This window comes from Sturnus vulgaris, chromosome 6 (genome assembly GCF_052056855.1).
Source record: "Sturnus vulgaris isolate bStuVul1 chromosome 6, bStuVul1.hap1, whole genome shotgun sequence".
Taxonomy (NCBI): domain Eukaryota; kingdom Metazoa; phylum Chordata; class Aves; order Passeriformes; family Sturnidae; genus Sturnus; species Sturnus vulgaris.
This window is the reverse complement of record NC_142248.1, coordinates 44,893,577-45,175,748: the sequence shown is the minus strand read 5'-3', so window position 1 is coordinate 45,175,748 and position 282,172 is coordinate 44,893,577. Positions and strand designations below refer to the sequence as shown.

Genomic DNA, 282,172 nt, shown 5'->3' with positions numbered 1-282,172 from the left:
ATGGATTCCCCTCTCTCAATCCAGCTGTGCCGACCCAGCACATCATTAACAGCTCAAGCAGCAAGAGAGCAAAGCAGATCAATCCTGCTGTTAACAGCAAGCCAGGACGTGGCCCCAACGCGATCCTGGGATAATAGCTGAGCCCACAGAGGCAATGGATGGCAACATCCCAGCCTGTGGACATCCTTCCTATGCTCTGGAAACACGGCCTGAGATTTATCAGCCCCTGGAATCACAGTGCGTCAGTTCAAAGAGTGAATCACGAGCAGTTTAATTCTATTACCCAGAATAACGAGCAAAATTGATTACAGGCTCCTAAAATACTAATCTGTTATAGGAGGATTTGTTGCTCCATGAGGACAGAGGATGCCCAGGGTCTGAGGGGATTTCTGCAGATGGGATCTGCACTTTTAATTCCTGGGCAGGGTCTCACATTTTAGGGGTGAGACATGGGGTGGAAGCAGCAGTTTTGCCCTGCCCCAGCTTTCCCTTCCTGCCCTCACAGAGCAAGGACACAGGATCTCTTGCCAATGGGCCTTTCCTCCCCAAAATCTGGAAAACTTCAGAAGGATTGGGCTGTAGCAGGTGAATTCATATTTATATTAACATAACATATATAACATATGTTATATATGAATATAACACAAGTCTCCTGGCTCTCATGGACTTGTTCCCAACAGAAGCTACCTGACATCAGCCAGGATGATCTTTAGGTCCCTCCATCCCATCCCATCCCAAAGCCAAGGGTGGCTTTGGACTCACAGCTCAGGCAAGTGGGAACATCAGCCGTGTCCCTGCATCGCTTCCCTCAATTGCTCCTCACTGTTATTACCCCAAGATATCGATAATGTGATTTGGAGACCAGACTGTTCCCTGGCAACACATGGCTTGAAACTATTCCTGCAAATTTTCCCTGCCATTCGTGTCCAATTGAGTCAGGATCAAGTGTCTCTTTTCACAGCCTGGGTCGGTATTTGTGTTTTGCCTGCCTTTAAGTAAATTATTTCCTATTAAATTTGTTTGGCAGCATTCAGCTGAGCACGTTTAGTGCAACAACCAGGCAGAGGGAGAAGCCAGATCTGCTGTTCTCTGTCAAAGAACTCCATGAGGCACCCAGCTTCCCCACAGGCAGCTCCCACAACCCATCTGCTCCCTGGATTATCCAGCCAGGACCACCAGGTCACTCCATGACCAGCAGTTATGTTTTTTGGAAGGAAGCTGAGGTGCATCTCATAGCCAGAGGATCTCTGAGAGGGGAAATCTTGTCCAAATACAGATTCTCCTTTACCCAGCTCTATCCTGAGAATCCAAAAGTGATGGATCCATCCTGACTCTCCCATTCCACAGAATCATTTGGCTTGGAAAATATCACCAAGTCCAAACATCAAACCAAATCACTGGGATTTCTAACACAGCCAGAGAAGAAACGTCCTGAAGATTCCTTGGCACAGTTTCCAAGTTCCTGGTTCTCCAGAAGAAAGGTGGCAAATTCAGGACAAGCAAGCATTTCTGAAGACTTCAGTGAATTTCTACTGAATTATTAAAAAAAAAAAAAAAAAAGATTGGAAACAAGCAAACAAACAAAAAACCAAAACCAGGTAGTAGAGATTTACCTGTTTTCACTTGAAAATCCATTCCACATTTTCTATTTCTTGGTCTGGCATTTCATTTCCACTCGAATTAGGATTTATCCTTACCCCTGTCCTGGTGCTGTTGCTGGATGAGTGCTCCCCGTTCCTGCTCAACACAGCTCCCTGGAAGGCTCCAGGTGATGGAGGATGTATTTGTAGCTCTGCCTGGAGCTGTGTAATAGAGCAAAACCCATCTTTGATGATAGAAATGTAACAGCAGCCTCATGGGAGATGATTCTCCCAGCACTAAAGCAGATGGAATATTCACTGCCATGGTCTCAAGAGCCCATTTGCTGTTTATTTTATGGCCATGGACACCAGGGAATAAGTCCTGGGAGGAGCAACTGAGGAAGCCTGGAGAAAAGGAGGCTCGGAGGGGATCTTCTGGCTCTCCACAACCCCCTGACAGGAGGGGACAGCCCAGGAGGGGAGTCAGGCTCTGCTCCCAGGGGACAAGGGACAGGATGAGAGGAAGAAGCCTTCAGCTGTAGTGGGGGGTTTAGATTGGATATTAGGAAAAAATTATTCATGGGAAGGGTTCTCAGGAACTGAAACAGCTGCCCAGGGCAGTGGTGGATCCTCATCCCTGGAGGGATTTAAATTCCATGTGGATGTGGCACTTGGTGACAAGGGGCAGTGGTGGCCTTGGCAGTGCTGAGGAATGGTTGGACCTGATGGCCTTGGAGGTTTATTCCAACCTTAAAAAATTCCATGATTCCACCCACAGTCATGCAGCTCTGATGCGAATTTTCAGATCTGGTATTGGAAACAGCTCTGCATCTCTAACCTGCCCTGAGATCCAGACTGTGACCCCAAGGCTGGGGACATTGGGTCTGATGAAACCCACAAATGTTACACTGCAAAAACTGTTACACAGGGAGAAAAAACACATGGAAATCGGGGCCCTGCATGATGGCCAAACATCCCCAGTGATTTCCACGAAACCACCCCCTAAATCCAGGAACCTCCTTCTAAACCGACCTTTGGTGTGTTTGTTCAGAAAACCTGTGTGATTGCAAACGTTCAGCTCCCAGAAAATTCCCCTGGAAGTTTATTTTGGCTGTTTCCAACCTCCACTGGGAGCCAAAAGGACTTTGGATGCTCTGTAGGACCAGTTGTTTGCAGCAGTGGATGCTTCCCCAGCTCCCCTGGAAGTTTTCCCTGCCCATTTCCAACATCAGATCTATAGAAAGGGCTCTGGGCAGGCAGCCCAAACATGGATTTTGGATGTGGATGACAAGAATTACCTGGAAAATCTCCCAGCACCAACCCAGTCTAGGAGAAAGAAAACATTTCAGTTCACCAAGCCCAGTGATTTTTCATCAGTCTGTTTTCCTTACCACTGCAATCCCATTATTTCCCCAATACAGCCAAATAGGCTTTACTAGCTAAAAACAAATCCCAGTCTCTGATACAGTAATTTCTTCCCAATAATGCAGAAAAATCAGAATGTTTCCTCCATTATATCACTGCAAAAAATCATTATTTATGTTCAATATTTCTTGCTGTCCACTATCAGCTTAAACAAATAAAATGTGAAATGATAGATAAGAACTGTGGATAACAGAAGTATGGAAGTTGTCAGGTCTTCAGGATTTTTTGTTTGTATTTCCCATCCCTGGTGACATCACGACCCTCTTTTTTACTGTTTTCTCCAAAATGACCTACAACCATTGCTAAAATACCCTAATATAACACTTGTGGTAAAATTGAATGGTTTTTAGTGTAATCTCAATCTTCAATCCACAGATTTCAAGGTTTAAAGTGTGCTTTGAATGGAAAGTCATTTGCCTTTTATAGAACCAAAGAATTGTTAAAGTTGTAAAAGATCTTTAGGATCATCAAGTCTAACTGATGTATTTTCAGTAATAATCACAACGGTTTGGGTGGGAAGGGACCTTAAAGCTCATCCAGTTCCATCCCCTGCCATGGCCAGGGACACCTTCCACTGTCCCAGGTTGCTCCAAGTGTCCAGCCTGGCCTTGGACAATTCCAGGGATCCAGGGGCAGCCACAGCTTCTCTGGGCAGCCTGTGCCAGTATGAAGAGGAAGGAAAGAAGAAAACAATGAAAGGCTGTGTAAAAACAGGAAAAAAAAGTTGAGAACTCTTTAGTCTCAGCTGTTATGCTAAAAAGTTGCATTACTTTAACTGATCTGAGAAAACATTTCAAAATTTGAGTTTGCTTCAAATACATTTATTAGACAGAGTGCTCTGTCTCCAGAGCAGGGTAAAACCAACTGACTGCCTTAGGGCTGGTAGGTAGAAATCTGTTTACTTTAATTACAACTACAAAGAAGAGTCTACCACCTAAAAGAAAGAAACAGGCACATTTTATTTAAAGAAACAAACATTAAAGAAACAAATGTTAGAAACATTATAAGTTCTGAGCAGTTTCTGGATCCTGCTGAGGCATGGATTGGGAAAGCACCTTTTCACAGTCTGGAATGCCTTGGCTTTGCACACCTGACCTTCCTAACTCAGCTCCTGCTCTGGTTTTCTATCCCTGCCCATATCAGGCTCTGCCACTGCCACAGATGTTGAAAATGCAGCTTAACATGTTGCTGGTGTTCAGCTTTCTCCTCCTCACACCCATTTCCTTGAGTGTCTTATTCTCAAGGCAGTAGGGATGGTAGGGAAGGCATTATTTTGTCTCTCTAAAACCACAGGGCAGATTTTGGACGTAGTTTACCCTCCCCAGAAGGATGAATCTGCATTTAGCACCCAATATCACTGGTAACAAGGCACACAGGGTGTACCACAGCTACACAGCTCTGCTCAGGGCTGTGCTGCCAGGGAACAGGCCCATGAGCAGGAACTTGTAAAAGATTGTGAGAGGGGATTCAACATTCCTCTCAAAAATTGATAATAAAACACTTCCTATCAGACTATTTGGAGCCAGGCACTCTTTTTGCCAGTGCTCTTCGAGCATGGCAGCCAATTCCTCAACACAGAGGAATTTCTTCCATGAATGCTTTCAGAACACAGACACTGAGAAGACACCACTTCATTCAGCTCTGCTTGAAGGCAAAAGCTGACAATCTGTTTGTGGATGGATCTAAAGGCTTGGATTTTTTGGATGCATTTGTGTCCTCGGATTTCTGCTCCTGGCTCTTTTTCACTTCTTCTTCCTCAGCTGTGGAACGCTTCCGCTTTTTGTCTTCTGCTAAGTCACTGACTCTTCCCCCTCTTGCTTTTTCAGTCCACACCTTTGAAGGAGAACAGAAAATGAGAAATTAGGCCACAAAACTCACCACTTTGTTTTATAAACATTATTACTCTGATTTTAAGGTACTGAGATAATTCCTAAATGAATAGGGATTAAGTAAGGAACTATTTCCTCCCTTTCCTCTCTTCTAACAACATCCTCCTTCAAAACTGGACTTCTTTTGAAACTGTATGTGAAATTGAAGCTCTTAATTGTCTTTCTGGAGAAATGAGAAACCCAAAAGGCCCAACAATTTAAATTAGAACAAATTTAATCCCCAGTGAATTAAGTCTGGCTATGTGACTTTAAACTCATTTCTTTTGTTATTTGTTCATCGATTACATTCCTCTCACAAGCCTCACTTTGGAAAAGCTGCTTTCTGATATTGCTTATAATTCAGTTCATATTTTCATAAATTATATGTCATAGATCATGGCACAATTTAAAATTGAAATCCATAAAGATGGACTAGAGTGTAATTTCAAGAAAAAATTCCTAACTGAAAATAACCCAGGGATTCGCTGGAGGGAAAAAAAATTATCAAACCCACAGAATTAGAGAATGTTTTCTTACCATCCTTTCCTCTGATGTCAGCATTCTAAATCGACTCATGCCTTCTTTTATTACTTCTGCTTCGTTCAGATCAGGATTATCTGTCAAAATGTTTGCTCTGTTCTCTTCTAGCCACATCTGGAAACCTGTCTTGGGTCTAAAGCAAGCACACAAAAATGGCCTGGTTAAGAAGATTATAGGAAAACCATATCCTCCCAAAGCAACATTTCTGAGCAGCACCTAACTGGGATTTTTTGTTCTCAGAAGAGCTCTGAGGGCAGCAGCCTCCTCTCTCCCACTGCAGGATGCTCAGAGAACATGCTGACAAGGCAAGACTAAGTCAAGCATTTTTATTAAAACTGTGAAATATATACATATGGAAATTAATATTCCAGTTTTAGAATGACAAAGCATAATGGTTCCCTTCCTTTCTGACAGGGTCCCATCAACCTAAAAATAGAGCACATTCATTAGCACAACTCAGCTCATCCTTCTCACAGCTCTCCTTGCCACTTGTTGTAGAACATCATCTGTAAAGGTTAAGGAAAAGAATGCCAGTCCAAATGAGTAATAATTACCTGCATCTTCCTCAGCTAAATGAAGCCTAAGTGAACCACGATTGTAATAATGCAGGTTTCATGAGGATTGGGATTGTCAGGAAATACATCTTCTTCCCAGGAACAAGAAAGATTAGAGCCTTAGCTAGGAAGAGATGAGCTCCTCAGGTGACTGAAGGTTTTGTTGACCTTCTCTTTTAAAAAAACCACCAGAATAAAGCTTTTGTTCTTTCACATAGAACCCTTGACTTTGAGATTTTCTAGAGCTGTTGAAACTTTCAGTGTTTCCTATACTTGGAACTGACACAGCAGCATGGTTTCATTTATCAAAGGTCATTACAAGTAGTATCAAGGCAAAAATTGTTGCTTAGAGCCCCAAAATTATATTTTGAACTTCTCATTTATTATTCCTTCCCACATTTGTCAAGTGGGTTCATGAATGTGACAACTTGTGAGCTAAACTTTAATCTTCATGTTATATTTCTTTAGCCAGACTAACAGATTCAGAAATAAAATAGATTTGGAGCTTGCATTTCAATCAAAATTGGAATGTGGCACTGAGATGCACGTGTCTCTCACCTTCTGTTTTCAGTGTTTTCCTGTGCAGTGACTTTGGTTTCCTGGGACTCGTTTCCTGCTTTTTCTTCTGTTTCTTCCACTATTTTTTCACCAGGATTAGTTGCAGGTGTGCGAGGCTGGAAGAAGGATGCTGCTAAAGCCTACAGAAATCGAGAATAAGAAAGAAAAAGGTAAAAACATCTCACTCTAAGACACCATGTACCTTGTAGCCTAACAAACCCCAAGCCTTTCCTAAAGACATAATAATCACTTGCGTTAACAGAGTATTTAGTCCATCCAATTTCAGCACAGCAGATGTTTACATTATTTAAAATAAAAGTACAAGGCTCTGTACAGAAAGTAATTTCTACAATTGATTTTTGTTTCTGCTGTTTTATATGCAGTCAGTTTTTGCACTATGCTTAAATGAATTCTGCCATCCAAGCTGCTTTACTCGCAGGGTTTCATACTTGATAAAAGCTGGTAAAATTCCATTTCTTATTTTTTCTTCAATGAAATGATGCAAGAAAGACTATAAACATTACCTGCTTGGTCTTGGGTCTGGGAGTCAGAGGCTTTATAACTGGAGGGTTCTGTTTGTTTACAGCTCGACTGCCAGACAAAGATGTTTTCTTTGAGTATTTGGTCATATTGTCTAAAATATTTGCTGAGGGGACCACTGGGTCCTTTTTGCTGGATGACACCTAGCAAAACAAATAAATAGGTGTTTTATTTATCTTCTGTCATGTTCCCCTCCAAGGTACCTGTTATATTGGAAACTCCAGACAGAATCTGTTGTGATTTTCAGAGCATCACAATCGACCCAGCTGCAAAATTCTTACCTTAAATGGATTCACTCGTCCTCGACTGCTGGATGCAACCAGAACTATTTCAGAGGAGAGAAAAAAGAATGTAAAAATGTGAGCACTCACACACATATCCAAATCTTTGAGGCAATGTGCACATTTTATGTGAGTAGAAAGAGAATTTAATAACCCCCTGAAGGTTATGCTGTACGTGCTCAGCTATTCTTAGTTATCAGAAATGCCACACAGGACCAACAGCTTAAAATACAAACCCAGAGGAAGACCCAGTACTTCCTCCACTCCCAAATCCGTTTCCACTCCTATTATTCTTGCTCAAGGGTTGGCAGGTTGCTGGAGGTCACATTCTGCCCCTGCCTGCCCACACTCACAGTTCTACCTCAGGATTTCTCACTGTGTCTTGCAAGTAATAAATGTGCCTGTGATTAGTGAAACAAGTCCATTGATCACTGCTCTCATTTGTCCCTTGTCCCAAAGAATGCCTTCATGGCAGAGCCAGGCAGGCACTGATTCAGCATTTGGCACAGCTAAGGCAATCAGAACTGTGCTATGGAACATCATTAGGTGCTGAAGACGGGAACAGGGAATCTCTAAAAAACATGAGAACAACAACCAGCGTGACCAGGCCAGGTTGGACAGGTCACACCTGAGATAGTGGAAGGTGTCCCTGTCCTCGGCAGGGGGTTGGAATGAGATGAGCTTTAAGGTCCCTTCCAATCCAAACCATCCCATGATTCTGGGAATTTACAATTTGACAACACTGTTATGCACTAAATTTAAATAGTAATGGGAGAACAAAGGATAAAAAACAGGAGCAGATATTGTGAAGAATGACAAAGGTGTCACCTTTTATCCTGGAATAAATGATTTACTCACCAGGCTTGGGAGTAGTCACCTCTGCTGAGGTTACACCTTTGGAGAAACGATTTGGCTCTTCTGAAAAAAAGAAAGGAGTACATATTTAAATCCAATAAAATATTGTGGCATAAATTCTTTTAAAAAATCAAACCAAAGAGACAAGTAAGGACGGATGGGGCTTGAGCAGCCTGGTCTAGTGGAAGGTGTCCCTGCCCTTGGCAGCAGGGCTGCAACTGGATAATGTTTAAGGTCCCTTTCAACCCAAACCATTCTGTGATTCCATGATTACAGTAAAATTATCTATATTTTAAAGCATGACTTTTCATTTTCAGACAGTACAAACACTTTCACAAAACCATCTGTCACCTCTACCTAGATTTAGAGTTGTAAATTTATTTCTTAAACCTTAAGCTTATTCCTCAAAGTGTGCCCAGCAAACTACTCATCTATCAATCCACCTCCTGCAAGACTGGAGCTGAAACCAAAGTAATTGATGAGAAGGTGAGACAGTCCTTCAGGAATAAAATCAGGCAACAGGAAAAAGTCCCCCAGGGCCCCTCTAATGGATACTGAGCACAATGAACACAGAGCTGTGGCACAGCAGATGACACACAGTGAACTTGTCTCTCTGCAGCAACTGCAGGCACAGGCTGGAATATGGAGCCACTTAATTCCTTATTAAGTCTGCAAGAGTTATCTGGATAACTCTCAGTCTATTCAGAGAATATATTTTTCTTACTCTCTTTATGTACTTCTGGGGTTTCTTCTGCTTCCTCACAGGCATCAGTTTCTTCAGCATCTTCCACTTCTTGGTCCTGCTGAACATTCCTGCCTGGCAGCCGGCCCCACTCCGTGGCAGAGCTGCTGTAACTAAAAGGAAGGAATTCAGCACAAAGGAAGTGGTCACCAAATTCAGAAGGAAAACTGAAACAACAGATAGCAAGCTCACTTAACTAATTTAGGCAGTAAGAACAATAACATTTGGCATTCATGTGCATTATACCTTGATTAAACTGTGATGATTAAAGATTCATTAACCACTCCATAGCTTCATTGCCAAAACAGTTTGCAACAAATATAAACACAAATATTAAAGATCTTCTGTAATCTCCATATAAATACATATACCTCCAGTACCATCAAATTACTTTTCTGCATTCATGAATATACACAGAAGTGGTAACATGGATATATAATTTCATATTGAAGGCATCAAGCTTTAACATTTAATCTGATTATTCTCTAAATTCCCAGTATAATAGGATGTACAATTCCTGCATTTTCCTCCTAAAATCTGCCAATTACCAAAATCTGTATAATTATACATAAACAAAAGGCCCATTTCTTTCAACCAAAACAGTCAGTATTAGATTACTCTGGCACTCAGAACAACATAGTGTTTGGATGGATTTTAACCCTCAGAGTGGTAGAAGTTGCAGACATGGGATTACAGCTTCCACACACGATCCAGAAGAAGAAGCCAGAATATTTAGAAATGAGTTTTGACTGTACAATTTAACACAGAAGAATAAGGGAAAGGTGACAGATAAGTTCAGGGACTTATCAAGTCCTTTTGCTTAAATGAGTCCCAAACTTTGTACATAAAATTGCTATAGGAAGACATTGTTTCCAAAAAAATGACACAATGAATATAAATATACATTATTATTATTATTATAGATTTAAATATATTAAAAAACAACCCCATAACAATTTTTTTTAAAAACCACCAAAACACCCACACACACCTTTTGCCACATCATGTTATACAAAGCAGATGGAGGTAAGAGAGGAAAGATTGATAGCACAAAGAGAAAAGGAATGCAAAGCCAACCTGTATATGTTCCATAGCTTTGAAGAGCTGGGATTAGTTAGGAGGGCATTAGAATAAATAAAAGAAACAGATGGGATATTGAAAAAAAAAGGAATGGGTGGAGAAAGATAGGTGTGGGATGACTCAAGACTGAGAGACTGAGACAAAGAGAAAAAAAAAATTAGGTGGGAGTCAAATAACCAAAGGTAGGGAAAGGTGGGAAAAGAAAATTCCAGCAACTTATTATTGAGCCTGCTTTGGCTCTGAGGCTGCTGGACACAGGCACACAGGGAGTGAGGAGTGGAGACATTTCCCTCTGGGCTGCTATCCTGGGACTGATGAGCCCTCACAAGACACCAACAAGGATGTGCCATTCCACAAATATCATTTACAAGCAGAGCAACTCGAACTGTCACTTCACCCACAAATCCCCTGCAAACTGTGACCCAGAGAAGTTCACCAAAACATTAACAGAGCAGTAAAATCCACCCCAGTTTTTTAGTCACGGAAATTCGCGTTACCCAGCGCTCGGGTGCTTTCGGAAATCCTCTTCCTCTTCCTCCTCCTCCTCCTCCTCCTCCTCTTGCCGTGCTGCTGCCAGCTCCGAGGCTTTTTGCATAGCCATGTCGCTGAGGCGCTGGGCCAGGCTCAGCCTGTGTGAGCGGGAGGCGTATTTGATGGCCAAATTCACCACGTTGTGGGTCATGAGGTCAGCGAGTTCCATGCAGCGGAACTCACGCTCCAGCTTGCAGGAAAGCTGCAAGAGAGGAAACCTGGGGAGTCACACACCTCAAATCCACAGCTCCCTCAAGACTCCAGGAGTAGGAGATCGTGGTCTTGATGGAGTGAATGAATAGACAAGCCACTAACAATCATGAGGTACAGATGAAAGAAAAAGCTTTTTTATTTCTTTCTTCCCCCCACCCTTCACACTGATAAACAAGATTTCCTTTTTTATTAAAATCTGAATTAGCTGGATTGCCAATCACTAGCCAGACTCCTAATAAGAGGAATCACACCAGCATTTACAGCAGATGCCATTTACAAATAAATTATAGAATCATAAAATGGTTGGGATTGAAAGTGACCTTAAAGCTCATCTCATTCCACCCCCCTGCCATGGGCATGGACACGTTCCACTACCCCAGGTTGTTCCAAGCCCTGTCCAAGCTGGCCCTTAGCACCTCCCTCAGGGATTCTTTCTATTATGTATTTGTACTTACAGCAAACAGTTTCATTAGCAGCTCCTGCTGTTCTTTCACTGCCTGGTTTTTAGCATTTTCATCAAATTCATAGCCATTTTTTGACAAGTAATCCACGTGGCTGTGAAATACAACAGATCGCCAGTACTGTTCCTGAAAAAAAAGGAGAAGGATGAGTGCTGGAATTCAGAGGGGAAAAAACTGTCCACAACATAATGCCTAATAATTTACAATGTATTTTATCCACCTAAATGTTCCATTCCTCTGATAATGAGGGTGAGGGGTAGACAATTCTCCTTCAAGTCAATGCCTACCAAGGAAAAGATGAATAACAACCACACTTATACAAACTGATCCAAACAGTTGCCATACATGTTGAATTCCATTTATAATACAGGCTTGCAGCAGGATGAAATCTACATGTTCACCAATATACTGTCAGGATAGACAATTCTACAATATGTTATTTTATCTGCTGTCCCACAGCAAACTGGAAGTATTCCAAAATAACTCAGTAAACTTAGGAGTTTACTTGAGAGACACATAAACAGAAACTATAATGTAAGTATGGCTATCAGACCAGGCTAGCCTTGTTCAAAATAATTGTAAACTTATTCAAAACCAGAATATTTTCATCAGATGTATTAGAATAATTTTCCTTTACCTACACATATTCCCTCAAGGCAAATTAACAGTTACTGGCATTCTCATCCCATTATTTTGGGTAGAGGGAGGAATGGCAAACATACTCTATCAGATAAAGAACAAAACACTTAACCAAATGAAGGAGAATTCATTAAAAATGACAGTGTGTTTATTATTGAAACTTTTTATCTACACTTCTATCAAAGAGAATAAATTTCAAATAGCATTAAACTGTTCAAAGGCTGAGGTTAGAATTTTATGTTCATTTCTCTTTTGAGCATCACAAGTTTGAAATACTTAAACCAATAAAAACTGAAGAATAAATACAGTTATTTTTCTACAAGTTGTTCACAGGCACATCTTGCTTCAACCAGCCTCTAAATAAGCCAAGCCAGAAGATCTGTGTTGTCAGTGATTATGAGTTTGGATACTTAGAAAATCTATTAAAAATTTTGTTATGCTTAAAATAGTAAAATCCAGACATTTTCAAGGGCATCTTGACTAGGATCCCCAAATCTGGTATCACAACCCACTAAAAAAAAAAAAAAAAAAAAAGAGTGTGAAAGACTTCATTGGTGAGAAACAGATCATGTGTAAATACAGCTTTGCATCAGCTCTTCCCATTTTATTTTGTGTTCACATAGAAACAGCTGTGAACCAAACCAGAAAAACTCCACAAAACACTAAACCCAAATAACTCCCTTGGCCACGTTTTACTCAGGGCTTGCACTGTCCTCTTTCACAGCAGGGGTGATTAAAAGGGATTAATAAATCCCCACTCCAGGGACACCTGAGCCTCCCAGCTGTGGACCCCACACCATTCCATACCTCCATCTGTCCCTTCTCCGTTGTAACTTGGCAATAAGGAAGTTTAAAAGGCAGGATGGCTACAGCAGGTCGTGGCAGGGTGGGAGGGAAGCGAGCTCCTTTACAAGGAATACACCTGAGCACAGGAAACAGAACACAGCCACACTCACCACACGTTCCACATCTCAACCAGGTCTCCTAAGCAGCAAGATACTTTAAGGGGATTTGTCCTTTGGAAAGTAGCAATTAAATGACTGGCTTAAATACAACAATGGGTAAGATTGCATGAAATAAAGGGTTATCTTTACATGGCAAGCAAGAAAACATTTCAAAACCAGCAAGGCACACGCTGCTCTTGTTCACACTTTAAACTCCAAACGTGACACTCTGATCTTGATCTTACATAATGTTTGATTTAACAGCTGTTACAAAGAGTAAATGCAATATATTAAAATCAGAAATCGTTGAACAACTGGAGGCACAGACTTATTGTTTCATTATATTTAAAGGAGTAATTTCTGGTAACAATCATTTAAGCAAACCATTGACTGGGGAAGAGCTGTGTTTCCTGCAGCACCAGTGCAGCATTGACAAAAATATCTGGGTTTCTAAGCTGCTGTTTCAGAAACTTGAAAAAAAAAAAAAAAGAACAGGAAGCATCAGTGTTCTGGCTATCTCTTAATTAAGGCATATGGTGTTTGTACAACAACCCTCCCCCCTCCTTATCTTCATTATGCTGCTGGTTTTGAGTAAAATGTTCTTTGCAATTCAGGGAGCAGCACTCTCTTTCTTGGAGTAGAAGGAAAAATTCAGGATGAGAGACTCACAGTTTACCATCTTATCAATGTGATGTGACCTGCATATTTTTGGTGAATTTTCTGGAGGCCAGCAAAACGATTTGGAGGGAGAAACAGGCAGAGAAGTGACATTTAAACTGAAGTATCAAATTATTTCCCTTATTCTAAAAAAGCAGAGTATTATGAAGAATACCAAGTAAATTTAAATAAAATGTGGTCTCCCACCAAACTCTACAATTATCCATAACTAGCAAAATAAGAGAGTCTAAATCTCAGTAAAATACGTGAACTGATGGATTCTGCTCTGGTAGGAAAGGACATACACCACTGAATAAAAAAGGCCACAAATCAGGCTTAGCAACAAAATGTCCAGCATGCATGTCACACTAAAGAGAAACAGTTATTTAGACACACCAGTGTAACATTTTACAAAGAAATGGTTAGCTTTCAGCTAAATTTGAGCAATTTCACATCCTAAATGGTTCTTCCAGGCCACAGTTTAAATATTAATATAATAATAGACAGCTCTAATTTATCTCTGTCTGATGATGCAGATGAGTCATAGGATTGGATTCTTTTTGAAGGCAAAAAAGGGGAAAACATAGGGGGGGGAAAAGATACCAGGAACCCCAAAACTTGGAAAAAAAAGAAAAGAAACCAAATCCACCAAAAGCAGAAGTAGATTTTTAAGAGCCACTGTAACTTTAAAGTTTCTCTAGCAAAATGCAGTTTTATGAATGTGTCAATAAAGTGCAAACACACCTCTGAGCCAATGAATCAGTTAGAAATCATAAAACTCTAATGAGTGACTCAAAACCAATTTAATAATGAATTCTCCATGCAGAGTTCTATTTGGGGAATTACCATTTGCTGTGCACATTGACCGGGCCCCAGCTGAAGTTTGCAGTTTCTCTCTGTAAGAAGGGATTGAAAAGGGATTCTCTAGGATTGAAAACCAAGACAAACCAAGTGTTTCCTTGTGAATTATCTGACCTGAGCTGCTGGGGATTTTCATGGATGCCAACGACCCAATAATGATCATATTTCCCTTTGCAATGCTCTCTGGTGTTGCACACTGGAATCCAAGTGTTCCCAAGTCCCCGGTTCAGCATCCTCACGATCCCCTCGGAATCCACGTAACAAGGGGTACCTGTTGGTCATAAAATTTTACAAATGACAGCAAATGACAGCCCAGCAGGATGGGAGTGGTGGATACAGCTGGGAAATGATGGTTTACATATTTCAGACACGACGTCCTCGCTCCCAAACACAGCACAAATTAAGTTTGGAAAAGGCAGTTTCCTTGGAAAGATGCGCCACCTTCTGTCGGCCAACACCACTGCTGGTCAACCGACAAGCTCAAAATTAAAACATTTTATGGACAAATCGAATTTATACTGCTTGGGTAGATTCCCAAAGGAAGTCAGCTATTATACAATTATTTTTTATGTTTATTATAAAAGATCCTCCCAAGCTACCAACTTTAGAGGGTTGGGGTGATCTTATGGTGCATTAACACAGTTTATTTCTTTTGGCTGAGCAGGAAAATCAATCAGGAGAACCAGTTCTCATAACATTTGAATGGGAAAATATTAAAGATTTCTGATAAATATATTGAAAGAATAGAAAAACAGAATTCTGTTTAGTGTCGAGGAGACTGGAAGAAGTCCAAGTCCCAAGATCTACATTATTGAAAGGGAATTAATTAGCCAAACTTCTCCACAGAATAACAGGATGGTTTGGAAGGGATGTTAAAAATCATCTCATTCCACCCCCTGCCACGGGCAGGGACACCTTCCACTATTCCACGTTGCTACAAGCTCCTTCCAAACTGACCTTGGACACTTTCAGGGATCCAGGGGCAGCCACAGCTTCTCTGGGCACCCTGTGCCAGGGCCTGCCCACCCTCACAGGGAACAATTCCTTCCAATATCCCATCTAACCCTGCCCTCTGGCAGTAGGAAGTCATTTCCTCCTGTCTTGTCCAAAGTCCCTCTCCAGCTTTCCTGTAACCCACCCCAGCAGTGCCAATATTTCTCAACATCTCTCCTGCAGGTGTTTCATACCTTCTGCAGAGAATCCAACCCACACCAAATAGGATTTCATTGTAAGAGCAAGCGGGTCTCCATGCAAAACTTGTCTTTTCTTCATTCCTAGCTCCATCAGCTGTACCCCGAGGCACTGGTCCCCATCAAACCCAGTACCTAGGAAGAAGTTGTTCAATGATTGTGTTAGAAAACAGAAAAAATGGCTAAATTCGTTTTGAATCAAAAATTAATTCTATTGCAGCGTTACCCATAGATACCACTGTCAGACACACAATTATTTGATATTTTGGAGACACAAGATGTGCATAACAACAACTTCCTTAATTTCCTGTAGTAATTCCCTCTGGCACATCTGAAACCCAAATTCAATATATTACTTTCACTGTCACAAAATTCTCCCCTTCCCCACAGTTTAATCTCAGCATCCCAATATCAAACAGGCTCTGCTGTCAGAAGTCACAAGTCCATGGGTTATGACGGATGTGCTTGTAAAAACATCACCCAGAAGAGGAAAAGGAGAAACACCATGAAGAAAACACTCTCTGGTGATTATCAACAAATTAAGCAGTGTGTGAAGCCAGTGAGAGGATTGAAAACAACCCCAGTTCAAAAAAAGACAAAAGGGAGAAAACTACCTCTGTGATAAACAACCATCAGCTGCTCTCCATGTCCTGCCATGGACACCACTGGGCCTGGCAGGCTGAAGATCTCTCTCTGAACTCCCCCAACTGTGAACACACGGACCAGCAGGGCAGTGGTGGCACAGGCAGCCCAGCCCTGACCTAGACAGATGGCCTCAATGTCTTCATCCTTTGGCATATCCACAGTCCACTCTTTGTTGGCATCCCAGGAGCCAAAATGGATGCAGTGGAGCTTGCTAAGGCAGAAACAAAGAACCAACAAACATCTCCACATGAAGTAAATACAATATCTGAAAATATACCAGTATATTGAATTTTTATCAGAGATCTCTGATGGAACTACAGAAAATTTCAAGTGGTCATTTGCAAAGGTGTTGCTCTTATTACTCAAAAACTGAAGAGCCAACTTGACCTCCAGCAATGTAGATTTAAAGCCTCTAAAGCCTGAAGCAGACAGTTGAAAGGTCTGAGGGGAGATTTTTTAGATAGAAGCAGGTAAATATCCTCCTTGGCATCCTGAATATCATTAGAAGTCAGTCATGTTATGCTCTTTCAAAGGGAAAAAATATTAGAAACTTCAGTTCTTAATAATTGAAAAACTGCCTATGACCAATCCACAGACATCATGCATTTTGAGAGGTTACCCATTTCCATTGAGAAAAAACTGACACTTTCAAAATCAAACAACCAAAATGTAACAAACAATATTTTTAAAGGGTGCTTTTCAACCTACCACTAGGCTGTATGTGTGAAAATAAGAATATCTTTCTTCAAGATATTTCCACAGAGACCAACAATAAAATACTGTTGAAATTGTTTTTAAATGCAAGAATAGAGTTTAGCTGGCCCAGATGCTTAAATTTTTCTACGGTTTTCATAAATCTGTGTTCTTCACACTTGAAATTCTTATGGGTAACTCCAAACATCTCCTTAGCAACAGTGTGAAAAGGAATAGCTGAACCCTTATGATAGATCTTTGATCTGAGCAGACTGAAAAACTATTGTTCATGTTTACAATTCCCTTTGAGCCTGAAGTGTGTGAAGTTTCCAGTATATATATATATATATATATTTGAAAAAGGAATTAAGAAGAAATTCTCAAGAAACAAATTACATTTTTCAATACTCTTGGAAGTCTTCAAGTAGGTGGAAGCTAAAATCCTGCTTGAAAGTAGTCCCATAAATAAAAACCGTGGTCAAAAAGCTCAAAAATTGATAGAAGCTGATAATTAAAGCCGAAATATTTATAACAAGTTAAAAGCAGCTTATGGGCTGTGCAGAGCAAGGCCATGACCTACCTTGGGAGCTCCTCTGTACTGTCACAGGCCAGCAGGATGGCCTCAGTGGACAGGTCAGCCATGGTGTGGCTCAGGGAGTTGGGCAGGTGTGTGGCGTGGTGCACAGAGGTGTCGTGGAACTCGATGTCGATGGCGTTGTCCTGCTCGTCGTTGTAGCAGCGAATGATCCCAACCGAATTCCACACCTGGCAAAAAGAACCACAAACATCTTAAAAACATCAAATCAAATGCTCTACATCTGGCAGATATACTGCCCTAAACTAGCCTGCTGTAATTATTTTATCTGAAACCAGAGCTGGAGAAGGATTGAAGACCTGTGTAATCGGGACTTGTGGTTCCCAAAACAGCTGGATTAGGCAGAAAGAAGTTTCACTCTCACTGCTTTGCCATCTTTCTCCTTGCCAAATTAAGTGTAAAGAACTTGCAGATAGAAAGAAATAGAGAATGATAAACATGTAAGTCTTAATAGCACAAAAATATCTACAGTTCTGATTTTAGAGGAATTTTTTAATGGATTTGCTAGAATTGAGTAGCACGAGTACAAACTGCATAGCTTGATTTTATCTTAAAGCAAAGCATTTATTTCTATAGCAACTGAAATGTAAACCAAAACATTATGGAGTCCTTGCATGAATACAAAGCTTCTTTCCATTATTTAGCTTCACACTGCAAAGTATTAAAAAAATAATAAATCTTGGATTAGATTAAAACATAGCACGAAATGGACAAAATTAAACATAAAAGAAGTATCTAAATCTAAATAACCACACAGATTTACCATGAAACGATGCATGAGATGCACAGGAGTGGAGCCAGACTGGAAGGGCTTTTGCTTGGGGGTTGGCATTGGCCCATCATAGAAAGGCTGCTGTGTTGATGATGGTGGCAAAGCTGAAAAGCCACCAGTCTGATCATCACCATCATCCTCCTTTTCAAGAAGACCAGATCTAGCTTTTATCAACCCAATATCTAGAAGTTAAAAAAAATAAATCTTACACACAGTATTATGACAGAATATAGGCTTAAAAATTTAAAACAGTCAAGATTTCTCTGGAAAAACAAAGCAGAATATATCTGAATAGAGGATGCTAAATGATCATCTCAGTAAAAGAGCTCTGGAAAATAAAATAAATTGTGTACCTAGTGAGTTATCATCATCATCATCAATTACTGCCCGTCTCACATGGCCTGGGGGTTGCACAGGGTCATCAGCATCATCCTCATGATCTCCAGTTTTTGGGGAAGAAGGTGGTTCAACCATGTCCCCATTTAAATAATCATCATCATCTCCATCAAACAGATCGTTGTAGTCTTTGGTCACTGCACTGGCAACCTACAACCAGATCAGCCATCAGCACAAAGCTTCCTTTGGACATGGAACTCGAGAAATAACACACAAGAGGGAACTTGCAAAGCACAGAACAGACTGTTCCATATAACTTATGACCTAAATGATATTAATTCAAGAAGTCATTGGTAGTGAGCACCTTGTCATTTGGCTTCTCCACATCACCAATATTTTCCAACAGCCCCAGATTTCCTTCATTGTCTGTGTAAGCAATTTGCTTATATTTAGGGTGCCATGCCAGTCCACAAATTGAGTATTTTTTCTCATGCTTCATCCTAAAAAGAACATGAAAATAATGGATTTTAGTAAGGTCCTCAGGGCAGAACCTTCCCCTCCAAGAGTTATTGCAAAAAGTGGTACATTTTATTAGTACAAGAAAGTGATATTACACATAATAAGATAATTAATAGGTCACCTTCAGAGTAAACAGCTGCTATAAAAATAGAGCAAGTCTTCCTTTTCTATGAAGAAAATAACTTAAGGTTTAAAAATCAATCAGAATCATATTCTTAAAACAACAGCTTCCTGATACACATTCAGAAGACAAAGGAACTCCTCAGCACTCATTTATTCCAGAACCATCCAGCTATAGAAAGAAGAGTATTTATTTCTCTCGAATAAACTGATAAATTAATCCTCTATCTTTCCATCCTTTATCCTTACAAAAATCATCCCATTAATTATTTACATAATCTGTCTATAATTCTTTACACAGAGATTGCAGTTACAATCATGTTTCTTACACAGAATATTCAGACAATTGTCTTCTTCTCTACCTCATTTAATAATATCTTTGATTTTAATTGGGGGGATATTTAGGGGATTTTAAGAGCTTATATTAACCAAATTGCAATTTGCAATTTTTGGCCTACAGGTGACCTGTGTTCCCCTCTCCTTCTAGAAAACATGTTACTGGTGTCTGGGATGTGAGAAAAATTTGTTTCCATTAAAATCATCTTTTAATCAACCATCAGTTTCAAAAATAGTAAAAGATATACACAGAAAGAGAGAATCTGGGATGTGAACAAAATCCACATTTAAGTCCCTTCCCTAAGATGCCTGACAGGTTAAATCAGAAAACCCTGTCAATCTCATCAGGGTTTCTCAAAAGGCAAAATTCTACATTTGCACAAAGAAGTTTTACAGAAAAGACCATAAAATTCTATTCAGAGAAAAAAAGATTAAGTTGGGGTTTTATGGAACAGCACTGAGTACCTCTCTATGCACTGCTGGGTTGCCACATTCCACACCACTATATTCCCATTCACACTTCCAGCTGCCAGGAACTGCCCACAAGGAGACCAGGCCACAACATTCAAGGGCTAAGGAAAAAAAATAAAAAAATAATTATCAAAAGTGACCAATGCAGGCACAGCATTCCTGTTCTGGAGCTTAAAACAGACAGATATTCTGGAATAAAAAAAATTAATAAACATCTTTAGCAGACCATATCCAGCCTTCTGTATATGGGCTGGGGTTAAGTAGTTCTTTTTCTTTGAAAACTATTATAAAAATGGTTGCTTTAAAAAAACAACCTTTAAGAGAGCACATCTATTTTTGTTTCAGACTATGCATCTTCTGTCATTAAACAGTGCCACGAGGTGAAACAAAATCCAATTCTAGACATGCAGAAAGAAGCAAGAGTGTATTTTGCAATCTCAGCACTAAACATAGCTTTATTTATTTTGAACTTAATACAGTCCCATATATTAAAATCCAAGGCTGTGTGTTCTGCATCTTAATAACACTAGAAGGTGTTCTCTTCAACCCAAAGATTCCAAATACATAGTGAGGTCAAAACAAAGAAGGTGGTACAGTCAGGTCTACTAAATTCCAGCTCAATAAAACATAAAGTGAACAACTGACATCTCTGCCCTGTACAGAAATAATACTCCTGACATTTTCTCTAAAAAGCTCTCTATTTAGAGCAATTTGTGAAAACAGATGTTCTTCAGCTGCAGTGGGTGAGTCACTGGGAGACTTTATAGACCTGGTGTGTTACTGTGAATGAAAGAGGGGAATCAGAGCCACGTGAAGGTGTTTGACACCACTCAGTGTCTCTGCCCTGTTTTCCAACAGACAGTAACAGGATCAGAAATTAAACAGAAAATGTGAACAATCATCACCATGAGAAGGGGGCCAGGGAAGGGAGAGGTACTGTGTAGAAGACAATTTCTAGCAGAACAGCATCTAAATTACAGAGTATTTAACAAGCTCCTGGTCTCTGCACCTACCTCTGTGATGGAGGCATCTGAGAGAGTGAATTGACTATCCCAGGTTTCTCTTCTGAACAGCTCAACAACTTTATCTACAGGAACTGCCAGAAACTGCTCAAGGGAAAAATATTACACAATTTAGAACAAGTTACCTGTCAAACAGAACACTCAAACAGCACAGTTCCTTCATTCAGAATCCTCACAGATGTGACTGCCTCAGGATTTAACAGTTCTCTAACATGCCAGCCGTGCCAACTGAGAGAGGAAGCTGAAGTAATTTAAATTACAAGGTTCTTTAATGCTTTCCACATGCCACAGAGCAAAACACGCCTGTTTTTACTGTAATTTTCATTTCCTTCTGGCAGAAAACTGCACCATAAGGTTATAAGTTCTTATTTATGAAAACACGACACACACACACAGAGTTTTCAATGCCCTGAGCACAAGGCTTAGGTGATTCTTTATCCTCCTTCCCCAAACTCCTTTTGATGAGGTTACAATTTCTCAATAAATCTGATTTGAATAGCTGATTCCTAAACCAGCTCATTTCATCTTCCATAAAACTACATAAATGTTACTGGCTGGTTCTTTCTTTAGGATTTCTCTTTGTTTGGATTCTAACAATTTGCTTTGTAAGAGAAGCAAGACAACTGCTTGCATTTCAAATATATGTGTGTGTGAAGAATTAGCCTAAAAATGGGAAGTATTTGGTTTTATGCAATATGGGTATTGAAACAATGTACTGAGGGTGACATTGACTCTTCCATGGAAAATTGATACATAACACTGTCACAGCAGCCAGGGATTTTGAAGAATCATGGAATCACTCAGGTTGGAAAAGGGATGGGGACTCCACCCTGGGTAGCTGTGCTGACAGGTCTGACAATCCTTTTGGTGAGGAAATTTTCCCTAATATCCAATCTAAACCTGCCCTGATGCAAACTGAGGCCATTTCCTCTTGCCCTGATGTTTGTGACGTGGGAGAAGACACTGATCCCCACCTGGCTACAGGTGCAACTTTGATCTTCAGGTGAAAAAAAAGGAAGCAATTTACTAAGGAAATATTTACTGATCAGAGCAAAATTTACTTAAAGCAGAGAAGGCCAGGACTCCTTTGATGCTCTGCTGTGAACAATTTGATTACTTCCCTCGTGTACAATGTTCCTTCCTATTCAGCACACCAAGACTGTTTAATGCTGGTTAGGGCTGACAGCTGGACTCCTGCCAAACTCAGTCTGGAGCTTAAACAAGGAGCCATTTCCAGTTTTTTATGTTTCCTAAAAAGGAACTTCACCCCAAATATTTTCCTTACTCCCAGGAGGTGCAATTTGGGCTTGCCCAGATTGAATTCCGTCATTGGACTCAGAGGCAAAAGGAGGATTAAGATGTGATAAAATAATGTCACTTACCTTGCCAGTGCCAGGTTGCCAGGCAAGCCTGCAGATTGATTTAGCATTTATCACATCATTACATTTCTGCAGCAGCAGCCAGCTTGTCGTGCATGTCTGAAAACAAAATTAAAAAAAATAAGCTTCTAAGCTCAGCAAAAATCTGCTGTTTAGTACAAATGCTTAAAGGAAAAGGGTAGGGGAGAAAAACCAAAAGGAAGAAATATATCTGAACTGAAATAATCTCTTTCATCAAAATACAGTAGTACATACTGCCTTAAAAATACTTTGTCAATGTAGCCCTGAAACTATTTTAATGACAATAAAACTACTTGTAACAGAAATAAGATCACAGAACATGTATTTTTAATCAAGTACAGAACAAATGAGCCCATCTATTTTTAGGTTATAGAGAAATGTGGCCAAAAAGCATTTGTCAAACCCAGATCAACTGCAGCAAGGTGACACACAGCAGCCTGAATATGGTCCCAGCAGTATAAAGAATGAATGGCTGTAATCTCAAATCACAGCACAGATTCATGCATCAAACTGCCCAAATCCTGGAACATTCTTAGGATAATTTCCCCTGAAGGCACCCACTGTCAGTCTGAAACATGAGATTTCACACAATTATGCTTGTGTCTTTAAAAAGCAGCATGCCACAAGTGTGGGGGGCATATTTTCAATTGTACTTACAGGAATAATTCCACAGGGATTCTTATTCCAGTCAGTGGCATTTAGCAAAACTAATGCCATATCCATATGCAGAACTGCCTTATTAAGGCCTTCACCTGAAAATCTCAATTTCCTTCCAGTTCTAAGAGCAGAGGCTAAATGTGTTTATGACAGTTAATAAATTGTTTATTATAATCAAAATTCCTCAGTCCTGAAAGCAATGAGCTGAAATTCTGAAATGAGGAATCTGATGTCAGTTGCTATCCCCATTTTGTCCTTGGCACTTACAGTGTTGGCCAATTAGGAGAGATGAACGGAAGGAATCAGGGATTTCACAGGCAGGAAGAACAAAACACAGCTACCCAGGCAACATTTCATAATCAGGTTTTGGAATTTCTCCCAGAAGCAGATAGAAGTATTCTGTGAAGTGTAGCTAGATTTCATCCCCAAAAGGAAAATCCTACTCCAGGAGGGTTATTTCAGTCCAGCTCTTCTTGCTGTCTGTGAAATCCTGGATTTCTTAGGAAAGATTTCACATGGAAAGGGCAGCCTTTACCTGATCTGCAATGCTCCAGACTCTGACAGAACCGTCACAGCTCGCCGAGGCCTCGGTAAGAGAATGGAGTAAACAAATTAATAATTAAAGACATCGAGAAATTAATGCTACAAAATGGAAAAATCCCTATAACCATTGCCACAGACACAGGAAACACAGGCAGTTTTAAGAAGAAAGCCTCCCTGTTTAAACCACTTTAAGATTTAAAACTTTTCAAATGCTGTCATCTTGATAATTGTACTCAGCTCCAAGCTGCTGTAATTACGAATCCTCATACTTCTAGTGAGCTATTTATTTGCCAAAGAGGCTCAAAATTATTATTGAATTTCTTTAGTGAGGCACCTTTTCTCCTCTAAATTAGATTCCAGAAGAACACAGGAAGTAACTGATTAGGAAAGCAAAGACTGAGTTCTCCTGGGAGGCAACAAGTTGTGACAGACTCCATTACCAGCAAGGTCAAAAGAAATGAAGTTGTCTCACCTGCCCAGTCACTGGTTGGTTTTTTTTTTGGTAAAAACTACATTTTCATTTTTTTTCCCCCAGAGAAAATGAGATTCAAAGCAGAAAGCAAACAAGAAAAGTTTTGGTATTTTTTTACCAGGTAAACATCCTTGGGGTCAAAAGACAGGCTTAAAACAGGAGCATCGTGTCCTCGGAATGTTTTCTGCTTGCTGCTATCAGCCACCTCCACAACTTTGATCATAAAGTCACTGCAGATCACAATGACATAAAATTGTTAACATTGCTATTAACAATGACAAACTATGTTTTTATGGCCATAAAAATTGGGCATTAAATATCTTTTGGGGAAGTTATTGCTCTCAACACCAGATGATGCAATGGAAAATGAGAATCTTGAGGCTTGTTACAATAGGAGTCAGGTCAGACTGTTTTTATCAGAAAATTATTTTTGTTCATGTCAAAATTCATAAAATATAGTTGTTTTTTAGAGATATTATGCACACACAGACCATATACTTCTTCAATATAATATTTTACACGATGTAATAAAAATCTCTGCTCAGATCACCAGAGAGTCGATGACTTAACAAGAACTATCTGCTGAGTGGGACCAATATTCATGACTATAATTATTTGGCCAAGTGGCTTTTAAAGAAAAGTTGGTGCAAGTAGTTTATTTTGTATGACTTTTTAACAGGATTTTAAGACTATTTAGTGTATTAGATAAAACAGGAGAATTTTTACAATTCCATTCCTTCTTCCAAAACTGCAGCCATTGCTGCAGTTTAACTCAAAATTTATCAATCCTAACTCCTAAGACAAAGAGCTCCTCTGAAAAACTTCCAGTACCACTCCCTCTCAAGCCTCATTGCAATGCCCTCAGAAATTTCATTTTATGATCTAATTCTATAGGGTTAACGATTATTTTTAACCTTTTATGTTTAGTCCATAAGAACTTTGGCAGCCAGTTGGATGTTAAATTTATATACAACTGAAGTTTGAAGATTTCATGTAAAAATGGAGAAATTTGGGACAAATAAAGGCAATTCTTCTCAGCTGCACTCCTTCACTTCATGGCTTTCACCATTTTCCTTCAGTATGACACAGAAGACCTCACTGAGGGGTGGCCTGACAGACTTGTGAGCTCTTTTTCCTAAAATTGTGGGAGCCCCAGCCAGGCTGCAGGAGTACTGAGGGGTTATAAAAGTTTTAGAAACAGCAAAGAGTTTGCTGTCTGCCTTATCTCTCTAATCAAAGTCAGATCCTGGGGCAGAGCTGCTCTCTCAGAAACGAGCACTGGCAGAGGGCCCAAAGCCATGATCCCTGTCAGATTTGGAGATCACAGTGGGTACTGCCCAGCCTCCCAGTTTTGGTGGAGCTGCTGCCAGAGTTCACAGTCCAGCATGTTCATCCAAAATGCTTTTCTGGTTCAATTCACACTTAGAGGAGTCAGGAAGCAGATCTCTGCCATCTCCCCTGTGGAGCAAAATTCCAGAAGAGAGGCAAGCAGGCAGCCTGAATTAGCTATGACTGCTCAAAGAGTTCACCAAATCCAATTAAGAATCACCTGACCCTTAAATACATGAAAAAAACCCACAAAAAAACCCATTGACTGCTGGTTATTTCGCCTCCTCTGCTAAAGGACTAGAGTATATTCTGTAAAAGCACATGTGCTGCTCAAAGAAAAGAACTAAACTACATATTAAATTCCCTTCAGGCAAGTCTTGAAAGTGTCATCTGTTACCATTTGGCAGATCAGTGATGCTTATGCCAGAGAATGACTCAAACCTCTCACACAAATCAGAACCAATCTAACTTTTAGATGTGCACATTCATCTGCAGCTCCATGACCCTGAGCAGCTGGGACATCATCCTCAGCTCCCAGTGACAAAACCCTCAGTGAGAGGAGACATCCAAAAAGGTGAACACTTGTGCTTCAGACTGAGAGCTGAAAGCACTCAAGCTTCCTAAAGAAAAGAAATTATTTCACAACACCAGACTTCTATATAAAACTACTTATTGGATCAAGTATCTCCCAGAGCATTGTTCCCTTAACTCCTCTTCATTCCTTTCCTCCCCTCCACCCCCTGAAGGCATTTTCCAATCCTTTGCAGCCCTCAGAGGTTTGTGGGTTCATGACCTCGTTGGTAACAATCAGCCTGTGAGGAAGTTTCCAGACTCTGAAGGGGCAGGAGTGTTTTCCTCATGGTGCCCACATTACCTGGATCCAGCAGCAACTCTGGTGCCATCAGGACTAAAGGTGACATGGTTGACATGCATGGTGAAACGAGTGAGGATCCCATCTGGATCTCCCTCAGGAAATGTGTGGATCTGGACAGTGTTGTTGGAGACTGCTGTGATGAGTTTTCCATTCTGACAATAAAATCAGTCATAAAATCTGTCAGTTAAAACACATTTATGTCACAGAGATAAAAATCCCGCTCTGATGTCCCAAATATTTTGGGAGATTAACTTTATTCATTCCAAAAAGGTCTGACAGAAAGAGTAGTAAGGGAAATACTCCTTAAATTGTATTTTTTCCACCCAAAATACAGACAAGCATAGTAACTGTAATACTTTATCACTTGAACCAAACTAACTTTCATGCCATTCAGATTCATCTGCTGCAGCATCAAGAGAGGGCACCCTTGGACTGGAATTCTCAGTTAAAAGCCACCAGGGAAAGATGAGAAGTTCATGAACTATAGCTCAGTTCTTTGCAGAAAACAGAAGGTAGACATCTACTGAAAATTAATCCAGATTTTTAAAAGTGCAAAACAAAAGAAATAATTATCCCATACTTGGAAAATAATACCTCTTTGAATGACAATATTATTCCTCAGTTGTGCACAGCAGTAAAACTTTAAAATTAATATCAAGAAATGCCTTATTTTCTTTTATTGTGTGTATTTTTGGAGAGGGAGGTAGTATTGTGGTTGGGGATTTTTGTTAAGGTGTATAAAATTACAGTAAAAATCCTGAATGTAAAGGAAGCAGCAGTCAATAGTGAATAACTTAAAAAAATAACTTATTAGATTTATTACCTAGATTACATCAACATCTCAGAACAGTCCCTCATGACATTTCATTAATGAAGAGTAATTATGGAAAAAGGATTTCCTGACATTTAAGTCTCTCACTGTTTTAAAAATAAATCATCTCTCAAAACTAGGAGCACCTTTTTCAATTCTTCCCAGGATTTTTCCTCATCTATTCTTTAATAGTTTTAGCAATTTCTGTCTCTACCACTGATTTGCTAAGAGAACCCATTCAAGTCACCTCACTTGGTTTGTGAAACAACAATTAATGTGATGGAAACCTACAGCAAAATGCTCTAAAAATCAATTATGAAAATAGATTTTACAGGTATTGAGTAACAGATGCATGAGGTATGTTAAAAAGGACACAAGAAAGAGGACTCAATTAAGGCAGTAATTCTGATTAAGATTTCAAATGATAATTCTTATAATACTATACAAATATGTTAATAGTCATTTATTTCCCCTTTCATACTCCTCTATAAAATCACAAGTAGTTGAAAAACAGTTTTTAAGTTTCTTTTTATCACTGCCAGATTAAATACAGAATATTTGTAGAATATGTAAGCCTCTGATGTAGGCTTCTGGAAGTCTTCTAAAATTGCCACAAAGACAGTATTTTAGACCCACTATGATTAATGTAATATAAAAAAAAAATGGACACAAAGGAAATAATGTGACAATTCTCAAGCTAAATATATGAACATGCATAGTAAAAATAATTATTTTCTATTATATAAATCTTCTTCTCACTTTGGGCATACTGGGTCAGAGGCATCTTTAGGCCAAACAACAATTTTGAGAGTGAAACATCAACCAATTATTAAAAAAAAAAAAAAAAAAGGTTATCAAACCATTACTCACTTTGTGAAAGCAAGTTTTGATTAATACAGATTATAATTCCTTGGACTTTAACACAGGCCCACATAAAACAACCTCTTGGCTTTCTTCCTAATACTTGATGATCACATCCTATGCTGGGAAAATTCCTGCAACTCACATGGTGAGAAAACAATGAAACAGCCTAAAAAGTTCACTGCATAATTAGCTTAATCTGCTGGATTTGTTTCTCAGAAAGGAGATCAAAGTCAGGAATTAATATAACTGAATGTGAAGGAAGAGGAGGGGAAAAAAATATGACAAAAGTTTAGTAGAAATTATAATTCCTCTACAGCTGTGTATGGGGTAGAATGAGTTGTCAGAGGTAATTCTTGTTTATTGTTACCCACAAAGCAGCATCCCTGAGCTGGCAAATCCACCATCTGTAGGAAGATCCACAAGTGTGAGGAGTTGTGTTAGCCTACCTTTAGATCACATGAGAAGGCCTTTTCTCCCACACTAATGGACTTTGGATCATCATCATCCAGATCTTCCCAAATCCTAACATCTCCATCACTGCCACAGGTCACAATGCAGCTGTGGAAAGACACAGGATTTGTTAACATCCAGGAATTTGCATCCTTTTGTAAGAGTTTGGTTGTAATGCCCAACAAGACTTTCTGTGGTTTCAAGGGATTGTTACCAGACCATCTCTTATGAACAGTCTTTGCAACGATAATGAACTTAAGAAAGGAATAAAACAATATAGATTTTAACTATAACCAGTATATAAGGTGTATCCTTTGAGTTTGTTTTGAAACGGCTTCGTTTTTTCTAGTTTACCTTTTAGTCTATAAAAAGGTAATACTAAATATATAGTTTGTATTTATACCCTCAAGAACTAGCACAAGGAAGAGATGAAAATATAGCAATCCCAATATTTCATTCCTTCAACTATATTTTTCATTTCTTAGTGCATACACAAACGTATTTACTCCCACACTACACTGATTTCTGCTAAAATCTATGAAGTCACTATCATAAAATGTGCATATAGATTTTTTTTATATATAATACTTACTATATATATACACACATGGGGATATATATATATATATGCTTATATTTAAGTTATAAATCAATCACTTCTAAACTCAGAGCACCTAAATATGTCACACAGCCAGTTCTCAGCACAGGCAAAATCCAAAGGATTTCTTGGACCATGCCAGGCCATAAATCCATCCCAGTATCTCACACGGCAGTGGCTCATATAGAAACTTACAGAATCATTAAGATTGAAAAAGCCCTCTCAGATCATCGAGTCCAACCATTCCTCCAGCACTGCCGAGGTCACCACTGATCCATGTCCCCAAGTGCCACATCCACAGGGCTTTTAAATCCCTCCAGGGATGGGGACTCCACCACTGCCTTGAGCAGCTGTGCCAATGACTGACCACTCTTTTAGCAATGAAATTTTTCCTAATACCAAACTCCAGGGAAAGCATCAGACAGGAACAAGCCCAACTCTCTCCTAGTCCCAGGGAACGGGGCCGTTACCTGCCGGTGTCATCGAAGCAGACATCGGTGTGTCCCTCGGTGTGGCCATAACGCATCGGCTTCTGCCTTGAGGGCATCCTGGCTCCCACCTGTCTGCTTATGGAGAGCAAAAAAGAGGAGAAATAACCTCAGTTCAAAGGAAACACTTCAGGAAGAGCATCAGATGGGGAGACAAGGTATGAGCTGCTGGGACACTCACCCATTCAACCACCTGCGGGGATGGGGACACAGGGATGTGACACCAAGGGATTGGGGACATGGGATGGGAAATGAGGACATGGGAATGGGGACATTGCTGGGACAGAAGCACAGGGATGAGAGATGGAGACACTGTAGGGATGGTGACATCGCAAGGATGGGGACATGGGGTTAGGAGGAGCCACAAGGATAGGGGCAGCAGGAAAAAGACATGGGGACAGGAGATGGGGACATTGGATATTGCGGGAATGAGGGACATGCTGATGAGGTCACGGGGTGGGAAGTGGGGACACTGTAGGGAAGATGACACTTCAGGATGGGAATATCGCGGGGATGAGAGATGGGGACACCGTGGGGATGGGGACACGGGGATAGGAAGCGTAGGGATGGGGACACTCTAGGGACGGTGACATTTCAGGGATGTGGATATCGCGGGGATGGGAGATGGGGACACCGCGGGGACGAGGGCCCGGGTTACCGAGGCCCGGAGGGCCTGGCATGCCGGGGCCTTTCCCTCGGCCATCCCAGGGCAGGCCAGCTCAGCCGCCCGCCGGACACCGGTAGGGACCCCCATTCCGCTCGGGAAAAGTCCCGCACCGCCCGCGGGGTCTCGGTGGGGCCGTACCCGCCATCCTTCCCTCCCTCCCGCCGCTCACCGCCGGCCCCGCCGCCCGTTCGAGCCTTCCCGCGCCCGCCGCCGCCGCTCCGCCCTCAGCGGGGCTGGGCCCGAGCCGTCAGCGCGGGGCGGGGCGGCCCCGGCAGCGGGGATGGCGGCGGCGGCGGCGGCCGGCTGAGGGGCCGCGGCTGCCAGCGCCGAGCCCGCCCAGCTGCCGGCACCGGGCTGGGGCCAGAAGCGGCGGAGAGAGCCGGGCCCGCCGCGCCATCGTGAGTTGGGGTCGGGGCTGAGGGGACGGGGCTGAGGGGCGAGCAGCGATGCTGGGAAATCGGGGTCTCCTGTCAGCGGGGTGGCTCGGAGTCTGTGTCCCCGTCGGTCACCGGGGGGGATCGGGGTCTGTGTCCCTGTCGGTAACCTGGGGGCTCGGACCAGGGTCGCCTGTCACCCATCGGTGGGGGGGGTTGGCCTGAGGTCCGCCCTCTGTCACCGCGGTGCTCGGGCCGGGGTCAGCGCTCTGTCCCCCGGGGGGCTCGGTCCAGGGTTTGCTGTCACCGAGGGGCTGAGCCTTGTCACCACAGGGACTCGGTCCGGGGTGTGCTGTCACCGTGGGGCTGAGCCTTGTCACCACGGGGACTCGGTCCGGGGTCTGCTGTCGCCGAGGGGCTGAGCCGCTGTCAGTGACCGGGGGCTCAGGGTCTCCTGTCACCGACGGCGTTCAGTCCTCGGAGGTCTCCTGTCACCGAGGGGGATTCGGTCCAGAGTCCTCTCTCTGCCACCCGGGGATTCGGTCCTTTTGCCTCTCTTCTGAAAAACCCCGTTCCCAACGTTTGTATCCTAACACAAATAGGGCACATATTTATCCTTCTGTATACGGATTTAATGGCAGCTCCTCAAGAGGCACAGGAACGGCAGGGAAAGCCCAAATGAGGGGCTGTGCCCTTCACCCCCCTTTGGGCAGTACCCCCATAACAGCGGTAGGGCTGCAGGATCAAACCCCTTTGGAGATCTTTATGGTCATTATGGGATTACTCTGGAATTCCAGCCATCCTGATGCCTGTGAGAGGTGGAGGTGACAGCAGTGGTAGTCAGGCAGGTAGCGATTGCACTGCAAAAATCATTAAGCTCTCTTTTTTTTTTTTTTTTTGTGGCTGAAAAATAGGAAGAAAGCATCCTGGCTGATCTCTTGAAGGATAAAAAAAAAAAAAACTAGAATTGAACATACCTGAAATAAAGAGGAAAAAACAGCGTTATCTGTTTTCCCTTTATGTAGCCTTAATGATCTGGCCCAGTTTATTCCTGTTTCTAAGAAAAAATTGCTTCCAGGCAAAACCCTTTTATCTTCAGTTTTGCTCTGCAGCAGGGTTATTGGTGGTTGGGGTGAGCAGAGTGATTTATTTATATTGGAAATGTGTTTCTCTCTAATACTCACATTGCTGGTAGTTTCATGAATGAATAAGTGACAGGATTACAAAGCAGGCACAATTCTTTAAAAAAAAATATAGAAATATGGCCAGATTTCATTATTAAACCTCGTGGAAGCTGTGTAGAGACATGTTTTCCATGGGTGTATCCTACATATTTCAGTAAATCGTGATTTCTGGCGAGGATAATGTGTTCTAGAGAAATGATTCGGAGCTGAACTGCTTATCAGATGAGTGGGAAGACCAAGCTATTCCTGCTGCAAGCCGCTGCCTGGGATGGAGACAAATGCCTGTCAAATGTGTTTATTTTTCTTAATCACTTTAATTTTCGGAGGCTCTGATAGAAACTGCACCTAAAGTGTTTTGCACTATAAAAGCCATTTTACATTCGGTTCTGTGTAACAACTAATTTCCTCGTCTGGAGGTGCTGCCTGCTGGGATAACTCTTTGAACAGCACGGGAGAACTGGGGGGAGGTTTTTCAGGGAGGGTTTTCAGGATCCCGTGGTCACTTGTCCGAGGGGCTGCAGGCGCTGTGGCTTTGTGGCATCCGAAGCGACACGGCCACCAAATGCAAAGTTCTACTTTGAAATCCGGCTGGGAGCTCGGGCTGGTTTGATTAATAGGTGTGAGTGGCTGCGAGCGGGGCGGGAGCCGAGAATCGCTGCTCTGCTCGGTTTCTGGGTGGAGCACGGAGTGTTGGTCATGGACCATAAAGCTTTCACTGATTTAGTGCTGGAGAGGCTGCTGAGGTTTGCCAAGCGCTGCCTGCATCTCTCTTGCCACACATGAGCAGAGCTTCATTAAGGCAGGAGATACGAGCAGCCCTCACCTCTGGCACCTGCTGCCAGCTCAGTTCCACCTCCTGGGAGTGAATAAAATATCCCTCGTGTTGAGGTTAGTTGGGCATGGCCCCCCTCCTCCTACAGTTCTGGGGGTAAATCAAGGGTATTATAGAGGAAGAAATATTTAGGTTGGCAATGGTACCTTTAGAAAGTCTTTTTCTTTTGTGTGTATGTGTGATAATTGCTTTAATTTGCTGTAAATGCCTCTAGAGTCAAGCTTAGATATTTTTAGATGGTATCATAAATCAAAGTAAAGCCAAAACTGAAGAAAAATAATTTAGACAGAGGAATTAAGATTTATTGTTATCCTTAGTAGGTTAGGAAGGTCAGGTTTTAAAATGTGGTCTTGTGGCAAAAACCTAATTGGATGAAATTAATGAAAGCAGCTTGTGACCAGTGAGATTTTGTTTTAAAATAACTTTTATGTAAGTTATGAAAGAAAAGTACTCCAGTTAATTGCAGCTTGCTCTTTTCTCTCAGGATTTTATCAGCTCTACAAAATCAACTTCCATAACAATTCCGAAATTGATTCATTGTTCTTTGTGAGCCTTCTTTTGTTGTCTAATTAGAGGCACAATACAGCAACGCTTGGTGTGCTTGGGACAGAAAACTTTCCAAGTTCTTCCTGCATAGGAGGGTTGTGCAGTGTGGGAGCACCAGGGAGGTGGTGGGACCTTCATCCTGGGAGGTTTTCAGGACGTGGCCAGGCCATGCCATTGCTCTCCTGAGCCCACACTGGCAGCAATCCCATTCCAAGTGGGAGGTCGGGCTGGAGACCCCCCACCATCTGTTTCTTCTTCTTACAGAAAGGAAAGCAGCTTGATGAAGATGACTGCTGGGCTAGAGGCAAGGATCCAGCAGCTCAGGACATAAGTATCTGGTTAAAGCAGTTCAGTATTCAAGTATTTCTTGAATAAATGAAAAAAAAAAAAAAAGGCTGTCTACATTAATGGTTTGGGTTCTCCTATTGGCGTTATTGATTAGACATATGGTGAGGTTGTCACTGTCTTACCACAGCTGTGGGTTGCAGCCTACCCCTGGCTAGGAGGGAATATTGTTATCCCTCCAAACAGCAACTGGATATTGGTTTGTCTGGGCTTGAAGTCTCAGGGTAGAGGCATCAGCTCCTGAAAGAAAAAGCACCTTGTCTGCAGACAAGAGGGAGGAACCTCTGAAGGAGGGAGCTGGGCACAGCACAAAACCAACAGCAAAAGCCACCCAGCTCTCTGCCTGTCCTCAGGGACTGTAGCTGTGACAGTGTTGGGTAACCTCAGACTACCAGCCGGGTCCTGTGGCCCGAAGTGAACTCTGCTCATCCCCCCACGTGTCTTTATCTTTGCTGTTTCTTTAGGGGAAAGGGTTTCCAGCATAAGGGTTTTGTCAAATCTGCCATCATTGGAGATGCCTGAGGTGTCCCCGTGCAGGACGAGGCTTTTGCAGGCAGGACACTCATTATTTGTCCCAAAAGGAGCTCAGACGTGATGTGTATGAGCTGCACAGCGCTGGACTCCTCCATTTAACCTTCCCCTCTAGGGAAAAGTACACTCTGTGTTCCCTCTCTTTTATCCTTGCCCTCCTGTCCTGCTCTTCCTTAATGGAAGTATGTGGCATTTCCCGTGGATGCTGCACTGAAAGGAAGAGCTGCTTTAGATGGATGGCCTGAAGTGGTAATAGAGTTCTGAATGCATTCCTTGCCCTTTATGCCTTGTTCTTTCTGACACTTTAATTATTTTTGGTCCCCATTTTATTGGTGGGGCTGTGAATCACTGATCCAGAAGGGTGTGAAGGTGTGATCCCTCGCTGTAATGCCAAGCCTTTGAGAGGCAGCTCTCCTGCAGCACACAGCTTGTAACACATGGTCAGGTTCAAACCTGGCTTTAGTAGGATGACATCCCTTTTTTTCTTCATTTGTTCCCTGCTCTTTTCACAGCTCTAGTGCTCTGTCTGATTAGCAATTCCTGCTCTGACGTGGCAGAAGCAGTGCCTGGGCTCCAGCAGCCCTTCAAACCCCAGGGAAGCAGCTCTGGCTAATGGTGCGTGGCTTTGCAGCATCACGTGCTGCTTCCCCAGCTTCTCTTTCAGGGTTCAGGTACCACTAATGATTCCTGACAGGAGAAAGGTACAAAGGAGAAGGTGGCTTTACAGCTCAATACAACAGCAGCTCAGAAATTCCATAAAACCTTTGCTTCTTTCAGTTGCAAGGCTGAAGTTAGGAGATAACAGGCACTTCTGGGTTTTGTGTGTTTTGCAGTTTTTAATTAAAAGCCCAAATTCTGCATGTTCTTATTCCTTGTATGGGCTGGATGAGCAGAATGAGATAATTGAAGGTTTCAAAAGCAATTACAAACTGTCGTATCCTAATTTTTAAGTACTTGACTTTGTAACCTCAGTGATTTCTCTCTGTCCAATTAAAAATCCCATATATAGACAATTGAAGTATTTTACTACAGATTGAATCTAAAAACTTTTTGTCTTCAGTGACTTCAGATTATCACCAGGGTAAATGAGATTGCTTTTTTTCCCTCATCTTTTTGAATTGTGGAGAAAATTCAGTGCTCCACTCTAGGTATTTCTGGATGAAAAATATCAACGTTCCAAAAGCAATCAATGAATCCTGGTCTAAATAAAGATGTTTTGAGTCTCATACACAAATGTTTCCTTTCTCCTGTCTTCATTGTGTCTTGCCACGCTTTCATTGAAAAGCAATTTGCAAAACCCTGAGAGAAGAAAAATAAATCTCTGGTTTAATCATTGATTTGTAATTGCTGAAATATGGACCCTTTTCTATGATTCCTCTTGGTACCAGTGAGGTGATATTCATCTGCATTGCTCTAATTTTCTTCCCAACATATTTCCAATATTGAACCTCTCTTACCTTCATTCTACATTTCTGCATCTCCTCCCTTCCCCTGCCTTTTCCTTTCCCCCACAGCTCTCAGGTCTGTGGGTTTTAAATAAGGAATGCAATGTGAAAAATTCCTGGGTGAAAGTTCCATCTGGGATACATTTGGCCCACAGATTGCATGTGAGCCTTTTGGCAAGGCTGTCTTGTTCTTTTACTGAAAGCAGAGGCTCGAACTCAGCCTGTGCAGCCCCGGGGGACTGCAGAGAGGTTGTGTCATGCTGGCTAATCCTGATGATGAGAATGGATTGAATGGAGAGAGGAAGTGGATGCCCTTTTCTTTTCCTGCTTAGTATTTGCCATGTCAATTAGTTGTAAAAAAATCCGAAACCCCAAAACAGCACGACAGAAAAACCCACAGCCAAAAAAAAAAAAAAAAAAACAAAAACCCAACAAAAAAACCCCAGTGCAACAGAGGAAATGTGCATGGTTTTGGTGCAGGAGCATCACAGAATCATAGAATATCCTGATTATTGTAAGTGATGGGAAATATTTCTATATCCTGCCATGCCTCAGGGGGTATAGCATCCATACCATATTGCTATCTATGTAGCTTGAAAAAATCCTGCTCCACTTTCAACTGAGTAATCAAAAGAGGATTTTTTTCATATTTTTTTCAAAGTGCAGCAATCAAAAGGAAACCTCTTATCTATGTGAGAATTCAATATACCTTTGGAAACAAAGGAAAATGAAAGCAGCAACCGTAGGTCTCAAAGCAACACTGATTTTAATAATGTAAACTTCCTTCTCTAATGAGTAATAAGCAGTTCCATCTTTCACGGCCTTTTAAAATTGCTTTTAGTGAAGGGCTGGATTGTTTTAATCCTTTTCAGTATGTAAAGCCCCAGATATTTCAATCCCTTAGGGCCTCAGTATTTCCTAGCTCCCTTCCTTTGAAAAGGCAGAGGAAAACAGCTTTCAGAAACTGACAGAATCTGTGACTGATAAAATTTAGGGTTTGTTTTTTTTTTTTATCCTGAAAGTGACCCAAAAGTGTCAGTTAAGAAAAAGATCTCTGGCATCCCACCCTGTGGATTAGTAGCAAACAGGCATATCATCTAGGTACAGTAGCTCTTTGTACTCTGACCTACTTGTTTCTGTTCTGGTTTGTTCCTTCTTGAAGGGTTATTTGGAAGAGATGCAGAATTTGCTCCATAAACAGCTAAAGCAGTATCACCTGCCCCAGGAAGGGTTTCCTTTTGAAATGGGCCCTGGCACAACGGGGTTGCCAACACCTAAAACGTTCTGCTCTGCTGCATAATCAGAATGAGAACTCAACAAAGATGGTTTTTTCTGGAGGATGCTTTACCCAAAGAAGGGTTAAGAGCTTTTTCTGGGATCAGGCTGGTATTTGTGGGGTGTGCTACTGAATTCACCTCAATCACATGATTTTTACATGGTCACCAATTAATTGTCACTGTTGTTCTGTATCCACCAGCTCTGCTGTTGCATTGTGCGTGTGCATAGCAGTGAACTGAGCTGTGTTTTCTTTTTCCTTAGATATTTCCAGAAAGTGCCTCGAGGAAGCTTCCTTATGTAGAAAAACCCCACAAGAAACACAGTGTGCGCTTCCTGGCAACTTGTGAAGCAAAGCTGTCACAATGGCAGAAAACAAGGAGAGCAGTGCGAAAAACGCAGATGTGAGGCCCAAAAGCAGCCGGAGCAGAAGCGCAGACAGAAAGGATGGGTACGTCTGGAGTGGGAAGAAGCTCTCCTGGTCCAAGAAAAGCGAGCATTGTCCTGATGCTGAAACAGCAAGCGCTGCAGGAAGGCCAGGGAATAATTTAAGGAGCCAAGAGAGGAAGTACAGCTGCTCATCCATCGAGCTGGATCTGGACCGGTCCTGTGGGCACAGGTTTTTAGGCCGGTCTCTCAAACAGAAGCTGCAGGATGCTGTGGGTCAGTGCTTCCCCATAAAGAACTGCAGCAGCCGGCACGCCTCGGGACTGCCATCCAAAAGGAAAATCCATATCAGTGAGCTGATGCTGGATAAGTGTCCTTTCCCCCCACGCTCAGAGCTGGCTTTCCGGTGGCACCTGATCAAAAGGCACACGGCCCCTATAAGTCCAAAGGCAGAGGAATGGATAATTGCTGATTTATCCCAGCACGAGGAAAGGGAGGATCAGCTGCGAGACGAGGAGATTGCCAATGGGAGAATGGACTCTCCCTCCCCATCCTGTGACTTCCCTGACAGCAGCTCCTCTCGGGGTGACCCGAGGCCTGAGCTGGTGACAGGTAAGGTGGCCAGGAGCAGTAGAGATGAGAGCGACATGGACTCCGATGATGAAGTCATAACTCTGTGCACGAGCTCTCGAAAACGAAACAAGCCCAAGTGGGAAATGGATGACGAGCTGCTACGGATGGAAACGCCCCCAAAATACCACACCCAGATCGATTATGTGCACTGCCTAGTGCCAGACCTCCTCCAGATCAATAACAACCCCTGCTACTGGGGAGTCATGGATAAATACGCAGCGGAGGCGCTGCTGGAAGGAAAGCCAGAGGGAACCTTTCTGCTGCGGGACTCTGCCCAGGAGGACTATTTGTTTTCCGTGAGCTTCAGGCGCTACAGTCGCTCCCTCCACGCCCGGATAGAGCAGTGGAACCACAACTTCAGCTTTGATGCCCACGATCCCTGTGTCTTCCATTCTCCTGACATCACAGGACTCCTAGAACACTACAAAGATCCAAGTTCCTGTATGTTCTTTGAACCACTTTTGTCCACCCCCCTGAACAGGACCTTTCCCTTCTCTCTCCAGCATATATGTAGAACAGTCATTTGCAACTGTACAACTTATGATGGTATCGATGCACTTCCCATTCCTCCCTCGGTGAAGCTGTATCTGAAGGAATATCATTATAAGTCAAAAGTTAGAGTGCTCAGGATCGATGTACCAGAGCAGCAAAGCTAGAAAATATTTTTGTGAATGAAATTTTCTCCAAACAGACAATAGTATGTTCAATCTCTTTTCCTTCTAGGTTTTTTTTAAATAGCAACTTGATTATTTTTTCTTCTTCTGCATATTATTTACCACCCAAACTAGTCTCTGTTTAAATGTACTTTTGAGTCTTCACAGCTCTCTTTTTTAGAAATTATATTCATTGTGGGCTTTTGGTACTGTCCCTAGGCTAGAGTTTTATGGAATTCCAGGTAGGCTTTCTGGTATTTCTATAGATGGATAGTCGTTAGATCTAAAACCCCCTGAAAATCAGTTTTGAACTTGATCTGTCTTTTCTATTGTAGTTGACACGTGTTGCTGACATGATTGAAATGATGCACTGTTAACTAAAGATTGAGTCACCTGTATTTTCTGCATTTCTTTTAAAATGAGTGCTCTAGCCTCTGTGTGTGCGTGTGTCTGTCCATCCCTTTCCACTGCAGTAAATTCACCAGTCTATTTCTAACATTACTATTCCAAGCAAAATGAAGTTTGAAAGAGGATATGATCTTTCTATAAATATATCAGGGGACTAAATACCAGGGAGAGGAAAAACAATTCAAGTTAAGGACAACACTCAGTGCAGGAACAAACATGTATAAACTGGTCCTGAAAAGATTTTGGTTGGAGAGGAGGAAGACTCGTCGTCGTCAGAGCAGCGGGGCTCTGGAAGAGCTTTTCATTTTGTATAATAGCAGTAAAAAGCAAACTGCTCATAAACTGGGATTTGATCAGTGTCTGGAAGAGATAATCATGTAGTTACTTATGATAGATGAGGCTTGGACTTGGGAGCTCTGTTTCTGTGTTACTGTTGCATTATATGAAATACCCAGTTTTTGCTGTAGGAGCTGCCACCACTTAAATGATAAAGCACAGGGTGGGAGGGTGGGGAGGAAGATATTTCCTTAAAAATCTGCATATTTAATCATCTGATTCTGCATGGTTGAGCCTGAGGTGATGGTGAATAACTTTGCTACTTTGTTAGTAGGGGAGTTGGTTTTTTTAAATAAGTATAGTTTTAAAAAAAAAAACAAGTCTGCAGATTTTTCTTGCAATGTGAAGCATTCGGGCGAATGGCTTCCTGCCAAATTCCATGTACGGGAAAACCATGCATGGATAATGCTCCTAAAAGCATTACTTACATTACATGGGCAGGCAGAGCTGCTGCTGAGTTGTTGGTGGAATCCCACGAGACTCAGTGGAAGTGGGTTCAGGCAGGAAACTCCAGGAGGTGCAGCAGTGACCTGCAGCTCTGTTCCTTGGATGTGCTTTATCTCCTGTCCCAAACTGGGCCCAGAACTCCTGTGCCAAAAGAATGTGAGATGGTGTAATTGTAACTCCAACAACTACTTTGTTTCCTCTCCTTTGACCACAGGGAGTCCTTGTATCCTCTCAAAATGCTTTTGAAACTGAGCCCCAAGCCTGCCAAATTACAAATGTGTTTAATTTCACGCATGTGAAGGATCCTATCAAAAAATCAGCAATGACCTGTGGGTGAGGTTATCACTGAATGGTTGGGGTTGGAAGGGAGCTCTGGAGAGGATCTCATCCAAGGCCTCTGCTCAAGCACAGGATCACATCCAGGTGGGTTTAAACATCTCCAGAGTAGGAGACTCCACAGTCTGCCAGCACAGCCTGTTCTAGGCCTCCATCACCTGCACAGTAAAGAGGTTTTTCCTCATATTCAGATGGAACTTCCTGTGTTTTAGTTTGTGCCTGTTGCTCCTTGTCCTGTCTCAGGGCACCACTGGGAAGAGTCTGTTCCCATCCTCCTGACACCTGCCCTTAAGGTGTTTGTACGGATCGATTGGTTCCCCTCTCAGCTGGCACTTCTCCAGAGCTGAGGCCCAGCTCCCTCAGCCTTTCCTCATAGGAGAGATGCTCCAGTCTCCTCCCCACCTTCACAGCCCCCCCACTCCAGTCATTCCTCGTATTTCTGGACACAGCAGTCCCAGCTGAGCCCTCAGCAGGGCTGAGGAGAGGGGCAGGATCACCTCCCTCTGCCTGCTGGCCACACTTTCCCTCATGCAGCCCAGGATACCATTGGCCTTCTTGGCCACAAGGACACAGTGCTGGCTCACCCCTGGTCCCTCACCACAGCTCTGCTTTCCAGCAGGTCAGCCCCCAGCCTGGACTGGTGCATGGGGTTATTCTTCCCCAGGATAGGGGGACCCTGCTTGAACTTCCTTAGGTTCCTCTCCCTTGCCATCTCTCCAGCCTGTTCCCAGTCTGGCTGAGTGTCAGCACAGCCTGTTGGTGTGTCAGCCACTCCTCCCAGTTCTGTATCACCAGCAAACCTGCTGAGGGAACACTCTGTCCCTTCATCCAGGGTGGTGAATAAGCTGAACAAGACTGGACTCATCACTGATCCCTTGGGAATCTGTGTGCAGGCAAGGAGCAGTAGAACACAGTGCTGTAGAGTCTGGCTCCAAGATTGTAGACTCAGACTAAGCAATACTTCCATCTGAATCTTTTCATTTCACCTTGTACAGAATCCTGTAGATTTGTGGACATCAAATCCATCCTGCAAGGTGGCTGCTCAGGAGTTACCAAGGGAGCTTTGCCATGCAACTCCAGCAGGACCTGCCACCCTGCCCTTACCCCCAACCTGAGCAGATAAAACCCTTTCCACTGAGCTGCTGCCACTGTGATGATGTAAACAGATTTCCAGGGACATCTGCCTAGAGACCAGCCCGTTTGTTTTCACTGGGTTTTAAATAGGTTTGGAACCAAAGTCTCCAGGGAGAAAATGCTAACACATCAATCCATGGCATCGCACATGGATGAGCGCGCTCCGGGATGAATTCTCAGCTGCTATAAATCAGCATGGCTTTATTGATACACTTAGAGTGGCTTCTCCCAGCTGAGATCCTCCCTCCTTCATGCCCAAATGGAACTGTGGCACTGATGTCAGAAAAATGACCGGGTTTTTTCTGTAATTTTTATCTTGTGCTGCTTCCATTCATTATCTTTTGCATAAACTGTATTTTATCACGGGCAGCTTTATATTGCTAAGTCTGTTTTACCCTGTCGCTACCATTTTCCAGATGCAATGTAGGGATCATCATTGCTCTGCTCTTGTCCACTGTTCCCATCATGGTGGGATGGTGGGCTGGGATTTGGGTGGCTGCAGTACAAAAGAAAAGCTTCTGGTTCAAGATCTGGAGTGACGTCAGAGATATTTGCAGTCTGCTTGATTAAAATTCTCTTTCAGAAACTCCTAATTAGGGCAAAAAACTCATAATTTTAGATAGGGACTAGCATTATTTTTATGGCAGGATCATAAAACTTAGATTTTGACCAAAAGTTGTTCTTCAGAAGTTACTGAAGGCCACTGTCATTTTCAAGATCAGCAGATTTTGTCCCTTCAAAATGAAAGGCCAGGAGAGAACCTTTTTTGGGGTATCATTCCCCAACACACTGCATTTCAGTGTCATTTTGGATGCAGCCTACATTGTTTTGACATGAGTTGATGCATCACTTACCCCAAAAACATCTTGAGCACTCCAAATTTAGGAAACCTATATAATACAGCAGTTGGGGGAAGAAGGTGTGGCACATAAAAATAGTGTCTTAAAGATTAGTGGGGCAGCTAATTGCATTAGGTTAGAGAAATCATATGTGGAAAGTATTGATAAATGGAATTTTGTAAAAGTTCCCACTATTTGTTTCTGATTTTTGATCACCTGTGTGACATTTGTCCCTAATGACAGAGTTATGCCACACATGCAGTCTGTGCAAGTCCATGGCATGAACTGTATGTTCTTTTGGAAAAGAAGAGCTCAAAAGGCCTATTTTGTTTAAATCCATTTATCTTTTTTTTCTCTTTTTTCCCTCTCTATTTTAAATAAACTTGGTAGGTCTGGTTTTACAATATGCCAAGAATCATCATCCTAAATTTTTCCTCCCCCTGCTGTCATTAACAATCCTATCAGTGCTGCTCATTCCAGTACCACCTTGGAACACCTCAACCCAAACACAAGCAAGTCTTGAATTCAGTTTTGAAACCCTCTATAAAATTAGCCTCAAAAACAGGGTAAGAACTTCCATTTTCTAAAATCACCAAATCCTAGAATAGTTTGGGTTGGAAGGGACCTTACAGATCATCCAGTTCCACCCCCTGCCATGGGCAGGGACACCTTCCACTATCCCAGGTTACTCCAAGCTCCATCCAGCCTGGCCTTGGACACTTCCCAGGATGAGGAGTCCACAGCTTCTCTTCTCAGCCCAAATCCTGCCAAGACAGAAATCCCCCATTCTTCAGGATGAAGATTTAAAGTGGAACAAGGAAAGGTGCAGAGATGTGCCAAAATCACGTGTTCAAGATTATGCCAGTGGTTGAGCAAGGTCATAAATCCAGAGGTGACTTTGGCCACAGCTGCTCTGTTTTGGGACACCCAGCCAGCTTTGCATCAGGAATTGTGTCTGCAAGATGTGCTTTGAATTGTTTTGAAGGTTGTCCCATAGCAGCACAGTAGATACAGAGTGTATTGAATTGGTGTGAACAGCAACTGGTTAAAAAAAGATCCGATTTTCATAAATTATTTTGATATAAGGTGGGGGGAAATGGTCAGGCTCTTGATGCACGCTGGGCAAACTCCATATACAAGTTATTTTTATGGGATGGTTTAGAAAAAAAATTAAACACTCTTTCCATTAATTGTGCCCTCTGGAGTTTGCTTTTGCCTGGAATGACTTTTTGCAGGTCTGTAACAATGTCACTCATTGGCCCCGGGCCACACCATCGATACAGAGTGACTTCAGCTCCAGCAGAATCATTGATGGGCTTGGGACAGTTTGTGTGTCTGATAATTGGGAATACACATTTCTTCTCGATTTTCCTATTCTCAGCATTTGTCTTGATGAAATCCAGGGTGTATTTGGAGCAGGATATGTTTATTTATAGCAGCACATGCAACTGTTTAGAAAAAACAAACCAACAAATTATCATGATTTAAATGCTTTCCTTTTAAAGACGCTGGTGGACTTGCAGTATAAAGAAGAAATCCTTGTATGATGCAGTCATACAGGGCCTTACTATAAAATTGACATGCTCTTAAATAATTAAAAACGGGGATACTTTAATTTTGAAAAAGGATGCTGGAGGAAGGAGGTTAAAGGAAGCTTTTAGTCAGATCCAAGGTTAGATTTATTGATCTAGTGATCAATCCTTTTCTCTTTCCTGAATTTAAAGCTAATGGGAGACTGTGGTCAGAGATGAGTGGCTTTTAGTTAAGGTTTTTGACTCTTATAAATAATACAACAAATGTCCTAGTAAGTAATAAGAAATAAGATACTCACTCATTCTTTTTAAATAGAACAAACGTGGCAAACAAGACTCAGCTGTAATTTTTGAAGTCATTTATTAGACAAATTGCTCTTCTCTACTTCTTTTACAAGAGAGACATAAACCATTATATTATTTATTCATGAATCATAGCCATTAAGATGATAAATCAAATTATCAGCTTCCTGTCTCTCTTCAGTTTTAATCATTTTTTATAGTTCATGCACTATAAAGACAGCTTCCTTCCTATGAAACAAGAGACCTTCAGAGACCTTTTTATTGTAAACGTACATTTCCTTCCCATTTTAAAGTATATCCTAGTGATTTTCCCTGTCAATTTTATCTGCAATAAAAATCCAATAAGGAACTTGTTCATTGATTCAATATGGCAAAGTTAGCCATGAAGTAAGTGATTTTGGTTAACCTCTGAAACAATGGAGCACTGGAAAATGCAGTTAGAGGACTTTTTTCCTGCCACCCCTAAATGTGCATGGTGTTAATAGAGAGAAATATTTAATAGAGAGAAATCTTGACACAAGCTCACCTAGACCTTTCACAAAGGGTTTAATGTGATCTCTGCAGTAGTATCACTTTTAAAATGCACTGAAACTTCTTTTTTTTCTGCTCTATTCACACAGGCAGCACATCTTCTCCTCTGCCCATGAGGTGGGAGAGCTGAGATGCTCTGTGTGTGTGTGTGTGAGCTGAGATGCTGTGTGTGTGTGAGATGCTGTGTGTGTGTGTGATGCTCTGTGTGTGTGTGTGTGTGTGAGCTGAAATGCTGTGTGTGTGAGCTGAAATGCTCTGTGTGTGTGTGTGTGTGTGTGAGATGCTCTGTGTGTGTGTGTGTGTGTGAGATGCTGTGTGTGTGTGTGTGAGATGCTGTGTGTGTGTGTGTGTGTGAGCTGAAATGCTTTAACACATCCTCTTTTCCCTCGCTCTCCGCCCGCGGCTGTCTGGCCCCGCATCTGTCGGCGGGCGTGGGTGGAGAAGTGTCCATTCAGAAGGAAATGCACATTGATTTCCATTCCCAGCAGCCTGCTGGCTGGTTTTAAACTTGATCATCCTCGGTAAAGGATACTCCCTGCTCAGGAAGCACCGATGAGGTCAGAGGTACCCTGGGTGAAAGAGGAGCCTCTGCATCACTACAAATATTCGTCTGTGCTGCAGTGTAAAAATCAATACTTGTTTACTCAACTCTATGAATAATACAGATTTGAACGTAAATATATAATTTATGCATCTAGAATCTATAGTGTGGGGCTGATGGGAGGTGCAATAACTTCCCTATATCCCTTTTAAAAATCCCCTGGGTGTCTGGGTGATGCGTTATCTGGACAAAACATATCCTCAGCCCAGCCTCCCCTCAGACAGGTCATTGCAAACATCTTCCTGTGGGGATCCTTTAGGAATGACTGCCAAGTGCCTCATGGATGGCCTTGTGTGGGCATTCCAGATATTTTATTGCTGTGGAGAATCCCTTGAACAGTGTGGGTTTGGGAGCAGTCTGAGGGATGCCTGTAGCAAGCACAGCTCCCGTGGTTGCCACAATGTGCTCAGAGGGCTGGAGCAGCTCTCCTGGGAGGAAAGGCTGAGAGAATTGGAATTGTTCAGCTTGGAGAAGAGAAGGCTTCAGGGTGACCTACATGTGGCCTTCCAGTACCTGAAGGCAGCCTACAAGAAATATGGAGAGGAACATTTTTAGAAGAGCATAGAATAACAGGGCAAGGGGAAGCGGATTCAATCTGACAGAGGGGAGGCTTAGATGAGATATTAGGATTAAATTCTTCCCTATGAGGAGTGTGAGACCCTGGCACAGGGTGCCCAGAGAAGCTGTGGCTGTCCCTGGATCCCTGGCAGTGTCCAAGGTCAGGTTGGACACTGGGACTTGGAGCATCCTGGGACAGTGGAAGGTGTCCCTGCCCATGGCAGAGGGGGTGGAATTTTATGATCTTTAAGGTCCCTTCCAACCCCAACCATTCCATGATTCTGTGAGGAACATTCCCACAACATAATTACCATCATTTCCCAGGAAGGATGTCTGACCAAAGCCAGAGTCCCTCTGCTAAAGCTGGGCCTTGAGAATGTGGATCCCTCTTCCCTGTTCTTGCACATCAAAATGATTCAGGAAAAACACTGGGCCCATGTTATGTCCCATAATCCAACAGTGCTGGCAAGTGCCAACTTAAAGATTTGAATCCAGATACAAGGTAGGAGATCGTTTGGCTATGTAGAAGCTCTTCCATCTAATTTTCCTTAATTTTATTTTTAATTCTTTGGGGAGAAAAAAGTCTTAATTATTTCTTCAGTCTGATGTTGAGCCAGTAGCTCAGAACATCTCTTGAGTTTGTTTCAGATGAGCAGGTTCATTGCCAGACCTTTTATTTTTAATGTGTGTCAATTGGACCAGACCACAGTCCATGGCTTGTGCTAACGTGGGATTTTTTTTGTTCAGGAAAAGGCTGGGTTTGTCCTTCCTAGCAGTTACATGATTGTATTTCTAGGTCAGGTCTTTATGTGTAGCCAAATGAAGTTTCAAATTGGACAAAACACCTAGTAAGGGTCTTGATGCTTGATGCTGTTATGATTAGAAAGTTGTCTGATCAAATTTTGTTTCCAATTAAAAAAAAAGTGGATTAGCTTTCAGATTGAGACCTTTGCTGTTATTTTTAGTCTACAACTAATGAACCCCTGAAAATAGAGTGTATAATGAAAATACAGTGATTGGTTCTGCTGGGATGGTTGAGAAAATACATTAGCAGATCAGAAAGGGTAATAAATCTTCCGTCACAACCTTCCTCATTAAACTAGATAATTTGAAATTGCCTCTGGTGTATTAAACAGTTCATTATTTTGAGGGGAGCAACACACAAGACAAAAGAGTTGTGTTCTTTTAATTGATATCCAAAGCCTGAAAAAGAAAAAAAATTAAGCAAATTTAGTCAAGAATAATCAATCTGAGCACTGGCTGTGTTGTTTGAAGCCATCCAAAACTTCTCATCTTCTGACTCAGGGGAAGGAGGAAAGGTCTTTATGAACACTGGGGCGGTGAAAAGGGAGTAGCTCTATTAAATATGACATTTACACAGTTGTAAATTGAGGTAATTTCAGGTTTGTGGCTATTTTTTGGATGGTTTTAGCATATTATAAATTAATCCACCCACACACCCCCAAACTTAATTTCTTTATCAGCATTGTAGTATTATTCCAGAAGCCTCTCATGCAACAAACATACAAATGGGTGCTGTCAGCCCGAGGAAAGGTGTCTGGAGGAGCAGGAAGGATAATCAGACTGGGATAAAGAGAAGCAAGAGAGGGGAACTGGGTTAACAGCTGGAGAAAGGAAAAAATTCAGTGCTGGGGTGCAACAGAGCCTCTTCTCTGTGGGGCTGGCCATGACCAGGCAGTGGGAATGGGAACCTCCACCCTGGTGGGTTTTCTGACATCTTTGACATGGCAAGCTGGAAGCTGAGGACAAGCTGAAGGCTGATTTTGTCCCTTTCTTCCCAGTAGAACGTCTGGAATCAGACTGGGAGCTGCCTGAGATGTCGCTGCTGCCAAGGTCCCGCAGGGCTGGCCACGGGGACATCCTGTCGTTTTTAAACTCCTGTCATTTTTATACTCTCTGAGACAAATTATATCCCAGTGTGATGCTGCTGGCTCTGGTAGCCTTGTACACCAGGAATCTGGGTCCTGTGCCTCGGGAGAAGACACACATGAAGGGGAAATAGAATATTTTATTGAGGAAGATATGGCCAAAGGGGACACTGAGTGGGAGTTTGAGCACTCAGCAGATGAGGCACTTCACTGTCTCACTAGGAACATTTATTAAGGTAAGATTTTAAAAAGTTCCCTGTTTGAGCAAAAGCCTCTTCCCAAGTCTTCCCCTCCTCCAAAGGAGTCGAAAGAAAAAAAAAAAATCAGCTCTCCTCCCCTTTCCAGCCAGCCTTCCTCACACATGAGCAATGCCTGGTTTCTGCTGGATATTCCCTCCTGACAGGATCTTCTGCTACCGCAGGTATGATCTGTTGGTACAAATTACCTGAGTGGGCGGCAGATTCTTGGCTAGACAAAAGGCCAGCCAAGGAATAAAAGGAGCCTTTCTTTCACAAGGAGCTGGGAGGATGCATGGAATACTTTGATATTGTGCTTCGTATAATAGCAAAAGCATAAGGAAATAATCCCTTGCCTTATCTGATGCACTCCTTTTATTGATTCCAGGCAGGCAGGATTATCGAGGGGGAAAGGAAGGAGGCAGAAAGAGGAGGCAGGGAAACTGGGGAACTGGAGTCACCTGGTTCCAAGGGCTTCCCAAGCTATGAGTTGTGTCTCTGCTCTGTAATCTTCTGTCCTCCTTCCCCCAGCCTGCACTCCTAATTATTTCGATACCCACACGCTGTCATCAAATACAACTCCCAAGAGCACACTTCAAAACTTTGTTTGCCAAATGTTTGGCCACGTTAGGGTGGAAATTATTCCAGATAAATTCATTCAGCACTTTATGAGCTAAAAATGGCACATTTGTTAGCACACAAATAACATATGGCATTAGCAAATGAAATTTAATACTGTAACAGCTGAAATCACAAGTGGGTCTTATCCACCTTAACCTGAAATGCTCAGTGGGAGGCAGTAAAGTGAAAAAAACATTTACACTTCCCTCCATCACCTGCTGGCTGGAGTGCTGTCATGAGCATCCAAAATTCCTTCTTGTACTCTAATAAAAGACTTCCTTGGTGTTCCCTAAAAGCAGAATACATCCATGACCACGCCAGGCTGGGCCAGAATCCCATATGGAAGAGTCCTCTGTATCCCACAGTGGTCACAACTGAAGGCTCAAGGAAGAGGAACTCAGGCAGTGGTCAGATCAATTTATCAATGTCTGCTTTACTCATCTCAAAATAAAAATAAGCATTGTTATATGAAGTTGTTTCGAATGAAACACTGAATTCTTGCATTGGACAACAATCTCAGGGATATGTTGGGATTCTTGGGGTTGTCCTGTGCAGGGCCAGGAGCTGGACTCGATGATCCTTGTGTGTCCCTCTCAGCCCTGGATATTCTGTGATTCTGCATTAATGACCTAAATGTTATAAAGTGTCTGCATTTCTGTCAGTAGGGAGAGTCATTGCAAACAACTGACTCAAATCAGTGAGTGAATGAGAGTGGATCTCCACAAAAAGTGCGCTTAATTAACTTGTTAATTACAGCTCATTTTTAACTATGAAAATACATTTTAGCACACGTGTAACATATACACTGCTAAAAGAAAAATAATTCCTAGCAGTAGCAGACCTAACCTCGGGGAAATTTTTGCCGAGGGAGAGTTCTTTCATTTTTTACTGCACTTCAGCAGTTTAATGGTTTTGCTGGAGTCTTATCCTGCAATCCTCGCTCCTACCTAGGTGTTCTTCAGAAACAACGTGTGTGATTGGGGGATATTCAGAAGTTTAAAGAGCACTGCACTGGTTGTTTTTACCTCCTGTTAGTTCATTAAACCCCCGGTTCAAGCTGGGGGAAGGCCTCCTGTTTGGGGAGTTGGTCCTCTCTGCTATTTTGGCAGCACATCTTGTTTTCCCAGAATGTGTTGAGCTGCAGCAGCGCCGAGGGAAGGAGTGTGACACGGTCCCGACCACGACTGGTTTTCTCAGGTCACCAGCCGGCCTGAGCGCTGTGACACCGGCCTGGAATATCACCCAGCAAGTGTAATTCACGATATTTGTGTTGCAATAGGCGCTCGGGGCTGCAGAGCTCCAAAGCAAAACCGAGGAGATGCTCCAGGTCCCGAAGAAATTCCGAGTGGGAAACAATAGATGGCTCCAGGAGCGGCGGTGGAGGCGGGCGGGCTCTGTTAACCAAGGCTGGGGCTGCAGTCATGGGATGGGGAATCAAAGGAAGGGAATTTCCCGGAGGAGGAGGAGGAGGAGGAGGAGGAGGAGGAGGAGGAAAACGAGCACGAGCTCCTGCCAAGCGGAGCAAAGGCAACGAGAGATCTGGGAAAGCAGGCAGCGGGGAGCGGAGTTTGCTGGAGGCACTTTTTAAGTGCCCGTTCTGCTAAACTGCCTCCAGCTCAGCCCTGGGGAGCACGAAAATAACAAGGCAATTATGTCCTCACATCCCTGCGATGCTGTTAGAGCTCAACCCGGGATGTTTTGCCGTGCACTTTATCACAACAGTCAGTCCCTTTGCTTTCTAAATGGCTGTAGAGAGGAATATTCCCGCTAATTAATTAGGATGCCTTCGCCCCTGGTGGGGGGAAACAGCTTACGGTGGGGATTTGGAATCTGTTTCTTCAGACAATGTTGCAAACATTCACTGGAGGAGGAGTGCTGGCCCCAGGCAGGGAGAGCTGAGGTAAAGGATGATGCTCACTCACAGCCTGGAGCTGTAAGGCTCTGCCCTGCCTGCTGGGAAGGCTGGAATGAATTCTAGATGCAGGATTCTCATGAAAAAAAAAAAAAAAAAAAAATCCAGTGCTGAGTTGACATTATTTTGTCTTGCTCCAACGAGAACTCCCCAATGTAAGCCTGCACAAAGACAAACCTGCCGCTCAAACTCAGCAGGATTGAGACTTTCTTGTCTCAAACCTCATCCAAAAAAGCCCTGAAATCAGTGAGGAAGCTTGGAAATGAAGTTTGGATCAGGCTCGCTCCCAGCCTTCCGTTATCTCACTTGCAATTTATCACCGAAATGGCTGTAATTCTCCCCGGGGAGAATTTCTAGTATTTAAACAGCTACTACCCTGCATAATTTCTTCCTGTTTTCATAAGAGAAAGAGGAACTGAGAACATTATGCTAAATGCCTCAAGAGTCCAAAGAATAGAGATTTTCATGGAATTTTCGGAATTTATTATCATTGTGAGAGATGCGGCTGGAAATAAGCCCAAGGTTAAAAAGTTCAAATTATTGTTTTCTTTCTTTCTTTTTCTTTAATGACTCTGGAAATGATCTTGACTTCAGTTAATTCCAGCTCTATTTGCACTTTAAGCATCTCAGGCAGATATTAAAAATATATAAGTCTCATTTATTTATAGGACTCCTTCCTAGCTGGGCAACTATTGACTTGACAAATCCATTTGACCTAAAATATGACTAAGAAGTGTATTCGCGGTTTGTTTATTAGTTGAGAAGTCCGTCCCGGGCTAATCTGTTCTCTGGCTGTACTCTTCCAGCAGGCTGATGGAAAAATAAGACCCAAAGAAGGAAGCGGATTCTTAACAGCGATCATGAAAACTGCTTTATTCTCAGGGCATTTTTGCATGGCATTAGCAACTAAAAGGCACCACTTCAGCCTGGCACTTAAGCTATTTGCTTAATCAGAGCCTGAAAGCTGAAGAGAAGGAGGAGGAGGAGGAATAGTATGGGTGCTATTCCCACAGAATTTCTTGGACCATTAAATGGCTATTAGCTGATGGGACAAGATTTAACTGTATGAAGTTGCAGTGGGTGAAATTCGGGTTTTTTTGATGAGGTAACCTAAAACCGGCAAAGGAACTGCAGCCATCAAATCCCTGCCTGGAGCAAAGAGGGTAGAGGTAAGATACAAAACTCAGTCCTGGAATGGAATAAAATCTCTTAGCTGGCATTTGGTAAATGTCTACCTCAGCTTAGCAAAGAAATGTTGGGGGAAAATTCTCCCACCCTGAAAGAATCCTAAAACGACTGAAATGACCGGAAAAACATCAGGAAGGCAGAGAATGCAGCTCAGCCCACGCTGTGGCACACCCCGGGATCAGCTCTGGATGTAACATTTTGCACAGAGCGTTTTTCACTCAATACTCTTGTCGATAATTCATCAGATGCCCTTCAGTAGCACCTTTGTCACATCAATGACTTAGAGATCTTTCACGAGCTCAAACGATCCTTCTGTGCTCATTCCCTGCATTACTACAAGCCATTTGCCTGTAAATGTGTTCTTTGGCAGCCATCAGTGGATCATTGACCTTGCCAGGATGGCCACACCATCAATACACATCTGAACTAGAGACGTGAACAACTTGGTATGGAGCATTTAATATCATGTACAAAATCCTAGAATCATTTAGGTTGGAAAAAGATCATCGAGTCCAGCTGTTACCCCACCACTGCCATATTCACCACTAAAACATGTCCCTGAGGCTCGTGCCAGTGGCTGTGCAAAACCAGAGACCTCAAAGGCTCTCAGAGGTTTGCAGAGAAAAGTGCTCGAGCACAGAAGCGTCTCCCAGTGAGCATCTGGATCCCAACACAGAAAGATAAAAACGAGGCACAAAGATACAGCCACAAATGTTATCACGGGGAAGTGATGAAAAACGCAGTGATTGAGATTTTAGCAAGCCAGGCACATCCTTCCTGCTGGGATCTGTTCACAGGAGAGCAGAGGTCACCAGCAGCCATCCCATGGCACAAATGACTCTGTCCCACAGCCCTGCCTTGGGTGGGTCTCCCACAGTTTCTGTTGCAGATGTAACCCCAGAGTGCCAATTGCACAGGGGCCTGGAGGCTTGGCAGGAGGAGGATCACTCCACATTCCTTGTCTTTCTCCTTTTCCTGAGGACCTGGTGTTGCCCACAGTCATGAGGCCAGCTGGACCTCTGGGCTGTCCCACTGTGGCTATTCTAAAACCTCCTCCCCAGGGATGTCTGAATGTGCCTGTGTGTTTATATCTGTCACAGGATCTGGGCCATGGGGAAAATCAACCCTGCCCTCACTGCCAGGGAAAAGCCAGTTATTCCTCACCTCCTCCTCCTCCTCCCTCTCCCAAAAAACGAGCTTTGTTTACAATTGCAACATCAGAGTGAAATACAAGAGGGGCTCCTTTTATCTGCTTTTCAAGGTTTTGGATAAAGAAATTTTCCAGCTTTTTCTTCACAGCACTGAGCACTTGAAAACATGATCCTTCAGAGAATGAAGGGCCATAATTCTATATTATCATCTGCCTGCTGGAGCCATGGCTGTCAGCCAGACAGCAAATGTCACACAACTCATTGAGAGGCTGCGAGGATTACAACACCATGCTGGGAGCCACGCTCTGGGATGGGGCATGTGGAGCAAAGGGGAAGGGCAAGAAGGGATCAGAAGGAGGAATCAGAAGGAATTTTGCACATCAGAAGGAATTGCTTCATGGAAAGAGTGCTTAAACACTGGAAAGGGCTGCCCAGAGAGCTGAAGAAGTCACCGTCCTTCAAGGTGTTCAAAGAATGACTGGAGGTGGCACTTAGTGCTCTGGTCTGGTTGACAGGGTGGTGACAGTCACAGGTTGGACTCAATGATCTTGGAGGTCTTTTCCAACCTAAATGGTTCTGTGATTCCGTGACAGAGAGTAGTGAGAAAGGTTTGGATCACTCCAGGAAATTGTGGTTCTCAATTTGAGGGTGAGGAGCACCTCTCTGAGAGGACAGATGATGAGGTGGGTTCTATTGCTTTCACCCACAGAGGAATTTCCTATTTCTTATTCACTAAAAAAGAAAAAAAAAAAAGGTGACGAGAGCTCTGTTTTCCGCTGCCAGACTAACTCCAAAACCTGAAAACAAACTCATACAGTAACTTGACACATGATCAAGGCTTTACATATCCACCACTGTGGGAAGAAAATGTACCCAAAAAATTCACTCGTTGTCACAGAAAGCTCATGTGTTAGTACCAAAGTGACTGTCAGAGTGTCTTTAATGACAGTTCACCTGCTCATAATTTCACAACAAGCAGACAGCTATGCTTCCTTTCCAGTTCAATCCAGTTTATCTCCTCTCCTCAATAGGGTGAATTTGCCATCCCCATGCACTTTGAACCAGTTTTATGATTTTATCTTCATGGCAACAAGCCTCTGCTTTGAGGAAGAGCACTTATTAACTAGAGACAGCGTCGTTTTCAAAGTGATTTATTTTATGAGAATTTTGAAATAAATGATCAGTCAGTGATTGGCCATAGGGGAAAAGCATATAAAAGCTTACCACATGCATTGAACATACCATCTGGTATCCTTTAAAATCTAGCTTCAGGGTGGCTCAGCTAATTCTTCAGAGCGCTTGATGTTCACAGAGCATGAATTGAAAAGCGAGTGACATCGCCCTGTAAGAATCAACACTGGAACGGAAGATTAATATCTTATATCTCACTGTTCCAGCTCATCAGCAAGAGACTGGCATTTCCTTAATGAAAGCTGACGTTACATTCCAGAATTCTAAACTTGTTTAAAAAAACCCTTTTATTTTCAGGTCGGATGGCAAAGTGATGCCTCCACTGTGTGCTGTTCCTCCTGACTGGCTGATGTAAAAGGGAGGTACAACAAAGATATTGTTATTGTTCCTTTGAATTTACTGTTCATGGCATGAACAGCCCTCTGGGTGTGATAAAGTTCCCTGCCTCTGATGCCTGTCACAACTCAAGATCCGTGTTATTGTCCCTGAAAAGTACTGAATCAGGCAATTTAAGTATTGTCTGTTGGTCTTTTACCCCAAAACAAAGGCTGAGGCAGGCAATTATGCCCAATTTTGTCACTGAAAGACAAGAGAGATGCTGAAACCGGAGGGAGTTCAGCAGGGGCCACTGGCACAGTTGGGGGCCAGAGTATGAAGAAAAGCTGTGGAAATTGTATTTTTGAGCTGGGAGAGAGGGTAGGAAGGAGCTCACGGCAGCCTCCAGCCATCCAGGCGGGTGGTACTGAGTGGGCAGAGGTTCGTGGCAGCAGGACAAGCCACAAGTACAGCAAGGGAAAGTCTGACGGGATGTGGGGAATAATGGCAGCACTCACAGGGGCTGTTTTTAGGGATGGAACATCCAGAGAGGTTGAGCAATCTCCGACTTTAGAGACTCTCAGAACTCATGCAGACAAAGTTCACAGCTATCCTTGTTTTGAGACAGAAGTTAGACCAGAGCTTCCTTCCAAGCCAAATATTTACATGAAGCTGAGCTAAAAACAGAGTGGCCAACACTTGTAGCACACAGGGAGAGGCGCAGGCCCTGCAATGCAGGCCTGTAATGAAGAACTGACCCCACATTATTACACCAAACAGCCTTTCTAAATAATTTAAATTCCCAACGTTTCTTTCATTACATAATTTAGTGTGCAAAGTAACATCTTCCAATAGGATGTGGCCAGGGCTCGGTGTTAGCCCCTCTCAAGACCTATTCCTGGTACTAAAATGAATTAATTGAATGTAAGTTCCACACTGGCACAGGCTACCCAAAGAAGCTGTGGCTGCCTCATTCCTGGAAGTGTTCCAGACCAGGTTGGATGAGGCTTGGAGCAGCCTGGGACAGTGGAAGGTGTTCCTGCCCATGGCAGCGGGTTGGAACAAGATGGTCTTTAAGGTCCCTTCCAATCCAAACCATTCTGGGATTTGTTTAAAAGCCTTCAGCATATACACAAACACAGCTGAAGAGCTGCATTTGCCCAAGGGAGGGGGAAAAAGTTCAAAAATTCATCATCCTTTTCTGCTTCTACATATTGTGTGATCCTAATGTAAAGCTCGGTGAAGCTGGCTGGTGAGATTATTGATTAAAAGTGCTATTGCAGCCCCAGTCTGATATTTAAAGTGAGACATCACCACCGTTGTCGGCTGCATGTTTGCTCATTAATTAGGGTTTCTAACTACCAGATTGCTCAGGAAGAAACGTCAAACTCTGGGGACTCCTGCTGTCACCACTGGCAGCTCAGGACACGGCAGCAGCCGACAACAGCGCTGCCCTTTCAAGCAAGGAAAAGCAAAGGTGCCCTGAACACAGCTGGGAGGAGGATTGATTTCTTTCTTATTTGCTCATTTCTCCCAAGGAGGCCATGCTGAAAGGGCTGCTCCTCCAGAAATTCCCAGTGATCACTGGACTCAGAAAGGCAATTGTGAAAGAGCTGTGAAATCAGCCTAAATTTTCCATGGCTTTTATTTAATTCAGAGGGCAGGTTGTCATGTCCTAATGGGATGGGGTCTGTAGCAAATGCCCATTTAGTTTTGGTAGTGATTATTTATGAAAATTAGTCAGTAAAAACATTGCAGTTTCATGCCTGTTACAGCTACCATAGAATTTCAGAACGATTGGTGTTGGAAGGGACATTAAAGACCACCTTGTTCCATCCTCAACCATGGGCAGGGACACCTTCCACTATCCCATGTTGCTCCAAGCCCTGTCCAGCCTGGCCTGGAACACTTCCAGGGATCCAGGGGCAGCCACAGCTTCTCTGGGCACCCTGTGCAGGGCCTCGCCACCTTCAAAATTCTTCCCAATATCCCATCTATGCCTGCCCTCTGGCAGTGGAAGCCATTCCCTGTGTCCTGTCCCTCCATCCGTTGTCCCCAGTCCCTCTCCAGCTCTCCGGAGACCCTTTAAACACTGGAAGGGGCTCTGAGCTTTCCCTGGAGCATTTTCTTCTCCAGATGAACACACAGAGCTTTCCCAGCCTGGCTCCAGCCCTCGCATCATCTCCTGGATTTCCTCTGGACTTGCTCCAGCAGCTCCACTTCCTTCTGATTTTGGGGGCCACAGAGCTGGACACAACACTCCAGTGGGGTCTCAGGAAACTGGAGCAGAGGGGCAGATTCACCCCCTGTTCCTGCTGCTCACGCTTTTGGGAACACAGCCCAGGACACGGCGGTTTCTGGCCTGCCAGCACCTGGCTCCTGCCACTGAATTTTCCTCCTTACTTCAGAAACAGCCGAATAATGACCTTGAAAAGCACAAATAGATGCTCACTCCCAAGGGAAGGGCGCCAGCGGCCGGGTCGGCATGTGCTGGGCATCGCCCGTGCCCGCGATTCTGCTGAGTTTAACGGAATGATCCGGGCATGGAAAGGCTCGGGATTAGTGCCATTGCTGGGAAGGGCAGGGCAGGGAACCACGCCGTGTGCCACAGGGGCTGGGGACACAGAGGCACACGGGGAGAGGGCAAAGGGAAAACGCAGATTTCAGGTGCAGCTTTAGCTTTGAAACGTGATAATTGGATGATTTGGGATAACTTCAAATGAAAATCTGGTGGGATTTTGTGCAAGATGAGGGGGAATCCCGGCCAGTGGTGATGGCCCCAAGGCTGGCAGGGCTCAGGGAGATTTTGGACAAGGCTCTCAGGAACGTGGTGGAATTGTTGGAGCTGTCGGGATTGCCTTCAGACGTTCCTACTGGGTGAGAAGAAAATCAGAACTGGATTTTCAGCAGCCATAGAGATCCACGAGAAACAGCTGTTTATGTGATTATTAATGACACTGTTTATATGATTGTTAATTACACTGTTAAACATGACAGGAGTTGTGCAGCTTCTGCTGAAGTGTTTGTGCGGGTGGCTGTAGATCTAAACAAATCAATGTTCTTGGAGCTTTTATTGGAACCATCAATGACAATTTAAATTGTACACAGAATTAACATTTTAATTTCTTAGTAGTTAAATTGATTTTTATTTTTTTTTACATGAAGAATATTTCCATTTTTTTCCCGTTGAAGGGACAGAAACGTAAGTACTTTGCTGGTTTCTGCTGCTGGTCTTGAACTGCAGATTTTGATTCACGGACGAGGGGGGGGCGACAAATGAAGATATTAGTTTGTATTTTATTTTAATGAAAGCGGCGAGAATGGTGGCGAAATGCTGTTTAACAGCAGCTCCCGGAGCCCCGGGGACATTGCGGGGACACCAGGCCGGGTCCCCTCAGGGGCCGCGCCCGCCCCTCAGGGGAGGCGTCACGTGACCCGGGGGGGGGGGGGGGCGCGGCGCGCCAGCAGCGGCGGGGCCGCACTCGCTGTCACGTGACTCCACCCAGACAGCGCGACTCATGGGCGGGATGGGCGTGGCCTAGCGGTGAATGGGCGTGCCCTATGACGCCATTTGTGGGCGGGGACACAAGTGGGGCGTGGACATGTGGGTGGGTGTGGCCTATGACGCGCATTGCGTGCGGGCAAGGGGCGTGGCCAGACGGAGGGTGGGCGGTGCCGGTGACACCGCGGCCGTAGAGGGGCGTGGCCGAGCGCGCGCCCCTCCGTTGTGGCGGGGGTGGGTGTGGCCGCCGTGACGCAGTTCCGGTTCCGGTGCCCGTCGCGGTGGCGGTGCAGCTGCGGCCGCCGCGTCCCTCCGGGCCTGCACCGGCTCCCCCCGCACAGGTACCGCGACCCGGCCCCGCCGCCAGCACGGGCCCCGCGCCGCCGCGGGGAGCGCGGGAGGGCCGGGGGGGGCTGCGGCCGGGGAGCCGCCGGGCCGCGCCTCAGACATGCCGGAGGTGCCGCCCCGCCTGCGGGGGGCGGGCGGTGCTGCTCCCTGCAGAGCACCGAGGGTCGCTCGTGGCGGGGCCTGGTGGCTCTGTAGCGGTGGTGGCGGCGCTGTCTTGGCTGGGTTAAACATTTGTTCGGGTTTTTTTTTTTTTTTTTATGTGATCGTAGTTTATTAATGAGCGCATCAATGAATGTGGATTGCATATAGTGGCTTTCACTTAAAGCTTCCTTTCTAAAGAAGGGCTCGGGAAAGCCAGTTTTTCAGAGTTGATGAGAAGTTGTTTTATCAAATTTAAGGCAGCTGGCTTACAGGGGAGGACCAGCACTGTGTGGTATCAGTGCTGCCCGCCTGACAGGTTTTGTTTCTGACGGAAAACTTGTTTCCAGGTGAATTCCCTGGAAAACGGTGCTCATCTCATGGTACTCGGCCTTATTGCCGGTGGTGTAAGAACAAAAGTAGCTGCTTTGTCTTTTGGAAACCAAAATGACACGCCCTGAAACTGCCCTTCCCGGGACCTGTGGAGATCAGGGGCTGAAGGAAAAAATTGTGGTGAATATCAGGCCAGTCCTGGAAAGCATTTTGGGTGTTCTTGAAGCTTGAGTTCACTCAAGTGCATTTTAGCAGTGCCAGTTGAAGAAAGGTGCCAGGTGTGAATCCTGAAAAGCTGTTTTCCTGGGAAAAAGCCTCTGCCAAGGAGCAGAAAAGTGTCTGGGTTTGTGTGTCAGAGGTGGGGTTACAGCTGGAATGTGGCACATGGGTTTGATGTTTTATTAGGGGGTGACACACCAAAACCCTGCAGTGAAGCTGTTTGATAGTCACTCCTCAGAGTCAGTGTGCTTATTTCATCCAAAACAATTACAATAATTAAGCTGATAATGCTTGAGAGGAGGACAGAGGCTGCCCAGGAAAGCTGTGGCTGTCCCATCCCTGGAAATGTTCCAGGTCAGGTTGGATGGGCTTGGAGCAGCCTGGGATAGTGGAAGGTGTCCCTGCCCATGGCAGGGGGTGGAATGAGATGAGCTTTAAGGTCCCTTCGTACCCAGACTGTTCTGGGATTCTGTGATGTCAGACTCTGTAGCTCTCAAGATAATTTAGAAGCAACTCTGAAAGATCAGTTTTAATCATTCCAAGCTGTTGGACTAATAGATCTTTTTCAGGATTCCCAGGGTTGGGTGGTGTGGGCAGGAGGCATCTTTGGCAGGGGAGACTCTCTGTTGTGCCCTGACTTTGTGTCACAGCTGGCACACAAACAAGGCACCTCCTCGTGCTCTGTGCCTGCTGGGTGTGGGGGACAGATGGGCTGGGTTTGGGGACCAGAGGAAGGGATCAGCTCTGGGCTTGGTGGGGAGGCAGCTGTGAAACTGAATGGCCTGATGAGGATGAAGAGCTGGCACAGATCACAGATCCTTCTGGCTTTGTGTTTTACAGGCCTTGGAAACTGCCAGGACCTCTGTTCTGAATAATTATTTTCTTTTTTGGTAGTTGACAATTTATAACAAATGCCACAATTTGGTTGTCAGTATTAATGACATCTGTCCTGAAAATCTGAAAACTAACTTTTGTAAATTTTTTTTCATTTATAACAGACAGGGAAAGGGGCAGAAATGTCCCCAAACTTCTCATTGCCATTGATGACGTAGCTGTTGGTTTAGTTTGTCAATTAACTTTTTTCTCCCAATGGATAAACACCCAGGGCACACCAAATTATTTTATGGTATGTGAGCACTGGGGAGGCTTTAAAGATGGGGAAAGGGCCAGAGGAGGCCACCAAGATGATCAGAGGGCTGCAGCAGCTCTCCTGTGAGGAAAGGCTGAGAGTGTTGGGATGGTCCAGCTTGGAGAAGAGAAGGCTTTGAGGTGATCTAATTGTGGCCTTCCAGTACCTAAGAAGAAGAATCTGCAAGAAAGGTGGAGAGGGGCTGCTTAAAAGAGCATGGAGTGACAGGACAAGGGGGAATGGCTTCCCACTGCCAGAGGATGGGATGGGATACTGGGAAGGAATTCTTCCCGGTGAGGGTGGGGAGGCCCTGGGGTGCCCAGAGAATCTGTGGCTGCCCCATCCCTGGAAGTGGATGGGGCCTGGAGTAGCCTGGTCTAGTGGAGGAAGGTGTCCCTGCCCATGGCAGGGAGTGGAACAAGATGGGCTTTAAGATCCCTTCCAACCCAAACCATTCTGGGATTCTTTAAAGGCTCTGAAGTGTTGATATTTAATGCCTGAATCTGCAGAAATTTGCATATTTTAGAAAACATTTAGAAGCCGTCAAAGACTTGGTGTCTCTTCCATTTTCTCCGTGTGCTATGTTGGGTAGTTACACTTATGTGGGCAGAAATCCTGTTGTGGATGAGGTTATGCTGGTAGGAATTAGTCATGTTAGAGTGACAAAGGAACCTCTCTGCCGAGGCAGCCGTGCCACCCTGTGGAAATGCAGCACAGCCTGTTGCATATCCAGAAAACCTTTTTCTGTGTTTGAAAGATGATCTTGGAGACAGGAACTAAATCTGTCACATCAAGTGTTGGAAAAATGTCATACAACTCAAAAAAAAGAAAGAAAAAGGAAATCAGTTGATGCTTAGTTTTGGGTAAGGAAGAAAAAATGCTTTGGACAGCTCTTGCTAACAAGGGTCTGTAAGGACTGATGGTGGATAAAAGCCAGGAAAGGCCAAAGCATGGGAAAAATTGCTACTACATCATAGTTTCAGTGAGATGGATGCAATCCAAGAAGGTTTAGAGCTGAAAAAACCAGCGTGGAGCTGGTTTGTTGCAGAAGCTGTTTAGTAGGACGGATTTAGCACGGCACACGTAGCACCACGCTCCCAGAAACAGGCGCTCCACAGACCTCTCTGAGAGTCACCAGTTGGTTGTGAAGGCTGTTGGGAGAACTCTCCTGCCAGAGCTGTGTTGGAATTGTGCTTCCCAGCCTTTCTCTCTTCCCAGTGCAGCCTCGCTCATCTCACCTACCTGCTGGTAATTTTTGGGAGCAGCTCATCGATATCCTGGAGGCCTTGGCCTGTGGCCTGAAGGTTTTGCAGGGTGTCATTTCTGGGCAGGTGCAGTGAAGTCCTTCCTGCCTCTCATGGCTCTTCAGGATAAAGGGTGAGAGGGATTCAGCTCGTGGCAGCCTTTTTTTTGCAGGCATTGATCATCTCTCTCCATCCCTCGCTCCAGTTTCGTGCTTCTGGCCGTTTGTGTGCTCCGAGGTGGCTGAGAGGTGATGCCCTGACCAGCAGAGCTGGAGCTGGCAGGCTCTGGGCTTCTGGAAAGGCAGAGATGTTTCCAGGGGCGTTGGCCTTCGGAAAACAAAGGGAATCTTATCTTACAGCACAGTGGATGCAGCAGGACTTCACTTTGAGTGCTGCCAGCTCTGTTGTCTTTCTGCTCCCTGCCAAATGACTTTAACTCCTGAACCCTCCTTCCATTTGCTCTTTTTCATCCCAACTGCAGGGAAGATCATTTGGAGTAGAGTTTAAATGTGGCAGAATGAATGGCTGTTACACGAATGGGTTTCTCTCTGCTGAGATCAGTGCCTGTGCACCAGGAAAGCTTCAAGAGATAATTGGTTAATTCAGGACTCCATTGGTTAATTCTGATGACTCTAAAAATCCCATCAAGCCACCGTTCAGTGTGGGGTTTTTGTTCTAAAATCTTGAGCCCATGTGTGACCAGGAGGGATTTAAAATTTAGTTACTTGGAGGTCTTCTGTCTGACACCGTCTCTGAGTTTAATTAGTGAGCATGTGAATGCCTTGGGCAATAATTGTAATAATATAATTGATATTCCTGTAAGATTTTGACTGGAATTCTTTAACTAGTGTTGAATAGCCTGAATGGAATATAGATTGCAGGTTTAAGTACAGCTGAGTTCATATGTTGTCTGAATGTTAAGGGTAATTTCAGTTTCTTTTTTATGAAATGAAGGTGGCAGTACCCAGATTAAATGTCTGTTTTTTAAACATCCCTGAAATAGGCCATCCTGTCTGCAAGAGGATCCTTGACATGCTTGGCATGGGCTCAGTTATCCCAAATGTTGCCAACAAATGTTGCTCTTGTCTGCTTGCCAAAGTAAAAAAGCCACTAAATCTCATTATAAGCTATGCTTAACTACCTTTTTTTTTTTTTTTTCGATAAATCATGCAGCAGAATTATTCCCTTCATTTTCATGGCACTGAAATATTTGGGAATGATCTGCTAACCAATATTTGAGATATTAACTGATATTTGGGAAGCAGGCCTGTTTTAAGTGTTCACCCACTGCTTGACTTGAATTTACTCCTCTCTGACACTTTTGTGACAGATCACAGGATTTTCTTCTGAGTTCTCCTTTAGTTTTATTTCTTCTCTTCCTTCTCTCCCTCGCAGCAAATGTTCCAACTTCTTCTGTGGACTTTTTTCAATCTGTTACAGATCTGGTTTTCACTTGGTCTTATCCCATCTCTCCATCTGCCTGAAGAAATGAGGATTCTCTTTACCTGTTTTGGTGGTGTTTTTTAATAACCTGATTATGATGAAGATGATTATTATTATCATCTGTGCCCTTATGTAGAACTTTTTGTACTTGTCTGTATATTAATGATTGTTTTCCTTTATTTTTGGGGTTATATTAAGTAGCTTCTCTGTCCATGGAGGTAAATTGAACTACAGTACCACCAAAAAGCACCTGCCAACTTATTATTACTGAGGGTGGTTAATTGCAAAAATAAATTACTTCTTAGCAGAAGAGGTATTTCTTGAAGAGAAATTGAGTTTCTTGTGGATATGTCTCAGACAGCTGAGCTGTTAATAACAGGAGCAGAAACCACTTCCCTGATGTAATTCAGTTGGTTTCTCAATTTTAAACAAATAGTTCTTGGTCTGAACATCTGAGACAAAGAGTCCTTGCTTGAAAGAACAACTACTGTTATAAATTAATACTGGAATTTTAACAAACCTTTATATTCATGCAATTAGGCACTGAATTCCATCAACTTTGTAGATACATATTTCTTAAAAGGTTTATTTAAACTATTAAGTGTTTCATGAAAGGTTTATTTAAATTACAAGATATTTCTTGAAAGGTTTATTTAAATTACAAGGCATTTCTTAAAAGGGTTATTTAACTTATTAGGTGTAACTTGAAAAGTTCACTGTGTTTCCACAGAGGTCTGGGTTGTTCCATGTGATCATATATAATTTGGGAAATGAGATGAGCAGTGTCTTGTTGATACAAAGCCATTCAGGAAAGTAAGGATTAGGTAATAAATTGGCAGAAATAATTCAATGGCAATAAATCTGCTGTGATTCAGAGTAGATAAATGTAGAGTGGTGCATATAATTTCACATATAAAATGCTGGGCTGACCCTTGACACTGAGAAGTGAATTATTGCCACAGAAGTGTCAGTTCCATAGGGATCTAAAAGCAGCTGAAAAATTAAGAAGTATTAGGAAGGAAATAGGAGACAAACCAGAGCATAATTAAGATACTGTATAAATCAATGGTTATCCCACATCTTCAATTCTCTGTGGCTCTTTCTTGTCATTCATCCCAAAAGATAAAAAAGACTTGGAAAAGCCTTAAATTGAGGCAGGGAGAATAATCAAAGGTGGGAAGAGCTGCTGCACGAGGGTCAGGGGAGCTCAGCCTGGAGAAGGGAGAGCTGAAAGAAAATGGTAAAAATCTGAAGGATCATGATCAGCATGGGCAGGGTGGATAAGAATAGATTTGCTGATCTCCTCAGCTGCAAGAATGGAGGAGCAACAAGTGAAACTAGTAAAATCCAGGTTTAGAACAAAAAAAGGAGGTGGCTTTTGTGCAACAAATAGCAGCCTGTGGAGTTCCTTGCCAGTGGGTGTTGTAGGAACAACTCTGAAGTGGGCAAATGAGACATCCCCTCATCTAAGTGAGGAAACTGGATGTGTTTATGAAAAAGGAATTATTTGAGGGTTATTGCTCCATGGAAATTGCCTACAGCTTAGGAAGAGTCTGAGCTTGGACTCATTGAGTGTCATTCCTGTTCCTGTTCTTCTCTACTGGTCATTGTTAAGATAAAATGGGATGCTGATCCAGAATTGTCCTGGGATCAGGAGATTGTGTAGATAGTAACAAACTTACAATACCGTTTCAGAGAAGACTGTATAAATACTATAATGTAAATAATGTGGATATATATTAATCTAAGGGAGCTTATAAACCTATTTGATCTGGGCTTTCTGTACAGACTCCATCCCTGAGACCATTCTCTGTCTCAGAAGGCAGTTCTTCACCATCAACAAGGGGAATGCAAGGATTTTGTTTTGTGGGAACCATCTTTGCAGTAGTATTTGTACTCTTGACTTCCATTTTACATTTTTTTCTCCTCTTATGTTCCTTTCTGGCTCCTACACTCTCCCCTGAAACTTTCTGGCTGCTCTTGGTCATCTTTTTAACAGCTCCTCACCTCTGGTTATTTCTTAATATGGCTAATTGGTCCCTATATTTTGGTGACTATTTTTTTTAAGTGTGGAGAGGTTGGAAGTTGGATACGTATTAGTGACACCTCTGTAGTCAATTGCTGCAGTTGGTGAACGTAAATAAGAGCATCCTCTGTGTTATTGTTTATTCTGAAATAATTGGAGGATAAACCGTCTTCAAGCTATAGTTCTTTTATTTTTGGCAATAAGATCCGTGTGGGGATTCCAGTTCTGAGGTCCCCAACATTAGAAGGACAGTCACCTATTGGGACAAGGCCATGAAGATGCTCCCAGAGCTGGAGGCCCTCTGCTCTGGAGCCAGGCTGGGAGAGCTGGGAGTGTTCTCCTGGAGAGGAGAAGGCTCCAGGGAGAGCTCAGAGCCCCTTGCAGAGCCTAAAGGGGCTCCAGGAGAGCTGGAGAGGGACTGGGGACAAGGGATGGAGGGACAGGACACAGGGAATGGCTTCCCACTGCCAGAGGGCAGGGATGGATGGGATATTGGGAAGAATTTTGAGGGTGGTGAGGCCCTGGCACAGGGTGCCTAGAGATGCTGTGGCTGCCCCTGGATCTCTGGAAGTGTCCAAGGCCAGGCTGGATGGGGTTGGAGCAACCTGGAATAGTGGAAGATGTCCCTGCCCACCCTGGAGGTTGTAACTAGGTGATCTTTAATGTCCCTTCCAACCCAAACCATTCCATGATTCTCTGATTTAATCATGTTTTGGTTTAGAGGCATTGACTTCAGCCACAAGAATCCTGCTATACTTTTTCCAAATCCAATTTCCAAGTTTAGAAAACACCTGGAATCCTTCCCAGACATCCCTGTCTGGGCAGGCTCCATATCAATGCTTAAAATATTTTCCCTTATTGCGATGTGACCCATTTACATCCTGTGTCACACCTGTCTGAGAGGAGGCAGGTGGAGGCTCAGGACTTTCCTTTTCATGGGAACTTCGTCCAGAGAAAGGTGTTTGGGTCGCTCTCTGAGCACAGGGAGGCAGCTGGGACAGCAATAAATCCAGGGCTAAAACACAAAAAGAATAAATTTATTCCCATTATCTCACTAACTGGGGATCCCCAAAGCAACACCTGGCACAGGTGTCCCAGCAGCCACGGGCACTGATCACCCTGATCTGTGCTCCAGGAGCTGGTGTGGGCCAGAGGCACTGGAACCGAGGCACCACGAGGTGCTGCTGGTTCAGCACCTGCTGTGCTCCAGATGAGACAAATGCAGATGTCTCATGAAGTCTTGCTTAAAAATACCTTTATTATTTTCAACAAATTTCACTTTATCTTACCTTACTTTTCAGCACAATGTCTGGAACTGATGATTTTTCGGTAAGTAACAGTTTTTCTTTCCTGAAGATCAGCCAGTTGTGTTGATTATTCCAAAAGCTGACATAGTTTTTCGAAGGAAAAGGGGAGATTTCCTCTGTGTCTCAGTCGTGGTGTTTTCCTTTTGGGTAGATGTAGCAATCTCTGGACTAAACATCGGAAGCTGCTGGGTGCCTCGTGGGTTCTCTCCTGTGACATTAACAAAGGAGCTGTGCTTTCCTGGCATCAGGATAGTTGTAATGGAAATGTAGGGAAATGTTTTCAGGTTTGTGCTGCAGTTGCCTGTTGTTCCGTGTGGTGGGGTCGCCTTTTATCTCTGGCTTTTTAACTGCGGCCTGTCAGAATGCCTGTGCTGCCTTAGTGATAGGAGCCGCACAAAAATGAATGTAATCATCTCTGTGCAGCCCGCAGAGCTCTCCTGCTGCCGCTGCTCCGGCAGCTGGGGTTGTGCCCACGTGGTGGGGGGATGTCTGCAGCCGGCAGTTCCTGCGGGCACGCTCCCTTCTCACCGGCTCTTTGTCTTTCAGTTGGCAGATGCTTTACCAGACCAGTCGCCTGCTAAAACCTCCAAAGTGAGCAGCACCAAGCCTGGCCAGCAGCCCGGGCAGCCTCCGCAGGGCTGGCCGGCTTCCAACCCTTGGAATAACCCCAGCGCCCCCCCTATGACTCCAACGGGACTGCCACCAAACACATCGGCTTCCAGCGTGCCCTTCGGACCTCCTCCCACGGGAATGTATCCTTCAATGCCCCCGGGACCGCCTGCTCCATTTCCTCCTCCTCCTACTGGACCCTCCTGCCCTCCTCCTGGTGGTCCATATCCACCCCCAACTGTGCCAGGTCCTGTCCCTCCAGGGCAGTACCCTCCACCAAATATGCCCTTTCCAGAGCTTCCACGACCTTACGGAGGTCCAACAGAGCCAGCTGCACCTCCTGCTCCTGTTGGGCCATGGGGATCCATGCCCTCTGGAGCATGGGGACCAACAATGGGAGGGCAGTATCCTGCTCCCAGCATGCCATATCCACCCCCAGGGCCATATTCCACTCCTACCCAGACTCCAGGGGCTGCGCCGACAGTACCGTGGGGTACGGTCCCGCCTGGAACGTGGGGACCGTCACCGCCCGGGCCATTCCCTCCACCCACAGGATCATATCCAGCTCCAGGACTATATCCTACGCCCCCTAATCCTTTTCAAGTGCCATCTGGTCCTGCTGGTGCTCCATCAATGCCTGGTGGTCCCCATGTGAGTATTTCATTTTGGTCTCAAATTACTGTAAAGTGTTTTAAGTGGGGAAATTTAGTAGCCTGTAACCTGTTAGTGCAGGTAAGGAGTTTCAGCACCTCTGTTTTATTCCTCAAGTCAGTGGGATAACAGCAACTTGCTAAATATTAAAGATAGTAATACTAGGGGAAATACAGTTACACATTCTAGTGTAAATATACACTAGAATGGCTAAATTTTGTTACATTGAAGCATGTCTCACATTATAGTGGTCTTCCACTGCTTGGAAAAACTCTAAAAGCCAAAAAAGTGGGGGAAAGCATTGTAATAATTCTGAAAGAGAAAATACTCTAATCTCTCTAATCTGGAGAGATTGCTGATAGAGCAGTGGGGAGGGAATAACAAAATATAGGGGTGAATTTGTGATTAGTTAACAATATTTGTAACTGTGAATGAACTGACCATGCCTTATTGTCTCTTGCAGCCTTACCGCTGAATACGTTCTGGGCAACAAAATACTGTAGTTTTCCACCTTCATCCACTACTTACAGAGATTTTTAAAGTTTTTGTTTCAGTAATGTATGGGGCTATGAAGAATATTGCCTCTTGTATGTGCATTTGAGGTATGAAGGAGCAGTTTACATCAATTTACCTTGCTCATGTGCTGGCATAATTATTTGGTTTAATCGAGTGAAACACAAAGAGAAGAAATCAACTAACACACCTGTGGTTCTTATGTTGGCAAGTATTCCATGGAAAAACAGGAGTTGCCATGTAAGGATTATAAAGAATCAGGCCCACGGAATTAAAAAAAAAGTTAATTCTTCAATTTCCATTAATGCTTTAAGTCTCGTTGCCAGACTCCTGCTGGTCATTGAACAGATGGATAGTCATATTTTGTCTATTTTCAGGTTATTCTAAAAAGTCAATAGAGAAAGTGTTTCAACATTTTAGTCAAGAAGCCTAATTTTTGAACGTGCTATGGTAATTCAAACTAACAAGACAGAGCATGTGAACTCGAAGGTTTTCTCAGCATTTTGTACATACTCAAACCAATTGCTCAGTCTGGGACTATGGAGGAGAAGAGCCACGTTTGGAAGCCTTGGTGTGACTTGTCAGCACACTGTTGGTGTTCACAAACAGGCATTCCTGTGCAAATGAAATAACCTGGATGTGCAGTTAACTTTGAATCAGCAAAATGTGAGTTTTATGCATGCAAATGAGGACATCCTGTTGCCAGTTCTCATTCTGTGGTTGGAAGTTTGGCTTGGTCTGTGTAAAGAGAAACTGATCCCCACGTAGGTACTTCCCTATTTCTGACCTGGGTTCTAGTCATTTCAAATTTAACTTGGCTGCTGGGTTGTGTTAACCTGGCAGACTTTTTCAGAGTCCCTGGAAACTGAACTTGAGCTTAAAACCCAACCTGAGCATTCCCTTCCCAGCAGTTTTTGGCACAGTTGTGTCAGGACAGAGATCCTCGTTGCCGCGGTTGGGTGCGAGGGGGTCTCGTGTGCTGTCCCTGGGAGCAGCCCCCTGTGCCCAGCTGGGTGTCTGCATACCTCACTGAGAAGGTGGAATTTGGGAGAAATTGAATGTCAGGAAGCCTGTGCACTGCTGTGCAGCTGCCTCTCCCAAGGGGCACTGCCTTGAGTTTTCGTGTTCTTGCCATACCTGTGCCAAGCACATCCGAGGGGTTTGCCAAGACACAGCCACGTCTCTTGGTGGTACTTCATGGCCTACACTTGGACCACGGACAGATTGTTTCCTCCCCAGCTGGGGATCTCCTAGCTTAGCCTCTGTGGGTAGAATTAGGAACAGATTTTGCTTCACATGGTAGCTCATTAGGGAGTCTTTGTATCATGGAACTGTGAACACGAGTTAATTCTCTTCCAGTACCTTTGTGGCTTCCTGCATGCGTGTGATGGACACTCTAAAAGCACATGGGGTGACCTGGCTGTGATGCTCCTTGGTGGTCATAGCCTTTATGGCAAAATCCTACAGCATTTTTGCAGGAGAAAGCCAGCTGAGCTGTGACTGCTTTAATCCAACATAATGAAATATGATAGCAAAGGAATGTCTATTTTTTGTTTTAAGGAGACAGTACTGGAGCTGAACAAAAATACTTTAACATTTCAACTTAAACCCCAGCAACTTAACCCTTGAAATAAGAACCAAAAGTGCAAGTCTTCACTAACCTTAAAAAAACCCCAGTTGCCCCCCAAGCAGACTTGGCAAGACTAATTAAAAATTAACATAAGCAACATTGACTGCATTTGCTCAAGTGCTTTTTTGATACCTGCAGCCTTAGACTGTAAATCATTGTAATGAAAAAACATTTATTCCAAACGAATGGATCATGCAGTAGCAGCACTCCAGTTGGAATTGCACTGGCCATATGTCTCTGCAGGGAATGGGAAGAGGTAGGAAAGGATAAAGCAAAAGTAGCAAGTAATGATTTTTGGAAAGGGGTTTTGTAAAAGTAACTAGACTTCTAGGTTCTTCCTGAAATAGGCAGGATTTATTACTGGAACATTTAGGCTAAAATTCAATATATATGGGATGTTTTTCAATGTATATTCGTATTTCTTGAGGTCATGAAAACTGTTTCATAACCCCTTTGTTTTTGTGAGCAGAGTTCTTTGCATAGCAGTGAAAAGGGTATTCCTGTTAATCTATTGTGTAAAAACTCAAGGTGTCACTATATACCGTGTAGTAACTTTATCACATGTTATGTCAAGTGTGAGCAACTTCTGGCCTGAAGCTTTTGCAATGGAATTTGTACATTTCTATGCATCATTTTGAGTTCAATTGCTGAGGAGTTCGTTTTGACTTGTGCTTTGAGGTTGACATACTGCATTTGTTTACAATATGAAATATAAGCAATCACATCTTTAAAGTATAGATTATCACCTGCTGCTGTATTTTCTTTAGATGAAACAAATATTGCTGTATGATAGTGAGAAGCTATAAATACAGGATTTGATATTTTTTTGAAAATGCTGTCACTTTTGTATAAGATTAGACATTAAACGTATTTTCAAGACTGTTGTGTTCACTGTTTTTCAATTCCTGCTTTTGACATGCCTGTGTAGACTATTGCCTTGAATGAATAGTAAAAATAGGACATCCTTGATTTGCAAAGCCTGAATATAAAATCAGAATTACTTGACTTCTGTGAGTGTTTTTCCTCTTCCTTTTGTGATATTTCCAGCCTGTACATAGGGGATATTAAATGTGGATATGACCATGGCTCTGGTGTAGCATGTCAGCCCCAGGTACTGCCTGTTCACAAATTCCTTGGTAATTTGGAGAGAAAAGATCTGGTCTTGCTTGTTCCAGAGGAGGAATGGGACTGATTTTTACCTGTGAAAAGTTGTGTGTGTGTGTTTTCCCTGCCACTGAACAATTCCTGTGCTAGTGTGACACACGTGGATGTGGTAAGTGACCCCCAAACCACTGTTCTTGCACACTTACCAGGAGTCTGGTGGGATAAAGTGAATTACAGAAACTCCAGGGCTTGGCATCAGTGTGAACTACTAAATTTGGGCATCACTTGTGGCTGCATTTCCATATATTGGCTTGCAGAGCAGTTCACACTGAGCTGGCCAGTGCTGCTGCCTTGGTTCACACCTTCACCCTCCAGGGAAGGTAAAAATGGCAGCAGTGAACAGGAAAGACTAGAAACAAAATTATTTATCCACTTTAAGGCTTGAGAAAAGCTCTTTTTAGGCCATGGTCCAAAAATAATCCTTACATCTGTTAATAGAACAGTGCAGTGTGTGGGCAGTGCTTTATCCTGGCTGTTCAGCTGTGGAATTGTCCCTTCCTCTGGATTTCTCAAATGAATTCTGTCTGCAACTCCTGTGCATCAGTAAAGACACTGCCATGCAGATCCAATTATGTTAATTGCTGCCCTGCAGACCCAGAAAACTTCAGTTGGATATTTTTGAGGGACCAAGTCCTCTACGAGGAGCAGCTGAGGGAGCTGGGAAAGGGGCTCAGCCTGGAGAAAAGGAGGCTCAGGGGGAACCTTCTGTATCTGCACAACTCCCTGGGTGCAGCCAGGTAGGGGCCAGGCTCTGCTCCCAGGGGACAAGGGACTGGATGAGAGGAAATTACTTTAAACTGCACCAGGGGAGGTTTAGATTGGATATTAAAGAAAATTTCCTCCTGGAAAGAATGATCCAGCCCTGGCACAGCTGCCCAGGGAAGTGCTGGACTCACCATCCCTGCAGGGATTTAAAAGCCATGTGGATGTGGCACTTGGGGACATGGGACAGTGGTGGCCTTGGTAGTGCTGGGCTTGGTTGGACTTGATCTTAGAGGTCTTCTCCAACCTAAAGGATTCAGTGGTTCTAAGTGATATTTATCTATATAATTCTTATGAGTAAAAGCACTTCCAGGTGTTGCAGAGTGGTCAGTGCACAGTTCATGCACCTCTGCATGTGTCAGTTCTGCTCCTCTCCTGTGAAGGCAGGTGCCCAAACTCCTGTGGGTGAGTCCAGATCCATTGCTGTGTCCAGACATCAATGGATTCACTGCCCAGCCAGGCCAAACTGTCCCGAGAGAGAGATGGTGATCCCAGAGTGGTTTGGGTTGGAAGGGGCCTTAAAAGCCTCTCATTCCACCCCATGCTGTGGGCAGGGACCCCTTCCACTCTGCTAGGAAGGCTGTTCTGAGCCTCTGCAGTGAGAGCCCTTCAGCATCTGTGGGAGGATGGAACATTCCTTGCATATTTTTATTAATATTAATTATTTAATAAGTTAAGCTCAGAGTTCAGTTGTTAGAGGGCAATTCCATACACACCAAACAGCCATAATTCCCCAGGCACTGGTGTCTGAGTATCACTCGGGAAATGAAAAAACACAGCTCTCAGCTTTCACACAAAGCTTCCAGTCAGTGCATCCATGCAGCAGGAATAATTCCCAGTGTCCCACACCAGGGTCTGCTTATCCCAGAGACAGCTGCAGGAGGATCCCAAGTGGATTCAGACCCAGATGTACCCGTGGGTGGGTGTTGTGGGTGTTTGTGCCATGTAGGGGGGTGAGCTCTGTACCCACCGCCCATCCCTGGGCACCTCTGGTGGGCAGCCCATGGGACCCAGGGCTATGGTCTGGAGAGGGATCCTGGCTCCACTGGTGGCAGTCTCCCCTATTTCACTGTTGGCCCAGTTTTCCCTTTTCCAAGGTTGATGTAGTTGGGTGAGCTACTATAACTTTTCCTCTGCTCTCACACATCAGTGGAATGAGTTAACTAAAACTGCCAGCTGATAAAAGTGAGGGAATGTAGTTTTGGTCACTCTTGCCTGCAGAATCTCTCAGGTTTGTTGGAAGCAGGCTGCCCACAGAAGCTGTGGCTGCCCCATCTCTGGAATTGGCCAAGGCCAGGTTGGATGGGGCTTGGAGCAACCTGGTCTAGTGGCAGGTGTCCCTGCTCATGGCAGGGAGTGAAATTGGATCATCTTTAAGGTCTCTTCCAACCCAAACCATTCTGGGATTCTGTGACACTTCTGTGTCAGAGATTCCCTGGTCGATCAGGTTGTCCTATGTGATGACAATGGGACTTTGTATCCCCTGAGCAGCAGATCAGGAGCTGAGATGAAGTTACAAGTTACACCCAGGTAAGCGACAAGGGATAGTCAGTGTAGCTGCAGGAACTGTTCTGCTCCCTGTTATCCCTTTCCAAAGTGAACCCTCCCTGTTAAATGAGAGACAGGGAGATAAAATCACAGTGCCTGTGTTCTGTCCTCTTCCCAACTTTCTCATGACAGGACAGGGAAGGGCTGTGTTGAGCAGCCCTTGGCACACCTCGGGTTTCATTTCAGGTCCTCCTGCTGTCTGTGCAAGATCTTACCTGCTCTTGCACATTCATGTTCTTGTGATTAGGGGAGGGAATTCCTGTAGCAATTAACTCCTAAACTCCTGCATCAGCTCAGTTTCAGTTCTTTCTTCAGAACTAGGAACTTCCCAGTGTTCCTTCCCACCAGAATCACACATCACACTTAAGAAAGTAGTGCTGGTTTATGCCTGGTTAAAAGCACATATGGAATATATCCATTCTTGAAATAAATTTGGAAGATGACGAAAGACTGGATTTCATTTGTGAATTCCTGGGCTTGGCATGAAGCTGTGCCAGGTTTAGGTTGGGTATCAGGAAAGATTCTTCCCCAGAGGGTGCTGGGCACTGCCCAGGCTCCCCAGGGAATGGTGACATTCCCAAGGCTGCCAGAGCTCCAGGAGTGTCTGACAATGCTCTCAGGGATGCCCAGGGTGGGATTGTTGGGATGTCTGTGCAGGAACAGGAGCTGGGCTCTGATCCTTGTGGGTCTCTTCCCACTCAGGATATTCTGTGGCACCTCTGGCTCATGAATTCAGTTTTATTCTGGGGCAGATCCGTGGTGAGAACCCCAGCAGTGTGTGCTGACAAGGGCGTTCTGTCAGGATACTCCTGTTTTCAGAGCTGTTAAAGGATAATGAAAAGTAACTGTGCTGTGCTGCCTTTTCAAAGGAATGTGCTTAATTTGCATGATGTGAAAACTTTACATCACAGTTCTTTGTGTGACAGAAATGGTTCAGAGTGGTGTTTCCAATTCCTGTATTCCCTTCTGTTACAGGCAACACCCTCCAGCAAAGAGAAGGTGACAGAATATCACAGTTTAAATTCATTTAAAGTGGGGAAAATTAATGCTTTAATACCCTGGTGCTGCTCTCACTGCTCTGAGAGCTGTAAAACCAGGGTTTGCTGGCACTCCTCAAGGAGACAGAGTTGTTTATCTTGAAAGTTTTTTAAATTCAGGCACTTCAAAGTCTCATCAGATTCCACGCCAGGCTTTTATTTCTGCATTTCTGCCTGGATTCTGTCCTGTTTTCCCCTCAGAAAGCAACACCACATAAACCTGGAATACCGGAGTGATGACATTCATGGCTCTGTGCTGCCACTGTCACCATCCTTGTCTTGATGCTGCTCTCCTGGGGCTCTGCCCTGGCTGTCAGAGTAGGGAGCTGCTAAAAGGAGAGTGGGAGTGGAGTGACATCAAGCAAAAACTGCTCCGAGTGGGTAAAAAAAATAAAAATATAAAGTATTGGAAAAAAGGAGCTTTAGAGCATTGTGTAAAAGCCAAGCACAAGGTGGTTCCTCTGGATTTGCTCTCGGTGCTGGAGGCTGCCCCTTCACCATCCTGCTCATCACCAGAGGGCTCTGCTGCTGCTCCACTTGCCCTGCAAAGCCTCTGGGAGAGGCGGCTGTGTCTGGAATTGATTATTTTTAACACCGAACTTGATAAAAAATTGGGGAAAACAGCGTTTTAGTGACATATGGTGCTGCGGGGAGAGGTTGTTATAACCTGCACCTTTGCACAGACATTGCACTGCCTGAGCTCTGGCTGCTGCAGGAAGAACACAAAACACAGGAGGTTTAAATCTGAGCCCTGCTCAGTGTAAGGCTGCAGAGCAGAATGATTTTCTGTGCTCTGCAAAAATGTAGTGCAGGAAAGAAGGAAAGGAATTCCTCCAAAGCTCTTCCCTTTCCCTCTCCTCTGGCTTCCTGAGATATGGCAAAAAAACACACATTGGAGTTGGATTTGATGATCCTAAAGGTGTTTCCCAACCTCAAAGATTCAGTGATTGCTGTGTAATAAAGTTGTTTTAAACCCTTCAGAGTGGTTGGTACTGAGGTTTTCTGCTGGGTGAGGTTGAGCTGTCCTGCCTTTCTTTGCCCTTTATGTTTTTTCCAACCCCCTGTTCTCAGTGTGGTGTCACACAAAGATTTTATTCTCCTTATGGAGCACCCATCCCAGAGACAAGGGGAGCTCTCCCTGCCCTCAGTGAGGGTTGCCATGAACTGATTAAATCCTTTCCTTCAGCACAGCACCGTTCCTCTCAGCTTTTTAGCCTACAGTAATTTCTGGCTGGTCAAGCACAGAGGGTGGAAAAGCAAGAAAAGCACCAAGAAAAGCACCAAGCTCTTGGATTTTGATGGCAACAAGCCATGGGGGTTTTTGGGCCCATCTGCAGCAGCATTTGGGGTCACTGTAGGCATTTCTCCTGCAGTTATTTAATAATATTTGCATGAAGGATGCTCCTTAAGGGCCCCTGGGCACAGGAGGGTGGAATTTCTATGAAGTTCAAAGCCAGGGGGAGTTTGAGGACTTTTGTAAAATCTCTGTTGACACAAATCGTTACAAGACTTATTTAATGCTTGAAAAGCAACTTTTGATCAGGTCTGAATATCAGGCTCAAAGTGCTTCTCTTTTCCTCATCTTTAATAACATCAAACCTTCAAACCTTAGCAGGGTTTTGCTCATCTACAGCCTCAGCATGAGAAGCTGAGTGAAGATTTTTGGGGTGAACTTGCAGCTTTCCTGGTGCTGCCAGAGCAGGAGGGGACTGGGTGAGCTGCAGCTCCGTGTTTTCCAGGAGGAGGAGGATGCTCCAAAGGTAGGAATTTATAAAAAGAATAAAAGGAAGATAAAAAGAGCAAGTCCAGACTTGCTGGTGCACACGAGGGTTGATGTGAGCAGCAGGGGTGGTGCTCCTTACCCACTCATTTTCTTTTTTTTTGCCATCAAACTTGAGTTGCTGAAGTTCTCAGCTTTCCCCTTGTGGAATTTTTTCTCCAGTGCTGGGGCAGTGATGTTTGGGGAGGGGGAGATGGTGATGCAGCCAAGGAAGCTCTGGAAGGGCTCTGGAAGAATGAACCAAGTCCCCAAAAAGGCTGCAGGAGGAGGAGGAGGAGGAGGAGGAGGAGGAGGAGGAGGAGGAGGAGGAGGAGGAGGAGGAGGAGGAGGAGGAGGAGGAGGAGGAGGAGGAGGAGGTGGAGGAGGGCTCTTCAATCCCTGCTGTCCGAAGTCCTTGGAAGATATTGCTCAAGTCTGGCCGGTCACAGAGGAGATTCCTGTCTCCTGATTTTGCTGTGATGCCTTTTTTTATTGCTGAGGTGACTCAGCCACTGGAATGTGGGGCTGGAATTGTGGTGACACCTCAGGGAAGTGCAGTGAGGGGCTCCACAAAGGCTCCTCAAGCCTCATCCCCAGCTCTGGGAAAGGAGGGGATGTTGTCACAGCTCCCCAGCCTGGCAGGTTGCACAGGGAGGAGGCAGGGAATTCAGAGGTGGCTGAATTTAGCACTTTGGGATGGTGCCAAGCACAGATCTGCAGCCCAAACATTGCACGCTGTGGGTGCTGCCAGTCCCACACACATCAGGCCACAGAAATCACAAGGCAGGGAACCATGGGCATGTGGGTTGTTCTGCTCTGGGAACAGGATCTCTCCTGCCATGGAGCTTCCTGCCCTCTAGATTGGTTTCCTCCGCATTAATTTGCCATCAGGAAGAGAGGAGCAGCTTTCTGATTATTATTTTCCACTGAGCAGCTTGAAATCGCTGTTTTAAAGTTATTTAACTCTTAGAGATCAATTATCTTTTGCAGTGGGGTGTGTTTTCCCCCAGCCCTGTACCAGCTGCAGTGAAGAACATCAACCTCCCCCAGCCAGACCCAGCCTGTTAGATATCATTTGTTAGATATCACCTGGCTCTTGCCATTGGAAAAACGCTGGGAATTCTAAAATGGGGAAAGTAACTCGTGCTTAGAGTGTTTGGCTGCAGTGAAGGGCAAGTTGAGAGCACATCCCCAAGAAATGGGGTGGTCTCATGGCTCATCCACCTCCCTGGATCCTCCATCTCCCACCCCCTGGGTGTGCAGTTTGGGAATTTAAATCATCCATGGTACCCAGGAGGGTTTTGGTTTAAATTGAGGGTTCTGTAAAGCAAACAAGATACTTGGGAGTGCTTAAAAAAATCCAAACCCACAGAATATATCGATTTTTGAGGCCTGACTAATTCTTTACCCACTTTGGAAGAGCCAGGGTTGCATGGCTGGGCATCACAACGCTGTGAGTGAGGAGATCTGTGTCTTACATCTCCCTCAAAGGCAGGGTGTTCCAGCCCTGCTCTGATGACTCCTGGCAATAAAACCAACATTTCACTCCCTGGATCCCAGGAGGCAAAATTGAGAAGCTCAATGGCCACACCTCGGTGTCCTGTGAGTCACCAGGGGATGACTCAGATGAGGAGCATCTCTGGCTCTGTGTGCAAAGGGCCCCAGCACCCACCCCGTGCTTGCTGAATCAGGGAATCACGGAATGGTTTGGGTTGGAAGGGACCTTAAAGATCATTTCAAGCCATTCCTGTCACGGGCAGGATCCACCAGACCATGCTGCTCCAAGCCCCATCCAACCTCACTCATCATCCTTGCTGCAGCTTGGTTCATTTAAATGAAGGAATTAATTAGATCTGGTTTTAATTTCTGTATTCACTGACTTTTGGTCAAATGTTTTTCTTTAACATCACATGTCTGTTGCATAACTGGAAGCACAAACCTTATGACATCGGAACCTTAAAAAAACAAAAAAGCCACCAAAAAACCAGGCAAACCTTTCTGGTTGATATTTGAAGCTTTTGAGTAAATTCCTGAAAATAGCAATAAAGGTTTTCCATGGAAATTTCTCTTCCCAAAGACTTCTTGAGGGAATCTTAGGGATGAAGGGAAAAACCTGTGCACTGAGGAATTCCTACTGCCTTGTTTGTGTTACAGGCTCAGGAAGCTCCAGCTCCTCATGCTGTGGATCAGGGATCCTTCAGCTTTACTGGCTTGGGTCCTCTCCAGGTCCCTTTGCCCTAAAACACCTCCAAAGTTATTGCAGTGTCTGTTTACTGTGGGTTGGGTGCTGTGAGAGGCAAGTGAAGCAGCACTCCCTAATTAAGAGCATTTCTTATGTACTAATATTGTTTCTATATTTTACTTAATACATATTAAGCATAATATGCATATTTCCCTGAAATACTTAATTTCCAGCCACTCCTATGGGCATCCCTGGCATTTTTACACCCTCAAGTTCAGTCTGAATCCCTGTGACAAGTATTACATGAAGCTGAAGGAGGTTAAAATCCAATCTGGAGCCTCAATGGAGAGGAGGCTGTCCTCTTTTAAGCCAGATTTTTAGATAAGCAGAACTGAACCAGAGTAATTTATACTAAAATTAATCAGAGCTAATATTAACAGATTTTTGCCCCTTTTTATTATTTTTATATCAGCTGTAGTATCAGCTGAGCCCTTTAGCTGAGCTGCTGCCTAAAAGAAGCAGTTTCTACATTCTACATTCTACATTTGTGCAATGACACCAATTAGAGGGTGCCTCCCTTAATAACCTTTGGTCAGCCCTAAATTGGTCAGGGCGGTGGATTAGATGGTTGTTGTGGGTGTCTTCCAACTGAAATCTTCTCTTCTGTTTGATTCTAATCTCGCCCATTCCATCCCATTCCATCCCATCCCATCCCATTCCATCCCCTTCCCTTTCCCTTCTCCCAGCAGCACGGTGCAGCAGATTGGGATTTCGGCACAAAACCACCTTGTTCTTTTCCACTGCTTTAAGCCATGGGGCCCATGGAGCAAACCAGAGATGATTCACCCTCAGCTTCAAATAAAATCGGGCTTGTTGAAATTCCAGCTGCCTGGAACAGCTTCCCAGAGCCCATCCTCTGCCGGCCTCGCTGTATGAAGTGAAAGCAAAGCTCTTTTTTGGCTTTTATTTTTTTCATGGGGAAGGAGAAAATGATCAGAATTTAAAATCCAATTGGTGTTTTACCGAGCTTCACTAAAGCTGGGGGGATGGAGCCGTGAGACACATCTGGCAAGGAGAACATCTGGCAGCGGCTCCAGGTGGGCAGGGCAGGGAAATGGGAATTGCCGGGCGAGGAAGGCACAAACAGTGAGAAAAAACAGCTGATTCTCTGCTAACACCCCCCGCTGGTGATGTCACCGCTGATGAGGGGAAGCACAGAGCTGTTCTGGGCTGTCACGGGTGTCCCCAGCCCGGGAACCCTCCCGGTACCGCCCCGTCCCCGTCCCCGCCTCCGCCCGGGCGGGTCCCGGTGCGGGAGCGCAGAGCGGAGCCGCCGCACGCAGGTGAGAGGATGCGGCTCCCGCGGGGATCCCGGGGGGAACGGGGGGGAAAAGGCACAAAAGTCCTTGGGAAGAAAGGGTTTCGGGTGCCCTGGTTCCCTGCCAGTGCCGGGTGGGACACGCGGGCTCTGCGGTTTGGGGCGCACGGAAATCCCTCGCTGGTTTTAGGGATAATGGTGGGATGGTGGCTGTGAGGAGCTCCGGGGGTGTTTGCAACTCGTGGGGTGCTGGACAGCCCTGTTTGCACCCCAAAATCCCTGTGGGATGGGAGTGGGAGTGAGGGAACACCCAGAGGAGCAGCTGCAGGAATAGCACCCAAGGGGAGAGAACTGGTGTTTCTTTCCCAAATAGAAGTTTTATTTTCCCACTTGGTGTGAACACAGGGAATGTTTGGGGCCAGCTCTGGGATGTTCCCTGCAGCTGATCCTCTGCCGGGGCAGGGGGAGCTGGAATGAGTTCGAGCTCAGCTGCCCAAATGCTGCTGGAAATCAGAGCTCAAATGAGGATGAGGAGCGGCTGAAGGAGCCGGGGGGGTCAGCCTGGAGAAAAGGAGACTCAGGGAGGACCTGGATCTGCACAAGTCCCTGACAGGAGGGTGGATCTGGGAGGATTCAGACTCTGCTCACCGGGAACCAGAGACAGTATGAGGGGAAATGGCCTCGTGTTGCACTAGAGGAACAACTAGAGGAGGTTTAACTGGATATTAGGGAAAAATTCTTAATGGAAAGGTTTGTCCAGCCCTGGCACAGCTGCTCAGGGCAGTGGTGGAGTCCCCATCCCTGGATGGATTTAAAAGCCCTGTGGATGTGGCACTTGGGGACACAGTGCTGGGGGATGGTTGGACTCGCTGGTCTTAGAGGGTGCTGTGAATCTCTGCAATCCATCACTGGTGAGAGAAAACCCCTTCCCATGGCAGCTGGCAATAACCCAGAGGGGCATTTCCAGAGCTCCACCACTGCAGTGACACAGAGGAGGTGACACTGGGCTGCACCCTTTGGTGCCACAGCGTCAGTGGGATTGGGGGATTTTGGTTACCAACTCCAAACTGTCCAGAGCTGTCCCCAGAGCTGTCCCCAGGGAGACACGAGGCTGTGGCCACCCTGTCCCACCAGGGGCTAAGGGAACAGAACTGCAGCTCCCTGAGGTATTCCAGGGGAGCGGGGGGATCGTGCAGGACCTTCCACCAGGGCAGCACAATCCATGGAGCAAACCTGACCTGGCTGCACCCAGGTGTGTGTGCACCCCTGCCTTCACCTGCCGAGCTAATGGCAAACCCGAGGGCTTTAGAAAGAACCCACAAGGCAAATAAAAGCTTTGGGAGGTGTGGGCTGCTCAAACACTCCGGGCTGCTGAATTCTGCTGGGAAGGCTCCTTAAAAACCCCGTGGGCTCAGGAGAATGAGCGTTTTGCAAGGACGAGGAGTAATTTGCTAATTGTGAAACTTGGGGGTTTGTTATTCCTGAGGCAGGGCAGCCACACCTCCTGCGAGCTTTATGCATCCCAACGTTTCTTTCAAAGAGAATTTGCCTCCTCTGTTTTAAATTTGGAATTTTCCATTTCCTTCCCCGTTTCTGGCTCTCCCTTTTCCCTTCCCTTCGATGGGAGGAGCCCAGCTCGGGCTATTCCTGTGCACAGACAGGTGTGTGTTCGGCCAGGCCGTGGTGTGGGCTCACAAAACTTGCAAAGCAGCTTTAATCTGCTTTTATCTTTTATGTTTTTTATCTTTTATCTGCTGGCCCGGAGCCGCTGTGTCCCTCCCACGGTGTCCTCCAGCCGGAATGGGACAACTCTGGATGCACGGGAGGAGGAAGGGACCTTCATCCCTGGCTGCCACCCTCCTGTCCCCATTCCAGGCCATCCCCATGTGCTGTGCTGGATTTGCAGCTCCCGCACAGCTCCTGGTTGATGCTGTGCCTGCATCCCCCGGGGATCCCGTCTGGGGTTTTTTTTAATGGAAATACTTTCCTGGATGGCGCCTCAGGGCTGGGGAAGTGAATAACACTGGCAGTGTTGTAAGCTCAGTGGGGGATTTCGTGCTGGATTCACCCCAGAGCACTCGGGCTGCTCACAGCAGTGACTCCCCTTTATCCCGCAGGTGTTGGACCAGGATCTGTTCTTTGGCACCGGAGCTGTCGGCTCTGCTGGGCAGGTATGTGATGGGAACTCAGCAATTCCCATCAATTGCCACTCTAAACTCTAACTCCCCTCAAAAACTCTGTTTTTTGGATGGTGCAGGTTAAAAATAACTGATGCTTTTTTTTTTTTTTTTTTTTTTTTTTTTTTTAGGAAAAATGTCAGACGGTTTCTCTGTAAGTATGCATTTCTTTAAAAACCCGTGGGGGCTGTGGCTGTGGCCTTGAACAGAGACCTTTGGCTGGGATGGGAGGGAGCACATCCTGGCTAAGCTGTGTAAACCCCCAAACCCTCTCCAGTTATGTCAGGTTTTCTGGAACAGCTGAGGGCTGAGCTCTTGCCCTCGGCCATGCTGCCAGGCTAACAAAGATGGACTTGGGAGAACTCAATGTGATCCCAGGAGGAATCTCCCCCACCTGACCCTTGTCCTCTCCTCTGTCCCCAGTTATCTGATGCCTTGGCCAACAGCAACAACCCAGCCCCTTGTGCCAACCCAGCCCAGGGCTGGCCCTCCTGGGGGAACCAACCAGCAGCTCCTGGTGCATTCCCAGGGTATCCTGGAGCACCTGGAGCCTACCCTGGAGCACCTGGAGCCTACCCTGGAGCACCTGGAGCCTATCCTGGAGCACCTGGAGCATACCCTGGAGCACCTGGAGCCTGCCCTGGGGCACCTGGAGCCTATCCTGGAGCACCTGGAGCTTATCCTGGAGCACCTGGAGCTTATCCTGGAGGCCCAGCAGGACCAGGAGCGTATCCAGGAGCACCTGGAGCATTCCCTGGACCACCAGCACCAACGGGGCCGTTTCCTGCCCCAGGACAACCACCCAACCATCCTGGATCTGGGCCTTCTGCTCCACAGGAAGGGCCAGCTCCTCCTCAGGGAGGACCAACTCCTCATGGAGGACCAGTCCCTCCAATGGTAATGGCTCTGTCATCAGGAGGGTTTCTGGGTCTTCAGTGGCTGATTTTGCTTGGCCACGGGAGGGGCCTGGGCTGGCTGTCCCCAGGGGTGGCACTGGGCTTTTGACACGATTTTTTACTGACACCAAATCCCTGCTGTCCCCCAGAAAGTCCCCTTTGAGCTGCCCCTGCAGGCAGGAGTCGTCCCTCGGCTGCTCATCACCATCACTGGCACTGTGAAGCCCAACCCAGACAGGTACTGGGGGTGTCCAGCTCCGAGCGTGGGGGGCTTCCATGGGGCACTGCTGGGTGGAGCAGGGGGGCTGGAGCTTACTTTCCATTCCTGAATAACACCTGCCAGGTGTAACATCAAATATTACACTTAATAAATGTGTAAATGTGCTGTTGTTGCCCAGCGAGGTCTGTGGGGTTTTCTTTCTGCTTTCTGTCACAGAGTCCAGGGCTTTTGTGGCAAAAGCAGCAATTCCATTATTGTTTTTGCAGGTTTTCACTGGATTTCAAGCGAGGGAATGACGTTGCCTTCCACTTCAACCCCCGTTTCAATGAAGACCACAAGAAAGTCATCGTCTGCAATTCTAAATTCCAAGATATCTGGGGGAAGGAGGAGAGGACAGCTCCCAGGTTTCCATTTGAAGCTGGAAAACCCTTCAAGGTACCAGAAAAACCCATCCCAGCTCAGTCTCAGTGCACCAAAAGCGCTGGGAGGGTTTGGGCAACAAGACCTGTGTAAGGACATGGATGCTTTTGCACAGAAATCAGCTCCCAGGGGTATTTCTGGGACAGCCACCCTGTGTGCTGCCCTGGCTGTCCCTACAGAACCTTCCCAGCACTTCTGACCCCCTCCTGCAAGCTCCAGCTGCCCAGGGCATAACTTCTCCCCCCTTCTGGTATCCCCAAGGATTATGAAACCCTCCTTATTTACACTGTTGTTCTGCACAGTGGTTGGACAGGTTTCTGTAACATGTTTTCCCTGCTGGCAGCTCCTCACCAGGTGTTTTTTCCTACATAGGAGGTTCACACTGTGGAGTCTTGCTTTGAGGGACTGGCATAGGGATGAGGAGACAGAAACTGGGCTAAAACACAGAGAAGGGAGAGCACAGGAGAGTTTTGGGAAGGCAAAGGTCACTGGTGTTGCAGCTGCTTGTCCACATACCCCAGGGCTGGACTCAGCCTCCAGCCTGCTCGAGTGTGGCTTAAAACTTCTTGTAGAACAAATCCAATTGGGTTTTGGGGCTGATTTGGGGTTTTTATTTCAGCTCCAGATCCTTTGTGAGACGGATCACTTCAAGGTGGCTGTGAATGATGCTCACTTGCTGCAGTACAACTTCCGTGAGAGGAGGCTGAACGAGATCACCAAGCTCTGCATCGGGGGGGACATCACCCTCACCAGCGTCCTGCCCGTCATGATATAACTGGGAGGGAGCTCTGGGCAAACCCTCTGCTCTTTTATGGTGTGACACAAGTGCCTTCTCACCACATCACTGTGAGGTAATAAAACATTTAACCTGTAAGATTTGGTTTTAGTTGTATCTCAAAATACACGATACTCTCTGGGCAAGCTGAGTTCCTGCTGTAGAGACAGCAACAAGGAGCTTGATTTCTGTGGAGAGGAACTTGGGGAAGCAGAATGCAGTGGCATTCTGTCCCTGGTCCTGTGAACAGGGACAACAATCCCCTAGGAAGCACAGGGAAAACCTGACAGCCTCCAAGCCTGACCAGGTGAGGTATTTCAGGAGAGGGTTCAGAGCTGGAGGAAGCAAAATCTCTCTGCTAGACTGTGGCTGGAGAAGCCATCTCTGTCCTTCCCTTCTGCCCAGCTGGGGACCCAGCATCTTCCAGAGACATTTCCTACCCCAGGGAGATCCCATCCCATCCCTATTCCGTGGGATGGGTCACGAGCCTTGTGCTGCTGCCCACTCATCACCTCGTGTGAGTCAGGACTGGTTTCAAGGGTGGGGAGGTTTATTGGCAAGTTCACCCCATGAGTCAGGCTGGTAAAAAAAGAAAACAGAAGTATGTTCCCTTTGCTGTGAGTCACTGCAGTCTTGTCTGGAAAACAACAGTGCAACAGCCACCACTGAAGTTTCCAAAGCTTTCTCTGACGTGGCTCATGCTGTTTTATAACAGTGACTCCTTTATACTTTGAGTGCCAAGTTACAAGCAGATCCTTAAAATTTCCAGCAGATGAAGCAATCTAGAGCAGCACACTGCTACTACCAGCACGGAGAAGCTGTGGCTGCTCCATCCCTGCAAGAGTTCCAGACCAGGTTTGAATGGGGCTTGGAGCAACCTGGTCTGTGGAAGGTGTCCCTGCACATGGCAGGGGCTGGAGCTGGATGGGCTTTGAGCTCCCTCCCAACCCAAACCATTCCTCAGCAGGAAAGTCATTAAAAGATATCTGAAAGAATCCTGAAAGAACTGGAGCTCAGTAATGAAGAAAATGGATTCCAGCACACATCAGCTTCCTCTCTTTATTCAGTGTAATCAGTACACAGCTTCCAGGTTAAAACTTAAGCCAGACAAGCTCCCCTGGCAGTGGCAGCAACACTTTCTGCTGAAGGACTGAAATCTTTGCTGGGTTTGGGATCAAGGCTGGTGGAAGGATGTGTGTGTTACACTCAGGTCACCAGTACAAGAAGAAGCCCAGTGGGATATTTGTTAAAAATATAACAACTGGTGGTACTGTAATGCTACTCCTCAAATCCAGAGTCTACAGAACTGCCATGTTCCTTATGCACAAATATGTTACAGTCTGGATGGGGAATGCACAAGAACAAGATGAGAGAAGAGACTGAGCACAAACATGTCAAAACCAAGTACAAAACGTGGGTCCTTAATATACTCAATAGAAAACTGCATCCTTAAAGGAAGTAATAGTAATGCCTATTTCAATACATCACAAAGAAAAGGTATTCTCTGACTTAGAACTCCTTGTTCTGGCTTAGTTTCTGATATTACCAACCCAGTGCTTGTTAAATACCAGGAAAACTTCCCCAGGAAAGAATTGCATGTATCCAACACTGCCATAGCTGGTGTTAGCACACCAGACACTGCAGGCTGAGGGTGCAGAGGTACCCCCAGAGCATGGCAGAGTGTTCTGGGGAGGGAACAGGCTGGGTCTCGCCCCAGAAGGAGCCCTCCCAGCTGGTGGGGTGGGCACCTTGGAACAACAATAAGTCATGAGGTCAGTCGGGGTAGAAAAGTTTAAAGGCCAACAGCTTTACAGCCTGGATGAGACAGGAAATACATGAAATGATACCAACATAAAAATGCTTCAGGTTCCAGTCAGAATTTACAGCCAGAGGATACAGCAGAACACAGCCTACTAGTGACATACAGCAGAGCTTGGTGCATCACAACTGCACCATAAAATGACACAAACCCCATTATCAGATCCATTACCAAGGTACTCTTCCTCTCTCAACACACTTCCAGGGTAGCAGACTGTGTTCCAGATACCCTCTGTGGGCTTCCTGTTCACAGAATTTACATATTTTGCATTTAAAGTCACTTTTCATTGATCTCCAGAGGGACCAACAGGAGAAAACACGATGAGGTCACTGAATACTTCAGCTGCTGCAAACTTCTGGGCTTTGGTCTTGACTGGGGTGAAGGGAAGCTCAACATTCAGCATTGGCTGTGGGAAGAGACAGAGTGTGGAGTCAGTGTTTGAGGAACGTTTTAACCATTCTGATTTCCCCAAGAGTAATTTTGCAAGTTTATTTCCCAGGCATAAAATAAAAAGTGATTGCACATGGTCTGTGCTGAAGACAGACACTCCTTACTCAAGTCAGTAATCCGTATTTTAAAGAGGATTTTTCATAAGAAATACTACACTCAAATTCTATTAATTCTATTAAGTGTGAAAGCTTTTGCACACCTGTTTTTGCCTGCTGAATGTCACTTCCAGCCCTAATTGCTAAAGTGATTAAAAAGAGTTGGAGTAGACTTAAAAAATTTCAGGAAGAAAAAAAAGGCTGTTAGTGAATATCTGCAAGGAAATTTGTAAGAAACATAATTTAAAGGCTCAATCTGACAAGAATCAGACACTGTCCTGCTACAAATGTCTTGATTCATCCTACACTCATCATGTGCAAAAATACCAGTGTGAGCCCAAGCAAGGAGACAGCTTGGAATGTGGTTTGTATTTAAAGTTATGTCAATTGGCTTGATAACATCTTTAAGAATTTAATTTTCTTTGTGCAGTAACTGAGTCTGCAGCAAAGGTGATCAGTCCTGCAACGTGCAGCTTGTCTTAGTCAAATAAACTTAAAGGTCAACTTACCATATCTAAAGGATTTCTGTCAATGAGTGTCAAATCACTGCATGAAACATCTGAAAAATAAGTATGATTTAAAAAAAAAGGTTAGTCTGACACTGCCAAAGCTGAAAACACAGTATTGTTTTCTGTATTTGTTAAAATAAGAAATCCAAACTCTAAACTGTATTTATTTTTTTATATTACCTTTCTCCTTCACATCTCACTCAAACTGTCCAGAGAAATCCAGGGGCACTGTTTGCTCACGTGCAATGTGTTTTAAGTCACACCAGCTATGGGAGGCTTTTCTGACAGCACACACAAATCAAGCTGACATTGATTTCAGAAAGTAATATTCAAATTTTAATAAATCCTTAGAATAACCAGAAGGTCCCAGTAATGCCACCCAAACTGCACCATGCAGCTCTGAGATAAGCACCTGTCTGAAGCATCTGTGGCTCTCCAGACTTAGCAAAGTTTGTCTCCTTCTCTGGGCTGCACATGATGATGTCTTGCCCTTGTTCTGCAGCAGACAGTTCCATCTCTTCCATGCCATCCACTGCTTTTGATTCACTGCTGGAATTTCCCAGAACCTGAAAAACAGGGATTTTGTCTGTTCTCAGCCATGTCCTTGCTATGTCAGACCAAGTCCACACATCTAACCTACAGTTTTTATGGACAGTTCATGAGAGGTGGATTTTTTAACTCCAGGCACTGTACAAGGCTCAGGGTTTAAGGCTGGGATCATACCCCAAACACCCTTTAAAACCTGAAAATCCCTCTGACAATATAAAGGAAGTTCTTCCACAGGAAAGGTTTTGAACTTCAAGTGTTATCTGGTGACTTTTCCTCTAGAAAAACCTATCAGCAACACTGAAAGGTTTCCCCAGAGAGTGAAATCACCAACAATTTCTTATTTTAATAGAGAAAGGATGAAGTAAAAGGCATAAGAAAAAAATAGCAACCAGGACTTTTTTTAGTATATGTTATATGTAGGGGGATGGGAGGGGAAGTGACTGCTGCAGTCATGCACAGATCCAAGCAGTACCAAAATTTAAAGACTCCATTTCCAATGAAAGTTATTAAAGGATGACTGACTCCCAAGAATAGACTTTCACTGGTAGCACAGTATCATTTAAATTAGAGGCCACATTCCTGCTTTTTTAAGGCTACTCAAACACAGGCAATGTCACCAGGTCTTCAGACATTTCAGGACATGGATTTCTGACACCTGGATTAGTTCTTGCTATACCTTTAAGGAGATTAAGAGCCCAGTGCTCTGCTGTGGAGGACACTCTGAGGACTGAGTGCTGTTGCTTTCAGTCAGGGTCCATAAATTCACAAACATTTAAAAAATCCACACCAGAAAACAGGAGGTGGTGAAATTCTAGGAATACTGCTTGTCCAAGAGACAAGTGCCCTCCTGGAGCAGCCAGAACCTCCAAAATACAAATCTAAAGAGCAACACAAGATCCCCAAACTACAGCAGTCCCTACCTTTGTCCACCCAGAGGTAAAAAGCACTGCCCTGAAGAACACAGAGTTTTTTTAAGTGAGGATTTGATCAGAAGTCCAAGTGTCTGGGGTAATTAAAAGAATTTTTCCTTTGCTAGCAATAACAGAATATTTAAAGTACATCCAAGAACAATGCATGACTTACCTTATTTCCCTCTGCTGTGCCAGCAACCAGACACATTTCTTCTGCAACCACAGAAATGCTGGAAGAGAACACAAAACATTTTCATTCTTCTAAATCATCTTCATCAATCACCTTCAATCATCTTCTGACTTGTCCAATTAATCTCACAATTTGTTCTGCAGTTTTGCTGCCTTGGTTGGCACAGGTGAGCTACATCAAACTTCCTGGGCAAACAAACTTCTACCCCAGCAGCAAAATTACACTTGGGCAAAGCTCTTAATATTTGCTTAAGGGAAGGAAAAGTCACAAGTACTTTGCAAACTTTATCACTGCCAAATGGAAAGGTAACATTTAATGGGTTTTAACATCATGTCTTTCAGTTCCAACTCTAAAATGATTTGTACAAGGTTAATGAAAAGCTGCTTTAACATGCCTACCTTTGTTCAAGGCCATCAGGGAGTTTATCCAATGGGGGAGTTTTTTCAGTGGGAAGTTGGTCCATTTTCAGACTTTGTGCTGGGTGGAAGCCTTTGAGGCCTGATGGGGTTTGTTTTGCAGGTGCATCCTCAGGGTCACAGAGAGGAGAAGGAACATTCAAGGGCAAAGATCTAATGGATGATCTGGGATTTGCCAGTTTTGCAGGGGTCCTTGGAAGAAAACCTAGAAAATGTGTTTAATGTTTCATTCCTACAGTAGTTTCCAGAAGCTGAAATGAACTGATCATTATTATTCTAACCAGGGACACGATTGTTTTCTGCTTGCTGAATCATCTTATACAAATATTAGATGGAAATCTTATATGCACTTGCAAAGAAATTGAAATTATTAACTTCCATCTTTGAAATTAGAAAATTTTAAGAATTTAAAAGACACAGATTCAGAACTGATGCTTATAACAGATTCTCTGTGGAGTTGGCTTAAACCCAGTGTTGCTCAAAGCTTTTCAGGAGTTCCCCCTACTAACAAGAGGCACATGAAAATAATTGTTAGTTTTGTGATGAGGAGAGAGATCTGGACCCAAAGGAAAGGGAATTTAAAATCAAATTAGGAACTAGAAATGTCAGAGAAGCAGAAGTGCTGGAAATTGTGGCTGCACGTAGATAATAAGATAAGATGCTGAAAATAAAGTTATATTTTGAGCACCTGTTAAAAAACCCGAACTATTAAACAGCTTTTATAGCAAACTGGATTATGTTACAATCTTGTTAACCATGAAGAGATTATGGGTGGACTTTATTTGCAGCTTTGAAGACAGCACTGCAAAAGGTTTAGTTAAAAAAAATTTAAAAATTCCAGTTCCTGTTCTACAATTAGAGGATGTGAGCTGGCACTGGCTTTGATGAAGAGGCTCATCAGCTGAATCTGGGAACGCTCAGATTAGAATTTCATTATTAAATTTAGGCTGGAAAAACATGAAGCAGCTATTTCACTTCTGTCCAAGCAGGGATTTCATGCTGCCATACCCACTCAAATCAGCACATTCATGTACACCAGTTAACTTTGGAGCCCTGATGTAATCAGTCACAGTGTGTCCAGTACTGGAGTTGTAGCCACTATAAACAGCACAACTGAAATGGATTAAACTGCCTTCAGAACTCTCAGGTCACACAAATCACGATTAAACTTCACCTACCTGAAAAGTTTTTCACAGGGCTTTCAATCCTGAAAAATCCTGCTTCAAAAACCACTTTTTCAGCCTCTGGCAGCCTGTCCTGCTGGGCACCCTCAGCGGTTTCCCCCTGTTTCAGTTTGTCCCTCATGGCTGCTTTCACTGACGCCAGGCGGCTCCGGGCTGCACTTCTGGCAGCTGCTTCCACCTTGGCTTTGGCCACTCCACTTGGAACTGCCTTCTTCTGGAATGGTAAGAGAGCTGGCTCACACCTGGAAATTCTGGCTAAGAGCAGTTACACACGAACCTGTGCACAGGAGCTGCTGCCACAGACACAGCAAAGGAGCCACAGGAGGCTCAGGGGGAGCTTGTGGCTCTGCACAGGTCCCTGGCAGGAAGGTGCAGCCAGGTGGGATTCAGGCTCTGCTCCCAGGGAACAAGAAACAGGATGAGAGGAACCGGACTTAATTTGCACCAGAGGAGGTTTGGATGGGATATCAGCAAGAATATCTTCAATGAAAGGGTTGTGCAACCCTGGCACAGCTGCCCAGAGCAGTGGTGGAGTCCCCACCACTGGAGGGATTTAAAAGCTGTGTGGATTTGGCACTTGGGAACAGTGGTGGCATTGCCAGTGCTGGGGGATTTGGACTTTTAAGACTTTTCCAACCTCAACAATTCTACAATTTTCTGCATCAAGGTATCTGTTCATTCCCAGCATCCCTGGGGCTGCCATCCAGCTGGTAAGGTAAGTCTGTGACGACAACATTAAGAACATTTTTCAAGAGATCTGCAATTCAAAAGTTCTCAATACAACTTTTTTTCCCTAATAAATTCAGTAAGATTTTGGAAGCACTGGGATGCAGGGACTCCTAGTGGCAGGGACACAGAGTAACCACAGGACAGACTCCAGGCACTCAGTGAAGCCTCTCTTGGAATTCAGTTTTCCAAGGAAGTTTTGTTTTGTACCACCTGTAGGAGTCTGGCATTTATGGGCAGCTCCCACAGACCACATTCCCTCTGTTCTCCCATGCCTGGAGTTTTTTATCACCTTCATCTCAATGTTATGATTAGCTAAGCAGTCTCAAGGAACTGCACAGAGTTTAGGCAATGTAAATACAACTTGATACTCAGTCAGAAGCAATTATATATTTCAAACCAAAGAGTAGATAAAACAACTCACATTACAGCTTATTTTGCAATAAGCACTAACTTATTTTGGAGAGTATCAGATCCATTTGTGCTTAGAGCAGCAGCAGTTTAAAGCCACCCATAGTGTTGGCTTAATGACACCATTATAACTGAGCACTCCCTGCCCAAAACTGGCAGTCATTCCCAAATTCCTGTGTGCTTCATTTTCCAGTTAAGTCAGTGGCCCAGATAAATTGTTTTACATCTGATGGGTAAGTTCATATCCTAAATTTAAGAGATTTGTCTTGCTAGCATAGAATCTGATGACTCCAAAAAAGTCACTGTTAATTCTTAGTTCTAATCTTACCAGTCAAAAGAGGCAACTAAGACTAAAACACCCACCAAATAATACAAGTGCACATGGGAGAGGGGAGGGAGAAGGATGCACCCTGAGAGGAATTTAACTTCATATTCAATATATCTAAAGAAGCCACACAAGATGTGCTTTAGGAGCTATTCATACCTTGACAACTGCTTTGTTTGGGACATCAAGAGGTTGCCACTCATTGTCTTGAAGCTTCTTCAGATTATCAAATTTTTTATTTACGTCTTCAATCTGTTGGTCACATTTAAGAAAAGCAAAAGAATACATTGTAAAATAACCTTTATCCAAACAAGCAGAGTCTTCCATCCTGCAGGAAACATCTCTCAGTACCTCTGAAGAAGCAGATCAAACTCTCATGCTTTCTGCAGAGAAGTCAAAACCTACACCTAGGACCATAACAAATCCATCTTTGCATTTCATTTAACTACTTACAAACTCCTTTGTTGAGTGCTGATTTACAAATACTTTGTAAATACAAATTACAATTACAAATTACAAATACAAAAACATTTACAAATGTTGAGAGCCCTTTTAATAATTCAGATTATATTTCATTCTGAAACTAAAGAAAGCATCAACAGAGGAAAAGAGATGAAGGTTTTCTACCACCTAAGCTCAGCCCTAAATAGAGTTTTTGTAGTTTCTGCATTATTCTCACACTGAAGCATGGAACCCCTACTTTTCAGGTGAGCTTCAGGAATTTTCCAAAAATTGGGAGGTAGACATTGAGACTGTATCCTCACTCCAAAACAGAAAAAGATTTATTCATTCCAGAGACAGACAAGACACACAGGCTACAAGAAGACACAACAGAAGACCTGGTCCATGAATTTTAAGTCATAGTATCCCAACTGCAACTATTCACTGTCACAAAGTGTTAAAACAAGGATCTGCATTTTTTTACATTAAAGATAAAATACAGAACCTGAATATTTAAAAAAAATTAAATACTTGGTTCATAAATAACTCTATCAGTTTTATCCTACTAAGTTTTCGTGCAAATACATACCTGAAAATTCACCATATCCCAAAATCCATCCAGGTCTGTACACGTTGTTTCTTTTTCACCTCGTTTAAATTCACAATTATCAACCAGTCCTTCAAATTGTTTGAACCTTTCTCCTATGAGCAGCCTTGTCTGACCAACTGTGGTGCGAATCAGGTCTTTAGCTGGTAACAAAAAGAAAAAAAACCACAGGAAATCTTGGGTAAATAAGTGTTTGAGGAGCTGGAATTTGTTGTCCCATCTATTGCAAACCTGCAATTCAATCCAGATGGAGCTTTCCTGTCCACTGAAATGCTCTGAAGTTGCTTCTTTCAAAAAAAAAAATTACTTAAAAATAAGCATTGCTGGAGTCATCTATATTTTCCCAGATAAGGGTACTTATTCCACGTTAAAAACTGATCTTATTTTTAAAAACCAGCTTGGTTAAAGCTTACACATTTAAATACACTTCAGACTGAGATCAGAACAGCTATTTTGATGTTGACTTTATCAATCACCATCACTGCAAGTGCTACACAAATTTTAAGAATAGGAGACTTTTTGTATCTTGGGGATACAGTTCTAGACTTTCTCTAGGACAGCTCTGCAGATTATTTTTTTTTTTTTTTGCTATTTTGCAAGCAGCAGATACATGTCCTTCTTTCTGTCCCATTCAGCTCCCATAACCCCCCTTCTAGTGCCTATTGCAGCTTTTTTTTACCATCCTCAGGAATGTCCAGCTCAAGGTTTCCTTCCCACTGCAGGCACTGAGACAGCAGCCTCTCTGTCTCAGTCCGAAGAACATTTCTGAAAATACAGGAATAGAGAAAAAAAAAATTATTTGAGAATTTCCTGACTTGTGGCTGTTAATGGCTACTGTTCTTTTGCTCTTTGAGAAGCCACACTCTTTGAGCTGAAGATTAGACTTTTTTTTTTTTTCCTGAGTGGCTGAGGTGCAATTTCTTTTCTACTGCTTCCAAGTTCATGATCCTTAGGACACAGGTGTTAGTCTAGAATTTTACATTCTTTCCTTGCACTTAAGGTACAAAAAAGAAGAGAGAAATGTCTGCCTGCTCAGGTCACAGCTGACAGACACCAATCGCCATTAAATTAGGCTAATCTTTAGAAAAAGTCTCATTATTTATATTAAGAACCTTCAAATGGACATCAGGGAAGTGAAACAAGAAAACCCAAACCTGAAATAGGGCACATCATGCCCCTCCTCTCTTGTATCATCTGACTTCACTGCAAGTGCTGTTGAGACAGGAGTTGTTTTGTTTAATCTCTGAGTGGAAGTTCTCTCATCTGATTCACCTGCTGAAAAACATGAAAGGAATTGGTTCAAAATCTGATGATAATGAAAAGCATTAGAATGAACAAAATGTGAACTTCCTTCCTACCTCCTCCTTTCAAACTTGTGGTCATTTGCTGTTCCTGAATGTCTTTAACAGAAGGTGAAGTTTGACTTTTTAAATTAGGCTTTTGTGCTTTAGTTTCACTGGATTTTTCAAATATTTTGCTGGAAACAAAACAAAGTACATTTAGTTAAACACATTGAGAAAGTGAGATCAAATATGGCCAATTTCACAGAAATGCAGAGTTTAGAAGGCAAACTTCCACACAACACTAGAGAACTCAAATCAATAAATCTGTGCAGATACAGGGCAGAGTCCTTGACAGCTGCTCCTCAAAAGCATGGACAGAATTCTGGATTCTATCCACATCTGCTGTTATGTTAACTACACATTTAAGCAATGATAGAAACCATGAGGGTCAGGTGTTAGAACACCACAACTCCTTGTTACAAAGTGAACCTTTCTATAGAAAAATAGGTTTTTTTACCCCTACAGAGGGGTTCACTTGCATTTTAGGCCCCATTAGAAGGAAGAATCTTACATTGGAGATTTTGAAAAATTCCAGACAGCACTGGGTGTCAAAAAAGCATTTGCCCTTGAAGGAGACATGGGTGTCACAGTGTAGGTTGCCAATCCACTCAGAGGCTGAAACACAAAGTTTTGAGGTGCAAAGGAGCGTGTTCTGGGTCTTCTTGGAGAAAAATTGTTGTTTCCCACTGAGGTTTGCTCTTGCTGAAGTTCTACTGGCACTGAGTGTTTGGAATCAGCTTCAGAACTTTTCACCCCTGGATCCACTCCAGCAATTGTCTCCACTTCAGGTTTAGAAGAAATAATCTGTAAGAGCATGGACAGATAAATCATCAAATCAGTCATGTATTTGCAATAGATATGGGCTGAATTATGATTGTCTAAAAGCCACCAGGAAGGGAACAGCTTCAGGTAAATCAGCTCCTAAAACAGCTCACCTGGGCAGAAGTGATGAGTTACCAACAAATCCAACCATTTTTGACACCTGCAAATCATTCTAGAGACAGAAGTAACACTTCACTACAAAGAATTCAACAACCCACTCCAGGGGCTAAAGCAGAACACCTCACCTACCAAAACAATAACTAAAATTGGCAAATGCTTGCTGCCATTGCTAGGAAAAAAAGTTTTAAGGTGATAAAATCCTCAAGAGCAGAAATACTGGCTCCAAATTCAACTGGGCCTGTTGAATAATCATAGTCTATGCACATACTCCAATCCAGAGAGTGAAAAACAAGCTGGGATAGGCTGATAGCTGAGGAATGCAACCCAAGACAAGTGCAATTAGTATCACAGAATATCATTAAAAGAGGTGAAAAAAAATATATAAGAATTCACATTCTTATGAGATGAGTGAGCAGATAGTCACACAGAACACATTTCTGAGATACCTAATTGAGATTGTTAGCTCAAGCCAGCCAGAAAAACTCTGGGTGTTTTTCAAGAAAATATGCATCTTCAATCCAATGAAAGTCTTGTTATACTTCAGTCACCTCTGCTAGGAATGTAAACCTTGAATTTTGCTTTTAACCAACCTTTTCAAATGAGCTGCCTGTGGTTACAGCAAGAGTTTACCAACTGGCAGGGACTCCTGAAGAGGTGCTTGTCCAAGGAAGATACAAGTGCTCTTACCTCCTGTTTGGGTGTGATTGCACAATCTCAAACATACTAAAGCACAGCTGCAGTTACAGGAACAAGGTGGAGATGGGAGGTGTGAGAGGGAAGAGTGGAGCAGAAGAAAGAAAAAATGATGGATAGCTCGTGAACAGAACTATCTGCACATGAATGCATAAAAAATTCTGGAAGTGATGACACCAAGAACCACAATGACTGCCTTCAGCTGTAAATCATGCAGAGAATAGTGTTCTACCTTGCAAAGAACAGCATTTCCAGCTCTAATTTTTTTGATGGATCAAAACCTAACAATGTGTTTATTTCTTAGCTTCTAGTCTCATACTGTTACCTGAGCAGGAAAAGGATCCATTCAGAATACACTTCAAAACGGAATGAACTACACAAAATTTACAGCTGCTTGACTAAACCAGAAAATCAGTCTTTTTTTTTTTTTTTTTTTTGACTACTTAAAACATCAGATAAAAGTTATGAAAGAACTTCTTGTCTATTTTAAAATCATTGTCCAGGTCTTGATTAGTACATCACAATCACATCCATATCCATTGTGGGATTCTTGGGGCTGTCCTGTGGAGGACCAGGAGTTGGACTGGGATGATTCCTGTGAGTCTCTTCCAAGTTACAGTATTCTGTGATTCTATATGAGCACTAAATTTGATCTGAATTTTTAAAATATGGCAGTATAAATACATACAACTCCTTCCCAAATTCTAGCTTATTAGTGAAATTACTACTTTTGTGCTTGAGCACTTCAGCTACAATGACACAGTTATTGGCTCTTAAATCAGTTTTACTGCTTTTCTATTTCAGCTATTACATGACCTACCTTTATGGGATCAGGTTTGACAGTTTTCTTCTGCTTTCCTACATTTGCTGTCTTTCTCTGTGACTGGTTACCTACAAAAAGAGACACTCCCAGAGGTCAAAAAGGCATCTGATTAATGTAATCTTTCACCAAAACACTGCCATAAAAATCCAGTTGCTAAAGACAGGGAGAGACTGTTTTTCTTGGGTGGGAGGTGGCTAGAGAGAAGAAATAGCATTGCAAAAGTTCATTCAAAAGAAAACCTGGCCAAGGATTTAACAGCTGAGTAACAGATGTATCACCAAGAAAATAGATTCATTAAGTCATCAATCTTTAGATGTTGCCATATAGTAAAAATAAAAGTCACCTTATTTCCTAAAAGGTTGAAGAGAGAGTGTCAAGCCAATTTGAGTTTAGATTTTTAATTTCTATATGGCATAGAAATTCTGTTCGTGGATTAAATTCTAATAAACAGGCAAACACAAAGAGAAATTCCTAAACTGAAGGACAAAGGCTCTCATTTCTTCCAGAGATGTTCCTGCTCACACATTTAATATTTACATGGCCATAAACAGCCACACACCAAAGTGCCAATCTTAACCAGTTGTGGCTTTGTTCTCTGAATTTGTAATTACCATGTGGACATGGATGCTCCACACTGATGAATTTTGTGGGAAACTGTCCAGTGTTGGTTTCAACATGTTGATGTAGATATTGCACTAGAGTTGCAGACACGAGTCTGAGTGATCCAGCATTTAGTTCTTTTCTTAGATGATCGTTTGGCATGACTTAAATGCAGTCTGAGGTACAGATGAGCTACACAACTGTGCCTCACTTACCAGCAGTAGCAGCAGTTGGTTTCAGCACCTGCCTGGATGCAGAGGCAGCTGCTCTGGTGACTCTCACACTTGGGGCTGGTTGGGCTGCAGTTTGCAACACTGCAAGAGAGATTAATCCCAGAGATTCCAAGTTTAATTAGGACCTGCTCTCAAGTAATAAGTGAAGGTTTACATTTTATACAAATCAGCAAAATGCACGGGCAATTATCAGTTGCATGGGTTTGCCAGAATGAACAGGGTTTTGGGGGATTTTGGTCAGTTCAGTGCACAGCTTGGCCTTGGCAGCCAGGCAATGCACTGAGGGGTCCTGACTGGAGCTGGTTTTACTGGACAGGTCCATCAGGGTCCCAGTGTGTTTGATGGCATGCACAAAGCTTAAGGAATGCTTCCCACTGCTCCCTGCAATCAGAGTCAAGGCCCTCCCTGTTTTACAGATGAAGTTTTTTAGAGTAACAGCTTTGCCATGGTTATTTGCACAGCTGGAAGCTTAAGCAAATCACTGATGTAACAAAGTGATGCCCTGGCCATTATATGAAAGATTTCCAAGGTTAGAATTTAATGCAATCTAACAAAGTACTCTTAAGACTAATTTGCTCTGAAATATTTTATAAAACATGACAAGTTCATGCACCGTAGTAATGTATCTTAATCATTTTCATCTTTGTATTTTAGCACTGTTTCTAATAGGTTTTTTAAATGACAGCATTTTCCTGCACAGACAAATTTCATGGGAGCTCTTTATTCCATTCCCTGCATGTCTGAAATCCCCTCTTGGTTACTGTTAATGCTATTCCTGTCTTTAATGTCAAGCTGTGATTCTGTAGAAGCTAGAATGAAAAGTTGGGGGAAAATTACTGGGTAAATAACTACATTGGATTTATCAAACATTCATGTCCCATTTTTTATATTAGTGTTTCACAGAATCACAGAATGGTTTGGGTTGGAAGGGACCTTAAGGATCACCTTATTCCAACCTCCCTGCCACGGGCAGGGAAGTTTAAGTAGTTATAATGCAGATCCTTGATTCAGTACAAAAGAAATAATCAATTTTAGACAGAAATAATCAGTGTACTTAGAAAAAAGTAATCAATGGTCAAACGACCATTTTGCAAAAATTCAACATTTTAATTGTTATATCAAACACTAATAATACATCTTTTCAGTATTCACCAAAGGCACTACTGAAATTTATTTAAATAAATGCCTGCTGCTTGCTGATTTGATTAATGATGTGAAAGTCATTTCACTCAGAATTACTGAACAACTTGCATTAACATCAACATTCCACATGACTTCGTTGTATCTACTTAAGGACATCACTGAGCTATGAGGAAGTTTCTGATCCAAGGTATTCTAATCCCTTAAAGGTGGCACAGGTTGTTTTTTATTAAATTGCTCTTTTCTTAAGAAATACCTGTAATTGTGGCACAGAAAGTGACATTTGCTCCTTTCTAACAGCAGTCACTCCCTGTGATGCTCTTCTTGAGTCAAACACAACCTCTGCACAGCTCAGGAGCAGAGGCATCTGGCACTTTTGCAATTTGCCTACTGACCTGTTTCTTTTCCCTCTCCCAGGAGGAATAATCAGTAACCAGGACTGTGAGGATCCTGCATTCCATTTCCCCCAGCCTATGGAGGCAACAAGCTCATGTGACCCCTAGATCCACACACTTGATAATTTGCCAGCTGCTGACCTTGGTGGGAATGGCCATCTTAAAAATCTCCTCCTTCCTTCAGCCAAAAATGTACTGTGGATCTTTCCCCCAAAAAAACCCAACTTTCAGATTCAGCTGTATTTCATTACCTTTCTCTTTTTCAGCCACTTTGACTGTATTCATCTGTTTACGTCCTGCCTGTGTAGAGCACACTCTCTGCCCATGGGCACTGACCTACAAGGAAAAAAACCAAGTTTTTTGTGAAGTATCAGATTTCCAGAAATTCAGCAGCCCAATTTCTTTCCTCATTTACCTATCCTAGATTACAGTAAAGGAAAAAGTCAAATAATTTAACACGGGGAGCTTTAAAAAGTAGAGAGACATTAAGGATAACTTAAAATAGATTAATTTAAGGATATGTTATTGTCCATTATTCAACTAGTTAATAAACGTCAGAAAAAGAACAAATTAAAATATTTAAGCAACAGTTTAAATATCTTGAAAAACTTGATTGAAAAACAGATCTGGAAAACCTGTGCTCTTTTCTGCTTGTACTGATCTAATCAAACTTGTAAAGATACTGCTCTGAGTCTGAAATTGTATCCTTTTCTCTAAATTTATTCACTGAAGTTATACATGTATATAAAAAACAAACCGTAGAGGACTTAGATGCAGTTGGTATCAGAGTTGGTATCATGGTTTTTCCTTCTTGCATCTTGGCTTTTGATCGAGTAATCCTTCCAGAGAAAGCAGGAGCTGCCTGGAAACATCCCCAAGGAAATGAGAGTTAATAAACTGCTTTTTCCCCTTGTCACTGAGAGACTGAGCAAGAAACATTAATGTGAAAAACAACATGTCTGTGCAAAATGGGTCAAGTGTACATCTGGAAAGGTTTCAAAGCTGAATTGACAAAATATGAACAAGTTACTAGTTCTAAAATAACACAGCTCTTTCATTTGTGGATCAATCATTACAGTTTTAGAACTCAACATAGTCACAAATACAAAAATCCACATATCATTAGTACTATTTCCAGCTTTGTTTAAAAAAGAGAACGAGCCAAATTATTCCCTTATCATAACAAACATTAATAAAGCATTTGCAAAATAAACAGCTTTTTATTTGGAATAACACACCCATCTTGTACACAAACAGCAATTTAGATGGCGTACACAGCCACGATTAATTTAGACATGCAATATTACCCTTGTTACCTTCTCTCTTGGCTTTGCTGCTGCTGGTTCCTCAGCAGCAAGTGCAAGAAACCCAGGTGCTGCTGGTCTGTAGAGGCCGACCTTGAACACTCCTTTCTTGGCTTTCTCCCTCTGCTCCTGCAGTTTGCGAAGCTCCTTTTCCTCCTTGTAGCGCTGCAGCATCTCCCTGCGCTCGTTCATCCTCTTGGTGGCTGCATTTGGGGCTTGGTCTGCGGCCACACGTGGGACACAGACACGTCACAAAAGCACGAAGGTGTTTTTGAGCCAACAACAAGTCAGAAATTTCAAAAGCAAAAGAGTAGAACTGGCTGGAATCTCTAAATTGTTTTAACCATTCCCGCTAAAAGGGAATTCAGTGGTAAATTTCAACTTATAAATAGACTTCCCTAAATATCCACCTGAGGATTACTGTAAATTCACTCCCATTTCACAGGCTTGCAAGGATACTGGTGTGAAAATTAACACTTCATCTTCTTATTTGGTTTATTTGTACCAGTTTCTCTACTCAAACACTTGTAACGTCATTGAAAACTCAGCTTTAGATACCAAAATCTGACTCAGGCTGAGAATAAATGAGGCAGAAGTGATATGAAGGAATAAAACCTTAAGCTGATGCCAAACTTGAATTATGTCTACCTGAAAAATTAATATCCACTTAAAGCTAAAATATATGAAAGACAATAAAGACAAATTAATTAAATTTCATATTTGATATTATTACAAAGACTGCACTCCAATAATCTTCAAAAAATTACTATCCTCCAATAATCTTCTGCTATCAAAATACTAAAATTGAAAATATTTCTAAAAAAATCTGTTAACATTTTAAAATATTAATTTCTTAGAACACAAGCACATCCAGGAGAGCCAGGGGGCAGAATTCAGCATCTATGCAGGCCCTATTTTCTGAGAGGAAAATAAGTTGCCAAAAACTGGCTATTTTCAAATTAAAATCATACTATTCATTTACCCATTAATAATTTTATATATAAAATTGCCCGTTGCTAAGCACACTTTAGGCACATGACAGGCATCAGTTATATGGTATTTTAGATTGGAGTTTTTAACATCTGAAAGGACAAAGCAATCATAAAGGCACTTCTTATTGAAAATTAATAGCAAAATGCATTCTTCCTTTAGCTGCTGCAGACAAATCAGAGCAAAGCTTCATTCATACCACTGGAGCAGTGAGGAGGGTACAGCTGTATTAAGATTTTATTATCTTGATTGTAAATTGGAAAGGCTGATAGGGTTTTAAATCTTAAACATTTTGTCAAACTAAAATGTTGATTGCTATTAGGTTTCTGTGATAATGCTACTAAACCTACTTAAAATTTTTAATATTAAAAAAAAAAAATGTCTACAGCAAGTCTTTACTTACTCTGTTTCACACTGCTGTTCTCTTGAGAGCACAATTCCCTGGTTTCCTTGGGCTCAGAAATTCCTTTTTCCTTGGAGAGCTGAACATTGACATCTGCCAGCCCGAACTGGCGGCCCTTTTCAAAGAGTTTGTGCCTGTTCTCCTTCTGAAGGATGGATTTCCTGCGGGCAACCTTGGTCCTGAGGGCTTCTGTACTCAAATTCTTCTTGTACCGACTGGCAAACTGGGAGGTAGCAGCCATCCTGATGACCTTAGACAACAAGCACAGCGATTAGGAAAACACTGTCACAGTTTGTTTTCCATTTTTGTTAAAGTTTGCATGTTATGAGCAAAGCCCTGAATTCTTTATTTCTGTATGCAACCAGAGAAAACTCAGATGGCAATTTCAGCAATGACTTTTTTAGCAATTTCTCATTATTTTTATTTATTCCAGGGACCACTTTGGTTGTTGAGTGGTCCCCAAGTCCGACACAGAATTCGGAGGGGACACTGCACCCATGCCTGGGATTGGCTGGGCTGCTTTCTCCACAGCTGTTTTCCACATTAAGGAGATGAGCAGGTAAATGACAAAGCTGTAGGACAATACTTGGAAGCAACATTCCATTTAGATTAGACCTATCTGATAGCAAAGAATTTTGTCATGCAGCAGAGTACTCAGAACCAGGATGTTTCCAGGATGCAACTGCAACACAATAGTGTTTATTTCAAGCAGCATTTTTCCCATCTTTTTTAACCTGAGGAAGCAAACCTTAAGCCAACTGTCAGTTGGTTTGCACTTGCTGTGCTAACTGTACATCAAGGGGGTCCAGGAGAGGGACATTGGACAAGGGGGAATGGATGCAAACAGACAGAGGGCAGCATTAGATGGGATACTGGGAAGAAATTATTCCCTGTGAGGGTGATGAGGCCCTGGCACAGGGTGCTCAGAGAAGCTGTGGCTGCCCCTGGATCCCTGGAAATGTCCAAGGCCACGTTGGACAGGGTTTGGAGCACCCTGGGATAGTGGAAGCTGTCCCTGCCATGGCAGGGGTGGGATGAGATGGGCTTTCAGGTTCCAGCCCAAACCGTTTTGGGATTCTGTTATCCCCTGCATCCCCACTGAAACCTGTCTTGTCCAGGGTTTTCCACCTCCTTCACACATCTCATCTTCTAACAGGAAACAGCTTTACAGTAAGCAGGGTGACAGAGCTAAACTAAACACCCAACAGTTATTAATTCATTGGTAATTTAGTCATTTACTGAGGTTCTTCATTTCAGGACAGCATGCTCTGATCAAACTGAAGGAACCATCAGTGAACTGAAAAGCCTTGATAATGGGTGCCCAGGATTTCTTAAAGTCCATCCCCTTCCCATCTATGTGCTACCTAAAGCTGTCTCCTCTTCCTCCCAGCTTATTGTTCCAGGGGAGTATCTTGCCCAAACAGGAGCCTAGAAGATTAATTGGTATTTAAATTAACATAAACTCAAGCAAAGACTATTAGCAAGGACAGACGGCTTACACAAAAGATTTGCGACTGGCTAACGTATAGTAGCAAAAATTAAAGCTAAACATTTATTTTGATAAGTAACAGCGAGGGAAAAGAGACGCTTTTGACCAGCAACACCCTAAGAACAAAAGGTCAATACGAACATGAAAACATTTAGGTGCTTTTTTAGCCAGAACAGCGAGAAAACAGAGCCGGAAGAGCAAACATCGCTACGTTTAAAGAGGGTGGAGACTGAGCAAAACCGGGACTCAACGGTTTCGAGAGGGGTCCGGGGGTCGGACCCGATTGTCGGGGACACCCCCAGAGCCCGCGGTGCGGGGTGACCCCAGGATCGTCCCCTCAGCCCCTTCCCCGCCAGCGCCTCCGGGCGCTCCCATCCCAACTCAGAGAAGCAGCACCGCTGTCACTCAGCCCAGCGAAACCTCACCCCGTGCCCCGTTACGGAGCACATCGCCGGGGAGTCAAGGTCCCCTGTGACCCCCCAAAGCATCTCCAGGACTCCCGAATCCCGCCCCGGGCCCCCCAGTCCCCCCAGGGCCGCCATTACCTGCCCCGGCTCCGCGCGCCGCTCAGGACCCTCCGCGCGCCGCCCCGCCTCGCTTTCAAATCTCACCCGCCAACGCTCATTGGCCAACGCCGCACCGCCAGCTCCCATTGGCCTCACCCGCGCCCCCTGATTGGCAGCGCCACCCTTAATTTCTATTGGCTGCTCGGAGAATTTCCCCGCCCACACTTGTCGCTCATTGGCTGGCGGGGTGAGGGAGGTGAGGCCTCTGAGGGCGCGGGGGCGAGGCCTGCCCGTGGTGTCCCGCGCGGCGTGGGGGGCGGTAAGATGGCGGCGGGGGTTACCTGGCCTCGCCTTGGGGTTGCAGAGCCCTCACACCCACGGGGACTCAGGGACAGTAATGAGCCCTCCCACCACCCACAGAATCCCAGAACGGACAAGGCGGGAAGGGACACGAGTGGCTCATCTGGTACAGTCTCCCTGCTGAGGCAGGGACGTCCCAGTGCACAGGAATGTGTCCGGACAGCTCTGGAATATCCCCAGTGAGGGAGACTCCACGCCCTCTCTGGTCTCTGCTCAGGGCTTGGTCACTGCACAGGGAAGTTCTTCCTCATGTTCGGGTGGAATTTGTGAGCATCAGTTTCTGCTCGTTCCTCTGGTGCCATTGCTGGGTCCCTAGAGCAGAGCCTGGTCTGTCTCTGAGCCCTCCCTGCACACAGGGACAGACAAGGATCAGGTCTCCTCTCGAGGCTGAGCAGCCCCTGCTCCTTTCCTCGTCAGAGACATGCTCCAGTCCCGCTGCCACTCCAGGAGCTCCATGTCTCTCCTGAACCGAGGAGCCCACAAGGTCTGTCCCCACACCTTAATATCCGCATTGTGCCGTTCCTGAGGAGCCGAAGCCGGCTCTCCACAGGCCTGAAAGGGCCACAAGCACATTATTAAAGTGTTTTTTATTAACGACCCTTTATTTCCTGCCAAGGGCCACAAACACATTATTAAAGTGTTTTTTATTAACGACCCTTTATTTCCTGCCATACCCGCATGGCACCAACCCCGCGGTGTGCTGGGGTGGGTTGTGTTTAACAGCGTTCTCAGCTACTCGAGAGTTCTGTATTTGTTTGCAAGTGGTAACCTGGGAAATTCAAAATGCTAACAGAGGAATCATCCGCTTGGTGGCACTGCAAAAATGGGGACGGCGTTTGGAGAGAAAAAAAAATAAAAATAAAGTGTTCGGAAACGGGAAACTGCTGAGCAGCAGGAGCGGTGGTCAGCGGCAGAAGACAGCCGTGCCCTTCCAGCAGCCCGAAAATGCGGGATCCCCTCTGGCGTTACACAAATATATCAGTAATTTAGGATATAAATGCGATTTTAAGGCAGCAATAAATGGATTAAGCACCACAGTAAGAGCACAGAGCTGTTCCCCACGGCAAAGATCAGAGTGAGTTCCCAGATTGGAGCAGTCCGGGAAGAGTCACCCCCTGTTTCTGCACAGACTGACAAAGGTTACAGCAAAGGTCACAAATATTGACCATCCAGCCTAATCCCACGGTCATTTATGTGGCAGAGATAATAAAAGATCAGCATGGAGGTTATTGAGTGCTGCCAAAGTGATGGTTTGAAAAAGATCCAATTAAACAGAACCACAGGAGTTCAGATCTGTAGTATAGAGTCCAATCCAATGCAGTTCTCGGTGTTTGCTGGTTTGTCTTACTCCACTTTTTCTCCTATGGCAGTGGAATTTGAGGACGTTCAGCAATTCTACTTTATATCAGAATATAGTCCAAAGATGTGAACCATGCTGAAACACAAACTTTAGGGAGAAAGTGAGTATAGGAGTGTCATCATTTCAACCAAAGATAGTTTTTTTTTTTTTTTTTCCCTGTATATCTGAATATGCTGAAACAATACTTGTTTGCTCCTTGGAGCATCTGAACCGACACCTTTATTCATTTCCACTCTCGTGTGTGTTGATACAGAATTTAGGAAGCTTTGCCTGGGGTTAATCTCAGGAGCTCAAGTAACAACAGGAGTGATAACACAGCCATGGGCCCTTGAGGAACCCGAGTACCTGCCCTGGGTTTGCTGTGCACTTCTACAGGTGTTACCTGAGCCAGGTAGGTTACAGCCAGAATGAGTTTCCTTAACGTGCTGCAGAGACACCTTCCACTCACAATATTTAGGTCACCACAAGGGCCTTGGTGTGTTTGAATAATGCCAAGATTTTAAAGTGTTGCAATGTCACTTTAGATAAAACACACTAATCAGGTGTTTTCCAGCCAAATTCATGATTGCTACTGGCTTTATTGTGCTAAGAGAAATATTGTGTTAAGAGGAATAAACATATTAGCATTTAATAAAAATAAACAAGGGATATGAATTTCCAAACTCATCCTGTGCAGATATTAGCCATGCCTGAAAGGTTAAACTCCTTGTTCTCATACAGACCTGATGATTTTATGATAATATCCCATTTCAGCCACAGAGCTTTGAGAACCAATTTGAATTTCTTTATTTCTTGGCAATATAACTGTCATTATCCCGTACATTTTGTACTGAGGAGATCATTATGTGGCAATCTGCTCACTTGCTCTTTCTGCTCTTAATTCCTTCACATGGAATATTGTTCATTGTGAAGGTGATTCTCCCCACCCTTGCACAAATTAAGAACAATATGGAGTGTAGGAAAATCTATCCTCAAATTTAGCCCTGAAATAATTACATTTTCTGATCATGTTTTTGGTGAAAGTACAGGTAAATGGAGTTAAAAAGCTGTACCCCACAGCCACTTGCATGCTGTCAAAGAAAATCCTTTGTAGGCAAAATAAGACACTGCAGAGGGCACAGGTTGCCAAATTTAATTGATAACCTCTCAATCAAATATTGAACAGCAAATTCATTATGATGCATTGGCTTCTGTTCCCACTTCTGCTCGGGCTTTTCATCTGAAGCAGTGTCTAGTTTAAAAACCAGAACAAATTCTAGGAGAACAAAATAGAAGTGAAATTCCTGTCTTTGAGCAGCTAGGGAACACAGTTAAGCCTCTTGTTCTGTTCTGCGAGGTTTATTTTGCTCTGCAGCCCATTTTTTACCAGGAATGTGAGGAAGCCACCCCCCCCCCCCAGCCTGTCACCTGGGAAGAGGACATGGTCCAAGCAGGTAGAGATGTTTGGACTCTCACCTTGAAGAGCCTGGAGAGTGTGTTCCCTTTCCTGGGAATTTCTCCACCACTCAGATCAGCACATACAACAAATAACATCAAATGTAACCTTGACACCCACAGTGTTAAACAGAAATTGTTATTGCTCCAATCCTTCAAAGAGCACTGACAGACTCCTAAACCCCAATGTGTGGGCCTGGGATCCTGATGGAAACACCTCCACTGGCTGTGCAAAGTGACTCTAATCCAGCCCTGGTTTGATGTTTCCTTCTCCCTGATCTCTGCTCCCAGGTGGGAGTTTCCACTTGCCCTTGGGAAGTGTCTCTCTCTGCACTATAAATAGAAGGACGAGGTACCTGACTCTGGAGATTCTATTGCACTCTGGCAGCTGATACCCAAAAGCTGGATGTTGTAGCACATTTATAAGCTCCTGGCTTTCACAAAAATGCAAACTAGCAATGTCAGCATGCAAAGTGCAGTTGGGAACACAGCCTGAGTGGTTTTATCTCAGCATATCTGTACATCCTCTGTTATTTTGGGGTGTTTACACCAAATGTTCTCTGCTGCTACAGATTTCACTCACAAACCTGTTCCAGCACTGCAGGTGAAAGCATCCTCAGCTGGCTTCTTTCTTCAAAGCCCAAGGCCACATCCTTATGGATATCACGCTTCTTTCCAAACAGACTCAACTCTTCTTAGTTTTCTCCCATGGCAAAGAGAGGAGTGGGAATTAACCCCTGAGGAAATGCTGGATTCAACCATAAGCCAACCATAAGCTGAGTTGAGACCAAACCTTTTTTTGTTTCCAGGGACTTTGAGTGGGTTGCTTTGGGGAAATTGTGTTTTTATCCCCTTGAGCAAAAGCAGATGAAAAAAACACTGAATGGGGTGGGATTAGATAAAGTCTCAGCAGCAGGAAGTAGGTTTCTGGGGGTTTTGTTTGTTTGTTTGTTTTTCGTTGTTGTTGTTGTTTGGGGTTTTTTTGTTTGTTTTGTTTTGTTTTTGGTTTTTTTTTAATTTTTGGCTGAAAACCTGTGCCTTTTTTTGGCATATGCCTCCATTGTATCTCCATTGCCCAGAAGCAGAACACCTCCTGTGGAAGCTGGATGGAACTGCTGGAGTTGTGTTTCGTGGTTAAAATTAATACAGTAAGTAAGGGACCGTTTCTTCTCTTGGTTTAGAGAGTAAGACACAAAGCTGTGAGGAATATGACTGCTAATTGAGAGGGAAACAATAAAAGAGCTGTAACGACTTGGTTAATCCTCTTTGCTCTGACAGAGTTAAACTTCTCCAGGTCTCTGATAAGATAGGACTGGTTTTCTTTATCTATTGTTTTTTTAATGTTCAAGGCTACTGAAATGCAGAAAGGGCCAGATGGCCATTTAAGCTAAACAATGTGCAAAATCTTTCTTATATTATCACTGAATGCCCCTAGGGTGTGGGAGGGGAAAGGTTGTTTAATCATTAGAAGTCACTTAGCAGCAAATGGCAGTTCACTGTCTTTATCAATTTACAACCAAAGATTGGGGCCATATCTTCGTGGGGACTTTTTCTAATATGACAGGGCATATATTTCATTCCTTTTTAAGTTATCTGGGGATATCTTGCATCTCACTGCATATCACCAAATTGTGGGGCTGTGCTAGCAAATAGGTTTTTTATCCATATGCATTTGGTCCTATACCAAAATACAGAATTTTTCCCTGGAACACAGGAAACTACTGTGTCAGCAGCAGCAGCAGCTAAATCCCGTTGTTGTTCTGTGGTTTGTTACAGTTCAGAGGAGAAAGTACTGGAGGGTTGAGAACACTAGGGTCTGTTTTCTGTCCTGATCTAATATTTGACCTTCAGCAATTCAACTTACCTCTATCTTCCCTCCCACCCTCGATTTGTATATAGCAGCCATAGTCAACAGGGGCTCCAGAGACTTTGGGAGGTTCATCTCAGCTATCTGAGACACCATGTAAATGTGATCCTGGCTAATTGGCTCTCCCCCTCGTCAGGACTGTCATGGCACTGTGCTGTGCTGACACACTTACACTGCTTTTTAGCTTGAGAACAGTCTCAAGGATCTCCTCTCGGTAGTGTATACAGAGAGCAGTGCTGCCCTCCAGCAGGTCAGGGAATCAGAGAGTCACAGAATACCCTGAGTGGAAAAGAACCTGCAAGGTTCATCCAGTCCAACTCCTGGCCCTGCACAAGACACCCCAACAATCCCACCCTGTGCCTGAGAGCGTGTTCCAAATGCTCCATTGAGATCTGGCACCCTTGGAGCTGTGACAATTCCCTGGGGAGCCTGTTCAGTGCCCCACCACCCTCTGGGGGAAGAGCCTTTTCCTGATACCCGTCCTAAACCTCCTCCAAACAGCTTCCTGTTATTCCTTGGGTTGGGAAACAAAAAAAAAAAACAAAAAAAACCAGGCCTTTTCAGTTTGCTGCCTGTTTCCATCTAAGAGGAAACGATTTGCCAAAATCTTTTAAGGAGAGGGGAAGCTCCTCCTTGTAGAAACCCTTTTTGGGGTCAAACTGCCATCTGATGCCACCATTTAATTCCCCTTTTCCCAATGCCTTCCCTTTGTGTTTCTCTCTTGCTCTCAATACCTTTGGTTTCAGAGGAAATCTCCAGTGCCCTTCTCTTTGTCCCTGAAGGCTGAGACTTCTGGAGCACTGCACAGAGAAGATGGCTGGGGTGACACATGTGTGACAAACCACTGCTGTGGATACCTCTACAGCAGGAAGAGCAGCTCGTTTTCCTCTGCCAAGGACAGATGACAGCAAAGGGTATTTAGTGATTGTGCTGGGGAGGAAACGTTGGCAAAACAAGCTGGCAAGGCTGGCACCACGCTGGTGGGGTTCCAGTAGGGAGGGACACTCCCACTGACCTCCCTGCAGCTCTTTTGGGATGGACTGCCCAGGGAGATGGTGGAGTCACCATCCCTGCAGGTGTTTAAGGAAAAACTAGACGTGGCACTCAGTGCCATGATCTGGTTGACAGGGTGATATTCAGTCATGGGCAGGACTCGATGATCTCAGAAGTCGTTTCCAGCTTAATTGATTCTGTGATTCTTCTGGCCCTGCAGTCTGGACTTCAATAGGTTTCAAAGCCAGGAGGTTTATCGAACCCTTGGCCTCCCATAGAGGACCTTACAGATTTTTCGCCGTTATCACCCGACTAAATCCACTGATAAGCTGCCAGTGCCCCGCAGCGGGCTGGAACCTGGCACCCCCGCGGCTTCCAGTGCCACGTTGGTCGCTAAACCTTGTCGGTGAGCAGCAAGCCCGGCACACCGAGAAGAGCGGGGGACCACGGGGTCGCCAGCGCCGGGGGCTGCTTTGGAACTCGCTGGCCTCGAACAGGGACTTGCAAGGAGCCAGGAGCCCGGGAAGCGCCCCGAGCCGAGCCCCCGGTGCCTGGCGCGGCGGGGCGGCCGGTGCCTGGCGCGGCGCGGGGGCGGCTCCGCGTCCCTCCCCGGCGGCTCCGCGTCCCGCCCCGCTCCGCCCCGGATTGGCGCGGCCGCCCGGCTCCTCCCGCCGCCGCCGGGCGCAGGGGGGATCCGGCCGAGCCGAGCCGAGCCGAGCCGAGCCTGGCGGCTCTGCCACGGCCCGTCCTCTGGCCCCGCTCCCGGTAGGCTCCCGCGGGCGCGGCAGGGGTGGGTGGGCGCTGGGTTCGGCGCGGTGCGGGCAGGTGGGCGGCGAGCGGCGAGCGGGGCCCGCCCGCAGCGCCCGCGCTCCGCCGGCCATGGCGGCTGCGGGGCCGCCGAGGGGCCGCTGCTGCCCGCAGGACGGGGCCGCGCCGAGGGCACCGCGCTCTGCCCGGCTTTATTCTATCCTCTCGCTTTATTCTGTCCGCTCTGCTCCCCCAGCGCCCGCTCCCGGCCTCTCTTGGGGGGTTCGTGGTGCTCCCTCCCCGGCAGCGCTGCCGCGGTTCTCCCGGCCCGGCGGTTCGGGCAGCGGGAGCCGGGGAGCGGTGCCGTGTGCCCCGCGCTGCCCGCTCACCGTGCGGGTCTGGAGCATCCCCGCTCCCCCACGGTTGCATAACGCGCTCGTCCCACGCGTGGCTGGAGATAGCGAGCCCCCCCTGCTTTCTGCGGGTCAGTCTTTTCGCGGACCTTCTTTTAAATGCAAACCCCCTCCCAAACCGCGTGTTTCTCCCCCCCAGATTTTGATGTCCTGAATTGCGGTCACTTCTTCCTGGTCGTGGGTTTTTTTTTCTGCACGGCTTCCCCCGTGGTTCATACATCGATCTGCCGCCCTTCAGAAGGGAGGGGTTGTGAACTCGCTAAACATAAACAGTGATCCGAAAAGAGCTTTAATGGTTATTAGATATTGTGATAATTCTTGAATAACGCCTTCGCATGGGGATGGCGTAAGAACCTAAGGAAAGGTTAAGAGTACAATTACAGTGGAAGTGATTTCTTCTCGGAATTACTTCCTCCAAGGCCTTACTCGAAACAATAAGCGTAGCTTTTAATTTCTTCACTAAACCAAGGTTATTGACTTGTGCCATGCGGCTCCCAGTTGGAAAAATCTGCTTGGATCAGCCGGACAAGTGGGTCTGAGGCTCGTCCTGCGAGGTGCTTCGTACAACGCCCAGCAGCCGCGTGTGTCCCTGCTGTGTTTTTAAATAACCGGCTTGGATGGGGCTGTAAAGCTCAGCCCCAGCAGCCCGGAGCGTGTTGCGGGCTGTAAAACCCGCCTGCGAGGCCGTGTGAGTACAACAGGGGCTGGCCCTGCCCTGCTGGGCGCTGTCCTGGCCGTGCCACAGCGCTCGGCATCCACTTTTGGTGGCTGGAGATATCCAGAGCTGTGGAACAGGCGAACGTGTGGCTCAGGCTCCAGCCGAGAGTCTTAATGAGTGTTTGCGTAGTGCTTCGTGTTTTCTCGGATGAAAGGTTTTACATAATTGGCCATTATAATTGTCTGTCACCCCTAGAGAAAAAAAAAAAAAAAACCTAAAAAATAAGCGTGGAGGTAGGTAGTTGCCTTAAAAGTCCACAGTCTAAATGCCTGTAGGTTGTGAATGCTGATACTGGTGTGGAGACAGCAAAATGACTGAGTGAAAAAAAAAAATTAATCTAATTCTGTCCTCCTTTTGAGCCATTTGATCAGCATCATTGGGACAAATGACATCCTGCTTGCGTTTGAGCTGCTTGTTCTTCGCTGCCCAGAATTCCTAGTGTGACTCTGGTTCTACCGGTGTTAATGTGTTTTTTTTTTTTTTTCTTTTTCTTCCCTTGAAATCTTAACTGGAAGCCTTTTACAGTGTTTTGATTCCTTTTTAATAAATGGCTAATCCCTTGCTGCAGGGGATGGGAGTGTTTTGAACGCAGCATTTTTGGGTCCTGAGGGGAGGGGGAAGGGAGCGCCTTGTGTTGCTTTCCAGCAGCCAGCCGCCTTCCCCCAGCCTGAGTGAAAGGGCCTTATTGACTGATTTTGAAGGTAACCTGCCCAATTCTCCTCTTACATGCTAAAACCCATAAATTTGCTGTAGCACAGAGCCTTTGAGGGGAAGAAATGGAATGTCAAGGAGCCTGGGCTTCATCACGAGCAGCCCGGTAACAAAGGCACTGTCTGTTAATTGCATCGTGCTTATCAAAATCTGCCCTCCTAATGACAAAGTAATAATTTAATAGGTGTGAAAAAGTTGTGGGATTTGATTTAATACCACTGTCTTAAAATCATTCTGCATACTCAGTATGACTAAGTTGTCACTTTCATATTTAATTGGGGAGCGAGCAGAGGCTGAGGAGAAAGCTGGGGATGTTTCACTTGCATTAAATGCTCTTTAAAATCTTTTCTCCATTTGGAGAAGGACTGTGAGTGGTTTGTTAAGTGCTAAGCTGCAGCTGAGTGACTTATAGGTTATAAAACACCTTCCTGTGTCTCTTAAATTTGGAAGTTCATTTTGAAGCTTGTGCTGTGGGTGTTCATCACAGTGTGCACATACTGGTGTGCAGCTCCCGTGTCAGGAAGGACTGTGGTTTTGGGGTGTGGAGGTGCCAGGTTAGGTTTGGGTGATGTGAAGGTGAGCACTGTGTGGTGGATGCACGGTGCTGCCTGGGTAAGAACACTCCCTGAGGTTCCAGGTGTCAACACCTTCATCACGATGTGTTATTTTCACTTCTCAGTGCCCAAAGCAGCGTTTTGGTATAATCCTCACACAGAGGTTCTTGTATTCCCAGCAGACAGGGCATATTTCAATATTCCCCTTGCAGGTTTGATACCAGTTTTCAGAGAAGAGAGCAGCTTTTCTTGGACCTGATGGTTGAGCCTATAAGGAAAACACAGGACTGATCCTAAACCTATCGTGAAAGATGATATAGCCTGGGAAGCATCTTTCTTGCCCTTGTCTGCTGGGATTTTTTTGTCTCTTTTGGATGATTTGGCCATTGGATTTATCACTGGATGTTTTTATCCATAGAGTTAAGCTTTTGAAGGAAATACTGGTTTAGGGAAAGTTATGGGTTAGAGATCCTCTTCCCAGCTCTGTAAGCTCTGCAGGAAGGAGGGCACAGGAATGCTGCTTTGGTATGTCTGGCTGCTCCATTTTTATTTGTACCATATTTTACTGGCTTTGTTTTCTAAGCTATTTTGATTCTATTAACTTATTAAACTTAGAGTCATTAAAGTCAGTGTGACAATCTTTCTTTAATGTAGGAATGTTGTCCTTTATTTTTTTTTTTCAAATGTCCTTTTTTCACCCCTAAAATATGAAACAGAGTAATTGTCCACAGTTCAGATTCTGCCTGTAATTGTGGGATTTGTGTTTGGAATTCACATTGTAGTTGTGGATTTAGTGTTTATTCCCCAAATAACTTTTTTTTTTCTTTGTTGTGGAAGGAGAATATCTGCTGTATCACTTGCTAATCCTGCTATTGCAGTTTTATGCCTAGAGCACAACTGGAGCTGTATTTACCACTGTAGGCATGGTGGTTGGTTTATTTTATTTAACTATTTTGAGTATCAAACACAGAGAAATTGCTGCAAGACTGTCTGGTGTAGGTACAGGATGAGCATCAGTGCTACCATGACCTGGCTGTCCAAATTTGGGTGTCTGCAGCGTCATTGTAATGGGTGTCAGGGAGAGATGGATTAAATTTAGCTCGGGTGTGCCCCAACATGTTGCAGCTGCTCCTCCTGGTGCAGTACAGGGCTAATAGAAATGTTTACATAGATCACCTTCCTACACATCCCAGGTTCAGCCACCTCTTTGGTAGCAAGTTGCTGCTGGGCAGCCACATGACTGCTTAAAGCTGTTTGGAGAGTAGAAATACACTACAGAGGGACGTATAAGTGGCTGTTAATGAACTGTCAGCTTAAAAAAAAAAATTAGAAATGGCCGGCTGGTATCTTGGGGTGCAGAAAATAGTGCTGGGGGTTTTTTCTGTGTGATTAAAAAATAATCCTGCTTTAGAAGCTGCTCTGTCTGCAGTTCACAGTGAAGTGATGGCATTTGGGTAGCAGGGAGGCAGAATTCCTGCCAGTTAAAATCTTGCTGTCCTAATGTGCCATTCCATGCAGTGCTTGGAAGCTGATGTACAGTGTTCTTCTGCCTTGCAGCAAAACAACTAGTGATTAAAAATTCAGTAGATGCTGTGGTTCACTTAACTACTTGTTCTTGCATCATTCAGGTCATATCACACAATTAATGTTGCTAATGTTCAATCTAGCTTTTTTTTTTTTACTCTAAGAATGGAAATTATCTGAACTACCATGGGATTTATAGAACTGTTTTGGCAGGAATTGGGCTATGCAAAGTAAGTTATTCAGGACTGTTTTTGCCCTTCCCTTAACTTGGAGAATCTTCTTTTGATTTCAGAAATATTATTTGTTCATGCCAGACAGGGCTGTAATTTCTGCAGCTTTTCTGACTTTAAAAATCAAAGTGTTTTCTCTTGATTGCTTTGAGATAAATGAGACTCCCTAGATGAGAAGGAAGAGGGGGAGAGCACGATAGGTGTAAGTGCTTGCTTTCTTACTTAAACTCTGTGTTTCATTTGGCCATAGAAGTATTTTTGTAAGAGAATTCTCATTTTGTTGCGGGCAGGGTTTCTGCTCCTTTCAGTACATCCACTTTTAACTTGCACAATTTTGGTTAATAGTATTCAATCCAGGGTGTCACTTACTTGACTTGGAAATTAGCAATAAACTTTACATTCTCCTGCTTATGTTTGTTTAATTATGTAAGTTTTGGGTTCTTTTTGTAACACACACAGATTCTAGAAATCTTTTCTGGGCTGCCTGAAAATAATATTCATGTAGGAAGCGACTTGTAGTTTGTTTTTACTTCTTTTAGCAGTTTTCTGCTTGGAAGCTGGTGTTTATGAAAGAAGCTTATCCACTCTCTTTGTGGTCAGTGCAGTAACTTGGTTTTGGTTGCCTTCCCTGCACCTTCCCAAGCCTCTGCTGCTGCAGTGGGAGATGCTCCTGGGTGGTGCCCCCTAAACTGGAGGGGTGTGTTGATATGAGCCTTCATGGCTTGTGCTGTTCTAAGAAAGATAAAATGCAGCCTGACAACAGAGAAATATTGCTGGGTATTTCAGTGCCTTTGAGAGGAACTTGCTGTGGTGGGGCAGCTCTGGGCTCCAGAGAAATTAAATTGAGGGTATACAGCACAGGTGGAGTATTTTGGTCAAGGGCACACACGAGGTGCAGCCCTGGCTGGAGAGCTGCAGGCTGAGGGGAAGGTTGTGACTTTTTAAGTGTGAAGCAAGGGGCAAATCCATACTAAGAATGGAAAAAGTGAATTGTATCACACAGTATGTGATGGGTATGCCTGTGAGCAAGGTTTTGGAGAAGTAATGGGCAAACCCAGGAGCCTTTGCTGACACATGTTGTTTGGACTTGCAGTTTGGGTGACTTTTTGTGATCTGTCAATTAGCACATCAAGAAGGTGTATTTTTAGTCAAGGCAGACATTTTTCTTTGGAAAAACCTGTTTGGACTATTAACTCTAAATGTACTTTGAGAGAGCTTGTCTCAACCAAGTTGTCAGCAATCAGTTTGAAAAATGAAGTCTTAGATATGTAAACCCTCCCCCAGGCTCTTCAGTGTCCCGTTCAGAATGATGGAAAAGAAAGATTCAGGCTGGCTTTTGCATATTCCTGCTTCCATGAATGCAATATCCAATGTGCTCTACTTGCAAAATTGATATTCAGGATAATATGTTTAATCTTCAATTGCAAAAAAAATAGCTTCACACATAGCTAATTCCATCTGCTGGAGAAATAAGAGCGAGGCTAACTTCATCACTTATTTGGGACCTGCTTTTTGCTCTGCTAATTACTATGTATGAACTTTGGAAATTTGCATAATTTTTTGGCAAACCTAAGCGGCAGCCATTTAATTTAGAATTTTTATTAACTTTAAACATCCCTAGCAACTCCTAAGATACTTCTGGTTCATTTTGTGGTTTTGGTGTTTTGCAGGGTTTGATTTTTAAAAGCTTCAGTAGCTTCTTTTTTCTTTTCCTTGCAATGACTTTACATAAGCAACAGCAGCTTGCTGCCATTTCCAGTAACTTTCAACCTGCAGTGTGACACAGAATTCCTTCTGTCATTTAGATAAAAAAAGTGTTGAAGTTAAGTTCTTGTAAAAAAAAAAAATTCTAAATAAGTAAAATTAGAAGGTAGGTTTAACGGTTGCTCTTCTGCAGTGTGAGAAGAGCACTTCAAATATTTTAAGAGTAGATGTATTTCCAAAAGTAACCTTGGGGAAACTGGGGCATGTCAAGTCTGGTCCTAATTCTGGTAAAAGCTGGTCTTATGATGTGAATTTTTAAGCTCCAAAGACTTTGGAAGTAAATTAATCATTGCAGATAGCTACTAAATGTTCTTTCTTACTCAAAAGCTGTATTTTGACACATTTTCAGCTTCCCAAGGTGTCTAGCCATGCCTTTTCCACTTGGTTTGCTTTTGTTTTTGTGACCTCCACCTTTCACTGATTTTGCTGGTTGGCAGTCAGTGGAGGCAGATAATCTGTAAAATATTGAAGCAGTTGGAATTTTATAGCAAAAAATACTGTCTGCTTTATTGGAATGCTGTCATTTGGAGTCAGCTGTTACATGCTGATTTTCTTTTGGAGGCAATAGACTGGATTAATTTTAAAATTTGAGTTATTCGTGCCCACTTTCTGTCTCAGTACCATCAGAAACTTCCTATGTTGCTCTGTGCAGTTGCACTCCCGAGTCTTTGTCTCTCTTTTCTCATCCCTCTTGCTCCGTTGACCACTTAAAAATGCAGTTTCTTCCTCGGGATGAACGGGGTTATATTGCCAGACTCTTTAATTCCTCTCTAATTGGCAGAAAGCCAAGCATAAAATCTTCTTCATAAGTCACCCTAGAGGTTTCTTTGTATGTGCTATTATTTTCTTTGCGTGCTAACATCATTGAAAATACTTTTTCTTTTTTTTTTTCACTCCCCCCAAGTCTAGACCAGGCATAATTATGTTCGTGTGTATGTGTAGGCTTGGGTGTTGCCACGCTGCAGCCCAACGAGCAATTTGAAGTCCTTGGGCAGTTTAAGACCAAAATTTCTTGTAGCATCAAAGGCAGCACTATCCCTTCTGCATCTAGGGAGGTGAAGTAATTTTCTGGTGTATCTGTACTTCAAAGACAAGCTCATGGTTTGTGCCTGTGGTCTGGCTTTCTGAGATGTGTCATACTGGAGGCTATATTTTAAAAAAAGAGTTTGGACCCTGGGTTCAAGCAGGACTTGTGCATCAGTGATAGTGGCTTGTGTTGGATTGTGGATTATGTTCATGTGCTTCCAGAGCACCCCAGCTCTCTTTTCATTTATGAAACTCTTCATTGAGGTCTTTGTATTGAGCTTCACCTTTACTGCAAAGTCTAAAAATCCTTTCCATCATGAAGCCTTTGCTCGTCTTGGATCTCTTAATGTTTTTATGTCTTCAGATCTGTGCTTCCTCCCACCCCGACTCCTGATGTTGAGACAAGTTCCCTGTAAATGTTCATGCAAAACTGCCTCTTCTTCTCCTGCTAAAAGGCAGCTCTTGCTTTTCCATGATATCTACTGTGATTTTTCCTATTCATTTTCCTTCCTGACCTCCTGTACTTGTCCTGGTGCTGGGGAGGATTCCCTGATAAACAATGAGGGCATGCAAGGCATGGTACCTTGAGACAAGTGTCAGGCACTTGATAAGGGAATTCTAAAAAAACCCCACTGTTAAGGAAATCTTGTTGCCTGAAAATGGGTTTATACACCTCAATTTAACTGTCAGGGCACCTGCCAGCAGATGTGGGACAGACTGTTAGTTCCTTGCATTTTTTCGCTTAATTTTCTCTCTAAAAAAGGATGACACTCTACTACTTTTTTTAATGAGGTAACTTTATCTTAATAAACAGATGAATGAAGTGATGCAAAGACTGCTTGGTTTTGGGGCTGAAATCTCTGTGAATCTGCTGCTGCTTCGGAAACTGGGGCTGTGGGAGGATTACTGATAGCAATGAATCCATCTTCCATGGTGTTAAGGAGAAAAAAAAAAAAGTCCCTGTACTTCTCTTAAAGTGCTTATGGATTTTTTTAGATGCAGTAGGACTGCAGATGTAGTCATATTAAAATATGAATCAACTCGCTTCGAATTGGTCTCGCAGCAGAAGGAGTTGGAGACGTGACTTTGGTACAAGTTACTGAAAATTCTCTTTTTAATGCAGCTTTGCAGCCTGTGCTGTGGATGGGAGCCCAGAGCAGCCTGAGTCATGCTTCCTCCATGGAGAGGACATGGGATGCCACCAGCAGTGGACTAAACCAGTTTTTCTAATGATTGCTTTGTTCAGCTTTAGCTACTTATGGGGTTGTTAAGATGGTGTCAGCTGATGTGTCAGCTGGAGGCCATGGGGTAAATTGTAGGATAAAGAGCAGTAGTTTACATGCCTTTGTAGCAAATGTCTCTGCAGCATTCTGCCGCCTTCTTCTTGCCTTAAAAGGGTGGGTTTTTTTGGTTTTTTTTTAGCCCTTTTCCTCGTTTGGATCAGTAGATGTATGGAGCAAGGAAAGGGTTGTGTATGGATTTTGTGAGGGTCACACTGCTTCATCCCTGACCTGACTGAGTCCAACAAAGTGAAGGCACCAGTGCATCCTGCAGGGATGGCCGATTTTCTTTGGGAAAATGTTTTTAAGAAATTTGGAAGAACGTAGGAAAATGTCGAGGAACAATTAAAAACTGAGTGAAATTCACTCAATTGGATGAATTCAGAGTGAAATTTCTTGCATCTCTTGTGGACCTATACAGAGCAGGTTTGTTGATGTTGTTTTAATGGTGGTTGTAAGGTTATTTTAGTTTAATATTTACATTTTTATTTTATTTTAAGGATTTGGAGAATGCCCCCTATCCCCTAGCTCTCCCCTGTGTTCCTTGGGTCACAGATAGTGACTTTATTGGAATATATGTAAGGCAGAGGCTGCTGAGAGAAGCCTTGTCTTTAATTAGACCAACGGGTATCACTGGGGTGGAGGGGAAGAGATGAGAGATCTTTTGAGCCTGAATAAATGTCAGATTATATTTTCTCAGAATTGCAGTTTGGAATCAGGGATTCACTGAGTTTCCATTTGGCTGTGGCCTGTCTGGGGCCTTTTTGCATCTTCCATCTCTTAGCTGCAGTTATGGGAAAGCTGCATATACCACTGTACAGACATAAAGCACAGCTCTTTAGGGGAAGGAAGGGTAAATGACCCAGGTAAAATGAGCCAGGCTGGAGTCAGTAAAACTACCCAGAGTGCCAGTAAGTGATACCTGTGTCCTGAGTTTAATATATTCACTTACCAGTGGTCATGCCCAGGAGGATTAGTGAGAGATGCTTTAACCTAAAGCTACTAGGAACAGCAGTGGTTTTTTTTTTTGTTTTTTTTTTTCCCCTCTCAAAAGTGGTTTGCTTTTACTAAAATAGCTAAATGCAGGCATGTTAAGCTTAATATAGATGTGTGTGGGTACCTGAGAAAGCATCCCATTAGGTAACCCTGTAACTTTCTCCTGGAGGGATGCTGAGAATATCACCTTTGCTGCCAGTCAGGACCAAGCCAGGCTTGTTAGCAGCTTGTAAGTGACAGCCCTACTTTGCTTTGTGGGTATTTTAAGTGGTGAGGGTAGCAGAGCTCCAGGGAGAGGTGATAACGTCTGTGCTGGTTTTCTTCTTGATAGGGGGGTGGCAGAGGAGGAGGAGATAGGACTAATTGCATACCTTCCAATTCCAGTTACTTCATTACAGAATAATCATTGGAGCAGCCCTGCAATCTGCTCTGATAGCAGATAAGTGGTGTGGCTCGAAGCACTTCAATCTAAACAAAACTTAAGTGCTTTTTCCTTTTTCCCTGGAGTGAAACTGTAATTTCGTTATGTGAATGTTAGCCAGGACAAAGTTGTTTTTGCAGCTGTCATGATGATTCTCTGGGCTTTGTGTTAGAGGTATGTCCCCAGTGTATGTAGCAAAAATATCCTAAAGTACTGCATTCCCTTACCTGGAAGCTTCAGTTGAAGGCTCTCCAAATGTTTGCCAGGTGAAGATCTGTTTAGCTTTGACATTAGATGTCTCAGAGGGTTTAGATATAAACCAGCGAAGGTTTGGATTATATTCCTTTCCATAGCAATACATGTTAATTAGCTTCTCTGTCTGCATTAGGCCCTGAAATAGTCAAGTGAAAGAGCCTGAGCACATCTCTGCTGCTTCAGAATACGAGTCCCCGTGGTGAGGGTGGTCACGTTGAAGCATTGCCTCATTTTGGTTCTCTGGTGTAGAAATGGTGTTAAATTCAAAAGAGAATTATCAGGCAGAGCTTGGGAGAGAGATGTTGCCTTTCTTTGAAATGGGGTAAAAGTTAATTTGTACTCTAGGCCGAACCCTGGGAAATCATAAAATCCCAGAATGTTTAGGTTGGGAAGGACCTTCAAGCCCATCTCATTCCAAACCCTCCCCCGGGCAGGGTCACCTTCCACTATCCCAGGTTGTTCCAAGCCCTGTCCAGTCTGACCTTGGACACTTCCAGGGATCCAGGGGCAGCCACAGCTTCTCTGGGCACCCTGTGCCAGGGCCTCCTAAAATACCTGGAACTGCTGTTGATGGTGATGACTTTAAGGTACCAATTTGAGGCCACAAGAGCACCTCAGACAAGTGCCTGGACTTTGCACAGTGCAGTACTGGCCAAACCTTAAACTCTCTTCAGGCTCATTTTTTCTGGACTGCCACAGAACCATTAAATCTGATCCGTTCCTAAAAAGACAGCTGACTGTGCAATGTGAATGTGCAATGTGAGCCACATAAAATTCTTTGTCTCTGCTTTGGATTTGAATGGAAAAGTAGTTTGTTTTCCCATTAAATTGACCTCAACTGTTGCTGCCCCAAAGGGGGTCTGTTCTTGCAGGCTCTGCTTGGCCAGGAGGCAGAGTGTGCTTGGCTCTCCCTGTGTTTTGCTGCTAACTCACTCCAGGACAATGGGAGGGTGGTAATGCACTAAGACAGGTATTTGTTAGCAGGTTAAATGTTTTGGGAAAGAAAATGTAATGTACTTCCTAAAAGTTCATAGTCTTGTAAGTTCAGGCTTGATTGTGTTGGTTGTAACTTGGGTGATGGGATTGATTGTGTGGATCCAACTGCAGCATTAAGCTCTGGGGATAAATAAGGTGAAGTGGTGTGAATTTCAAAGGAACAAAGAGTACAAGGCCCCCTTAACTAAGGCTTACGTTTTTAGGGTGGCTTTCAAAGGGAAAGGCCCAAACACACTTTGCAAACCAACCTGTGCATTGTGTACTGTAGTGGATCCATGCTTTGATAAGAACAGAGTGACTTATTTAATGAGATGAACTGCATCACCTTCTCCATTAAGAAAGGTATTTATTTATTCATATTGGGGAAAAATGCATTTTTCCTGAGAGTCTGTAGCTGATCAGACTCCTGCATCCCTTTCTAGTCACTGATGTTGCAGGAACAGGAGGCTGGCAGGTTGGTTATTGCCTAAATAAAAATGGGGAGTGTTTAAAGTGTCCAAACTTCAAGCCTGGAGTGTTGCCTGACCCTCACCTGCTGGGGATGTTGACTCACTGTGCTCTTTGCTCATGGTTTGTTTAGGAGAATGTTTTAGGATGCGAGTCTCATGTGGGAGCACAGGTGCCATGCTGCCTTTTTAAGAGGTTGGATGCCTTGACTTTGTAGGGAAAAGAAGCCAAGAAATGGGCTGTGATATCTTTCATGGTGCTCCAAGGGTAATCCAGGTGGAAAGGGACTCACTATGGACAGGAGGTTCAGCTGGGTAGTCAGGAAGCATCAGCAAAGCACAGCTCCTTCCTGTGAGTGGGCAAAGTTCCTCTACCTGTAAACACCATCACACACACCCAGCCTTGGCTCTTCTCTGGCTTCTGTTTGCCTTTTAATGGTCCTAGAGTGCCTCAGTGCTTCCTTCCTATCTTCCTGGGGTTTGATGGCCCCTCTGATGTTGGAATCAGCACATGGGAGCAGGTGGGTACTTGGTGAATGTCCATGGGATTACACTGCTGTGTTTATGACCTGGGATGGCTGCACTGGGACTTCTCACATGCTTCCATATCCAATACTTAGTTACCATCCATCTTCACTGCAGAAAATGAGTTGAAGGCAAATTGTTACTGGAGGCTTTTGTAGGGAAAACGTTTTTAATGAGTACCTGAAGGGCCACAATCCCATGGATTGTGTGTGGTGTCATGTAGCTGTGAGCAGGTTTTCCTCATTGCAGAAGCTGGATTGATTCCTCGGGGCTGGATAGTATCTGATTTTTATATGAGGGAGGGGGAAAAGCTGTCTGACTTTAATCTGAATTTACTAGGTACTTAATAAGAAAGACCTCTGCCCTGAGTGACTTGCTCAGCCTATGTTGTGTTGCAGGAGCTCCATGGAGATGAAGCCTGCTGGCTTTATTTTGCTCTGAAATGCATTTGGCTCAAAGTTGCTTCCAGAATCTCATTCTCCCTGATACTTCAGACTTGTGACTGGGTAACCTGCTGAGTGTTAAGGGTTGTGGCAAAGCCTGGGTGCTTTGGTGGCTGAGAGGTGACACCAGCACGTGGAACTTGTCCTTCAGGTGACAGGCAGGCACATTTCAGAGTGCTGTGTGCTTCTGCCTGTCTCATCCCTTTTATAATCTGCAATTTATATTTTTAAAGTAGGGGGATTGGAGTTGTTTTCTGTGCAGTTGTGGTCCATGGGAGCAGTTGGCTGTCGTGGTGTTTGGCCCTGGAGCTGCTTTGGTGGCCGATTGTGTAAGCAAGCGAAGGTATTTGCAGCAGTCACTTGGAAACTGGAGTAATTCAAGTCTTGATCAAACTCAGGCTCAAACAGGTTGTGGAATTTATTTATACAACACCACTGGGGTGTGTGACACTGCAGAGCCAAACAAACAGTGGTTCTCAGCCCTGAGGCTTCTGTTGGGTATTAGATAACGAGGGATGGGGTAATTACAGCCAGGGACATGGGTGGAGGGGGTAGAAGTGGGCGAGGGCTACATCCGTGTGGAGAAGGTGAAATGTGCCTCGTTAATGGCAGTTTTAAGAAGCTCTGGGTGCGTCTGGGGTTGTGGCAAGGCTGGAGGTCAGCTCTGCAGAAGGAAGTGTTGACTGAGTTATTGGAGACGCGTGGATTAATAAGGGAAAGCGGAAGGAGGCAAAATGAAACCAGCCAAGCGTACGGGGAGGGGCTGGGTTACACAGAAACTGAGTACAACAGCAGTGCCACTCCAGGGGCTTGAGGAATTTGGGTGTCAGAGCAGCCCCTGAGAATCCACACCCAGAGCCCAAAATGTGTGTGCTTGATGGGAACAGAGGAGCAGGTAAAGAAAGGGGTCTGCTGTGGCTTCTGGGGGCTTTGTGGTCCCTCCTTTCTGTCTGTGCTCCCTGGGCTCTCATGGTGCCAAATTGGCTTCTGCCCAGCCAACCTGTAGTTTTGCTGGGCTGGTTTTGGGGTGCACTCGATCAGTCAGCACTGAAGACTTGAATTGGTGGTTCTCCACGTCAGCAGTGCATGGGTTGTGCCCTTTGCTCTGGGCAAACCGGATCTTTTGGGTTTTAGGAGCTGGGTAGTGGTTGTTAACACCGTTACTGTGTCACTAATTTCCTTTTTCCTTCCCTTTTGCTCTTCAGAAATGCCATTCTCGTGACTGTGCAAGGAACCTACAGAACTGTAATGTCTAACCCTACATGGAGTAACAGCTCTTGGAAGGTACCACCCTTTTTTTTACCTACATGGCTTCATTACAGGTTGGGTTAATGATGCACTGATCTTTGCTTCAAAGCTTGAAAGTGAAGAACTGTGTCTTATGTAATGCTATCCCTTTGAGAGGGCTGGCAGTGCTGTGATCCTCCAGTCTCTGATTCCCAGAAAGACTGGGTGCAACCTAACACTTGGTTTGGGGTGCTGAGGGGCCATCCCTGTTTCTCTGTGGATGATGTCTTCAGGCAGCTCTGGTGTTGCCTTAGGAACAGATGGTGGTTTCTATTCAGAGAGCTGAACTAAGCTTTCTTCATACTTGGTGGCCATCCTTGGAAACATATTGCCCTTCTTTTTAGTGATGCATGATGGTTTGCCTGTTTCTTCAATTCAGTGACCTTCTGGATTGTCTTTCTTGAGGCTTCTAGGCATATTTATGAAGAGTATTGTGATGAAGTGCAGTTACACTTTAACATTTAGATTGAAATGTCTTTGGCCGTTCGTGCTGCATTAACCAGCTCTCAGGCGTTGGCTTGTTCTGCTGTCTGATCCCGCAGTGATGCCATAATACTGAATTTTGGACTGCCCTGTGCATTGCCATGGCAACAGACTGATGTCACACGCTCAAGGACATGACTTCAGTGCACGATCATGCAGAGGCACAATCAGATTTGTGGAGGAGAAAGCTGACTAATGCACATCTCAAAAGCAAACAAGGGGAATGCAGGTCACAGCTGACCAACCAAGGTGCCTCAGTGTGAAAATTCCCCACTTAGAGGAGGGGCTGATTCTGTCTCTAAGACAGGAACAGTTGTCTTGATGAGCTTCTCTTTGCCATGGAGAAGCAGATGACTTGCAGGTTTCCTTTATCTTTAAAACAGGTGGTGGAAGAAATCATTGTTTCAGGAGTGGGGAAATGCTCTCAGCTTTCAGAGTTTTGAACGGGCGCTGCTTTGTTTTAATTTTCAAGAACCTCTCAGTGGTCTTGTAAGCACCCTGAGAACATTTTGACTTGCTTAATGTTGTTCAAACAGTTTAATTGGTTTTCCAAAGCTTTTATTTTATCCATAACATTGGAAGGTGAAAGGGGAACTCCGCATCTGCATTATGGTCACATTTTCCTATATCCTATTAGCAGATTCCAAGATTGTTTAATGTGATCTCCACCCATTTCATTTGGCTGCAACCTTTGCTCCCATGAAAACAAGGCTGATTGTTCTGAATTGCTGTGTGTATGTGCTTTGGCACGGCATGAAGGTACCTATAATAACACAACCATTGTCTGGAAAAAAAAGGCAGTTTGCAGTAATAACTACAAATAAAAGGGTGCAGTCCAGGGGCAAGACAGATAATGCTCGTTTTCCCACCCATTGCACAGGGAGATTCTCAAACATGGTCACCCCTCAGCATGACAGGGCTGTGGGCTTTAGCCTGGGATGTGAATACTGGGAATAAGGGACTGAAATATTTGCATGTTGTTCCAAGTTTCTCTTTCCTGGCCGCGGTTCCATTGCTCATATCTACGGATGGGGAGACTGAATGACTTTTGCACAATGCAGTGTTTTATTTGCATGCTGTGAGCAGTTTAACAAGTGTGTGTGTGTGTGCTAAATGAAGCATTCCCACTTTCAGTGAGCAGCTGATGCACCCTTGGAAAAGAAAAAAAAAAATTAAAAAGTGCCTTTAGGTTGAACAGTGGGGTTTTGAGGGGTGACATTGTGCTGTGTGCTCGAGCGGATGGTGGGTTGTGCCAAGCCTGAATGTTAACTAGAAATGCTGTGAGATGCAGCAAATAACCAACTCACACTCCTTGGTGCTAAAGTAATTTTTGCTCATCTCTGCACTTTGTGGCATAAAAGCTGTTATAGTGCAAGATTTGGAAGTAACGTAATTGTTTTAAACGCTCGGTGTCACAGGAATTGAGGATATTTAACAGAAACTGGCATTTCTTGTAGCAGTTTGGTTGCCTCCCAGGACAGGAAACTGTGGAGTGTTAAAAAAGAGTCAGGGAAAGAGTTTTAACAACCCTCTCTGTAAATCACGATGCTTGAATTGAGATCCTGGCCTTGAGCTGAAAGGACTGGAAGCTCTGCAAGACCCAGTGATTCAAGCTGCTCTGCAGAGAACAAGCAGATAATGGTGATGGACTATCGAGAAGGCAGCCTTGCTGAAAAGAGAGGCTTTGTGATATGGTCAAGGGGAAGGAAGTCTGGAGAACTCAGAAAAGGAACAGATGTTTTTGGTGGTGGGGAAAAACTTAACTATCCCTGTAGTTTGCTCTTGCAGCGGAGCCAGCAGCAGGAACTTGATACCAAACAAAAGTAGGCACACCCAGGATTTAGCAGAGGGATCCTGGAAAGCTGAAAATCAGAGCTTTGGTGCTTTTCTGTTTGACAAATATCTTATATAGTGTTATCTGGCAGATATAATGATATATGTGTGTGCAAAGGTGTGTGTAAAACAGCTTGAAGGTGTTGATGATTCTCTTTAACAACAATAAAAGAAGTATTGATATATGAAGTGATACTCAAGCCATGAGAGGTGCTGTTCCTTGAGAAGGAAGTAATGACAGAAGATGCATTAAAAAAGAGGGTGAGGTTTTTTTTTTTTCTAGGGTGTGTTTATGGATGGTGATGACTTGAAGTGTGATAGAACAGTTTGCTGATCCTGTGTATCAAAGTACCAGTGGCAATGATTTTTCAAGCTGTTGAAACTTGCATCCACAAAAAAATATATCTATTTTGTTCTTCCTAATAGGTTAATCCACTGTAATTGGCTGTGAAATCAACCTGGGGGAATTTTCCCATCTGTAAGTGATGCACAGCCTCTTTGCTGTCTACTTGGCAACCGTACCTGCAGATAATTAAAAGCTGTTTTTTAAATCCACTTTTCTTTCAACTCTTGTTTTTCTGCATCTTGCTACTACTCTGAGAGCTGTCAGTCACTCTTCTGGCCAAGATAATGTACTTTTAGGAAAGGAAAACTGCAGGTGATCTTATAACTTTAATTTTTTAAAAAAGGCAAAAAATTACAAAACTAGGTGAATGTGAGGAGCTTTTTTAGAAATGCAGCAGGGACATGCATGCTAAAAGTAACTAAACTTTTCCAGTCCAGTATGGAAAACTTTGATTTTCAGAACTCTGGTGCCACTTGCCCTTCTAAAATCAATAACCAGGCCCCCATGGCTGGCTTAGGAAGCAGTTGCAGTTACCCAGAAATGACAGGAGTTGTTGAGCACAGGGATCCTCTGGTTTCAGCAAATACTTTCATTGCTCTGTAGTGTTTTGAGAGGCTGAAGGGTGGGATGCAGCTCCAGTGAATTTCCAGATTCCTAACAGTGTGAGGGACTGTTTTTAATAGTGATGATAAAAACAGCTATTCCCAGTTGGAGGTTTAGTCAGTGGTATAATTATCAGAGCTATGAAATAGTGCAGGGATGGCTTGGGCTGGAAAAAAACTAAGGCTTGAAATTTATTTTCTTGAGGGAGCTGTTTGAAATTATTTCCTGCAAGCTCATAGAAAATTGGTGAGAAATGTCAAATGATGAGGGGCTCAAGATTGGTGATTGCTTTGGTAATTCAGTGTTTGGGCTTGCAAGCTGCAGCTGCCTTTGAGAGAGAATTGGATGTTGAAAGCCAGGGTGGTGAGTGGGAGCTCTGGAGTGGCACATTTGGTTTGTAAAGTGAGGATTTCCACAGCAGGGTCACAATCCCCAGCTCCAAAGCTGGCTCACTTAAACCATCCCTTCTAAACCACAGTTGTGGGCTTCTTGTTTTCTGCTTCACTTCTTAGTGATTTGGTGGGGTTTATTCATATTTTCTCTATTTTGCCCAAGAGGGGGAAACTCTGAGAAGAAAATTGTGCTGGAGGGAGCAGTGGGAATATTGGGTTAGAGAGCAATGCAGGTATTATTTCCTTTCTGTCTTGATTATAAAGCTATTTTTTTGACCTGTTAGAGCAGGTCTAGAGGAGACCACAAAGATGCTCTGGGGACTGGAGCACCTCTGCTCTGGAGCTGGGCTGGGAGTGTTCACCTGGAGAAGAGAAGGCTCCAGGGAGAGCTCAGAGCCCCTTGCAGGGCCTAAAGGGACTTGGGGAAAAAATGGGAGTGTGACTTTGTACATGAGCAGATAGGGATGGGACAAAGGAGAAGAGTTTTAAAATAAAAGAGGAGAGATTTGGATTAGATATTGGGAAGAAACTCTTCCCTATGAGGGTGGTGAGGCCCTGGCACAGAGAAGCTGTGGCTGCCCCATCTCTGAAAGTTTCCAAGGCCAGGTTAGACAGGGCTTGGAGCAACCTGGGATGGTGGAAGGTGTCCCTGCCTATGGCACAGCATTAGAACAAAGTGATCTTTAAGGTCCCTTCCAACCCAAAGCATTCTAGGATTTCATGTTTTCTGAGTTTTTTCAGAAAAAAAAGTTTCAAGTCTTGTAAAACAAACCCGAATCTGATGTTTTCAGTGGACTTTAGAAAAGTTCATACTTTCAAAATGCTTATTAACATGGAAAGAATTGCACCAGAATTATTTCTGGTGTCCTCTTATAGGTCTGTGCCACTGAATTTTGAAGAGGAAATGTGAAAAGGGAAAGGCGGAAGCAGAAAGCAGAAGTTGACACAGTTCATAAGCGTGCAGAAGTTGTCTTTTACTGAAATTTCAGTGCTATTTTGGGGCCTTTCTTTTTTTCCCTAAGAACGAATTACAATGGAATTTGTGCTATGCTTAGGATTTCTGAAATTTTAATTGTGTCAGTTGCTAGGTGTGTTGACTACAAAGCTCTGAAAATATCAAACTATTTTTTACTTCTATAATTCTTGAGTTATTAATGGGAAAAAAATCTTTAAAAACAGAGCTAAAAAAAGATTAAAGATCCGTGGAGCTGGTAGGTTTCCAGATTAGCTTAGATTTTAAACAGTCCTTTGAAACAATCATGCAATAAGATACTGTATTTAATGCTGATCTCTTCTGCAGTTTACCAGTCAAAACCCCTGAGTTTCTCTGAAGCTGAGGTGGTTCAGCAGATGTTTTGTGTATAACGTTCTCTTGAGAATTTCTATAAACTCAGGTGGTGCTTTGCTGGGAAGGATTTGTAGTGTGTCCTCTTGGCTGCCTTGTGTCTTCATCTTGAGCCCTTTGGCCATGACGTGTCACAAGTCTGTGCTTTGTGTGTTCAGAGTCATTTCTGGTCCCTTTAAACGGGTTCTGTGCTTTTTTACAAGCTGCAAAGCAGTTTAGGGTGGGAAATACCCTGATTCTACTTTGGGATCGTTCCCCTGTGTTTGTGTGAGCCCAGCCCTGCTCACCAATGCCCTGTTCTGCTCCTGCTGCTGTGTCTGTGCTTGGATGAGCTCTGCAGGTGCCTGCTTCTGGATGATGGATATTGAGGGCTCCACTTGGATCACAGCTGATGTGAGTCTTGTGTGCCTTGCTGTGCTTTTCCTCCTGTCACTGGGGAGGATTCCAGCTTTGTGTTGCTGCCTGTGACTCCCTGGTGTCCTGTTTCTTTCCCTTTCCTTGCATGACTTCACGCTGCAGGCCTGGAGCTGTAGGAGTGAAGCTCATTCCTGGCAGCCCCAAATGATGTCAGAGAGTCCCTCCCAAAGAGACCTGGTGGCAATAGAGCTCGGGAGGCCTCTGGTTGGAAAGAGTGGCTGCTCCCTGTTGAGGAAACTGGGGCTGAGTCACCTCTCCAGAAGGTGTGTCCTCATCCAGGAGCTGTGTCACCAGGTCCAGGAGTTGTGTGACAACATAAGAAGGTTGTGTGGCCTTCATGGGGATGAGAAACCTCATCAAGTTTAACAAGTCCAGGTGCAAGGTGCTCCTGCTGGGTCAGGGCAGTGCCAGGTGTGAGAACACACTGGGACAAGAAGTCACTGGGGACAGCCCTGCAGAGGAGGACTTGGATGGATGAAAAGAGGGGTGTGAGGCAGCCATGTGTGCTCACAGCCCAGAGGGATAACCGAGACCAGGACTGCTTCAAAACACGAGTGGGCAGCAGTCAAGGGATGTGATTCTCCCCCCACAGAGAAGCTGTGGCTGCCTCATCCTTGCAAGTGTCCAAGGCCAGGTTGGATGGGGCTTGGAGCAGCCTGGGACAGTGGAAGGTGTCCTTGACTGGGAGTTGAAACTAGATGGACTTTGAGGTCCCTTCTAACCTGAACCTTTCAAGGGTTCTATGAAATAGGATTCTATGCAATAGGATGTTTTCAGAGAGCTCAGATACTCAGAAGTCTGAATTCCCCCCTATATCAGGGATCCCAATGGGGTTTGCACCATATCTCACAAGAAGTCAGAAGTGAATAAAAGAGGGAGACTGGGAAGTGGTCACTCTCCATACAAGGAGGAATATTCCTGTCCCTCCTGAAGACTTGCCATTAATAATAAGCTGTGAGTGATTGTAGTGGGTGACTCCCTGGTGCAGGGGACAGACACATCCATCTGCCCACCTCTCACAGGCTGTCCAGAGGAGGTTGTTGCCTGCCAGGGCCTGGAATCTGAGATGTCACAGAAGGACTGCCAAGAGAGCTTAAAGGTCAAGGTAAAGTTCGTGAGATTAACTGATTACTGCTGTGGACAAAACAAAAAAACCCCACATCATTTATTGATGGATAGAATAGTAAAATAATAGTAAGAAACAAGCATATAAACCAATCTTCTCTCCCCAGTTTCACTGTGGGGCATGACCTGCTCTGCCACAGAGCTCCCCTTATCCTTCCCTGGCCTTGGTGGGGTTTTTTCTCATTGTCTCCATCAGATGTTCTTCACCCTTTCTTCAGTGTTTCTTCAGTGGTACCAGTAGGTTCAGTGATGGGCTCAGCCACATCCTGTGGTGGAACATGAGGAGCTGGCTGGAAAAGGCCTGGGGTAGCCCTGACCTTCTCCAGCAGAAGCCCTGTTAGAACCTGACACTAATTAGTGATTTTTTTTTTTTTTTTTTTTTTTTTTTTTTTTTTTTTTTTTTTTTGGTCTTAGATTGTAACCTGTTCTTTGGGAGCTTTATGCTTTATTTTGTAAGACACAGCTGGAAAGCCCAGAGAATCCAAAGCTTGTTCAGAGGGTGTGGGTGGTGGTGTGTCTTGTTTGTTTGTAGGTGGGTGGGTTGTTTTTAGATATTCCTAAGGAATCTCTTCTGGTGGAAGTTTGCAGATGTAACGAGGCATTTTGTTCCAGAATGTGCTGTGAAAAATGCTTTGAACATCTTTCTGCATGAAATCTGTCCTGAAGTTGGGTATACTTGGATAGCTCTTTCCCTAAGTGCAGAGCAGACTTTTTTGTAAACTGCTGACCCATAAACTTGAGATTTCTGAGTTCAGCATTTTTGCCTTGTCCTTGTGAGGTGGAAGATAGTTCTCTGTGAAAGTGTGACATTGGGGCACCAGCCTACTTTACACATAAGTTTGAAAAGATTTAAGATCTTGTGACAATTCACGAGAGCAGAAAACACTCTTACACGAGAATAGAGTGGGTTCAGGAATATGATAGGAAAAACTTGGACATTTTGAATGACAGAAATCATGGAATCATAGAATATTAAGGGGTTGGAAGGAACCTTAAAGATCATCCCATCCCAACCCCCTGCCGTGTTCAGGAACTTCTCCCACTAGACCAGGTTGCTTAAGGCCTTATCCAGCCTGTCCAAATATTTGCAAATAATGGCACAGTTCCTTCTGAAACTCTTTTTTGGTACTGTTGTACTTAATCTAGTGTTTGTACTGCTGATTAAGGTTTGCTAAATTTGGAGACTCTTAGGTAAAATCTGGATACTTTAGAGATGCCCAATGGATATTGGAACCTCTCAGCCCTGCAGTGGAATGGCAGAAGGAATCCATGTCATTCTGCTTTGAGTCTTGTGTGTGTCTGTGTGGGTTTGGTTTGCTTGGGGTTTTTTGGGATTCTTTTGTGCCTCTGTCTCTGCTGAAAAGAAATCCTCAGTGGTACAGGACGGAGAAATGCACAAAATATCCTTTTGGTTAAAGAGTAAAATTCCACAGAAGTAAATAAAAATGAATTTCGCCTTATTCTGCTAAACTGTGTAGGTCTGGACCTGTGATCAGGGAATATGGGGTAGTCTCAGAAAGGAGAATTGGCAACCCAAGGGCTGGTCCAAACCAGTTAGAGCCATAGAAACCTGTTAAAGCCATATTTCCTCCAGTGAGTTGAGTTTTAAAGCTGATGAAATTAGTGCTTCACTTTGGGTCACCTGCTATGGGGTTTTCCTTAGCAGAGTTCTAAAGCAGGAACTGTGTTTATTTATTTGCTGGATGTTTAGAAGTCAGCTGTAGTTTTCTTCTGCTATTTTAGGAGCCATTTCATACCCCATGGAGAGATGTAGAGGAGCAATTATTCCTGCATTTTGTGCCGTGGTGCAGGGGACCTTCTTCCCTATGTAGTGTCCTGTATGAGATTTTTGATTTCCTGGTGACATTTTACTTTGTTACTATTTACCAATCCAAAGGCCAGGCCTATGCTGGAGTACACAGATGCAGAGATACACGAAGATGCACTTGTCATCAGAGTTTTGCAACTGAGTTTATTTCTGTTGTGTTACAAGATCTGCCATGAAACAGGAGAAGGAAACTTCAAGAATTAAAATGGGTCCTTATCTCCCTGCTGCTGGATCGTTAACAAACTATTCCTGGTGAACTGGTGAGGAATTTCTGTCAGGCAGGGCATGTGATGGTCACTTTATGAGCTGTCACAGCAAAAACAGATCCACCCTCTGCGTGCCAAAGTGAGTCAAGTGCACCTCTCCAGCCAGGATCCCTGCTACCACGGGCAAAACAGGGTGATGAAATGATTGTTGGCAATCCTAATCTGCCATGTCAGGGTTGTAATAATAATAATAATGATAATCAGGATCTTTTTTAGCAGGCTTATGTTGTGCTCTTGAAAAAGATGGGATTCTTCTTGCTGGTTTTGACTGGCTTTCTCTAAAGTGGGGCGGGTTGGCTCTGTCCTGGTGTTCAGGCTGATCTTTCATAGAGGCAGTCTGAGTTTCTGCCTCTGGTTTGTCGTGAAACTCCCTCTTCACGTCAGTTCTGCATCTTGCAGTCCTTTCTACCCATCTTTGCATGAGCAGGAGCAATCCAGCGAGACCTCAGCCTCACAAAACGAGGGCACGATGTCTCCAGAGCTCTGGGAGTGCTGCTCTATATATTTGGAACCAGCTCTATTGCTTCTATAATAGGAAAGCTTCTGGAAGCTTTCTCCTTCCTCTCGCCCCAAGAAAGTAGCCTTTCAGCTGAGCTTTCATTAATTCCCAATCTGCATGGCAAAACAGTTGTAGTTTTATAGGCTAAATAATTCAGATGTAGCTCATGGATCGTGTGGCCTCGAGTGTGGTGTGTTCAGGGAGGATTTTTGCCTGTGCCCCATGAGCTGAGGGTGCAGCAGGCACAGCCCCACTCACAGGGGCTCTGCTACCCCCAGTTTGTCATTCAGGGCATGTGACAGTGCCAAGAGGTGCCAAGGCAGCTTTCTAGAAAGCAGAGTGATGTGTGAGCCCCGTGTGTTTGTCAGCAGCACTGCCCAGTGAGGGATTTACTGGTTTTGTTTTCCTCTTGGATCAAGCAGAACAAATCTAATGAGCCAGTTCTTAACTTCTTCCCAGCTGAGCAGCGAGTGATGTCCTTACCCAAATTGTGCAAGGCAGCTGAACCCTTTCAGGAATAGTTGAACAAGGGAAACACTTGTAATATTATTTTTCCCAATACTCATGCAGGGCTAAGAGGGTGCAGCAGAGCTTGTCTTTATTTTCTTTTTTCCTTTCTGAGATTTTCCTTTTGAGGGGACAACTTAGTCCTTCCAACACTTACCCACCTAGAGAGAAAGCATGTGAGCCACGAATGTGGAGCTTTCTTTCTTTCTTGACGTGATCTTGGAAAGAAAACAGGTTCTCCCTGTAGAGCTTCATTGGAATAAGCATTTCACATGCTTATCAGTACAGCAAGTAGTGCTGTTTGACAGCAGTGAGGAGTCAAATGTTGCCTTGGAGCCCTACATGCTCATTTCCCTGCTTCTGAAACACTCTGCATTTTGCCCACTGTGCATTCAGAAGTGTTTTTTTCCACTGAAAGGACCTAAAATCCACTTTGTAGCAAACACATTTCCCAGCATGATTCCAGGTGTGGATTGGAGATGGCTGAGTCCAGTCTGAGTTTCTGAGAACCTTGTCCTGCTGGGCTTTGAGTTCCTGCCAAGTCAGGGGTGAGTGGGTTCAGGGAGCTGACCACTTTGGGTTAATTCTGTCCTAGTCCAGCTCCTGGAGCAGCTTCAGGTGAGAAATTAGGCAAGGAGGCAGTGCTGATAAAGGGCAAGGTGTGAAAGACTGAACAGGCTCAGCTCCTGGAGTCTCTCCTCATGAGAGAGGTGCTCCAGACCCTTCATTGTCTTTGTGGCCTCTCTTGATTCTGCTTACATGGGAATCTTCAGTTTTCATTTACATTGCTGCTCTGTCTGGTGTGATCCAAGGATAGGAGCTTGGAGGAGCTTTGAGAAGGAAGGGCTGGAGTGAATTTGGTGGGGAGATGAGCAAAGGGTGATGGTAACCAGGTCCTGCTACTTTGCCAGCTCTGGTTCTTGGTGCCTAGCAGAAGTGCCATCAGCTGCTTTTGGTGTGGGAATAGACACAGGAAGCTCCCCCACATGAATTCCAGCTGGAAACCCTGGGGCAGTTTCATTGCCTTTAGATCAGATAATACCAGATCTGATTGACCATGAAACAGAGGGGAAGCTGAGCACACAAGGTTTCACAAGGCAAGTGATGCCTGTGATGGCTCCTTTAGGATTAAAAGGCAGTTTTTAGGTGTTTTAAATGTGTAGATATTACCTGAAGAATGGTTAAGAAGAAATGGTTGTGTTCCTATAGGTGTCTAAGAGGCTGAGGACCTGGTGTGTCAGTCACCTCACTGCCACACCTGGGAGCTGCTGTGGATTGTTCCCAGTGGGAGTGTTGGGATGAGTAAAGACTTTGTGCCAAAGCCTCTTGCTTAGGAGGATCTGGTGCTGTTATAGGTGTCCTGAGAGGTGTTTGGGGAGGGAGGGATGGCTTGGCTGGGGAATGGCAGAATTGCATGTCTGGTGTGAATTACTCTTTTGGAGACAAGGATCATATGACAACCTAAGCTTGAGCTCCGTGGTGGCAGAATGGACATGGAACCTGGTTCTTGCAAGAAAATAAATACCCTTATCTTATTGTAAAGCCTCAGCACTGACTTCTTCCACCTTAATGGCTTCTTTTGGTATTAACTCCTCTGAGTTCTGCTCTGAAACACTTGCTGCTGCTTCCTTCTGCATCCTGAGTGTGCTGATGCTCTTTGCCCAGCTGATCCAGAGTGACATCCCTATGGAGCATCCCAAAGCTTGCCTTGCATGTAGGTGGGGTGGTCAAATCTGTTTTTACACATATTTTTACCAACAGGGTGATTGTTTCTCAGATCCAGTCCCGGGGCCGTGGCCTCTTTTCAAGAAAGTAAATTTTCTGAGAGGATGTGCCCACCCTTTGAACTGGTTTGTTGATCAGTTACTGTTGCTAAAACACACTTGCACTTACCAAAATACTGAAAGCTGTAGTGAATTGCTACACAGATGGGGAGACCTTGACTGCAGCCTGGTTGAGTTGACACATTTGTTTTCCTAAACTGCAGCAGTTTTCAAACCTGGTGATAAGACAGGGAATTTTGTGGGACTGTTCCTTGAGCTGCTGTCCACGGCTGAGAGGATGTGATGCTTTCTGCTGCCAAAACCTGAGTCCTTCCCACGTCTTGTGCAGAAAGGCATATGTTTGGGGGTGGTTTCAGAGAGGGAGAAGAGCATGATTAGGGTTTTAACTTCCTCTTCTGTTTTGTTTCTCTGTGCATCTGTATTTCAGTTTTTCGGGCTGTACCCGCCTCAGTGCAAAACTTAACAAATCGGCTGCAGCTCCTTCTGCTAAGGATCAGCCTTGGTACAGAAACAGTGGTAGTTAAAAGGCAGTAAGTATATCTGCTAGCTTAAATGCTGGGATTTTTTTTTTCTCTTTGCTTTTTTTTTTTTTTTTAATTCACAAGCACAGCTTTTTACTCCTAACACAGTAGGAATTTGTCAGGAGCTTGCTGGCATTAATAGTCTATTTCAGCTCTTTTCTATAGCCCAGCAGCTACAGAGGGGGGAAAAAGCATTCTTTGTATGGAGCTGTGGTTGGGTCTGTGCTGCAGTGCCCATCTGAACTTGCCTGTGTCTATTTTGTCAGCTTTTGCTTCCCTCTGGTAGTTGCTGGTCCCTTCCTAAATTCATGAAATCTCACCATACAATACCAGTGCTTGGATCAGGGTTCTGGCTGCTCCTGACCTCAACCACTTCTCTTGATGGTTTTGCTTCTCTAGCTCTTCAGTGCAAAGAAGATATCTTTGGGTTTTAATTCTTTGTTTGGCTTTTTATCTTTTACTTCTCAATTGATCTCCAGAGGAGTGGCACTAGGACAAAACATGTGGTATTCTTAACCAGGGATCCATGGAGAGGGTTTCAGCTATTGGAAAAGTGAGTGGCATTCTTGAAATGGTGTGGTTGCGTTTATTTGGGTGTGGATATAATCATGTTTCTGTGATACAATTCCTGCTGAGTTTGAAATGCTAGTGTTAGTAAAGCCAGAAGGAGAGCCAGACAAAAGCTTGGAGAAAAGTCAGAATTTCAGTGCCTCTTAGTGATGGTTCATGGGAAAGTAACGATTTTGTGTTTGATTTTCCTAAAGCACCGGGCATATGCTTTTTCTTCTCTGTGAATTACTGTTTGTGAATATATATCTTTACAGCATGAGAACATCAGAAACAGCTGGTTTTGTGCCTAGGTTTCACTCATAGAGGTAGGTCCTTGTTAGAGACTCTGGGTAGTCTGATGAAAATGGTGTTTAACTACAAAGCTTCAATTTCTGCTGTTGCTGATCATGGCAGCCTAATTCCTGGTCTTCCTGAGTCCCTGGAGCAGAGGACATGCTCTCCTCCTCCTGCTCTGCCCCTGCCCTGCCTCCATCTCCTCCTCCACCCCACACGTTTCTTAGCCTTGTGTAGAGCTCAGCAGAGATTTCTTCATGAAGACTGGAATGTGTTTATATAATATTTTATATATTATTTTAGGCTCCTGCTACTCAAATGTAGGCAAATGCTTAACCTCTTATTCGCCATCATTAGACGAACTGTGGAATTGTTGTAGCAGACATCAAGTCAGGTGGATCTAAACCAGCTTCTGTTTTTTCCTGCCTAGGAGGTTCATCCTTCACCATTTTCCTGGCAAGTGTGGCTACCAAGAGCAGGTTTTCCAGGCCAGGAGTGTTTAGTGGGAGCATTGATTATGAACCACACTGATCAAGCAGTGCTGAGCTGGATATAGTGGGAGCTCTTCTATGTTGGGAAGGGAGTGATGTGAGAATCTCAATTTCTGCACAAGCAAAGGTAGGGCAGCAGTAGGAACACTGGGCAGAGCTGCTGAAAAGGAGAGAGCAACCTGCTGCACTAAATCACAGCTCCCTGGGGACACAGTTCCATAGTTAGCATCCTCAAATGGCATTCCTTTATTACGGCATCATTGTGCACGGTCCTCTAGAGAGGAAACAAACGCTCTCTAAAACAATCTGCTGGCAGCTCAGGCTGGAGTATTTGAGGTTTTCCAGGGCTCTTTTGCTGTGTCACTCTTCCCTTTAATGTTCCAGCTTGAAGGTTGTTGTTCTTTCTCCATCAAAGTGCGTTAAAGCGCTGGTAAGAGTGTCTGCTCCAAGGACAAGGTGGAGAAGGCAGCAGCCCAGGGAGAACAAGAGATACTGCAGAACAGCTTTGTTTTGGTGTAATCTGTCTTATCTGCATGTGATGCAAAGACAGGGCAGTTTTCACAGGACCTGGAGGCTGCGTGGTGACATGTTTTCTGTCCTTTTATAAAATCCGCCACGTTATTTTGATTAGAGCGCTAACGTAACTCCTGGCAGCCTCAAATCTCACTGCTAGCAGCTACTTCCCTCCAAAGCCTGATGTGGTGTTAACAAGCAGAGAGATCTTGTGCGTCCTGTTTACATGGAGCTGGGAAGACAGCGTGTTCTGTGGGAGGTGCCAAGGTAGCTGCAGTTGGATATAAGGTGAAAAAAACTCTGTGTGTGCAGACAGGCCTTGGTGGGGCGTGTTCATTTGTGTTTGGTGGTGTTCAGGAACTCCAGCTGCAATACTGGCATGATGATGTTATGCTCTTTTATATCTGAATATGTATCTTTTATATCTATGCATGTGTAGCATGCTTGTGTTTGTATCTATTTATATTGATATGTATATAGCTATTCTCTCTCATGGGAAAGTCCATGTCCTGATCATCTGTGCTTGTGATCTTCTCACGTAGCTCTCTGTTGTTCAGTTTTTAGGTGGCAGAGGCACGAGTGTGGGGCAGGCAGAGCTGATGGGGGAGCCTGGGGTGTAGCCCAGGATGGACTGGCTGTGACGACGTGCCTTAGCTGGAGAGAGGTCGTTACCATGAAGAGTTCCTGCAGAGCTGGCCTCCACAGGGAACCACTCAATTCCACATCCTCCACCTTCCATCAAGTCAAACGGTACGAACAGACTGGCTGCTCTGCCTGCAGCTGAGGATTCTGCACTGATTTCTGCCTTCTCCTTGTCCTCTCCTATTGTCTTGTGCTGTCACTCAAACGTTTGCTCTACATTCTGATTTTTGGGTGGCGTTTAAGCGAAACGTTGTAATGGCTTAAGGGCAGAAACGTTCTCTGACGTTTTTATTTGATAATGACAGCTACAGATTCACTGCAGCTGGCAGTGTACTTGCAGAAGTCCTTGGGTTTTCTAGCAGCAGCTGTAAATCAGTTTGGGAAACATGACTTTGAAGTAAAACTTAATTGGTGAAAGGCTCATCAGAGTAGGCTTTAAAACATGCAGGCAGCTTAAAGCAAGTGGAAATGCTGGCAGTCACTGTTGTGGTTTGTCTTACTATGGACTAAGTAATTAGATTAGTTTAAGCTCAGATTTTGCATTGCTCACTCTCCTGTGTCTCTTATTAAGGAGAAATGCACGATTGATTTCAAACACTTGTGCTTATGTGACAATTAAGTGAACGCCTCTCAGTGTGTCTCCTTATAGGAACACGGTGCAGAACAACTTGTCCTCGTGCAAATGCAAGGACATGCCAGTTTGCTGGAGTTCAAACTACTTCAAAATATATGTGTATTTTTTTTTTTTTTTTAATTCTTTTTCTGAAACCAAGGCTCTTAAACTTCCTCAGTCTGGAGGAAGAGCGCCAGCTTTTTGGTTTCCAAAGGCTGTGTGGGTTTAAAGCAAACTTTTAACCTTTGTTCTTTGTGGTTGTGTAGACAGCATATACTTGCTATGTTAGTCTCATGGTAATTTAATGCTGGAAAAGACTTCCTGGGTCACCCAGCTCCTTGCTTTCCCAAGCAGGATCTCATAATCCCTTTTGTGAATTTAATCCATCCTAAAAACATTTACATCTTTTCTTGAATCTTGTCTTCCTTCCTCCTGTAGATTAAGCTATTACTGAGGATGACAGATCTTGCTCTGCAATTAGGAACCTTCTTTTCATTCCCAGGCTGAACATTCATGACAGTTTATAGACTCATTTGAGTTTTTGTTCCTTTATTTTCCTTCTGCCTAAAGACCACTGCTTATTTTCAGTGGTTTACCTCTTCTGCATTCTGTAAAAGGGGTTTATAATCTTCACCTGTGGTTTTGCTAAGTCACCCAAGTGTTCTCTAGTAGCTTCTTGTGATTCCCCTAACAGAATATTCTTAGTCCTGGCTAAAAGTGTGTGCTGTGCTCTGGAGCTGCTCTGGCTGAAGGGCTTCTCACTGCTGTCACAGCATCACCTCCACTTCCCTATTTCATGGTTGTCTCTATGGTGGCCAGTTCTCCTCAAGTTACTTCTATAATTTATTGGTGTTCCTCTTGCTGGTGCATCACTGCCTGCATTTCAAAACCCTCCTCAGTTTCTGTTAATTGGGGTTTTGTGCCTCTGCTGTTTTGGAACTGCCTCTATTTCTGTGGGTGCAGAATTAGTGCTGAGGTCATTCCTAACAAAATCAGATGTTCCCAGGGCTGATTCTTGAGGCATGTCTTTGGTTTCCAGGCTGGTATTTTCTTATTCAGCATCACCTGGGGCTGTCTGCTGCTAAGCCAGCTCCTTTGTCTGTTTTCCCACTCCTCTGCCAATCTGTCTTAACCAGTAAATCTCTTTGTGCTCTCTGAAGTCCATGTGAGGAAGATATAGTAGATTGGTCTAAAAAGATGGCTTTTTTTGAGAACCTTGAGGTTAGTCTGGCATATTGAACTATTCCCTCTTCCCCCTTTTTCTCTGTGTCACATTAATCCTCTTTGCTTGCAAAGCACCTTTATATTGGAGTCAGAATATGAGCCCTGGAGAGGCTGCAATCATTCTCCTTCTCTTTCTCCCCTGCAGTGCCCCCTCCAATGTGCCACATGTTTATTATCTCCTATTGTTGCCTTTCAAGAGGTTTATAAATCCTGTTTCTTGGCCTGCAGTGCATGAGCCTATCTGGTTTGGATTCTAAAACTGGGATGAGCCAATCCTCACAATTTTTATGAAGCTCTCTAATCCTCCTCCTGCCAATGCTCTTGTTCAGATTAACGCCTGGGCTTTTGCCTTCATCATCACCCTTACCTCCCCTCTTTAAAAATGGTGCAAAGTCAAATTTGGTATTTTTGTTGTACTCTTGATCTCTGCCCTGCCCTTGCTTGAAGCCCTATTTCTCTTTTCTCTCACAAACTAAAAAAAACCCCTTTCACTATTTCTTATTGTTAAATATCTCTGCAGTGACTTAACATTGCACCAGTTCTCATGTTTATTCCTGGACTTTTTGATCTCTAAGATTGAAGTTTCCAAGTGATGTGACCTGAAACTTGTGTCTGTTTCTGGTATCCTTCACAAAGAAGGATCACATCCAGTTGGAGTTGCTTTGGATCTTGTTTGGGATGTGTTCTTAGTAATGAAAACACCACCTGACTCCTGGAGAATGTTGTGTGCAGTGAAATCCTCCCCAGCACAGCTGACTTCATGAACCAGTTTCTTTCAGTCTTGAGTTTCAAAAGGGCAATCTGATCACTTGCCTTCAGCTCTACTTTTGCATGTTTTTTCTTTTGAATGCTGAGTCTGTTACTGATTGTGTGGTCCAAGGTTAATTTCTGCAACCTTTCATGTGTTCTCATTACTTATGCACAAAAATGAAGGCTATAAATAGCATCACTCTGTGTTGGTTCATTAAAACAGGAAATTTGTTGCACTATGATATGAAGAAAGGTCTTGGTCCTCTTACACTTTATAAATCGGGAAACAAATTAATAAAGGTGAAACATTTCCAGAAGGACACTTGTCACTTACCTGTGTTGCTCTGGGTAGCTTTCAGCAGAAGCCCTCTGAAACCACCAATTTTTGTCTTGCTGTCCCTCTGTGATTTCCCCTCATCCTGTCCCACCACAGCCATGTGTGCCATCCCATCATCTCTGAGCTACACGTTTCTGGAGCAGCTGATAACCTGAATTCCAAATCTTTCAGTTTACTTTGTTCCCTTCTGTTTTGTCACCTCTGTGTCATGTCTGGTATGGTTGGGAAGAAGGGCTTTGAGCTTCCTGAGGCTCAGCACAGAATTGCTGCTACATCTCTCCCTTCATGGTAAGTGCTTTTATACAAAAGCCTGGCAAAGCAGTGGCACTTCTTCCCTACAAAATTTAGGAGGTAGCCAAGGCAGCTGTGCTTTACTGAAGGGGGTGTGTGTGTGTTTAGTGTAAAACATGTTCAGAACATTGATGGCTGGGAGCCCTCAAAGTGGAGTGGTCTGTGTTGGGTTTGGGGTGCATTCTGTCACCAAAACCTCTGTGTCCTGCAGGTGATGGGCTTTGTGGGATGGATTTTCTGGCTGTGCTGTGTGCAGCTGTATTTTTGGGTGTTGTCTCCTCCAGAGTCAGGTTATCTGAGCACCTGACACAGGTGAACAAGCTGGGGAGGGACCCAGCGTTAGGAATTGTGTTCTTACAGTGCACTGAGCTCCTCAGCTCTGCTGGGCCAGCTCTGCCCCACGGTTTTGGCATTTTTCCACTTGCCCCAGGCTGGCCACTGGAGCAGAGAGCTCTCCTTCAGCAGCCACCATGCCTTCCTGTTTGCCTTCAAACCCCACTCTAATCCTTGCTGGCTCTCCCTTTGCTGCAAGAGGCATTTTGGAGGTGTTGGGAGGTGGGTCAGGAGCAGTTGCTGCTCCAAGGGGAGTGGGTTTTCAGGAAATCAGATCTTCCACAGCTGCCAGAGTTGAACCCACCCCTGCTCTGGAGCTTCCCAGCCCTCCTTTCTCTGAGCTTGGACCTTTGCCATGCTCCAGAACAAACTCCATGAGTAGCAGAGCTCCTTCCATCCCGGGACTTTCCCGCCCCGGCAGAATCCATGGAATGCCTTTGAAGCAGCTCCATGTCTGCTTTGCCTTGCCCTGGCAGTGCAAAGGGGATGGAAATGGCACTGGAGATGGAGCCCAAAGGACCCACCAAGCCCTTCCAGAAATAACAAGTGGTTGACCGTGGTTAACTCCCACTCAGTGCTCAGTCCTTGCTAATTGTCAGTGTCCTTTATAGAGGAAAACTCTATGGACAGAGAACTGGGATTCCAGGGAAGAGGAATGCTTTGCCAGAGGTGTGAGGTTTTTATTTTTGTTGATTTTTTTTTTTCCTTCCTTTTTTTTTGGGCTTCTGCCTTGTGTTAGTATGTCCTGAGGGGTTTTTCAGAGTTGTAGTTGGCACTGGGTGTGCACTCAGCAACGTGAGGAGCTTTTGTCGACTGGAGTTGGTGTTTACAAGGAGAAATCCATAGGAAACTTGGGGGTTTTGATGGAAATTTTCACCCTCATAAAAACTACCAGTGCTTTGCCCAGAAAACTTGCAGTGTGAATATGCTGTTTGTGAAGATCAGGCGTTTTTGTTGTTATGTTGCTGTTCTTGCTGGCCAGAGGAAATCTTTTGGCTTCACAGGGCATCATCAGAGTCCCTGAGCTGGGAGCTGCAAGGGGAATTAAGGCTGGCTGTGGACCTTACAAAGGAGTTGTGAAAACTTGAGTCTTTTCTAGCAGTTTTTCCTCCAACTCTGGAGTTTCCACTTAAGCAAATATATTATTGTTTTAGGCTGCTGTGATTTAGAACATACATAAATACAAAAGGATGCTGGAAGATTCTGGCCAGCTTGGCAAGTAGTAGAATCGTGGAATGATTTGGGTTGGAAAAGACCTCAAAGGCCATCTCATTCCAACCCGTTGCCATGGGCAAAATCACCTCCCACTAGACCAGGTTGCTCCAAAGCCCCATCCAGGCTGGATTTGGACACTTTCAGGGATGGGGAGTCCACCAGTGGGTTATGGGTCTTCCCTTGGGTGGGGAGAGGAGAGGTATGAGTGTCTGAGCTCATATAAAGGAATATATTTCTGTATCAACAACGTGGAGTAACCAACTTGATAAAACTGCAGTGGAAACAAGCTGTAGTTACAACTTGTAAAAACAGCAATGTCATTCCAGCAGTGCAAGTATCCTGTTTTTCAGACATGGCTGATTAGAAATAGAAAATCTGGCCCCTTTATTTCATCAACTTAAGGATGGAATAACAGTATAAAGGCAGCACTGCTCGTTGTTTCAGTGCTGATCATTCCTGGCAGAATTCTCTCTTATCAGCAATTTAAAACCGCACATTTGGGATTGAAAACCTTTTATGTTTGCTCCTGTGGACTTCTGAAGAGTCGTTGTCTCTAAAGATAAAATTAGAGAGCTCGATAACTTAAAGGGTGGAGGAAAGCAAAACAGAATTATTCTGGAATGAAATGTCATAGGGAATATGTGACTTCACCTTTTAACAACTATTTTTGGTGGTTTTAAATATTTAAAAGCTTACCTGCAGCTGCCACAGCTCTCTGCTTGCCAGCACTGAGAAACAGGGGAGTCTGTGGGTGGGGACTGGGCTCTGGTTCATCTTCAAAGCAATTTCTGCTGGGAAGCCTTGTTCTAATTGTAGGAGCTAGAGATGAAATGTGCTGCTGACGTGCAGGGAAGAAGCTGTGATTGCCTGAAAGTTCATTCTCAATGTCCACAGCAAAGGGCTTATGAGGTGGGGGCTCGCTTTTTCCAAGGTAAGGCCCATTGCTAAGATGATTTTAAAATGAAAGTTCTCTTCCCTGCTGCTGGAAAACTCTGAGGCAGGTGGCAGCTGGTCTCATGGAGTTTGCAGTGCTCTTTATAGCTGTCTGAAGTTATTAGATGAAGGTTTTCTTTAAATCCGGATCCATTAAAACATGTGCAATGAACTGAATGCTGAATTCAAATGAGGCAATTATTCTGGCAGTAAAACTTCTGACTAAGGCATAATTTTGTTATGTAAATTATAACTTTTCAACCTTAAATGGTATTGTTGGCTTAGCCAGGGACTAACTGAAACATAAGAAATATAACCTTAAACAAGAAATCTGTAATAGGTGAAGCAGAACTTTACCCTTTGTCTTTCTCCATAGACCAGAAATAGCTGGGAGCAGCTGAACCAACTCTGCTGGCTGAACATGTCCCCTGAGCCTGTTGGGGTAACCAGTTTGGTTCTCTTTTTATTCATATAATACCTAGTCTCACCTCCACTTGCAGCTTCTCTTAATGAAGGGTGTTGAGCTGATTGTCCTGCTGGATTCCTGAAAACTGCTCGAAGAAAGGCTTTTAAAAACAAGCTCAGCTCCTCTTTCAAACACCTTGGCATGAAAACTCATGAATGAAATTTGATCTTCTGCTCCTGGCTCAGGAGATTTCAGCATGCAAAGTCGTGTTTTAATTGTATTCACCTCTTCTCCCCAGGGTACGGTGGTGAGCAGCCACCAGAGCTTTTTTGTCTCTAGTCTGGGAAATGTCCTTCTGGAAGGGAAGGGAGGGGAAGGCTGCAGGCACTGTTCTCTGCAGCAGTTTGCTGCAGTGCTTCACCTGCTGCTCTTCTGGGCTGGGCTTTGGCCAGGTCACATCAGTGACCCTGGTTCACTGTGAAGTACAACAAGAATGAGGCAGCCCCTGTGAAAAATGAGGCCAAAGCAAAGTCCAGCAGCCTCCATTTCCCATTCTTCTCTCCATGCATCTATTTCAACGCCCCAAAGTTCTATTTTTATTGAAATTATTTTAGTTTTTAGCATCCGACTGAGGATGCAAACAAAGTAGCTCAGTTGCATTTTGCAGAGGAAACTAAACTGGGAGTTGACCCAATTCCAACGAGCTGGAATTGGCACACAGGAGGGGAGAGAATTAACCCAGGGGCTGGGTAGCTCTGTCTGCAGCACTGGGATCTCTTACCCCCACAGTCTCCAGGTGAGATGCAGGTGGTTTTGGCATTGTCTGGTTGCAAGAGGCTGGTGATGGTCTCTCTAAAAAATCCAGAGGGAAGGAACGTGACATCCACGTTTCCAGCAGCTGCTTCCTGGCCTTCAAAGCCCTGCTTGGACCAAAGAGGTGTAGAAAGGTGAACTAAGCCCTTCCTCTTGATGTACCTCCCCAAAATCTCTGTGCCTGCCTCCCTTCTTGTCACTAGGGCCAGAAGGAGGAACGAAACCTGCAAGGAAAGCAGTGGTTAGGCAGCACAGCTGCTTCTAGTCCTGGAGGCTTCCTCTGCTTGGGCAACATCACTTACACGTTTCTTGGACTTTATAGACCAACAAATTGAGGTTTTTAGTTAAAAGCTGACTTTAGGCTAGAAACCTACAACTTTGCCATACTTAACTCTCTTGATGTTGGCTCTCGAGGGAAGCGTGTTCAGTGCCTGGATGTGTCTGTGTCAGCTCATTATGAACGTGACATTGAACCTGCTGCTCTTCAACTCTCGAGCACAGATCATCCCTGAAGAGGAGGCCTTTGAGTGCAACAACTCAAAGATTACCATGGAAACATAATCTATAGTTAGTTCTGTAATGTGCTTATGTGGTACTCCTGGGAGAGGAGCCTGGAGTCTCCTGGTGGTTGCATCCTGTGTGTCAGTGCCCCGGGCTCTGGCATTCCTGAGCTTTGAATGGAAGGTGACTGTGGAGGTGTGACAGGACAGAGGAGTCTGGAGCTGCTGCTGCAGCGTCAGCAGCATCCAAGGGGTCCTTCACAGCTCTGGAGTTGCTGACTGTGAAATCCCATCCTTGGGAGTGGGTGCCCTCAGCCGGATGCCATGCTGCTGTCACTTTTGGGGGGCATCTGTATGTATAACATCAGGACCCTTATGGGAAAGTCACCAAATTTACCGTTATCAATATGCTAAAGGGGAAAGGTTTCATTGCCTGGAGAAGCTGTGGCTGCTTCATCCCTGGAAGTGTCCAAGGATGAGCTGGATGGAACTTGGAGCAACCTGAGATAGTGGAAGGTGTCCTGCCCATGGAAGGGAGTGGAACAAAATGAGCTTTAAGGTTCCTTCCAGCCCAAACCACCGTGTGATTCTGGGTGACACTAGGAGATTAGATATCCCCTGGGATCTCAGATTGATATAATTACTCTTGCTAATTTCCCTTTTGAGCTTTAACCACATTTTATCTACTGAAAAAAGTGTGTGTGGAAGCTGATGTCCAGATAAAGCTGTGACCCATGTGTGCCTTATAACTGGGTTAAGGAATGAACAAGCAGAAGGATGGCTCTAGCTCAAGAATGAACCACTAGCTATGTTTTCACAACTGATACAACTTAAACTGTAGGATTTCTCCTTGCAACTGCCTGGAAACAGATTTCTCTAATGGGAAGTTCTCTCCTACTGCAGGAAGTTCTTCAAGGGTGGATCTTGCAGCCTTGGTGGCTCTTTTCCTTTCTCATGTGGTTCCTCTTGAGATGTGGGCTGCTCTGGGCCACCTTCTCTAATTCCAGACAGGCATATTTTGCAACTATAACTTCTTCCCTCTCTGTTTTTCCAGGGTTTCTGGTATGCACTTAAAGCCATATCTCAAGTTACAGAAGAAAGAGCGATCCCCAGAAATAAGCCAGGATTCCCTGCGGGGCCACCAGGGACCAACACAAGGAGAAAAATACACCAACTGCACCAAACTGAGCGTTTTCCCAAAACCCTCCCTCGTGGCTCCGTCTCAAAAGCTCCTGGGGATTATTTATCCAAATACTATGTGCAATATGAACGGGAAAGGCCCGGCGGAGAAGAAGAACGCCCTGTCTGCCACCATCCACCAGGGAGAAGAAGGGGAAGGGCCGCTGGATGTCTGGGCTGTGGTGAAACCTGGCAACACCAAGGAGAAAATCGCCTTCTTCGCAGCCCAGCAGTGCAGCAGCAACACCCGCACGGGCTCCATGAAAATCAAGAGCACGTGGGACATCGACGGGAGAACGGCCAAACGCAGGAAAAAATCGGTGGATCTTAAAAAAGCCAAAATTCAACTGGAAAGGATGAGGGAGGCAAACGCCAGGTGCTCCCAGCCGGAGCCTTTCTCCTGTGGCATCGAGCACTGCTCGGTGCATTTCGGCAGTGACGGCGGCGAGGCCGCGTTCCCCGGCCGCTCGCTGTCCGTCATCGAGATGGTGGCCTTCCTGGAGCAGCGGGCCAGCGCCCTGCTGGTGGACTGTGCCAAGACCTGCACGGCCTCCTCTGCCACCAGGCTGAGCGCCCAGCCCAAGGCCGCCCTGCCCTGCTCCGACCCCTTCTCGTCGGGCGAGGCGCAGGCGGAGCGGGGCGAGCCCCAGGGCGAGCCCGTGCGGGTGCTGGACATGGTGGCCAGGCTGGAGTCCGAGTGCCTGAGGCGGCAGAGCGAGCGGGAGGCCGGGAGCCTGTCCCGCAACAACAGCTTCCGCAGGAACGTGGGCAGGGTGCTCCTGGCCAGCGGCACCCAGCCCGAGGCAGAGGTGGGCAAGGGGGTGCCGGCTCAGGGGGATGGCCTGGGGGAGGCAGGGGTGGCAGAGGCTGGGTTTGGGGGTCGCTGTGGCCCTCTGGGTGACACCGAGCTGTGGGATGGCAGCACCTCTGCCCAGCAGCCGTTTCCTTCGGGGCTGGATACCCGGGTGGGGAATGTGAATTCGGGACTTGCCCACGCGGTGTTGGCGATGACAGCCGGCAGGAATGACGCTGAAACACGGATTGAGCCTCCCAGGGCTCTGCTGTCCCCGTGTCCAGCTGCTGCCAGGCTGCCACCGGATCCCTTGCAGAGCAAGAACGCGACTGTTGATTGTACGTTGAAAGAGCCTGTGATTTTCCCAAAGCATCCTGCTAGGAAGGAGCCCTTATGCATCAGTATATCAGTCACCAAGACAGAGGAAGGGTGCAGGAAGGAGAAGCTCTCCAGTTCTGGTGAGGATTCACTCCCTGGGAGGCTGTTTTTCCTCCAGGGTGAGCAGCCTGCTGCTCACGAGCAACAGCCACAGCGGGAGAGTACCCAGGAGAAGCCAGGGGCAGTAGCCCAAAACGAGGATGAGGATGCTCTGGCATCCGGTAGATCGTGTGTCAGCAGCAGTGTGCCTACAGAGCCATTGGTCCCTTCTGTCCCTCCCACAGAAGGGGCTTTGCAAGTACTTGATCCTTCCTGCCTAAAGCGGCAGGTTTCACATGACTTTCTGGAGACCAGGTTTAAAATCCAGCAGCTTTTGGAGCCTCAGCAGTACATGGCCTTCTTGCCTCACCACATCATCGTGAAGATCTTCGGGTTGCTTCCCACCAGGAGCCTGGTTGCCCTAAAATGCACTTGCTACTACTTCAAATTCATCATCGAGTACTACAACATCAGGCCGGCGGACTCGCGCTGGGTGCGCGACCCTCGCTACCGGGAAGACCCGTGCAAGCAGTGCAAGAAGAAATACGTGAAGGGGGACGTGTCCCTGTGCAGGTGGCACCCCAAGCCCTACTGCCAGGCCCTGCCCTACGGGCCTGGCTACTGGATGTGCTGCCACCGCTCCCAGAAGGGCATCCCAGGCTGTAAGTTGGGTCTCCATGACAATCACTGGGTCCCTGCCTGCCACAGCTTTAACCGTGCGATCCACAAGAAAACCCGAGGAGCAGGAGCAGAGGTGGAAGAGGAATATTAGTGCACAAACACTTTCCTGCAAGATTGTTTGGGATAGGAGGAGGAGGAGATTCTCATGCCTTGTGCTGTTTACAGTGTATATAATTGTCGTGATTTTTTTTTTTTTTTTCCCCCCCACAGGGCTATGAAACTGCACATACTCAAACACAAGAGCCTTTACCTTTTAGATTAAAAGAGAGCTTTTAGTCCATCTCTGTAAATAACACTATAAAAACTAATTGTACATACAGAGTCTACAGCTGGCTGAACAAGGTAACCCCTACAATGCAGCTATCCCAGTGTTGCGGCTATAGGTGTGTGTGTTTTTAAGTGTCTTGTTTCAAAATCTGTATATCCTGTATAATATATGAATGTTTCTGAGAAGAAACTCTAAATAGGTAAAGGTAAACTTGTTTAAAGAAGCTGCAGACAACTTAACTGGACAACCTGAAACTTTAGGCTATAGAACAAATCCATTATAGTAGTGTGGCAGTGGATTAAAAAAAAAAAAAAGAGAGAGGAATATTATTGTATAGTCAGAATATAAAAAAGTTCTTGTCTACCTTACCCATGTTGTCTGGTTGGGGTTTTTTTTTTACATAAATAAAATGTGCATTCTAGATCTGCCTTACCAGACTTTCTCTTGTAAGACTTTTGCCCCAAAATAAAAATGCTGTAAAACACGTGGCAGAAACTTGGTGCTGTGCTGTAGTTCAGACGTGCAATGTGCTTTCTCTAGCAAACCTGTCCTCCTACTAACAAAGAAACAAAATCCCCCCAAGTCCCTGCTGTAACATTCACAGATTCCAGCTTTTCCTTTCCTTCCTGCCAGCCCTGTGTGCAGCAGAGGCTCCTTTCATCAGGAATTCCGGTGCTAGGTGTGTAAAGCTTGCAGAAACCAGGCCCTTTGTGGTTCTCCTGCTTCTTGGCTCTTGTGTGGGCACCTGTCCTGTTCCCTGGATGCTCCTGGAGGATGGAGTGTGGCTCCAGCAGGATGAGTGTGGAGTTGCTTTGGCTCTGTGAGGTGCTGGAACCTTTCCTATCTGCTCTCTATGGAATTTTTCCCTTGCAAGAAGAATCCTTGCCGTGCTCTGCTCTGCTGCCTCTCCTCCCGGTGCTGTGGGTCGGTTCTTCCCAGGGCAATTGCAGAGGTTTGTGTCGGATGAACGGCGATTCCTCACACTCAGAACAGGAGTGGAGCACCCGTGGCAGAATTTCCCTGGATCCATCCCTGTCCTGCTGTGCTGTGAGCCAGACCTCAGCCTCCTGTTACACCCCTGGGAGGGGGTGGATGGTTTGGAAGCCTGGGAATGGACCCTGGCCAGTCCAGCAGCTGTTCTCCAGGGAGCCCAGCAGAGCGTGGCAGCCGTGCCTTTGCCCTGGCCACGTCCCCTTGCTGCTGTTGCTGTTCCTCTGCCCCTTCTCAGGGCATGGATGGACTCCTGGCTCTCACCATTCCAGCTGGAGCAACCAAAATCTCTGACCTGGTGCAAGAAGAGCTGGGGCCGTCTTTCCATGGGGCTCAGCTCGGACCTTCCTCTGCCCTGCATACCCAAAGAGCTGCTGGAAAGGGCAGGGCTGGGTGGCCCTGCACCTGGCTCATTCTCTTCTCTGTCCTTTGGTGCTGGAGCAGCAAGGTGTGGAAAACTGCTGGCTATGGGGGCCAGGCTGAGCCACCCAGCTCCACCTGGTTTTGGAGCATCAGGAGGAGAAAAGGGGGTTTGAAGGTGAATGCTTTTGTTCTTCCTTTAACAGTGGGAGAAGGAAAATCAAGCCCTGGCAGCCTGGAATGTGGGTTTGGTGAGTTCAGGCTTTTCAGGGAGGTTTAAAGGATGTGCTGGTTTTATATTTTGCCTTCACCTGCTCCTGCCACCCCTCCCGGTGCTGCTCAGCCTCCCTGCGCTGCAGACATGATGACAACCAGGAGGAATGAAATTAGGAATCTAAAAGAAGGGTGTGGTCACCTTGTAATCGGCTGGAAAGAGGGAAAGTGGGATCCCTCCTTAATCCCTGACTTCATCCTCTAACGGGGTGCAGGCTTCACCCAAACTTCCATCTCCTCCCTTGGCTGTGCCCGGACCAGCAGCAAAACAACCTCCAGGTTGTTGTTTTGCCAAAGCCACCGGCATCAAAGGCCTTCAGCTTAATTTGGATTAGGGGAAAAAGGAAAGAAGCTGCTTTCCTGCCCCCTCCACCCAAGACTGGAAAACTTGAGGCTGACAGCAGCGAGGAAAGTCCCTGCAAGGCTGGAATGGAGAGGCAGAGGAAAATATTTTGTAATTAGATAAGGGGCCAGTGAGGTCATTTTATTTGGAACAGGGTGTGAGATCTTGGTCACTTTTGTTGAACAAGGGGAAAAACGAGGATAAAATAGTATCATGAGGCTGTTTTGTTTTTGGAGCAGGTAAATCCAGAGGACAGCTTGGTGTCTCCCCTACCCTACCCCATCCCTGCCCTCCCCCCGGGCTGGCTGGGGAGCGTGGGCTGGTTTATACATCATTTATTACGTTGTTTGCCAGAACTGTCCCTCCTGCAAAGCATTGCTGTTAAAAATTGTTTCACAGAGCAAGCTTTTGCATCGAGAAGTGGGTTGGTTCTGAGTGTTGCCATGCTGAGCTGCCTGCAGGCTTTTTTTTTTTTCCTGTAACGTTGTAAACTGCAGATTTCTGTTTCCTTAAGGGATGAATCAGGGAGAAGCCAAGGTCTGATGAATGTTAGGGTTTTGAGTTTTTTTCCTAAGAAGCAATTTAAAAAAATAATAAAATCCAGCGTTGGATTTACAAAATTCAGTGTTTAGAACTGAGGATGAAGGACTGCACCATGTGCTTGACTTCCTTGCCTGGGAGCATTTGGAGTGTCTGGACTGAATTTCCAGATAGGCCTGTGAAGAAGTTGTAATAACATTTCCATTGTCCATAAGCTTCCAGTTTTCATCAAGCTCTGGGGCTCTCCTGGCATGGACAGCACTGTGAAAGCTGCCTGTGGCTGAGCCTTGTGGTTGGGCTCTTGCTCCATCCTGGCTGTTTCTGCAGCAGCTTTTCCCTTTGCTGGGCCCTGTTCCCTGTGGAAAAATCCTAGGATGCTGCAGCAGAGTTCAATTCCTTGTGTTGGACCCAGGTCCTTTCCTGCAGCATCTGCTCCTGTGCCAGCCCCTGGAGCTGTTGGTGAGGCCACGGAAAACTCCAAGGGCTGGAGCCCCTCTGCTCCGGAGCCAGGCTGGGAGAGCTGGGAATGTTCACCTGGAGAGGAGAAGGATCCAGGGAGAGCTCAGAGCCCCTTGCAGAGCCTAAAGGGGCTCCAGGAGAGCTGGAGAGGGACTGGGGACAAGGGATGGAGGGACAGGACACAGGGAATGGCTTCCACTGCCAGAGGGCAGGGATGGATGGGATATTGGGAAAAAATCCTTCCCCGTGAGGGTGGTGAGGCCCTGGCACAGGGTGCCCAGAGAAGCTGTGGCTGTCCCTGGATCCCTGGCAGTGTCTAAGGCTGGACAGGGTTTGAAGCAACCTGGGATAGTGGAATGAGGTGATCTCTAAGGTCTCTTCCAAGCCAAACCATTCTGGGATTTCACACCTGCACAGAACTGCACTGACAGATCCAAGCTGTGTCTCAACTCCCACTTCTTGCACAGTGGAAATGGTGCTGAAGCCTCACCTGGGGCTGTTTCTCCTTCCCACCTGCCTTTGGCTGGTCCAGGCAGTCCTGGTGCAGGGACAGCTGAGGGCAGTACCAGGCTGCTCTCCTGCCACAAACCAGAGTGGGCCGAGGACAAAAGCTGCTGTTCCAGCTCTAGCAGAAGTGGCCCGAGTATTTTGTCCGCATGAGCTGAACTTGGCCCAGACTTTGCTTTGCCCCTGGCCATGATCTGACTGTGCTGTGACCGAGGCCATGAGCTGCCCCAGCTGTGTGTGCACGAGCCCCAGTTGGCTGCTGCTCCCACTCCTGAGTGTCCAACAGCCAGGAATTGCAGGGCCATCAGTCCTCCCCATCCAGTATGTCACAAAAAACAGAGTGGGAAGAGTTGTTTCTCCTGCAACATCCACAGCCTGTGAACCATGGGCAGAGCCTGCTTGGCCCTTTCCCATCCCTGTCACTCTGACACCACTTCAGTAACTCCATCCTTCAAAAAACACCTTCTTGCATCCTGAAATGAGCTTGTAACGAGGAGCCTTTGCATGCAGAAGGAATCCAGCACCTGCAGAAACTTCCCCCCAGCACAGGAGCAGCCCTGAGCCAGGCTCACCCAAGAGGTTTATCCGTTTACATGTACATAGAGAGATGTGTGTGTGTGTTGTGCAGGACTCCACCCCCTGCTCCCATGGAGATGCAGTTATTTTATGTAAGAGTATTTTTTTAGAATGGGTATTGCTTATTCCACCGCTGTACAACTGATTGCACTGTAACAGGTCTGGTCCCTGTGATGCTTTGAAGGCTGGAAATTCTTGTGTACTTTGCCCAGCACGGTGAAAAACAAACCACACAGAAGTAACAGTCATAAATATACAACTTTAAAAAAATTACTGTTAAAGATTTATTGCAATAATACAATAAAATTTAGAAGAAAAAAAAGAACAAAAAAAAAACAAAACAAAACAAAAAAACCCAAAACCATTTGTGTTTAGTTACGTCTTAAGTCTGGAAGTTGTGAGAGAGGGGCTGCGAGTTTCCCCAGGTGACAAAGCCACCCTGGGTGTCCCACCCGAGACCCTGCACAGGCACCTGATTTTCGGCACAGGGCTGGGCCCCCGAAATCAGGCTCTTCCTTGGCAGCCCAAATTGGCCACCCCAGGTCGCTGGCCATGACCAGAAGTCCCGGCCCAAACTGAACTTCCCGTGTTCATGCTACACAAAATGTTCTGTAAACTCTCAGCTGGCTGCCTTCAAATATCTATAATTACAGATATTCCTGCCCTCCCTCCCCCACCCCCCCAAACAACCTGGGAAATGAATCCTGGTGATTGCACTCAAGGTTTGGACACAATTCTTCCTCAGCTACACATGTGCAAAACACTTTTAAAAAAAACCACCACAACCTTGTGTTCTGTTACAAAAAAAGTTCCATGAAAAGCCCAACCCCAACACATTTGAACACCCTCACGGTGCCCTTGTGCACTCTCAGAATATGACAGGGTTGCAAATAAATTATTTTGGAAAACATGGATAGGAAGTATATGGCTTAGAAAAGTTACTGTGTTGGATTTTCTTTCCCTAAGTTCAGTGACAGTGCACGAAGCTGAGTCATGGCCTGACCTTCCGGGGCTCAAAGCACAAAGGCAGCAATGAAAAAGGGACTGAAATGCCTATTAAAAAACAACAACAACAAAAAAGGTATTTAGATGGCGGGGTCCAGTGCAAAATCCACAGGGAAGCAGAAGGGGCTGGGCTGCGAGCCCAGTTTCCAATACTGGCGTGTGCTGGTTGCTCAGAGCTGTGAGTGATAAAGTGCTGTGAGCCAACAGAGCCCAAAGCCCTGAGCTCAGCCTGGCAGCAGGGCTGGGGACACTGGCCCCCATCAGGCTGCAGCAGCCTGGGGGCCCGGGCTGTTCTCCTAAAACAAACCCAGCTCTTGGAGCAGAGGAGCGGCGGGAGCGAGGGTGGCGGTGTCTGACAACGTGCGCGGTTGGGGTCTTTGGTTTAAAAAAAAACAAAAAAAGAAAAATCAGAAGAAACTACTGACAACACATGCCCAAGCTCAGGGTTGAAGAGAAGCAGCTGCCGTGGAGGGGTGGGTGGCACAATGGCACCCTGGCATAGGGCACATGGGTGTCACTGCCACATCTGGCTTCCCACCCCTGGGTGGGGACAGGGGCAGCACTGGCCAGCCTGGACAGGAACAGAGAAATCCACCACGAAACACCCTGTGAGGTGGCTGGGAAAGCCAGCCCTGGGGCTGGGATGGGGCAGGGATGTGGCCTCTGTCACCATGTCGTCGTTAGGAGCTGTGTCCCCACAAGCTGCGGGGCAGTGGCAGAAATCCTCCCTCGTGGAGGGAGGGCAGGAGGCTCTTCCCTTGGCTGGCCCCGTGCAGGAACTGTCCCAGCTCTAAATGTAAACGTTGGAAGCTCTGCTGAGCAAACCACCCGTGGGTGCCCCGTCCTGCAAGGCAGAGGAAGAGGAGGAGCCTTTGCTCTCCAAGTCACCACTCAGCACCCAACTCCTGGGGTTCCACGAGCCAGCTGTGCCAGGGAAACCAAACCACCTTCTTGGCAGTCAGTAAACAACAAACCCCACCATGAACATACCATAAAATAGGGTTAAAAACACATGTAGTGTGGAGAGCAGGTAACTACCAAACTGGCTTGAAATGAGGTTTTTCTAATGCTAAAAAGTGGCAACATGGTGTGGTAACCAATGGATATTATTGCAACAATGCAATTCTGTATCAGCATCGAATGTGGGCCTAGCAAGAGAACGTCCAGTGTTTCTTTGGTGTATGGTATTAAGAATATAGAGCCTGTGTGCCTCAGCACAACACAAAACTTCTACACCTACCAGTGGACACAGCATGAAACAAGCCAGTTTCCTATGGCAGAACTGGGTAAAGATTCACAACCAAATCTAAACCGAGAGCAATTTGCTGTGTGAATTCCCTGTCCATGCTGATCATTTGTATTAAAAATATGGCAACAGAGATTAGAAAACATGTTAAAAATGCATAATTTTCATGTCCTGAATGAAAAAAATTTAGAAATACGCATTTTTGCATTATGCAAGACAGATTTAAAACACACACACACAAAGGAAAACCCTGTAAGGAGTTAAGAAAGTGGGAACTGCATTTGCACCACTGTCCAGACCGTGCCCTGAGCAGCCTTCCCTGCGCTCTCCCCGATCCAAACACTCCAAAATCTGCTTCTTCAGAAAGTAGAGCTGGAGGTTGCTGGGTCCTTTTACAATCCTCGATGCAGACAGAACCAAGACACAAAAGTGCCCTGGCAGAATCCGTCGGGAGCACGGAGCTAATTTACAAAACGGGGCCGTCACAGTCATCTTGGGTAAATAAAAAGGTTTTCTCCGGTTTACAAAACACGAGTCTGACCTTTCCTTTGTTCCAGGCACTACTTAACTGAATAGGTGAAGGTTGACTACAGCACAGCCAGGGAGGGGGTCCTGGCACAGCCCCCGTGTGCCGCTAGCGGTGCCCGGTGTAGGCTTTGAGCCACGAGGTGACGGAGGCGGCGGCGGACGAGATCATCCCGCCCGCGCTGCTGCTGGCGATGGGCTGGGACACCTGGGTGCTCTGGCTCTGCAGCATCTCCACCTGCTGCGAGGGGATGTCACAGAACCTGGGGCTGGGCAGGTTCTCCCAGTCCGTGCCCAGGTCGGTCTCCTCGTCACTCACGTGCTCGTCGCCGCTCTCGTCCGTTTCGCCCGCAGCGCTGGGGTCCACGAACTCCATGGAGTCCTCCAGGTCAGCGCTGATCTCGAAGGGGCCAGACCTGTGGGTGAGGACACGGTGCCATCATCAGTCCCTGTGTCCTCTCACCCCACAGCACCCTGCTCGGCTGGAAGAGGGAGCTTTGTGTCACCATGGATGTTACACAAACACTTGGCCGAGGAAGGGACAGGGTTCCAGACCACGGAGCAGGAACGGAGGGAGAGCAAGTTCTGCTCTGGCAGGGATAGAGAAACACACAACAGGGAAAGTACTGGTGATAACTCAGGGCTCCACTGGTGGGAATCTTGACTTGATGTGGAGCAGCTTTAATTTCCAACACCAGGCCAAGAGAGCTCAGCTCTGTATCCTGCAATTCACAGGTCTGGCACAACTCACCAGTGGAGACTTCCCAGTCTGCCCTGAGCAACACCTCAGCCTCTTTCTCACTCTGAGGTTGGCCAGACACTGGAACAGGCTGCCCAGAGAGGCAGAAGGGTCTGCCCCGGGGACACTCCAAACCCCACCACACAGAATCACAGAGTGGGTCAGGTTGGAAGTCACCACAGGGGCTCATCTGGTCCAATCTCCCTGCTCCAGCTGGGTCAGCACATGGCACAGGAATGTGTCCAGACAGCTCTGGAATATCCCCAGTGAGGGAGACTCCACACCTTCTCTGGTCTCTGCTCAAGGCTTGGTCACTGCACAGGGAAGTTCTTCCTCATGTTCAGGTGGAATTTGTGAGCATCAGTTCCTGCTCTTTCCTCTGGTGCCATTGCTGGGTCCCCAGAGCAGAGCCTGGTCTGTCTCTGAGCCCTCCCTGCACACAGGGACACACAGGGCTGAGGGCCCCTCTCAGCTGAGCAGCCCCAGCTCCCTCAGCCTTTCCTGGGCAGGGAGATGCTCCAGCCGTGGGCACTGGCTCTGCTCTGATCCATGGGCTGGATCTCCGTGGTCCTGCAGGGTCCCACCTGTGCTGTGACTCAGAGTTCCCTGCTGCCACTGCCTGGTGGGAGAAGCGATTGCATCCTGCCCCATCCCACTGCTTTGGGCTGCCTGGATTCCATGGAAAAACTCAGATTCCCCACAGAAAGCAGCGTCCCAGGCAGAGTTCACTCCAAGCCACAAAACTGCCCCATGAACACGAGCAAGAATTTGATAGAATCATGGAATCATTTAGGTTGGAAAAGACCCCCAAGATCACCGAGTCCAACCATTAAACACAGTAACCAGCTAACACAGGCAAGAGTTTATCCAGCCTTAGTGGGAGAAGGAGTCTAAAGCAGTGATTTGTCATGGGAAATATTAATCTAGATAATTAAAGCTTGGTAAAATTATAAGCACATGAAAACAGCAGCATATAAAGGAGATTGTCAGGCAACCACAGGCTTAGGTATCTAAAGGAAAACAGAGAGCTGGTTGCTGCAAACTTTGCAGTCAGCTGAGAAATTAAAGGCAAACACTCCTCTTTCATAATCTGGGAAGGAATGGGAGTGCTGCCTCCTGGCAAAGCCTTTTGCTTAACAAGGCAAGACGAGAAGGAGTCATCAGGGTTGAGGCCAGAAGGGACCGTGAGATCATCTCCAGTGACCTCCTCTAACAAAGGCCACTGCGTCCCACCCGTTCTCCCTGTCCTGAGCCCAGCAACTCCTGCCTGATGACAGCATCCATTCCAGAAACTCATCCAGCCTTGAGAGGATGACAGAAGGAAACAGAATCCCCACCTTCATTCCTGTGGGTAATTAATGTCTCTGCTAAGTGCATGTGCATCATTTCAACCAGCTCAGACTCTTTGCTCGCAGTAGTGTCTGTAAAACCATTCAGCAGCCTGGTGGGTATTTTATCCAATTCTCCTGTAACCCTTTCTTTTACTCTCTGGACCCAGCTGATGCATGTGGAGCTCTGTGACACCTGCACAGGTGTCACTGCAGCCCTTGGACATTTTAGAGCAGCTGCTTTCCTTTGAGGACACAGCTCTCTATCCTGTGGGTATTTCCAGCACTCTATTTTCAGGCAAGTGGCAGCAAGCACAGATTTTTTTTTTGTCCACAATCTTTTACAAAGATGTGGTTCTCCACGTCTCTGGGCTGAATCAGTAGGGATATATTCAGAGAACACAAGGAAGTGGGAACAGGCAGCTCCTCTTAGTGGCACTGCAGGTTTTTGAATAAAATCAAATCCATAGAAGAGAACAAAGCAGAAAAGTAGATTTCAGAACATGAATGTGTTTAAGGGGGAATAAAACACCAGGCACATCAAACAAATATTTTCAGACTGTTTTGGGCACAAGTGACTTGTGTCTGGGTTATCCCAATGGGGAAATCAGTGTCATTTGCTTTCTTATATTTAACTTGTAAAAAAAAAAAAATTATTAAACCTGGTGCATGCAAGCCAGAACTGACGTTCTTTTCATCATGTTCTAAGCTAAGAGAACAGTTGTCTTTAATCTTAATTTACATATAAATGAGTATTATTTAAAAGGTCAACTTTGGTCCAGGCATTTCATTGACTGGAAGTATTTTGGGCAAGGTTTGCCTGGGATTCTTTTCAGGGTTTGTATTACTGGATGCTCTCAGGTATTTGCATGTTGGCAAGGCGTGGGCAGGGTCACACTTGGAGCATGGCAAAGCTGCCTGGCATTTGTGCTGCTGCTCCCTGCAGGGAAGGAGTTCCTGCTCCTGGGTGTAGGGGAAATAAGTCCATCATCAACTGCAAAGCCTCCAGCTGAGCCTGCCACAGGCAGAAGCACAGCAAACACACGTCTGTGAAATTTAATCCTCTGCTCAGGAGCCCCTTTTTCTGTCCAGTCTTTCCTGAAACTACCCTGATTTCTGTGCTGAGGACTGATCTATAGGCACAACAGAAGAGAAATTCCCTCATAAGTAACAAGGCAAAGGATAAATTCCAAAGGGATTCAGCCCCAGGAGAGTTCATATTTTGCTTTTCTTACCTGCCCAAGTTCTCGGTGTCTGGGCTGACCAGGTACATGAGGTTCCTGAGGGTATGCAGGGGGTGCAACAGATCTAAATTTACATGCTGACATGGGGAAGGAAAAAAAAAACATGATCAGGTCCTGAAGGAAACCAGCAGGCACAGCTGATATTTAAAAAGCTATTTAAAGATATCAAATGTGCATCCCCCCTACCTGAGAGAAGCAGAGGTGAAGGATATTAGCATTCAGCTTCTTCACTGCCCGTGTGAACCTGTGTCTGCTGAGATTCTCTCCACAGAATTCACTGTTAAAACACCACACACAAAAAGACACAGAGAGCAAAATGCTGTGAAAATGCAGTTACTGGAGGCATCAGCATTCCATGCCCTGGCTTCCCAACAAATCCTGGAGTAAAAATCCTCGCAGCGAGCACTTGTTCAAAGTCTACAGCCAGTTTGAGTACTGAGGAGATTAATTTTAAACCTAGCAGGACTATGAGCATTTTATCAACAAGCTCTGCTTGCCTTGGCCTCACCAGTTTCCACAGGACAGGTGGTGTGAACTGTAGGGAACTCAGATCCACCAAACTGTCTCACATCTCCTTTAAAATCGTGCATCCCTGTTCCCAACCTTTTCCTTCTCTGAGGGCTGAACACCCAAACAAAAATCAAAGAATCACAAAATGGTTTGGGTTGGAAGGGACTTTCAAGTTTATCTGGTTCCAACTCCCCAGCCACAGAGTGGGAAAAAGCTGAAACCCTACACAACTTTTGTGCCCTCACTTTGAAAAACAGTATTTTAAAACACTTAAGAATCTCAGCAGCACATCTGGGACTCCTGGGAGTGGGACCAGGTCTGCAGCTCCTTCTCTGCAGATCCCAGCTGCTCCAAAAGACACCAAAATTCCAACACTGCTCTTCATCCCAAATGGGATTTATGCAGTGCACTCCTAGGTGTGTTCCCCATGGATGTTTATCCCACTGGGAATTACACTGCTGCCATGCCATATTATAGGACTTTCCCTACAGCACTGGAGGCAGCAGAGCTGTTCAAGTGCTGCTGGATTGGGCTGGGATTTTGTGAAGCACAGTGGGGTTCAGGAAAATGAAAAGTGCCATTCATGCATTGCCATATTTCATCTCTCATTTGAGGATGCTAAATATGTCAATTAGAGAGGTGTTATTTTCAACTGTGATGGTTGAAATTTTACTTCCTCTCAGGCAGTAAAAAAGGAGGGAGGGACTGTTAACTGTGCTACAAAATCCTGCTAGCCCTTCCCTCAAACAACACAAAACTCTACAAGCCACCTATGTTATCAAAAGCTGTTCCAATTCATGACTTTGTTCCTCAAACTAAACTGATTTCTCTGCTGTGTTTTTACTTGCCTGTTGCAGAGCTTCTTGGGAAGATTTACATCAAGTATGAGAGACAAAGTGTTAACAAGCTGAGTTGCATAGCACAATGCAGCACTGATGGTATGAGCAGGGTTATTATGTTCCATATCTGAAAGAAACAAAAACAATGTGAAATCTTTGTTTTAAATGAAGCCTCTGTGGGTGTGTTAATATGTTCCTGGAATCTACTCTGCAATATGTCATTTCTAAGTATGGAGAACAGCCTGAATCTAGCAATCATTTCCAGTGAAATCTGTCAGAAGTTGGAAGAAAATAGTAATTCTTGGAATTCCTGTTAAGATGATGACATGTGAATTGTGTCAAAACTGTGAATAATTAACTTTCTTTACTTCACTGTGCTGTGTATCCCAGCGAGCATTTCATGCAAACTAAGATTTCAGCAGACTAAGCATAAAATCACAGAATGGTTTGGGTTGGAAGGGACCTTAAACACCACCTAGTTCCAACTGGGCAGGAAATCTTCTCCTAAAATCCCTATTTTGGTATTTATTTCTGGCTCAGGGTGAGAACAAATGGACCAGGTCTGCCGTTCCTCAGTGCCTTGCTGGCACCCAAAACTCCTGGAGTGTCCCAGCTGCCTAAAACCAGGCCTTGCCCCTTACCAGGTCCCTGTGTAGTCTTCTTCTCCTCCACCCAGCTGTAGTAAGCAGAGTAGTCCCCGTTGTTGGGGAGGATGATCCAGGGCCCCGTGATGCTGATGCTGGTGTCCCCGTTGTGGTCGTCACACACCCACCTCCCGGACAGGTACGTGGTTCTCCGTGCTTCTGCCAGCTTGCTCACAGTGCTGGAGGTCATGGCATTGTCACTCTCTGAGGACACGTCTGCAGGGTCCCTGCAGGACCCAGAAGGGGTTGAAAAGAAGTGGTTTAATAATAGAATCTAACGTGCACTTGGCAGGCACTGAGCCAGATTTCACTCAGGGAAAAGTGCTTGTAGGAACGCTCCTGCAAAACTCCTCGGTGCCAAAAGTACTTTCATTTGTTCTGGGGGTTTTAATTGGCTACTTTTGTAGAATCCAGGAGTGGTTTGGGTTGGAAAGGACCTTAGAGATCACTTCTGCAAAACTCCTTATTCCCAAAACTACTTTTGTTTTCTCTGGGATTTTTAATTACCTGATTTTGTAGAATCCTAGGTTTGGGTTGGAATGGGCCTTACAGACCATCTCATTCCACCCCTGCCATGGGCAGGGACACCTTCCACTATCCCAGGCTGCTCCAACACCTGTCCAACCTGGCCTTTAACACTTCCAGGGATGGGGAATCCATATTTTAAGGAAGTTTATCACTGGACATGCAGCTCAGATCTCTCAGTGGGGAGATTCAAGCACCTCCAGATTCAGATTCTTCTGTCCTGGATCTCTATCTGTGGGTGAGAACACAACAACTCCTCCTCCCCACAGACCCTAAGGGAGTCAGACTGCTGGATCCCAGAAACCTGGGTTTTTTGAGCTTTCTGTGCTTTCTGGGACTGATCCCCTGGGGAACACTGCTTTGGACCTGAGGCCTTGGAGAAAGCTTCCAAATTTGAGTGATGGGGTTAAAATCACAGGGGTGAAGTTGAATGTGTGCTTTCACATGGTGAAGGGTTTTAAATTTGAGGGTTTTTATAATACAGTAATAGGTATGGGACAAGATGGAGGATTTTGGGTGGTGTCTCCTTTTGGTGTTCATCTTCCTCCTTCTTCATGATTTCAGGCAGTAGTTCCTGGTTGGACAGTTAGTGCTGCACTGAGGGGCACGGGAGTTTGGTTACTGGGTCAAAAGTATAAATGATTTAGGTGTTAATTCTCTATTGGACTGTTTGGCTTTAAGAGACCTTGTAACTAGCTAGGTTCACCTCCATTTTGCTCACTTCTAACTGGTGGCTAGAAGCGTTGCAGAACTCTCTGTACTTTAGATAAGATTTAATAAACAACCAAGCCTGAACACGAGAAAATTTGTTTCCTTCGTGTATTTTTTTAATCCTGGCTCCGAGTGAAGACAGAAGAAACTTCAGACAAGCCACTAATTAAGTGGTGCAGAACACCACCCTATTACACCACACCACCTACCTTACACTGACACAACTCCCTCCTGGGTGCCTAAAGCCAAGCAAAAAGATCCCAAAAGGACAAGCCTGCCATACCTCATGCTTGTCTTCACCTCTTCCATGGGGAAGATGACCGAGGTGAGCTCCAGGATGTGCGTGCGCCGCAGGTTTGCCAGGTGCTCGTACTGAGTTCTCAGCTCGTAGCTTTTCTTCTCCACCAGGTCTCCCAGCTTCCTGTTGTGCCTCTGGATCTTCTCCTTCTTCTCCTGGTGCCTCTGAGCCCTGCGATAATGCTTCTGGTTCTCCTCTTTAATCCTCAGCAGCCCCTCTGTGTCTGTGAGAACAGCAGCAGATGTTATCCCTTGGAAAAGGAGCTGGGAGGTGCTTGTAGGAAAAGCTTGAGAAAAGCTTTATTAATATTTATGGAAAACAAGCTCTATGGCAGTTTAAAACAGAAAACCCTGCTAAACTATTAACATCTTCCAGCTGCTCAGTGGTACAACTTTTTAATCTCCTCTGAAGATCTCCAAAGAGACTGCAACTGGGATTATTATTTCCCTATCTTTTACCCAGCTATTTTTGGATTTGGAGCACAAAAGCCAAGATTTCCCAGTTTAATTAAACTCCTGAGGTAATCATCCTGACAGAAATAGCCTGACTGTACATGTTTGCATCGTGCTGGCCAAAAAAGCCCTGCCCTGCTTGCAGCCAAAATCAAGTGCAGATACCATCTTCATTCACCATTTCTGGCACCTCTGCTGCTGTTAGTGTGGGTTATTTGGGCTTCACTCATGGATGTGCTCTCACAGCACTTGGATCCCAACAGTGCAGGCTCCTTGTTCCCACAGGGAACATTGGCTATCTCCCTTTCCACTCACAAAATGGGAATTGTGCTCATGTGCTGAAGTGCTGCAACTGCCTGGATTCACTCCACGTGTCAGAAACGCTGAGGCTTAGAAAAATACCCTGCAAGAGCATCTTGAAGCATCCAAGGTTGGGCCTGATGATCTTAGAGGTCTTTTGCAACCTTGATGATCCTATAATCTGCTAATTCAGGTATAAAATAAGTGGCTGCAGTAATGCTCCCACAGAGAGTCAAGCCACCTCTGTCTTTCAAAAGCTCACTTTAGAAGATTTCTTGTGTTCTCCCCAAATATTTAAAACTCTCCCTGTGCCCTAGTTTGAAGTGTGCATGGCCCTGCAGACACAGAGGCTGCTCTCTCTGAGCATCAGGAATTATTTCCAGTCATCTGATCTACTGCAATCCATGGTGTGTCTGGTAGGAAGGAAGATCTGGTATGTGGGAGATGCACAGTCCCAAATTAAAGGAGGTGATAAAAGCTTCTCCATGCAGATAAGAACTAATAATCCTCAGGTTTATGCAATATAAATAAGTGACCCCTGTTAGAGGAGCAGTAGAAAAATCCACTTTTCTCTGAGCAATACCAGAATCCCTATGTGTCAGCTGTAATTCCCTTGCCTTTAAGCAGTCCTGTAACATCAACAGAAAATCAATTAACACTTGCATTTATATTCCCAAACTCTCCCTTTGCAAAAAGAACAGGAGACAAGAAGAGGAGGAAAAGGTCCATCTGTTCAATTTTCACATTCATATTCAACTTGAAAGGCTACTTTTTCAGAGTGAACTCCCTTCCCTGCAGGTCCAACAGCAATTATTTGGGAGCAGGGGAGACACTGCACTCACATTTCCCCTTTAGCAGTCCCAGAGCACAAACAACTGTCCTGCTCTCTGCACAGCACCTCTGCTTTATGACCCAGTTTATGAGGTGATTAAAAATCCGTCCCCAGGAGTATTTCAGGACACCACTGTGTCCCACACACCTGCACTGCCTGATAAATGCAAGCCCAGGCACACTGATCTCTGCCCAGAGAGCTCTGCCAGGTATTTGCAGGCCTGTCTCCTTGAACTGCTCTGCACAGAAAGAAGGCAAACACACAGATTTTAAAACATTATTTTAAGCACCACCAATTATTGAGGTCTCCAGGAGAGTCAACTCTAAAAGCAGGAACCCAGTGTTCTAGAAATGGTTTTTATTTCAGAAAATTAAACTGTGCCACGTCCAAGAGCAGAGAAACAAACTTTTCACGTTTTTTAATGTGGCCCAAAAGTGACCAAGTTGGATCCTGATCTGTTGGCTACTCACAGCTAGAATTCATTTCTGGTCTCTCTCCAAAAGCAACTGAGCTAACAATAGGTTAGCTGGGCAATAGTCAGCTCAGTTTTTAGGTTAAATCTAATCAAATTCACTGTGAATCAAGAGAAGTTGCAAAATCTGCAGATAATAAATTCCACAGAAGAGTGACAAAATGAAGAACTCGACTCCCTGGTTGGTCCTAACACTCTGCCACCTTCAGAGCAGAGCATTTTGAGAAAAGGTGACTAATTCCTTAAAGTCACATTGATTTCCTCTTCTCCTTTCTTCACAGGATAAAGACAAAAAATCATAATCTAATCTCCATAACAATAATCTTCTACCTACTGAAAAGCTTGTTTTTCTTCGACTTCCTGTTCTCTAAACCAAACATGAATTTTCTTAACTGTTCTGTTTCATTTCCAATACTCAGACTTCCCCCAGCTGATTTGTATCTTTCTTAAATTGTTTAAATTGGACACCAGACTTCCACTAAAGCAACAGCAACACCTAGCACAGCAGGATAACTGCTTCCATCTTAAATACAGCACTTATATTAGTTAACCCAGAAAAAGGCCTGAACCTTTCTGGAGCAGCATGAGATTGATATTTTTTATTTAATTTGCAATTCCCCAGATCCCTTCCTGCCAAATCTCACCACCATCCCCCATTCTGGGTTTATGTTTCTCTCTACAACAACGTGTACCTTCATTTTGTCTTTTGCAGATGATGCTGTCTATTTATCTGCACTATTTTGAATTTGGTCCTGGTTTCCACAGAAGTCATTTCACCATCCAGCCTGGCTTCCTCTATTCCACCCTCTATTCTGCTGAGCTATTATGGGAAATACTGAAGAGAACTGGGCCAGGAACTGGCTCCTGCTGAGCTCCACCTGTCTCACCTCCTCAGCTTGACCAGTGTCACCACTCTTTGAATGCAGCTTTTCTAACCTTTTGTGGTGACCTTGCAGGGGTTACACCCAGAGCAAATTTTGTTTGCTCACAAGACAGTTTCAGGCAGTGCCCAAACCCAAGTTATATGCAGCTTCTGCTTCATCCTCCACTGCACCACTTCATCTCCTGATGAGGGGTTGATTTAACATGAATATCATGACATAAATCACAGAGCAGGGATTTGACATGAATATCATAACCAAGTGATGCCTATTTTTAACCACCTTATCTGTCAGTTACCAGCAGAGCCCCCCCAGGTCTGTAACAGGATGCCTGTGTCATCACTTTGAGGCTCTCCCTTCCTGCACCCTTTGAAAGCAGGTACAGTTTTCAGCTTCCTCAGACACCCTCACTCTCTCATGTGTCCCAAGTGCTCCACACACCACCTCAGCTTGTTCCTTGGGTTCCATAAAGCAAATTAACGTGTGCCTGTCTGTTTCCTTTCCTTTCCTGCAGACCTCTCATGATGTAAAATTTAACCTGGCTAAGCAGCTGATCACATTTTCTTTGCAGGAAGATGAAACAAAGGCAGCACTGAATGTAATGTTTCAGACTTCCCTGCACTGTTATTTGCTCTCTTTCCTGTTAACTAACACACTTGTCTGCTCCCTCACCTTTCCTTTATCATCCATTTATTATTGTTACTATCCATCCTCCTTATAAATTGAAAATAATTTTGCATCTCAGCCTTTTTGATTTTTTACCCCAAGCCCATGCTAATCCCTTATGATTCTTCTCAGGTTATGGCTCTGCTTCCACTCTCTGTATGGCTCCTCTTGAATTTCAAGCCATAAAAATATCCCAGATTCAATCAATATGCTTCTGAATATGCTTCCTCTACTTCCCTTGCACGTAGGTTGTAAGGAGAGCTGCATATTCTCTTCCAAAAAATGGCCCTGCAAATTCAGTGTAAAACAATCTAATGGGTTTCAAAAACTGAAGTTTCTGAATGGAGCCTACACTGTATTTCAGTGACTTTTGCTCAAGTAGGATTTTCAGACAAGTGTGGGTTAAAATTCAGCAGTTTCACGAAATCTGTGACAGCTGCAGAGCTGTTTGCTCCTCTTTATCAAGAGGAAGTGATCAGAAACACTACACTGAATAAAGCCATCTCTAGGGACACAGCCAGAGTCACAGGCTGCTAAGCATTTGCTCTTAAAGCTGTTGCAAAACCATCTCCATCCAGCTGAATAATGTCTGCTGTTTGCTAATTAAAACCCAAGCATAAAAAGGCAAAAATTCACTCAGTGATTTGCCTTCAAGTTGATTTAGGAAGCGATGGTTTGGAAATTCACCATTTTTAAAAAAACTAACGCTCAAATTCACCTCAATTGATTTTTCACTCTAAGGCACAGGGAGTTTTTCCACATCACAAAAGCACAGGCATTACTCACGTCTTGTCATTTCATCATTTTCTTTGCAAATGGTCTGTTTCAGCTGCTCAATCCTCATCTTGCAAGACATTATTTTCCACCTCTGAAAAAGAACATTCAGCAACTCTAGGGCACAAATGACTTCAAACACGCTGAACTAATGATTAACAACAAAGCCAGCAGCTTTAATGCAAAAGTAGCAGGATGCTCTTGAATGGATCAAACAACTAAATATTTCATACGGTGTTTTATGCACAGAAGAATGCCACAAACAAAACGAGTGCTTAGTATAAAGTCAATCGGTAAAATAAGTTATTGAAGAAATATCTAGTGAGAAATGAAAAATTCAGACAGCTCAGAACACTCTGCTGGCAGAGCCCATTTCAGTTTTGCTTACAACAGGCTCTTTGGGAAAGCAACACAATGCCCTCAGGGTAAACTGTAACTTTAAACTATGAGATCTAGGAATTCAGAGAGTTTAAAAACCATGGGACACTTGGAGCAACTCACCAGCTGATCAGTTATTTCTTTCCCTTCCATGGCCTTCAAAACACTAGAGGAAAAAACATGATTGAAAGTTTTATGACTATCTGGACTCTGTCTGTCTGCAGCAACAGTGTGTTAAAAGAGACTGTTTCCTTTTATGAGATCTCTTAGCTTTTATGTCAATTTAATAAATACAACTTACTGTTTTTGGAATTCTCTCTGTTTGGTTTTGAGATGCATCAGCCTTTCTTTCTTTTCTGAAAACCTGGAAGAGATTAAATTCTTTTATTGATATTTTGCACAATTACAGCACTGTAAGTTGTCTGAAAAAGATAATAAAATTGAAGTTTGGGGAGTCTCCAAACCTCAGCTATCTGTCTTCATCTTGGGAAGTTAATGGCTAAATGTGTAAAACTCTTGCAGAATTCTAGAGCATATGTCTCACTAGAATTGCAACAGAACCTCTAAGCTGGAGAAACATCAGTGTGGAACTATCAAACAAACAGCAAATTACTGCTATTTCTAGATTTATAGCTTAGCAAGATCAGTATTTAGTGTGTTACAAAAAACATCAAGTATTTTAAAAGCCTTCAGTCACTGGAGAAATTAATAGTACATCTCACATAGCCCATGACCCAAATGTCTGCTTCAGCTCTGCTTCACTGGATTCTAGGGTATGGGAACTGAGCAGAGAGGAATTTTTTCAGGATTCATCCTCCTGTGTTTTCACCCTTTGAGTATTCAGAAACCACGTTCTTTCCCCCTTATTGTTCCACAATTCATTCTATTTTCCTCTGCAACACGTAGAACTGACAATTTCATCCTAACAGAGCTGTGATATTTGCAGATGCCCCATCCCTGGAAGTGTTCAAGGCCCATGGCAGGGGTTGGAACTAGATGGTCCTTAAGGTCCCTTCCAACCCAAACCATGTGATTTTATGATTTTACCTTTATTTCATGGATATTTAAGCTTTATTTAGAAAGAATAGTACACTTAGCCTTGTCAGGATGACATCTTGGATTTCCCTCTTTGTTACTCTGTGGATTTGATTTCAGGTAAGACTTGAAAAATGCTTCACTTTTTTCTTTCAAGTGCTGAAATCTGAAAGCTTGGTGACTACCTTTGGATTCAGAGGTGTGTAACCACCCTCCCAGATGACATTAGCATTAGAACAACAAAACCACTGGCTGCAGCTTCTGTAGTCAAGTAAAAGAATCTGTTTCCCTTCCAAAACAAACCAAAACCAAATGCAGGTGCTTGGCACAAAAGCCAGAGGCCACACGTGAGCTGGAGGAATGTGGTGCAACTGGAGCCCAGCTGCTCACACATCCCCTCTTCCTGTGTGTCCTCACCCCAGGAGTCACCTGGAAATGACAAAAGGCCCTGCATGAGCCTCCTGTTTACCACACAGCACTGCACACCTACTGCACCCCGACCTTTGGCTTCCACCAAAAATCCCCTGGCCCAGAAGCACAGAGCTCAGCAGCCACACAGGGAGAGGGAATTTGGCAATTCTTGGTTTCAGGGCTGACTGAACAGAATTACCCAATTCCAGTCCATCACATCAGCAAAAAGTTGAATGATCTGTCAAAGAACACAGGAATAAATTAAGTTCTGACTGAGGAGGGAAGACAGAAATATTTGTGGAAGCCTGTAGAAACTCCAGCTCACCACGCGCTTCAGCAGCGATGTCAAACAGCTCCTACCAACTTCTCCACATTTCTCCTAAGCAAACATTTCCATTTCTTTATATAGCTCTGATTTCAATTGCATTGCATCCTGCAACTCGTTTTGCTTTATATATATATCTTTAGCCTTTCAATTTGGCAAAGAAACAAAACTTGGGATGAATTATTATAGGAACTCCCATAAAATGTAAAGTGAGAGAACATCTTGAATTGCCCATGAAATGTTTCTCTTTCCTCAAGTCTTATCACATTAAGGTGAGATTTTCTGTGGTTTCCCGGTTTATTTCCACATGTTCACGATTACAGAGAGGGGCTTCCTAATCTACAGGAGCTGATTAATGCTGAAGGAGTTGAGGGCACTGTATTCGTTATAACTCCTCTGCTGAAAAAAGTCACTATTCCTAATCATAACCCATAGCTTGAAGAAATTAGCCAGGCTCAGACGTCACAATTACATTGTCTTTGGCTTTTGCCATCTGCAGACACACAAAGCAAAGCAATTCAGCAGTCTGGGAAACACACTCTGAGAATTTATGCACATGACAGGCTGGAGGACACTCCCAGGAGGAAGAAGAACCTTCGAGCTGAGACCAACATCAAGATGCCAGCTTGGCTTTTGAATATACAACACATTACTCATGAAAAGAAGGATGTCAGTGACTGCTTTACTGGAGGACTTCTGGACTACTCATCCTTAATTCTAGCTCTCCTTAAGTAATTAATCTTAACAGCTCCTTAGTCTCTCCCCCTCACAGATATGGGGGCCAGACAGATGAAAAACTTCCAATTTTACTGTAGCTCTTCTAAAAATTAGCACACAAAAGAGTCCCATGAAATCTGAAATAATAAGAACATGAAATTGTTTGTCTTCATATAAGGAAAATTCACAATAAAATTCTAAAAATAAACCACTGTTGCATACAAGGAATAATGCTTGGTTTCTTTATATTTAACCAGGAAGACAACGATCCTTTTCCCTCCTCTGTAACACTTCAAAAAGACAAATGGGAGGCCCAAGTGCCTCCAAACACTTCCACATTCTGAATTTCTCACACTGAGCCACTCAGCAAAGCCCCTGTCATGACACTCCTCCAGCATTGGCTGATCTAAAATTAACCCAGGTACTACTAGAAGGCATAAAATAAACAAATAAAGAAGGATGGCTGTAAACACGAGCTGAAAGGCAGCCAGTGAACTGCACATGGCTTTGCCCTGTTGTGCCTGGTCACCATTTCAAACATCTCCCCCTCTCCCAGGGCTCACATCACAAGAAATTCAGAGACACCCACAAAGAGCAAACAAAACTGGCCTCTTTCCCACTCTTACATCAGTCATTCCAAATATTAATTAGAGAATGCAAACAAAATATTTCAGGCAGAGTTTAAACATAATCCCATTATCCTCAAAAGCCAGGCTTTTGTTCCTACACAGTGTTCCTGCAGCCTTCGAGGATATTTAGGTTGTTAACATTGTGTTATTCATACAGGTGTGCTGTTCCTTTAATTCATTAAAATAAATTTACCATTTTTTAATTCATTCATGGAAAAGTTGTGAGCAGCAGGAGAAACAAAGCCTGGGCAAATGGAGTGTGTAGGGAGGCCCCAGGTTAATACAACAGCAGTGACCCCCAGAGATGGAACTGTGATGTTCAGGCAGAGGAGGGGGAAAAAAAGATCAAAAAAAAAAAAAAAAGGGAAATTTAAATTTAACCTTTGCAGTTAAAAAACACAACATAAATATAGAGGAGCTTTTCCAGCCACAGACAAATGGGGCAGTGAAAGCTTCTGAGGAGGATGCAGTGACAACTGTCAGACAGAAAAGCTGATCCTGTCTCATGTGAGAAGATAAAGAGGGTTTCTTCTTACACTGCTGCTTCTGGTACTTTGGCTAAAGCTGCTTCTTTATGACTTCATTTTCTAATGGGCAGAGACTTCTTAAGCTCTGGTTAATACAGAACAACAGTGCTTCAACTCTAACAAAGGCTACAATTGAATTTCTATAATTAAACCTGATCTTTAGCCAAAAACTTCAGGCTGCAAAAGAGAGAGGAAAAAACCCAAACTTGGTTTATGTTTCAAGCTCCATATCCAATCTTTTAATAGAATCTGCAGAAAAACCCAAGCAGTCTCACATAACTACACGTTTTACACCTATTTTAGAAAGGCTAAATCTAGTTTGTGGTTCTACAACGCAGCTTTTTTATATTAAAAATGGGAAAGCCATGCAGTGCCAGACTAAGGTCTCAGTTCTGCAAGCTGACTCACAGTGGCTGACTGCCTTTCCCCACTCCCGTGGACGTTGATGGGTGAATGCCACCACTGTCCCCTTGTTTCTGGGGACACAAGGAGCCTTTGGAGCGCTGCTTGCCACCTTCCCAAAATAGCTCCAGGCATCACTCCCAACAGCTGCTAACGAAGCTGCGATCGAGGCACCAAGAACACGGTGCCAGCCAAGGATCAGAGCATTCCAGACATGGCACTGGAGACTTTTTAAGAATCTGGGACGGACATACTGTGAACAGCAATGGACGAGCTATCTGAGTCATATTATGAGAAAATTTGTTTATGGGCATAGCACTCGTGCAGTGCTCCAAAAGCAGCAGGATGGCACACGATTAATTTGAGATTTTTTTTGTAATGCTAAAGAAGGGGATGTTCACCTTTATGGGTACACACACAACAAAGCGTTTCGTTTAGAAAACTACTATTTCAAGGAGTGTTGACGAAAATAGGTAACCCATTTGAAACAACACTGTACGGATGTCTGTGCCCTGAACTGCCTAGAGCTTCTGTGGCTACACGGACACATCTGCGCTGAGCGAAAGTCGGGGTGATTCCTTAACCATCATTATTAAAACTCTTATTATTTCAAGCCTCATACCCAGGGTCCTGCTGTGTCCGCCCCCAGTCCCGGGGTGGGCCCGGCAGCCCCCGGAGCGTTCCCCCGCCCACACCCTGAGCCCCCCGAGCCCCGGGGCAGCGGGGAGGGCACAACGCGGCCCCCCATCCCCGGCCCCGAGGCACAGCGAGCCGCAGCAGGACAGAGAGAGACTGTCCGGTTCCCCTCAGCGCCGCCGGTACCTCTCGGAGTCGCGCCCGTCGAAGAAGACGAAGTCGCCGCTCTGCACGCACTTGGCGCAGGTGAGGCGGCGGCGCGTGGTGTTGCAGAGCGGGCACCGCTCCACCGCCACGTAGAGACCCTCGGCGTCCTCCTCGGCGCCCCGCAGAGCCCCGGGCCCGGCGCCGCTGCCCCCGCCCGGCCCCGCGGGCTGCGGCCGGCGGCCGCTGGGAGCCGCCATGTTGGGCGCCGCGGGTCACGTGGGACGCTGTTGCCGGGCAGGGCATTGTGGGAAGGGGCGCTGAGGCGGCGGGCGGGAGCGGGGGAGGGCGCGGGACGGGCTGCGCTCTGCCGGGAAAATCCTGATTTTTTTTAATAGGAACTGCGCCCTTTTCTTTCCGCATAAAGAAAGGGATGAGCCCTGCCCTGCTCCCAGAGCGATGGGGGTGCTGTATTCCGGTTCCTGGGGGCTTCATAGCGGGTAGCCGTAGCATAACCAGTCAGTAACGCTGCTGTGAGATCTAGAGCTAGCAATGAAATCAGGGCCGTGTATTTACAATAATATCCAAATTGCTTTGTCCACGCAAATACCGATGCACATCCTTAAAACCGACGCACAGAGAGGTTACCTCAACCCAACCTCCATAGTGGAGAGACGACGAGGAGTTAAATACAGAGGATGAAATGAGATTGAGAAGAAGGGAACAATGCTTCTGGATCAGGGAAGGGACCTTAAAAATTATCCAGTTCCAACCTCCTGACTTCGAAAGGGACACCCTCCATTAGACCAGGGTGTGCCAAACCTCATCCAACCTGGCCTTGGACATTCCAGGGAAGGGACAGCCACAGCTTCTCTGGGCACCCTCAGGGCCTCACCACCCACTTCTACGTAAATAATTTTTTCCTGATAACTGATATTTCCTAATATGAACCTACTTTCAGTTTGAAGCCATTCCCTCTTCTGTCTGTAGTGGGAAACACCCAGCAATTAGAGGAGACAGAGTCCACAGAAGCCAGAATAATTTAGGCAATATCCCCATATCCCCTTTCCCAATAGAAATGCAACAAATCATTGCCCTACCCTTTTTCTTTTTTAAAGGGCAATTCCCAGCCTACATTTTCCCCTTCCCAGTGTTATCAAACACTTAGCAGGAACAGCACTGTGGAGTTAGAACCAAGATTGTTGTTTTTAAGACAAGAGTTACCATAGCAAACATTAACTTAATCAGTAGCTCAGTGAAAAGGCACAGAGCCCATTTCTTATCTCTAAGGCTTTATCCCTACTTCTAAAGAGCACTAATTTTACCACTGAAATCATATGGCAAGCTCTTAAGAAAACGTGACTTCTTGAAGAGGGCTCATCTTAGATAAACTTTTTTTCCCCCCCAACACCTCAATAAAACCAGGGTGTTTTCACTTACAAAAGATTACTTTAATTGAAGCTCATCAGCTGTCACTACAGCTGTAGTGCAAATAAAAGTCCAGCCCATGGCTGTAGAAAGTCTCCAGCATTAGAAAGCAAACAGAAAAGTAAGCCTGTGTTTAAAATAGATTTGAATGTGGAAATCCACAGTTTGACAGAGAAACTGATAGCAGCTAAGACCAGCTTATCATAAGGAAGTGCACAAAGTTTTTCTAACTCTTTTCCAGAGAAGCAAGGAGATAGATATAAAAACACGTGTGAGAGACACATAACAGATACAGAAACTGAAGTCACACCCTCACCGAATCAGAAATAAACTTTTGTGGCAGCAAAACTCAGCCCAACAAGACCCTGTTCCGAGTTGAGCCATAGCCCATCCCGAGTGTTTCCAGCAAGGACAGAGGAAGATTTTGGCCTGGGTTACACTTGAGTCATATAAGAGCAACCTCTAGTGGTGTTTCCAGACAGGTACCACACCTTGAGGAGAAAAGGACACAACACAAAGTGTTCTGGCTTGCTTCCAGGGGCTTTCCAGAGCAGCCATGGGATAGGCTTTGCACTGTTCCTGCTCCCAGCACCACTCTGAGCAGGGCACCTTCTGAAATGGAAGGCTTGAATTCAAACTAAGTACAGGAAACACCATTGTTTTTGCTCCAAAATTACCAAATGTTGTGCTACTGGCTGAACTCTGGTTAAATAATACAGATAATTAAGTCATAAGCATCCAAGACTTTCCATATTTTCCTCAAATCCATTTTTAACAAAGTTCCAAACCAACATGTTTTTGTCTGCACTGAACCCCCATCATCTGAGGGCACTTGACTAAGACAAGTAGGTGCCATTTAGTTAAAAATCTAACTTGTGCTATATCAAATAAGATAATTTAATTAATTAGTTACCCCTCCACCCACAGATTTTCTAGGTAAATCCCAGCAGTCAGGACCTGCAGTGTCTTCTCTGTGAAAGAAAATCCTGCACCAACACACACAACAGTTCACCCAGCCAGTGGGATCAGAGTGATTTCAGTACATGTCTTCTAAACACCAAAATCAACTCGTGCAGGATTTTGTAAGCCATATTACAGACAATATATGTGGAGCTTAAACATGAAGCTACAACACTGCAAGAACAATTCAGGACACTAAGACCTGAGGATTTTGATTAAGCCAGTCTGAAGTGCAACATGGATTCACCTGTTCAACAGGGAAAGAGCTTCTACCAGAAATTATTTTTAAGTGCCACCTTAATATACATTCTATTAAAAGTGCATTCATTTATCAAGTGTTTTAACTTGACAAAATTATCAGAACTCATGTGGATTACAGATAATCAGAAAGAAAAAGAACATTTTACAAGCTATAGAAAGACATCAGCATATGTGGCATTCAGAAATGAATCATTTGCTTAATAATCCCCAGCTCCACAACTGGGTCCGGGAATCCCCTTGGCTTCTGTTCCATGCACAGAACACAAACCCAGGTGTTATTCTGGATTGCTTTGTGAGCTGTGTCACGATGGTTTCTTGAAACCTCTTAAAATGGGGTAGATGTTCTCAAATGCCTCATAGATTTCAGAACGGTGTTTTGCTCCTAAATGGACATTTAAGAAAAAAACAACAAAAAACTCCATGAATTTACAGGGTGCTGAGAGTAACTGGATGCAGTTTAAACCCAGTAAGATTCCAAACCATAAAGAAACTCAAGAGACTGAGAGCACCTTACTATTAAAGGCAGAATTTCTATCTGCTACCTCAAAGAACAATTTCTAGCTTGCTTAGCTTTAAGACTAGTTTTGTTTAATCTGTGGAACCAAAACAGCAATTTTCTGCTCTTGACAGGTGCAAAATTATTGGCTTTGAAGAAGGAAAAAAGCAACTGAGCACCACCATGGTGTTATCTGCTTACAAATAACAGCTCTGCCTGTTCCTAAGGTGAGTGAAAGGTAGAAACAAGAAGTGAAAAGCCTTTAATTCACTGGGAATTGTTCCATGGTTTGAGAACTCTGCTTCTCCAGCTCTGAGAAGCAATTTTAATTTTAATCTGCGTGTTAAGACACCTTTGATTTCAAGTTCCTTTCCCCAGTGCTGTAAACAAATCTTTAATACCAAGTCTTGCACACAAACTGCATTGCAGTAGGCAGGAACATTCCCTGCCAGCAACACTACTCATATTGGTCCTACAAAGAAAACGGCATTTAAATTAACTAAAAGTGGAGTTCATCCCTGCTCAGGTTGAATGTGTAAACCTTTTCTCATGTCCTCACTTGGATATGAATAATTCATCTGCCTTACCACAACTTTTGCTTTCAAAAGTAAAGTTGCTTTCTTGACTGGGGGAAAAAAAACCAACCTCCTCACAGCTCAGCAAATTCGGATTTTTCATTACAGCTGGGCCCAGTACTCACAGAAGTGTGTGCAGCAGGCCCTTAAGCAAGGGTGTTACAATTAGTATACCCCAAAAAATGCAAGCATCAGTGGATCTGACCAGTATAATTTTACTAACCAACATAATTTTACTGGACCTAAGAAAATTGTGGCTGTTGGAAGGGGAAGCATTTAAGCTTTGTCCTGTGTGCCCCATCCTTCAGTTCACTGAGCTCATTCCTGACTTATGGCTGTGAGAATCTCTGGCTCAGGCAGGCACTTTTCTCTTGCCTTCCACATGTCTCAAAACTGTGTTGTGAATATGAATACTGCATTCAGAGCTTCTGGGAACAAGTACCATTTACCTTTCAGTACATCTGAATAAAAGTATTTTCACAAGCTTCACAAAAAGGATGTGCCAGGAGCTCAGGAATTCATCTTTTTTGACCTGGGATCTGAGTTAGGTATCTGCTGAGCACACTGACTCAGCAAGGCTTTTGCCTTCACGATTATTTTGCCAATCAGTCTGGAACAAGCTCTCAGATCTCCACCCTTTCCTCTGATAATCCCTACTAAATGTTGTCAGTGAAGTGTTTGAAGAAGTTTGTTTCCTGTCCAAGCAATTTTAAATTGGTTATTGTGAGGTTCCTATTTGAGTGCCTGAGTAGTTGCTGGCACGTCAGCATCCTGTTTGCATCCTCTGCATTGGCACGTGGCATCAGGCTTTGAATTAAAAAAAACCAAAACTTAACATGGAAATCTGAGACTCTATATGTGAAACAATACAAGATTCTAGTGCAACAATACTGATGTTATCTGCAGAAAACACAGATAAGTTGCAGCAGCCATTAAAAAGATCCCTGAGTGGCAAGATACTGATTTTTAGTTAATGTTTAATTTAAATGCTCTCCCAGAAAGTGAGGTAGCAGTGGGCTGCAGATACAGAGAGGCACCACTTACCAGTCAGCACAACTTTTCCAGACACAAAGATAAGCAGCACTATCCTTGGTTTGACCATCCTATAAACCAGGCCAGGGAACAGTTCAGGTTCATAGCTGTTCAAAGCAAGCAGACAAGATTATTAAAATGCAGATGCTGTTTCAGTGTTGTATGAATAAAGTGCTCTTTAATTATAGTAACAATAGAGTAATTAACCACCTGACCTGAGAAAGGCAGGTCAGGCTTTGGACATCTTGAAGAGAAACCTGTTAACCACAGCTGGAGCTGGTGGGGGATCTTCATGCTGACTTTGAAAGACTTGTGAGCCACTTCTGATTTGTTATAGCACTGGAACCTTTATTGTAATCTTCAAACAGTCCTCAAATAATGGGATGGCCTGGGTTGGAAGGGGCCTTAATCACCCAGTTCCATCCCCTGCCATGGGCAGGGACACCTTCCCCTGTCCCAGGCTGCTCCAAGCCCTGTCCAACCTGGCCTTGGACACTTCCAGGGATCCAGGGGCAGCCACAGCTTCTCTGGGCACCCTGTGCCAGGGCCTCCCCAGCCTCACAGTAAATCCTTGCTAGTCTGCAAAGAGCCCTTATCAGGAAGCATCTTGTACAACTAAGACAACATTAACAGCCAACATAAATATTTAATGTTTATCTAGTTCCTAAATGAAATGCAAACTATTAGATGCAGTGCTAATGAAAGACAACTGAATTTTGATTTTGTCAGTGCTGAAATCTTCCTTTCCTGATGGCATTATCTAGTTTCGAACAAGCTGATCTCACAGGCACAACATGCCCATCACTCAGCTACAGCTTTACTTTCAATTCCTGGCTAAAGAACATCCAACAGAACAGAAACAATATCCCAGAAAAACACGGAATCGCAGCTATATTGTATTTTGAGAACGAGTTTTGGCTTCATGCCTGAATGTTCTGCATGACAGGAATCTGCTTTGCTGGGAGTTGAGGCCACCTTGGTATTAAAAGCCCACAGTGGAGCAAAGGCATGGAGCAGGCTGAGGTAGCTGCAGACCCTGCTGCGAGGTGCACAGGGTTATACCCCATTTCCTCATACCTGCTGAACTGCTGGTGGGTGAGCACCAAGCCTTCCAGGCGGATGGGGAACCTCACATCACAGCTCCCCACCATATTCTGGATCTTGAAGTCCAAGAACTTGGCAGGGAAGCCGAGCTTCTGCACCACCCGCGCGTATTTCCTGGCTGCCAGCCTTGACTGCTCTTCACTAAAGGAAGAAACCTTGATTGAAATCCCCAAACAGCCCTCAAATCATAGAATCTCAAAATGGTCGGGGCTGGAAGGGATTAAAGCCCATCTTGTTTCACCCCCTGCCATGGGCAGGGACACTTTCCACTAGTCCAGGTTCCTCCAAGGCCTGTCCAACCTGGCCTTGGACACTTCCAGGGATGGGCTTTTCACTGAAAGAGTCAAGTGGAAAAATCAACTTTTATTAGTGCTTTCCTCTGCTCTTGAGCTGGAATTAAATTTATAGCCACCACTGTGCTAATCTGCACTCCAGAAAAAGAGATCCTGCCTCTCAAAATAGCAACAACTGCTGCAGGGAGCTAAAAGGAGTAAGGAACTTGTTTATTTACTTTCCTGTGGTCTGGTTGAACCCACTGGAGAGGTTTCACCACTCAGAGGTTCCTCTTTTGAGAGGTTTCTCAGTTCCCCAAAACACTGCTGATCTAGGAGTTAGACTGCAGGCACCAGTACAATCACCTACCTGGGGTGGTGGTAGGGGCTGGAGAAAAGATCTCTTAAACATGAGTTAATTCATTCTATTTGACTGTTTCGAGATATAAAAACCAAGGCAGTTTTTGCTGGACTTAAGGGGGAAAATACTTCAGAGAACAGAAATAAACTTTTGCTTTCCCCAGTTCCTATTTCCTCTAGAGGCAGATGTGTTGACTGGTGAACACAGACACTAAAGAGAGACTTGACAGACACAAGTTATGTCCTAAACACTTTAAAAATCAGTGAGAAATGCAAATATAACAATTTCTGGGAATGCTAGCAGCTTTTCTACTGATGTCTGCTCAGCTCAATCTAAATTCAGGGACAGAAGTACACAGTTCAAAAATTGCTAAGGTGCCATCATGGAGAAAGCAAGATTTTCAATATCAGTGCTTTACTTTTTCTTGCTAGATTAGTCCTTTGCTAGATGTTTTAAACAGACTTTTCAGATATTCTCCATCAGAATATATGCATAGCTGCAAGACCCAGACCTTTAGAGGAAGGGAAAAACCAGAGAAATACCTTTTTGCTCCTGTGCAGACCATTTTCCCTGAACTGAAGATGAGGGCTGTTGTTCGTGGTTCTCTGATTCTCATGATCACAGCAGCAAACCTCTACAAAAAAAGGAGGACCTGACAGGAATTTAGCTGTATTTCTGTTCAGTCTTGCAACAATTAACGCTTTCAAAGCTTGTCACAACACACATTAAGTGTTTCTTTACCCCACCCTAAAATTATTTTCCACCCACCTAGGAGCAGGAGAGTTAAGACCACGGTCACAGGACCACTGGGATCCTTCAGCACTGAGAAAGGGAAGTGAGGGTAAAGCTTTGAGTCCAAGATTTACCTTTGGATTATACTCTGCATTTCTGGCATGCAAAGCTATGTTCTTCAGATCCAGTTTACAAGCCAAGTTTACAGTTGACACAATATTCCTGAAGAATGAGGGAGGAATTTTCTTATTGCAAAATCCAGCTACTGCAGAGCCACCCCCCAGCAGTACTGGCTTAATGTGGAGTCACATTCCAATTAATAATTGCCATCAACTGATTTCCTGCCTGTCTCTTCCCCACTCTAGCATTAAGCTACTTCTGGCAAAACTTAAGTAATTCAATCCCAAAACTGCACTTTGAGGTGGAACAAGTTATGAAATTATTAGTCTGTGAATGATAAGTTTGTGTGTCTTCCAAAAACTGCATCACTGAAGCCTTTCACAGCTTTGGATTGAACCATTACTGACTATTTGGAGTTACTACAGCATCTAAAATAGATAAGGATATTTTCTACAGGTATAAACTATTCCAGAATTGCTCTATCCTAGACAGGACAGCATCTTTAATGAGTGAGAGTTTCTCACACTCAGTTCTGTTTCTCCTTTTGAAAAAGCACAGTGACATCTTTAAACCCCTGGAGTCTGCAGTCATCCTTCACATTCTCCTTCCTGGAAGAAATCTTCCTTTTCAAGTATCTTCATATTTTTGTCCAATATTGCCAGTTCATTTTCCCCACCTCTCCCCTTCAAGGTGAACAACTGCTCCTGTAGTTTTTTGGCTTATTTAAGACCAAGCCCTGCTTGCTACATTCTCCAAGTGAAAAGTCAGAGCAACACCTTGCAGTTTAAGCCAAACTCTGACTATGGTGTGTGCTGTATAAATAATCCAGAACTTACTGTAGTTGAGGAATTATTCCAGAGCTTTCTGAAGCAGATGTTGCTGGAGTCAGTGGAGTCATTGGAGTCAGAGGAGGACACATGCCAGATGCTTCAGGAGATGCCTGAGCTGCACCTGGATGTGACAAGCTGCTTTCATCCATGAGAACACCACTGTCCTCGTTACTTGGTAGTGACCCATCGAGCTCTTTTTGTGTTTCATGACCATGCTCAGAGAGGTTTTGTTCTTTGTTATCTTGGGTAACATCTGGGAGAAAGCTGAGATCCACGGAGGAGAAGTCTGTAAGGAGCTCCTTGGACTGAATTAGCTGGGAAGCTGTTTGAATTGGAAGTTCTAAATCATAAGGGCTCATAGGAGTGAACAGATGAGGACTAGTGGAGAAGTCATCCTTGAATTAAAAAAAAGTGCCATTAAGGGTCTTGTATTAAAGCAGTAACTGGGAGAGTAAATTAATGTTAATTTTCAATGAGGAAGTTTCAATAATTTATCCCCAGTATATATTTTAGCAAAGGCTAGTTTTTAAGATTGAAAGTGTATCCTTTGCTTCTCTGTGTATGAAAATAAAGACAGCTTGTAGAATACATTTTCCCACCACAGTCCACGAGCACTCTAGAGAATTCCTGGGAGAGCACAAATTGAGAAATGCAGGTACAACACTGGCAGTTCACCCTTCACAGCCACTGTCACACCTCAGCCATGCACACAACTACATTATCACACTCATGAATTTTTCCAAGGAAGACTGACAGCATTTTATGGCTATCTTTATCTCCCATTCTGTATATTATTCCATTTCCTCTCCCTGCTAGCAGGGGACAGTGTCAGCGTTGCTTTGTGCAACAGAGGGCAGCAGCTCACAGAACCAGCAGCAGTTCATTCCTCAGCTCCTGGAGGCCACCAGCCTGATTGAGGCTATAGATGAGAAGATGGGACTAAAAAAAGCCTCATCACAGTCAGCAGAACCAGCATCCTGCCCTGCACTAAGCACACAACACACCTGCAAATAAGCTCTTTCATCCTTTATCAACTATTTATTATTAAAAGCTGTTTAAAGCTCATCATCATGTCAATGGCAAGAGTTTCAGGACAGGATTTATTCCCTCTCCATTTGTACTTAAGCCTCTTTCTGAAGGCAGTTTCTGCCAACATCCACAGCAGGTGACAGCTTGGACTAAAGAATCCATACAAGAGGTTTCATGTTTAATCAGGCATTTTAAAGTTCAAGAGCCAGAAGGACTTGAAAAGTCCAAGCACAAATCAGAACAGGGATCAGTGCATAAGACTGAGGCCCTTGATTTGGCAGCAACTGCCTGACCTCCAGCAGGAGCAGGATTTCCAGATCAGTGCTTCCCAGCCCTCAGCTAGTGCTGCTCTCTTCTAGTCAGCTCACTTGGCAAGCCAGCCATGCACTTCTAGGAGATCTCTGCTCCTACTTTGCAATATATTTGCCTGCAGACACTTGGAAAACACTGACAAAGTGATAGAGCCTCCCAGAGAACTCTCACTAGCCTGAATACAGATGCAATCAGGAAAGCATTGCCAACACCTACATTTAAAATTGCTTCTAAAACTGACTTCTGAATACAGAGCCCCACAGAAGATGTGGTGAGGAAGGGTGCTGTTGGGTAAGTCTAGGTACTCCTTTACCCTTTAGTAAAAAAGGGGTCAAATATGTAATTAACAGTTACAAATAAAATATTATGGAATCACAAAAACGTATTTATTTTAAATAGGTATTTTTCAAGTCAGGAGCAAGGGAAGGAAGTCACAGTCTCTGCAAGAATTCCCGTGGACTAACGATTAGCTGTACAGGAGCTCATTATGAAGGTTTTGAATGAACCACGATAAAGAGAAAATGGTACAAAAAGCTGCCTGTGAGACTACTCACATCATACTAATGGGCATCAAAGAATGAGCATAACAGGAAGAAAAAACCACCCACAACCAACCAAAGCCAGTTGTGACATATCTTAAGGTAGCTGGTGGAGAAAGGACTGGTACATGAGACTGGAAGCATCACACAGCTGTAAAGTTTTCAAAAAGTAAATTGCATAGAACAGGTAGAAACAGAAAGCAAATTTTCCTTTCTCATCAGGTTTGCACCTAAAGAGATGTGAGGAAAAGCCCTGATAGGGTTAAGTGCTGAGGAATATTTCCTTCATGTCAGACAGATGCTCAGAGGCTGTGAAAGGGCCACAAGACCATGTTTGCATTGGGCTGGCTGCCAAGGGTTATTGCTGTAGACTCTGGGTTAATTAACTTCGCCAAGGCCTCACCAACTGCATCGCTTTGGACATCTCCCAGCAGCTCTGGGGAGGAGATTTCACACACAGATCCTGCCTGAGATCCCTCAGTTTGGGGCAGCTTGAAGGGAAATAACCTTTTTCTCTTCCACAGCAGAAATCCCTGCAACTCAGGTAAACACAAATCAAATCCAGCTGCCTTAAGCAACAGACTTGGATTATTTTTTTTGCCTCCCTGCAGTGATATCATACATCTGCTATTATCAAGTACCCCAGCAAATCTGAAGTATAAAAAGCTCACTAGCATTTGTAAAAAGCTGTATTATATTTTACCACATTATATACTTTGTGAGGGCACATTCAGAGAACTTTACCCACTGCCACAGGGTGGTCTCTAGATTTAAACAGCTTGTGCTGAACCTGTTTTCTGAGCTGAAAAGTGGTTCACAAAAGGATATAAAGAAGTTTTGTCCCCCGGGTAGCAATGATGCTCAGCTGTGGAGCACAGCCCTCTCCTTGTCACTCACCTAGTTGCTCCTACAATTACCTAAGATCAGGACGACCATTCCAAATACCCAAATAAAGAATTTTTGCAGACATTTACTAACCAGAACGAGGAGATACAAACCTCCTACCCTCTCAGGGCCCACCCACACCAGCACCCAGGCTGACCCTCGCAAGCAGCACCATCCCAAGAGCAACCTCCCGCTCCCGAGAGCTCCTCCACGCTCCGGGCAGCTCCAGGGCAGGGAGGGATCCTCCAGGACAGGAGAATTTCGGGCTCAGCTCGGCAGGAACGCGGTAATGTCGCACTTGGGGCGCGGCTGAGATGCTGAGTTCAGCGCAGCGTTGGTGGTATAGTGGTGAGCATAGCTGCCTTCCAAGCAGTTGACCCGGGTTCGATTCCCGGCCAACGCAGCTCCCTTTTGCTTAGTTTATTTGCTTTTTTCCCTTCCTCCCTTACCTGCCCGCTACAGCTCTCCAGGTACCGTTCCAGCGGCGATGCACCGTCCATCGGCACAGCCACCGACACAAACTCCCAACCCTGCTCCCATCCCGCTTTTAATCCCCAGGGACATCACCGGGGCCACCTGCGGCTTGTCGGGGAGCAGAGCCCATCACAGCTGGGAGTTTTACTCTCATTGAGCAGCCTTGGAGCCTCTAGCCTGCCTGCACGGCTCTCTGAGAGGGGTTTGCCTCACCCTGCAGGACTAGAGAGATCGGGGTGCTCTTCTCGTGTGCTTTGCAGGAACCTAAAATCACAACCTGCCCCCGAGATCTCTGAGCCTGCTTTCCTCTGCAGGGCAGAAGAGAAATGGAGTTGGACCTGTCGTTTAAACCTTACGCAGATGATGCTTTTTAGCAAGTGTCATGTGCCCCTTAATTTCTCCCACCTGCCTCATGGAGTGCAATGAAGCACATATGGTCCTTCGAGAGGAGCCCCCCGCGGCCAAAAATGTAAACTTCAAACTGAAAGCATTGTGATGAATTGGTTTATTCTCAGTGGGGCGGGGGGGAAGCCTTCACTTTTTACATTCACTATCCTCCCTATGCAGGCATTTCCCCTCTGGATTGTACTTCTGCCCTCTGTAAGTGATGATTTAGGGCCACTCCCTTTTCCCACGTCCTGCTGTGAAGCAGCACGTTCCCAGGAAGGAGCTCACGTTGTGCCTGGCTGATGGATGCTGTGGGAGTCTCACACTGCTGACACAGTTTGGCTTGGGCACTGCTTGAGTCCATGCCAGCAGTTGCAGTCTGACTTGCTCCTTCTCTCCTGTCCTGTTGCTGTGTGGTGATGGATGGATGAATTTCTGTGGAGGCACAGCTAGAAACACATCCCTGTGCCTGCCTGGGCTGGTGGATGTGCTGACTGTCATGATCACTGCACCTGTTGCTCTGCCAGACAGGACTTTGCTGTGAGATTTGCTTGCAAACAGCAAGCTGAGCTTGAAGAAACCCTTTAGAAGAAGATGTCAAAGCTCAGACATGGAGCAGGGCCTTGGGAGGTGCTGCCAGGCTCTTCTCACTGCCCCAGAGGTGCAAAGGCTTAGATTAGTGCCCTTTATCCAAGGAACATGGCTGATGAGCATCCTTCCCTCCTCAGCCAGCCTGTGGGCTTGCTTGTGGTATTTCTGGGACTCACAAGTGAGTAATAAAAGCTGCCAAATCCTCCCAGCCCCAGAAAAATCCAGCCTCAAGCAGATTGATTTACATCACACAGCCTGTCCTGCAGCACCCAGGAGGCAAGTCAGGCAGTAAAGCAAGGAGAGGATTCAGAGAAGTTGTACTTTGAATTTGGGAGGCTGGTGGAGCTAGCTGGGGTCCAACTAAGGATGGCTAAAACTAAAATGTCCCATTTAGGGCTGCCAGGTGATTGGGGTGCTTGCAGACACCTTCATGGTCTCAGCTGCCTTTGTGGGCACAGCAGGATGGGGGTCTGGGGCTCTGCTCCCACCAGCAGTGCCAGCCCATCCCTCACAGCTGCTTCCTGACAGCATGGACCTGCCCTGCCCACAGAAATCATGGAACTGAGGGATTGTGCTGAGCATTGCCCTTGCAGTGATATCTCAGGGAGCCAGGAGCTTGGTGCCTCCCCCGGTGTGTGATGCTCTTGCTGTGCTTAAATTGGGCAGCCAGAGGTGCTCCTGGGGCTGCCCTGGCGTGGCCCTGCCTGTAGCATTGCAGTTATAGTGCTATGAATTTCCTCAGCTAATTCATCCTTCATTGCAGAACCCCCTGAATAGGAGATCTGCTCATCCTGCAGCCCCTGGGAATTGATTTGTCTGTGTTTTGTGAACCTGAGATACAGAAAGTCAAATTATAGTGTTTGAGTGAGGCTACATCAGAGAGGAACATAAAATACAAATCTCTTGATACTGGTGTTTTTTCTTGCCTTGAATAAGGACAAATGGCAGGGGCACAAGAAGTGTTGAGATTTTGGGTGAGTCATGGAGCTTGGTGTCTCAGGTTAAATGGTTGAAAGATTGTTTATCCATTTGAAGAAGGGAAGATGTTTAGAAAGCTGAGAGAGTATCTGAGGAGCCAAGAGTCACACTGTTTGTGCAATTCAAGCTTTCAGGGTTGCTTTGCTGTAGGGGAAGGGTCTTGTGGCACTGCCCAAAGGAGGGCAGGTGTGGTTGTGCCTTGGGAGGGCTGTGTGCTCTCAGCTTCCTTTTCCAAGCTGGGCATCTGCCCAGTGGGGGAGGCTCCAAGGGGGATGTGCATTGATGGGGAGCCCCAGGGAATGAAGGCCCATGGAGTGGGAGGTCCAGGGAGCAGGAGGCACTGAATCCCTGGGCTTCTCCTCTGAGCCTCCCAATTTCTGTGTCTCTCCTTAGTCAGCAGAGGCATCATTCCCTCTCTGCTCCTTCCTTCTTCAGCAGGAGACTGACCCCGTCATGGGTTGGACAGATGTTAATGCAAAATGTACTACTTAGAACTCGTGAGACCTACCTGCTTAATTTCTGATCATCCAAGTTAAATAATGTTAGAAAAGGCAACTATTTTTCCCATGCTAATGTAAAAAAAAAGATTATTTCTCTCTCAAACTGCCTGGGGTTCCACCCACCCCCTTTTTTCCCCTCCTCTTCCTTCCCCCCACCTTTTAAATTCCTTTGGAAAGCAGCAGCCATCCAGATCCCGGCCCGAGTGAGTCATGGCAGGGAAGCAGCCGCTGGAGGAGCCCTTCCCCATGTCTGGTGACCAGGTGATGAATCACTCAGTGCAGAGTTACTGTAATGATGAATTGTCATGAGCCTTAATTAGCAAATTGGTTAATTTTACTTAGAAAGTTGATGATTAGCACAACAGTAAGTGCTTTGTATATCCTTTGTAAGAGTCATTCAGTGCCACTCTTCCTTGGGTAACTAATTGGGGAAAACTGTTCCACAGAGCTCCTGCTAGCACGCCTGGATCAGCCTCTTAAACATTTCTGTAGCTGGCACTGCTGCATCACCTGGATGCTGTAATCTCGTCAGGGGATGGGACTAATCACAGGAGACTTCCAAAAACCTGGAAGGGACAAGGGGCATGTCATTAAGGAACCTCTACCTGCTTAATTCATCAGTGCTCTGCACAGCTGCATTCTATTCTAGCATGCCCTAAATGCCTTGCTGCTTGCTTTGAAGTTGGTTAATCTGGTTTGGCTTTATCTTATCTTTTTTAGGAGCTAGTTTCAGAATTAAAAGCTTGTGACTGACAATGCTCTGCTTTCTACTCTCCTGAGCTTTATGCTAAACCTTTATAGGTGTAATTGTCTCAGAAGAGTGTAGTTTGCCTCAGGTGTAGCTTCTATCTCCTGGTGCCCTTGCTGCCTGCAGTGTTAAAGCTCTGCCTTTGGAGCACGTAGAGGGGCAATTGAGAGCTGGACTATGTTCCAAGGAAAAAAACCCAATAAATTATGCACGAGAAGCCTCCTTCTAATTAATCCAGAAGCCAGCACTCCTCTGTCAACAGCAGAATCCAAGTCTTGTTGTGGAGTTGGTTCCTTCTGTGTGATTTAGCCTTGCTTTGGTCCCTGTGGGTCAGGGAGAGGAGCAGGTGAGCTGCAATCAATTCAGTGGGAGTGTAGGATCTGCATGGAGCTGGAAAAGCTCTCGAGAAATGCCTGCAGCCCAAAAGGCAACTCAGAGGGAGATCTGGAGTTCCTTTACTCTGACAAGTGTGACCATCACCCTCATACTTATCTATCCCATAATACTCCATTCCAGACCTGATCAATGCCCGGCAGTATCAGGAGATACTGGATTTATTGCTAGGGAAGGAAGGAAGTTGCCATGACTACTCACAGAGTAATAGTGAGTAATTTGACTTTTAATTGTGAATTATTTAGTGTCATCATCGGGTTGTGCTGGTGTAAACATGAACAGGATCAGGTCCACTAGAGCTGGTATCTGGGTCTAACTTGCCCTGTGTAAAACAGGAGTAACCCTCTGGCAGAACTGAGGTTACAATGGTTGGAAGTTGAGGCAGAATCCAGTGTAATTTCCCAGGTTTGCTGGGTGATAGGAAAGGCTGTAACTTCCAATTTACCCCTTGGTGCTGTGTGCCCCTCCCTGGATCAGATGATGCAGCCCAAATCACACTGTGGTAAGGCTGCCTCTTTGCCCTGGTTAAAATGGAGCTCTCTTATTCCCTGAGAAGGGCAGAAATGGGGGAATTTGATACTTTTTGCAAACATTTGTGGGCTCTGAGCATTTGTGTGCTAATGCCTGTGCCTGCCATGCTCACTGGCAGAGACCAGGGTGTGTTGGCTTTTGGATCAGGAAAGAAAATCACTTCTGTCAGATGGGAAAGGGATAAACTGGCTAGAAAAGAGCCATTTTTTTCTGGCTTCTACAGCTCTATTATGTGCAATGGAGACACCAACTCCCCCCTTGTCAGAGAATTGCTGAGAACCAGACCCAGAGAGGATTGCCAAATTCTCCACTGAATGCCAGAGGAAGAAGCACTGTAAGTAGAAGTCATCTGTCTCGACTGAAAGGCTGAATGGTGGCTTGAAAACTGTACAGTTAACTTCACTTAATTTTCCTATCTGTGTCAGGCAACAAACGGATTAAAGGAAGGCATTCTGTGTGTTGTTTGCATAGAAATCCACTCATCCTGGCCCAGCCTCACGTGGGGCAGGGCACAGCAGTCTATTTTTATTTTTCATTCTGTGTTGTATTCAAAATGTGGCCAGAAAAGGGGGAAAATGGGATGAGGAGGGTTTTAAACACTGGCTGCCACATTAATTGCAGCCTGGCAATGAATGGCTGCAATTCTTGGACAGCTCCCCTGTGAATGTCACACACAAATCCATCTGACACCTGAGGTCAGAAGTATTCTTCTGTGCTTTTTGTTAAGTCATCTTTCCCACTTTTGAGCCAAAGGGTCTGGCTAAATTGAATTGCATTTAAATGAGGTGAGTGTGTGATGGATCATCTGAGTGCTGCTGTTTCTCTCCAAGTTTTGTGACAAATGTCTCTAATGCAAACACTGCATCTCATACCTTGAACTCACTGCTGCAATTAAATACTGATCCTTTAAGCCTTGTCTGGAAAAACAATATAGTAATAGCAGTCCTGCATGTTTGCACAGCAAAGGAGAGGTGTGCACGCAGCAGATGCTGGCAGAGCTCTGGTAATTCAGTTTGCAGGGGTCACAGTCACATTGGAGACACCAGCAGTGACATTAGCATGTCCAGACCTTCAGTGCAAGCTCTCCAGGAATTAGAGCATGTACTGTGATGCCTTCACTGCTGTGTCAGCTGAGCTGTGACACCACCGTGGTTTTTATCAGCTTATTGTACGACTAAATGCAAATACAATGAGTCAAAGAAGGGTGCTGATCAATCACTGAATTCCCCCTAAAACGGAGTTTTGTCTGAGTGATCAGCAAGATGTAATGACTGACACTGGAATGAGTCTGCAGGGCACACAGCTCGGTGATTAGTCAGTTCTCATTATCTCTTCCTCCAATTAACGTCAGCAAATCACTGCTCCTGAATCAACGAGGACCTCAGGAGAAACTAAGCTTCCCCAAAACGCTGCCAGATGTCAGCAGAAGCTCCAATCCCCTCGCCTTGATGGTTCTGTACTTTTAGCACACATAATTAACTGTTAACACCGTCCTGTTTCTGTCACTGCAGCCCTTCACCCGTGGTCTGCTGATAAATGGTGTTAGTTTAGCTGTGATGGAGGAGTCTGTGCCCAGCTCTGCTGCCTCATGCTCCTGCACTTCATCTCATTTCCATGCTCATCCCAGCCAAGCAGGAACCCAGCCTGAGATCCCTTTTGTTACAGCTTCATCACCCCATTTGGATCTTCCTCCTTGCTGTCTTTGCAGTTTCTCTCCAACAAGTTTTGGCATTTGGCTTTTATGGTTGGTCTCTAGAAGTGGAATAGGAGTTAATTTTCCCCATACTATCCAAGATACTATAGGGAATATTTTTATATATTTTCTGTATCTGCAGGCTGTGGAGGAAGCTCACTTGTCACAGTGCCCTTCATTGCAAAGGTGTTATTTTTTTCCTCTTTTTTTCCTGTGACTTGTCAGGAATAATTAAATGATGTGATTGCTTTGGCCTCCCTTCAATGGGCATTTACCCAACTCATAAATACAAGAGTAGCTCCCCTGAACTCTGTTTCCACTCAGGTAGAGTTGTGAAGTTTGCTCAGTGATGCTCTGAAGAAAACCAGAAATCCAGATGGGCTTGTGTCCTGAGTTGGTTGTTCTCTAAAACCCAAATAGTGTTGCTCAGATTAATTAAGATTTGCTTATTAACATTAAAAATACATTCATCCCCAGGTATTTTCACAGTCCCCTTTGCTCCCAAATTGGCATGGGCAGTGCTGCTGTCCAAAATAAATGAAGTGTGTGAAGACAGACAGTTTAAAGGCGTTGAGGAATGCAGCTGTTTCAGACCTTTTACATCTCACTCAGTTTTCACCTAATTTGTTAATGGGTATGTTTTTCCCTGTGGGAAAATAAAGCTTTTCTCTCTGACATTTTATAAAGGACCTAGTAAACCTTCTTTTTCCCTTTGGGTAAAATTGGCTTTTCTGGTGCCTTTTTCTGTTTTCCCTGGAGAATCTGAGTTGGTTCTTAACCCTTTCTGCCCCTCAGGCCTTATGAACAGTATGACAGAAACCCTTAGATGCCTTAGAAACCTAGGCACAATGTGGGCAGCTGTAGATTCACTAGGGGGAGGCTTCCTATGTAAAAAAAATTGGATATATAGGTGAAGAGAAGACTATTTGCTCATTTTAGGTGTGAGCTGAAATAGAAGCTTGCAGAGGGATGCACGGTGAGTTTGCGACATCGCTGGGAATTTCTGGATCTCCTGGGGCACCAGAGAACAGGATGTCTCCTCAGACCTAAGGATTTGTGAACGTTTCCAAGTCTCCAGCCACCCTTGGGACACAGGTGTGTGTCACCACCAGGGATGGCAAACTGGGGACCTTGGTGTGACACTCATTGCACCAGGCAGGCGGACACATCCCTAGTGAAGCCTCAGACAAAATACTTTCATGTTAATCTACTCTGCGGTGGCAAGAGCAGCTGGGATGGCTCTTGTGCTCTTTGATTTATCCAGACAGGCTAGCAGGCTGTTTGCTGCATGTTTCCTTAGAAGTTTGTCACAGCCTGACACACACATGCCGTTCCTGTGATGCCTTGTAGAGCTCAATCAATGTCCTTCCCTGGCTGCAGGAGGAGAACATGCTGAGCCAGCCTTGCAAGCTGCTCCAGCCGTGGGATACCTGATCCTCAGGCTGAAAAAACCTTCAGAGCATGAGCTCTGTCTGACTCTCCACTTCTTTTTTTCTCCCCATCTCTCTCTTTGTATTCTGTTTGCTGTCCATCCTGCTATGTTTCAGGTGAATGACAGGTGGGACATGTTGTGTTGATGTTGCAAAGGGAAATATTTTAATTCCGTAGGTATTGATGAAGAAGAGTATTAATTTAAAACCTGCCCAAAATTAATGTAGAACAGCATAAATAACGAGCAGGTGCTGTGGATGATGAATGGGAGAAAAGAATTTGGACTGTCACTGTTCCACCACACAGGGAGTGTTTTACAGGAGACAAGGTGTTTTCTGTGTCATTCCTGCATTTGCTTTACTTAACAATAACCATTAACCGTCCACTCTTAAAAAATCATCTGCTAGGATGCTACCAAGAAAGAAGAAGACAACTTGGAACTTGTTTTGAAATAGCACTCTGATTGGAATTCAAAGCATGGTTATTATTGTGCTGCTTGGAAAGCTGCTTTTCTGTCCAGCTTCCCTGTGATCCCTTTAGCTCTATCTGATACCAAAGGCTTGAGATCTCCAGATTAGAAATTAAATTCCACCTCTGTGGCCCAGACCTGATGACCTGCTGGAGTCACAGCAAATAGGTTTTCCTTTACAGTGAGTGATTCCAGCTAAAGCTGTTGCTTTTTGGTCAAAATCAAACTGTTTTTGGGGAAAAAAAAATCCAGAGATAATTAAAGTGATGTGATGCAGGTGTAGGAATAATAATTGACTTGAAATTGAGTAGGGATTATTCAGAGTGATGGCAGGCCCTAATCTTGCAGAGATTTAGGTGCTTGTTTTGTTCAGCTGGTATGTGTGAGTACACAGGACAGTGGGGAGGGCTCTGTCCTGGGGGATTTAGGGGAGGCTGTGGCATGGCCAGGAGCTGTGCAGTTGGGAACAGCTGGGTGGGATGCAGCACTTACAGCACCAGGCAGCAATTCCTGCTGCTGAATTGGGTATAAACCACAGCATCTCAGGGCTGGACAGGTGTGGTTTGGGTGTCTAGTACAGGAACAGCAGCCTGGGGAGGGCAGGAGAGGGATTTTCCCATTGTGATTTCTGTTTTATTTTGCAAATGTAAAAACTGGGAGTGACTGGTGTCAGGCCTGTGCTGGGAGGTGGGGACTGAAGAGCCTCAGGGGAAACTGGCAGAAATCAACATTTAAGTGTGATCACTGAAGATGTCAGTCACTGAGATGTGCACTTAGCTGTCTGTGGGCCTCTAATTGTGCTGCTCATATTTGGTCATATATCGAGTGTGATAAAATTGAATAGTATAATTTTAAAACAAATTTTGGGCTTTTCAGTGCTCTGTCACAATGATGGAATCCAGAAATGGAAGGTGAATGTAGTTTATAAAAAAGTATTTTTTTCCAGTGAGCTTTGAAACAGTTTTGAACAATTCATTTAATTAGTTGGATTTCCAGCTGTACAAAATGTGACCATCTCAATTTAATTAACAGCATATCTACATTGTGGTAGTGTGGGGATTATTTGGAGACTGGTAGTAGTCTGATGGATTTTTATCCTCCTCACATACAATGTCATGGTTTGGATTGTTGTTTTTTTATTATGAGCTCTTACTCTTGCAAGAGTTTCCAGTGTCATTTCTACTGACAGATGCTGCTTAGGACAGATTTATTTTTATTCCCTTACAGTTGAATTGGATCAAAAGTCTTTTTCCATATAGCTCAAGTTTCCACAATGGAGTTACTCCTCGTTGACTACTCTGAGAAGAAAATTGTTGTCATTTTTGTGACCTTCTTTAGCAGCAGTTGAAATATTTTTTGGCATGGGTCCATATAATCTATTAATTTCCACTTCCTGTCAATTGCAGGAATTCATGATTATAAATAGTATGAAAAATTTTAATGCAAATAAAGAGAGAGAAAGAGAGAAAATCCAGCATTTGGTCTTTTTTTGTTTCCTAGTTGGATTCAGTGAGGTGTTGAAACATGCAGGGCGTTTTTTTCAGGCTTTGATAAGGATCTCTCACATTCTTATATAAAATGCTAAATTGACAATAATCAGCCCCCACGACTTACAGCCCTGCTCAGTGCATAGCTTGCCTTTCTCTCGGGCTTCCTCTGAATCCACAGATCTGAGGGCTTTTTCCCTGTGATCTGAGAAAGCAAAATTCCTGACAAAACTAATGACTTGGGGCTCCTGCGGCATTTTAAAACCTTTTCTTTTTCCCCATGAGTGGCTGCCTAATGTGAGTGGGATTTCAGTGGCTTTTTGAAAATTTGCATCATTTCCTCCCTGCAGTCAGGACATTGAGCACCATTAGCCTGCCTGGCACAGCAGTGGCTCTCCAGTGAGGTTATCTACCAGGTTTCCCAATCCCCACAACTGAGAGGGTTTATTGCCTTATATTTTGGGTAATGGTATCTGACATGGGATTTTAAAGCATTTTCAGGTCCTTTATGTTGTGATGTTGTGGCAAATCTGTAAGATGTGAAGGAGCAGAGACTTCTGAGCTGGTAGGAAGTGGAATGTTCTCAGCTGAAATCCTTCAGAGCAAGCAGTGACCACCCAGCAAGGAAATCAGCTCTGAATCCTGGAGGCAGAAAGAGGAGAAAGTTCTGAATCATAGAATCAGAGAATATCCCGAGTTGGAAGGGACACACAAGGATGAGTCTGACTGCTGGCCCTGCACAGACACCCCAACAATCCCACGCTGTGCCTGAGAGCATTGTCCAAACACTTCTGGAACTCTGGCAGCCTTTGGGGCTGTGCCCATTCCCTGGGGAGCCTGGGCAGTGCCCAGCACCTTTCCTGATAGCCAACCTAAATCTCCGTTGGCACAGCTCCAGCTGTTCCCTCAGGTCCTGTTGCTGGTCACAGAGTGCAGAGATCAGTACCTGTCCCTTCTGTAGCTGTAGCAGCTGGATTTGCACTCTCTGCTCTTCCACTGCAGCTCCACTCCTGGCAGGAGGGGCAGCTCCAATGCCCTTCCCAGGCTTGTGGCTCCAATCTTTCTCTCTCTGTTGGCAGGACCCTCACCCACTGTCTGTGAGGCAGCAAATCCCATTCCTGGGAAGCTGTGGTTCGCTTCTGATGCCAGCTGGAAAACTCTACTGTGGACAAAAGCAATGAAACCTCTGCAGAATCTGCTGCTGCCAAGCCCTGCCACCACCACTCCTGGAACGGTTCATATTAGGAAGATTTGGCCTTTAATTTTCACCTTGGAATCGCAGGGTTGGGATGCTGCCTTTGGCTGGATCATGTGCTGCTCTCAGCAAGGGAGTGACTGGCTGGGATGTGCTGAGCCAGGGAAGCTCCAGGATGAAGCAGCAAAACGCTGCCTGGCTAGCTGATGGCTCGTCACACATTCCAAGTGTCCGGTCGCCTCCACACCTCTGTGGCCACCCCTCCAGCGAGGCTTCACCTTCAGGCCCGCTCCACCTCCCAGGGAAAGGCACAGCTTCCATCAGCATCCATGCTGCTGCCTTTGTTTGCTCCGGAGAGTTTGGGAATGCGGCGGGATTGCAGCTGAGTGACACGCATGGCTGGCCAGGAGGGGAGTGCTGAGCCCTCCCCGGAGCTCCATGCAAATCCTGCTTTGATACTGAGTGCTGCGGAGTGGGAGATTTCTCAAAGATGCTGTGGGACAAATAAACAAATGGCTTGCTCTGAGCAACAGGGCCTGGAGGTCAGAAGTAATGATGGGAAGGTTGGTGCAAAGCCCTGGGGTGATGCTGCGCTGGGATAACTCCCTTTTGCTGCAGCCGGACCCTGTGGATACCTGACCAGCACCAGAACTTCCCTGCAGCCACCGCTGGCTCAGCTGTCCTGCAGAGCCAAAAATCGTGCATTTTCTTATGTTTTCCCCAATATGTTTGGGATTCTGGGAAGCTGAGAGTTAATGTCAGTTCCCCAGCGATGGAGCTGGACGGGTGCCCTCGGTGGCTTCTTGGGCTGTTTCGCTGTCCCTAAGTAACTGACAGAGCATCAGTTTCCATCCCCGTGGGTACCCACAGATCCGTGGTCAGCCACCGAGCTCAGGCAGCAGAAAGCAATGTGCCCTGTGAGCACTTTGGGAAGGATCCACGTCAGAGGGAAGAAGAACTCGGGGCTCTAAGAAGTCAGAGCTGAAAAAAATCCAGTTAATCTCCCTCCCTGCAGACTCCCCAGCCTGCTGGGATGTCACTGAATGAGCCCCTGTTATGTCTGTGCTGCAGGCAGGGCTGCCGGGCAGTTTTAAGATATTTAAGGGAAATTGAAGGACAAACCCTATTCCAGGTCATGAGGAGGTGTCTGGTCTCTTTCATGTCCTGGAGGAGGCCTTGGGGTGTGCTCTGTCTGCTGGCCTTGTGCCCCTGGGATGCCACACCTGCCCACTGTGCCAGCTCTGGGAAAGGGGGTGGAGAGGGATATGGTGGGAACTGGGGGGGCTGGATGGGTGATCCCTGTGCCCGGTGAGTCTGGGCAGTGGGATCCCTGCGTCTGGGGAGATCCCTGGGGAGACCTGCCTGTGGGAGGTGATTCCCACGCTTGGGTGGGGTTTGCGTGGATGTACCTGTGTTCCCTGCGTGTGGGAAACCTGGATGGGAGGATCCCTACCTCCGGGAGGTCTGGGTGGGGGATCCCTGTCCATGGATGGGATATGGTGGGCATCCCGGTTTGGAGGAACTGGGGGTGGGTGATCCCTCGGGATCCCCACGTGGGGAGAGTCTGGGTGGGTGATCCCTGGGGATCCCCACGTGGGGAGAGTCTGGGTGGGTGATCCCTGGGGATCCCCGCGTGGGAGAAGTCTCCGTGGGTGAACCTCAGCACCGTGTGAGGGATCCCCACGTGGGGAGCTCGGGGGGCGATCCCCAGCGCACAGCCGGCTCCGGCTGATGCACCCACACACGTGGCAAAGCCGGGCGGGCTCTCCCCGCTCCCGGGGCTCCCCCGCGGGTGGGCTCCGGGCCGGGCGGTGCCGGGGGCTCCCGGCCGGGGCGGTGCCGGTGCCTTTAACGCGCGGGGGGGCGGCCGCAGGCGCGGCGGACGTGCGGGGCCGCCTCCTCCCCTTCCTGCCGCCCGCGCCGCGCAGCACCGGCCGCTCCCGCTCCGTCCCCGCAGCCCCGGCCCGGCACGGCCCTGCCCTGTCCTGCCCGCCGCCGTCTCGGTGAGTCCCGCCCGGGGAGCGCCGCGGGTCGCAGCGGGGCAGGGCCCTCCCGGCGAGGGGCGGCGGGCCCAGGCCGCGGCGGGCCCGGGGCTGCGGCCCGGCCGCCGGAGGGGGGGGGGGGTCCGGGCGCGGCTCCACGCTGGGGAGAAGCCGCTGCCGTGGGGCCGGCGGGGCTCGGGGGGCTCCGGCGGGGCTCGCGTGGTGTTGCGGTGGCTCCCCTGCGCATCTCCCCGGAGTGGGGCGAACGCGGCGTGTCCGCCGTGTTCCCGGAGCCCGCTGCATTAAACCGCCCGCCGAGGGGCGGCTGGGCGAGCAGTGACGCCCGAATTGTGATTTCGGAGCGTTCCCCGCGGCTGTCGGAGTCCCGGGTTGAGGTTTGGCGAGAGGCGGGTGCTGCAGCGCCCGGGTGGCCGTACGAGCTTTAATGAGCACTGCGCTTCATTACCGCGGTCTGGGCCGCCGTGAGTGCCTGTGCTGGTGTCAAATGCTCGCCAGTGCTGCTCCCCACTCTCACAGCTGATGTTGTCGGTGGTGTTCCATTTCTGAGGCTGCCCGTGCCCTTTGGTACAGCCCCGGTACGGGTTGTGTGCAGCTCTGTGAGCCCTGGAGGTGTTCGTGCCCCCATCACCTCTCCTCTGCTCACAGCTGACTCCCTTCTTCCAGTCTGCAAGTTATGGAGAAGGAAAGAGGAGTTAAGGTGGCAAAGCTGCACCTTTTGTACCCGGCTGCCTTCAATTGATGAAGTATTTTAATTGAGTAGGTGGCTATTAAGAATAACGTAGCTTAGTATCTTTTCTGCATTAGACAGTGACAAGTTCTGCTCTCTAGTGATGTGCATCCACCCGTGTGCTTTAGCTTTGTCATTTTATAACCTTTTTTTCCCCCACACCCCCCAAGGCTGTGATGTGTATTTTGAGGTCACTGTTAGAAAACCTCGAAGATAATTTATCGCTTTGTGGAAGAGGAGCTGAGCTGATACCCTGCTGTAGCTCTTTTCTGTTTAAAATTCTCTCTTTTCCCCCCCTGTTCCTTTAGTGTTTCTGTTGCTGCCTCTGTCCACCAACACGAATAATATTTAGTTGACATAACTATTCTATTTGACATCTCTTTACCTATGACAAGGCAGAAATCTCCTGCTGGGCAGTCCGAACTGCTTGCTGCAAAAGTTGAGAAGGGATTCAGTTCCTGTGTTCCACCTCCTTTCAGATATTTTTCCTTGCCTTTTCTCTCGGTGGATCACTGTCATCCTCCTGTTTGGCTTGGGCTGGAAGTGTTTCTCTGCCTTGTGGACCTCTTGCCTGTAACTGCGCTGTAATTTCTGCCCACAAACAGGCCATGCAACTCGCTTTACCACATATTTTTTCTCTTGCCTCATATGCTGATGCTGCTTTCTGCATACTGTGATTAAAATAACTTTTGTGTGTAACTGCACCAGTGAAAGGTTGGGGATTGGAGAGAAACACTAATTCTCTGGTAGAGTTATTACCAGATACCTTTTTTAGTGGATTTTTCTTACCACCCTCCTTTTCTTGCTGCTCTCAGAAATAGCAGCAGTACGATCTGAAGGACACAATGAGATTTTAATTTTATCCTTTATCCCCCCCATCACAAAACCCCCGTCACAGACCTGATGACTACTTTGTTTTTGAAACCCCACGAAGAAAAGGGAAAGACTTGCTCAAGCCTGTGTAAAGCTGTGGTGTTGCTTGGTTAGCTCTGTAACAGCTTTCGTTTGCGTCATCTGCTCTTGCTGTTGGAGATTTGGTGGTTATGGCTCAAAAATGTCTAATCATTCTTGACCCTGAGTGCTGTAAACCTAGGGCTAAAAAAGCCCCTTAGGAACTGGAATTCCCTGTGAGTTTCAGAGGTGATGGCCAGGTCTGTGTTCAAGCTACACCCAAGACCCTAAAGCGTGAGGACACAGGGGACAGGACATGTGTTTTATTTTAAGCATCAAACTTGGTTGCTCCTAATCCCTTCCCCTGCCGCTGCCAAGGCACCCACCTCTCACCATTGACTCTGTGAGGCTTCAGCTCCCAAGTTTAGTTCCCTGGTCATAGCCCAGTGATTCCTGAGTAAATAGTGTGAATGCCCCCTGTGCCTCCAGGAGGGATGGGGAGGAAGCAGAAGGCAATTCTTCATCCCTCTCCTCACTCCAAAAGCTGTGGCAGCAACCCAAATCAAGTTTAGTTTCCCTGTTTTTAGCACTCATCCGTGCTGTGGATGCCTTTCATAACACAACTGCTTCCGAGGGGAAACTTGATCGGTTTATTCTTTCTCCGTCTCTGCAGGAGAGCTGCTGGAGAACCTCCTTGAAGTGTGGAGCAGTTGCTGAATTTCCATCCTCACGGTGTTCATGGCCTGTTTGTGTAATTTGTTTTTGGTTCTAGTGTTTCCATTTGGTTTAAATGATTGTTTTCACTCCCTGGTGTAATTAGAGCAATCGGATCCCCTCTTGACCCCTTGTTTTCATAGGTTAAACAAGTCAAAGTCTTTAAGTCTCCTTGAGTTGTTCTCTTATCGATATTCTCAGGATTTCCTTGTCAGTGGCAGCCTTTTGACTTTACCCATCAGAACCTTTTTAATATAAAGGGAATTTTATGCATTTGTGTTTAGCTCTTAAACTTCCTGCTCTGCCTTGGCAAAACAGCAGGATTGGGCTATTTTTAAAAGTAGGAATATTTTGGAGGGGGCTGATTGTTGCACTAAGCTCACAAACTTTTTGACATTCCTCGGGTGATTGTTTCAGGCTAACGAGACAGGGAGTTGCTGGGCTAAATCTGTCCCAGACAAATCACTTCTTGTTAATGACTGTGCATAAACTGTGGAGATGATAAATTGGAGAATTACCAGCCCATGACTCCTAGGAATCTGCTTCTCCTCTCCTCGTTATACAAGATGTCCAAGCAAATAAAACACATGGGGACCTTTAAAAAGAAAGAAGTATTTATTTACGTTTTTAGAAATGTAAAAGCTTCTTCCTGTTCGCATGCCTGAACTACAGCTGGTGGCAAGAGGGAGGGTACTTGGGAGCTTTGAAAACTTCCTATTTCTTGCCAGAATGGAGCCTTTAAAGTATTTTCTTACAATGGGGATTCTTTGGCACTATTTCCAGGCTGATGCCTGTGGTCTGCAGTTTGGGAACGCATCTGTGCCTGCTGGCGTGGGCACTGCCTTAGAGACTGATTCCTGCTTTTTTTTTTTTTTTGCTCCCATTTGCAGTGATTTCAGAGCAGGAGCAGCAGCTCTTTCATGGATAAGCACCGTGCACTGATTTGGACTCTGCTGCTGCTGCTTCCAGTTGAGGAATTGTTTTTTACCTGGTGGAGGGAAAAAGCAGAGTGAATCCAGGTGCTGCTCTGAGATAGTGCACAGGCATCTGCAATTCCTGCCATTCCTCTGCAAGGGGTTTTATTCCCCTCTGAGTAGCATCTGGGCTGGATTCCCTGTGTTTGAACTCGTCCTCTCCTGGTCACTGCCGTGCCATGTACAGGACTGCTGCATCTAATTAGATTATATTAGAACGAGTAAGTGAATCTCGATAAATGAGCTTACAGGGGCACTGTTGGGTCAGCTCAGTCCCTAAATATAGGTCCTGGGCAGAGGGCAGGCTTGGTGCAGGATACAGCAAAATGAAACAGAGATCTCTTGGGAGTGCATAAATCTTGCTGCCTTGGCCATCTTGTCAGCCTGGATGCTCCAGTGTCTTGGTACAAGAAATTGCAAAGTCCACCCAAGTACGAAGATTCTTTAACTGAAGCTTGGTGCAAAATTGGAAGGGGAAGTCATGGCAGTGGAAACTAATAAATCTGAGGTGTTAAGGAATGCAAATCTCATGATCCTTTTTAATGCTTCCAATTTAACTAGAGGTGAGGGGTTTTTTTCAAGTCTCTTAGATACTGTAGAAAACAGGGGAAAAGAGGAATGGTATCCCTTACAGGAAAACTCTGGAAACAATCTCTAACTATACTAACACAAATAAAGAACATTATCTCCTTGCCACTATGTAGTGCAGAGAAGTAATTTGGGTGCTTCAAGCCTTGAATTTTGTTGTGGAATGAGTGTGGGGTGGGAGGGAGAGGAGAGGGGCAGGAGCTGTAAGGTTTGTGGGATAGTCAAGAGAGTTAATTCTTTGCAGTACTCCTCCTTCTTTTCTGCAATGTTCTGTTTTTGTTAGTGCTTTGTGGCCACCCTGCTTACCAAAATCTGCAGCTCTAAATTGCTGTTACTGAAGGGAAGTAAAAGTAGTTTCTTCCCCTTTTCTTCCCATGAAGATTTATTTAGAGGAATAGCATTTTTTCTCTTTCAAATGAAAGCCTTATCTTTGCTTGTGCATCACTGGAGCTGCATTGTAACTTGGAGAAAGTGTCTGTAAATCAGTCATGTGGACAAGCTACTCATTTTGTTGCACTAATAATCCCTGTTATAAATAGTGTTGTCCTCTGCTTGCATTCACAGCTCTTTGCTGTGGTTGCTCTCAGGTGTGTGGGATTTTCAGCAGTAGTGAAACACAGGGAATAGCTTTTCTTGCAGGGTTTTTTTTCTCTTTTTCCATTGGACACTCTTTCTTCTGGCTGATCCCTCTGCCTGGCTTCCCTGTCTGGATCTGCTCACAGAGAGGCAATCTTGCAAATCACTGCTCTGCTGGAGCTGCTGCATCACAGCTCCCCTGCTGCAGGAAGCATCTTTAAGCCCTTTTATGCTGTGAAGTTGAGGAAATAGAGCAAAGCTCCTGTTTTCCTTCAGGTTGCAGTTGAATGACTAATGGAGCATCCGGGAAGGCTCTTTTTCTCTTAGAAGAGGTGTGTTGATGTTTTCCAGCAAAACACAAGTTCTGATTTTGGGATTACACCTATTAATTGAGTAGGTGACCTTCTCAGCCTGTCTGTCTGGTGTCCAGCTCGCCAAGCATGTGTTGAATGACCCCGGGAAAATCAAGCTGGAGTTGAGAATTACATGGGTGTCAAAGGCTCTTAAAGCCTGGTATATTTATGCCCGTGATTCATGGTACTTCCAAAAACAATCCAGCCCTCATCCTGCAGAGGGGAAGTACCTCAGTCCAGTGTTATCAACTTTGGCTTAGCTGCCAAAGCAATATAAACTCAGCCCGAGTTATTTTGGGCTCCTTATTCTTTAGCTTCCAAATCCCACCCTGCAAGTTCCTTGTAGAAGAAATGCTGGCTTAATTCTGTTTTACACTCTCCTGTATGGACTGAAAATGGTAAGCAGGGTATTTTATTTCAGGGTTGTGACAAATTTTAGCACATCTCGTTCCTGTGTGTGGTGTGAAAAGGTGTCTTTTGTCCGCCTGCTACCACACAGGAAGGAAGCTGTTGAGTCTGGGAGATAAAAGCTTTATCTCCTCCCCTGCAAGGGACAAGCTGCCCACTCCTAGGCTGGCACCACTCTGCTCTGCCCTGCCTGTAGTAGGACAGAGGGGAAAATTTCCATGGGAAAATGTGAGTGGACTCCAAAATCTGTTTGTAAGTGCGTAGCTGTCAAGGAAGATGATGACTAAGCTATTGCACAAGGTGCAGCTCTTCAGGGAGCTCGCCAGGATTGGACTGGATCATGACTGACTCATGAGAGAACCTATAATATCAGGCAGCTCCTAATTTCGTTATTACTGGTTTGATCTGACCACTGGCCACGACTACTTCTCTTTCCCAGCCAGTTTGCTGTGGGATCTTAAGTTGGAAAATCTACACTTGATTACAACAAATTGAAAAGTCCAGTTTATTGGAGGAAGTGAATGGTTCCCAGGCCTTGGGTGGGAAGTGCTGCAGGAGTGCTTAAGCTGATGTCTTACATTTGGCTCACGTGTTTCTCCATCAGGCACCTGGCCTGGCACTTACCTGCACATTTTACAGGAGGGAAAGCAGAGGCCAAGCACCTGCAGGTGAGGATGCCAGGAGGTCACCAGCAGAGCAGCTGGTGCTGCCTTTTTCTTGCTCCCACGTGTGACCTGAAGCCCTGGCAGTCAGCTGGGGCTTGACTGCACTGTCAGATAGTGACAGGACAAGGGGGATGTATTTAAACAAGGAGGGAAGAGATTTAGATTAGGTACTAGGAAGTAATTGTTCCCTGTGAGAGTGGTGAGGCCCTGGCTCTGGTGCCCAGAGAAGCTGTGGCTGCCCCTGGACCCTTGGAAGTGTCCAAGGCCAGGTTGGGTAGGACTTGGAGCAGCCTGGAATAGTTGCTCCATAGCAGGGGGTTGGAATGTGATGATCTTTAAGGTCCCTTCCAGCCCAATCCATTGTGTGATATGACATGAAACTGCTTTCCTGCAGCAACCAGGACTGTTCCCATGTGCCCCTTCCTTTCAGGGTCTCTTCTCTGGTGCAGTTGGGAGGCCAAGCCTGGCTCCAGAAGGAGATGTTGCTTCTTGCATCCCAAACTGGTTTGAAAGGCTGCCTGGGTGTTTAGTGCTGCTTTGCCCTCTAAGTCATCACTTAATGTTGCAAGTGGACATCCCATCTTGGCTTTCACATAGGCATTGCCTTTAATTCTGTGTGAGGACCTAAAACGGGTACATGAACCAGTTGCAGCATCTCTGCTGCTCCTCTCTGCTTCAGCTCCAGGTGTACCTGAAAGCATCACCATGGCTACAGCAGCTCATAGCCGCTGGAGCTTTTACAGGACATTTTCAGATCTGGGAAGTGATCAGAGTTTAGGGTGCTGTGCCAGGGAGGGCCCTTTCCCCCAGGACTAGGTGGGAACTCTTCTGCCTCCTTTAGCTTGCTGTTCTGCAGGGAGACTCTGTGTCTGCAGTTCTCAGTGGGTGTGGTGCTGGGAACTGGCAGAAAATGGAGTTTACAGCTCAGTGCTGTATCTCCTGTCACACCTACTGACCTTTGCTTGGTTCAACACCTGTAGGCAGCACGTGTGGCTCCAGCTGTGATGGAAGGACAAAGGACTGTGCTGCTTTTTCTCTTCATGCTGCCTAGTTTTGTGTTTTCAGCAGTGGTGGTGAAAGTCCATCAAGCTCATGGAGAATTGCTTGCCCTGAAGTGTGCTAAGAAGGTTCCTCCCAACCCTGTCCCCAGCACGGACAATGAGGTGGAGGTGGCATCTCAAAGCCTTGGAAACCACCAAGCTGCCCAGAGGATTTATGGAGGTTTTGTTAGGATTTTATTGGGTTCTCTGGGCTTTCCCATGGCAGCTCAGTGGGAGCACTGACAGTTTTTCCTTGTTACCTTCACCTAAGGTCACTTCCATCTCTTCAGCCTGTGCTACACTACCACTAGGATTGAGTTGCGTGCTAAATTTAGTGAACCTTTTTACAGCTTGGTTTGTGTGTGTAAAACCAGAGGGGGTTTTAGCAGCTTTTAAGGGGTTAGAGTCTGGTTCAAGATGCCCAGCAAGGCCAGGCTTTCTTTGCACAGGTGGCAGCACCCCAGGCCAGGTGTGGGAGGGTTCTTCTGTGCCTCAGTGTACTTCCACACAGGGATTTGCTGAGGTGCAGAGCCCGTGGGTGGCAGGGAGGGCTGTGGAGGCACAATTAGAACTTGCATAACATGGTCTGCAGTCTGAGGCATGTGAGAAGTGCTGGCGAAAGGGTTGGGTTTCAGAAGTTTTAAAGGCTTGTGAAAATTCTTGATCAGATGTTTCCATTACAATCCTGCCTTTTTTGGCCCCCCTGCCCTCTATTTCCAAGTTTCTACCTCTTTTCCTATGTTGTTTGTGTGCCTAAAGAAGATTTTTTGGCTTCAGGTCTGGTGTACCTATTTCTAAGCAGATTTTTAAATCCCTGCTTGGCATTATAGGCTACTGGAGTAATAGTTTGAGATGTAACTCAAGTTGGAGGCAAATAAGTTTAGATGTGTGTGGTTGCAATGAAGTGTTTGTTCAATTTCTGCATGCCAAAGGAAGAGCAGATTGTGGGACAGCAAAGCAAAAGGAGTGAGAACCCAGAGAAGCGTGAGAGAAATGACCTCAATTACTCTGCATTTCTGTTGCTGAGCATTTTTAGGCCTTTTTAACAACCTGGCATGTTCTTGAGTTCAGATCAGTGCTGAGCACGTTGGGGCGGGTGTGTGTGCTTGTGTTAGGAGGCCGTTTTGGGGGCAGAACTCTGGGATTTTGGGTTCTTGAACTCAAAACTCTTCAAATATGCATTTCACCATTTCCAGTTTCTTTAGGAGACTCCTGCAGTCTTGGTCCTTACAGTCACAAGTGGAAAAGAACCAGGAAACCTTTGGAGATGTGCTTTGAACATGCCTTTTGCAGGGTTCTTGTGTGGTGTTGCCCAGCTCTCAAAATTGCATTGTGTGTGGGGTTATACAGTGAACTGGATTCTGGAACTGGGACCAGTAAGGAGGGTTGCAGCATCCCCTGGGCTGCTGCTGCTGCTTCTCAGAGGAATATTAGCAACCCTCAGCATCACTCACCTGGGGCATCAACAGCTGCATGAGGAAGGTGGTAAAAGAAAGCTTCTCCACCATGTGGCTCAGGTGTGACTCAAGCATTAAGCAAGTCTGTGGAGGAGCTGGAGCCTTTTCCCTGCTGCTGGAGAGGAGTCTGGTCCTCTCCTCTGGGTGTTTTAAGAGGCAAATATTGCCTCAGGGTCTGCTGAAACACTGCACTGATTGCTGAGAACATGTGACCTTCTTAAGCTGCCTGCCAGAGCCTAAAGGATGCGGGTGATGACACTGTGAGATGACACCAGCTGTGTGTATATCATTTCTTCAGCTCTGAGTGCCTTCAGCAGACTGGTCAGTGAAGCACAGAGAGGTTAACAAGGTGAAAAGAAGCCTTGTGGGGAGGAATGTGTGGTGCTGGTGTTCAGGAGCACATCTTGTGGAAGCTGGAAGGATGGCATCTCAGTGGAGCTGTAGCCAGTGAAATTCTTGTTGTAGTGCAGGAGGTGTTTTGGATGGATGATGAGGTGAGCTCTTAGTGCTGCCCTCGATAAATGAGATACGTGCAGTGTCTCAAAGAAGAGCAGAGAAAAGCCTTAACACTTCACCTGCCTCAGCAGGGGGACAGCCACAGTTCAGCAGCAGTTTCTAAAACTTCATATTGTGCTTCTAAATAGTTTAGAAGTTCCAGCTCATGATGCAATTTATACTTTGAAGTGCACTGGTGTAACTTGTATGGTGCTAGTGCTGCAGGGATTGCTTCTAAAGCCTCTTTTTTTTCCTAAACTATTTTGAAGTTTTATTTCTAACAGTGTTAACCATGTTCTGCAACATGAGGGATCTGACTTGGATATAGGAGTGCTGTCTTTATGCCTGCATAATATGCTTTAGGATAAATGTTGAAGGACAGCTTTTGCTGTGGAACTGTCAAAGTAACTCATATCTGCTGTAGAAGTTTTCACGATGGAAGTTTGTTCAACCTTCAGCTGGTGCAAATTTCTGCTGGAGCAGAAAGTCAAAATACCAGTGCTGTAGGAAGCCCCATCACCAGCAGTGATGTCCAAATTCAGTCCTGAGCATACCTCTAAACATTCCCTGTGTTCAGAGGGTTTGTAAGTAGAGTGTGAACAATGCTTTAATCTGGCAAATGATTTTAAATTTAATGCACAATTGAAATAAAATCCAACCCTCTCTGGAGGTGTCATTCCTAATGTGACTATGGATTAAAACTCATTGATTGCTACCAGCAAAAAAATGAAATAAAACACAGTGCCCTGCTCCATGCAGAGGCTGCTCATTGACCATTACAGCCCTGAGCACCTTGTTGGATTGAGAACTGAGAATGTTTTCCCAACTTGCAGCCAAAATGCAGCCATGGCCCATTGCTGCCCATTTGTTCCCATGCCAGCATTGTCCTCTGGCTTCGGCCCCTCCCTGCAAGGTGGGAGCAGAGGAAGCTGGGCAGGGTCCTGTCCCTTGGGTGCAGTTCAGGGCAGCAGAGCTGTTTGTGCACAGGGGAAGGGAGGGTAGCAAGTAATGCCTGCTCAAGCCTGGCTCTTCGGATTTTCCAGTGTTTTTGTGTCTTTCTGACCCACGACTGTGGTGTAGAGTATTAAAAGTAAAAATAGACCTGCTGATGCAGTGCTTACCAGGCTGTGTAGGCTGAAGAGGAGGCAATTCCAGCCTCGTAGTACTCCCTAAATTCTAGTTTGGTAGTTGTGCATGTTGGTGATGATTTCATTTATGGTGCCTCTCTCATCTTACAGGAGCTTTGACTTCTCTGTGTTTAGTCTCTGTTCCTCCAGTCATCCACCCTAAACTGAAGCTTCCCTTTTGAGGGTTGAGAAACTAACTGCATGCCCCGAGTTTAAATTCTCAGCACATTTGAAAATTTATTATCACTCTGTGAACTTTGGTTGTTTAACTGATGGATACTTTTTTCCCCTGTTCTGTTATTGTACTGTGTGTGGTGACAAAAAAGAAAGATCTTCCCTGTTGATTCCTCTCTGTTTGCAGCTGAAGAATTATCAAGACTCAGTCTGATGATGGGGTACAGCAATCTTGTTTCACTTGCTGCCTTCTGATGCTCTCATTTAGCTACATCTGTGCCACACTGACAGTAATTTTGATACAGCAATCGCAGGTTTTCTCTTTAGAGACAACTGAAATCACTCAACTGCTTAGACATAATATGTACAACGAATAATGTCTTGAGACTTCTGGTAGTTAGGAGAAACCACATGAAAGCATCTAGATCTGATATGATTCACAATCACTGAAGTTTTGATTTCCCTCTGAGCTAACAACTCTCCTCTGCCTTGCAGCCTGTTCCCAGAGCAGCTCAATTTCATTTTCCTCTAGGAACTGGGATAGATGAGAGCATCCGTCTGCTGCTGGCTTCTCCTTTTGTCCACTGCTGTTCCACAATAGGATTGTCGAGTCACTGAGAGGTTAACGAAGCTTTTTTTTTTTTGTCAGTGGTCCAACCTCTTTGTATAGCTGTGTGGAACAGCACACTGAACAGAAATAATGGGAAAATCTTGTTGCTGGAATGACCAGGGTTGTCATTTTGTGATACCAGGATAAAGACCTGCTTAAGCTTCAGGCTTCTGGCTGTGTTACGGGGTGGCTGAGCACAAATCCCTCTGCAAGAACATTAAATATTAGTTTCTCTGTGTCTCCTTGCATCCAGCAGTGTTGGAGCAAGGAGAGGCAATCTGAACGATTACAGTCACTTCAGCAGTAGCTCCCATTTAGTATTTAGAGTGGTTTTGTTACGAGCCTTTTGGGGTTTGGCATTGGAAAAAGGGTGAATTGTAGCCCTTAATTATGAAATGTGGGAACAATTGGAGCTGGACAGACAGGCAGCAGTCCAGCTCCTCTTCCTGAGTGAGCAAAGCTTTTGTGCTGTGCCATCCCACTGCATAAATGACCGTGCTGGGCTGTTGCTGGATTGATTGGTTTTGATCCCTTTTAGGAAGGGGTTTGGAAGCTCTAATTTTGGGTTTATCACAGTAGTCAGGCTCCTGCCCTGTTGCTCTGAGCAAACCTGTTACTGTGGCTGCCCCAAAGAACTTACCATGGATGGGGGGAGCGTGGCATTAAAATCCAGTTGTTAAATCCAGTTGAAGTGGGACATCAGTGGCTTGGCTTGTGTAGGCTCAGTGACAAAGTGACTGCAAGGAGAGATGTGAAGGTGCTCGTGCAGGGAATGGAGAGCTTTGAGGGGGAATTAAGCTTGGGATGGTGTGGGATGGGTGAGCTGTGACTTGCTGGATGTCACCTGGGACACTTTTCTTGCCCTATCTCTTATCAGCTTGTGGATGAGGGCACCCAGCAGAGCAGGGTGGCAGTGGATTTACAGGAGTGTTTGCTGCTGGCAGTGCTCCAAGAAACTCTCACCTTTTCCCTCCAGAGCACCTCTCCAGGCTGGGTTTTCCCTACAGTTCAGGCAAAGTGCACCTGTTATCACTCAGGCCTTGCTGCTGGCCCCAGCTGTGCCTCTTTTGCAGCCTCTCATTCCAGCAGAGCTCATGCTGAAAAATGGAAAATGCAGAACTCCTCTTCGAGACACAACTTCACTTTTTTTCCCCTCTTTTTTTTTTTTTTTTTTCTTCATTTTTCCCTCCCCTCCTGGGAGCTGCTGAGCCTCTGTGGTGGCTGGTTATGCATGGCCCTGCATTCTCCTGTTGGGAATGTTAAAAATACCAGCTACACTTTTCCCTTTCCACATACCAAAATATATTAATGTGCTGCTGCTTTGATTAGTCATTTCCTCTTCTTTTGTTCCTTTCGCAACAGGGTAAAGGAAAGTGTGTGCACACTTGAGTAAAATCTTGTCTGGTTAAGAAGTCTGAAGCTAAATAGATACTCTTGGTTGATACCTGTCTTTGTTGGCAAAGAATTCTGTTCTCATCCCTTCAACACACATTCAAAAATAAGTCTGGATAAAGTCACTTTTATGGTGCTCAGACTAAGAATATCTTCGTGTGATTTATTTTTGTAGTGGAAAGAAATTCAAATATGAACAAGATTAATATTCTTACCATGAATTTAATACATTCTTGCAGGAAGACCTTTGGTGATAGATTGCTATAAGAAATTTTCCAATTCATTTATTTTGAGGTTTCTTGTCTTCCTCCCGTGCCATCACCTCCGTGCACACATTCCTCCTTCCTGAGCTCTTGTGAGACCTCATTCAGTGTGGGTGCAGACTTGGTGAAAGCAGCAGTGTCACACTGTTGGGCTGTGCATGGCTCAGTTTGGGGTAGTTCTGGCAGCCTCTGCACCCTCGGGGTGTGGGGGTACAAAGGTTAATAAATCCAACTTACAGGGACCTGCTGAAGTTGCTCTGAGTGACTTGCTTGCCCTTGAAGGCTGGATATTTTTTACTTCTCTGTTGCTGTGGCTGCCTTAGTGAGAAATTTGGGAGAAAAGCTTTAGCACCAGGCAGTCTGGAGAGCTGCAGAACAAGTGGTAGATTTAAAACTTTCTTGTGTATGTGGAGGAATTCAAGTGAATAAGCTAAAAAGTTGCCTGGCGAGTATAGCTAAGGGCAAAGTTGAGTAGAAATCCGGAGAATCAAGCAATAAATTAAGACTGATCTCTTCTCAGTTATATCCAAACTTTAGAAACACAGCCCATAAACAACATGCCATCCTCTTTAGCAATCTGTCGTGGTTTTCCTGTCTGCTCTGCCCTGGATTCAGACGGAGGACAGCTTGTGCTGCCCAGGGAGGTGAGGCTTGGACAGCAGGGCTGCTGCTGCCACACAGCCTGGGGGAAAACTCTGGTGCTGGGGATGTGCAAAACTTGCAGGAAGGGGATTTTACCTCTCCTGGGATGCACAGGCAGGTAATACACACGAGTCTTCTCCTTGATTCTTTGCAGCTCTTGAATATAAAAACCTAGGTTGTTTTTTTGAATGAGCATTCGCCTCCCAGTACTCGGATGCCATTCATACTTTCACAGAATCTGCTAAGGCAAAAAAAAAAAAAAATAAAGCTGGACCAAAGGCCTTTGCTTCTTTTGTTTCTGTCTCCTCTTATTTTACATTTATTTTTAAAAATATTAGCAAGAATTCATAAGAAAGAATGTATATTTATATAGTTATATTTGCTATATACACTGGGAAAGGGAAAATGTTTCATTCCAGCTGTTTTTTCTTTGCAGATTGCTGTGAAGGCATGAGAGGAATTTGAGTACTGAGAAGCTACTGCTCATACCTGCTTTCCTCTGTTATAGAATCATGGAATGATTTGGGTTTGGAAGGGACCTTAAAAACCATCTTATTTCCACCTCATGCCGTGAGCAGGGACACTTTCCACCAGACCAGGCTGCTCTAAGCCCTGTTCAAACTGTATTTGAACACTGCAGGAATGGGGCAGCCACAGCTTCTCTGGGCAGCCTGTGCCAGGACCTCACCACCTTCACAGCCAGGAATTTCCTTCCACACTTGGAATGGAATGTAAGGACATGAAAGGGATGTAGCAGCCCTAAATTTCTCAGGGGATGATCTTAATTTTTTTTTTGTTGTTGTTGTTTTACTTGGAAGTTGAGGCTCTGCCTCATTTGTGAACAGAGGGTGGTCAACTGCATCATTCCCATGGGTGCTGCAGACCTTGCTTTAATTGAGTTAAAGTAATAGAACATGGCAGGGTAGGTGCAGAATGGGCATACTTACACTAATGCAACTTCTTCCTGCGTCAGAAAAGGATTAAGCTGTATTAGAGTGAGCAAACCCAGCTGGGCTCAGACCTGCATTGTACCTGCCCAGGCTCTTTAGGGACTGGTAGCTGCTCCCTGAGGCTTTCTATGGGTCCGAGGTGAAGATTATACTGTGAATATCTATTTATACACTAGACCACAACAGCTGTCTTAAGGCCTTTGTTGAGGTGCACAGCGGCTTTAGAGCTCTGTAAATGGCTTTTGTGTGTGGTAAAGCTGAGCTGCTGTGGAGTGTCACAGCAACCCGGATTGTACAAACCCCTGTGAACTTCCCAGACAGCTAATTAGAATAAAAACAGGTGTGGCCTTGCCCCTCCCTCCTGTCCAGGTGCTGGGCAGAAGCAGATTTCAGGTGTAGTCGTGTGTTTAATGCTTTTGCCTTTCTGACCCAAGAGCTCAAATCTGTACCTGGCTTGTGCTTTTGGATGGGCTCATGTTGCAGGAGATCCCTCGATGCTCAAAATCTGCACGACATATGGAACTGCTGCTCATACTGGGAACCTAAACTCAGCTTTGGCCATAAGTCTGCTAGATTTGGCTCTTATTTGTAGTATTATTTTGAGAAAATTCTGTGATCTTTTTTTTCATGCCTTCCTATTTTGAGAAGTATCACTTCCTAGTTCCCTGTGCACGAAAGCTGGTGGTGATTGAAGAGCAAATGTCTGATCTGGTCCCTGCCTGCGTGGAGAGCAGGGAAAGGGGAAATGCTTACCCAAAAGCCTGAGCTGGCTGCTCAGGAGTTTAAATGCCTCTCAGATAGTTCGTGGTGGTGTGGGCAGAGCATGTCTGTACATGAATGTGTGAAGGAAGGAGCTGGGGAAGCCTCAGGGACTCCTTGGAAGTAGAGATGGGAAGATGCAGACTTGCTGAGTAATTCCTGCTGGAAGAAAGAAACCTTTGATTCTTTACAGGCACTTTGGAAAAAGGTAGTGTAAAGATAATTTGTTATCTTCTGACTGTGGAGATAATGGAGGGGGTGTGTGTGTGTTAGCTGCTAGTGATTTAAAGGGGAAATTTGCAGTTTCTGGAATCTGGTGGAGCCAAGGACATTTTTTACTGATCCTGAAGCACGCTGGCTTTTATCCCAAGTAGCATCCCCACACAAATACTGCAAGAAATGTTTTGGTTTCCTAAAACTTTCCTGTGCTGAACAATATAGATTCATTTAGGTTGGAAGAGTCCTGTAAGATCAAATCTAACCATCCCCTCAGCACTGCCAAGGCCACCATTAACTCATGTCCCCAAGTGCCACATCTACACTTTTTAAAATCCCTCCAGAGATGGGGACTCCACCACTGCCCTGGGCAGTCTGTGCCCGTGCCTGACCACCCTTTCAATGAAGAAATTTCCCCTAATATCCAAACTAAACCTCCTCTGGTGCAACTTGAAGCCATTTCCTCTTGTCTTATCCCTTGTTTCATGGGAGCAGAGCCTGAGCCCCCTTGGCTGCACCCTCCTGGCAGGGAGTTGTGGACAGTGAGAAGGTCCCCCCCGAGCCTCCTTTTTTTCCAGGCTGAACCCCCCCAGTTGTCCCTGGTGCTCCAAACCCTTCCCCAGCTCTGTTTCCTTTTCTATTTTCGTGGGGGACCCCAAACTGCCCCTAGGACTGGAGGTGCTGCAGCAGTGCCCAGCACAGGGGACAATCCCTGCCCTGATCCTGCTGCCACACTATTCCTGACCTCAATGCTTTTGTGCCCACGCTTTGGTGAACCCAGTGGGCTGCTGCTGTGACAGGGTCTGTGCAGTTCTGGGATATTTGTGTGAGCTGCCAGGCAGGGATGCTGAGTGTGGTTTTCCTGCCAGCAGCAGGTGTGTGTGTGCATTTATCCCCAGCTAAACGCTCTCTCCACTTTCACTGGTGCTAATTCCAGTTCTGGGCTTTATCCTGCAGCCCAGGTGGTTTCAGGGCGTCAGCTGCTGCCTGGTGAATCCCTGCCCTGCCTTATCTTGTAGGAACTTGCCCGAGCAGCCGGGCTGTGGTGGAAACCTCATGTGGGAGGTACCTGGGTGCTCCTGCTGAGGACACTGGGACAGGATCAAGGACATCAGCTGGGTGCTGGTGGCAGCCGTATTGCACCCCCAGCTTCCTCTCAGCTCTGCTGCTGCATTTTGTCAGGTGTTGGCTCTGAAGATGTATTAAAAAAATCCCCACTGAAAGTAAAGGCTTTTCTTGAAGCAAAGCTAGTCTTTCTGGAATTTAATAAAGAGCTTGTCTGTGTTAACTAACATCAAGCGACTGAGAGCAGACAGAGCCCAACAGATGGTACAAACAGCGGCATGTTTGGAATGGAAAATATTTACCTAGAGGGGTTTTGAAGCACTGAGCCTGTGCTCTGCAAATGGCTTAATTGTATCAGTGAAATAAAGTGGAGAGCAAGATTTATTGACAAGTATTGCTCTGCTCTTGCTGTCAGAACCTTGGAGGGGGTGTCAAGCACCGTTGAGCTTCCCTTGAACAGGTCTCCTTCCTGGGAAGAGTAGTTTTAACACCTGAATGGCTCAGTTGGTGTTTTTGAGTGTCAACAGCTTTCTCCCGTGGCTGCACAAATCATGCTGTCAGGGCAAGTATTGAAATGAAAAATTCAGAGCTTGAAATGCTGTTTATTATGCTTACCCCTCTGTCTTGGGCTTGGGAGGATTGGTATAAACAGAGCATGGAAATACAGATATAAAACTAAGATTATATTCTTTAAAAAGAATACAAATGCCGAGGTTAAATTTTATGCTGAGTAACGTGTGCAGTTTGGGTGCCACAATATAAGAAGGTTATAAAGATGTTGGAGAGTACCCAGGGGCCATGGAAGTGGTGAAGGGTCAGGAGGGGAAGCTTTGAGAGAAGTGGCTGAGGTCACTTGGCTTGTTCAGCCCGAAGGGGATGAGACTGAGGACAGACTTCATCCTGGTCTGCAGCTTCCTCACAAGGGGAAGGTGGAGGGGCAGATGCTGATCTCTTCTCCCTGGTGACCAACAGCAGGACCTGATAGAATGCCTGGAGCTGTGCCAGCACAGGTTTAGGTTGGATATCAGGAAAGGTTCTTCCCCCAGGGGGTGCTGGGCACTGCCCAGGCTCCCCAGGGAATGGTGACATTCCCAAGGCTGCCAGAGCTCCAGGAGAGTTTGGACAGCACTGCCAGGGATGCCCAGGCTGGGATTGTTGGGGTGTCTGTGCAGGGCCAGGAGTGGAACTCTGATCCTTGCAGGTTCCTTTCCAACTCAGAATATTCTATGACTCTCCTCTGCAATTTTCTGATTTGCCACTGGCATCAAAACTCACAGGTCCACTTAGTGCCTCATGCATGGCTTTAAACTGTGCCATTTTAGGAGTGACCCGTGAGAAGATTGTGTGTGATCTTACTGGAAGCTGTGCCTTTTCTTTACATAGGTGTGTCAGGTGAGGTTTATGTGCAATACCTTAATTCTCCTGTGAATACACTGCTCAGATGCAGTCAGCTCCTTGCTGGTGTTTTTGGGAAAGCTGAGCACTGCAGGGGCTCCTTCCTTCCCAGTGTGGCTCCCCTGCTGACCTTAGCCAGGTGTTAATGAACTCAAGCAAGTTTGATGGGCTAAAATCCCTGACAGCTCTTTTGTGTCACGTAGCAGCAGCTCTGCTGCCTTTTGTGTCTTGGGGCATGAAAAACCCATCTTGTTTTTTTCAGTAACACCCAGCACAGCTTAAAAAACCCCAAACTAAACCAACCTAGGCTCTAATTCTGCAGTTTTCCCATACACTGTACTGATGTTAAATGATCTACCCTGAGGTTTTTCTGGCAGCCCCCCTTCCTAGAGTTGAGCCCAGCAGTGCTTCAGTCAGGTAATACTCATGAACAAGTCACAAAGACCTGGTTGCTCTTGCTGTATGAATGTGGAATAGGCATGGAGTGGCTGAACTTCTTGTATAATTTCATACCTTGCCTGTGGCAGATGTGGATTTAGTTGCCCAAGGTGCTGGGCATCATCTCTGGAAAAGCTCTGGGGGAGGATGAGCTTGGGAGTGAAGCTGTTTTCAAGAGGATCCTCTTTGCAGCTGGCTGATATGGAGCGTGTTCCAAACTGCGTGCAGATTAGGGAGAGCAAAAATAGTGTTATCTGTTGGAGGAATTTATTGAATCCAGATACTGCTCTGAGACTTCTTGCTGCGTTCCTAGTGACTGTTGGATGTGAGTCTGCTTGCCAGCTTGAGAAAATCTCAGGAAAAATATCCCAATTAAAGGAGCTCTTGCCTTGGCTAACGTGGTATCTCTTCAACTGCTTAGTATTTAAAAAAGGGCATCTTGGTACCTGTATTTCCCCCCTTTAATGTTAGTTTTTCAAAGAGGCACAAATCCCTGAAGATTATGTGCATTTTGGGACCCAAGCATTTATAGAAGCCACGCTTCTCATGTGCTGGGGCTAAGCTATGAGTGACTCATTAGCCAGATGGAGCTATAATTTATTTCTATCATCTCAAGTAAGTTAATCCCCTGGACCTAAACTGAATGAATATCCTGTGAAATGTGGTATCTGTGCAGAGTGAAACTTGAGATTGAAATTCAAAAAGGCAAAGGGTGGGTTAGAAAATCCAGGGCAGCGTGAAGTGGCAGGGGAAGTCAGGTGCAGGCAGTAATAGCCCACTGGAGTTCAGAAATAGTTATTTTTCTGTGGCACGGGCTCTGTTTAGGGAACAAAAGTGCAATTCTTTTGTTAAAGGCGGGATGGGAACAGTAACTGGGTCTGTGCACGGCCTGGGACAGATGCAGCTTGTTCCCCTTTTTCAGAATGACTAAAGGGATGTTGTGAGGTCTGGAATTTACGGGTGAGACGGGAGCACGTCTGCAAGGGGGGAGCCTGGCACGGGGGCTGGACTCTAAGAAACGTGATCAGGTGCAGGCTGAATATCAAATACGAACGAAAGGTGAGTATTTAACCAAATACCTTGAAATTTAAATGTAGCTGAAGTCTCTGTGCCTCTGTAGGCAGTAGGGAGGGGGAGTGCAGTGTGATTGCTGCTGGGAGTGCCTTGCCTGGGATTGTGGCTTTGGGTGTGTGGGGAACTGGTGCAGCTGCCCTGCAGAGTTCTCTGAAGGAGCTGCAAGTGATAAAAGTCCCATTGCAGCACTTCTGGGGGAGAATTATTCTTTTAATTTTTAATTTTTTTTTTTTTTCATTTTTTTGGTAAGAGTGTCTCCTAACCAGGATGGTAAAACTAAATGAACAGTTAAGCTGGTAGATGAAGGTGTGTCAATGTAGCATTTGCTTTTCCTGCTTTAATGGAATGAGTTTCTTCATCCTGTTTCTTTCTGCATGGCATAGAATTCCCCCCCCCATAGATTGGTTCTGGTTTTTCCTAGATGGCTTGTCAGTGTAATACAGAAATATAAAAGGAAATGATGGAACTGTTTTAGTAATTGCAGATTGTCAGAGGACAACTGGAAACTGTGTGTGAGCCAAAACACTGCCAATTTACCCCATGGCAGGGATGCCACTTTATAAAGACGTTTTGACAGGGGGTGGTGTGATGGATGTTGTTTTGTTGTTCTGCAAGAGCCAGCAGCAGTGGGATCCTCCTAGAGTGAGTTTTAAATACCCTTGCTGGGCTGAGATGAGAAATTAGTGTGTGGCCATCAGAGCAGAGCTTTTGCTTGCTCTTCCTGTGTGCTTAATCAATTCTAGTTTTACCCTGAGACTTTCATCATTTAGATTTAGGGGTTTTTTTTGTTTGTTTGGGGTTTTTTTTGAACTCCACTTCCATGTGAAAAACTGTATTTGTGTATGGAGTTCAGAGACCAGGTCTACCTTCCTCTGATCAGTGTTTGGGGTGGAAGGGTCCATGTGGCTCGTGTTTGGCTTTGCCCTGAGGAGCAGGAATGGAGCCTGGGGAGGCTCTGGAGCTCATCACTGCAGTGTCATGCTCCAGAGCTGGGAGATGAGCCCGCTTTTGGTGAAGTGCAGGGTGGGGAGGGGAGCAGGGCGGAGGATGGAGGCTCAGCAGAGCTTGTCCAGCTCTGAGATCAGAGCTCAGCTGGTCCAGCACACATTCCCCACCCGGGCTAGCTGTTGTAATTATGTATTTCTGGCTCCTCTGGAAGCAGCTGTAGCTTTTAAGCGTGTCTCTTCTCTCTGGTCTAGGAGCAGCAATGACTTTGTGGAACATGTCCTGCCTCAATGGCCATCGTGCCCTCCTGACCCTGGAGCCTTGAACCTCTTTAACAGCACACGTTAAAGCACAAACCCTGAGCCTGTGGTTTGCCCTGAGCATCTGATGTCAGATGCTGGGAAATGTGTAGGGACTGTCAGGGTGTGACTGTCCATGCCATGAGTTCATGGCTGGCTGTGTGCTGGTTCCTCAGCTGGGCTGTGCTGGGTGTTCTAACTGTTACAGTAATGTATTGTAATGATCAACTTAATTACACTTGTGAAAAATCTGCTTAATTACATATTTACTTTGGGGATTAGCTTTTCCCTGTAAGCATTCAATATTGACTTTGGCTGAGACAAATTTTCAGGATCTGCTTCCTTCAAGACATGACTAATATTAGATCACTTTTAGTGCAGGGAGCTGGGTTTATCAAGTAGCTGTAATTAATCATTTTGAAAGCTCCAGCTTAGTTTTGAGCATCTGTGGTTTTTTTTTTTTCCCAAAAGACAAGCTTTTCTTCCCATCCCTCTCAGCCCTTCCAAAACTTTTTGTGCTGGATGTAATTTTAGACCCTGTAATTTTCAGTGAGCTGTGTGCATGCAGAAAATAAATACAAACTGGGAGGAGACTTAATGTTAAGACAACTGATGAATAATTAGTGTATTGAAGTGTTAGTCTTTTATTTGGATAACTTAATAGTCAAATTAGAGTTCCCAAGCCTTGCTTTCTGTGCTGCTCAATGCACTGTACAAATATATTATCACAGTAACTCCTCTCTGTCCAGAAATTGTTCTATATAACAACTATTCCCTCTTGAGCCAGACTCCACACCGAGCTCTCTGCAGTGTGGCAGGATGGCACAAGCCAGTTTGTGATATCAGCTTCCAAAACACTCAGGAATTGAGGTAAAACAACTTTAAATGAATAAATCTTCTGCCTAGAGGCAAGGAGAGCCTGTCCTCTCCTGCACCATGCAGCTTCTCCGTGCACTTTATTCCCTGTGCCCTCTGTAGGCACATCTGTTTTTATTTTTCAAGCAGCAGTGGAAATATTCTGAGCAACCTGGGTTAAATCCCTTGCCTTTCATTCCCAAAAGAATGGGTATCCCAAGGGACACTCGAGTTGAAGAGTCATTTTTTTTTTTTTTCTTGTGTAGAGGAAAATGTAATTGTGGCATGTGCTTCCCATGATGGGTTTTAAACTGACTTGGTGGATTGGGAATTGTGCTTAGGAATCCTAATTAGTTATGTCTGGATTTTTTTTCAATATGAGGTGGTGGTTGGTTTTTTGGGGTTTGTTTTCCTTCTTGGAACAAACAGTCTGGAGAAGATTTGGATTCTTCTTGCAAAAATTCAGGTCTGTTCATAGTTGTAAAATGGGAAAATCTGGTTTGTTTTGATCCTGCAGTTAGGTTTTTTCACTTCATTTTGACCTTTTTTTTTTTTTAACTCCCCGGTTCCTGCTTTTTTAAAAAGAAAATAAATATAATGTTTGGGACAAAAATAACTGTTTTCAGCAAATTATCCTGGAATCATCTGGTCTGTATAAGTGCCCTGGAAGTTTTATACCATCACGAGTTCAAAATGAGTAACAGATCTTCCTGTTTCCCTGTAAATGTATGGAATTTTCGTGAGTGTAAAGCTGGGTTTCAGACTTCAAAAAGCAGTTTTGGAAATACCTGATTCTTTATGGCTGACTAACATTCAGGGCTCTCTCCTGTCTTCTCCTTATTCTGCTTCTGAAGCTGTCATAAATCTGGCAACAAAAGGAAGGTGAAATTTAACTCCCACTTGCCATGATAAGAATCTTAATTCATTATGTTTGATTTCAAAAAAAACGAAAAAAAAAGAAAAAGAAAGGTGTTCTGCATATACTGGTCCTTATTTCACAGCTTCTGTAAGTGCTGTCTCATGTATTTCTCAAATCAAAAGTTTTAACTTTATAAAAGTCACGTGGGAAGGAAGAGTGAGGAAGATGAAGAAAAGCAAGGGAAGGGAATTATTCTCTCCCAGATCAGCAGTCTGGCAAACTGCACTTCTTCTTATTCAGGCCAACAACGTTAGAGCAAGTGGTAAATGATTCCAGAATCTGTTCCATGGCTGATGTAGTTGGGTAATTTTATTAAAGCTACTTTGAGGCTACTCCGTAACAATGAGAAATCTTATTTTATTATTATAATTGGTAGAGGAAATAACACTGAGGAAAAACGTGTTCAAAACCTAATTTTTCTTCTTTTTTTTTTTTCCCCCTCCTTTCTCCTATAGGTTTTTTAAGAAATCATAGCTAAGAAAAAGCACAATGGAGTTTTACGAGTCCACCTACTTCATCATCCTCATTCCTTCTGTGGTCATTACAGTCATCTTCCTCTTCTTCTGGCTTTTCATGAAAGAGACTTTATACGACGAAGTCCTCGCCAAGCAGAGACGAGACCTAAAGTTCGCTCCTACCAAGGCGGACAAAAAGAAAACCGAGAAGAAGAAGAACAAGAAGAAAGAGGCTCAGAACGGGAACATCCACGAGTCTGACTCAGAGAGTGCCCCTCGGGACTTTAAGCTGTCTGATGCCCTGAGCACGGATGAAGAGCACGTCACTGCTGTCCCCTCGGGTGTCACCGAGGCCACCGCCGGCGTCCGGGAGCGCAAGAAGAAGGAGAAGAAGCACAAGGTTAACCAAGATGATCACGTAACTAAGGACTCGGAAGGATCCAAGTCTTCAGGCAAGAAAGTAGATCCAGTCCCTGTTACCAAACAGCCCACTCCACCAGCTGAACCTACAGCAGCTAAGAAGAAGTCTGGGCAGAAGAAGCAGAAAAATGGAATGGGTATCTGATGTTGCATATGCTTCTTGAACAGAACGCCAAAACCGTGTTCTGCTTTTTGCGAGGCCACAGAGTGTCTCTCACAACTGTTCTGCCTGATCTCTACAGGGCAAAGCTCCCTTCTAACCTTCTCCTTTTTTATGAGCTAATGCTTTTTTCCCCCCTGTTTTTTCATCTGGCAGCAGTGCTCTGGTTTTCCTCCTCCCGTGCTTGCTTTCTTCTACTAAAGATGAAGTGAAACAGAGTAGTTTGTTCCTCTGCTTTGCTCTGTGGTTTGGCTGCTTTGCTCTCAATCAAAATTTTGATTACCTGAGAAAAGTCAGTAGATGGTTTTTTGCTGTGTGCATTCTGAGCCAAGCTGTGAAAAAGTGGAGTCCTAAGAGTGGTTGCTCTGATAAGGGAGGGCATCTCAAGAAACCTCATAGCAGTCTGCAAAATAAATCATGTTTAAGTGCAGGCTTAATGCACAGAGAGGTGCTTGGTGGCTGATTCATGGATTGGTGGTTGATTCATTGCTGCCCACCTGCTACACCTCTTTAACTGAATGGAACTGATGCTAAAACTGGTCTGGCTGTTGTGACTGAAATATCCAACCTAGAACAGACCAGAAACTTGTCAGAATCATTTCTGACTGTCTTGACCGTATCCTCAGCAGCTGACATGTCTCAGTGTGATTGTCTTGACTAGGAGTAGAAGTGAAAAAAGAAGAAAAATGCCCAGTTCTAGAAATAAATGAAACCCAAGATATTCGCAGATCCCCTTGTGAGATGCAGGCACAGCAGGTCTGCACAGGGAGTGAGGAAAAAGAATGACATTGCTGCTTGATGGAATAGAGTTTTTTCTTTTTCTGAAAAAAAAAAAAGGGAGGAAAAAGACCCACCCACTACCAACAGAGAAAGTATCCAATCTTGTTTGTGGGTGTTCTCTGAAAATCTCTGTGGCACAGTTAAAATGTGGTCTGCAAGCACAGTTCTGAGGGCAGCCACAACGAACTCTTATCCTTGATTACAGGAGCTGACACCAGAGCCCTGTGCTGTACGTGTCAGCTCTGACAAGAATCTTAATATAGCACAGGCTGTCTAAAATGATAAAAAAATTTCTCACTGGAAGCTGCTTTTTAAAAGAACAGTTCCCTAATGGGAAACACTTATTTTCTGCTTCTCACAGTCCCAGTAGCTATTGGGGGTGTGTGTTTAAAGTGCCCAAGCGGGTTCATGGAGGGGAAGATACACTTCTAAATAAGAAACTGATACTGGTAATATGTGCTGTCTGCTCTGTCACAGTGAAATCTGGATTGGAGTTGTTAAATTGTTCCTTGCATTGCTGTGTGTTCTGCTTGCACATGAGATTCCTGTCTTAAAAATCACTGGGTGCTGTGGCTCTTGACTCTGCTAAACCTTCCTATTGCTTTGGGGTCTCACCTGATCTGGGAATTGTGTGTCTGTGTGTGTATGTATATGTGGATAAATTGTGTGTTCTGATTTAAAATACGTGAGTTTGTTTTCCTGGGAGTGGAGAATTTGGTTATTACAGATCTGCTGATTGAAAAGTAATGCTGAGAATATACAGAAGAGCATATATTGTCTTAATTATCTGTTGCAGATGATCAAGATAGTAAGACTGATTCTGTTGTATCTCCTGCCAAAAAGCAAGAACCTGTGCTGCTCCACCAGGAGATAAAGCAAGAAAATGTGTCAGGGAAGAAGAAGGTCTCTGCAAAGAAGCAGAAAGTTGATAATGGTAAGAATTTAGTCTGTGACATTGCTCAGATAAACCTGACTGTTAAACCTTTTTGTCATCCATGCTTTAGTTTCTTTTCCTTTGGAAAAGGCACTCATAGAATAGTAACTCTTGATTTGAAAAAGCAGGAATTCCAGGTAGGAAAGATTGCTGAGCCTGAGATCCTATTAAATTTTATAAAATCTGGTACCACTGAGCACAGGATAATGAATGTTGTGAACCTTTCTGAGCTCTCTTGGATGCAAACATCCACCCTTGAATGAGGAGTAATGTGCAGACTTAGAGTATGAGCTGAGCAGGCTCTAGGTTGCTCTGAGCAAAGCATGTCTGGAGCTGCTGCAGTCATCTGCCCCAAACGAGACTGCAGCTTTTTCAGCCACTTGCTTTGACCACATTCCTCTCTTATTGTCCTTTTGTTGGCTGGCTCCTGCTCCAACATAAACTGTTCATCTTTGCTGTCAAGGCCTTCACTGTTCGTCATCCCTTGTTCTCTGCCAAGATGCTGCTTCTTGTGTCCTCTTGGCTCACTGTGCCTCTGTGTGTATGTGTGTGTGTGTGTGTGTCTTTCTCGTTTGTTTTTTTTTTTTCATTTTTACAATGAGTGCTGTTGTGTCTGGCTTTTGAACACAGTGTGACCATGAAGTTCTCTGAGGCCACCTTGTTAGATTCTCAAGACTCTTCTCTGCTGGGGCAGCTATAAAGTTGGAAGCTCCTGGAGGAGAGGGACACTGTTGCCCACTGTTCCCTTTATACTTCGGTCAGGTTTTCAGGGTGCAGATCTGTGCCCTGTTCAGTCCAGGATGGAGTTCCAAGCCCTGTGGGGTTCCTGTATAACTGAAAAACTCCTAAATGATTCCTGGAAAAAGCCTACTGGTGGGGAACTCAGGATGAGATCACCTTTTAAGGATGTTCTTGTGCTTTTCCTGATGGAAATGGGTGCATTGCACTTTTTTAGGGGCCACAAACTTGTCTGTACACGGCAGTAAATGTCAGTACCAGCTCAGCCAGTAGCAAAGCTGAGCTGTCAGTGCTACAGGGCAATAGCTCATGCAGTATTTGAATGCAAACTGTTTTTATTTTCAAGCCACCTCTCCAAAATGGCAGAGTAAAAATGAGCTGTGCTGGACACCAGGATTAGCCAAGACATGACTGTGGGGATTTCATACTGAAAAAAGTCTCATTGATATTGAAAGTAGGGGAAGTTAATTAGGAGAGGAAGGGAAAATACGAGGAGAACAAGAGGAATAGCTGGTGGTTGTTTCTGCTAGAGGAGAGCTCTCCTCTCTTCTGAGCTTGCAGTGTACCTGCAGGTGTTTGCTGGCTGCTTGAGTGGAGAGACACCAGGTGACACAAAAAGGTCCATCTGGTCTATTCTCCTCTTTTACAGCAGCCAGAATTTAAGAGTGTTTTATAACTGGCTCTCTGGCAGCCAGGAGTGCATGCTTGTTTTGCACTGGTGCCCAAAACCCTGCATCCCACCCAGTTGCTCCTCTCTCTGTGCTGCTGCCTGGCATCTGTTGTCCATCAGCCCTGCAGTCTGGGCTGGCTGGGGCTGTGATTTGCCTGCTGGGCCGTGCACAGCCCCTGGCATCCTGCAGGCAGTGTGGAGCAGGAGCTGGGCAAGCAGCAGCCACAGCTCTGGCTGTGCCTCTTGCCCCAGGTCTGTCACTGCTGCTCTCTCCTCGCCTGCTTTTGTCTCTGCTGAAGAGCTCTGTGGACAGAGGCTGCTCCTCACCACGATGATCCAGTGGGGTGGGAGTGGAGACCTGGGGTTTTGCAGGACCCTTGGGTACCTTTCTGCATGTTAATGATGCCTAAAGCTTGCTCTGACAGATAAGAGCTCTTCATTAAATGCAGTGGAGTCTGCATGCAAAATAAGCTCGGTTGCTGCCCCTGCTGCATGTTCTGCCTAAGTGGTTGAGTTCACAGGTGATGTAATCCATGAAAATGCTGGCAGTGAAGTACCAGCTTTTAACAGAATAAGGACAAAAGGCTTTACTCATGTTTTGGGGATGCTGAATGATTTTCTGCACAGCTACAAGTAAAATCATCTCATTGATGCAACTTTCTTACTAAAGTAAAATGAAAGTCAAATGTAAAGGTCCTTCTCTTCTTGTTAAAATGCTAAAAGACAGCTTTGGAAGTAGAAATTTAATTGAAGCTATTAAATTACTATACATTAGAGACCTTGATTAGATGGACTTACCTGAAGAGCTTTAATGAGTTAAACTGTGAAGGATAATAGAAATGGAGAGTATAAATAACTGTTGAGGTTAGAGATTCTTTCCTTCAACTCTCAATATGTTAGGCACCTTTTCTATAAGCGTTGGTATCAATTATTACAAAGCTTTAACCCATCATGTGGACTTATGATTACAGTTTTGGTGGATGAACCTCTTATTCAAGCAACTACTTATATTCCTTTGATGGATAATTCTGACTCAGGCACTTTGGAAAAGCGTGAGCCGGCTGAAGTTGTAAAACACAACGTGAATGAGGGCATCCAGAAGAGCAGTGGCAAGAAAATGAAGAATGAAACAGATAAAGGTAAGAAACTGATTAATTCAGTCTGTTTTTGGCATAGCCTGCTTTCAAACTTCAACAGGGAAGATGTGTGGGGAGGGGGATCCTCTCTGATGTAATGTGAGGAAGGGATTTGAGGAAAACATTTGTGGCTGCAGGATCTCTTCATGTGAGTGTGCTCATTTCTGCCTCGTCTTTGGCACTGTGGAAAGGGCTCTGTGCCATCTGAATCCTTTCAGCTCTGACTGGGCTTTTGTGTCCCCAGTGAGCAAAGGGGTGACCACAGAGACCACACAGATGCAGCAAGGGAGTTGACAGTGGTGAGTTCAGACATTGCTCACAGGGATGGACTCCAAACCCAGGGCGTTCAGCACGAGCTCTTGGAGTCTGCTGGAGGCTGGAAGGGCAGCCTGCATGCTCTAGGGCTGTTCATGGAGCTATCCGAGGCTGACCCAGTGCAATACAGAGTGACCTGAAACAGACTGGCAGTGGAGAGAGTCTGGCAATTTCCAGGGAGGCTGTGAATTTTCCCTTCAGTGCAGTTGGAATTGGTGAGGACAGGGAAACTTCCTTCATACTCTCCCACAAATGCCTGGAGTGATTAATGAGCATTGTGTTCCACTCTGAAGCTTTAAATAGGCCTCTGACCATCTCAAAGCCTGACAAACTTACTGAGCCATGAGGTGAGACCTCAAATTTGTGAGCAGCCACAGAAAAGCCAGGCAGCTGAACAGTGACACCCAGCTCAGGTTTGGGCAGAAGATTCTTCAGCATTGTCTTGTCACTCTCACTTCACTCTTTGGAATCTCTATTTTTGGTCTTCTAAAATGCCTCCTCAAAAGCTTCCTGGCAGCTCTTTACTGGATTCCCACGTTCTTGAGGCTCCTCCTGTGCCTGTGGCTCGGTGGCTGCACGTTACTGTCCTGCAGCATCAAAACCCTCACGTGCACCCGTCCCTTCTCATTTCCTTGGCACACGGTGACCTTCTCCATGAACTCCTAATTCTCCTGTGTCAGCTGGGATTTGCCCTCCCAATATAGAACTCTTGCCCAGCTCTAATTGTAAGCTCCTTGCCTGCAAGGGGAAGGTCTCTGTGCCTTCAGGGAGCACAGGGCTGGGGCTGGTCCTGGCCCAGCTGTGATCAGTTCTGGCTCACCGGGCTGTGGTCTCAGGATTTTGGCATATTCCTGGTAACAGCATCACTGGTGATGTCAGTGCAGCACTGATGTCAGCTGAAGTGAAGACTAAGTTGGATTTAGAATTGGGAGAGAGTGTGCTAGAATTCCTCAGCAGTCCCTCCTCATGCTCTGTCATCCGGTGATTTTATGCCTGATAATTTCTTTCAGGGCACAGTGTCACTGCTGCTTCTTTGTTCTTCATTTATTTCTCAGACAGATCTTTGTGTTTGATGTGTAACTTGATTTCAGGGGCATGTTTAGCACCTGTGGTGAGAAACCCAGACCTATCTTCAGGATCTATGGGACAAATTCTGACCTAGCATCACTTCTAAGCTTGTGGTTTTTTTAATTCTTCCCATCCCTTCACATACTTTTGGGCACTGCTGAATATTTGATAGGGATATGGGGTGCTTGGTCTTGTGCTCCTGTTTCCTGGAGTCAGAGGGCCACCTAATGACCTGTCTATGAGCAGCCTGTTTGTGAGCAGTGTTTTTTGTCAAGAGAATAGTTCAGTTGAATTGTCTTCCCTTGTGTGTATCTTTTTAAACACTTGGTCAGCAATTAAGAGGGATCTTAGTGATTTATCTTCCTACTGCTGAACTCCTCTTGCAGCAGTTCCCTCAATCTAAATTTGGAAGTTAATCTTTTTGTCTTCCATATATTGTAATCAAAAATGTGCCAGTTTTTAAATTAATTAACTTGTCATGTGCATATTGCTTGTGCAGCCAGGCTGTCCTCCAAATTGAGAGCTCAGTTTAAATTACTGTCATGATACACTGGAAAGGACTCTTCAATTTTTCACATTTATGCTATTTTTTCTCCTCCAAAATCTGTGTTTTGCTTTGTCTTCTTGCTAGCAACACTATAAACGTTACCAACTGTGCAAACAAAGTGGTGGGATTTTCTCTTTTCCCAAAACTATCAGCTGGCAGATTGTTATCGGGTTTAAATTGGAGAAATGTTGTTTTTGCTGAATGTTCATGACCTCTTGCTTCTTGGCATTTCAGACTGGAATTAAATATAATGCATAATGATACCCCATCACATGCTGTTTCAAGGCAAAATAAATAATTCTGTATGGAGTCCAAAGTAAATAAATCCTCCCTTCTGTGTTGCAGAGAATGCTGAAGTAAAATTCAAGGATTTTGTAACATCCATGAAGAATATGATCTTCTCTGAAGACGAGGCCCGTTGTGTAGTGGAGGTGTTAAAGGAAAAATCCGGTGCAATTCATGATTTCTTGCAAAAGGTGAATGATTGTGGAGTGTGGGGGGAAGACAAAACTTTAATTAAACAAACAGAAATTGAAGAGGTGCTGTTAGATGAGCTCTGTCAGCCTTCTCTTGTGATCTGTCTTTGGAAGACTCTCTCCAGCTGCTCTGTGCTTGCCTTGCATGCAGGAATGAGCTGTCAGATGCCTTTGTGCTGCCATCTGCTAAGCCAGGGGTGGCTCTGGCCACTTGGAAAGAGCAGGCATGGCCATGGAGAACAAGGAATAAAGCAGGAATGCTGCTGCTGCCTCGTGTGCTGGCACAGGGAAGGATGGCTGGTGACTTTTTGGGAGTGATCTTTCCCAAATGTGTAAATAGGATGAGCTATGGGAGGAATTCAGAACAAGCTGCTGTGGCACTGGGTCAGCTAATTCTGTACAATGTAGTTTGACTTCTTTGGATATTTTTCATAGGATTGTAGGGCAGTTCAGGATTGGAAGGGACCTCAAGGGGTTTGGAGTCCACACTCCTACTTGAAGCAGGATCAGCTCAGCCCACACTGCTCAGGCCTTTATCCAGTCTGGGTATCTTGAAGCCTTCAGGAAATGGCTGCAAAACCCCTCTGGGCAACCTGTGCCAGTGCTTGGCACTTCTTTTTAATTCTTGTAGTCAAGACAGAAGAGAATGGTGTCCACCAATGTTTAATCAGTACAGAATCCCACAATCCTTGGGGTTGGAAGGAAGCTCTGGAGGCCACCCAGTCCAAGCCCCTGGCCAAGGCAGGGCCCCCTGGAGCAGGTGACACAGGAATGTGTCCAGGTGGATTTGGAATGTCTCCAGAGAGGGAAGCTCCACCCTGGGCAGCTGTTCCAGGTCTCTGCCATCCTCCAGGGGAAGCAGCTCTTCCTCATGTTGAGGTGAAACTTGTGTTTTGGTTTGTGGCCATTGCTCCTCATCCTGTTGCTGGGCACACACCTACTCCTCCCTGCCATGACTCACTGTGGGTGTCGCTTTGTGCTTGTCACATCCTGCATGTCACACTTGAACTCTTGCAGTCCTGTGTTCCTCCACAAACACGGTACCAGAGCAGAAATGCAGAACTGGCCACGTGTCAGTCCACTTAATGCAATATATCAGCAGAACAGCACAGTTTGGGCTGTGCAGTCCAGCTGCCTGTTCAGAACAGATCCAACACTGAATTCTCAGCCAGTTGCTCAGGGATTTGTCCAGTAGCATCTTGAAAACCTCCAAGGACAAAACTCAGTAGTGCTATCCTTGGAATGGTGTTGCCTGTTTGAGCAGCCACCCTGCTTGCTGTGGTGTTTTTTTGTTTTTTTTTTTTCTTTCTTTTTAAAGGAAGGTTTGGTGTTAAAGCTGAATCTTCAGGATGAAAAAGAGTTCCTGTGTTTGTATTAAGAAAAAGGAGGTTTCTGTAGGTGGAATTGTGAATTGTGTTCTCTCTATAGCTCATGCAAGTCACTGACAGTGTGTTTGTACTGCAGGCATGCACATTATCACTAAAGGAGAATTTCCAAACAAATTCAGGGTCCATTTATGGGGCTGATACTTCTTTCCTTCTTGAGTTATCAGACTTCAATGAGTGAAGTTCAAGTGGTCCAGCCTCCTCCTCACAGCAGCACCAGCTCTGTGGTCAGCACAGGCTGCTCAGGGCTTGAAACCTTCAAGGGCAACCATCACACTTCACTGAGTCAAATCTGAACACAAACACAGAATTTGTGCTCTTTATTGCATTTATTTCATTTGTAGGACCAATGTGCAAGTAGCAGGACCATGGGGATTGTTCCTCTAGGTCTATTCCCTGGAGTATCTCTGAAACTTTGTGTCATTGTGCCAGCAGAAATGTAATTGCAGCAGCTAGAGGCTCTCCTGGGAAGTGGAAGGAGACGCCAGATCAGTGTTTCCTTTTCCCTTTGTGGTGAGATATTTCAAGCAATTACATTTTTTAGATAATACCTGCTCTAGGAGTGGGCTGGACCAGCTCATCTTGGACGTCCTTCCAACCACAGTTATTGACTGATGAGCATCTCTGCATCTTTTCCCATTATTTCTCTTAATGGCTGTTCTTTATTTTCTCCAGCTCTCTTCCAATGGGAAGTACTTTAAGAGCCCATTTACCCTCTTAATTGGTTTCCATGCTTCGAAAATGCATTTCTTTGCCTGGTGAAATGGGATCCATTAGCAGCAGAACTGGGTACCGGTGGTGCCACGTGCACTGTGCAGATGGAAAATTTGGGGGCAGGAGGGGCTGTTTCCTCCCCTCAGGTTTGCTCTGCTGCCTTTTAGTGTGCTGTGCCACTACTTGTGGTTATTTTTATGTCATCCTGCTGCAGACCAGCAAGGCTGAGACAGCTGCAGCTCTGCACCAGCTCCAGGACAAGGAGAAGATGCTCTCAGCGATGAAGGAGGAGGCAGCTGTTGCAAAGGAGCAGTGCAAGCAGCTCTCCCAGGTAAATATTGAGGTGTTCATGGGTATAGAGAGGAGCAGGGGTTTGTAGGACTAGCAGGCAGCAAATGCTGATTTACTGAGCTGAGTATAAGCCAAAAGGTGGAGTATTTTTACTGAAAAAGCTACGTTTGGTTTTACAATGTATTTATGCAGTTATTTTCCAGTAGTTTTTCCAAGGAGTTCATTTACTAAGACTTGCAAGCTGAGCCTGTTTTTCTTTTCAAATGGTTACTTTAAAAGCACTTCCTTCAGCACTCTGAGACTGTTCTGTGAATGCTAATATTAAATGTCTTTCCTGCATCACAGTTTTAATTTGGTCCATATTGTTGCATTCACATGCCTGTGTGCTTCTAGGCACAACAATCATTGGTTTTCCTCAAAAAGGAAGATACAGAAAGTACAGACTGCCTGCTTAGCCCCTGGAGGCACAGCTCTGATTGCTTTGGACTTAGAGGGATGCTGATGCATCACTGTCAAAACTAGTTGATGAAAATTTACTTTTTTATGAATGTTTCAGAGGAAAACAGTTAAAGTAGACCAAATAATGAGGCAGGTACAGACTGAATTTTGGAGTCTTGGGAGACAGATTTGTGTGTTTTGGCAGGTCTGGAAGCACATGAGCATTAGACTTGGGAAGGCCACGTTGTGGGACATAATTTGGGCACAGAAAGCTGGGTAGCCAAAGGTGGGAGCAGAGTGGCCAGAGGATGCAGGAGTTGGGAGCCTTAGGAGATGAGAAGAAGGAAATGGGATATTGTGTGAGCTTCTGGCAGGGCACAGGTGTTTACAAGTGGGATCAAGAGGTTTGGGATAATCAGTGTGTAATATAGGGAAAAGGGGCTTGTGATGTGTTTGGAGGGGAAAAAAAGAAACTGGCTCAGGACTGCAGAATCAGATTGGTGAGAGGGATCTGCTGCTGAAGGAGCAGAGGGAATGGATGGAGGAATCTTGAGTGTGGGAAATGCAGATGTGGTTGGGGAAAAACATCTGCAAGGTGGTGCTTGTAAGGAGGGGCAGGAGCTATAGAGAGGTAGGAGTCATCAAGGGGTTTTCCCATCTGAATTGGGGAAGGGAAAAGCTGGGAGAAAATGGATAAAAGCAAAGTTGCTGCAATGCTGAAGTATCAGGATAAACAAGGGATAAAGCTCAGCTTGACTGATAAAAGCTCTTATCTTCCAGTTAATGTGTTTCTCTGAAAGCACTGTCAAATCTAAAGGTGCTTTAAGGTGCAGAAGGATTCCTGCAGGGATCTTGATAAAGATAATACCTGGAGGAGATAAAGGAGAGCAAAAGCTGAGTACCTCAAGACTCAGAGGTATTTGGCAAAACACAAACTAGGGAAAAGTTCATCTTCCCAGGATCTCTGCCCTGACAGGGTAGCTGGGTTACTGAGAACTGCAGGTGAAAGGTGGGATTGGTGTAGGGACAGAGAAGGCTGCAGTGTGTCCTGGTGCCCTTCTTTTAATTGCATCTTAATTAAAAAAAACACGGAGAAAGATTTGTTTCAAGCTGTCTGTATTGTATTTGCAGAAGTGGCTGAAAACTTGGAGTTTGATCTACAAGGCAGAATAGCTTTTATTTAAACTAAAAGGTGAAAAATACTGTAATTACTCCAAAGAGATGGAGTGTATTCAGGCTAATAATTTAGAGCACTTAAATTGTGTCAGGGCTCCCTGGCAGTGTTGGGAGCTGTGTGGCTGGAAACACCTGAAGCTCTGGTGGTACAAATTCCTATTTGTGTGATGGGAGCTGCTGAAAGCTGCACTTAATGATTTTGCTTACTACAGCAAGTGCATTTATATTGCAGAGGAGCAGCTCTGTGGATTTCTTAGGTGTCTGAGTTGAATTACTGGCTAATAAAAGATTAAAAAGCAATGTGTATTTTCATCTGAAAGCTATAATATGGCATCATGCTGGTGGGATTCAAGGGTTCTGTGGCCTTTGTAGTGCACTAATAGCCCATCTCCTGTGGCAAAGCTGTTGGCTTTGCAACCTGCTACAAAGCAATTATTTTACTCTGAAGTGCTCTATTCTGCCATGGTGCTTTACCTGTATTCTTCAGATTTGCTCAACTTGGGATGAAAAATCTATGACTTGTCCTCTGTGATATCCCTGGTTTTAGTTGTTAGAACTCTGTGATTTGTCCAGACTTGATAAAAATAAGACTCCCATCTCTTCTGAGACAATGCAAGATCAGTGTTTAAACTGACAAACTGTTTAATAAACGTGAGATTTATGACGACGTGGGATCAGGGTAAGGTTTAGGCACTTTGGTCTGATTCTGCAAATTTGCTGAACAACGATTTGACACTGACTTCAGCTGGATGCACACTTGGTGTATTTTTAGTTACCCTAGAGACTCTTAGCCTTTAGGAAGCAGCAGTGGGTGACTCGTTTGCCTTCTGCTGCCATCCCCACGCCAGGAGCTGGTTGCAGAGAAGGAGAGGAATGGTTTGCTCACGGCCAAGATGCGCGAGCGCATCAACGCGCTGGAGAAGGAGCACGGAACCTTCCAGAGCAAAATACACGTCAGCTACCAGGAGTCTCAGCAGATGAAGATGAAGGTAAATGCTTTGCCAAAACTCCTGGGGTTGATACTCTGCACAAGCAGATGGGTGCTGAGGAATCACTGCAAAACTTCATGGCAGCTTCCTGATTTAAAAGGAGTTCTCACGAGTGATTTTTGTGGTGTGTAAAGCCCCGTGCTGGTCCCTGATCTGGTTACTTTTGCTTCCTGGTGTTCTGCTGAAATGTTATTCAATTAGAGGGAGAAGTCTAATTGAAATACTCAGCTTAAGGGAGCCACTAATGCTGATGATCATTTACCAGCAGATAAATATCTCTAAGATTGTAGTACAGAGTGACAACATAGCATAATACACATGAAATATCATTGCCTGAGGGAGTGCTTTGCTGGAAATATTTGAAGAGCGGCTGCCTGAATTTTTTAAGACCCTTGTTACTTTCTGTTTTAGTTGCTTTATGGAGTGACCTTAGAAGGGTTTGTTTCATCAGATTAAAAAGTTTAACTTAAATATTTCTGAGGAAAATGGCCCATCTTATGCTTAGATTTCATTTTAACCATTCTTTCCTATATGAATGGCACAGCAATCAAGCCCAACATGTGAACTTTCCAACTTCAAGATTGTATCTTCTGTCTTGGCCCTTTGCAGAGTGGCATCTCTGCAGTTTTGGAGCAAAGTTCCTTGAAACCTGTGTAAATAACTGGACAGGGAGAGGATTTTGCTGCTGTCTGGAGAAGGGGAAGGACACCTGGGAGACTTTAGCAAGTGCTGCAGTCCCAGGCTGAGCTGGAGAAAGGAAATGCAAAAGATCCAGTGCTCTGGTCCTGCTCCCTCTGCTGATGTGCTCCAGCATGGCAGAGGAGCTGAAAATGGTCACAGCTTCCAGTTGGGTGGGGTTTGTGCCCCTGCTTCTCTTGGGATCTTGTTGGTATTAAAAAACAAAACAGGCAAGGAAAAGAACCCCCCAATAAATGCCCAAGGCCCAGCTTGTTGTGTTTGTTGGGGCAGAACTGGAGGTGCCTGCTCTACACGGGACTGCTCCCTGCTGCTGGGTTGGTACACAAACATTTATTTGGATTTTCTAACGTAGAAATGCTCACTGATGAATCATCCACTTGATGAAACTGGGTTTTGGAATGGTGTCAGCCATATCTGCAAACTGGCACTGATAAAGGAGGAGTGTTGTGTGTGCTCGAGGATTTTCAGAGCAGACTTTTGGGCTCCAAGACCAGCTCTGCTGTGTCTGCATATGCAGAGTTCCATTTTTTCCTCTTTGAATCTTGTCTTTTGATTTTGTTCACACTGTTCTGAACCTTGGGTTATCAGGGCTTCTTTCTACCTCAGCTTTGGAACCTTGCTGAAAATCAGAATATTAGATGAGGACTAATAGATGAGGACTAAGCTTTTTCCAGTTTGCATGCTGTGATCTGTTTATTATTAGTTATTTGTTACTTTTCCTGGTTTGTTGAAAGGACCAGCAAATAAGAATTATCTAATGATAATATTTATTTTATTTCCCTTTGGAAAAGTAATATATTGGTATCCAGTTATTGATAGATATCTCAGGTTCTGTAGCTGAGCAATTGATATTCTGAGTAACACTTAAGTAGTCTTTTAAGCAATAAAAAAGGTTGCCTTGATAAATAGATTGATGCACTGTTATAAAGGGAAACCTTTGCTTTGATTTGAGCACGAGGGTCTCAGTAGCACAGTTTAATTTAAGAATTGGTGTGTGAGGAAGGAACAGAACTACTCCCCCTCCCCCAAAAATCCACTTCGTTTTATTTACTGAAACTGTTGTGATACCTTACTACTTCTACAAGCTGGGTTGGTTTTTTTTTTGTTTGTTTTTATTGCTCCTTAGCTTAATCTTTTACGGAATTGATCTTTGTTTCCCCATCAGTTCCAGCAGCTCCGGGAGCAGATGGAGGCAGAAATAAGCCACCTGAAGCAGGAAAATGGTATCCTGAGAGATGCTGTCAGCACTTCCACCAATCAAATGGAGAGCAAGTATGTTGGCAGCTATTTGGAGCTCTGTGTGTTTTTGAGCCTCCCCTGAAGAGTTGTTCTGGCTTCTGCTTCTTTTGTTTCCAAGTCCTTGGCTATCTCTGGATTAGTGCTTAAGCTGGGAACACAAATATTTTGGGCTGGACAGGTAGCTGGGGGTGTTTGCATTGAGTCAGAGCTTCCAGAACAAATAATTACCTTTTTTCAACTTGAAGCCCGAGCTTTTAGGTTGTGGTGCTGAGGCTTTAAGAGGAAGACGTGCAGGTTTTTGGCAGGGTGTGTATCCTTCCCCTGGGGCTTTAGGAGAGGTGCTGGTTGTGGCCTCTTGGGAGAACAGCAGCTCTAGAATGACAATATCAATACCCTGCAGTTACTGATACTGCTGGGATGGCACTTGGATTTATCTGCTGGTGGTGCAGATATTTGGAGAAACAAAAATTGTCTTTTGTGGGTTATGGCTTGGGCTTGAGTTATGGCAGGGAAGATTTTGTGCATTGTGCAGGTAAAGGCTGAGCACCCTGGTTAAGGTGTGTAGAAGACAAAACTGACACAATATCCTCTCTCAGATATTTGTTACTGAATGTCAAGTGCTCAGAGAAGGGTGAACCCTCATTTTAGGTGTCCTTTTAAATGAAGCATCATTTTCTTTCAGACAGTTATCCTGAAAAAGCTTTAATTCAAGCAAACTTGAGGTAAAAATGAAATGCTCTTTCACTTGCTGAGGCACAAAAGAGGAGCCTCTTAAAATTCTTCCCTTGGGCTGAACAAATGCATCTTCTCTCCCAGCTGAGAAAGTGCATCAGATACCTCCAGAAGTTAATAGTCAGGTCAAGGCCAGGAGGCAACAAATAGTCTGAAGAAATGTGTGCAGTTAGTAGTCCAGGAGGAATAGTCCTGAGCAAACCTGAGATCAATAATCCTTCATGGGAAGAGGAAAAAAATGCGAATTTTGATGCGAGACCTTTCCTTATGCTGAGCCTCTTTAGTGTACATCAGCCTGCCCAAATCTTGCCAGTCGGCTTGCAGACCTCTTCAAGCAGCTGATGCTTGTGACTTTTGTTCCTTTTTTAGTTCCTTTTGTTTTGTTTGCTGACCTTTCGTTCCTGACCCTGCCTTGTAGCTCCTGGGTTGTGCTGATGACCAGGAGTGATGATTTTTCTTCTATGGCCAGGAGTACCTAACCCTCATCCCTTTCCTAGGATAAAACAATTTTAGAGGGGGGGAAAACACCCCAAACCCACCTTGTACATCCCTTTGCTTGCAAATACAGGACTTGGAGTTGACATTTGAGTGGCAAACCCGTGTGGAAAATGTTTTATTTCCAGGCAGTCGGCCGAGCTGAACAAACTGCGCCAGGACTACGCGAGGCTGATGAACGAGCTGGGGGAGAAGAGCAGCAAACTGCAGCAAGAGGAGCTCCAGAAGAAGAATGCAGAGCAGGCAGTGGCTCAGCTCAAGGTGCCTGGGGTTTTCTCTGCCTGTCAGCTTGTGCTCAGGGTTTTATCTGAGCGTGTGGGAATTGCTTTAGCTGCTTGTTTCAGATGGGCTCAGCCAGCCTAGGGGTTTGTTTAATGTTTTTATTCAGTGCGCTGGGGTTTGAGTGATTACAGACCTCCCTGTGAAGTGAAACTTACCTTCCAGGTAAATAATCTTTTCAACATCACCAGTTAAGCTTTTTTTTACTTGGCTTTCTGTGTGAGTACAATTCCAACAGGAGTTGATACTTCAGAGCCATTCATCCAGATGGCAGTGTCCTTGTGTTTGGTTGTGTTGGTTTTTATTTGAAGTTACATGCTTTTGCTTAAATGTATGCTTAATTTTAAAAATAAATATACTTCTTAAAGAGTTAAAATGTAAGTGGACGGGTTTCTGGATGAATCTCTTTTTGTTTCTTTGGAAGAAAAAGTCTTTTGCTTTTTTTAAGAAGAGAAAGTGCTTTCAGGTGAGAGTGTTAATCCAGAGCTCATGATTTCTTTAATATTTGCAATTAAATCTTACATACCAGAAGTTCTCCCTGCCTTTTACCCTGGCAGGTGGAGAATTGGTATCTGGAGTTGAGATGTTTTAATTACTGAATGCAGATTTATGTGATGCTTGGCTGGTCTGGCTTCTGGTGTTAATTCTGAACTATCAGGGCAAAGATGCTACATTTTCATATTACAGAAACCATTCTGTTAAGAGCCTATAATGAAATCCTGTTCACAATTTGCCTTTCAAATTAATAGGCTAAACTAGTCTAGGAGGAGGATTACAGAGCACTCTGTCTCTCTGATGTGCCCTAATGGAAGCAAGAAACAATTTCACTTTATTGCCATATGTTTTGGGAGTAGCACAGAGGAGATGCACTCTGAATGCTTCAAAAATAAATTAAAGGTTAGACTACTTCTCATCAACTCTTTCTTCAATGTGAAGGTCCAGCAGCAGGAAGCTGAGAGAAGATGGGAAGAAATCCAGGCTTATCTCAGGAAAAGAACAGCAGAACATGAAGCAGCACAGCAAGGCACGTATCACAGAATTGCCAAATAATGCTTACTGCAGTGAACTGGCTGTTGCTATTTGTAAATAAAGGGCATTATTGAGTAAAAGTCTTGAATAAAACTCAGGTGAAGTCAACCCTACTTCAGCACCCTGGGGAAAGTGTTTTGGGATCCCAGGTAGTCTGGATGCTGATGGGGGAGCTGAACCTTGTTGGGGTGAGGCTCCTAGTCAGCCTCCCTGTTCACAATGAAAATTATTTCCCCCAAAGTTAAATATTGACTTCTGAATTAAAATCCTGACATTTCTGCTACAGATGTGCAGAATAAGCTTGTGGCCAAAGACAATGAAATCCAGAGCTTGCACAGTAAACTTACTGATACAATGGTGTCAAAACAGCAGCTGGAGCAGAGGATGCTGCAGTTATTGGAGGCTGAGCAAAAGAGAGCTACTGAGGAGGACTCCATGCAAATGCAAGTGCAGGTAGTATTCCTCAGGTGTTTTAAGGGCTTGGGTTTTTTTCTTTCAGTTTGTTTCTGTGGAAACACAGAAATATCCCTGAAATGCTGCTTTAGTAGAGCTTTCCCACTGAATGAAGGATGGAAAAGCTTTGCTTATGAAGTGAGACCTTGTGTGTGGTGCTTTGAGGAGGTGTGGGGTCACCTCACACGTGAGAAGCACTTGGGGCAAGTCAGGAAAAGGTGCTGAGCCCATTTCCCGAGCTGTGAAATGCTCCCTGCTCTGGGGAACACCCTGGGAGAGCAGCCATGAACTTTGGATGTTTGTGTGATCTCCCTCCTCCTGGCAGCAGGTGGTGAGAGGCAGTGTGGACACGACTCTTGAGGGCTTCAGGGAAACCAAATGGATGATGGTGGAGCAGGGAATGTTTTTCCTTGGTACAGAACAAATTCTGGTGCTTCCACTCCAACTGGTTGGTTGTAGTGGGGAGAAAAAAAGCCAGCATCTTTTGTAAAGTGTCTGACATGTAAATGCTGAACTGTTCTTACTAACATAATCATGGCTAAAAGCTAATCCTAGCAAAATTGGAGTAGCTGCAGATCTCAGCTTGCTTTTCTTTCTGTGCTCTCTTACAAGGAGCTGATAGAGCAGAATGATGCTTTGAATGCTCAGCTTCAGAAGTTTCATTCACAAATGGCAGCCCAGGTACAGCATGTTCTCTGACTTCCTTTTGTAGTCATGACTTGTGAACTCTCATTAAAAGTAAGAGTTTTTGTAGCTGGGTATGAGATGTAATGCTGAAAGCAGAGACTCGTTAGCATCCTCTTTCCTAATGTTCCTTAAACTGTTTTAAAACTTCAAGCTTCTTTTTTTTTGGATGGGAAAAATCCACTTATTTCTTCCCATAATGGCTTTCATTTATAACTAAGGGGTATAGTACCTTTTTCAATGTTTTTTTTTTCCTGTAGCTTTGCATGCCTACAATTCTGTTCTTTGGTTCTTTTGGTCTTTCTGCAGTCCTCCTGTGAAACCACCTGATTGTGCTTTTTCCCTTGAGGTAGCTCCTGTATCAAGCTGTCTGTTCATTTTAGTGCTGATTTCTGTGCAGAAGCAAAAAAAAAATCACACCAAACCCCCACCAAACCTGCACAATGCCTTTCTCAGTTATTTTATCTTTAAAATTTTGGTTTGACTAGTTTATTTGAGACATTATTTCTGTTGTAAACACTGAGTAAAGCCTCAAGATCACTGGAGTTGCCTCCATGTAGAGGAAAGTCACAGAAATCAGCTCAGAAAGGCTTTGGGGGCACAAGTGGAGGCTGTTCCTATGCAGTTGGGTGCTGCCTTCTTTTAATCATGGATGTGCTTGATGGAATTTGATTAAATTCGACATCAGGCCGAAAATCTGGCTTTGCTTGAAGTGCTTTAATCCATTGGGTAGGGAGAGTAGTGAGGGAAGAGCCACTCTAGATTTATAGCATCTTCATGGCCTGCTCCTCTCATCCCTTCAAGGGCTTCAGAAATAAATTCCTAGGGAAATTTTACTTTTTAACTCTGAGTTACCCAGGGAGGGTGCTGGAGGTGTGTGCTTTCCCCAGGTAGCTTCAACTGGCCATGAAAATTCAGGGATGTTTTTCCACCGTGGACAGTGGGTATGAAAATAACACTTTGGAGAAGTGAGTTGGAGCTGTCTCCTGCTCTGGATATCAGGGGTGATGAAACTCTTTTAGTTGTTAAGAGAGGCTGGAATTGTGAACGTGGAAGTTCTGTCACAGTCTGCAGAGGTCCCTTGGGGGTTTCAGAACCAGTGTGGTGTGTCTCTCTTGCCCTGTTGTGTGTGACAGCTTAAGGACAGGCTTTTTCCAGAGGGAAAATGCCACTTGCTGATTTTCTGGTGCTGTTAGTGTGCAGGTTTTTTTGGGTTTTTTTGTTTATTTTTTTTTTTTTAATGTGAGTGTTTGCCAGCAGAATATCCCATCAAGCCCTTAGTTCCTGGGAGAGAGATGCTGCTGAGCCTCATGGCTTGTTTGAATCTAGTAAAGGGCAAATAATAGGGGTCTTTTTCCCTTCATGTTTCATCAGGCCAGAGGGGAAGGGACATTGGTATGTGCTGGTATTCCTTCAATGTTCCTTAGCCAGGAAATAGTTGGAAGCATCCTGTGCCAGTTTAAAATAACCAGACAAATGCTATTCCTGGCTCAGCGTAGATGAGGATTCTTTGACTTGCTTTACTTCCAGTTATTTGTTTTGTTTTTTTTTTTCCCTCCTGCAGACCTCAGCTTCAGTCCTGGCAGAAGAACTTCACAAAGTGTGAGCATCCATTTCCTCTGGGATCTGGGAGGTGTTGCTGGCTTTCAGTGCCTGTCACCTTCCCTCCACTCACGTGCAGAGTGTATGGGAGGGACTGGTGAAGGAAATGTTGCTGTCCGTGCTTTTAACTTCTCATGAGATCAACATGGGAGCTGGGAAACGGCTTCCTACGGATTTCCCTTCCGTGCCTGGCCTCAGGTTTGGAGTTTGCTGCAGCTCTGAGCTCCAGAGAAAGCAGCATCCCCCTGCAGGGTCAGTGCAGCGTGCAGGAATGTGCGTGACCGTGAGAATTGCTGTTATTTGGGCTGTGGGGCTGTGCCAGGAGGTTTCTCCCTCTGGGAGATGGGGTGGGAGTTGTGTTTCAGAGCTAGGGAATGTCTAATAAATTTTTTGGCAAGCAGACAGCATTTAAAATGGAAAAGCTTTTGGACCCAAAGCATACAGTCAGCAGGATTTGGAGTAGGACCTGGACTAAAGGGCCAGGGTGTATTTTGGGTTTAGCCTGATGCTTCCATCCACATCTTCTGTTCTGATCTGTCACTGTTCCTCCCTTGTGCAGGATTGCAGAGAAGGACAAGCAGATAAAGCAGATGGAGGACTCATTAGGCAGTGAACGTGCCAACTTAACCAGCAAGGAGGAAGAGCTCAAGGTATAATAAAAGCCTGTGCAACTGCCAGCTGATCCAGAGAGAGGCTCGCTGGCTGCATGTACAAAATGAAGCCCCCAAGGCTGCTGTCTTTAGGTCTAGAAACAGCCTTTTCAGCTACAAGTCTGCTCTTGTAGGCAAGGCCAATGATAGATGCTGGGAGTGCTGTTGATAAGGAGACTTGAGGATTTTCCTTCAAAAAATCACCTGAAATATCACCCTGGAGAGTGAAACTACGTGTGTATTAACTGCAAATACATTTCTTTTTTTCCATCCTTTAGGTCTTACAGAATATGAACCTCTCCCTGAAATCAGAAGTACAGAAGTTACAGGCTCTGACAAATGAACAGGTAAAGCAGTTGTTTTGATTTTCCTCCCTTCCCAGTACCTGTTCTGTCATAAATGCAAATGCAGATCTGTTGGCTTTAAGCAAGCTCTGCTTAAGCACATTAATGGTGTGAGGCTTCCGGATTGGGCTAATATCTGATCCCTGCAGTTCTTAGAGCTGGTGGGAGCCAATTCTTCCCCCTCCTTCACCAGCAAAGTCCTGTACTTGGATATCCAAGTTACTGAACATTTTACTTGGATGATTAAGACTTTTTTAGGTGTAGAGTGCAGGACACTTCACAGGAGTGAACACAGCTGTCTGTGAATATGCAGGCCTGGATTTGCATACAAGATTCATAAACAGCCCCCAAAAAATCCCCAAAGCCCACAATTCCCCCTGCCTCATCACGGAGATGTTTTTAGAGCCAAACAAAATGCTGTCCCTGTGTTGCTGCTATGTGGCCTGTTCATTACAGAAGTGGAAATGAAGTGTTTAATTAGAGATAATCCCAGTTGTCAAATGAATCTCTTGGAGATATCTTCCCTTTGTATAATTGCATGCTTGTAGACTGGAGGTGTAAAAGTGCATGAAGACAAGCTCACTCCTCTCACTCTTGATTTCAGTCATGTGATAGGAGGCCAAATGACTTGTTCTAGCTTTTTAATATTGTGGAATGAAAGATTGATTGAATCATGTGATGTGTCCTAAGTCTGTGCTAATCCTCTTTATATCTAGGCTGCTGCTGCACATGAGCTGGAAAGGATGCAGAAAAGGTAAATAGCTCTGGGATTTGATAAACAATGTTTATCAGTCTTTTATGTTCTTTTCAATTATACTTTTTGTAAGACTTGGATGGGGAAACGTGTTTAACTGTTCTGCTGTGTCTCAGCATTCACATGAAAGATGACAAAATAAGAACTCTTGAAGATCAGCTTCGAGAAGAACTCACTCAGATTTCAAACACAAAAGAAGAATTCAAGGTAAGATACAGAACAGGTCTTTTTGTGCTTGTTTTCAGTAAGTTTTCCTGTCTCCAGAGGTTGTGAAGCAACTGTAGAACAGTGAAATAAAACTGACCTTTGTGTGCTTAGGTAAATTGCAGTATTGTGTTTGTAAGGCAGGAGCAATGTGAAATGTCACAGTAGTAGCAGCAGAGTGAGAGGTGGGACAGCACAAGTTAAATGCAGTGTCTGCAGCTGTGGAGAGAGAGGGCTTTGAATTCTGCAAGAGGAGGTTGTACAGTAAAAACTGTTGTGATTTCCCTGCATTCCACCTGCAAATGTGCCTTTCAAGGCCTTGGTGCTTTGTTTGGAGCCTTTGTTGCTTGGATTATCATGCCAAGCCTCTGTTTTCTGTCAGGCAATTGTAAAAATGCTTATTTTAACTCTGCCTCTTTCCACATTTTCTCATAAGGCTGCAGCTAAACTGCTGAAGCTTTTGTTCTGACATCTGGGGTCTGCACAGCAAAGCTGCTGCTTGTTTCTGGGTGCTGTGTGCAGACAGCAGCTTAATTCCTCCTTGCCCTCTGCCACCTTGGCCTTTTTCTTCTGAACTTGGGCTGTTAGAAGCAGCCCTGCTTCCCAAGAGAGGAGCTGACTCCTTCCCTTGAACTCCTTTAAAGCCCATGGTGGGTGCTGCTGCTCCTCTGATGTTTCTCGTGTGAGGTCAGTCCCTCTGAACCTCCCACTGTCACCTTGGTGAGTTTGCTGGTGAGGAACAGAGCGAGTGGGCAGTGGCAGAGGCAGGATGCTTTTGTAGGAGAAACCTCTGGAGTCTCCTGAAGCTCTTTGAAGAAGGTAGTAAACTTAGTTCTTGTATTAAAGTGACACTTTCAAAGAGGTTTTGATGAGAGTCCCTCGCCAAGGCTCTGTAGTTTCTCTCAGCTGTTAGAGGATAAGAGGAAAGAAGTTTGTTCAGTTCATGAAATAGGAAACAAAGTACAATTTCAGTTGATTTTTGGAATAAAGCTGTTGACTGAGTCTTCACTGAAGTATGTGCTGGGTCACAGGTGCATAAACAGTGTGGGAAGAGGTGGCAGGCAGGGATAAGTGGGCAGTTCTCAAGTTAGTGGCATTCTCAGGGCTTTCAGTGTGGTGGAACATTATAAAATGGTAGGTGAGGTGAAAATGAATGTGAGAAGGAATATGAGCATCCTTTTAGTGTGCTGGTTTCTGTAGTAACTGTTTCCCAGGAAAAAGGCCTTAGAGGTGTTGTGAATGGTTATGTGTGCTGTAATCATTTCAGTGCTAAGTAATGGCAAAAATCACCTGCAGGCAGTTCCAGCAGTTCTTGGGAGTGAATAGAGAACTGAATGCAGATCATCATCATCATCATGATGCAGAAATCCACAGTGTGCTCTCAGCATGAATATTATGTGCCCTGCTGCTTTCTCCTTCCTCCTCTCTTTGATCCCAAACAGAAACCAGACCAGTGCTATTCTAAATGCTTCCACCTAAGGAAGTGCTGCTTTTTTTCCCAGGCACATGAGAGAGGGAAAAGCCAGGTTCAAAACAGAGCAATGCATTTAATCCTCACTGTTGCTGTCCCTTCCTGCTTGTGTTTTCCCTGTAAGGCTTTGGGGCTGGGGCACAGTGTCCTGCTTTTCACTTTTGTAAAGCACCGAGCAAGTCTTTAAAAAGACAAAAAGCAATAATAGAGGAGGATTATAAAATACTGTCTGTTAAGAGCTGCTGTGACCATTGTATGGAGCAGGAATGCAGGAGGAGAGGCCAAGTCTGTTTGTCCTCCCCATCCACCTCTTCCCAGCCTTCAGTGGGACTGAGTGTGGAGCTGTGCAAATAATTTCTTGCTGTGCATTGAGGCAGCTGAAGGGAACTCAAAAAGGGGATCTTGGACCATTTGCTTTCCCAGATGAGTGTTTTATAAGAGGCAGTTATCAAATCTGAAAATGATGCTGCTTTAGGAGGAAAATGTGGTTTTTTTGAGCTTCTCACATTTGGTACTGTCTGATTCTCTGCCAGGGAATAAAGATGGTAACAGCTGAATTTCTCATGAGAACATAAGGACAATACTTTTGTCCTTTATAATACAGAAAAGCAAGACAGAGAAGGGAAGGACTCTTTGTAGTCTTGAAGCTTCCAAAGAACTCTCTGTAATGACTTCTGTGCTATTTAATTGTCTCTTTGCCATTATGGAAAAGCTGTATTCAGGCTCTGCAGTTCTGAACTGATAAAATGCTTTAATTTTCTTCCAGGTTCTGAAGGATCAAAACACAACTCTGCAAGCTGAAGTTCAGAAGCTGCAGACTCTCCTGTCTGAGCAGGTACAGCCAGTGTTTGCTGAGCTTTTATCAAGTATCTTCAGTGCTTTTAATTTCTTCACTATTTTTTCTTAACCTGGCTGTAGGCTGAGCAGGTTGATATCAAAACCTGATTCATTTTTAGGTATTTTCTCTTCTATGGAGGGTCAAGTAAGGCACTTGTGACTGTCTTGTAGACCTAGTCAGGAGTGTCCAAACAAAATCTGGATTTTTTTTTTTTTTTCCCCACTCCTGAAGACTCATATAGCTTAACACAAGCAAGAACTTATTTCTGCAACCACTCTGACCTTTGGAAATAGAGAACTCTTTACACTGTGATGTCTTTTGCCTCCTGTTCTGTATTTTTGCCCATGGCTCACCTGCTGCAGCCAGGCTGGTGCTCACAGGATGCTGCAGGTTCAAAGCTGTTGTGTTGTTGAGCTCCATCTCCTTTGGGATGTTTGCTGGGAGAGCCCATATGAGCATCCCTGACTTTGCACCATTGTGGAATGAGAAAACTTCCTGAAACACTGGAAGAAGACTGGCAGGACAGGAAACTTTTCCTGCACTCCTGTTAGCCAGGAGCTCCCTGTCTGCAGCTGCTCCCTTTGCTGTGGTGCAGACCCAGATCTGCAGCCCTTGCTCCCCTGGCTCTGCCTCATCTGCTGTCCTGTCTGAAACACTGGGGGTGATCTTTCTTGGAAGCTGGTTTATGTTTCCCATCTGGTTTCTCACAATGGGGTCAATGTTGAGAAATCATAATTGTTCTGCTGAGTGAGCCTCAGGTGGAGCTTGTAGTTCTGAGAAATGCTCAAAAGAGGCAGATTTTTAAGGTACTGAGCTGGCTGCAAGTTCATCAGTGTAAAACTCTCAAGGCATTTGGGCTGGATCTGTCCCTTCCCTGAAAGAATGACTTCTTTCCAGCATCAATTTTAAACATATGTGCCATGAGGACTTTCTCCCTTTCTTTGTTTTCTTTTCTGGATTAGTGTTGTAACCAAGCTTCTGGTTAAGTTGATGCTTTCCAGTTATTTGTTTTTTAAATCCCAAACCATTATTGATCTAATTAATGATGGCCTTATATTTTTTTCTCCATAGACAAACAAAGACTTGATAGAGCAGATGGAAAAAAGGTAAGAAACTTTGTTAGTTTTGAATCAGAGGCTAAAATAAAGATTTTGGTGGCAGTAAGGTTACTGTTGATAGCTAACTGCCTTCAAAGTTAAACTCTCTTTTTTCTTAATTTTCACTCTTGCTTTTTCAGCATGAGAGAAAGGGATGATAAAATCAAGACAGTTGAAGAGCTGCTTGAGGCAGGACTCATCCAGGTGGCTACTAAAGAGGAGGAGCTGAAGGTAAAATCCTTTGTATTATCTTTCAGTGGGGAAATAGAGATTAAGTGCTGTTGTGCAAAGTGAATGTTGGAGTGCTCATAGTTCAGTCTGAATTCCTTCTGATAGGAAAAGCACCTCGTGGAGATGAGGTTAAAACCTTTTCTCTAAGATAGACTAAGCATGAGCATCAGTGGGGTAGAGTAAATGCTTCTCTCTGCTAAGTCTAGGGCAGATTTTGTTAGGATGCCCTTTGGAATAATGGGAATATATTTCTAGAGCTGTACATTCGGCTTAATGTCCAACAAATCTCCCTTTAGGAAAGGGTGTTTTGTAAAAACTTGTTATTATAAAACTCCTGGGGTTTTTTGGCTTATTTGATAATCTGAAGGGTTAAGTGGATTATAAACTAGTGACATTTCTGGGATGGTGATAAAGTTGTTTTCCTTCCTGTTCATTTATAAAGAAAGTACTGATGAGAAGCCTGGAGAGCCAGTACAGAAATCCCTGTTTTGAGTTGGTTCTTGCTGGAAAGCTCTGTCCACCTGTGCATAGCCAAGACAATGCCTTCCCTTTCTGAAGGGAGCCCCTAAATTCCAGGGGCACTGCTGACACCCCTGTGCTGGGGAGGGGTTGTGAACCCTGAGTTACTGAGCAGCCAAAGCTGTGAGCACATCATGGACTCCTTCAGGGTGAAAAGTCCTCTGAGATCTTCGAGTCCAACCATTCCCCAGCACTGCCAAGCCCATCACTAAACCATCCCCAAGTGCCACATCCACATGGCTTTTAAATCCCTCCAGGGATGGTGGTATTTTGCAAGTTACTTGTTTGCAACAATAATTTTACAATTTTTTAATAATGCCAACAGTGATGTTTAGATTATGTGATCTTTATTCTTGTAGGGCCTTTCTGTACAAAGGCATCTTTGAATTCATACATATTTTGAATGTTGTTATTGACTCCAGAGTAGGATCTAAGCTGTTAAAGCCTATGGTGTTATATAAATTTTATTTGTGTTCCCAAAGTGGTGAGAAGCCTGTCTGTGGGAGAATCCCAATATAAATTAATGGGTTGTCCAAATGATGGGCTGTTACATTTGTTTTTCTGATCTCTCTGCTCAGTTGCAGCATTCCCACCTTGCTCTATAGCTGAGCTCTAATTTCCTATAAATTAGTGCCCACTCCAAGTTATCCATGGTTAATAATTAGTCTGTTGAATACTTTGGCTCCAACAGCTGCAGAGTAGGGGGGGGGGTCTCTTTCAGACTTTCAAAGTCTTTCACTTATTCTAAAAGAAATTACTTTTCTGTCAAGCTTAACACTATTTCCCCCCACAAATGAGGCTTTCATTATCTGTGTGTCTGCTTTCAAAGGCCCTGCGAACGGAAAATTCATCTCTGAGAAAAGAACTTCAAAGCCTGCAAATTCAGCAATCGGAGCAGGTAGTACTTTTCATCTAAAACTTTTATTACACCTAAACTCAATCTGAAAGAATCTTGCTGTGGTTGCAAAAGTCAAGGGAAGAAGGTGGAGATGCCTTTGAAGCCTGTTGGCAAAGCATCCTGTTTTCTTTCAGCGTTGGTCTGGGAGCTGATACCTCTGTCAAATATTTCCTTTGCAGCAGTGTCAGAAGCAGGGCAGATGTACAGGATGCACTCAGTGCTGGCTGGGGGTTGGTTTGAGTTTGCCATGCTCTGAAGTGGCTGTGGATCTTCTTTTCCAGAAGCCTGGAGCAGCAGGCATGGCTGGCAGGCAGCTTGTACTGCCTCAGCTTCATGATGAATATTTGAGCTTCCCAGGTGTCAATCCACACTCTGCAGGTGTCACTTATCCCCCTTCTCCTTGTGTCTGAGCAGTGACACTGTCACAGTGTTGTCACTTTTGATGTGCTGATCAGGAGGTGCCTTTCCTTGACATCCAGCTCTGCTTGGACACCTCAGGAGGGCAATTAGTTCCTGGAAAATCATTTATGGGAGAGGGGAAGCACAGTGACCCTGAAGAGATGTACAGTAGTGTCAGTATTAAAGGGTAGCTGATGAATGCTGGGCCTGAACCTCACCCTCTCCTGCTAATGATGCTGTGGGTTTGCTTTTGTTTTCCTGGAACTTGCAGCAAGCTTAGTATTTTTGGTTTGCCAGGAACTGGAGACTGACAGCTAATTTTCTCAGGAGCAGCCAGACAAATAAAATCATTAAGCTGCTACATAGTTCATCCAGTGCCAGAGAGCTCCAGCTCTCTATCCTCACCCCTCCACATTCACAGATTGTTCTGTTTTTCCTAAGATGAAGCTCTGTTTTTAACAGGTTTCCTTCCAATCACTGGTGGAGGAACTGCAGAAAGTGTAAGTTACTTCACAGATATAATTTCTGATTGTTAATTCTCTCTGTCTTTATTCCATGACTACAAGTGTATTGCTTCCCTGAAATGATTGGCTTTTAACTGAGTGCAGTGTGTTTGTGGCAGGAAGCATTTTCATTTTTGAAACATGTCACACCAGATCAATACCTGCTGAAAATCCAGTTGCTTCTCTGCTAAGCAGTTAATTTCATAAACCTGACTTTGACTAGGTGAGGAATTGCTCTGATTTGTCAGATAATAATTTTTGTTCAGTAGGCACTTAAGAAGGAGTGGGGTTGTCCCCTGTGTGTGTGTTTTAAGTTGATAAATATTTTACTGGAATGTCCAGTGAAGGCTGATTTTAAGTGTGTGTCTTTCCAGGCACTCTTGATATCTTAATTTGCATTGTTTGACTATAATTGGTTTAGCTTGTGAACTACAGGTTATACAGAGCCAACAGGTTCTGCATTAGTCCCAGTCTTACTCTTCCAATTTATTCTTCTTGCCTGGTCCCACTGTGGATCCCTGAGGCTGGTGATGTGATATGATAGCAGAACCAAATTTCCTATATTTGCTTGAGTGGCACATTTTTTTTCAGCCAGCTCATGTTATTTTTTTGCTCTTTTTAAGGATCCACGAGAAAGATGGAAAAATAAAATCAGTGGAAGAACTCCTACAAGCTGAAATCTTAAAAGTAGCAAGCAAGGAGAAGACAGTTCAGGTATCTCTGTGCAATCCCTGCCTTCCTTTCTGTGTTGATGCCACAACCACATTTGTTTGTTACTGCCTGGCATTCTACAGTGATCGATTTGTAGCATCCATTTTTGTGGCGTTTTTGTGTTTCCATTGTCCAACCCTGTCTTGTTTTGTCATTGAAAAGGCTTTGACACAGGAAATAGAGGCTCTGAAAGAAGAAGTAGGAAATTCCCAGCTTGAGATGGAAAAACAGGTAAAATACTTTAGTGCCAGCAGTGTGAACCAGCCTTGCCTTGGATGTGCTGCTCACTCGTTTCTGTTCTGTTCTGTTTCACTGGTCAATGTCATTGGGCAAGGAACTTTTTAATGCTGGAGCTACACTGTTCTTGGATATAAAGCCATAAAAATGTAGGATAAGTAGTGCTGTCCTTCAGAAACCACACACCTCTGGAAGCCTGAGCTTTTTTGATTATTAGTATGAAATTTGGCAAGAATTGCTATAGCTTAATGCATTGCAACATCAGCTCTGCCTGGGCACACTGTCACTGCAGTAAACATGAAATCCTTGGGGGCTGGCAACTTGGAAATTTCGAGTGCTGAAGTTACTGCTCCTGTTGTTGGCCTTTCTGTGTTGCTGGAGCAATACTACAAGCCCAGATATTTTCTGGTTTCCAGGTAAACCAAGGACTGTTTTCTTTCCCAGTGCCCAAAAAGAGTTCAGTCTTTGGCACAGTCAGTTTTACTTTAGCTATCAGGAATGCAGGGATGGAGGAGTTATGGGCTTCTTTGGCATGATTGCTGTCTGGCATCCAAAACAAGGGAAGCCCACGTTTCCTTAGGGAGCCCATTGTGCAGGCAGCTTAATCCATCGTGCTGTCAGGAAGTTTGCTTGTTTGTGTGGGTTGTGTTTTTGGTCTGCACTCTTTTCAGTCCCTTTAGCTACATTCCAACTTGTCACTCCCTTCTCAGTGTTAGAGTTTTGTCCTTTTTTAGGCAAAGCTTCACAGAATGTGTTTCCGTCTGGGGCTTTTCCTCCAAAGCAAATTTCCAGGACCTGAGGGAGTTATTTGTGTGTATTTCCTTCCCTGGAACTGTCAGAGTCTAGAAAAAAAAAATGCAATTTAGGTTTGCTGTTTCTGGAATGCTCTGTGAGGGATGCTTGCTCCAAAGGTGATGTATCTGTGCACCTTTTGGTCTCCTGCAAGCAGAAGAGAGATTTTTGGGAATGTCTGAAATTCCTGCCATGTTGTGGCAGAGGATTAAGAAATAACTATGTCAGGCTTTCACACACCATTCAAAAGTAACATTCTCACTAAATCTTACATCTTCAATCCATATTCAGCCTTAGAATAGGAATTTAAGGGAGTGCTGAATTTTCAGAGAGCACCCAAAAAACACTTCCTTATGCAGAGGTCTCAGTGGCCAGGGCTGATCTCTGTAGTTGGAGCTGCAGCTGCCAATGAGGTGGTGGTGGTCACAGTCACTCTCTGTTTCTTCCTCTGTGTCTCCTGTGGGCCTGCTTCTTGTTCCCATTTGCACTGTTTCCTTTGCTGCTCTGGAAGTCATATTTTAAATGTGGGGAATGTAAATAGTTGGAGACACTTGGTGCCTTGTAATTTTAGAAAGTGTGTTCATGCTTACTGCAATAAACGGTGCCTATTTTGATAATGTCTGACAGCTTTTCCCTGTTTCTTCATAGAGCAATTTTTAGCATTTATGTGCCTTTTCCATGTTTGTTGAACTGAAGTGCTGATTATTTTCTTTAGGTGACAATAACATCACAAGTCAAAGAACTTCAGACTCTGTAAGTGCAGTTGGTAATGTCTCATCTGCCCTGTGCACCCCTTACTGACCCCTTAAATCCAAGTCAGGATGGAGGGATGTAGGCAAAGCACGGTGGAAAACCTACTTTAGTAATATTTGAGCTTTAAGGGTGGGGAAATGATCAGTCAGTCCCTTGTATCCCCAGCTGGGGAGGGGCAAGGAAGTATTTTTGGGTGAGGAGAGCACACATTTGTGAAACCCCTGCAATGTGTCAGCACAGAGTTGGCTTTCACTTAATGAGCAATGCCATTGATCAAGGGCATCTCCTGCTAAGCCAGGCTGAAGTAGAAGTGTTCACACGTTGATTTTTAGTGGGTGTATTGTACTTGTGCCTTTGATCACAGGTGCTGCTTTTGTTAGGTGCTGCAAAGCATAGGATGTTTTATTTTCAGATGGATGAAAGAGCAGGGGGTTTATGCTGTGTGTCTGTGTTCAATGGCACAGGTTGAAGGGGAAGGAAAAGCAGTTGAAAACCATGGAGGCCTTATTGGAAGAGAAGGAGAAAGAGATTGTTAAGAAAGGGGAATGTCTGCAGGTAAGCTGCTTTAATATTCTGAAGGGAAATAAGTTCTGTTGCAGCATTTCTGGCTGGGAAAAATAAATTCACACATCTAACCTTGCTTTTTATCTATCCAAAGGGTCAGAAGGACACAATTGCACAACTAACCAGTAAAGTTCAGGAGCTGGAGCAGCAGAACCTGCAACAACTCCAACAGGTACAATCTGCAGAGTGGATGTAGTTTGGGAGTACTGCTTGGTTGAACAGGAAGCTGTTTTTTCTCCTCTACCTCACACAGAGGATTTGCATTGGCTTCGACTTAGAGATGTTTTAAATCCTACTTGACTAAGCTGTTTACAATGCAGAGAGCCCACTAGTTCAGCTGTCTTCATCCAAAACAAGTTTTACATGGATAGCAAGTTCTGGGAGGTTGTAACTGGGATGATACTGTGCATAAAGAGGAGCTTTGGTGGCCTGAGAGCCTTGGAGCTCACAGACAGTCCCAGCTGTGTCCCAGCCACCTCCTTGCCAGGCTGAAGCAGCATCTCTGCAGGGCTCTGGACATGCAGGAACTTTGGCTGTAACTGAATGTAACAGCATCTATTGAAGTGGTCAGGCTGTGCTGTGATTCCTTCCTGCCTTTCCTTGGGGCTGGAATATTTTGACTTTTGATTTCCTGCACTGGAGAGCAGACAACTGGATAACCTCGAAGCCAGGTGTTACATAATGGAAGAATTTTTCCAATAAGGTGGTATTCTGGCTCAGTTTGGATTTTTGTTGATAGTGAAAGGAGGAGGCCGAGTTGAACTTTTATTTTGGGTGGATGTCTAGACACAGACATTTATCCCAGGGGAAAGATGGAATGGAGAGCAATTGGCTGGTGCAAAGTTTGGGATGCTTGGTGTTAGCTCTGTTTCTGAAATCCATTAAGTGTTTAAATATTCTTGGAGCAATGCCTGAAGCAAAATTCCTGATACTTCTTTGGCAAGTGTCTTGCAAGCTGTGTGCTGCCCCTTCTCATGCAAAGAGCTTCTGTTAACTTGAAAACTGTGCCATCAAAATGAGACTGGAATTACTTTTTCAGGTACCTGCTGCATCCCAAGTCCAGGACGTGGAGAACCTGTGAGTATGCAGAGTAGCAGCTCCTCAAGTGCCTGCTGGGAATATGCATTGAGTTTCTCTTCAATTGGAATGTTTGAATTGGTGTCAGGAATTTCATGGGCTTTGTTAAAATAAGCTGTTAGTGCCGGTGGCTGGAGCCCTGCCTGAGCATCCCTGCCCTGGGCTGTGCTGCTCACACACTGGGAATGTGCACCCAGGGCTCTGTTAAGCAGTGGAACTGCTGCTGCTTCTCATGTCTAGTGCTAATTTCTCCTTCTGTTCAGCATGTTTAAGGGCTGCAGTGCCTGTGGCTCAGTTGGTAGCAGCAGCGAGCAGATCCGGTTTGTGCCATTTTCAGGCTGAGATGCAACAGCCAATTCTCCAGCTCCTGTTTTATGGAGAAATGCTGCCAGGCTTTCCTCTGTTTTCACTCTGCTTTGTCTGGCTGCTCCAAGTCAGAGGAAGGTTGTATGAGACTGTGCCAGACCGTGCTCTGTCTTCAAAGCAGCTCCTGGGATGTGCTGGTGTCCCAGCAGAGCTCCAGCACAGCCGTGTGTGGTACCTGAGGCAGCCTCGACACACAAAATGTGTTTATCTTCTTCTGCACAAACTGTCCCAGTTTGAGTGTCTGTCCCTTTTTAGCAGAAATTCTTGCTTAAACATTTTTTTTCTCTACTTGAGCCCTTTCTCCTTACTTTCTAAACCATCTCTGCAGGTTGAAAGGGGAGGAAGAACAAATGAAGAAGCTGAAAGCTATGGTGGAAGAAAAAGAGAGAGAAATTGCAAGCCAAGTAAAACAGTTACAGGTAAAGTTTTGATAGAAACTTTTGTTGAGGAGTGTGTATATAATGAGTGTAGATCTCTATTTATACATGAGTATATATTGCCTTTTTTCTTTCAACAGGATATGCAAAAAGAAAATGAATCTTTCAAAGCTCAAATACAGGAATTAAAGCAGGAGAACTGCAAACAGGTACAACTTCTAACTGCAATGTTACTGAGTGAAGTGAGAAGTGGGTGGTGGTAGCTTGCATAGATGGCATGGAAAACCAGGAATTGTACTGCCCATGGAAATCCAGGGACACCTTTGGGGTTGGGTTGCACTGAGCCAGCTTTTCTGGCTGTTGCATATCTATTCCTGCTTCCTTTTATCATATGGATTTGCAGCCTTGTGCTCTCTCTTATGCCTGCTGTGTTCCCTCAAAGGCCCAGAGTGCAGCTTTCTGGTGTTGCAGCAGTGCCTGGTGAACAAGGCAGATCCTGCCTTTGCTGCTGCTCTGCTCCTAACAAGTCTCTGATCTCTTTGTAGGCATCTCTGGCTGTCCAAAGTGAGGAGCTTCTGCAAGTGTGAGTACTGCCAGGAGTTGAATGCATTAGAGAATTGATTCAGTTCACTTACTTGCTCAGGGAATTTAGAAATAAATGCCAAATGTACGATATCAGAGTATGCGAAGTGGCCAGTAAAAAAAAAAAAATAAATAAATTACTGTCTAATAAAAGTTGAGCATGGGAGATTGTGCTCACACTGCTAATCCTCAGGTGTAATCTCCTGCAGACAGACAGTGCTGGCAATATGTTGTGCCCACCGTAGAAATAAGCCTTGATTGATATTATTTTGAATGCATTCCAGCTCAGCTGTATGGCTGAAGAGTTAAATGTTGGTGTTTCAAGCAAAAGTGACAGGCTTTTTTCTTGGAACTTCAGCTTAGCAGAGGGTTGTTCCTGTTATAAAATCATCTGGAAATCTCTTCCAGGGAAAATCTCAGGGGTAAAAGTGTGTTATAATGTGGGGCTGAAGCACATTAAATAACTATGTGGAAGCTAATGCTATATTGTGCTAAGCAAATTGCCACTGTCATGCATTTTTGGCTGGCAGAATTATTTGTCTTTCAAGCGAAATGACTTACAAATTGTGGATTAGGTGCTTGAAAGGGAACACTCTCATCCAGCAGGCAGTGCCTGTTCTGTGCTGCTGTACTGGCGTGGGCTGGCTGACTCTACCCTCAGCTAATGTGTTGCCTTTCCATGGCCTTGATGAATGTGTGCAGATGCCTGTTGTAGGCAAACAACAGCTTTACAATGGGTTTGCTCAGGCAGAGAGGTTCAGGGAGCAGTGGGAAGCAGGCGATGCTGCCAAGTCAGTGAAAACAGCTTTTCAGAGAGAGCGTGTTGCTGGAAGGGGGAAGGCAAGTTAGTGTGTGGGAAAGGGTGTCAGTGCTTCACTGGAAATGTCTTCAATGTCTCCTGACTTGTTTGTGGTTCCCTTTGTTAATTCAGGGTTGCAGGCAAAGAGAAGGAAATTGCCACTCTCCAGAGCGAGCTCGCCTCTCAGAGAAATGCTTTTGAGCAGCAGAGGAAAAAGAACAACGTAAGGAAATTCTTCCCCCACCACCCTAGAAAATCCCCCAAAACAACCAAAGCCGCGTTCCCAGCACTCCTCGAGGCCTGGGGCGTTTTGCAGAGAGTGTTTCTGACAGCTGTGTGCTGTATTGTGTCCCCGGGCACCCCTTTCCTCTTGGAGTGACTCGGCACACCTGACTTCACTGCTCAGAGCTGTGTCAGCTCCTGCACAATCTGTTGATTGGATGAGAGCAGGGAGACTTGCTAGGAGACACATCCCACAGCAAGTTCTTGGATTTGGCTTCAAACCTTGTTAACCCTGTTCAGAAACTTGTCCTTTGCCAAGGGCAGGGAGGGTGGGAGGAGGAAAGGTGCAGAACTGCCAGAGCACAGCTGCTTGTGTGTGGACGTGGGGTGAGGCATTACCTTCAGATCTGGCTCTTCCCATTCCTAGGAGTGACTGATCCTGATGTTCCAAAGGAAGTGAAGGACTGAGCTTTCCTTCACAACAGCTGCTGATGGTGCAGTCTGGGTTGTTTGTAGATGGAATTAAAGATTGTATCTTCCATCACAGAGCTGTGGAGTTACTTCCTTGGAATGCATTACCTGTGCAGGGCAAGGGCATGTTGTCTTTAAAGTTACATGGAAGGAAGTTAAAATACAGGGTATTTCTCACCTGTCTCTCCTTGATACCCTGTAAAATCCAATGAATTCCAGGCAATAAACTTGATTTCTTAATAGTCAGACAATCTGAGGAAAGTGCACAAGGAAAATATTGAGAACTTTTGAGCAAGGAATGCTGTTTAAGAGCTGAAATAAAGTAGAGAGAAAGAGGCTGAGTAGTCTCAGAAGACAGATGAGCTGGAAAGGTAGAACAGTTTCCTGTGGATTCACAAGGTCTGAATTCCCCTTGTGCTGCAGGCAGAAGTCTGGCTGCTGCTAAAAGCACACCAGGCCTGTATGTCCCAGCTTTTTCTCAGTTTTATCCAATGTTGTGTTTATATCCTGTGAACAGCCCTTAGGATTGTGAGCAAATAGAAGTGGTAAAGCAAAACTAGTGTAGGTGCTTGCTAGGCTTTTGTTGAATTTAAAATGCAACCTTTCCAAAATAGCCCTTTGCTAAAGGAGATTTGCTCTGAGGGTTGGAAAAAATTAAATCTAAATCCCAAGCACTGTAATCTCCTCACTGCAAGGCCCCACCATCCTTCCTAGAGAAGAGCTGGGAGGCTGCTCTTAGAAGAGCTCAGCCTCTCACCGATTGTGTTGCCATCTTGTGGAGTACACGTTTGACGACCTCGCCAAGAAAGACACGGGAGCAGGGCACCGTGGATCTGGGATGTGCTTCACCACTGCTGAAATCCCAGAGCCTCCCAGGAGGGCTGCAGAGCACCAAGGCAGCTTTCTGTGGGTGCAGTGGAGAGAGAGAGCTGCACACCCTGAGCTGTGTGTTCCCAAAATCAGCCCGTGCAGTGTGGGCTGGGGTCTGGTTGCAGGATCAATGTGCACACCTCCATGTCTCCTGGGTCCATGCTGGGTTCTGCACTGCCACATGCCTAACACTCTGTTGTGTAATCTGTGGTTTGGTGTCTGTGTTCCTCACTACTTTTGGAAACTTCCTTCTTTCTTCTTACAAGTGCAGTCAAAGTGTGTGGGGTCGCTGTAGTGATGACACTCTGCAGTAATATTTGCATCAGTTTTGGAAATGGGGGCAGGTTGGGCAGAAATTGGCATTTTTCCCCCCCACTTTTTATTCAGACTCTTTGAACATCACACTTGTTTTTGCTAGTGTATGTCATACTCCCCAGCAAAATCACCTTGCAGTAACCAGCATTTAAATGCAAATGGTGGAATGTAATGCGAATTATTTCTCTGAAGTAAAAGCGAAAACATTTTGAATATTGGCTGAACTGAAATCATTCTTTCTAAAAATGATTAGGACCTTCGGGAGAAAAACTGGGAAGCAATGGAAGCATTGGCATCAACTGAAAAATTGCTGCAGGACAAAGTGAACAAGACTGCCAAGGTTGTAATGTTGACTGCTAGAAATGATGCGTTGAGCTAGAAGCAAATCTGCAGCTGGTTTTTTAAGTGAAATGGAGACATTTAACTTTTACTGCAGTTTAAGTATAATCTCTTCTGAGTGATCATTCATATACTTTCACCTCTGCTTCTTCCTGTTGTCTTTAGGTTGTTTGTTTTTTTGGTTTTTTTTTTTTTTAATGGTTAGTTTGTGGGCATGCTGACTTTTGATTTCTGTTTGCATAATTAATTGTTAGAGCTGTCGTGAATGTTTTTGATTTGTGGGGAGCTCCAGATTAAAAGCTGTGCTGGTGAGCAACCTGCTTTCTTCTACTGGGCTTTAGCTATGCTTGAACAAATCTGTTGGACCTGAGAAGAACCAGGATTAAATTATTATTACTATTATTATTATTACTACTAAAAAACCTGGGAGCTTCTCAGAAAAATGATGTGCCCACAACTGTGAATTTCCTCCTTGAAGGCGTGTGAAGCTTGACTATTAGACCAATGTTCAAAATGATACAGGGTGTGAATTGCTCTGAAAGGAGCTTGTGTTTGCTGTGGGCCTGATTCAGTGTTCATTGCCACTGTGCAGAACTCAAAAAGCATCCAGCTAACTCTTAGAACACCAGTCAGGCAGCCAGGAGCAGAGGAGCTCTGGTTTGGGGTTGTGTGTCTGCATTTTGGAGCTGTCTCTGCTCTGTGAGGAGCCTGTCCCTGCTCTGCTGTGTGTGCTAACACCTGCCTGCTTTCTCTTGCAGCTGGAAACCTTCAGCCTTTAGCCACTTCATGGTGCCTCTTAAATTGCTGCCAACTAACACACTTAGCACAGCCTCACCACCTAATGTCTCCTGTGTGTTTCTGTCTCTGAATCTCAACCTGCTCATGCCACCAGTCCCTTGCTGTAAAGGGTGATATTTGCACCACTTAATCAGTGGCTTGTCTGAAACTTCAACACCCAGAATCTTCCATCTTGTCCCATACCTACTGTATTATAAAAACATCAAATTAAAACCCCTTCACCATGTGGAAGCACACACTTCTGTTTCACTACACACCCGTGATTTTAACTCCATCACTCTAATTTGGAGCCTTCTCCAAGGCCTCAAATCAAAAGCAGTGTTCTGCAGGGGGTCAGTGCCAAAAAGCACAGAAAGCTCAAAAATCCCAGGTTTCTGGGATCCAACACCTTGCAGCAGAGGAGCTCAGAGCAGCCAGGCAGTAGCACTGATGCCAAAGGGAAAAACCACCCCAGATATCATTGGAGGATTTGGCTGAAAGCTGCCCTTCTGTGCAGTGTTTCAGGCTTTCTACATTCAAGTTTTAATGGGAGCCTGAGTGTTGTATGGCTAAACTAACCCAACCTGCCACAAGCACAGCAAGAACGTGTCCTGTGGCTGCTCTGCTTTTAATGTTAAATGCATGGAAGGACAGACCTGTGGTGCCTGTGGCTCTGGGTATTTTTAATTGTAGAGCACTAACAACTAACTGGAGATTGTCACACAGCTCTAATAATTATTTCCCATTGCATCCAGGGTTGGGAAAAGAGGATGTAAGTGGCTTCCTCTTTAGTAATGTTTAAAAGTCTTACTTTCTTGGCCTGGTTCAAATGTGCATTAACACAAAGTTTCCTTTTGATTTTAATTCTCTGCTTTTGATGTGATGACGTTACCTTCAGTGATGTTTTTTTCACGCTTAAAATTATTTTAAAAGTACGGATTAAATAAAATAAAAACAGTTGATTGACCGAATTATTTGATTTGGAGCTCACTTAACTTGAGTGGCAGGGCTGGTGTGATCTATGGATGCAGTTACTCAGCACAGTGCAGTTTGTGTTGTGGACAAGTGAACAATGGTGTAATTTCTGTACAAACAAGTTAGATTGGAGGAGAACCTCAGCAAATAAAAGCTAAAGGGAGAACAAATGTGAATTCTGAAGCAATTCAGTGCCCATTTCTGAAGCAATTTACTGGCAATTTTAGAGACTGTAGCACCTTTCTGACTTAGAGAAAAATAGACTTCCTGGGTTAAGTCAATGGCTGTAGGCAGAGGAGAGGCTGTTGCCAGGTGGGTGAGGGTGGTGCCCAGTCTCACCTGTGCCCTCCTCTTGCTTTAGGAGAAGCAGCAGCATTTGGAAGCTGCCGAGGTGGAGACACGCCAGCTCCTCCAGAAGCTCTTCCCCAAAGTCTCTCTTCCTTCCAACATGGTAAGAGAAGTGACTCTTCCTAACCTCCTGCTGTGCTGGGCAGTCCTGGAGTGTTTCCTCACATCCCCTCTATCCCAAGGTTTTTGCAGTGGGATGAGAGTGTCTCTTGCTGGTGATGCCTGTACTTGCACAGGGAGGCAGAGCTGCAGATAGGTTGCTTCAAGAAGTGTTAAAAGAGCAAAATAAAAGTTACTGCCTTGTGGTTTTTATGCTCCAACATCTGATTTACTTGTCTGTGTTATCATGTGTCTCACTGAGATAGTAAATTTTCAGGGGTGGATAATGCCTGGTGTGTTGCTCACTGTCTGGCACAATGGGGTTCTGTATATTCCCAACCTTTCCAGAGGAGCTGCAGTGCCTCAGTGACAGTTCATACAATTTAAGGGGGGTTTATTTTGTTCCCTAGCACAGATTTCCAATTTTATATTTTTGGTGGCTTTTAGTGGTTTGCAAGGAAAATGCCTTGAGTTCACGGGGTTCAGATGGGGTGAATAACATTAAGTGAGTCTGAAAAAATTGGTGCATTTCCTTTATAACCTCCAGAAGTTTTGAATATTCATACTTAAAATTGTTCCCAAATGTGCTAAAGTAGGTGTCCTGATGAAGCAGTCTTTTTTAAAAGACTTTCTGTAAGGTTATAAAAGAACCTTCTTAGAGTTACACAGCATCTGCTTGAAGTGCTCAGGGATTTTGGGAAAGATTCCTTTAAATCTTCGAATGTTTATGCAGAGCCCTGACACTTGCAGGGAGTCCTGTGTCACCCAGCTGTATTTCAGCTCATCCAGGCCCCCCTGAACTCTGTGTGTGTCTCATCACCTCGTGCTCCTGGCTTGCTGCCAGCTGTGTGTGAGCTCCAGGAGCTTGGGGCACTGAGACACTGCTCCCTCAGCCTGCACTGGGGAGCCAGATGTGCTGAGGAGGCTTCTGAGGTTATTCAGCCTTTAATGAATGATTTCCCAACAGAGCCACAGCGAATGGATATGTGGGTTTGAAAAGATGGCTAAAGAATATTTAAGAGAGGCTTCAGGATCTGAAGATGTCAAGGTAGGCACAAAAGATGGACAGCTGGTGTGTGGCATGATGTATTTGTCCAGAATAAATCTTACAAATTGTGCTGTGGGTTGGGAAATTCAGACAAGTCACAAGAAAATTGTTTTATATTAATTCTATAATGGTTTGGGTTAAAGATTATGCAGTTCCAACCCCCTGCCTTGCCCAGGGATGCCACTCACTAGACCAGGTTGTTCCAAGCCTCCACCAGCCTGGCCTTGAACACTTGCTGAGATGAGTCAGCCACAGCTTCCCTGGGCAACCTGCTGTTTTAGATATTTACAAAAATGTCTTTGCATCTTTGATAAGTACCTTGTGGAATTGTGAGCTCCTGAAACTGAAAATCCCCACTCTCTTTTTTTAAGTAATGGGGTTTTTTGGAGTAACTCAGTTTGTGATTGGGTATTGAGAGTTGTAGGTGAACACTGCACTTGCTGTTGTGTTTTCATGGGTTGGAAAGACAGACCTGCCCAGGAGTGATACCAGCTTGTTGAAATAAGATGAATAGAACTGAAATCCATTCACTGAGATGTGACTCTTGTGGTCCCTTTCCTCCTTTGCCAGGCTATGGAGCAGAAGTTGAAGGAGGCTGAGGAAATGCACATCCTGCTGCAGCTGGAGTGTGAAAAATACAAATCTGTTCTGGCAGAGACAGTAAGTGAGATGCCTGGTCACCTCTGTGATGTTCCAGCTGCCTTTCTTCTGCTCTGAGCTTTCAAATCCCTCTCTCTTCTTAGGAGGGCATTTTACAAAGGCTACAGAGGAGTGTGGAAGAGGAAGAAAGCAAATGGAAGATAAAAGTTGAAGAATCACAGAAGGAACTTAAACAGGTATTTCTGAAGTTGTTTTTTTTTTCCTCAGCAGCCAGGCAGGTTCTGCTTGAAGTCACAGAGGGTGTCTGAGCTCTGTGAAGGCAGGTGTGGAACAGCCCTGGCTGCCTGGTTTGATGTGTGCATGATCAGGGGATGAAAAAGGTGAAGCCTGCAACAAGTATAATAGGAATAGTTCCTCACATCAGTGGTATTTTGGTGCTGTGATACTTAGCTTCATGTAAAGGCTGGGTTTTCATTTTTGAAAGAATATATTTCTACTAAAGAGACTGAAAAATGGAGGATTTGTTGATACCTTTAGATTTATGTCACTATTTCTGTTGCCATTATTACAGAAGCAAGAAAAATAAACAGCACAGGTATAAAGTCTTTCTCCATTATGATAAATTTGTGTCACAGTCACAGAATCAAAGAGGTTTGAGTTGGAAGAGACCTTAAAGTTGATCCAGTTCCAACCTCTGCCTAGGAAGGGACATCTTCCACTATCCCAGATTGCACCAAGCCCTGTCCAAGCTGGCCTTGGACAGTTCCAGGGATGGAGAGTCCTTTGCAGCTGCTGCAGGAAGCAAACAAATAATAAGTAATAATATAAATGCTGATGGGATAGGAAGCCAAAGATTGAATGTACAAGTGTCCCATTAATGTGCCCAGGAATATATCTTTTTCTGATCCTGGTAACTTGGACTCTATTTTTACTGGTTTTTTTCCCAAGTATATTTGTGAGCAGATATGGAGTCTCTGTGCTAAAATTGAAGTATCATAGAATCATAACAGTTTTTTGAAAGCTGTTAAAGTAATGCTCAATCCATTATGGTCAACTAATTACACTTAAAATTGCCTGCAAAGCTTTCCTTTCAGGAAGGCTTTTTTGATAGCAGAAGTGAGGAAAAAAGAAGCTTTTATGTTTCTTTTCTAATCTGGAATTAAAGTAGGTCGAATGGCTTTTTTTGAAAAGTAATTTCTAAAGTATCTCTGCTTAGTAAATATGAGTGCCACTGTGTGAGCCTGGCAGCAAACAGATGATTTATAAACATCTTGTTTGAGGGGCTTATAAAGGCTGTCAGATCTCCAGCTATAGATGTGCTGCCATCTGCTGCACTTACACAGCCCCAAATAAGGCTAAAAATGCTGGGTTTGGGTGCATGGATGGTGATTATTCCCAGTATGGGATGGATATATTCCTTAAGAAACTGGACTAGTGCTTATATTCCAAATCGTTCAGGCTTGTGGGCTCTAAATATGTCAAAGAACTTGGGCTGGGAATAGGTAGGAACAGTGTAGACTCAGTATAGTGAATTATTTGAGTGAGCATCTTATTTTATTCAGCCACTCTAATTTCGTCCTTAATATCTTTAGATAGTTTCTAATATTCTTATATCTACAAGATCTAATCTTGTTTATTTATGCAGAGTTTGTCTTAGACCAAGCCAACTAAATATCTTTATTTTCCCCCCAAACTGCAGATACGTTCCGTGGTCACTTCTTTGCAGCACGAGGTGGAGAGGTTAAAGGAAGAAAACAAAGAAGTTGAAACTGTACGTGCAGGTGGTTTTTTCTTCTTGTCTTTGAAGCTTTCTGTTGTTGAAACACATTTTAGGCTTGTGCTGTAAATCTGAGCTTGCCTCCTGCCAGTGGCACAGCCTGTGCTGCAGTTTAACCTGAGCCTTTGGGGCAGTGTTTTTAAAAGGCAGAAAAGCTGGAAAGCTGTTCTGGTTTTTACTTCTGTACTCACCCACTGGGGCTCTTTCGTGTGAGACTGAGCAGTTCACTGCTTGTTGACAATCATGGGCTTGATTCTTTCTCTTTTTATCTTATTTTTGATGTTTAAATCTGCACTGTGCAGTCACTGGGCTTGAAATGCTCTCTAAATGTCATGGAATATTTGATAGAAATTTACAACCAATTATAATTCAAGCAAATGATACTGCAAGAAAACACTGAAAACATCTGTTTTAACTCTGTTTTTCTGTTTCTAGCTTAAAAAAGAGAGAGAACATTTGGAAAGTGAACTAGAAAAGGCAGAAATAGAACGATCTACTTATGTTTCAGAAGTCAGAGAGGTAAACATAATTGTCCAAGCTGTGTACTCCCTTTTTTTTTTTTTTTTTTTGGTTACCAGTTGGCTGGCAAACTAACCTAGTGCTTAGCCCCTGTGGCTGAGGAGTTTGTATGCTTGTGACCTTAGGCTAGAGCAGCACACTAATAACTGAGCAGAAGAGAACAGGCATACTAAGGAGACAAATCCTAAAACTCTAAACTTCATTTCAGCTCAAAGATCTCTTGACTGAATTGCAGAAAAAACTTGATGATTCATATTCTGAAGCAGTAAGACAGAATGAAGAGTTAAATTTGGTAAGAAGCTTGTTCTCCGTTGGGCACAAACGAGGCTCCCAGCATATGAAACGGAGACTTATTTCAAATCCTGTCTGTTCTGCTAACCTCTTCAGCTTGATATTTTTGTCCATTGAAATCATTTATGTAGTCTTGACTTTTACAATTTGTCTCTTTTCTCTGCTCCTAACAATAGCATGTCTGGTTCTTAAAGGCTTTTTTCCCGAAGTCTGTAAGATTTTCATTCCTGAAACTTCTTGAGAAGATTTGCAGTGTAGGCATATGCAGCAGCAAATGTCATGTCCTTGGAGCAACAAAAGTGGTGCTCTCATTGGTTTAACTGGAGGATAATTCTCTGGTGGTTTTTTTTGTTTTTTTTTTTCCCCCAAAGCTTTTGAGGATGCAGCAGTGCTGTCCGTGCTCTGACTGTGCAGAGCCTTTTCCATCCTGCTCTGTGTGAACAGAAATTGGCCAGACCCAAAGTTGAATTAATTCAGAGTATTCAGCCATTCAGCTGCTGACACCCTGCTGTGGCTGAATGGCTGTGCTGGCTTGGTGCTTGCATGTGTTACAACGTGTTTGGCTAGAAATGCTTCCAGCCAATAATGCTCCTATAGCAGCTTTCTCAAGAAGGACTTTGATTAACAGGATAGATGTGAGGATGCATGGTTTTCCATTTTGAGCCCTTTCCCTTCTCACTTCCTTCAGTGACCTGTTTTTTAAGGCTGCAGGAGCAGTCAGAGCCTTCCTCTGCTTGTGTTTGGCCAGTGCTTTCCTGCTTTTTGAGCCAGAATTTGGGAGGGTTGTCTCTGGCACCATGTCTGTGGGATGATGGGACAACCAGGCTACTGCCACTGGTGTAACTTCGGGTTGAAATAGTTGATTTAGAAAAATAACCACCTCCACAGTAACAATCTGCTTAAGTTAATAGTACACTAGCCTCAGCAAGCAAAGCCTCTCACTCTGAAAGCAAGGGAAATGAGAATTGAATGCATATCTTGGAGTTAATCAGTAAACACTAACCTCTTTGAGGCAACAATTTATTATGTCTGTGCACAACAAAAGCTTAAAAAGCTGAGCTCCCTGCTAGGGCAGCCTGAGTGCAGTGTGATGGGAGTGTGAGGATGTGTTAAACAGCCACCTCCATGCAGCTGGCTCAGGAATCCTGTCCTGAGTGTGTGTGAGTGGCTTTTGCAAGGGGCTGAGGAATAAAAATGATGGGATTTCAGAATGGGTTCCCCACTATTTGAAAGGTAAGCCAGAAGAAGCTGAAACTGCAGAGGAGCTTCCCCAAAATGTGTAAGCCCAGCATTCACCAGCCCAGGTGCTCCAGAGGGGGAAGCCTTCCAAGGGTGAGACAAATACAATGTGTAGGTTTGGAGTCAGTGAGAATTCAGGGCTCTGAGTAGCCCATTGTTCCCTCCTTTAATCTCCTGCTGGCTTCCAGGAAGATTGACAGCAGGAATAGTGAACATTAGCACAGCACACTTCAGAGGCACAAATCCAACAAAATTGGCACTCGAGCTCCTTGTTAGCACTTCTGTTTGAGGCTCAAGCCTCAAGTGCTGTGGCTGGTTCTGTGTGCTGTGTTGAAGAGCAATCAAAATATCCTTTAAAAAACTGTGTATCCTTTGGAAGGCTGCAGTTTAAGTACTGACTGCAGCCAGTGTATGAAGTATTCATCCCTCTTGACTGAAATAGTTTCACTTTTTTGGATTGAATCTAAACACAATCGACAACTTAATATCCCCCTGTCAGTGACTCATGCCTTGATGTGCCATTAACAAACTGGTTAAGTCAACATAGTTGTAGTAAGAGGTGCTTTATTAAGATGACAAGTAGAGCTTTTTAGTTTGCTCAGCAGCAGAGAGACTGTTTAGCCTGCTCTAGGAAGATGACAATCTTCATTTTTGCATATTTGCCCTGAATTACGTTGGAGTCTGGGCTGACTGCCTTGATAATGATGCTGGAGAGGCTGATGCTCCTCCTGGAATGGAGTTGCAAAGTTGAAACCACTCGTAAGGAAGCCAATGCCAACCACGTTTTTGTCTTCTGTAGTTTCCATTCTTTATCTTTACAGATGGAATCTCTCTTCCTTGACTGTCCTTGTAAACCTCATCATACATGTCAACTAATCCAGTGTGTGCAGTAATTGTTAGTAAATCTCACTCCCTTTGCAGTCCATGTGCACTGGGTTAATCCCTGGGACAGACAGATGAGATCTGATTTGCTTTGTTACTATTTTGCAGCTGAAAACGCAGTTAAACGAAACACTATCAAAACTCAAAGTTGATCAAAACGAGAGAGAAAAGGTAGCTGGTGACTTGCCCAAGGTAAGCAGAGACCTTTAGCAGCTGCACATATAAATGTTAGCAAAGCTCTCCATGTCTGGAGTTTTGCAGTGCTGGAGATGATGATTTGAAGGAGGTTGATTTGAGCTGCCTGCCTTGTGGGGTGTTTTGCTCCAGTGGCTGGGACTGTAAGAGCTCTACCTGCATGTCTGCAGAAATGATGAAACTGCAACTAAAAGCTCTGTTTAATCATCCTTCTTGAAAGACTCCTCTGTTCATGATAATTTCATGCCAATAGGAACAAGTGGTGATTTGGGGCTGACAAATAATTCTTTATTGAAAAGAAACCCCAGCCTAACAAAAAGCCCATCCCACAGCCCTCCACCCACACTGCAGCCTGAGGCTTTTAAATCCAGTCTCAAATGGCAGAGGATTGCAAGCTGGTTTACAAAGCACCTGGTGACATATCCACTGTAACTCAGGAGACTGCAAATCCTAAAAGTTATATCTGTGGGGCAAACAGGTGGGTTTCCCTTGCTTTTCCTCCATGTCTGCTCTTACAAGATGGGTTGGAGTGGAAAATCTTGAGGCCTGAGAGGTCTCAGTGCTGACTGTCACTCCAGAAACAAAGCTGTCATGGGAGAATTGATTTATACAGGAATAGCCTGTGGAGTGGCTGGGCTCTGGCTCCAGACTCTGCAACACCTTGTTCCTTCAGCATAGTAAGCAAATGGGGCTGAGTTCTTCCAGGATTGGAGTGGGAAATGCTGTTGGGGGAGCATATCTTGTCCTGGACAGGGATAGATGATCACAAAAGCATTGGAGGAGGTGAGAAGCTAAAGGAAACCCTGCTATAATAAAGAATTTAAAACATTTTGCTCTGGACAGTTACGTTGGGTGTTGACATACAAAGCCAGCTGTGCTGATGTCCATGGTTCATGGTATATTCTACATAAATACAGAGCTGGGGTTAGGATTTTGGAGACCTACAGTAGTGAGATTTATTGCATGATTTTTTTACCTAATAACTTGATGTGAAACTATCAAAGCTTCCCTGTAGGATTGCTCTCAGATGCAGACAGGCTGACATGCAACATGCTGATTGTGAGGAGACATGTCAATCTTGGCAAATGGGTTCGTCCCTGGAGCAAATCTGGCATAAAACAGATTTCCTCCTGAGCAGTGATTTCCTGTGTCTCTGGTGCTCTCAGGGAGATGGGGATTTGCTAATTGTTGTGCTTCCTCTGTTTCTTCCTTTCTTTTTTTTAATAACATCTTTCCCTTACAGGCCCAGGAGTCTTTGGCAGCTCTGGAGAGAGAAATTGGGAAGGTTTTTGGGGATGCCAATGTTATTGAAAACAGCGACGTTTGCACAGACTCGGTGAGTGCTCCCTGGAGCTCCTGCTCAGGGGCCACACAAATCTCAGGCAAACTTTGGGAAGTGAGGTCCAGCAAAGGAACAGGATGCTTGCTGCTGCTGGGTGACTGGGGCTTTGTGAAGATTCCAGTGTTTGCCAGGCCGTTGAGGATTCACTGGGAATTTTGCTGCTGTCTGGATCGTGACCTCCTTCCCGTGGCTCAGATTTGCAAGGAGGGAGGGGAGAGATTCTGGGTTTTTGCTTTGGGCAAAAGTGGGGAGATCCCCAGACTTGTCCCTTCAAGAAGGGAAAAGGGAAGCTAAATATAACTGTGCTGGTGACTAAGTGGGCAGAAAACGCTCTTGGGTTGGCCCTGCTGACATCAGAAAGGCAGTCTTGCACAACCTATAACTCTCAGGCAGAGTTCCTTCTGCTCCTCTGCAGCTGTGGCCAAGAGCCACAACTTCATTTCAGCTGGTCCTGGCTCCTGGCAATTTGTGTTGACCTTGTTGTGGTCCAGCAGCAAAATCTTGCCAAGATGAGTTTCAGTAGTGGCCAGCCCTGAGTGCTGTGGGTGGGTGACTCTGCAGACTGCTGGTGTTCCTGTATCCTCCAGCAATGGGATTCCAGCTTTAGGGTCTGGAATTGGGTGGGCAGTTTTGCAGGTGACTCACCTGAGCCTGTGGGTTGGTTGTGGAGTTGGTGCTCAGAGTGTTGCCCTTAAGACCCCACCTGTACAGGAGGTTGGGGATTTGTCTCTGCCTTTTTCCATCTCTGGAGAAAAGAGCTTTCACAGCAGCTCTGGAATAGCTTTCCAGAAGGCATTTGGGAAGGGGAAGGCTGAAGGAGATTCTCTCCCAGCTCAGTGGTGTCATTGGAACTCATTACCCATTTCTTTCTGAGGGACAGAGTGGAGGAGGAGAGGAGCACTTGCTGATGGGAAAAATAATTTATATCAACTCCTTTTAGCTGCTGAACCTAAGTGGCTTCATCAGCTGTGAGAGGAAGCTCGGGGTCCTCTGAGGAGAGCTGCAGAAAAGCCTTTGTAGTCATGAGCAGGAATGAAATGGCTTTTCCAGGATAATCAGTCATGGATGCTGATGGACTCCTGCACTGGGCTCGCTGTGTCTGAGCCAGAGATGCAGCTGGGCCTGTGAGAATTCAGATGTGGCAACCGTGGGAGCTGATTCCTGTGTTCCTGGGGGAGGCCAGCCGGGTGCTGGGTGTCCCTGTCTGTAGCAGGCTGGAGAAAAGCTCCCCCAGCTCTCTCTGCTGTGCCCTTATGGCTTGTCCATGTGCTGTGTGGGGTCAGTGATGCCATCAGCCATGGCACTCGTGGCTGGTGGCTCTGGGCAGCCCTCCTGAGCTGGGCTGTCATTAGATGTGCCCTGTGGTGGCCCAAACGATCTCCTGTGGCTTAATTGCCTTAACTCACACAACCCCTCTGGCTCTTGCATTGCTCTGCTCTTGCTGCACATCGTGGAGCCCAAGTTTCTGCCAGAATATCCATGGCTTTATTCTAAAGAGGAGTGTGGAAAAACAGTCCTAATAAACCTGCAATTAAGCCTTCATTAGTAAAAATACATTAATTGTCTAAGCAGTGCTCTTGACAGGTAGCCATTGGCAGAGGCTGGAATTAGAACATTATCTTTTCTCCAAGCTGTTTCTGCTGCCTTTTTTTTTTTCTCTTTTTGAGGGGAGAAAAGGAAACTGTCTCCCCAGAAGCCTAAAAACTCAGCAGAAAATAGCTCTGAGATCAAAAAAGAAAGTCTTCCAGCCACTTCCACCTAGCAACAGTGCCTCTTTTTTTTTTTTTTTTTTTTACTAAGGACCTGAAAACACATGTTCGAAAATGAACATATTTGTTCCTTCTGGGTGCTGGAACCAGCCCACAAAATTGAGAAATGATACTTGCATAAACCCTCAAACACACTCAGAGTGTTTTCTTTAGACTCCTTTTCTTTCTATTTAAAAATAGACCATTTGGGGGTTTCTAATCAGCTGCTTTGTCACTTATGGGACCAGCTGATGACTAAAGGGGGCTTTTTAGTGTGCTTTAAGGAAGTCATTTATATTCAGCAGCTTGCTTAGGCACTGAGCTTATTTGGAGGCTTATGTGAAATCTAATGTGCTTTTCCCCCCAAATCTCAGTGCAGGGCACTCCATCACTGGGAACTGGGAATGCCATATGTGTGAAACAGCAGAGGGGAATCTGCCCAGACAGTTCAGCTCCTGTTTTAGCTGCTGGGTCTGGAATCACAGGGATTTCCCCCTGCCATCCTCTTCCTCTCTTCATCCTCATGTCCCAAAGAAGTGGAGTCACAGAATCCTGGAATGGTTTGGGTTGGAAAGGACCTTAAGGACCATCCAGTTCCACCCCCCTGCCATGGGCAGGGACACCTTCCACTATCCCAGCTTGCTCCTAGCCCCATCCAGCCTGGCCTGGAACACTTCCAGGGATCCGGGGGGGCAGGCACAGCTTCTCTGGGTGTGCCAGGGCCTCACCACCCTCACATGGAGGGGTTTCTTCTGAATGTCTGACCTAAATTGTTCATGGAGAGCCCAGGGCTGGGGCTCAGCAGTGGCTGTGTAAGGCAGCTGTGCACTCTGGGTTAGCAGGAGCTGCAGGAGCTGAGCCCAAATCCATTGGGATCTAGGCAGGATTGGCCCCAGGAGGGTTGGGGATGTGCCCATAATTCATGAGTGAATCCTGCCTGAGATTAGTGAGGTCACAAAACAGAAGGGAGATGCAGTAAATGAGGGAGGGAGGGAGGAGCTGTTCCCAGAGGGGGAGCTGGGAGTGGACTGGAGGCTCCTTCCTTGCTCCTGCTGGTTCTGTGCTGCTGCTCCTTCTGGTCAGTGCTGGATTAATTCATCTACTTGGCTTTTCCTTTCCATTTCCATCAGTCTGTATGAGACTGCTAAGCCAAGTCTCAGCCTTGACAGACCTGATTTTCTACTTTAATAGGGCCTAAAACAGGTTAAGGCTACCCTAATACAGATCCCAATGATTTTTTTACAGTAGAAAAGTGTTTACCAGTTGCCCAGGAGTAAGAGCTTTGCTGTAGATTGTTTTGTTCTCTTTTCTGAGCTCAGAGTCGTTTCTGTAATGGTGCAGGTGCTTGAGTTTGATTTACTGCTCATTCTGCATTTCCATCCAAATGGGAGCAGGGAGAATGGCCCTCCCTGAACTCCCTCTAATTTCCCTGGAGCTCTGGGGAGAGATTTGCACCAGCATTATGCATCACTCTCATTCTGTGGGTAACACCAGAGTGGGGCTGAGGGATGCTGAGTGCCTGCAGACACCTCTGTGCTCCTGTGGAGAATTGGGTACTTCTGCACTGCTGACACCGTGGCAGAGTTGCTTATTTTTAGCTGTTAAATTTCAAGGAAAAACTCTCCTGCAGGTGATCTGCATATCTGTGTTCTGAGCTGAAGAAGGAGCAGTAAGGTGTGTGTTGGATGTGGAGTGCTCTGTGCATCTCTGGAGGAGATAATCAATAAAGCTAATAAAACAGGGATTACACAGCACTGTTAGCCCAGCAAGGCAGGGAGGCAGGAGGGGGAGTCCATCTTCCATCAGGAAACTGTGACACTTCCTGATTAATAAACTGTTGAATTCCTAGGAAGAGAAAAAAAAAAGGCATTTATTTTTATTTCAAAACACTAGCTCAGCATTTTCATTTCAGCACAGGAAACTTTCTAGCTTGTGGTAGCTCTCATTTTTCCTTTTCTCTGTGTTTTCTGGTGCTTGGACTGCTTTGTGAAGCCCTCATCCAAGTGTTGCTGGCCAAGTGGGAATTTCCCAGGGGTTTAGAGCAGAGGGTGAATCCATGGGATGGATGTGGGTGGGGAAGGGTGTGGATCTGCAGGCAGCTGTTCCAAATGCTGTTTCACAGCTGGAGCTGCCTTGGGTACTGCTGAGGACACCATCCCACAGATCCTCAGTCACACCCAGCCCTTGGTGGTCCAGGAGTTTTGCAGTTCCAGCTGTGGGGTCAGAGGTGGTCACTGTGCACCCTGACCCGTGTTATAAACCATGTCCGTGGGGGTTCAGCCAGGCTGGGGGGGAAATAACCTTTGAGGCTGGATCAGATGGGGATACCAACACAATTCCTGGAAGCAAGGAGTGCTGGAGTCCCAGGCAGGGAGGGTGGGAGCTGGATGTGCAGGTGATTCCCTGGAACAGGAAAGGGCTCCTTGACTTTGAACCATGTTCTCCTTAAACGTGGCCATAACCCTCTGACTGACAAGAATTGTTCCCATCTGCACCACGAGTTGTAATTTTATACAGAGGATCTAAATCTAGGCTTTCTTGGTAATTAGATTGTAAATGAGTTTTTAATGATTTCTTTTTTTTTTTTTTTTTCCTTCTTCCAGGAATTGAGCGATAAAAGGCGGAATGTGGCAGTGAATCTTACCCAGGATGTGGGTCATCTCAAGAAGCTGCTCGTGTCAATAAGCCAAATGCTGTCAAAGGGATGAGGACACTACAGCCAGGTGGGTGTGGACAGTGGCCTCCCAGTTCAGCTGTTGGGAAGGCCACTGGTGTGTTATGGTGGGACTTTGTTCAAATTAACAATTCTCATGTCAGAATATGAGACATTTTAGAACCAGATCACAGAATCAGTGAATTGCTAAGGTTGGAAAAGGCTTCTCAGACTGTGAGTCCAGCCATTCCCCCAGCTCTGCCAAGGCCAGCACTGACCATGTCCCCAAGTGCCACATCCACATGGCTTTTAAATCCAGGGATGGAGATTCCATCACTGCCCTGTTCTAATACTTGACCATGATAACACTTCCAGTGAGGAATCTTTTCCTAATACTGATCCAAATTCCTCATGCAAATCATAAAAAGCTCCTGGTAGGCACTGGACTTGTTCCTCTCTGGATGCAGCTGTCAGCTGAGATTAATCTGGAGTCCCCATGTCCCTCTGTAGGGATGTAATCCCACTAATCCCACCCTTCCCTTCCACTCCCTGCTGCTTCCTGCAGCAGTTTGCCCCAAGTTTTGTTCTCCCAGAGCCTGAGCCTTTTTTCCTCTTTGTCTGCTCCACCAGCAAACTGTCTGAACTTCCATGCTCTGATTGCTTTGGGATGGAGGATATAAAACAACCCCCTGGGCTTTGACTGAGCTGCCAGCAATGGCTGGCTCTGGGTGTCTGAAGCATCAGCCTGGCATGAGCTCTTCATCCAGTACCAGACATGTGGACAAGGCTTTAATTTTACAATTAAATTGCAATTAAATTGCAATACACAGCCAGCCTGGAAACCTAGACCTTTGTGCTGAAAAAGTGAAATGACCCAGAGTTAGCTGAAGGTTGGATAAGCTCAGGACACTGAACTTTTTAAGGAAGCTGATGTAGACTTGGGTGTGAACTGGGAACTGTCTTGGAGGGCAGCACTGAACAAGGAGTGTCAGAGTTCCCTTTCACCTGCCGAGGATGGGGACTTGTATTCCTGATTCAGGTGGTTTTTGTGCTCCTGCCTTTGTAATTCAGGGGCAGCAGAGCTGGTAGAGGGTGCCTGGGTGTTGAGGTGGGAGGGAGGTGCTGCTGCACCTTGGCCTCTGCTCTGGGAGGCTGTTCCTGCTCAGCCTCCACCCCCAGGCTCTTCCCCTGGGCTTCCTCATGAGCTGACACCAAGGAAATGCAGCTGGGGTGCTGGATTTTCCCTTTGGAGCTGCTCCTCTGACCTTGGTGATTTGTGTTTCTCTTGCAGGGTGAAGTCACGGGGGAATCGTTCATTTGAGGATAGCAGAAGGCATTGTATTATATTTTGCCAAATTAAAGCCTTATTTATGTTTTCACCCTTTCTACTTTGTCAGAAACACTGAACAGAGTTTTGTCTTTTCTAATCCTTGTTAGACTACTGATTTAAAGAAAAAACCCAACTCTGTAGACACCTCCAGAGTTTAGTTTTATAATAAAAACAAACCTGTTTGCATAATTAGACCTTTACATTCCTGGAGAGACATAAACACATAATCTTTTATCTTATTTTGCTCAATAAAACTTGTTCAGAAAACTCCAACGTGGTAAAGTCACCGATGGGAAATGACATTTTAATACTGATGTTGTACACTGTTTTACTTAATTACATTTTTGGGATTAGCTGCCTCTGACTTCAACCTCAAGTAAACACTCCTTTTTTTTTTTTTTTTTTTTTTTTGGTTGCTAATGTAATCAGTTTTTGTAATGGTGTCAGCAAATAAAGGGATGCTATTATTCAAGGTGTTCCTGCTCTCTTCTTTCAAGTGAATTTGGATGACTCAGGTGAGGTTTCTACCTCTCCCCTCCCCAAAATGAGCATCAGGCTGCACCCACTGTGTTTGTTTTTGGGCAAGAGGAGGAGGCACCAGCTTCAGAAGAGACAAACTGGGGAGATTTGGCAACTCCAGAGCGAGTTTTTATTCTAAAGAAAAAATATTAGGGTTTTAAAAAACACAGATTCCCATCGAAGTGCCATATAAATGGTGGTTCTGTTCATGTGTTGTCTTTGGGAAAGATCAGCGAGTGCCAGGGGAGGAGCAGCCGGGAACCCTGGATGTGGCAAAGCCAGGGCTGAGCAGAGAGTGCCCATTCCCCCAGATCCACCCCCTGCATGGGAATCTGGGCTGGGAGGAGTTCTGGGAGAGGGTTTGGGTGCTCTGTTACCTTGTGCTTTGTTGGGAACAAGTGTGGGGAGGGGCTTTGATGGACAGGGATTCCCTGGAGGCCCGGGAAGATCCGGGGGCCCCTCCTCTGTGTCCTGCAGGAACCTCTCAGCCCTGTGGGATTCTGCACTGGGCAAGGTGAGGGGTGGTTTGGTTTTTCAGAACTCTTGAGGATGTGATTATCTGAGGGAAGGCAATAAAACAGGAGTCAGTCATTAATTGGGGGTTAATTGCAGAGGTGAAACGGATCAAACTGCTCACCCTGAGCTGTTCACACTCCCTCTGTGCTATTTTTTAGTTAATAATTTGGCCTTCTCTAGGCAGGAGGTAAAGAAGCCTCTTTATTACATGGTTCCAGTGGTCTGGATCATGCCAAGTCCTGCTGAGAGCTGTGAAATAGCTCAGAAGAGGGAGAAAAAAACTGGGAAATGTGGTTTCCTCACAGCAGGAGCTACCCCTGGTCTCTAGCTGTGTTGTGTTCCATGGAGATGTTATTCCATGGGTTTAAAAGCCAAATGCTATTAGCCTGACCTGTATAGGTGTTCGATGTAGAAAGCAGAAAGACAACTGCAACTACAGCCTGCAACTGCAGATCAAGGAAAACCTGAACCCTGGAGGGTCTCTACACTTGCCCAGGTTGAGGTCAGAGGTTTTACCAGGTGTCTGGACACCTATTTTGGGGTGTAGGTGGCAGTTAAATGAATCCGTGCAGGTGTGACTGGTTTAGAATGATTTTAGAACATAACCCAGGAACGTCAGTGGTGATGGTTTGGGCTGGGGGTGTCCCTGGGGCTCTGATTCTTTCCTGCCCCTCGAGGGAGTCCCCTTGGCCACCCATGCTGGGAAGTTCCTCTGAAGCATCATCCCAATGGGAACTGGGCTTTGCAGGTAAAGTGATGCCGTTTTTTCCTTAAAAAGGTGGGTTTGCAAATGCTGGAGGTGCCTCATTCAAGAAATAAATGCTTTTGGAACAGACAGCAGTGCCTGGAGAGCCTCTGGATGCTGCCCTTGGAGCCTGGCTGTGTCTCCAGGCTCTTGACTTGGGCTTGAGCTGCAGAGCAGGGGGTGAAGGTGCTGCTGCAGTGCTCAGCTGAAAAGGGGAGAGAGCTGCAGCATCATTCCCTTCCTGTCGTGGCAGGAACTCTCCTTGGAGAGGATGGGAGATGTTTTTTGTTACGGAATTTAAGCGCAGGTTTTCATGTCACTTTAGAGGTGTTAAAGGCAGCTGTGCAAAGATCCCCTGGAGAGCTCAGCTGAGCACAGCCTGATCCCCTCTCTGAAGGGTGAGGAGAGGTCAGCCTGCTTCCCCAGGAGCTCCGGGAAGAGGGAAGGATGCTGGTTCATCTCAGTGTCCTCTCCAGCCCTGGATAAAACATCCCTCATCTCCCGTTTGGAAAGCTTTGCCTCGCCGGTTTTGGTCACTGAGAAATCCCTTCTGCTCTGAGCATCTGCCAGGACAAAATGGGATGAGAAAAAAAAATAAATTAAAAATGTGGGAAGCTGATTCATCAGTGCAAAGGTAGAGGTGGTGCTTGGTGTGTTCCCAGGGCCGGGAGCCCCCGGATCTCTGCAGAGCTCCAGGCAGGACAGGACGGTGCCTGCCCGCGCTAGAGGGAGACAATAGCTAATGGATACCGGGATGCTTTTCTTGGAAAAAAGCCCAAAGCGGGATGATCACATGCTGGCAAATGGATTTTTTTTTTTTTAATTTTTTTTTGGTATTTATTTATTTTTTCAGAGGTGATTTGCACTGGGAGAACCCACTTCACAGGAAAGCCATGCTTCCTGTGAGATGCTGCCTGTCCAGCCTGGCTCCTGTACCAACCTGGCTCCTCTTGCTTTCAGCTCCTCATGATCCCTGGAAATGGGAATAGCAGGAGCAGGGGAAGGCTCTGAGATGTCTCCCTGAAGTTGTTCTGCCTCTCCTGAGTCCCCCAGCAGGGCTCTCCCACCCTTTCCCAGCTCTATCTGGCATTTGGGAGCAGCAGGTTGTTTACCCAGGAGCTGCTGCTGGGTTTTCTCAGGCAGTGACTCACTCAGCTATTTATTACTGCCATTAAAAAAGGAAAGCTCATGCAGCTTTAATTCAGCCCCAAATAATTCAGCTGATTTTGCCATAAAAGCCCTCTGCAATGGCACAGCTGTGTGTTGTCCTGGGGGTCCCTGTGTCCCCCTTGCTCCCTGTGTGACCTTGGCTTTCTCCTGCAGCTCTCTCGGGGATGTTTGCAGTTTGGTTTGCACCAAGGATCTTGCCAGGCTGGTTTTGTACTGGGGGAGCTTTTCTGTGGGTCTTGGTGGAAGCCAGGTGGGGGACTCAGGAAAGGCAGCACAACTTCAAAATATCTCTCTCCAAGGAGCTCCCATTGCTCCCCCCTCAGCCCCTGCCTAGCCAGGGCTGAGTGGGGATTCCTAAGGGAGCATCCAGAAGGTGAAAAACACCAGATTTCTGGCAGACTTCAAGGTTAAACATCACCTTCCAGCAAAAACTCTCCTCCATGAGGCCCAGACTGTGCTTGTGCCCTGGCTGGAGAGGAAAGGTTTTGGGGAGGAAGCCTCTGGTGATGCTATGGATTGTAAAGACTCCAAAAGCTTTAAAACAAATTGGAGATAATTGCTACTTTTCCAGCATTCAGGCTTTTCTCACATCCTGTTGGAGCTCTATTTTGCTCTCACAAATCCCTGTGGATCCTCTGCCAGCCCTGGCTGGGCAGTGGCTGTGGGGGGAGCAATGGGTGCTCCTTGGAGGGAGATTTAACCAAATATCTTCACCGAGGGTGTCTTCTCTCCCAGACTTGCTTAAAATAAGGCTGGACTAATTCCTGAAGGCACAGATTTTGCTGGGAGCTCTGTCTGTCACAGGGGCAGGGTTAGAGAGGTGACTCCTCTGGATGTTTTGCTCCGTGACACTGCCAAATTAAACTGGTCAGTAACAGCCTTGAGGAGTTTCCCAAGTCTGTATGAATGGCCAGAAGAACAGGAGAACCCATGGGAATGCCAAGAATTGCTCAGGTGTTCCCTGGGGGAGGTCACCTGTCATGTGTCCCCTTGCACACCCCACCTCTCCCCGTGCTGTGACACGGGGATGTACAAAATTATTTCATTGCTGTTGGAATTTCTGCGTTTCTGTTTTTCCCAGGGCATGTCTGGGAGGGTGCTGGGGTGGCTGTGGCAGTGTCCCTGTTGTGGTGTCCCCTGTGCTGGGGGTGGGTGCAAGGTCTGCTCTCAGCTCTGCATCCACAGCTCAACCTGCACGTGGCTCCTTGGTGCCTGTTTGCAGCTTCCTCTGGGGATGCTTCTATTTCTGGAGTGGTTGCACCTAAAAATACATCTCCAGGCTCCTGGGGAAGCTGGCTCTGCATCATTGAGGAGCTAATTAAACTGAGGGAAACGCAGGCACTCGAGCAGGGCTTATTCCATGTGGCTGAAAATCTTGTGGGTTTGTTTTTTCTTCTGTTTTTGCAGCAATCCGTGTTCCTCTTGCCCTGCATGGGCAAGGTCCAATGGTTTATCCTTCCTCTGTGGGAAGGGCAGGTTTACACCTGGGTGTTTGGGCATTAATGCTTTTTTTTTGGTGCAGCTGTGATCCCCCAGACCCTGAATTTCATCCCCAGCCCCACTGTGACCATGGCAGGAACCCCTGAGCAACCCCTCAGTGGAAAAGGGATGGGGACCTGACAAACAGCTTCAAATTTCACCCTGTACATTTCTGGAGATGTGGGGTTAATATCCAGCTCAGATGTGCTGAGGGCAGTGGGCTTTGGATCTCCAGCTTGGCCATCATAAATTCTTTATATTAACAAAACCACTGTCACATGTGGCTGTGGGTCCTGTTTGTGTCACTGTGGGACCCAAAGCCACGGGAGGATGGAGACTCTGAAGGTTCATGGCCTTTGTGATGTTCTCACAGGACTTATTTGGGTAAAACACCCCTCACCACCTCAACCAGGCATAAAGAAAAGAATGACCCCAAGAGCATTTCAAAGCTCATATTTAGAGCCAGAGAGTTCCTGCAGAACATCAGGGCTGCCCAGGGCCATCCTGGAAGAACCTGATCTCTTGCTTAAGCAAATGGGCTCATCCTAATCCAACCCTATTGAAAACAACCTGAGCTGCACCAGGCTCGGGATATAATTCTTTAAAATCAATAAATATTTCAGGAGCACAGGGAGCTGGTCTGTATCAGCAATGCTGGTCCTGCCTGGTCATTATTAATTCAATGGATGCAGTTGTAAATTGGCTGAGGAAGCACAACAGCTGAAATTTTGAGTGCTGCTTCCCCCCACATGGCTGAGATGATTTGCTGGATCTTCAGTGACTCAGAATGGGGCCCCCAGCCTTCACCCAGGCGTTAAATACAGCAAAAAATTGGTTGTTTTGCACATGCTTCAGTCTGTGTCCTTGGTCCCTGGGTGTATGAAGCTGTGACAGCAGGATTTGGAGTCCCAAACATCAGTTGTGCTTTTTAGGGTGTCTGTCCTGAATCTCCTGCTTTTGGGGCCCTGAGATGGAGTGAAAATCTTGCTGGCTGCCCTGGCAGGGTGGGATCAGTCCCTGCTCCCAACCCAACCAGGTATTTTGTTACCCAGCTGAAACAAAGAGAAACTGATCCCTCTGTCCTGTCCAAGGCTTCTGAAACCTGATGAGGAAAACCAGCAAGAGCAGCCAGTTTGTTGGTGTGTGTGAGAACACAATTGCTCTCTTGAGAATAAGGGTTTGTAGGGAAAAAGCCTGAAAATTGGGCACTCAGGGAATAGGAACTTCTAAATATCATGGAATCACAGAATGGGTTGGGTTAGAAGGGACCTTAAAGATCATCCAGTTCTACTCCTTGCCATGGGCAGGGACATCTTCCACTGTCCCAGGTTGCTCCAAATCCCTTCCAGCCTGGCCTGGAACATTTCCAGGGATCCAGGGGCAGCCACAGCTTCTCTGTGCCAGGGCCTCACCATCATCACAGAATAGAATTCCCAATTCCCGATATCTGATCTTTACATATTATATATTTTTATATGTATAATATAAATGTAACCTCCCTTCTCTCATTACCTTGCTGGGGGGAATAGCTGGGCTCTGGGCTGGTTTTGGGGGGGTTTGGGGTTGCTCTGTGGCTCTGCAGCTGTGTCCCCATGTGGCAGAGTGCCTTTGGTCTGGCCCTGTGGCCCCTGAGGAGATATCTTTTCAAGAGCTTTGCACACACAGTGTGCTTATTTTAAATACAAATATATGGTTCCTGCCGGGCTGGGGGGGCTGAACAGGCAGAAACACAAACTCTCCCCAAGTTCTCTTTGCCCTGAGATTCCTGTTCTTGCTGGTCAGGGTGAGTTCATTGCAAATCTTGTGGTATTTTTCAGGTGAATCTCTCTCTGCAGGGTCCTTTTGGAAGCTGAGGCAATTTCACCCCCTGTAAGTGGGTAAAGGGAGAATCCTATGGGACTCAGAGCAGGAGAGGATCCTCAAGCACTGCATGTTTAGCATGTCCTGTGCCAATAATGGGGCTTGATCCCATGCAAACATCATGTCCATATGGTACACATATATCTCTGTTTATGGGTGTGGGTTTCACCAATAAGGGGAGGAGTTCTGGGGCTCAGGGCCAGGCTGGATGAGGCTTGGAGCATCCTGGGATAGTGGAAGGTGTCCCTGCCCACGGCTGGGGGCTGGAATGAGATGATCTTTAATCAACCCAAACCATTCTGTGACTCTCTAATTCGTAATTTGCCCTTCAGTCTTGCCTGAGGATGGCTAAATCCAAGCATATTTTTTTTTCCCTCACCTTTTGCTTAAAATCCATGTTCCAGGCTCATCTTTTACTAACTAAATCCACCTTTCAGCATTAGCCTTTGCCATCATCCTGGTTCCCCAGGCCCTGCAGCTGACAATAAGCTGCTGTAACAGCAACCAGCATTAACACAAGGGCTACTCTTAATTACAGGAGCTGCTGTTTATCTCCCCAGCTCTGTTTGCTGCTGACAAAAGCCCACTCAGGAGGGGGGTCTCTTGTTAATAAGCTGCCTGTGCACCCCAGCAGTGATATATTGATGTATTTTTAATAAATATTCTCCTTTAAAGGGCCACATATGTATTCTGGGCTAATCCTCTCATTACACGATCGCGGGGCGGCTCCGAGGTCGGCGAGAGTGTGCCTGGCAAAGCTGGATTTCCTATTCATGGCTGGTGCCTTAGATCTTGTACTTCCTGAAGGGGAGAGATGATGAGAGTAATAACGACTCGCTGTGCTAATTATTGTCATCCTTGAAGTTTAGAGGACGGAGGTGCATCGCCTCAATTAAGAAAAACGGGGAGCGATAACCCGATAATAGAGAAGCCTTTCATTAATCAGTCCCCCTGGAAATGGGAGGCTCTGCTGAGGCTTCTCCCTGTCCACCATCACCAAATGCCTTCATTGGGCTGGGATAATAGGGAGGGAAATGGGGATCAAGTGTTGGGATGGTGACAAAGGCTTGTCCTTGGTAGGAACCTTCCAGCCAGGGCTTTGCTCTGTGCCGGGTGGGTGCAGGGGCCACGTCCTTTTGCTGCCTAAGCTGGAGCAAGCCTGGGGTTAGTGGGATGGAAAGGCACATTTAAGCCTCCCTCCGTGCTGTTTACCTTGCTCTTCCACTCGGGTTGCAGGGGCTTTAATTTTGTTAAAATCCGATTAAAATATTCCGTTACCATTTGCTCAGCGGCTGCGTGACAGCGGCTCTGTGTACACTGGGCATCTCAGGAAAGGGAGAAAGGGCTCAGATTAAAGCAGCTAAGCCTGCACAGGCCAGCAACCACACAGGCTTTGAACTGCTGCATCCTCATTTTAGTCAGTTTTCCACTCACTTATGTTTTCCCTACTTTCATCCTTTTTCTCCCATGAAAAAGCCTCCTTTTATGTGAGACCTCCGAGTCTTTTCTTCTGCTGGCTGGGGAGAATGAGGCATCCTGGAGGTAGAGAGGCTTTTAAATCAGGCTGGTACTTTGCAGGATAAAGCATTCCTGGCTCTGTCACAGTGGTTTTCCTTTCCATGGTGGCTCTGGATGGATCCCATGTGCAGGTTGATAAAACAGCACCACAAATCCACAATTTTTTGTTTCTGTCTCCCCAAACCGGAGTGCAGACACTTAACGAAGAGCATTTTATTTAAATTCCTGAAATATTTACACATTGAATGGAGCAATGGTAGGGCTGGTGTGATTCCCCTGACAGTTTTAAGAGGGTCTGGGTGGTTCACATCTTTTCCTACTTGGGTTTAAACTCCTCGGCTACCAGACATGGGAGCAAGTGCTGGAGGCAGCCTTGGCTTTGCAGGAGTTTTCTGCCTGCAGGGAGTTGCAGATGGGACAGGCATCAGCCTGGAAGGGAATTCAGGGAGGGGTGAGCTGTCCCTCACCACTCTCCCAAGGCAGGAATGAGGAGTAGAGCCCCTGGGAGAGGTGTGATGCTGCCTTTGCCCTTTTCCCAGTTGTTTTCGTAATGAGATAGAAGTTTTCCTCACCATCAGCTGGAGGATCACATGGGGAACACGTGTTGGGGGATGCTGCAGCACCCACACCTCCATGGAGCTTTTTTTGGGGACAGGGACAGGCTGCCACTCATGAGCAGGGTTGTCTCCACCATCCTCTTGGCTTGGGATCCTGTTGAGATACCCTGGGCAGGGAAATCACATTTGTGGCTGCTGTCTGTCTGGAAATCACATCTGTGCCGCTGTTGGGTTCTCTGAGAGCTTTTTCTCCACCACTGCTGGGTCTGGGGGCACACCCATCGTGCAGGGATGGGGTTTTGGCAGCACTCCGGGTTTTTTTTTTTTTCCTTCCTCTCACCGTCAGCGAGGGAGCCTGGAGGGGAAGGATTGTCTCCTGTTCTTTGCTGAGGATGCTCAGCTCTGGGGGAGGAGGTGGTGATGGAAATGACTCATCTGTCTGGCGGGTCCCTTCTGCTCAGCGCTGCTCCCACGCGGGAATGGGATGGCTCTGCTCCTTCCTTGGGAAAGGGATTATTCTCCTCCTTCCCCTGGAAGGGGATGGTTCTCCTCCTTCCTGTTATAAATGAGAAACAAAAGTCTCGATATTCAGCAAAATTTAGATTGCTTTATTTGATATATTGATATATTGATATATTGATATATTGATATATTTTTTATTTTATTTGCTCTGGGGAATGTGAGGGGTCACTGCCCACACCACGCCCCACTGAACCCTGGCCTGCAGCTTCTTCTTATGCTGTGGTTTCTTGGTGTAATCAATAATTTTTGTTTTTTAGCTGTCATAATTTTGCCAGGTAAGCAATGGTGGTCGAATAAACATCCTTATCCCAATTCACAAAATCTCCAGTGGTAATCAGTCACAGATAACCATCTGGTCTTTGTAGATAACCACCAGCGAAATTCTGGAAGTCTGGTCCTTAAAATAGACAGCATTGATCAGACAAAGGCAGGAAGGGCTATTGGGAAGTCTGATTTTGCAAGCTGCTAGTAGATACAACTTATTTGGAAAACATAACATAATATAACAAGATTATTTAAAACAGAATTATTTTATCATATAATTTCCTTTATCACGTGTCCATGCTTCACTTCAGAGCTTAGTATTCTGGTTTATACAAACCCCAATACTTTTGTGATTAACACGAATCTTTTATCAATTATCACATTCCTCAGGCAGATGATGGTTCTCCTCCTTCCTCTCAGGGGAACAATGAAGCTGTCAGAGCTGTTCCCCCTGCAGCCCAGAGATGCCTTCAGGGCGAGCAGGTTGGAACTCTGGGGTGGCACCGTGGCCCTCCAGTGCCATCACGCATCTCCCAGCCCTGGAGGTCTGTGGTTTTGTGCATCACCTAAAAGAAAATTAAAGGTCTTTGGGCAGGGTAAGAAAAGCTCTTCAAGCCCCCTCCAGCCCGGGGGCTGGGCAGGGTGTAGTGATGCTTTCTGGTGGCCTGCAACACGGGATATCCTGAGCCACGTGTGCTTTCCATATGTTTAAAAACCATCCATAAGCTTTTCCTGTCCCTGCTGGAGCTCCCTGAACCGTGGTGTCCTGAGGCAAGGGGATCCATTGGTTAAACACCCTCACTCCTAGGGATCCACTGTTAAATCCTGCTGGCCCTGTGCTTGCAACCCCAAACGTGAACAAAGCTCTTAAAGCCTGCAGGATTTGTTCCAGAAATTCCTGGCGTGTTTCAGCAGCTCCTGGGAACTGATTTCATATTTTGTACAAATGTTTCCCTGGCCCCTGTGAGCAGAAGGCGAGCGAGCAGCTCGTGCAGCAGCTGCTGGTGTCACAGCTGATTTTAGCCCAAATTTGGCAGCTCTAAGCTCTTCAGTTTCTCCATCCCTCCCAGCAGCAAGGTTTCATTTCTCCATGGGTTCAGGCACCAGAATGAGTCCCAGGAGTTTGGAGCAAATTGTCATGAGCAGGCACAGAGAAATCAGCGTCAGCCTCTCCTCAGGGCTGCTGTGTGCTGCTCCAACCCAGCTGTCCCAGGGGTTACAGGTGTTGGGTGAAGCAGCAAAGCCTGGATGCTTTCCATAAGCTGTGGGAGAGCCCCCCAAAGGTGTGGGTGTGGGGAGAGATGCAAGGGGATTGGCATTCACAGCTGAGCCAGTGGTGATGGCCTTGGGACAACGCATTTCTCCAGGTTTCTCCATATCTGAATTCCCAGCCAGTGCCAGCTCCTGCCCTTCTCCAGTGTCTGCTGATGCCTTGGCAGCAGCCAGGCAGCTTTTTAGCTCCAGGATTTTGCCACTGACATTTTGGGATTAGAGGGAAACTCCTACCTGTGAACATCATCCATCCATCCATCATCCATCCATCCATCATCCATCCATCCATCCATCCATCCATCCATCCATCCATCCATCATCCATCCATCATCCATCCATCATCCATCATCCATCCATCCATCCATCCATCCATCATCCATCCATCATCCATCATCCATCCATCCATCCATCCATCCATCATCCATCATCCATCATCCATCATCCATCCATCATCCATCCATCCATCATCCATCATCCATCATCCATCCATCATCCATCATCCATCCATCCATCCATCCATCCATCATCCATCATCCATCCATCATCCATCCATCCATCATCCATCCATCATCCATCCATCATCCATCATCCATTATCCATCATCCATCCATCCATCCATCCATCATCCATCCATCATCCATCCATCCATCCATCCATCCATCCATCCATCCATCATCCATCATCCATCATCCATCCATCATCCATCCATGCATCCATCCATCATCCACCATCCATCATCCATCATCCATCATCCATCATCCATCATCCATCCATCATCCATCCATGCATCCATCCATCATCCATCCATCATCCACCATCCATCATCCATCATCCATCATCCATCATCCATCATCCATCCATCATCCATCCATCATCCATCCATCATCCATCCATCCATCCATCCATCCATCCATCCATCCATCCATCCATCATCCATCCATCATCCATCATCCATCATCCATCCTCCATCATCCATTATCCATCATCCATCCATCATCCATCATCCATCCATCCATCCATCCATCCATCCATCCATCCATCATCCATCATCCATCCATCATCCATCATCCATCATCCATCATCCATCATCCATCATCCATCATCCATCCATCCATCCATCCATCCATCCATCATCCATCCATCCATCATCCATCATCCATCATCCATCATCCATCCATCATCCATCCATCCATCCATCCATCCATCCATCCATCCATCCATCCATCCATGTCTCCATGTGCTCTCAGCTCTTTCCACAGCCCCGGGACCCTCTGGCCTTTTGGCTGTGTTTTGTTAGGAAAGGTGAGCACTGATATTATCTCCAGATTAATTTTTTTGAGAGGAGGGTTATTTATAAAGGGTGGCTCGATCTCAAAAGCCTATTGTGGCAAATAGTAGGCTGCTTGTGTGGCATCCCTGAATAGGAGGGGTGTTATCCCGTCCCCATGACAACGAGCATTTGAATTAAGAGCCGTCTACTCGGAACAATTTGCTGTCACATGGTTCGGAGGAAACACTTTGAAACCCTTGTAGTTCTTTTCAATAGGCTTGATTGTTAGCGTCTCCCAAACGTAATCATTAACAGGGCTCTGCAACAGATAATTACTGTGCTTTGCATTTTTCTGCCCGGCGCAGCCCCGGGACTCCACTCGCCCTGAGCTCCTTCTCCTCCTGGAGGAGGTTGGATCAGGGAAGTGGGTGATGGATTTTTGGCCGGCCTGAAATATTTGGGCAGTTTGGGGCAGCGGCCGCAGCGCTCAGCGATGGATGGTTTGGAGGGAGACAGGCTGAGCTCTGCTCCATGGAGTGACCACGGGATGTTTGGGACTTTCTCTCCTTCCCTGGAAGATCCAGGTTGGAAATATCCAACTCCCTGCCACCTATCCTTGACCACGGAAAAGGAGTTTAACACAGATCCTGGTGCTTTGCCTAATTTCAGAGTTTGGTGAAGGACAGCTGAGTGCTGACTGTGCTCCTCAGTGCCTGGAGGAGCCAACCCTGGCTACTCCAACATCAGCAAGAGAAAGAGAAACTGAATATATAAAACACAAACGTGTCCTTTGGTGGGGGTTTGTTTTAATTTTGGGGTGATTTTAGAGGTTTTATTTCCTACTCAGTTTGTATTATGCAGGTGAGGAGGAGACTCATTTTGCATCCCAAGGCAGGACCACCTGCGGGATGCTGCCGGCAGGAGCCAGCATCCCGGAGTGCAGCACTCTTCCCCCAGCCACCGTGGTGAACTGGGAGCACTGGTGAGCTTCTTCTGGCTCA

At 45.1% G+C, this 282,172-nt stretch overlaps 9 protein-coding genes, 1 long non-coding RNA gene and 1 other non-coding gene across 33 annotated transcripts; 7 read left to right on the top strand and 4 right to left on the bottom strand.

Annotated features, from left to right (window-relative positions):
* Nucleotides 1-3,940: 3,940 nt before the first annotated feature.
* On the bottom strand, nucleotides 3,941-29,587 carry WDHD1 (WD repeat and HMG-box DNA binding protein 1). The gene is made up of 25 exons (XM_014871442.2): nucleotides 29,497-29,587; nucleotides 28,425-28,536; nucleotides 26,304-26,455; nucleotides 24,219-24,330; nucleotides 23,621-23,671; nucleotides 22,411-22,506; nucleotides 21,020-21,112; nucleotides 20,001-20,107; nucleotides 18,925-19,060; nucleotides 18,578-18,770; nucleotides 18,216-18,406; nucleotides 17,438-17,622; nucleotides 16,134-16,375; nucleotides 15,517-15,654; nucleotides 14,444-14,600; nucleotides 12,675-12,789; nucleotides 11,223-11,354; nucleotides 10,521-10,756; nucleotides 8,926-9,056; nucleotides 8,205-8,264; nucleotides 7,347-7,390; nucleotides 7,050-7,208; nucleotides 6,526-6,665; nucleotides 5,411-5,546; nucleotides 3,941-4,838 (listed from the first exon to the last, which is right to left on the bottom strand). The coding sequence occupies exons 1-25, from the start codon at nucleotides 29,571-29,573 to the stop codon at nucleotides 4,641-4,643; spliced, it is 3,393 nt and encodes a 1,130-aa protein (XP_014726928.2). The 5' UTR covers nucleotides 29,574-29,587; the 3' UTR covers nucleotides 3,941-4,640.
* Nucleotides 29,588-30,454: 867 nt separating this feature from the next.
* On the top strand, nucleotides 30,455-38,816 carry SOCS4 (suppressor of cytokine signaling 4). Its single transcript, XM_014871441.2, has 2 exons — nucleotides 30,455-30,579; nucleotides 36,978-38,816. Exon 2 carries the CDS (start codon nucleotides 37,079-37,081, stop codon nucleotides 38,387-38,389), a length of 1,311 nt encoding a protein of 436 aa, XP_014726927.2. The 5' UTR covers nucleotides 30,455-30,579; nucleotides 36,978-37,078; the 3' UTR covers nucleotides 38,390-38,816.
* Nucleotides 38,817-57,670: 18,854 nt separating this feature from the next.
* On the top strand, nucleotides 57,671-70,011 carry MAPK1IP1L (mitogen-activated protein kinase 1 interacting protein 1 like). Its single transcript, XM_014871440.2, has 4 exons — nucleotides 57,671-57,757; nucleotides 65,598-65,625; nucleotides 66,150-66,863; nucleotides 67,327-70,011. Exons 2-4 carry the CDS (start codon nucleotides 65,602-65,604, stop codon nucleotides 67,336-67,338), a joined length of 750 nt encoding a protein of 249 aa, XP_014726926.1. The 5' UTR covers nucleotides 57,671-57,757; nucleotides 65,598-65,601; the 3' UTR covers nucleotides 67,339-70,011.
* LOC148223471 (uncharacterized) lies at nucleotides 57,838-152,708 on the top strand. Its single transcript, XR_015804291.1, has 2 exons — nucleotides 57,838-58,871; nucleotides 151,617-152,708. It is a non-coding gene; the product is annotated as an uncharacterized LOC148223471 (long non-coding RNA).
* On the top strand, nucleotides 78,650-83,363 carry LGALS3 (galectin 3). Its single transcript, XM_014871439.2, has 7 exons — nucleotides 78,650-78,801; nucleotides 80,894-80,947; nucleotides 81,085-81,107; nucleotides 81,377-81,850; nucleotides 81,999-82,087; nucleotides 82,336-82,504; nucleotides 83,109-83,363. Exons 3-7 carry the CDS (start codon nucleotides 81,090-81,092, stop codon nucleotides 83,262-83,264), a joined length of 906 nt encoding a protein of 301 aa, XP_014726925.2. The 5' UTR covers nucleotides 78,650-78,801; nucleotides 80,894-80,947; nucleotides 81,085-81,089; the 3' UTR covers nucleotides 83,265-83,363.
* On the bottom strand, nucleotides 84,310-102,863 carry DLGAP5 (DLG associated protein 5). 3 transcript variants are annotated; one of them, XM_088166397.1, is made up of 19 exons: nucleotides 102,798-102,863; nucleotides 100,764-101,013; nucleotides 99,383-99,591; nucleotides 98,824-98,928; nucleotides 98,318-98,402; nucleotides 96,514-96,612; nucleotides 95,696-95,766; nucleotides 93,752-94,044; nucleotides 93,256-93,374; nucleotides 93,052-93,172; nucleotides 92,577-92,662; nucleotides 91,880-92,040; nucleotides 91,009-91,101; nucleotides 89,382-89,601; nucleotides 88,186-88,408; nucleotides 87,770-87,827; nucleotides 86,550-86,703; nucleotides 86,138-86,187; nucleotides 84,310-85,489 (listed from the first exon to the last, which is right to left on the bottom strand). In XM_088166397.1, exons 2-19 carry the CDS (start codon nucleotides 101,002-101,004, stop codon nucleotides 85,367-85,369), a joined length of 2,511 nt encoding a protein of 836 aa, XP_088022523.1. In that variant the 5' UTR covers nucleotides 101,005-101,013; nucleotides 102,798-102,863; the 3' UTR covers nucleotides 84,310-85,366. The 3 variants fall into 3 exon arrangements, with proteins under 3 accessions (XP_088022523.1, XP_088022525.1, XP_088022524.1); XM_088166399.1 differs by having other exon boundaries at nucleotides 89,382-89,598; XM_088166398.1 differs by having other exon boundaries at nucleotides 93,052-93,169.
* Nucleotides 109,419-148,783, top strand: FBXO34 (F-box protein 34). 5 transcript variants are annotated; one of them, XM_088166406.1, is made up of 6 exons: nucleotides 109,419-109,537; nucleotides 123,027-123,105; nucleotides 134,964-135,066; nucleotides 135,537-135,610; nucleotides 135,882-137,654; nucleotides 146,016-148,783. In XM_088166406.1, exons 5-6 carry the CDS (start codon nucleotides 137,578-137,580, stop codon nucleotides 148,120-148,122), a joined length of 2,184 nt encoding a protein of 727 aa, XP_088022532.1. In that variant the 5' UTR covers nucleotides 109,419-109,537; nucleotides 123,027-123,105; nucleotides 134,964-135,066; nucleotides 135,537-135,610; nucleotides 135,882-137,577; the 3' UTR covers nucleotides 148,123-148,783. The 5 variants fall into 5 exon arrangements, with proteins under 5 accessions (XP_088022532.1, XP_088022533.1, XP_088022529.1 ...); XM_088166407.1 differs by lacking the exon at nucleotides 135,537-135,610 and having other exon boundaries at nucleotides 137,462-137,654; XM_088166403.1 differs by having other exon boundaries at nucleotides 135,537-137,654.
* ATG14 (autophagy related 14) lies at nucleotides 151,134-171,837 on the bottom strand. The gene is made up of 10 exons (XM_014871434.2): nucleotides 171,585-171,837; nucleotides 167,018-167,080; nucleotides 166,840-166,882; nucleotides 166,351-166,432; nucleotides 161,947-162,184; nucleotides 160,425-160,654; nucleotides 159,793-159,910; nucleotides 158,621-158,711; nucleotides 158,426-158,511; nucleotides 151,134-155,539 (listed from the first exon to the last, which is right to left on the bottom strand). Exons 1-10 carry the CDS (start codon nucleotides 171,800-171,802, stop codon nucleotides 155,233-155,235), a joined length of 1,476 nt encoding a protein of 491 aa, XP_014726920.1. The 5' UTR covers nucleotides 171,803-171,837; the 3' UTR covers nucleotides 151,134-155,232.
* Nucleotides 171,838-174,493: 2,656 nt separating this feature from the next.
* On the bottom strand, nucleotides 174,494-182,978 carry TBPL2 (TATA-box binding protein like 2). The gene is made up of 7 exons (XM_014871435.1): nucleotides 182,928-182,978; nucleotides 179,720-180,108; nucleotides 178,898-178,985; nucleotides 178,574-178,665; nucleotides 177,372-177,539; nucleotides 176,307-176,401; nucleotides 174,494-174,573 (listed from the first exon to the last, which is right to left on the bottom strand). Exons 1-7 carry the CDS (start codon nucleotides 182,976-182,978, stop codon nucleotides 174,494-174,496), a joined length of 963 nt encoding a protein of 320 aa, XP_014726921.1.
* Nucleotides 182,810-182,881, top strand: TRNAG-UCC (transfer RNA glycine (anticodon UCC)). The gene has a single exon. It is a non-coding gene; the product is annotated as a tRNA-Gly (tRNA).
* Nucleotides 182,979-195,243: 12,265 nt separating the features above from the next.
* KTN1 (kinectin 1) lies at nucleotides 195,244-269,946 on the top strand. 17 transcript variants are annotated; one of them, XM_088166380.1, is made up of 44 exons: nucleotides 195,244-195,358; nucleotides 217,825-218,276; nucleotides 219,981-220,118; nucleotides 222,498-222,665; nucleotides 224,938-225,068; nucleotides 227,382-227,498; nucleotides 229,921-230,061; nucleotides 231,926-232,032; nucleotides 233,355-233,487; nucleotides 234,442-234,529; nucleotides 234,821-234,987; nucleotides 235,600-235,668; nucleotides 237,236-237,273; nucleotides 237,833-237,923; nucleotides 238,202-238,270; nucleotides 238,984-239,021; nucleotides 239,138-239,228; nucleotides 241,463-241,531; nucleotides 242,606-242,640; nucleotides 242,772-242,862; nucleotides 244,211-244,279; nucleotides 245,141-245,178; nucleotides 245,805-245,895; nucleotides 246,055-246,123; nucleotides 247,637-247,674; nucleotides 248,139-248,229; nucleotides 248,333-248,410; nucleotides 249,278-249,315; nucleotides 250,010-250,100; nucleotides 250,199-250,267; nucleotides 250,604-250,641; nucleotides 251,572-251,662; nucleotides 253,571-253,657; nucleotides 255,770-255,859; nucleotides 256,823-256,903; nucleotides 257,474-257,563; nucleotides 257,647-257,739; nucleotides 259,203-259,274; nucleotides 259,716-259,799; nucleotides 260,008-260,091; nucleotides 262,320-262,403; nucleotides 263,650-263,742; nucleotides 268,100-268,219; nucleotides 269,441-269,946. In XM_088166380.1, exons 2-43 carry the CDS (start codon nucleotides 217,859-217,861, stop codon nucleotides 268,202-268,204), a joined length of 3,963 nt encoding a protein of 1,320 aa, XP_088022506.1. In that variant the 5' UTR covers nucleotides 195,244-195,358; nucleotides 217,825-217,858; the 3' UTR covers nucleotides 268,205-268,219; nucleotides 269,441-269,946. The 17 variants fall into 17 exon arrangements, with proteins under 17 accessions (XP_088022506.1, XP_014726911.2, XP_014726910.2 ...); XM_014871425.2 differs by having other exon boundaries at nucleotides 217,825-218,381; nucleotides 222,564-222,665; XM_014871424.2 differs by having other exon boundaries at nucleotides 217,825-218,381.
* The last annotated feature ends 12,226 nt before the right edge of the window (nucleotides 269,947-282,172 follow it).

Excerpts from the sequence above, each read along its gene's own strand:
- WDHD1 (XM_014871442.2), bottom strand. The coding sequence starts at position 29,573 with ATGCCCTCAAGGCAGAAGCCGATGCGTTATGGCCACACCGAGGGACAC. Across the intron at positions 8,265-8,925 it reads CCCAGAAGTACATAAAGAGA|AAGAGCCAAATCGTTTCTCC; the intron begins GTAAGAAAAATA and ends TCTTTTTTTCAG. Across the intron at positions 7,209-7,346 it reads GACGAGTGAATCCATTTAAG|GTGTCATCCAGCAAAAAGGA; the intron begins GTAAGAATTTTG and ends TTGTTTTGCTAG.
- SOCS4 (XM_014871441.2), top strand. The coding sequence starts at position 37,079 with ATGGCAGAAAACAAGGAGAGCAGTGCGAAAAACGCAGATGTGAGGCCC.
- MAPK1IP1L (XM_014871440.2), top strand. The coding sequence starts at position 65,602 with ATGTCTGGAACTGATGATTTTTCG. Across the intron at positions 65,626-66,149 it reads CTGGAACTGATGATTTTTCG|TTGGCAGATGCTTTACCAGA; the intron begins GTAAGTAACAGT and ends TTTGTCTTTCAG.
- LGALS3 (XM_014871439.2), top strand. Across the intron at positions 81,851-81,998 it reads GAGGACCAGTCCCTCCAATG|AAAGTCCCCTTTGAGCTGCC; the intron begins GTAATGGCTCTG and ends GCTGTCCCCCAG. Across the intron at positions 82,505-83,108 it reads AAGCTGGAAAACCCTTCAAG|CTCCAGATCCTTTGTGAGAC; the intron begins GTACCAGAAAAA and ends TTTTTATTTCAG.
- DLGAP5 (XM_088166397.1), bottom strand. The coding sequence starts at position 101,004 with ATGGCTGCTACCTCCCAGTTTGCCAGTCGGTACAAGAAGAATTTGAGT. Across the intron at positions 99,592-100,763 it reads GAACAGCAGTGTGAAACAGA|ACCAAGCCCCAAATGCAGCC; the intron begins GTAAGTAAAGAC and ends GTGTGGCCGCAG. Across the intron at positions 98,403-98,823 it reads CTGCATCTAAGTCCTCTACG|GTCAGTGCCCATGGGCAGAG; the intron begins GTTTGTTTTTTA and ends TTTTCCTTGTAG.
- FBXO34 (XM_088166408.1), top strand. The coding sequence starts at position 137,578 with ATGAAGAGTTCCTGCAGAGCTGGCCTCCACAGGGAACCACTCAATTCC. Across the intron at positions 137,655-146,015 it reads ACCTTCCATCAAGTCAAACG|GGTTTCTGGTATGCACTTAA; the intron begins GTACGAACAGAC and ends CTGTTTTTCCAG.
- ATG14 (XM_014871434.2), bottom strand. The coding sequence starts at position 171,802 with ATGGCGGCTCCCAGCGGCCGCCGGCCGCAGCCCGCGGGGCCGGGCGGG. Across the intron at positions 166,883-167,017 it reads CAGAGAGAATTCCAAAAACA|TGTTTTGAAGGCCATGGAAG; the intron begins GTAAGTTGTATT and ends TTTTTCCTCTAG. Across the intron at positions 155,540-158,425 it reads GACACCGAGAACTTGGGCAG|GTCTGGCCCCTTCGAGATCA; the intron begins GTAAGAAAAGCA and ends CCTCACCCACAG.
- TBPL2 (XM_014871435.1), bottom strand. The coding sequence starts at position 182,978 with ATGGACGGTGCATCGCCGCTGGAACGGTACCTGGAGAGCTGTAGCGGG. Across the intron at positions 180,109-182,927 it reads TGGAGAGCTGTAGCGGGCAG|GATGACTTCTCCACTAGTCC; the intron begins GTAAGGGAGGAA and ends TTTTAATTCAAG. Across the intron at positions 178,986-179,719 it reads GGAATAATTCCTCAACTACA|GAATATTGTGTCAACTGTAA; the intron begins GTAAGTTCTGGA and ends CTCATTCTTCAG.
- KTN1 (XM_014871424.2), top strand. The coding sequence starts at position 217,859 with ATGGAGTTTTACGAGTCCACCTACTTCATCATCCTCATTCCTTCTGTG. Across the intron at positions 238,271-238,983 it reads AGGCTCTGACAAATGAACAG|GCTGCTGCTGCACATGAGCT; the intron begins GTAAAGCAGTTG and ends CTTTATATCTAG. Across the intron at positions 248,230-248,332 it reads AGAAAGGGGAATGTCTGCAG|GGTCAGAAGGACACAATTGC; the intron begins GTAAGCTGCTTT and ends ATCTATCCAAAG.